The following is a 288,358-nucleotide window of genomic DNA, read 5'->3' on the forward strand; positions in this document are numbered from 1 at the left end:
TTGGTAAAAATTAAAGAATTAGCATCATGCCAGAACTGAGAATATGTAGGTTCTAATATTTAGAAAGAAAGAGATTGGTTACGTTAAGATTGAAAACTGTCATAATAGCTGATATTTTTACCCTCAAGCGCTATAGTTGAGCGATTTTTTAGTAAAGTAATATTAATACTAACTGCCAATTAAAAATAATCTCATCGAATTATAGCGTCTTTGGGAGGCATCCCGTTTTTTTAGTTTTTCTGTGTCTTTGATATTGTTAATTCGTAGATTGAAATTATTTTACACACTTTTTTAAATAGAAGAAATTTCCTTTATAAATTTAAGGAGGTGGTTTTATCGATTTTAAAAATATGAAAGCAAATTTTCATCTAATCTTAAAAGTACAAAAATCAAGGGGGGGGGGGGGGTTTACGCCACTGTAAATATCTAATTTGTAACAACCAGATTTATAATTATTTTTTAAAAAAATAAATAATTTTTTGGGGGTTATAGGAGGTTGAACCTCTACCCCCTCCCCCCATCCCTTCTCTACGAAGCTGCATGCAATTACCAATATTGTAAAAATTTTATTTTATAAATTTTTCAATGTTCCCCATTAAGTTTAGCTTTCTTTACTATATTTATCAGAGACCTGCAGAGGTACCATTTGTACGGCCCGGCCTGGATTTTTTTTCAAAAATTTTTTGCGGCCCGGCCTGGGTTTAAAAATTTTAGGCCCGCCCCGAATATTAAAAAAAAAAAATTTGGGGGGACCCGGTCCGGCCTGGTATTTTTTTTAAAAAATTTTTTTAGGTCCGCTCGGAATTTTTTAAAATTATATTCGACCTGGTATATACAAAAAATTGATTATTTCGTATTTTATTATATTTTTCGGCGAGTATTATCATTTAATAAGCAAGTATATTAGCTAATGTTGTGAAACGGCTCGTTTTGAACCGATTTTTAAAAACGGCTAACTCAATATTTTCGCCAGAAAAATATTGACTAAGCCTCAAAATTTCAATAATATATGTCTAGACCTTTGCTCCTTCTATGAGCAAAATTTTCAGGCTTGCATAATATTTTTCTGGATAAAAAACTGAGTTAGCCGTTTTTAAAAATCGGCTCAAAACGAGCTGTTTAACAACACTATTTTATTTTTTTTTATTCTAAACAGATATCTTGTATATTACAAATTGATACTATAAAAAATTTGTGTAAATAATATTTTGAGAATATACTATGTATTTATAAAAAAAGTAAAAATGATATTTTAATTAATAAAAAATATAACAGATATTATATAATAATGTATTTAATCCTTTGCGTATTTATTCAATGGCAGGAAAACTATAATTTTATTATGTAATAGATACTATGAGTGTTAGCTAGTGTTAACTTTCACAAAACATTATATTAATCATAACTATATATAATCATTATAACCATATCTAATTGACGAATATAATAATTCATGTTGTATAAATTTTTTAAAAAAAATACGGCTCGGCTCGGGTATTTAAAAAAAAAATTTTTCAGGCCCGGCCCGGGTATATTTTAAAAATTTAAAAAACGGCCCGGGCCTGGCTTAGAGCCGCCTGCAGGTCTCTGATATTTATTTTATTTTTTTCCGAATAAACGTGAAAAAGCTTTAAAAAAAATTATCTAAGTAAATTTATATATCTAGCTATTATATATGTAAATTCAAAATAAAATTAATAAAAAATTAAAATTTTACTAATTTTGAATTATAAATTAAGTATTTAGTGTTAAGATTTATATTTAAATAAAAAAAAATATAGCGTTACTAGCATCACTATCAAAAAAAATTGGCGATCTAATCTAAAGCTACAAAAAAAGTTTAACACAACACTCTGCTACCATGATCTAAACATTAGGCTTTTTCTTATCCAGCTTGGGCAATCCTATTATACTAAGCCTTATACTTGGACTAGCATCTATTTAACTCAAAATTGGTTGTTAGTGTTGCCATGAGAATGTGAATCGACTTTGGCCACAGGTTAATTATACTAACTTCGATAGTTTCCTTTCTTAAAAACATAGTTAGGGGAGAGCGGGGATAGGGTATTGGCGGAGTGCTTATTCGCCATTTTAAACAGGGATTATCTTGGATAAAAAAAATCCAACTATATTTATAAGAACATTAGTAGACACGAGTTTGTCTAGGGTCACAAATGGGAATATGAAGATGGAGCATATTTTGTAAATTATATGACAGTTTTAAGCGACAACAAGTTCTGGGTGACAATATATATATATATAATATAGGTGAACTTATAAATTTAACGTATGACAATTTATTTACTTAGAATTAACATTTTGTAAAAAAAATTTTTTTAATCTAAAATAAAGAAGCTCTATGACACGCAACGTGAAAGGATAATAGGTACATTCTTAAATTTTTATTTTTTTAAATTTTATATTAATAAAAAAACAATTAAAAGATTTTTTCTTAAATATTAATTTGTAGTAAAATATATAAAGAATATATTTACACATTTTTAAAAATATGGCTTATCTATTTTTTATAGCACTTGATTTTTTTATGGACAATATAACTTTTTTTTCAAAACTCTACTTATTTAATAATTATACTGTTTTTTTTTAAATATTTATGTTCCGAAGGATACTGACTACACAAGTATACTTCTTTTTTTACTAAGGGTGTTTAAAAATGGGCCAAAAGTTTTATGAAAATTAAAACATAAATTTATATAATACTCTTTATTTAATATTTTAATATTATTTTATAAATATAATACAGTAAATATCTATAGCACCATTGATTGTAATTTAATTCGAGATCCTTCCTATTTTAACGATCGAGACTTTATGCAGGTAACTTAGACAATTCATTTTTTTAAACTTCTATTAAAGGGCAAAAACTGTAGAATCATTATTGACTTCGACTAAAACATATTTCAATTTGTACGTGTTCTCTTGATTGATACCGGGATGAATTTTCCACAATGGCGGAACTAGTTCACTATTAGGCACAACAACTCTTATTATTTTATTTTTGTTTATGAATAAATTTTTAATGATCAAATTGATTAGCGAGTAAGGTCGAAATGAAGGAATACCCATCATGTGCGAAGACTCAGCGTGTTGAAGTTTATTCGAATCGCGATTTAAAATCGATTTTGCGAAATATATCAAGCACAAAATTATAATTAACCCCAAAATCGGAACTATTATCACTGCATTACGTATAGCTCGCCAATTATAGTTTGAGGCGTGCGATATAATTTTATGTGTTTTTGTGTCATTCCAATTTTGAGCGTTGTTTATAGAATTTCTATTTGTTGATAATTTGAGACTCGTGGCTGCATCCTTAAGAATCATATTGTGATTTGATGCGGGGGCGGAACGAACTTTTGTAGTATAATCTTGTTCTGGGATTTTAGGTTTAAAGGAAATTGTAAAAGGATTATCATTGTACTTATTAAATATAAATAATATGTACGTTAAAATGTTGACTTCAAATATTTCTTTTTTTTTTAAATATAATGCCTAGAAGATATTTTAAAAAATAGATTTTGTAGTGAGTTAGTCTTAGTACAATTTTTTCTTGCTCTATTTTTTCGCACTTAATTATTTTATCGTTAAATTTGTTATTCTATAATTTCCATATTTGTTTTTCCCGTCAAACTTTTGATTATTAAATATATTATAATTTATAACTTAGTCATGCAGTAGCCAAAATTATCCTAAAGGAAGAGTACTTTATACCCTCCGCCCCCCCACAGTTAAATTAATTGTAAGGCTCTCTTCAGCTTTTTGCAGAACTTTGGATAGGTTTTTTAAAAATAATTTTAGTCACTTTTGAAATGTTTGTTTTATAAAAAATACTCTCATTTGGTAAATATTTAATAAATTATCTATTTATTTTTGAAGGATAGTAAAGTGGAAGAGGGGCGTGGAGGGGGGAGATGTAAAGAGATTAGCTTAAAATGATATATGAAAACTTGCAAATTTGCCAAGGATAAAATATCGGACTTTCGTTATTTATAATTGCAGATTTTTAATCTAATTAGCAAAGTTGTTAAGTTAGCTCACAAATAGGGCGCTACTTTGCGCGCTATCTTTTTTGGTAGCTATAGCTAGTGGCACGTTACTTTTTCCAAATTATTTTTTTTAGCGCGTTCCTATTTATGAAAGTAGCTAAATATAATTAATGTAGCTAATGAAAATTTAAAATATAATATCATAATTAATTATAATTTTTTATTTAATTTTGAAATTGAAATTTATATTTTCAATTTGTAATTATTTTCAACCTAAATCATCTGGTGCAAATTATTTAAAATGTCATTCCAAATGGATATCCAAATTGATGTAAGTGAGTAGACAATTATGATATTAATGAAATGGAAGGTACCCTGAAAGAAAATGTTCTTGATAACAATAATACAAATTTTCCGTTTCAAATTTGAAATCTCAAAAAACACCTAAAGGTAATTGTCATTTTTAAATTCTAATAGTATTTTTATTTTGTAAGAATGTTCATGCCAACAGTTTTAAAAAGATAGAAAAACATCTTAATAATTTTGTTAAGGGGATACTACATTCAAAAAGACCAATTCAATTCATGCTAAATTGATTAATAATAATATTGCACATGCCAATATTTCTCAGAAACTGGCTGATAAAGTTTTGTCGATTTTATAATTGATACTGTTCAGCCAATGTCATTGGTTGAATCCATCATTTGCCATGATGATTAAAACTCTATCCTCTAGTACAACAATTTTTTGTCGCCAGACACTACTTATTGAGATAGCAGACGTCCAAGTTAGAACCATAAAAACGACTTCCATTGATATTTTTTTGGAAATAAAGGATTCTAATATAATAGAAAATCCCCTAGTTCATTTTTTAATCTACATACATTTGATTTTCTTATATTAAAAATATTATATAAATAAAGCTAGTGGTGAGAGATTCTTTAATAAGGCGAAACTTATACTTTCTGATTGTCGCTCTAGATTTAGGATGATAGTATAGAAATGATTTTATTATTAAAATGCAACAAAATAAATAAAAAAATGAATATTACCATAAATAATTATTTTTATTACATAAATCGTCGGCCTATAATTGGAGTGCTCCACTTGCGCAAATGTTTAAAATAGAAAATCAACATTAAAGTTTAAAATCAAATATTAGGAAAACCTTATTGATCAATTTTGACAGAGCTATAACTTTGGCAAAATTAATATTTTTTTAATCTAGTTTTTATTTTTATATATATTGAGAATAAGTAAGTTAGTATCCACTTCTAACTAAAAAATTAAATGTCGAGCTCCAATTCTAGACCGACAAAATTATAGTCTTTTTACATAAACTTTTTTATAATCAAACACTAACTATATTTAAATATTTATAAATGTTGATTTTTAGGCATTAAATACTATGCAATTACATTATAAGCAAAAAATAAAACAAATTTATTTCTAAAATTTTTTTATAAAAATTAGCCAAAGCTACATTTACAAAATAGTAGCTAATAGCGCGCTACTTTTTTTTTGATAGGTAGCGATAGCGGCAATGCGCTACTTAAGTAGGGTTGTTAATTAGACTACCTCAACCATCAGGTCACCAAGCATGTTTATGAAGGGTTAAATTATTATAGGACGAACGTTCAATATAATGCCCTTTTAAAACATAGGATGGTCATCTCAATAATGTGGATGAAATTTATTATATTTTCCAAAACTATTTATAACAATAACCCTCTATATAGCTAGTTATAGTAAAATGGAACCTTTCCTTTATTAGAAATGTAGCTTTTTAATGTCGACATGGAGATACAAAGCAAACTTCTTTAAAATCATTTTAATTTTGTATTCTGCTATATTATTTTTATAGTTTTACATTAACTTATGCCTTGAATTAATTACTGACCACAAGACGAGATAATCATGTGAAAAATAAAGGTAGAGACAAAAAAATAATATTATTTTATAACTAAGCTTTATCAATCAATGTGCTGCTTGTTTTACATTAAATATAAAAGGATCAATATATTTTTTTTATCATTGGCGCCTATGCGATATTAATGTTATGTTTTGCAATGTAAATTTTAATATTTTTTTTTATAAGTATCAATAAATATAAATAACAAAGCCTTTTGATTTGATTTGATACGCATACATAAAAATAATAACTTTATGATTCACTGAGGATGATATAGTGATAGGATGTGAAGTGAAATTAATGGTTTGTTTTTTAAAAAAATATTGTTTTAAAATTATACTGTATATAAAATATCATGCAAAAGAAAGAGGGATGTATATTATCTTATCTCGTCTGTGGTTTTAATTTTTTTTATTACCTTATTATTTGTTTGATCCTTCTCAAAATCTCATTAATAAATAAATAAAAAAAACCATAGACGCCTGACGTGAAGTTCATATAGTTAACATTCTTCTGACCTAATTCCATCGCTTAGAGATTACAATGTTATATTTATATAAAATAATTTATAAACTTGTTTTGTTAGTAACCCGTATGCTAAGATCGATTGACCTGATATCGGTATAAGAAATGGTAGTTGAGATTTCGGGCGACATTGGAATCAATTTGTGAGAGTTACATAAGTCATTTCGACAAAAATAAACGATAGAATAGTATTGACCACCGTCATTTCCCAGTTTTGAAACGTCAAAATCTTCCATGCATCCATAATCATGTTTTCCATTTGAGAAATTATAAAACACAGTTTCTACATCTGTTAAGCTAGGTCCATCAGCGTCATCTACTAGCACTTTCGAACGTTTGAGGTTTAAGATGGAATAGCATTTTGTTTTGGATTTGCACATATAATTCGTGGGGACGCATTGCGGAGAGTTGCAGAAACATACAACTTCGGCTAAAACATATGTAAATAATTAAAACAATATTTCAATCAAATTAGTTAAAAACATTGTCTAATCCAAGTATTTTCTTTCAAAGATCCTGTCTAAAACTTTACTTGATAGGTTTAAGTCCTATCCGAATTTTTTTTAATCATTGGGCTATTGAAATTGTGTTTTCAATCAAAAGGAAAAATTAAAATCGCTGAAGAAAAATAATTTTGATATTTAAATTTATAAAAACATTAATTAAAACAAAATAATTTAAAATTTTGTCGAGTTCCTAGTCCAGCCGGAAATAAATTTTTAAAATCAAGGTCCGTCTGACCGAGAGACAATCTATCCTGTCTGATCAGACTCCGATTGACCCGAGTTGGGTTGGGTCTGATAGTGCAGGTCTCTATAACAAATGTATAAATAAAATAAATCATTTAGGAGGTATAACAATTGCACATTAAAATTACAAACATGTATTTGTAATTTGCAAAAATGTTAAATATATATATTTTAAAAAAAAATTACCTTGTATAATTGAGAATTCTTGAATTCTTGTTTGGGATATTATGAGCCACAAAATAATAATTGAAGACAAATTCAACAAACTCGTGCTTTTTAATTCTATGGATTCCATTTTAATGTAAAAATAAAATAAATTAATATTGGAAAGGAAAATGATAAAATGAAAGAAAAAAAACACCAAAGAAAAATTTCAAATGATTATCATAAAAAATATTAATTTTTCAAATTTCTTGAGGGTGTTGGTTTTAAAAAATTACAATATTAAATTTAATAAGATAATATTTCTTTTAATGAAAATTTAATTTATAAATAATTAACTTTTATAAAAAAATATGTGTATTATATACATTTATATTTTTATATGTGTAGGGGGTAGGGCTATATAAAACAAAAAATCTGAATATTTTTTATAAAAATATAGCGACCCAAACAGCTGTTCAACTTTTATGTTTTTCAAACAAAAAATAATATAATTTTCACCTTATTGACGCCACCAAGTAATCTATTTTTAATAATGTAAAAATATTTCAAAATGCGCGTTCACACACAAGACCATTATATTGTAATACGATGATTCTTTCAGCAGTGACCCTCCAGCTATATCTTTTTACAATTGCTCTATGGTCACGGTCGATATGTACTTAGTGATAGGCTAATAAGCCGCTCTTAGCGCTCAATATTTGAGGTTTCATTGCTGTATATTTTAAATATAATAACAATAAAAAAAATTACATTACATTTAAAAGATAAAAGAATAAAATTGATTATCTTTGTTTTGGCGTTGTAGAAGATAATTATGGTGGTAATTATGTAATAACATATTTTATTTTTAAGATTCAAAAGGGAAGTCAGGCGCCATAAATTACTCTTTTAAATTGATGCTATATAAATAATGTCGATTATTTATAAAATACATTTATAATTTTTTTTATAAAATACATTTATAATTTTTTTTATAAAATAATATTTTTAACCCGAATGAAGTGAAATAGAAGTGGTCACATGATTAATATTGTATACATATATTTTTCAGTAATAGAGTCACAAGGGAATCTTAACTTGTATACTATAAGGTCCTTGACAAAAATACTCTAATTTTAATCATTTTAAAATATTTCAAACTAGTATTAGTAACAAATGATGACAATTTCGAAAGATGGAGACCTTGATCATCCTTTCCCATAGACGTAATAGCTACAGAGGAATCTGCTCGCGGCGTGGAAGAGTCTTAAAGGTTTTAGAAAATTTAAGGTCTCCAAAAGAAAAAATATTTAACTTTTAAAAGATTTATTACATTTTGATTACAACTTCTATACTATTCTCAATACCCTCCATCCCCCTGAGCTAATATGCTGAAACCTCCCTAGGGGGTCGCTCTGACGCAGGTGCCACACTCAATGACTCCTGCAACAGAGTAGGTATGAAACAAGTGCTTCATTTAATTTGCAAGGGAGGGAGAGGGATACATAAATTTAAAACGATTGTTTTAACTTATAACATTTAAAGCCTTTAAAATTTATGTATCTTCATCCTATCTACTCAGTTCAGATATCAACGATATATTATCTGAGAGATCACGATTTTAATTTTTCAAAAACTTTAAAAGGTTATAAATAAAATTCTTGAGTTATATAAGTTTTTACATTGTTCTATAATAACAATTCCAATTTATAAGGCATATATTTGTCTTTTATTCTTAAATTTAGTTTTGTATAGGAAATTTTATTTATATAATTCATATAATTTTATCTTTTCTATACATACATTCTCACGTGCAGTTTTCAATATATCTCATTTCCTCTTCATCAATCAATGAATACCTATAATCTTCTGGATATAAACCAGAAACTCTGAATCGTATTCGACTTTATCTTCTATTTTACGTATTTTCCAGGATTTGTATTTGTATTTATTTTCATTAGGAGAGACATTTCATAGTCAAATGAACCAATCAAAGCCCTCCCTTCCTTCCAAAAACTTTTTCAGATCTTAAAAAACTTTTTTTTAAATATTGAATAAAATTATAGTTGACTAATGATTAAAATCTCATATCTTCCATACTCGGCTCAACTTGAAAATTTGCATATTTATTTATTAATCTTATAATTATTCATAAAAATGGTCGTTTCCAATTTATGTCATTTAAAATTTTTAATAATATTTAGCAAAGACCTGCAGGCAGGCTCGGTCAGGCCTGTGGAGTTCGGAATCGGTATTAGAATAAAATTTGAGTTCGGAAAAGAAATTTTTTTTTTGTTAGCGACCAGATTTTTAAAAAAATTATTTTCCGAAGTCAAATTTTAATCTAATACCGATTCGGAACTCGATTTAGTCTGGTCGGATCACGATCTGGATTGGTCAGGCGGATGGATCAAAAATTTAATAATAGGCTCTACCTCATTTTTATAACATTAAGAAGATAGGAAAGTTCCTTGATAAAATTACATTTTAAGAAAGTAGGAAAATCATCAATTATAGATTACGGAAATAATATATTAGATATTGAAAAATAAGTTTTTATAGTCAGAATTATATTTTAAGATTATTATTTTTATGAATAAATTTATATTTTATGTCATATGAGTATATAATTATTAATTCGAATGGCTGGGGTTATTAAATTTTACAAATGTGAGTACTTTCTAAAGGGGGTATATTTTTCCAGGATTATCATCCTTCAGGGGATCGTGGGGCATAAAGCTACTGACCCCAAAAAAGTTATTCTAAACGGTACAGTTTCTTAGTCTCGTTTCAGCTAATATTATCATGCCTGACTCCCTTTCTTTCGGCTGTGCACCGATGGGATAATTTTAGGTATTTATATAAAATATATGTTTTAAAAGCTAGGAGGTAAAATAAAGAATTTTTTGTCCCCTATACAAGAGAGGGTTGGTTATGAGGCATAGATACTAATACTAACTTCACACAAAAATCAATGCTAGACGAATTTAAAAGAAATAAATGTATATTATAACAATTATTCAGTTGCGAAATAAATTCTAGAACCAAAAAATAATTAAAAATTTCCAAAAAATTCTAGAACCAAAAAATAGTTAAAAATTTCCAAAAAAATCTGGGTCGGCCTTTAAAATGAGAATTTTTTAAATCCTGGCCTGGCCTAAAATTTTGATCTCTGCAGGTCTTTGGTAAATATTAATTGAACTCTCCTTATATAGAAACAACATTAGACATAAATTGGCAAAACACCCCTGACTGAAATATCAAGGATAAGAGTACGCTTTTATATAATTAGAAATAAGTGATGATCACTTGGAGGTTTATTCACACCTGTTTTGATTAATTTTTAAAATCTATAGACGAAAAATTAATCAAATGACTCAAATCATATCTTATATTTAAAACATAAAATTTAATTGGAAATATTCTATGTAAATTTATTGTTTTAGGAATACTTTTCCCTTAATTTATTTAGAAATATTTGCAATATTATATCTTTTAAAATATTTTATTATATATTTTGATATATAGTTGTTTTTGTTTTATTCATATTTTGAAATAAAGTTCATTATAATAAAAATATTTGTATATATTTAAAGAATTTTATGATAAATTCTAATGCAACAAAAATGGATTACATCTTATAATAAGCATCTCTAATTCCATAAAATAAGGGACTTAATGTGAAAACTTTTATAAAAATATGCCTGTAAATTGACAAATGATAACTACTATTTTGTATAGTGTAATAAAAACATTATCCCGGCCTATAAAGGTGTAATGTGTGACGTGGACTACCAAAAAATGCCTTATACTTTTTTGAAAAATAATATAAATACATAAAGAATGTAGAGAAATTGCAAATAAAAAAATTCTAAGAAAAATAAATATCTTATAATTTTTTGCCAAATAATTCGAAACTTCATATAAATATAAAAGCTTTATAAGAACCGGTTTTATCATTGGCGTACGCAGCGGGGGCCCAAGCCAAAAAATGCAGATGCCGGATAAATTTTTTAAAAATATTATTGTTTATATTAAGTTGTATTTTATAATATTTAATCCTTTCTCTTTCGTTTTAAATATATTTAATTACATTTATTTATCACATTCATTTACTTATTTTATCAATTAATTTCGATTTCAAGTTTTTCTTGGCGCAATATTTGTCTATTTTCTAGTCAAATAATAATTATGGACATAAGAAATTTTTTAAACATACTGATGATGATGAAAATCCTAGTCATCTTACAAAAAAGCAAAAAAGTACAAATAATTTTATAACATTTCATAATTAGACTAGAAGTAAAACATAAGCTTCTTAAAAAGGTAATAAAGATACCTAAGATTAATATTTTATTTAATAATAGGTTTATATTCTATCCCTCAAATTTCACACAAACTTTATGTGCTAATTGAAAGTTAAAATTTCAAAACAGCTATTTTACTAGATGGTTGTGGCTAGAATTCTCTACCGAGACAATGGAGCTTGTTGCAAGTTATGAGTCCTGTTAGTTAAGTCAACAAGTACAAAGATGCTGGATAAATCTTTGACAATAAAACAAATTTATCACAAACGCGGTGAACTCATTATTTCTTCAAATTAATTGTGGGGATATGATTCCCATTTTATCACATATTGACAAAAATAGGATTAAAATAGCAAAAGAAAATAGAGATCAAGCTAATTATTGAGGCTATACTATATTATGGATTGCAGGGCCCAGAATTACATGGTCATTGGATTCAGGAAGCATGAATTTCAATAATAATTATAATGAAGGTAATTTTCGTGGTCTTGTAAAATTTCAAGCATTAGGAGATTCTGTAAACAGAATTATTTCTGAAACTCCTTGTCCAACAAGGAGGAAAACATTGCAAAAAGCTTGTCCAACGAGATGGAGTCTTTGCCATCAAAACAGCTTTTATAGAGTTAGAAGAGTTGATTATTATGTTCTTACTGAAAAATTACACCTGAAGGAGATATATCCTCAGAAGCAAGCATATCATTGGTTTCAATACTTACTTTTTTTTCTCATTAGAATATATATTATGTATTTTAAAAACATAACATTGACTTGATTGAAATGATGAGAATAGCGGAGAGCATATTATTAGAACTCAGGGAAATTAGGGCTAATGTTATTGAATAATTTTATATGTTATTTTTGAGTCAAAAGCAGAGTTATATGAGATTAACATTTGCTCCCTCGGCTTGCAGCGAGGCAAGCTTATCGTCCTAACATTAATATAGGGTCAGTAGAAGAGTATTATAAAATAAATGTCTTTATCCCTCTCTTAGATACATTTATAACCCAAAAAGAACGGGTTTTAATTCATCAGGCAGCACTTACCAGTCTGCAGATATTACTTCCACAAAAGCCTTACCAACCTTTTTCAGATAGTATTAGAAAAAAAATAAAATATTTATCAGATTTTTTTCATGAAGATGTTAAAGTATCTTATGATGCCTTATTAGATGAATGCCAACTATAGTATATAAAAGATTAACTATGGTTGATATAGTCCCAAAAAATGCTATGGATGTTTTGCATCATTTTAAACATCTTTAAAATTATTTTCCCAATGTATAATAAATTATATATATTAGCAACACTTCACATTAGTACTGCAACTAATGACAACTAATGAGAGAACATTCCCTTCTTTAAGAAGAATAAAAACATACCTAAGGAGTACAACTTCTGACAATATATTGAATGGTTTGGCCCTTTTGAATATTCGTAGGCATTTGACGCCAAGCACAGATGAGATAATTGAACAATAAACCCAATCTCAATGAAGATTGGATTTTACATATATATTTATAATATGCTTCTTAATTATTTTATGTGTGAATTAATATTTTAATTATATTTTTTCATGAATACTTTTTAAGTTATTACATACAAAATACAATTATTCCTAAGAAACTTGTGTAATAATTTATATTTCCAACATTTAAATTTATACTTTATTATATAAATTTTAAAGGCTCAAATTTAAATTTCTATTTTGGGTCATTTATTTTATAGTGATTTCTGATTTATATGCTGGTTATATTTACTTATTTATAATTCACATTTATATTATAGTTTTTCATATTACCGCCGGTTATATCCGTTTAATATTTTTTTAATTCACATTTATTTTATAGTTTTCTATATGCCGGTTTATATATTTATTTTTTATAATTCACATTAATTTAAAATTCTGTATTAGAAATAGTTATTAGTCCTAAAAATATTTATGCTTTATATTTTTAAATAATAATGATTTTATTTAAAAAAATTTTAATCCCCCCCCCCACACCAAATTCCTGCGTACGCGCATGGGTTTTATAAATAAAATTCATGAAATTTTTAAAAATTTCAATTTAAATTTAATTAATGGCTAATTAAATTATCTTATTCATTATTTTGCCTCAATAAGACTCATATTTAAAGTGGAAAGAAACCAGGTTAGGCATGGATAATTCCACATGAATGGTCTCCATATATGCAAATGAGTTATAGTGATATTATCTGGACGTAAGTAAGAAGTGAAAGACTTGTAGTTCGATATTAATAAGAAAGCCAGCATTAGTTAGAGTTTTAGCTATCAAGGTATTAAATGTTCTATGTTGCAAGACATGACCGGAAAAATTTGAGCAAGAAAGACAATGTCTAGCTTTACTATCGACTAGTATCAAACACAATGATGTGGCCTGTAATATCACATCCTAGACTAAAGCCTATTCTAATTCTTAATTCTTCATCACCTAACAACATCCCTAAGCTTTGTAAATAAAACATCAAATTAGGTCATTTTAAGCCAAATCTAGCAAAACAATATTATTGGGTTGGGCAATCTCCAAAATTTTCCTGCCTAAATAAGTTAAACATTCAATAAAAAGATACTTAGCATAGGAATTAATATCGAGACTAAATAAAAGGGGGCTAGAGGTTCTCTTGTTGGATGCCTTACTGAGAATCTAACAAATTGAACTAATTAAGAGTCGTTTTAGAACTAACAAGCATTTCAGAATTATAATATTCAGAAAAGTGAGATAAAAAACAGGGAATAGAAATTTTCCTGTAGAACTATTTAAAGCATTTTGGAAGTCAAGCGTACATTTCTCTTCTGAAATAATGTTATTATGGGAAATTCTAACACCATTGGCTGCTACGTCGCTTGCTCCATTAATCTAAAACTTAATTGTGTAGGAGCTACGAGATTTAAATCCTTATTTATAACTCTGTTAACGTTGTTTAGGAAATAAATCTTCTAAAAACAGAACCCATAACTATATGGCCAACGCCGTTATCACAAAAAATATATGCCTTACTGGCTCAGGAATATTATATATTTCAATATTTTATTGCATAAAGTAAAATGCTTTAAGTAAAGAATTTTTTTGATCAAATAAATTGAGGTCTAATAGATCTTTTATATGCATAGGGGTAGCCGCCGGGGTGGTGGGGGAGAGGGGTCCATTTAAAAATTTGATTGTTCTTGTAAAAATTATTTTACCTAATAAAAATTTCCACCCTACACCCCCCCCTTTCTCCCCTTAAACTTTTCTCCCCCCAAAATATTTATAACAATATATCATTATAAGCACTAATCTGAGAGAAAAATAATATTAATTATTTTTACAATAAAGACCCTAATTTAAGATTTTTAGAAAAAAAAATGAAGACGCAAAATTAATTTTATAAGAATCTAATAAACCCCAGCTTGTAATGCTTCCCATTCCCCCTAATAAAATTCCGGCTATGCCTATATGTAAGTGTGAAGGTTTAAGTCCATCTAGGCTCCTAATGGAACCTTTTTTGAAAAATTTGAAGGCTATAAATACTTCAAGGGATAAAGGATGAGGTGACGTTCTAAAAGATGTTAATATAAAATTAGAGAATATTACTGGATACATATTACTTACTATAGGGACGATGTTATCGTTGAATAAACCAAACGCCACTAATATAGCTTACATTTATTCTTTGGCTAATAAGCCAAATATTGATATTTTTATGTAAATTTACTAATAGATAATTGAAGACATTGTAGGATTTTATTTATAATGTGACTGGTTATATTTATTTCGTTTTTTGAAGATCTTTTTGGTTTTTAAGAATTTTATAACTAAACGATAAAAGATTATGACATAATTCTAATGAATTCCAATTATCTAATAATTTTAATATAGATAGGGTAGGGTTAAGAATTAGCAAGAGATCATGGCTCATTAGGTATTCTAAAAATAATTAGATTATTACAGAGCTTAATGAAATTAGGGTAATGTTCTTAAATTATGGATTGTTGAATTCGAGGCAGAACAATTTGTATTTGATACTCAAATACCGCGACTTATACCAATGTTCAAATATTAAGGAGGGTCAGTAGAAGCATATTGTAAAATAAATCTCTTTATTCTCTTTTGAATAATTTGCGATAAGTAAAAGGTTATTGATTTATTGAGAAATTATTTTATAGAGTAACCACTATATTATTAGAACCTGCATAAATGAAGGAACATTTTTTTCCTTATAAAGAATAAAAACTTTCTATGTGACCTTCAGATGATAGATTGAATGGCTTAGCTCTTGTATTAACATATATAAAAATTTGACACCAAATATTACGAAATCATTTAAAAATTAGCCCAATCACTATGGATTTCATAAATCCCTTGCCGGATTAATATAGAGGCAATTTAGCTCCATTTTTAGCCGTTATATGCATTTGATATTTTATAACAAAGCTTTTGTTACTCATAAATTATATTTGATAATTTTACAGATTATTGAAATTTTCAATTTTTTAATGTCACTATTTCTACTAAATTTAATATATTTTAAATGTTTAATAATGACCCTAAGATAATTGGAATATTTCAAAGAATCCCCCCCACACTCCCTCAAATCGAATTCTTGGCTATGCGCAGATTATGGCATATGAAATTATTGCACTAGCCCATTTTGAATTTATTTTCTTTATAGGCAAATACAAAATCTTAAACATCTAGAATTATATAATCTTTTTAAATCTCTACTAAATCGATTTGTCCACTGCTTTGTAAAAATTAGTTTTAAAACCATGTTTATTATTTTAATATTTCCTTTTTCATTTTTATTGAATCATCCTTACACTATTTTTTATTCACAAACAATCGGCTATCCATTGGTTAAATTATTTAGTAGAATCTCTCCATAAAGGATTTATTTACTTATTATAATAAATAATAAATTTTAAAAAAATTTATTAAGCAAGTAATACATATTAGATGATTCAAATTATTTGATTTTAAAAACAATAATGCTATTTCTATTATATTATTATTATAACCGATAATTAGATATATTAAATTTAACACTTCATTCATAATGTGGAAAAAAATAACAAGAGGGACCTCCATCCAGGATACGTCAATCACCTTAACTTCCGCTTGAACTACTAGAAAATATAGGAGGGAAGATAAAATATGACATACTCTTATTTATTCCTTGCCTTAATATTTAAGATATAGCATTATTGTCTATCTCTTTATATTATATTCTTTTAAAATCTACTTTAACTTTAGGTTGTATACGAAAATTCAGAGCATAAATGAAGATTTTAGATACATTTTCCATGATACCTATTTACAAGTGTATTGCATTTACAAATAAAATTATCATTTCATCTCTCTGCATTAGAGCTAACTCTCAACTTTAGGAGAGCCTTCTCAAGTATGTTATATTATTTATTATTTAAATGCTGCTTTTTCTATATTGGCAAATGAATTGAAAAATCTTTAATATCTCTATAGTAAATTTAATATGATAAAATATATTTTATTTCATTCATTTAAGTTTAAAAATATTTCATAATTTTGTTATAGTAAAAATAAAACTTTGAAAAAAATTCCTATGCGGCTCTACTGTTTAAATTGATTGCTTCAAATGTATGTCCTACCCCCTTGCAAACTGTGTAAAATAAGTTGATGAGGGTCAGATACCCACGGACAAAAAATTCAATAGAAAAATGCAAAAGTACAAAAAGTATATTAAAAGATCATGTATTCATTTAAAAAATGTCTAAATTTTGGTCAAAGCAAAAAATAACATTTTTTAAAAATAAGTTTAAAATAATTATTATATATAATATACCCACCTATTTTTATTTATTTTTTATGGGTATTTATATTTTATGGGTAACACATTATAGTTCTATACCTTAACTCATCATAAAGTCATGTAAATTCGAGAAGGAAACAGCAAGTAAGGAGAATATGGTTTTCATAGCAAATGAGACTGCATATAAACTCAATGTATTCCCTAAGATTACCTAGAAAAAATAATCTAGGAAAAAAGTCAAAAGTAAAAAATATATAATAAAAATTGGATGTATGTCCAAATTAGTTTAATTGGATGTATGTCCAAATTAGTTTGCAATTCTTCTAACTGCTTAAATATTTACTGCCATCTAAATTTCAAATTGTTTTTTTAAATAGTAAAAATTAAATATAAAACACATTTTTTCAGGCTATTATATAATTTATAAAAAAAAATAGATAAATATACTAAGGCTATAATATAAATTATAAAAATAATACAATGCCTAGAATATATAATTTATTATATAGATCTACTCAGGGTATATATAATTTATTAAAGATATATCTGCTAAAACTACGATATTTACAAAATGTAGATTATTATTAACAATTTATTTATTTTTAAATATATTCGCTAATATTGCAATTAAGTATTCCTATTATTTCTTGTTCATGTGATTAATCTATTTCTTTGTTGAAACGAATTATTATTGACTTTATTGGATTAGATTTAAATATATATTTTTCCTTGATATGACTAAATAGGTATGAGCTTAGGCTTAGCAGTTACCTTTTAGTTTAATCATACACAAATTTCCCTGACATACCCCCCCCCCAACACTCCGGCAAAATTAGACTGTACATTATCTCATAATTTTAATAAATTAAGAAAAACTGCGACTATCCACAAAATTTCTAGTGATCAGACCCTATATATATACCAATATTTAGATTATTTATATTTATGTCATAAAAAATTTTAATAATTTCCATGAAAAAATAACTAAATCTATGCTATGAGAAAAACTTGCGCACCCCTAAATGATAAAGTCTCGTTAAGCCCCTTAATCAATGCACAAATTCTTTTCAAATACATTATATACGAGAGTTAGGAATAATATGCAAAACCCTCATAGATATTTAATGGTATTTTTATTTATTCTTGTGCGCTATTGTTTTCCAATTGTTTAATTTTAATTATATTTATATATTAATAAATATTTTATTTATTATTAAGAACAGTTTTTTCAATATTTGTTTGGTGACCTGCAAGCTGTATGTGCGGGTCAAAAAATAAAATTTAAATCAGGGGTGAAATTATTTTTCCTTATATTTATTTTATAAATAAATTAGAAATCTAATATTTTAGCGAAACTAAATCTTTTTTATACAAATATGTTTATAATAAAATCAAATAATTATAAGAGAAAAAAATATTTCAAAAGAATATCGCAAGGAGGTCGGGTAGCGACATTTTTATAAATATTGCTCTGGGCTGGGTCTAAAAATTTTTTTATTAACTCTGAATCTAGCATGGGTCATATTTTTAAATTTATTTTAGACCGCAGATTACCACAAATTTTTGGCCCATGCAGGTCTTTGATAAGTATAATATAATAAACTATATGTATTATATACTACACTATTATTATATAAATTCAATAGTTCTCTGCTCAACTCGCGCAAATAAATCTTCTATATGATTACAATTTTATACCAAAAATAAATAAATAAAGTAATTAAGTTTTACAAACAAATCGATTCAATCTTTCATAGTCTTGGAACTGGATTATTGGATACATTGTTGCATTATTTATCATTATCTTTTTAATGTATTAATTAAATCTGATCCCTCATTAATGAGATTAACGTCGTACGACTTTAACAATTTTAAATGATATTAGCTCTAATTGATTTTCTCATTCATATTAGAATCAATGACTTTATTTTGATTAACACTCATAAATCCGGACGATATAGCAGGATTTTCGAAGGTCAATCTAATTTCTTCGCTTATTTTCTCGTTAACCTTATCATCGAAATCCATATTGTCTAAAAAAAGTTGTTGTGATAACTTTTCCGATTTTAAAGCCAGCCTTTTAAGCCTAAAATTTTTGTACATCTTCTTAAAACATATGTAAATGAAAGATGTTAGAAAAAATGTGATACAAAATGATATACATATGATAAGGGTATATCGTTTATTGATTCCTACAGTATCCGTTGTAAATTTCGACATATAAGATTGAGTTCTTAAATTAATACAATCAATGATTGTGCTTCTGTTATCGATGATGGAACTATCCTGCTTAATTTCATGGTAAATAAAATTTTCCGAAGCTCCTAGGTAATTGGGAGCAAATCTTTTGAGTATTTTTTTATTTGCAACATCGTACGCCAGACACATCATATACAAAACATCAGGCTTTAGCATATCGACAGTGAGATCCTTTGAAAACTTATGAAATTTTTTTTTATAAAAACGGTTTTCAATAAATCTTTCTGTTTTAGCAAATACTCTCGAATTATATTCAACCGGGCGATAAATTATGACTAAATTGTCCCAAAAATATGGTAGATCGTCACTTTGGTATTCTTTGTCAAATTTTATTAGATTTTTTTCATAAATTTTTAATGAACTGATATAATTATCATAATAATTAACAAAAAAGTTTTTATCGGGGTGGAAAACCCTGATTGATTTCTCCTCATTCTCAGAACTCTTACTATGATTGACATTTGATAACTCTCTAGTACCGAATGATATTTTAATAAAATTTGATGCGACTTGAAGCGGAATCAGTTTCAAATGTTGTCTGTCTAATTTGACATTGATTGAGTAAGTGTTTTTGCTTTTAGAATTTTTAGCTTCACATTTATATAAACCGGTGTCATTCACGTTCGTAACCTTGAGGAATAAGGTGCCGTCTATTGAAAATTTCGAATATTCCATATTATTTGACAAAAAATAGAATAGATAGTTTTTTATATTATTTGGGTGTTCATATTTAGCATGATTATCTAAAATGGGAACAACAGTTGAATTAGAAAAGATCCAATGAACTATTAACTTAGGATGACCATTAGCTTTACATGGTATAGCTAATTTGTCCCCCAAATTGACTGTTAATTGTGGCCTGAGATATTCGTGAAAAATTTTTGACTTACATTTTTTGAATACATGTTTAAAATTATTTGATAGGACCGGTATATAGGGTATTATGGGTTCTTCGATGGATTCATATACATATTTTCCTTTAAAATTAGGAGAATTATCTTTGAAAAGGGATAAATTATAGGTGTAATTTGCCATAGAAATCGTTCGATTTTGTAAATGTAAAGATTGGTTATAATTAAATTTGAAAACATTCAAAGTTGGGGTCACGATCCCGAAATTATTTGATAGAAAAGATATGTTGGGCAAACAGTTTGCTATAGAATCATTTTCCTTTATTAAAACTATCATGTCCCTTTTCACCAGAAGCTTTAAAAAAATTAAAATAGATTAAGAATTAATAATAATATTCCAATGAAAGATTTAGCCCATGTTCCTTATTTTTGAAACTTATTTCTTGTTTAAAGTTAAGATAGCCTATTTTGGTTAATTTAAATTTGGACATTAAATATATATTATTTGTTATTTATAATTTTTTAAGGACAAATAAATCAAAGGCTCGTTAACCGTTTCATAAATCTAAATAGCCTCTTTCTTTTTAGGTTGTTTCGAGAAAGCTATATAGATGGCTAAAAAGACGACTGTTTAGAAGTAAGACGATTTAAATATTTTTATGAATAATTATATAATACAAAAAATAATTTAAAAAATAATTCATATTATAGTAGTGGCGCTAGAAGCGTGATTAGTAGACCAAGATTTTATTTGAGGAAACCTTAACATTTTATATTAGCAAAAATGTATGTTTGAGCATGCACGTATAAATCAATAAGATTAGTCTTTTTTTGCATTATGATAAAGGCTATTGCCGTCATTGATATAATATTACATACAATAATGAGTATGCGTATATATTAGAAATTATAACTTAATGACACTATTTATAAACCTTATATATCCAATTAATGTTGCAATCACAGATTATAGGATTGAACCGTATATCTAATAAACCTAAAGATGGTAAGTGTGATATCATATTTTGATTTATATTTTCCAAGCTATTTTTGCTTAGGTCTAAATCTTCTAAATTTGGCATCTTATTAAAACTCTCCGATGAGATATATTTTAAATGACGATTATGAGATAATTTTAATCTTTGAAGCAAATGCAAATTGTTAAAGGCCAAAGAATCTAAAAACTTTAGTTTTTTCATATGCTTTATATGCAAGTTTATTACGTTGATAGAATCGAAAGAGAAAGGGGTTATAGTTTCAATGGGGTTGCTACTTATTTTAATGGTATTAACAAAAGAAATTTCCTGTAAAGAAACTATATTTGATGAAAACAAATTATTTTCTGATAAATCTAGCGTCCCAGATATGTTTAGATTACGAAATGCTGTTTGACATATTCGGGATATTTTATTACCTTGAAGATTTAAATCATATATATTGCGCACTTGAGAGTTCTGTAAAAAGTTATTGGATATATATTTTATAGGTAAATTTAAGACTTTGTCGAACATAGGGTAATCGATCCTAGTAATTTTGTTATGACTAATAACGATGGTTCGAAGGTTAGGAATATTCACAAAACTGTCCCTGTTGAGGTAAAATATATTGTTGTTACTGACATTTAATGTTATGAGAAAAGGCAATACCCATAAATTGGGATTGATTTCTTTTAAACCATTATAAGATACGTCTAACGTTTCCAGGAGCAGGGAGTTTGTAAAGGATTCGGGATATAGCGCTACAATTTTATTGAATGAGATGTTTAAAGTTTTTAAATGCGGAATTATTTTCCATATATCTTTCCAATTCTTCATCGATTTGATGTTATTATTTACAAGATTCAATTGATTTAATGCTCTTAATCTTGGAAGTATATCGTATATGGGTATCGGTTCAGGGGAGGTAACGTTATGATTAGACTGATTTGTAGAGTAATCGTTACTACAGGAATCATTAAAAATAATTCTTTTTTTTGCTATGATATCCATTTCACTTGCAACTAATCTTAAATGAGTCAATTCTTCAGATAAATATTCATCAAAGAGGGTATAAATTGGCTCATGCGCAGTCGATACTTGGCAAATTGCCTTGGTATAATTATTGTTCACGGGATTATTTTGATTATTTATATGACCATCGCAAACGCATACCCGTGGACACATACCTTGCAACATGAATATTGGAAAGTAGAATGTGAGCATTGCAATTATTGTTAAAATCATTTCCTATTGGCTTGTAAAATTTTTACATGGATTTTCTGATAAAAAAATATATTGTATAATATAATTTAAAAATTTTATAAATTAGCCAAATAAAATATAAAATAGTCTCGAAATCTTATTTATATAAATAATGCTATATTATACGCATATAGTTAAAATTCTTTAAAAGATCAATATTTTTATTTAACTATTAATTATTTTTAAAGGGGTCAAAAATTAGCGAAAACCAAATTGATGATAAGATATTTATGGGTGAATTATTATTTAAATATCGATTTTAGACTCTTCAAATTTTATATTAAGCTTGACGTAACAATATTTAGTCATTTTAATTTTCACTTTATTAAACTTACACAATCTAATCAGATCTTTATAAAGATAATTTTAAAATATTCCTTTTAAATATTCCTTTTAAATATTTAATTGCTAAGAATTATTAAAAAATCGCTTCTTTGTTTAATTTTGGGTTATGATGAAATATTTAATTTTCTTAGCAAAATATCCTTATGCAAAGTTTAATTTTAAATCATCTTGTTTTTACATATAAAAATTTGACCTAACTAAAGAAGTAGAATATGATGTTGAATAATACAATAAATTAAGGCTGAATGAAAGTAGTAGATTATTTTTCCAAAAATCTACAGGATTTGGGGGGAGGGATTAAGAGCAGTCAATTTTTATTTTTATTTTATTTAAATAAAATTCAATACAGAATATATTTAATATACTTTTTTTTTAAAGTGATAAATCTATCATCAGATTAAAAACACTAAATTCTAAAACTAGGCAACTATTCACTGCTTTGTTCATGCCCATTTCGGTTAAATACTCCATAAAAGGAAGAGAGTAACAATAAACAAATTTTGGCCAACTTTATGATAAGATAAAGTAAGTGAAAGCACCAATTCTAAAACTTTTGACAATATTTAGTGTTTAATTAGTTTTTAAGTGCTTTACTCAATTTAATCCTAGTAATTTTGTTAACCAATATAACGGAAAGTTATGAATACAAATAAAATTGTCTCTATTGAAGTAAAATTTACTATAATTTTTTTTATTCGATTTACGATTCTAAAACCAACGAAAAAGTTAGTTAAAAGCCATAGATAACTTGGTGAGGGAGAATATATATATATTTTAAAAAATGGCTCAATAGTTACCCACTTGTACCTTAAAAAACATATAATAAGAAAGTAAAAATAAAATAAAGATAAAGATAATGGCGACAAAAATTAACATTATGTCAGAACGGGAAATATAGAAGCATTAAATATTTGAGTTGTGCCAATATTTAATTTGTCTATCAGTTTAGTCAGTTACAAAACAGAAATCAAATTATAATCAAAACAAAAACTATGACATCACGCAGTACACGTTACGTTAATCAAACGAAGCACTAAATTCTAAAGCTAATGGCGCTATATAGTTTTTTTTTAGTACTTCAAGGCATTTTTTTATACAATATAAAGAAGCAGAAAAGTTATCAGCAAATTGCCAAAATTGGTAATCATAGCTATAACGAAAAATGGTAAGGAACACTAAAAGCTATTATACAAAATTAATATATAATAGAGCATACATTTAAATTTTTCATATTATCCGAGAAATATATTTATTTTATAAAATTTATTAATTTAGATTAAATGTTTGATTTTGTATGTAAGCCTTTGTTTAAATTTCGCATCTATGTTCATGATTTAATAACCGAAACTCTTTATCATTATATGTTTCCCAAATAATTTTACTATTTATTAAATAATGTCACTTATATTGCGCTCCTGTAGAACGTTTGTATAATATAAGTAAGCTCATTTTTAGAGAAAAACCACCAAGACTATTATTAACTAAATGCGATGCACACAAACTGGATCTGGAAGAGAAGCTCCCTATCCGTTTTTGGATTGATTCTAGAATGAAACCTTAGGTGCGCCATTGATTCAGAATTAGATATTACGAATATATATTGCATTTTACCTCGCAAAGTATCATTCCAAACTTGTAAAATATTATCTCAAACGTAAATTTATCTTTTAATAATATGTAATGTAGTTAATATTCTTCTTCAAGCTTTGATAAAGAACTTGTGAGAATATATTTATAAATAATGTAAAGTTTTTTATGGCAGAGGCATGCATATTAGCACGTATCAAACATTGTCTGCGCTTATAATTGCATCTATATTCGAGGCCACAAAGACCGGGTCAAAAATCTTAAACATAAAACAAGCTGGTGGGGAGTATTAAAATATTTTTAAAACAATAAAAGGGCTGTGAATTTTAATTGGGGCAAAATGTGCGGAACGAGCTACATACTTTTTAAAATTTATTATTTTTATTTCATATTATTGTTTATTTTATAAGAAAATATATAAAAAATAAAATAAATAAAGAGCCAAATTAATAAATCAAATAATTTTTAAACTGAAGGGGGGGGGGAGGTTAGGCGGGCTAAACCCAATTTTTAGATAATGTGAGAGCGCAGGTAAATTTTTTTATAAGATACCATGAGCTGACAGGCGAGTGGGTTAAAATTTTTAAAGCAATGAGTGGACGGGAATTCGGGTTCAAAATCCGAAAGCCCGATTATAGCTTCACCCATTTGGGGGGAAGGGCAAAATTTTAGGAGGCAGTTATGAAACTTTTTTAAGACCATATAACGAGTATTAGTTATTTGAATACAAAATTGAAATATACGATTTTATTTGAAAATTGCCACATAAAAATATCAAATATGTTTATAAAATTAGATGGAAGATAACAATTTACTTATAGTTGGAAAGAAATAAGTTGAATTAATGACTTTACAACTATTATATAATAACATTGATTTAGTTTAATTGTGCTTGTATAATACTTGTTAGGGATTCCATTATAAAATATATGTAATTTAGAAAATATTTATAACAATATTACAATTGGTATTATGTCAATGATTGAGCAGTGTAAAACTAACAAAATTAAAGCATTAACAATATAATTTTGATGAGATGTATTTTAAAATACCTTGTTATTCCAAAATTTATAGGTATGGTTTTTCCATGTCCTAACAAAACCAAGTTACCCTTTCTCATAACACTAATCGAACCTTTATATTATTTAATAATTCTCTTTAAAGTTTATAAAGTTGACTCACAACTCGATTATGATCTAAACTGATTTCTTTCAATTGGTAAAATCCGTTTTGGTTGATTTACCATTGTTTAAGTTATATTTTACAAGAAAGGCAAAAACTGCATCCGCTTCATATTTAGCCTATTCGTATTTATATAATTTTAAAGCAAATCGTCTTCCATTAGTAACAGCCTTTTTAAGTGATGTAGGCATAGTTGTTAAAAAAATCTGATTCAGGTCGATTTAACGGACTGTTTAAGATTTTATCCAAAATAATATATGAGCGAAATCTCCATACTTACAAAAAATTATTTTGTACAATTTTGATCGGGCCATTTTTTTAAATGGACCCGAATGGGGATTTTAACACCACTAGATGCTGACCTATTTGTGATACCTGATTTAAATCAGTTGTAAAATATTAACAATAAGAATAACTAAAAAATTTAACCTATCCATTTTGTTTTTGGAAGCTCAGGCTCATTTCCTTATTCTGAGTCTTGGCACCTTGATTATTTTTATTCTTCCATCCACAATCACATTAATTACAATAAAAATTGTCCTCATAATATTTTATTTATAACAAGAATCGATAGTTTGAAGTTTGTCCTACATTACAATAGGATGAGGTTCGTTGGTGCTATTAGGTATTTCAGGAAATAATTTTTTTTTAAATCGATAGTAGTTTTAACAACAGTTATTTATCTCCCATTACATTCTTATTTTTAAAAAATTCCAAAAAATATAAAATATATTTTTCAGGAACCAAAAAAATTTTGAATTTTTTTTTGAAGAATTGTGCCTGCCGCTAACCTTCCCTTTGCAGACCTCTAATCGAGATATTTTATAGATAAAATTTAAAGTTTCTTCCAATTATCTCATCTATCTTAAGAATAAATCTCAACTTTTTATTATGCTGGGATAATATTTATATAAATCTTCAGTACCCTTTTTTTCAAACGACTATCTTCAAAATATCAAAAATTCCTACAAATGAGTTAATTCTTAAGTCTGTTAAGTCTACTTTAAATCAAAGATACATTATTAATGAGCATTTCCGCTATCTTGACTTATTAATTTATTTTAAAACATTTGAAAATACTGTACCCCTGGATTATTAACTCAAATAAAGATCATAGAATTTTAAATAAACACAAAAAGAAATCGATAACATTCAACTAGAAATTAACACAATTTTTAAAAAGGAACAATTCAATTAGTATTTTTTTTTAATATAGTAAACTCATGAGAATAATTACCATTTTTGCCTTAATAATATAACCGTTTAAAAATAAATCATAATTTATATAGATACACACAATATTCAGTCTTTTCTGTAAAAAAATAAAAAATATATTAATAATAACAATAGTTAGTTGACACAATAACAGTTTTTTCTTTCAACTTATCAAAACTTGTTTATAATAAACTTCACTATATTTATTCAATATAAACTTGATTGTAATTTATTGAAGGTTTTGTCAATGTTTGCTTTCTTATATAATTTAATCATAAAGTTAATATTGTATAAAAAAAATCAATATTTGAATTTTAATAATGATAAAATATTAAAGATTTATTGCTTTTTCATCTTTCTTTTATTCTAGGTTCTTTTAAAATCCATTCATTCTTATATTCAAGCTTTCGATGACTTCGATACAATATATTTTTCAAGTTTTGACAAAATAGTTTTGTAGAAGTCCTTTTCCGCAATCTTTTAAAAAATCCAAAAGTTCTTTCTTTCTTTTTTTATTATACAATTTAATATTATATCACCTCTAAGTTGTGCTTTGACGATTATTTTTGTAAATTTCTAAAAGTTTAATGATAAGAAACAATTTGAAATTCGAAAGTTATGAAAATAAAAAGATTAGCCTATATATACAATAATTTTAAAAAAATAACAAAGTAAAAATTAGTCTTTCCCACAAAAAATAAATAGACAATCAATATTTAAATTACCTGTAAACAGGCGCATACGCAGCGAGAGGATCCCCCCCCCAAAGCCAAAAAATGCAGATGCCGGATATATTTTTCATAAATATTATTGTTTATATTACTTTATATTTGTTAATATTTATTCGTATCTCATATTTAATATATATTTAATTACATTTATTATCACATTCATAAGTTATTTTATCAATTAATTTCGATTTCAAGTTTTCCGGCTTAATATTTACTTATTATTTTCAAATTTTTATGGCGTAATATTTATCTACCATTTTTGTATTAAAAGGGTTTATATTCTCTTCCCATTAGTAAACTAATGAGAGAAAACTCTCTTTTTCAAAAAGAATATCAGAGGCCTGCAGAAGTACCATTTTCAGGGCACGGCCCGGATTTTTTTAGAGATTTTTTACGGCCCGGCCTGGGTATTTTTTAAAAATTTTCAGGCCCGGCTCGGCTATTTTTAAAATAATTTTTAGGCCCGGCTCGGCTTTTTTTAAAATAAAATTTTCAGGCCCGGCCCGGATTTTTTTAAAATAAATTATATTTATTTTTTATTTTTATAGCTAATAATAACGATTTCAAATATAGGCTGTTTTAAAAAATACAGCCCGGCCTGGGTGTTTTTGTGTATTAGAAATAGTTATTAGTCCTAATAAATTTATGCTTGATATTTTTAAAAAACAATAATATTTCTTTAAAAAATTTATTATCCCCCCCCCCCCCCCAGACCAAATTCCTGCGTACACACCTCCTGTAAAGATAATAATGACTAGTGATTAATAGACCCCTCTTATGAATGTATTAAAAAAATTACAGTTTATAAACAGCGTACATACTTTGATTAGTCGATTTTTGTTTAAATATAATTTAGTAAAAATTAAACTAAATATTTTGAGCCTTATGTTATCAGTTCGATTTTGCTGATGAGGAACTCAGCTTTTAATATTAAATCCCTCTTAGCAAAAAAAATGTTTGTGGTAAAGTTGATCTTACCAATGGGGATACCTTAGTATTAGAAATATAGATTTGATTTTACTTGTCAGAACTCGAACATGAATAAGTGAAATGCATACATGGTGTCTTGATCAATACGCCACTATGGTTTTACACAAGTCATTAAGTAAAAAATATTAAATGGGGAAAGTGAGTGAGAGGATGGAGAGAAAGGGTAAAATTTGTGATTAATATGGGGAAATTTTTGGATGGAAGAGATAAAGAATCTTCGTTGTAAGGTAAGAGATTTTTAGGAGGACAATCTTTTCAACTGGAAAAAAAGTATGATCTTGCTGCCGAAATAATTTAGAGTAGAGAGTAAAATAATGAAAGTAAGAATGAAAAAGAAAAATCAATGAAACTTTAATTTGTAATTTTGTATGATTCGGTGAGCTAAATAGCATCAATGTCATGATTGAATGCGCCAGTATCAATGCAGATTTCCATGATCTCATGGCCAAGGAAATGAAAACAATTTAATCTAGAAGCTTCCATCAGTTCTCAGGCTATTTAAATACATAAGCTTAATGCCCCTTATGTGACATAGGAATCGGCCACAATATATATGTAATTGGGGATATTGTTTCAAAGCCATGTAACTAGGAGAAGGGGATACATGCAATTGCATCATTGTACTTTCATGGGAAACACATTCTCAGTCAATATACATAAAGAGTATTATACATTTTGTAGTTAAATCAATATATACTTTAGTCATCCGTATACATCCATTGGCTTAGAGGATATAGAGGGTTCTGTAATGCCTAGCATAAACTCTGGTTTTACATTGTTAGTAAAATTAATGCATTAAAATTTCAGAATAGAATTAAACAGAAGGCTATTACGAACCTCAGCTCGTATACAATGGAAAAAACGTTTACTGAAGGTAAGATTTAGAGAAATTCATAACCAGTTTTTGGTTCACATGGTAATAAATTATGTGATCGTAATTAAAAATCTTGATTTTAGGTATGCGATACTTCACTGAGTTGAGCATCCAAGTTTTCCTAAACACTGGGAAGTCAATCCTAGCAAAATATTTTTTCATGTGACTTGCCTCAATTAACAAGGTATCAGCAAAGAGGAAAATATGTCGAATTAAGATTTGGTCACAAGATGAGAGTCAATGAGAATGAAACCGACAGTTTTTAAATCAATTGTTCAGTTTTTAATTCATGTTTTTACAGTTTCAAATAAAATTATTTTTCAGCTTTTGTGATTTTATTAAATGTAGTGAATTTGGTGTGTATTGTTAGATTTTACCAATATAGTGTGTTTGTCTAATAAAATTAGTAAAACTGCGCATTTAATTTAAAACTATGAAAACAATTATAAAACTAGCATTTATTTAATAAACTGTAAAAAATTTTAAAAACTGGGAATCTAATTCAGACACACATCCACCTCAGTATGGAATATTGCCCTAATGTCTCACCCCAAGGATTATCTCTTATCGAGTGATTCATAAGAATAATGTCCCAGCCAAGCGATTCTGAATTCTAAATCGGGCTACGAATTGCTGTCGGCTATCCCAAGCAAAACTCTCGGTCTTCTCCTTTACAAATGAGAAACTTCGTATAGCTATTTCTCTTCGTCTTGCATCTTCAGCACGATCCAACAGAAATGCCTTAAAAATTTTGGCAGAAATTGAAAATAAAAAAATATTTAGACATCTTTAACGTAATTTTTATCCCACTTGCAACCAATACTCTTGGAGTTTTTGTTAATAAAATTAATAAACTGTCGATATATTTATATAATTGAAAATAGTTCAAATATATAAAATCATATTTAAAAAACTATGCATTCCGATTTAAAAACTATGCATATTATTTGGTCCCATTATTGTTGTAATTAGCGTTCTTAATTAAATATCTTTATATTAATTAATGTAAAAATAAATAAATTTATATGTATGTAAAGTTTTCAATAAATAAATTCAGTTATATATAAAAACCTGTCTTTGGCCATGTATCTTATTTACCAGAGTTGCTAAAGTAGCGCGCTATCTTTTTTGGTAGCTATAGCTAATAGCCGCTACTTTTTTTTAAATTATTTAGCGCGCTACTTTTTTTAAAAGTAGCGCGCTACTTCGCTACTTTTAAAAAAATATAATGAATGTAAGTATAAACATGAAAATTTAAATATAATATCATAATTAATTATAATTTATTATTTAATTTTGAAATTTAAATATATTTTCAATTTTTAATTTATATTTTCAATCTGTGTTAATAATCTAAAATGGCATCGCCCATGGATATCCAAATCCTTGAAAGTGATTCAGACATGGAAGATTCAATGGAAGAAAATGTACTTAATAGCTCTAATAACGATTTCCCATTCCCTAGATTTGAAAAATTTTTTTAAATAAATATTAAAACAAAATCTGGATTCAAATTCCTGTGCTTAAAATGTAAAAAAATATATCATCAAATCAATTGAGTAGCTATAACCTGAAGAAACACCTAAAGGTAAATTGTTATTTTTACATTATAATATTATTTATTTTATTAGTCTGTTCACGCCAATTGCTATAAGGAAATAGAGAAACATATAAAAAAATTTGGTATAAGAGAATCTTCATTCAAAAAGACAAATACTATCCAAACCAAATTAAGTGATAATAAACATGCCAATATTTCACAAAAATTGGCTTATAAAGTAATTGTTGATTTAATTATTGACACAGTTCAGCCATTGTCCTTGGTTGATAATCCATCATTTACTATGATGATTAAAACTTTATCTCCTGGCACAACAGTTTTATGTCGCCAGACACTTATGAATAAAATAGCCGACAACTTCAAAGTGATGAAAGATGCTCTAATAGCAGAGTTATAAGATCTTATGTATGTACACCGGCAGATAGGACACATAACAGAAGGTAAAAACTTATTTATATTTAAAAATTGATCTGATTAAATATTTTTAGAGCTTCCTTGCCCTCAAGTGCTAGTGTTGAGAGATTATTTAGTAAAGCAAAGCTTATACTTTCTGATCGTCGCTCTAGACTTGGGGATGATAATATTGAAATGATATTATTATTAAAATGCAACAAATTAAAATAAATATTTATTTATATTGCTTATTTTTTTATAATCTAAACTAACTATATTTCTATATTTATAAATGTTGATTTTTATATATTATTTATTATACATTTACATTTATAAGCAAAAAAAATATAAAAAAAATTTGTTTCATTTGTTTCCAAAATTTTTTTTATAAAAAGTAGCTAATAGCGCGCTACTTTTTTTGACAAATAGCGAAAGCGGTAGCGCGCTACTTTTTTTGACAAATAGCTATAGCGATAGCGCGCTACTTTTAAAAATAGCGTTTAACAACTCTGTTATTTACTTTATGTAAAAGAAATACAGTGGACAAAGAAATGAATTTATTCATTTGCTAGATTCATAAAATATTAAAATATATTCAATTATTCTTCTGCAAGATTTATAAAATTATGAAATATATTATATGAAAATAAAATTTATTGGAACTTCCGAAGATTTGTAAATCAAGTTGATATAATAAAGATAGGAATTTCAAAATAATATGATAAGGTAGAAACATATATCAAATTGAATATATAAACTTAGGGTCAATATTACACTTTGTTAATAATAAGAGTTTATTTTAATACATATAACTAGTATAGGCGCGTACGCAGGAATTTGGTCTGGGGGGGGGGGGGGATAATAAAATTTTTTAAGAAATATTATTGTTAATTAAAAATACTAAGCATAAATTTATTAGGACTAATAACTTTTCTAACACACAATTTTAAATTAATGTGAATTACAAAAAAATTATATATATAAATCGGCATTGAAAAACTATAAAATAAATGTGAATTATAAAATATAAAGTGAATATAACCACGATATGAATCACTTAAATGACCCAAAATTAAAATTTGAATTTTTTTGACCCTTAAAATATAAAGTATAAAAAAATTTAAATGTTGGAAATATAAATTAATACACAAAAAGTTTCTTAGGAATAATTGTATTTTGTATGTTTTGAGGTAATTTTTCAATTATCTATCCTTGCTTGGCGTTAAATGCCTATGAATATTCAAAAGATCCAAATCATTCAATCTACTTTCAGAAGTTGTATTTCATAGGTATCTTTTTCAGAGACTTGCAGGCCCGGCCCCCGAGCCGGACCGTATTTTAATTTTTCTAAACATACACGGGCCGGGCCCCAAATTTTTTAAAAAAAACCGGGCTGGGCCTGAAGATTTTTTTTAAAAAATAACCGGGCCGAGCTGTTTATTTTAAAACCAAATATTTGAAATCGCCATTATTAGCTATAAAAATCAAAAATAGATATAATTTATTTAAAAAAAATTCAGGCCGAGCCTGAAAAAAAGCCGGGCAGGGCCTGAAATTTTTTTTAAAAAAAACCCGGCCGAAAAAATTTTAAAAAAAAATCTGGGCCGTGCCCTGCAAATGGTACCTCTGCAGGGCTCTTTATTCTTCTTAAAAAAGAGAATGTTCTCTCATTAGTTTACTAATAGGAAGAGTTGCTAATATATATAACCATTTTAATACATTGGAAATATAATCTAAATGTTTGAAATAATGCAAAGCATCCATAGCATTTTTTGGGACTTTATCAACCATAGTTAATCTTTTAATCATAGTTTTTCAGCTAATAAGGCATCATAAGATATTTTAACATCTTCATGATAAAAATCTAACAAATATTTATTTATTTTTCTATCACAAAAATTATTCATTTATTTGGGTTATAAATGTATCTAAGAGAGGGGACACTTGTTTAATAATACTCTTCTACTGATCCTATATTAATGTTTTGACGATGAGATTGCTCGCTGCAAGTTGAAGGGGACAAATATTAAACACGTATAGCTCTGCTTTTGACTCAGCAATAACATATAAAATATGAAATTCTTCATCTACATTAGCTCTAATTTCTTTGAGTTCTAATAAAATGCTTTCCGCTAATCTCATCTTCTTAATCAAGTCAATGTCATGTTTTTGAAAAGTATTACATAAAATAGTTGTATAATTAAATAATTCATTCTAATGAGAAAAAAATTTTGGAATAAGTATTGAATCCAATAATTTTCTTGCTTCTGAGGAAATATTTCTTTAAAGCCATTGTGATATTTCAGTAATAGCATTAATAATCGGCTCTTCTAACTCCATAAAAGCTGTTACTGCTTGATGGCGGAGACTCGATCTCGTTGGACAAGCTTTCAATTTCTTTCTCCTGTTGGACAAGAAGTTTCAGAGATATTTATTATTTTACTAGGATATATAATACGCCACTATGAAAATAATAAGTAAATAACGCCAAGGAAAACTTGAAATCGAGATTAATTGATAAAATAACTTAGTAGATTAATGTGATAAATAAATGTAGTTAAATATATATATGAGACAGGAATAAATATTAACAAATATAAATTAATATTAGCAATAATATTTTTGAAAAATATAATCCGGCATCTGCATTTTTTGGTTGGGGGGGGGGGATTTGCCCCTCCCCTCCGCTGCGTACGCGCCTGAACTAGTATATTATAAGTTTCTTTTTAATTAAATGTATTTGATAAAATAAAAAGTTTGATTATAAAATTGGATAACTAGCAAATTAGATATAAAATAAAAAATAGAGATATAAATAATATAGTTTCTTCAAGAACCAGGCGCGTAACCAGCGGGTAACAAGAATTTTGAAAAAATATAAAAGGGCTTCATAAAATTTGAATTGCAAAGTATCCGATTTCAAATAAATTATATTCTATTATATTAGCAAAAAGTTAAAATTAATTTAAATTTATTTCTTGTATATTAATATTTTATTTCTCACGAAAATTTTTAGTTTATTTTCTTTTTAAACCTTAAACACAGATAGATATAAGAAAATTTTATCAACCTAAAAATATTCCATTTAATTTATCTCTATTAATAACTATGATAAAATTTCTAAGGTCTATTAAATGTTCAAATATCCATATAGACAAAATTTGCTGTATATAATAATTTCTGAGACTTTTTGTGCTACAGGAAAAAATAAACTGCAAAATGCCTGCAAGATAAGATGAGGCCTTCGACATCAAGCTGTTGTAGAATTTTTTGGATCTAGAAGAGCCTATTTTGTATACTTGATATCAGAATCGCCAAGATATTTTAAATTTGAAGCTGATACATATAGATTTAATATGACTGTCATTTTTTCATTAAAATGTATTGATAAATTATTTTTATACCACAATTTTATGCAATAAAATGGATTTGGCTAATGAAAATCGAGATATTATTATATTACATAGAAAACCAAAAGATAGTATACACCAAGAATTTTTCGAGATTCATCTGGTTATTGAGGTGAAAGCGAAATTATATGATTTTGAAAGCCTCGACTTTAACCATTACACAAATCGTTTCAATATTAACTTGGACTCAATTGGGGATTACTATAAAATAACCGTTTATATTATACTTTTGGATTTAATTTTGATTTATCAAATGGCTCTATCCAATTTAAAAATATTATTTTATAACTTCCTCTGATATGAGGATATACCACCTGTGAAAAATTAAATATAGCTAATTCATATTCAAAGGATAAAAATGTTTCTGAAGGTCATTTAATTTCCGAATTTAAATGGTAAAAAAGATTCATTTTTTAATCCTCCAAGAAATACAGTAGAAGCATTGCATAGATACTTCAAAATATATTTTGTAAGTTTTCTAAATATATTAAAACTACTGTATATTTTGGCAATGTTAGTACAAGTACAAATGAGAGGACCTTTTCTTCATTGCAGAGAATAAAAACCTATATCAAAAGTTCATATTAAAATTGATTTAATAGACTAGCTTTACTCATCCGAGATTTAACACATAACAATGTATTTAAAAATTGGCGCAATCAAATTAGATTAATTTTCATTTATGAGTGATATTTTTATTTTAATGTTTTTTACATTAGAGATCTGCAAAGTTAAGCCCGGCCCGTATCCAGCCCGAGTCCCCCCTGGCCCGAACTCGGGCCGGGTCGGACCTTGGAAATTTTTTTTAAATATATCTAAATTTATCAATTTTATATTGAATTTTTTATGTAAAATAAAAATATTTGATTTTATTTATTGAAACTAAACGACATATAACATATGTCTTTTATTTTGAGTAATTATAAAAATTAATTTCTCTATTTAAATAAATTCTGGCCGGGTCGGGCCGGTCAATTTTTTTAAAAAGAATTCGGGTTCGGGCCGGCATTGAAAAATTAGGCCCGATGCAGATCACTAATTTACATACCGGTTTATATAGCTATGATATTTTTTTTTATTTTTTAACCGTATTATATTCGCTTTTAATATTTTGAATTTTTCAATATTTTATTATTTGTGTTCGAAATTATCATATTTTTATAATTATTATTCTAGTATATTTTTGATGCTCCAAAAATAATTATTTCAATATGAAAAAAATCCCCCCTCCCTTCCTCATATAAAATTCCTGGTGTGCCAGCAAGATACTATTTCACTATTTTTTTATGTAAGACTCAATGGCATTAGACTGACTATTCATTTATTAATGAACTTAGTCTATTGGTTGTAATAGATGTCATTGATAGTTATTTTATTTAAAATGCCCTTCTCATATAGTCTGAGTGTCTTTCAATGGCGGACTTTAATATATTTAAATATACACTTTTTAATCCATTTTAATGAATAAATTGTCAGGCTAGTTTATTATTAATGTCATTGGTAAAACCATTGTAAGAAGGAAATAACCTTATCTTATTATGTAAATCAAATGATTTTTAAATATTGATAAATATGATTAAAAAATTTATGCAGAATTATATTATAAGCGATTTTTTTTTAAATATCTTTTTACATATAAAAGTCAAGATTGAGGTTAAAAAAGACAATTCGTTATTATAGCTAACATTATTTTTCTATGAATAATAAATTCAAATTATTATGAATATATTTTTATTTCAAGGGCATTTTAATAGTAACACTAATAAAAAAATTCATCTAAAAATATTTTCTACAAACTTCCCTTAATATTAGAAATTAAATGTACGTGTCGTATTAGGATAAGTTCCAGACGATATTGTCGCGAATATTTGAATGACTATTAGTTTATATTAATTTATATATATTTTTTTTGGTAAGGCAATAGTTTGATGGGTGTTTTTTATATAGTTTAGTCATTTTTCCAAATTTATTTTATTATTAAGAGTATTTTTTTAAATTTGAAAACTTTTATTTTGCCGGAAATATATTTCAATATGTTTGGAATATCTACCTATAAATTTCAGACAATTAAATTTTATTTTATGTCAATTTTTCCATAATTTTTTTAATACAAATTCTTCAAATATTTATTACTGGATTGTAGGATGGGTATCATCACAAATTAATACATTTCTGGCAAAATTAGTGGTTGAAAATTAAAAAAAAATACGCCTAAATAAATGATATAAAGTTTTAAAATAAAAACAACTAAAATAAATCAACATTAATCAAGTTGCAGCCTAGCTTTCCCAGTTTTTTATATAAATTTAAAATACACAAAAGTCTATGGAGAAAATCAACTGAAATTCATAGATTAGGTACTCTACACATACTGGAATGCATTTCACTTTCAATAAATGATAATACAGACATTAGAATTCGGATTCCATATCCCAATATTGGCTCCTCTAACAGGTTTGATTTTTTTTTAGAATCCTAATTCAATTTTTAGACTACAATTATTTTTATTAAATAAAATATTAACAAAAGTTGTGGCCACTTTCCTGCACCCGTTTTTTTTTCATCCTAATATTTAATATTTTAAGCTGCTTTTATTGTTTTTTCTTTTCATTTCTTCTAAGAAATAAAATTTTTGATATATTTTATATTTCATGAATCATAATCCGGAAAATAAAAATAAATTTAAATTATTATTTTTACATTACTTTATTTATCTTAATATTATATTAAAAGAATAATTACAGTTAAATAAAATATAATTATTGATGTAATACAAAGTGCAAACAATGCGCGATATGCCCTATATGAGATGTTTCGTAGAAATAATATGACTAAATTCACTAGTAAATTGTAAAGGAACTTTTTAGTAGCAGAAATAACTAAAAATAAACTGCGAAGGAATATAGGGTAGAATTATCTTTTTAACACTAATTCACTAAAATTTTCAAAAATTTTGATTTTAACTGTTTCCCACCATCCAAATGTAACACTAACAATTTTTAAAATACGTACTATTTCCTTTTGATGCCTACCTTTTTTAATGACAAAAAAAAATTCATAAATTCTTTTATATAATACTTCTTAGGTAGAAAATTTTTAGTTAAATTTTATTTTATTATATATTTATAAAAATAATGATGATTTGACATCTCTGGGCGCCTAAATATAAAAATTTTATTATTAGGAATAAAAATCAGAGACCTTCAAGGCCCGGGCCAGACCATAATTTAATTTTTTTAAATATACTCGGACCGGACCGTATATTTTAAAACCAAATATTTTAAATTGTCATTATCTATAAAAATTAAAAATAAATATAATATATTTTAAAAAAATTGGGCCAGGCCTTAAAATATAAAACCCGGACGGCCGAAAATAATTTTAAAAAAAAAATCTGGGTCGAACCATGTAAATAGTACTTCTCAGGTCTCTGATAAAAATGCTAATATTATAATAAATATTATCAGATTTTATGTGCAATTCACTTTTAATAGATTTATATCATAAAAACTAAAAGAAAAAACGTTTACATTTTGGCCAAAATCGGATCACAAAAATGGCAAAAAGTTAAAACATAATAGAATACAAGCAAAAAGCAAATGTAGACTACTGAGAATTATTCAAATACGATTGACTTTATCATATAATTACATTGGTTCATAATGGTTATAATAACATGAAAGTTAATGATGTCAAATTAGCTCACTAGCCGTTAAAGAACTAAAGATGGTCATAATTATTTTTTTAAATTTCAGTTTTATAAATAAAAATAATTTTTGGGTCTGATGAACATGTTTAGTAGCAAAGTTATTTTTTTTTGATTTTTATAAAAAAAATTGTATATTTATCAAAATATTTTTAACGAAATTCTATTGATGACGATTCTGATTAATATTCTATTAGTGAAGCGGGATTTCTTTTTAGAATTTGATATAAAGGAAAATGATTTTAGTTAAAATTAGGATATGATTATAACCTTGCCTACTGAAATAGTTAAAGTAAAAAATGACCCTAATTGGTGAGCTGGTCTTTCTTCATTTCGAAAAAATCAAGTAAAAATATAATTCATCTTGCACAAGGCCTAAAGGGAGTATTTAAAGGTAAAATCAGTTTGCTATCCATCAAAAGAAAGATGTCCTAGTATTGTCATAACCCATGATGAACTATGATGGAATTCTGCCTCAAATATCTTATAATTCAACTAAGAGTGCAGTAGATAGCCCAAATTTATTACACAATATGAACGCATAGGAAAGCATAATGGCACTTATGAGTTTTTTTATTAATAAATAATACTTACGAAATGCTTATAATATATATATAAACAATAGCTTAAATAGGGTCAGAATCAATTTTAATGACATATTTTTGGCTTATTATAAAATTGACTCAACCTAGGTTAGATTGCAGAAAATGCATGACTTTGAAACGAAGTTTTTGTAATTAAAGATAACCAATGCACTGCAACAGATTACTATAAAAGAACACTTGAAAAATCAGGTTCCCTCAATTGTCAATCTTACATAAAACCCCTAATCAAAGAAAATCAAACAATTTGTTTTGCAAATTTTAATATTATGAGTTATATTTTAATAATTTTTTGTTATTTTATATAATTATATTTTATATGATTATCAAATAAAAGCATTAAGCCCAATTATTCATTTGAATTTGAAAATTAATAAATGAAATATGGGTCTTTAGACCCATGTTAAGTATTAATGTTATTATAACATAAGATTAGTGAATTAGAGTTAATGATGTCAGTCAAATGACTTATTGCAAAGGCGTAGATAGGAATTTGCTAAGGGGGGGGGGGGTATCATTATATAGGCTTCCCTCCCTAAATTTTTATTAGAGGTCTTTAATTTGGGGTTTTCACTGGAGTTATAGGCCTGACAAAAAAAATTAGGGCCGGGCAGGGCACCTCGTGCAAAAATTCTCAACACACTTTTTTTATAAATATGTTTTTTTTCTAAAAATCTTGAATTATAACCTATATTTAAAAAACAATTAACTTTTACTAATTTTTGTTTTATATTCTTGCTTTTAGTGTAATATTGTATATATATTTGAGGGAGAGGGAGTTGGGATGTGTAGGGGGAAAATCTTTCTTAACTTAAAATGATATTCACAAGAATAGGAATATTTCCCCCCATCCCGCTACGTCTATGTTTATTGTCCCAAATTAAATTTTATGATATTCTTAAATATTTCGACAAATGCAAACGCAGGAGAGCAGAGATTCTGGGCTGCCAAGATTAAACTATTTTGGGCAGCCAAATTTGGTTTCTTAAATATTAGGTGAATTGTAATTTTAAAAATATTACATTATGTTTAATTTCAGTCATTTTACTATAATATATTATATACATATGATCTAATTCATATTCTAAGCTGTTTATTCACAAATCTCATTTTAAAAGTGACAAACCTAGTTTGTTATTTTATGACAATGGTAACGCTTAGGTAGATTAGAGGATTTTAAAGGGTCGCGAATTTACTCAAACCCTGGGCCACAAAAAGCCTTATTACTGTCTGAGTGCAACAATTTTTCTACTACACAACATTTTTTCTATTCATTACCAAGGTTCAATATCAGTTCTCGAGAAAACGTTTAAGTTTTTGAGTAGATTTGGGCCCTTGCATGTCTTTGGGGTGCATTCCTTTTAGTTATGCCGTCTTCGCAACACCTCATGTCCTGAGATGGGACAGAGGTTTAGCTTTATTTGTCTAATTATCACTTTTTAAATTAATTATTTGACATAATTCTTTTGAATAAATGTTACAAACTTTATATTGATATTAATATAATAAATATGAAACAGAAAAGCAAAAAAAATGTTGATATATTTTTAAACCAATTTTATTTTTTAAAAATTTGATTTATTAGTTTAGTTTGAGAGAAAATATATGAAATTAAAAGCATATTTTTTAATAATAGAAGACCGTGCTGACGAATAAACTTTTTAATTAAATTTTTTTTTTAATTTTAGTTAAAGCGGTTGAAACATATATGTTGAATTTCAAATATATTTTATATTATCTAATAATCAGTTCTGTAAACGTTACTTTAAAAACTAACATGCTATGTAGTAACGTGTTACCATTACCCTTTATTTTAAAAATAAAGTATAATATAATATATAATATCTAAAGGCAAACTAAATGATTGATATTTTTTACAAATTTCTATCATAATTACAATCAGGGAATGGTAAAATGCTATTTCAATGCTTTTGCTGGAAAATCTATAGGAAATATATTCAATGGAATACATTGACAATTATTTTAGACAAAGTTTTCTCTAAGGATTACTATCTTAAGGGCAGCACAAAGGCAAATAAGGGGCCAGAATCAAAAATTAATATATATAGAATTGAAAACAGAATGAAATAAAATATACTCAAAGTATAAAGGCGCAAAGTTTATGGGAGTCTCATCCCACTGCCATATTCCCTTTTGGCCGAATTTTGGCACTATCTTTATATGATAGTTTTTCTAACTAAAAATATATTTCACCGTTTCCTAGGCAGCTAAAAGCCGGCTTAAACTGCTAAGAATGTATGGAAATATAACTCAATCGTAATTCTCGGGCGATATGAAATATTTATATAATAAGTTAATGTACTTAATAATTTAAATGTTTAAATGATAAAGACAAAAAGTAAGAGACGAAAAAGAATGATAATCAAAACGAAATCATGAAATTTCAGGGTTTAACAAAAATCATGATTAAAGAATTTCGAGCAATATTGAAGATTTTTTAGAAAAAATGATAAAGATCCTTTTTTTTAAATTTGTGATTTCATCATGCGAGACTTTTATGCATAAAATCACAAAACAATTACCTATATAAAAGATTTGAAATTGGAATTTTGGACCAAATTTTATCGAAAAGTTTTAGAGAATTAATCCTATCAAATGCTTGGCAAACTTCAAGTTTAAGGCTATGCCTTAATATGAGATTTAGTTACAAATCAAATTTTTGAGGCATGACCTTATATGGTTTATTTTGATTATAATTTGTTTTTGTGTATTTATTGGAAAATTAATGGATGAATTAGAAATATTGGCGCACTCAAATATTCATTGCTTTTATAATTTTGTAATGGCATAATGTATCTTGATAATTTTTTTTTATTTGCGTTCTACTAATTATTGATATAAACTTCAGAATCAATGCCTCAAGTAATGGCTAAGTTCACTCATAGTTTCTATTTGGTTTATAATTCGGTTTCGGTTAATTTTTTGTGATCGACGAAATTGATTCAAAAATTATAATTAGATATTTAGAACTGTTATAATCTCCCTTCTGGCATGAGGCTAATTTTTTTAAAATTTGCATATAACATCTTTCATCTTTAAATTATCTACCAATCAAATTTAACTAATGCAATGTACCAGAGGCGGTAACTTGTACAAATTTCTATCGGGTGTAAATTTTTTAAAATATCTATTTTGCAGAATATTTCAATGGAAGCCGCTACCCCCTGTACTGTTTGGTTCAAAATTCATTTTTCCAAAAGTTTACTCACTTTAAATCACGTCGTATAGTTTCTATTTTGTTTATAACTCTATTTTTTTCCTTTTTGTAGTTCACGAAAAAAAAATTAATTAAGGAATAAAAAGTTTCGTCTTTTATTTTTTCCATTCTGACTTGGTGCAAATTTTGACAACTTTTTCCTATTTTACCAACTTTTTTTTACACTAATAAAATAAATGCTTTTAGTTCTGTTTAATCTTAAAGTTGGCCAAAATTTTTAATAATAATTTTTCCCTATATATTTGGTAATATTGGTTAAAACATATAGGAACTATTAAAGCATAAAAATTGGCATAGATTTTAGAATTAGTGATTCAAATTGTTCAATCAACTTTAGCCACCTTTGAAAAATTCTGGTTATTCCTGTGTTTAACTGATTTATGTTTTATTAAAATAAGTTTGATCAATTTATGAATTAGAACCAAACATTTCTAAAGGAAACAATTTAGCTAATTTAAAGATTTTTTTTTAAAAAATGAGAAGGAATTATGACAATTAAGAAATTTTTTGTGGTATCAGATTTAATTTAGGAAAATTTATTTATTCCTGGTAAGCGATTTTTAAATATAATTCTGGCAGGGCTCTCTAACACTGAGAAAGTCTAAGGGGACATTAGTTGGATTACAAAATATTTCCTTACTTTTTCATCAATTTTTTTGAACATTCTCGACACTTAAACCTGATAGCATGTTGATTGATTCAATAAGATATAAAAAAAATTTACTTGCTACAAAAATTGGATTTCCAGAAATGATATTCTATTTATATTCTCATAAATTAGGTCACGATTTAAAAATTTCGCTTTTGGAAGTGGAGGTTTTAAAAGGAAAATTGGTATATTATAATAACAAACAAGAATGTCCAATTCATAATAAAATTTAATTTCAAAAGCGATATAATTAAATATTCATTAATTTTACATTTCATTTTTATTTATCTACCGAATATATAATTTTAAATAAAAGAAAAAATTATCTTTTTTTTAAATTTCATTCATTATTTATTAAATCTTTCAAACAATATCATAAACGTTATTTTTATTTTAAGTCTTTTAGACTTGGCGAAATTTGGTGTGAAGAATCTATATATTTTTTTAAAACCTAGTCTGAGTATAAACAATAAAAATAATGTATAATACAAAAGGGAATATAAATATCTGTCTAATTTAAACACCAAAATTCCTGCTTGTTAAAATTTACACAGCTTGCGTTAAAAATTCAGTGATAACGCATTTCTTCGGCGATTACAGAATCCGTTCTTCGCTGATAAAAGTTTTCATGAGATTTACATAAGATGGTTATTAAATTATAAAAGTACACACCAGACACCATAATAAATTAAAGATAAATAAATCAAAAAAGACATTATTTTAAAAAATAGACCAGACATTCAAAAAAAAAGATAAACTACATAAAAAAAATTATAATGGATTTTTTTTAAATTAAATTATTTGGGGGAAAACCAATTAATCATCTGCTAGGAATTTCGCGATTGATAAATGAAATATTGCTTGCAAATATGCAAATTGGGCATTATTTGATCTTTTTAAAAGTAAAACGAAATAGAAATCAATGACTTTTAAAACTAGAAATTTGGGACATGAATTTGAGAAAAATTATGTAACGATGATTTCACAAACAATCTCCGGGACGTTTAAAAATATATTAACTTTATAAATATAATATTATAATGACTCATTTATTTTTTCATATTTTTAATTCTCCAATTCACTTCTACCATAAAAATTACTATACTATCTTACTAACAGAATATCAAATTTTCTATTAAGAATAATTATTTTTATTATCCATGTTCGTAAAAGTTTGAATAATTCGTTAGTGAGCCTACTGGAGGAGTCCGTAGTATCCATGGGGGTGTGCATTTTCTCCGGCCTTCGACCGGGTCCCTAAAAAATACTATATAATATTAATTTTTTAGTAGTTCCTTTATATCATCTTTTTTAAAGTTGGCTGAACAATTGGAAATACTAATTCTAAAATTTGCCAATATTTTATATTTTATTAGTGCCTAACCACTATACCAGTATAAGTGAAAAAAATATTAGTAACAAATTTTTGGTCAAATTTATGATTAATAGGTGACTGAAAGCATTGTGAAAATTTTATCAATGGTTCAATTGTAAATTAATTTAATCCATTTGGTTTAGAAAAAAAATTTGCCCCCCAAACTCCCATTTTTTATGATCACTCAATATATCTTATTATATATTAAAAATAATTATTTTAATTAAACTTTTGCATAACAAGATTTTATGAAGAATTTCATTATAGATAATAGACTACATTTATTATTAAAATACTTTAGTATAAATAACATCCCTTTATTTAACTATGTATTTATTTTAATGATAAGATATAATAAAATAAATTTCGAAATGTAGAAATTTTATACAGATTATTTATATTAAAAATTTATTGTAAATAACTGTATTTTAAAAAAAAAATATTTTTTTTTTTTTCTCTTTAGCTTTCACCTTTTCTGGTGGTAAGCTCCTTCAACATCTCTCTCCACTTTATGTTATTCGTACAATCTCTTTTATCTATTTTATACTTCTTTATATTGGCTCTAACTTTATGGCCCCATTGAAGTTTTGGCCTTCCTCTTTTACGTTTGCCCATCACTTCCAATCTTTCAACTTTATTTCCTATGTAGTTCATAGGCCTTCTCATTGTGTGCCCATACCACCTAAGTCTGTTTACCATTAACTTAGTCTTAATGGGCACTACCTTTAAACTATTTAGTATTCTTGTACTGCGCACCTTATCCTTTCTTGTTACCCCAGCAATCATCCTCAGCATTCTCATCTCCATAGTTTGTAGACTTCTCTCGTCTGATTCTTTGGTTGGCCATGTTTCCGAACTATATAGAATAGTTGGTTGTACTATGGAACTGTAAATTTTTCCCTTTAATTTGTGTGGGATTCTTTTGTCAAATAGCATTCCAGATAAAGATCTCCACTTTAACCACCCTTGATTAATCTTATTCTTTATCTCTTTTTCTATTGTGCCGTTTGTTTGTATAGTGGAGCCCAAATATTTGCAGCTTTCAATTGCGGATATCTGCCAATCATTTATATCAATACTCTCCGTTTCATCTCCTCCTATCACCATATACTCCGTCTTTTCTCTATTTACTTTTAATCCGTGCGTTTCTAGGATATTTATCCAATTCACTAACCTTTCTTTCATTTCATCCTTGGATTCGGCAAGTATCACAATATCATCTGCAAATATCATATTCCACGGGACTGTTTGAGGTATAGACTGTGCTAATACATCTATTACTGTAATGAAGAGAAGTGGGCTGAGAGCCGACCCTTGATGAACTCCTTCGGCTATTGTAAAGCCTGCTGAAGTACCTGTTGTGCTACGGACCATTGTTGTATGTCCCATATACATATCCTCTATTATTCTTATATATTTTTCGGGAACTTTTTTGTGGCGTAGCGCCCACCAGATAAGTTTTCTTGGGATTCTATCAAAGGCCTTTTCTAGATCGAGAAAGACCATGTGTAGCTTTTTGTTCTTTTCCCTGTATTTTTCACTCATTTGCCTAATTGCATGGATAGCATCGGTTGTTGATCTTCCAGGCATAAAGCCAAACTGTGTCTCTCCTATTTCGATTATATCTCTTAATCTTTTTTCTATTATTTTTTCGTATAGTTTTAGACAGTGTGACATTAGTTTTATGCCCCTGTAATTTTGACAATTGTGTGGATCCCCTTTATTTTTGAAGATAGGAACTAGATAGCTCTGCCTCCATTTTTGGGGGACCTCTTCATTTCCAAGTATTTTATTGTACAGATTTGTGAGGAGATGTATTCCATCATCTCCTAGTGCTTTAAGGCTTTCTATTGGAATATCGTCTGGACCCCTAGCTTTGTTGTTTTTCATATGCTTGAGGCATGTGATTATTTCTTGTTCTGTTATAGGTTGTACAAGGTTCTGACAAGGGGAGTGTTCGTCGAGATGCAATATGTGGGAATTAAAGTTGAGAAGCTCCTGAAAATATTCTTTCCATCTATTCATTATTTCTTTTTCCTTTATTATCAATTTCCCATCTTTATTTTTGATTACTTTCGGAGCTCCGTTTATATCCCTAGAGTTCTTTTCTCGCTGTTTGGCTAATCTGTATATTTTATTTTGCCCTTCTTTGGTATGTAGATCTTCGTACATGTCATCGTATGCCATAGATTTGGCCCTAGCCACCGCCTTTGTAGCTAATCTCTTGGATTTTTTGTATCTTGACTTGTCATCTGCATTTTTGGATTTGTACCATATTTTATAAAGGGCTTTTTTCTCCTGTATAGTGGTTTGTACCTCTTGATTCCACCACCATAGTTCTTTGTGTGATTTGTTGCCTCCTCTTGTCAAGCCTAGCGTCGATTTTGCAGTGTCTATTAATCTGGATGAAAGGTCTGTCCATATTTTTTCACTGACTTGTGAGCAATTTATTGTTTCAATGTTTGCATTGATTGCAAAGGCATCTGTCATTGTTTTTAATTTGCCCCATTTGATGCATGGTTCCAGTTTTATCTTATTTTGAGTGGATTTATTTGAGATTTGTAAATCCATGATTAGTAGCTTGTGTTGCGCGGCGATATCAAAATATATATATAAATAATTCTTGTTGCAAATAGCGGTATTTAAAAAAATATATATATAAATAATTCTTGTTGCAAATAGCGGTATTTAAAATATATAATTTAACAATTATAATTAATACAAATGACTATATTATCAAAATGTAAATATTTCTTTGGCTAATTCATCTAGAATCAAATTTTTATCTAGAATAATCTCCTAATAAATATTTAATAGGGCCAATCTATTTAAACGTTTTTCACCGGTGCTATTTCTTAAATAGATTTTTAACCTTTTCAAAGTTGAAAAAGACCTTTTATTAGTACAGGTACTAATCGGTAAAGTAGCTAAAATAAAAAACAATGTTTTGATATTGGGTAGGGAATCTAAAGTGCAATTACACATGGAAAGGGCCTGCAAAGCATTTTTTGGTCTCAAAGAGTACTCTATTCTGTCAAGATTTTTATACCAAAATTCGACATCACAAAGTAACTTATCATACTATCCTACTAAATCATTAGAGCATAACTCTGAGATTTTCTTAATATCCTCTCGCGTTTATAGTGTAATCAACAATTCAGACTCAGCCGGCAAAAGAAAATAAAACCTTTTTAATAAAATTATGACTAATAAATCTTTCTTTTAATTGAAATAAAAATGTATCAATAAGGGGAATAAAAATATTTATTTTATAAAAATCCTCAATCGTAGATACATCCATATTTAAGCGATTGGATTGTCTAGAAACTATTCTAGATTTAAAAATTATAATCCCATACATATTAGCGATCTCCTTTATAGTGCGCACAAATTGAGCGTTTCAAACGCAAAATTTTAAATAAGTTCTTTAAAAAAAAGGATTTGTCTTTTGAGAATTATATTATAGTCTGTTCTTATTTCTTTAATTTCTAAATATTCCTTTTTAGGATATAAGTAAGATATTTATATTACATTTTATATAATATTACATAGCGAATAATAATAAAAAGTAATGAAAAAGCAAACCTATATTTTACCAATTTGCACGAGGTCATTTGAAATGCATTATTGACGCTTGAAACGCTCAATATGTGCGCACTATTATTACTTTCTCGTATAATTCATGAAATTTTTCATCCACATTATATCTGATATTTGTTAATATTTCAACATTATCCTTTCTATCCCTTAAATTAATTTTTTGTAGCATTTTGCTAAAATCTTATGTTTAATTAAATAAAAAATAAACGCATTTAATTGATATTAAAAATTGTGGCTTCGTAATAGCCTGCAAAAGTTTTTTAGCATTTGTGGAATCTTTTTTTTTGCTTGTAGGATTCGAGCGTTGCAAAAATAACTTCACATAATTCGATAAAGTTTCACTGACTGTTGTCTTTCTATAAATCTAGTTGGACAAAATCTTTTTAGTTTTTTTTGATTATTTGAATCAATGTCATCAAACGTTCGGATAAAAAGCTATCTCTTCTTGGGTAGTGTAAAAAAGTTACAAACAGACGATTGTTTCTAAATTTTGAAAAATATATTAAAATTATATAAAGATATCTACAATACATTATAAAATCTAATAAATTCCAATTAAATTAAATTTTACGTAAATTGTTCCGGATGTTTCGGACTTCGCATGCTTCAGATATCATCAAATTTAGACAATGTGAACTGCGGTGAACATAGAGATTGTGATATAAAGCTCTCTAATTCTTGACCGAGTTGGCTCCATCAAAACCTTGGCCTCTTGTTAGATTTAAATTCAAATTTAGGTCTTGAAGGGATCATGCTATAATTTCTTTGATTATCGTCTCTGAATTAGTGTCATGTAAGGCAATATGTTGAATAAAGAGTTTCTTCATTTTGAAATCTCCTGATTCCATATCAATAAACCTTATTGCTATGGAAAAATGCTTTATGTTACCAACATCCGAACTCTTATCCGCCAAAACTAAAAAATGGTGATTTTCACTTTTGTAGAAATTTATTTCAATATGAATTATTCTATTTCTAAATTGAAACCGTTTTTAAATAAAATTATTAGCAATATAAGCCACTGGGAGGAGCTTAATATAAAAAAATTCTGAAACCAGAAGAAATAAATCATATTTCTATAAATAAAGGCAACTCAAAAACCATAGAAAGATTGTATGATGTTAATGAGTCTCTAAGTTTCTATAACGAGAATTTAGATAAAAGTAAATTTATTGCTAAATTTTTAAAATTAACTTTAATTTTGCACATATGTTTTAATTTTTAATTCCGAATCACAAACGCATTCATTTGATTGTTAAGATTTCCTTTTGGTTATTACATTTATATAATTAAAAATTTTATTATAATCAGCATAATATAAACTTTTATAGTTTAAAATGATTTTTTAACGAAGGCTTCAGATTCAGGAGTAAAATTAAAACTGTTTTTTTTTATCTGAATTAGAATTTAACGCCCCTCAACTCTAACTTTTATGATAAAACATTAAAAATTATTATATTATGATAACAGGTTGTGGGAATAGTTTTGGAGCTCCCCCACCCCCACCCCTAACTGACTATAATTTTTTTTTAAATTGGGCCAATTAATTTTTTCAATCACTATGTATAAATATTAATGAATCTACTAATCTTTATCTAAATTGAAATTTTCCGTTTACGTTAAATATTGTATTTAATTTATATTAATTATTTTTTATTCCATTAAAAGTAAAGATTTTACACCCGGCCGAGCCCGTCTGAAAGCCCAGCGAAGTACGCTAATCTTAAGAGTTTGCCTGGAAATAATTTGAGTTTATAAAGACTAAATAAATAAAAAGTTCTCAAAAATGAAAATATACTAAATATACTTGGTTAGAGCTTTATCAAATTACGATTAAAGAGAATCAACAATATTTTTTTAAAATCTTTCTTACTATGTTATAATTTAAACAATAAATATTTTTTAGATTATATTTTTTAGATATTTTAGTTCATACATCATTACTCTCTCCTCCCCTAAAGATATTCCAAAAACTTTTGACCCTTCTCCAAGGCCTTTATAATTTAAAATGGACGAGGCTTTAGATACATGCTGGGCCCAAACCCAGGTACACTTATAGAGCAATTATATATTTATAAAATATAATCTAACAACACCCACTTTTAATATATATTAACCTTGAGATTTGCAGCCCCAGATTAAAGCCCGGCCTGGTCACATGGGCTGGAATTTTAAATAAAAAGCACATGGCCCAAAAAAATCTTTAACAGTCCAGACCAAGCATAAGAAAAAATTTTAATCAACCCTAGCAGAGCCGAAATAATATTTTTTTGCAATGAATACGGGCAGGGTCGGGCACAAATGATAAAACCCCATCAGGGAAAGCTATAAAAACTATAAATATTATGCATGATGTAAGATATTTGACATATTAATTTATCTCAATCAATTTTAAATTAAAATTATGTAAAAAATTGAAATCAACACAATTTAGCTTTTATTATAATATACAATCAAAATATAAAAATTATTCCAAAATAATTGTTGAGTATAATTGTTCTCCCATTAGTATTTAAATTAAGATTTCCACATATTTTTATTTTTTATCTCACAGATTTTTTTTTCCGTCATTTTTCCCCCACAGTTTTTTCGGTCGACTTTTTCCATAACTTTTTCCCCGGGATTCTATAGAATGCTATATCACATTCATTTCCTTTTCAAATTTTCTTCTATTTCCATTTCAAAATCATTTATGACTCTTGTTAGAAAATGCTAAACTAGTTTATAAAAGCTAAAGTAGGGGAGACTTAGGTTAGGTAAACCGTGAGGCTTGGCAAACCATTTAATATTATTTTAAAATTATAAACACTAGAAGGTTAAAATTTTATCTTAATATAGATTTTATTAGTTTACATCTATAGACAAAAAATCTTTTGAAATGATTAATTATTAAAAATTTTATTTAAGAAATAAAATTTTGATGAAATTTTCTAAAGATTTTTACATGACAGAATTTTAATTTTTATTAAAATATATATTCATTTATATATAAATTAAATTTTATAGCAAAGTTTAAACACTCTTCTATAATTTGGGAAAGTTTTATGAATATTTATTATGTCTATATAGTATTTCAATCACGATTAGTAAATTTAGAGCTAGCGGTGCTTGCTAAACCATACATGTCAATCCATTTCAATAATTTTTTTTAGCAATTATTACATTATTCGATATGGTGCGAAAATATAAATCCAAAAAAATTAATATAGGAGAATCATTTAATATTGATAATTATTTAGAAGTATATAAAAATTTAATGAATTAATATTATAATTGTAATTAGGCTATTTAGGGTATATGAATATTGTAAATCAACAAGGAAGACTAGCCAACTTACAGGTAAATTTATTTACATTATCTGTCTTATTAAGATATAATCACAATAATTTTATGTAATTTTTAAACAATATAATGAATTTTTAGCAATATTTAATAATAGAAATTATGTAAATATTTTTATTAAATGTAATTTATAAATGATGTTATATTTTAGATTGATTACAATTTAGATGAAATATAGTATTATTGTATTAATTTTATGTAATTCTTAAACAATAAAATCAATTTTTAGCAATATTTAATAATAGAAATTATGTAAATATTTTTATTAAATGTAATTTATAAATGATCTTATATTTTAGATTGATTACAATTTAGATGAAGTATAGTATTATTGTATTAATTTTATGTAATTCTTAAACATTAAAATCAAATATTAGCAATATTTAATAATAGAGAATATGAATAAAATCTAAATGGTAATGGTAAAGAGATTATCATTTTTAAATTTTATGTTCTTAAATGTTAAACTTATAATTAAATAATTATATATTTTACTTGACATTTTTATTTTAGGTATTCCTAGATCAAACTTTATGAGATATTATAAGAGATATCAAGAAAGTGGCATACTTACTAGTGTAGGACAAAATAATAAAAAGAGGATATTCACAGAAGAAGAAGAGGGAGATATAAGTAAATATCTGATTCAATCTAGCCAAATTTTTTATGGCCTTTCAATTAAAAAGGTATAGTTTATTCTTCATTATTTTATATTGTTTTTTAGATAAAAATATTAGCCTACCAAATGGCAGTAAATATGAAGAAAAAATTTCCTAAATCTTGGAAGGACAATTCAATGGCTGGCCATGACTGTCAAGAGAGTTAAAAGGAGAGCAGAGATATTTACATCATCTCCTTATAAAAAGAAATTAATTGAGAAAGAAAAGAAAATAATGGAAAAAGAAAATATTAACAAGAGAAAAATAGTGAAAAAAATTATTCACAAAGATATTTGTGTTTGTTGTAAGCTGGAATATATCAAACATCATAATGGTGAAAAGTGGTACCAGTGCAGAATGTGCCACGAATGGGCATATGGTACATGTGCTAATTTTGATAAATTTTTTATATGTCCAAAATGAAATTAAGTTTCAATTTTTATATATAATTAGCTTCAATTTATATGTATTATGATATTTTTAACAATGAAAGAATTAAATTATAGTATATGTATCATTATTAATAAATAAAAATACATTTCAATTTATTATGGCCTAAAAAAACCATTGGTTTAGGAAGCCCCTTGAAGTGGTTTGCCTCACCCCGCTATTGGGGCTTGTTGGGCAAATTTACGACTTTTACAAAAAAATAAAATTTCAAAAAATGATTATATTCTAGAATTTTTTTATAAGACCTTTATAGAGTATAGTTTTAGGTATCCAATCATATATTGCTTTTTATATTATCTAAAAAAACCCAGGAGCTATAAACAATTTTGTTAAAATAGGTTCACCTAACCCCAGTCTCCCCTAGTTTTTTTAAATTATTAACTAATTAAAATTATATTAATTGTATTTTTATTTGACCTTATATACTCTAGATAAAATATAGTTATTGATTTATAAATGAATTATTTAAATTTTTTTGGTCAATATACAACTATTTCTTTAAATCTCAATTTTATTTATCAAATGTGTAATATCAATAAAAAATTTAACAAAAAAAAATTAACCAATATTTATACCGATTTCTTTGGTGGACCAATTTACCATATTATAAGTATGTTGTTTTTTTTAAACTTTTATAATTTTATTTAGTTTTCTCGTCTAAAATTAAACGGGAAAGGAGGATTTAAGATTTAACATAATTTTGGTTATTCTTATGATATTTATCTGGGCGGTATAAATTGATATTATTTTTCTTTACGAACCGAACCTTTTATATCTTTATTTCTATTTGAACCTAAACCGAACCACATTCGTTATCGTTCGAATCCCTAACAACCAACATTGTATTAATTTTTCACACTTTGTAATATTCTTGGTTATGGGCATTCATAATTTTGGGCGTATTCTGTTAGATAGGAAACATATATTTTTAAATTAAAATTTATTGATATAAAATTTAAAAATTGAGGATTTATGAATTTGTCTTGGCATTCATCATATTTTGTTCGGTCTAGATTTTAATTTGTTGTCCTAAGAAAAAACATATTTCTTAGTCTTAATTGTATTTTTGAGCATATTATTTTTAAATCTGATCATTTTTTATCTATATTTCACAAGAATGTATATAATATATTTTTTTAAGTTTTTAGTTTTTAACTGAACATAAGAAATGATTCCAAGTATTCAGTATTTTTTCTGTTCTCAAATTAAAAAATTTTTTTAGGATTTCAGTTTTTATTTTTAGGAAAAGACTAATAAAAGCAGCTCATTTAAAAAAATTTTGTCATTCATAATTTGAAATTTTGTAAATTAATGACACTCAATATTTAAATTTAATGACACTTAAATTTTCAGAAAAATCTTGATACATTTTAAATCAAGACTTTTGATAATATTTTATCAAAAAATTATACAATTTATGAAGTTATAATGTAAATATATATATTATATCAAAATTTGAATTACACAAGGGAATAAACAAATATATATACTACAAAAGTGAGTTCAGCCATTGAATTAATAATTAGGTCTCAAAGGAATGGAATAACAATATTAATGGAAGAAATTTACGGGATAGACTTAAAGATTTCCTTAGAGAATATATACTAAATTTATATAATATATATCTTAATATATATAATTAGGTTTATTTTATAAACATAAGAATTCATAAAAGAAAAAGTACAGCAAATAAAAGTTTTATTATGCCTTTCTCAAAGAAAGGCGCTAGTGAAAAAAGGAAAGAGAGGGGGGGGGGGTTTAGTATTTTTCAGAGATGTAATAAATTTTACTTGATTTATATTCATTTTGGTTTTATATTCATTTTGGTTTTATATTATATATATATATAATATAATAAAATTTATACATTCAGATTAGGCTGTAAATTAATATTCAGAATAAAATAAATTGTTGATCTTTTAATTAATATTATCAACATAAAATAAAATAGTATATTCACATTGTTGGCAGGAATCTAGCCCGAACTGTTAAACCGGTGTTAACCATTATCAAAACTACCTTAAACGACTACTGAAAAATTTATCACCAGAACCCAACCTATAAAAAGGTCTGCAAGCCGGGTTAAACTTGATATTCTTACTCTTTTATAGATTATTAATAATCATTTTTTAATTGATGACTATTGGTAACTATTTTTGGATTATTTTTTTATTTATATATGGCGAAGTAACTATTGGGTTGTCCTTGCTCTAGAATGTACTTCCCAAAACAAATACACGAAGATTTTAATAACGATAAACTTTATTAAATAAATTATCATAATAAATTTAAAAAGGAAAAAAAATGAATTTTACATTTCAAGTTGCTTCCATTATAGGAAAGCTATTATTACTCTTAAAAAAATAATCCAAAACAATAATAAGTTAAAAATATATTTTTTAAAAATGATAAATATCATAATCACAGTTGAAATGATAATTATAAACTAAAAATTAAATTATATAAAATAAAAATAAAATAAAATAACTCAAAAATCGCAATACATAAGGATTTCACAAAAAATCAAATTTTATAAATCTAAATATAAAATATAATTTAATAATTCCAACACACGATGATTTTACAAATGTTTACATTCAACTATGACAATCAATACCTAAGTTAATAAATATATATAATTATTCTTAACCTTAGAATTTATCATTTATATTTTAGGAATAAAAAATATGCTTGTCTTTATCTAATATATAATCTCCGTAATTCCTATAATTTTAAAATAATAAAATGGCTAATTTTTTGCCACCTACCAGTATCGAACCCTGGATACTCCGTAACAAAGGTAAATGCTTTGCTGTTGCGATATTATATGTTTTAATATTTTGTACTTCATTATAATATCAAGAAAATAGCGTTTCCTTTTTTTTTACAAAAAGAAGTTTTCAAAATTGGGTATTTATATAGAATCGAATAATATTTTTAATAATATACTACATTTTGCTAAGGTAAAGTTAATATTAATTATTTAATACTTGATTTTACTTGTACAATAGATCATGCATGCGGGTTAAGTAAGATCTTTATTAAATTCAAAACAGGCTTAAAACTTTTATCAATATAATAGCCATACCAATTATATTAAAATGAATATTTAGGCAGTAGAATTTTATTAAATATACACAAAAAATTATAATTATTTAATTTTTGTTATAATTGATATTTGTGATTAACAAAATAAAATGTTTCATTTATTTACACAAATTCATTAGTAGTATGTGTAAAACTCGAAGTTTTGAATGAGAGATATTCTCCAAATGTAATTAATAATTATTAAGATCAAGAATTGAGGATAACTAATTAATTTATTAAAATATAGTTACTCGATAATCATTATATTATAAAATAAAAAAAACTAACGTTAAAAAAATCAAACAAAAATATAAAATTATAAAACTTTTATTTATTAATTATTTTTTTTGGATATCATTATCATACTAATTGTAATATTTCAAATAATTTCACATATCAGATAACATAGGAGAATTCATAACTCTTTTTAATAAAATAAGATAACAATATATATAGATCCAGTAATCACATTATAATAGATGCTATCAGTGCTAGGTAGTTAACCTCACCCACTATTATATTTTTTATCATAAATAATATATATAATCATTATAACCATAGCTAATTGACTAATATAATAATTCATAATGTATAAATAGTATATTTCAATATATTCCTACGTTACTAAGTTAACTTTAAATACTAAAATTTCATAATTGTCATTTTATATGATTAAAATTTAAACATTTCAATTACCTTTACAATTTTGATATTCAAGTTTTCTTCAATTATACAATAACTTTTATTTTCTTTTAATAGACGCTTTGACATTATGACCAGTTGCTATTATTGATTTCAAAGTTATCTAATGTATTTTTAGATATATCTATAGTAAATGTAAATGATAAGTAAATCCATAAATAAAGCATAAAATAAAATAAAAATAGTTGATTAAGATGAAAAATATAATGCTGATGGAAAATAGGATTTCCAGTGTTAAGCCAATTAAGTGTTGATGAAAGAATTTGCATAATGAATTATATTATCCAAGAAAATTTGTAGCATAACTTTTGAAATTTTTTGATAAAATAGTATACCCTATTATTTTAAATGTTGTCCAAGCAATTTATATTGAATCTTGGCATTTTATCTAATTTCATATTTTCTGTAAAAATGGAACATTTATAAAGTTATAAAAAAATGTAACTGGCTTTCTTAAAGCACTTGAGGATATAATTAAAAGTTGAAAACTATTAGGTTAAATGATAAAGATGCTTCTGATACTGCTAATAATTTTGTGCATCAATTTCGAAAACTCCTTTTACTAATTTAATAAATTATATTTTTTAAAAAAAAAATTGATCTCAATACATATCTTCAACGTTAAAAATCTAAATTTGGCTTTTTCCACAGATATTTGCCAAGCCATCTTAATTTTTTTATGTTTTCATGATAAAATTAAAATCGATAACCGTAAGTTTATCATCGATGACACTATGGTTTCAGAATTAAGTGAATATTATAAATATTAATTTTCTTAACTTTATTAAAAACAATCATAGTCCCTCATTTATAGTTAGCGGAAATTTCCGATGAGTTATATAAAATATGTTGTATTTTCGTATTCTTAGCCGCGAATTTAAGAATACTGATAAGGGGACCCTTCAGTCATAGTTACTTTCTTTCTAAATGCAGGTATTTTTTATGAATGTGATAATATTGGAAGAATAGGCAGTTAGAATTAATGCCAGACACGTTGCATAAATTTTCTATGGGGAGGGGGGTGGGATAATTTTTTTAATATGATTTTTTTTTGAACATTAAAAATTCATTAGAATCATCATATAAAATTTATTAGAACCAATCATATCCCAAAATATGACAATTTCTAAAACAAATAATAAAACACTGGGAAGTAAATACTATGAGAAATAACGTCAAAAAAGTAACGTCGTTATCTTTTTGAGAAAAGGAACGCCATTCATTGCTCCTTCTAGAGGTAACGAGTAACGGTAACGCGTTTCATTTTTAGTAACGGTAACGCAAAACGTAACTCATTACTTTAATTTTTTCTTGAAAAATATTGAAAAAAACATATTTTATTGTATTATAAAATTATCTTTATTTATTCTTTAAATTTTATAAATAATTTAAGCAGAGTTTTTAAGTCAGATTCCAAATTCCTTCATTTTTATTTAAAATTTTTGTTATTAACCCAACTCAAACATTTCCTCAATTGTGAAATAAACATGGGCAGTCTCGAAAGTGTGCAGCCATAAAGGAAAAATTGGGAAGATATCTGATACAGGTTATATTATATCAAGAGGGAACCGTGAAATTAATAGTCTTATTAAGGAGAATAATCAATTTGACGAATCTTGTAATAAATCAAGATTGCAGAGATTTTCAGATAATGATAAGTTGTTCATATATATATATTTTGTATGGTAGTGTTAATTAAAAAATAATATGTATATATATGATTTTAAATTTTATGAAACCTGTTGCTATGGCTCTTTCGATTTTAGAACATATGGGTTATCTCATCCCACAATAACCATTATAATATTAAAGCTTAGAAAAATTGCTTTAAAATTTCAAGTAGCCACTTATTAATGCAATCCTGCAAGATATAAATAAAAGGTATACGAAATATTGTTTACAATTTATATTTTGATTATATTTATCTTCAATGATTCTAACACATCTATAAAGATGAATATTTATATCATCACCAATAACTCACCCGCTATTTAAATTGGATTGGCTCTGATTTAAATCATAGGTCAGTGAATATAAAGATTGAGCTTATTTCCACTTTGAGAACTTGATAAAGAAAAATCAGACTTTGATTCGTTTAAAAGACAACACACATACCAGATTATTTTTGGATAAAGATAAAAAATTGATGAGGATTTTGAAGATTTTTTCAAGATGATCTGTTAAGCTTTTTTTCTAAATAAGGATTATTCTTTAATTTTTAATAAATTCCTAATTTTTATTTACTCTTCCATCCTCGGCGCCAGTTGAACAAGATGTGTTGAGTTGAGCACTCTCTTGTTTATCTGATCAAAATTTTGGAAATCAATTTTAAATATAAATATCTTATCTGATAATATATTATTTTTGCATAATTTTATTTAAATTATATATAGGAAAAACAATTATTTTATAATTATATTTATGTTATATATAGGGAATTTTCGTTAATATTTAATTTTGAGTAACGCGTTACTTTTTGAATAGCCAGTAACGGGCGTCCCTTTTTTTCATAAGGTAATGAGAATGTCAGCGCTTTAACTTTTTTCAGCGTAACAAGTACTAGAAAATAATATTGTTAAAAAATATTATCGCTAATCCAGTATGTAAATCACAATAAAATATAGAATTAAAACTATATGATGATTTAAAAAATAAATCAAAATATCACTCATAAATGGAAATTAAATCTTCTTTGCGAAGGCACCAATTATTTAATAATTTGTTATGTAAATGAGGATTTAATCTATACTATATTAAATAAAGCTAATTTTGATAAATTTTCTGATATATTTTTGAGAAAGGGTTTTATGAATAAATGTTTCCCTCATTTATACTTGTACTAATTGGTATTGTTGATAAAATATACAGTAATCTCTTATATAATAAAAGGCGCCATATTTTGCGCATTGTTTGCCATATTTTATGGCCAAATGTAACAATATTAGGATTTGGAAGCGAACTCAGGACCAGCAGCGTCACTAGGAGGGAGCGCGCAGACTCGATCCCTTTGAAAATTATTTGAATAACCCCCTGAAAATTTATTTTTTAATGGTTCCCTAATAGACCCCTGAATGAAAAAAATTTTTTGATAGCCAGTAAACGATTTTTGAAATTATTTTTAAAAAATTAACAAGACTATATAAATTTTTATATAATGAGTACTATTTAAATTATTAGATTAATATTATAAATTATATTTTCCCTTCCAAATAATCAAGCATTTACAGTTAAAGCTTGATAGATTTTTATTATTTAAAATATTTTATAGACCTAATTAAATAATTATAATCTTTATTAATTGAAAATAAATTCAATTTAATATTGTTATTTTGTGTTAGCCAAGTTCAAAATCACTAATCAACTATAATATTCCTTTTTAAAATTTACTATACCTCTTTCTTAGAAAAGTTCCAAGATCCAAATATACGAAACTTCTTTGTTAAAACTCTAAGTATATCTAATTAAAAAATCTTTTACTAGCTTATTTAATTTTTATTAGATAATGAAGAAAGAGGAGATAGATTTTAAGAGGAATGTTCTAAATAATGGAAGTAATTAGACAAGAGAAGAGAAGAGAAGAGAAGAGAGAGAGAAGAGAAGAGAAGAGAAGAGAGAGAAGAGAAGAGAAGAGAAGAGAAGAGAAGAGAAGAGAAGAGAAGAGAGAGAAGAGAGAGAAGAGAGAGAAGAGAGAGAGAAGAGAAGAGAAGAAGAAGAGAAGAGAAGAGAGAGAAGAGAAGAGAAGAGAAGAGAAGAGAAGAAGAAGAGAAGAGAGAGAAGAGAGAGAGAGAGAGAGAGAAGAGAAGAGAAGAGAAGAGAAGAGAAGAGAAGAAGAGAAGAGAAGAGAAGAGAAGAGAGAGAAGAAGAGAAGAGAAGAGAAGAGAGAGAAGAGAAGAGAAGGCGGTATTGGAGTTGAACAAAATATTTTAATTAAAACATCGTTTACTTATTTATTTTATATTTATTAGTAATGAAGAAAAAAGAGATATTGATTATGAGTAAGCTTTAAATAATGGAAATGGAAACAATATTGATGTTGATAATATTTTAGACAAAGGAAGATGAGGTAATGAAAGAATTGTAATTATTAATTCTGAGAGATATAAATATTGAAAGAAAAAAGGTTAAGAGAAAGAAAATAGGCAAATTAATTTTTATATAAGATATTTCATTTATAAAATAATAGAAGCTATATTAATCTGAAGATATCTCTAATAATATTATATTATCTATTGTAATTGAAGATAAATTAAATATAACATGGAATCTGATGAGGATGATTGTAGTAGCAACAATTTATATAAAGGTAAATTGCATAATGAAGGTGTAGAAATATATATCACTAGAACTCATATAAAATTTATACAAATAATATTAATCATATATATATTCCTTTAACAACATCATAATAATCAATTATAAAATCCATAACACCCTATCATTCTAAAACTTTACTCTATCTCCGAAAACCACATGAATCGGATTGATAATTTTTAGGCTGCATTCATAGTGGAAACGGATCCGTTTTTACATCCGTTCCGTCAAAAGTCAAACTCATTAAAAATGATATAAATGTTCATAGACTATAAAAAAATTGTAAGTAACGTTATAACGCTCTATAAGATTTGCCGGATCAAAAAGTCAAAATGTTTTGACTTCAAAATTGTTTTTAAGACGGAAGGTATCGGAACGGACGCACTATGAACATATATATCATTTTTAATGAGATTGACTTTAGACGGAACGGATGTAAAAATCGGATCCGTCTCCACTATGAATGCAGCCTTAGATATCCATCTCCGTTATCGGTAGATAATCACTACAGAAGGAAAAAGAGAAAATGTTTTTTGTATCACTTTTGTCATTCTTAACTTGCAAAATTTTATTATAATCTTGCAATCCCAAATATTTAATACTATAATGAATAAATAAATATTTTATATTAAAAAATATTATAGCTTACCAAATGCTTTTTATTATTTTACCTATTATTTATGCTTGTATTAATACAGAGTTTCCAAATTTCAATATAAAAAGTATAATATATTAAATAAAAAGCGGACTGATGGCCCGCAAAAAAAGGAGGCATATAATTTTTTCAGTTGAACCCCTAATGTAAAGGATAGTGACACGCCTGCTCAGGACTAAATCGATAAATTATTTGTTGCAGAATATTAGCGCCAAGCCCATAGCGTTATGCACGGGTTTTCAAATTTTATTGATTTATTTATTTTTAAAGTTGTCCCTTTTTTGGTCATATGAAGATAGAGTGTACAAAATAGGTATCAATCGATAGCCAATCAAAAAATCTATCTAACAGGACGTCAACTCTCACCTTGTAATATTTTAATCAATATAAAATTTCAATATAGGTGTCAAATGAAAGAGAATAAAAATATTTTTTGACTCAAATAACAGTATACTATTGGTCTTAATAGGTTATACTTGGTCTGAGAAGGAAGGGGGGGGGGGGGTAAATTTTTTTTTAAAATATGGATATCAAATAAAAGGTAATAAAAATATTGAGATGTTTAAAAGGTTATGTGAAAAGTTAAAATATTTAAAATAAATATATTTTATTTTAACAAATTATGTTTTAATTCAAAAGATAATACAATTCTAAAATGATATGTATATATTAATCAAAAATACATTAACGATAATACCATTCAATTAACATACCATTGAGTTAATTATAACCTCAAACAAAAATTTAATTTATTTATACATTACAAATATCTTGATTGTAATTATAATTTTCACTCTAAGTGATATTTCATTCAACAATCAAGTGAAAGCTAATTTAAAAATGTTCTAACTCAATTCACTTGGGTTTAATAGGTTGTACTAAGGTCTGAAGAAGGGAGGTATGGGAGTGTAAAAAAAATTGGATATTGTTATCAAATAAAAGGTAACATCCATCATCAAATTAAGGATAAAATTCTTATTCCCCGTAATTCTTGACGAGCTATCTACTAGTTTAACTATATTTGGGAAAAAATTACAGACAATATTTTATAGTATGCAATGCTTTCATGTTTATTGGTAGATTTTTATTAAAATCAATCTTTCATACCAAAATTTTAAATTCTGAAAATAATCAGAAATCAGATATGCTTTCAAAAACGTTTATATCACCCGAATAAAATTTAGCTAAATATTTAATTTCAATATAATTTCATGGTTTTACACCGGGGAAAGGCATGACAGATGCAATTCTTGTGGAGAGACAAAAACAAGAGAAATATCTTGCAATGGAAGGAATAAAACGGTATTATGCATTTGTTGATTTGGAGAAGGCATGATAGGGTGCCGGGTGCCACGCGAGGTTACTAGTTAGGCCTTGAGAAAACCAGATTGGAAGAATAGTTGGTTATGGTAGTGATGGCAATGTATGTGGGAGCACAAACTGTGACGCGGACGGATGATGGAGATAGTGAAAGCTTATCTATGAGTCCAGTAATGGATGTGATGGCTAGAGAGATCCGTGAAACACTTCCATGGGAGCTATTATATGCAGATGACTTTGTATTAATTCCAAACAGTGAAGAAGAATTGAGGAGGGATAAAATTAGTAAAGTAAAAGTCTCTCTGAAGTTAAAGGGGAAAGTTTACGTAAGCAATGTGAGAATTTGTTTAGTTTATGGCGCCTGAACATTAGCAATGAAGGGGCCCACAAAGCCAAAGAACAAAGATGAGGGACATTAAAACAGTTATGAAGCTGAAATTGTGGTTAAAGAAGGGTAAATTTATTAGTGTTAACAAAAGAGAAAATTGTATATCTAAATTGTACCGGAGAATAATTTTTGGAACATTTTTTAAAAATGGGGTAATACTGAAAATCTTTCGAGTTACGTTTCAGGAATTACAAAAAATGATTATGGATACGAAAATATGTCAAAATGTGCCTAAAATTTTAGACAATAAAAATATGGTAAATAATCAAGAAATAGGAAAAATTCATAATTCGGAACTAGATATTGTATTAAAAACTGATAGTGATGACACACATTTAGAGATAGAAAATAAAATAAGGAAGGAAGAAATTAGAATATAGTGAGCGAAATGTAAAGAACGAAGAAATCGGGTTTTTGGAAAATAAAGTTCAAGATAATGTTATATTTAGAAAATTTTATAAATAATATTTTGGAAATTACGGGAAATATCAAAATAATGGATGAAAAAATTTGTCAGGGTTTGCCTGAAATTATAAATATTAAATGTGACGATATATATATTAAATATGAAAGAAATAGATGAAATTCTTGATTTGGAAGTCGATAATATTTCAGAAACTAATGACGAAGATCTTAAGTCGCAAATGGACAATAAAATAACTGAAGAGAAATCTGATAGTAATATAATATGTGATAAAATTTATAATCAAATATGGATAGGGGAAAATTTCCTGTATCACTAAAATTCCCGGCGAAATTTGTAAGAAAAAAAAGGAAGAACAAAAATGTAAAGAAACATGAAATAAGCCAAAGTACATGTGGAAGAAATGTAAACTTTAAAAGAGACTTGAATAACAACGGAAAATTAAATCCTGATTAAATTGGAAAGAATTTCAATGTCACTTTTCTATATCGTTTTGATATCGTATGTGTTCTACCGTGGTAATTTTATTGGGAAATTAAAGTATTAAAGAGATATATAGAAAGTTTTGAATATAATGAATTTTAAATTAAAATGTCTAAAAATAAATTATTAAAAATATGAGGGTCAATGTGCAAATTAAAATGGTTGGAAAAGTTATTAATGAGGGAATGCTACTATTGATTTTATTCTTTGTGAATATTCTCGTAAAAACAAGGTTCGATTGAAATTAACGGGATGGAATCACATGGGATGTGGAGTAGGCAAATTGTTTAAATCATGAGATAAAGTTAATATTAAAGATTTTTGAAGTTGAATGAAAGTATTTTTTTTTCATGGTTATTATGAAAATGTAAGTGAATCTCATTTTAAACTGCTTAAAATTTATTCGGTTGAAATTAATAAGTGGATCTCATACTAAATTCCAATGAAAAGATTTGAAAAAATCCTATTTGCAGTTCAATTGGATCTTCTAGTTTTCTTTTAAGCAATACAATTAGAGGCTCTTTATTATCGTTTAATATTGGACACAATGAATTGGAGGCATTTTTATTGATGCCCGTTGAAAAATAATTTTTGATTCAAATAGAACTCGGATATATATTTATTTGCCCTAAAGTTGTAAGTTAATGCGAGATTCATTATCTTAAAAATTGTATAATATTCGCTTAATAATTCACTATTTAGATTCTATTTGGGAAACTATAAATGCAATATGATTGATTTTATGTTATACAATAAGGATTATACTCGGCGCGGCTCAACGGGATGTATGTAGATTTTATAGTGCAATAAGTAATAATTTTATATTGGCGTGTAATATATATATTATATCAGTAATTGCGATAAATATATATTTATATGTTCAGTTTGTATTATTTTATATGTGCGCTGAAAATAAAATATGGGATTCTTTCATATGAGTCTTTTTTAAGTAAAAATATGATAATTGTAATATTGTGTTTAACCATCGTTTGAAACATTTTCGCCCAAAAATATAAGAAATAGAAAAAACATATATATGAACTAGCCATAAGGGGTCCCAGACGAATGCAGGGTAAGACCGCAAATGAAAGTATAGGGCTAAGCCCTTATAAAAATAAGGTAGCTAGAAAACACTTGCCCACAAGGCCGTAGCATTGCCAGTCCACCTCTGCAGATTAAGATTGTTAGCAAAATCATATTATTTAAATCTTGAATGCAATAGATTTTGACATGCTAATGAAAACATTTACTGTAAGAAATTAAATTTAATATTATAAAAATATTAATTAATAAAATGTAGAACACATTTGCATAAATATTTAGAATTTGGAAAATATTTATTGCTGTTCGTTTTAAATGGGAATTTGTTTTATGATGTTTCAATTGAAAACAAATAAAATAAAATAAATGTTGCTTGATATTTTATTTCTTCATAATATTAGTGTTTTTAAACCATTTTTAAGAAAAAGCAAATGTTGTTTATAATTGACATAAATTTTATTAATATTATTTACGACATTAAATATGAGCGATAGTCATATTTCACGTTATGATTTTTTATGAGTTTTACTAAATGTGTCTATAATTATGGAAAATACCAAAATCAATGTAAACAACTTAAACAATAATTTTGAAACCAACGAGGGGAATGATATAGTATGCCCGATATCCAGTAGTTGCCTTCGAAACATAAGTGATAAAGTATATGAAAAAAGAAAATCAGGGGCGTTAGAGATTCAAAAGTCATTATTTAATGCTCAATATTTTATGAAAATGATCGGCAGTTTTATATATATATTTTTTTTATATTTATAGATTGGTCAAAAACTTAGTTATAATAAATGATAAAAGGGTAATAAATAATGTGATTCAAACTTTAAACAATGATTTTATCATGTCCCATAATGTTAATGCAAGAAAAGGAGGTTGTATAAGCTTAGCTGCAACTGCTATTGGATTAGAAAAAGTATATAGAATATTCTTTTTTTTTAAAATAATGGGTTTTTTGTAATCAGTAATATATATATGAATAAGATGTGCTCAATATAAATTGATATAATATAGTTATGATAATTCAAATCTTTAAAAGTTAATAATATTTGATAATTAATATTTTAGTGATAACTTATGATATATGATTAATATTATAAATATTTTTATTTATATTTGTCAAATGGATTTAAAATGCCATATTCAATATAACTATTAAATATAGCTTGGTTTAATTTATCAAATATTTTATAAATTAATTAAATATTTTCTTTATATGTTACTTAAATTGTGAGAATATTTTGCTTGGTTAGTTTCAAGATTAGCAAAAAAGGCCACCATATAATGGACTATGATAAATCATTTTTCAAGATTTTACCACTTTTCTCTAAAAAATTATTTATGAACAGTTTGTTACTGGTTATGTTTCAAGTCTAGTTAATCCTGTGGTGTCATGTTTTTATGATTCTGATAATGGTGTCAGATATTATGCATGTGAGGCACTCTACAACATTGTTAAAGTTTGCAGATCAGCTATACTTGTCTCTCACGAAAACACTCTAAAGGAAGTCTTCATTGGTTTGAGTAAGGTAAATATATTTCCTCTCATTTGTGTTAGTAATTAGATTCTTTAAATTTTTTACTAATATACAGATCTATGAATACTGTAAAAAATATAAAATTTAGTGAATTATTAATGAATCATTTTATATTTCATTGATAATTGATAACAATTTATTGAAATGCAAAAGGTTAAAATATTAAAAATGAATCATTATTAAATTGGAATTTTTTGTAATCAATCTTATTAATTCAAATCATTAAACATGTAGATCTACTAGAAGATGTAATACATTATATAATCTTTAATATACTTTTAGATAAACAAAAAATATATAATTAGAATAGATTTTCATATTTTTTTTAAGCTAGCTTGTGATACAGATTTAAATGTGCAGAATGGGTCACAGCCTCTAGATCGACTATTGAAAGATATTATAATTGAAAATCAACAAACAAACACTTCTAAATATAGTTCTTCTAATGCCGTTAATAAAAATATCAAGAATAATGATGAATTAATAAAAAATTTGATTGATATGCTAAAGGATATGATTTACACTAAAAATTCATTTGGTCGGCAATTCGTAGTTTCCTGGGTAATATATTTTGCTCCCTGATTATTATATTAGTATTTTCTCCACTTATGGGATATCATGTAATTATCACAGATGTAAAAAAAACTGAAAAAATAATGTATTTTAAAACAACTATATTCCTTGTTATTTTTGTGGAAAGAGCTTCTTTTTTAATCTCTAGATAATTAAAATACTATAAAGAACTATATTTTATTATAGTAGAAGGGTAAGACACGATTTATTACCTTAACAAAAATGTATATATTTATTTATTATTTTTATGATAATAAAAATTGATATTTTGCTCATTTTTTTAAATAAAAGTTATCCCTTCTAAACGATATTACTCAAGATCAGAATAAGCTCCTAACTTTGAACTTGCCAAAACTATTAGATGGACTTTTATTGATTTTAGATGACGAAAATTTACAAGTCAAAAAATCGTAAATTAGTAAAATTATGGAAAAAAAATATTACCCAAAAACAGCCGTTGGAATGGGGGTGGGGGGTTAGTCTATATTAGGCTAAAATTTCTTTAAACTGAGATGATATCATATAATGATATTTATGAATTAAGTAATGTACATTATATATTATATTATGATAATATATAAATTTGTTGCAAATAACTAATTTTTATCAGAGATTCCAAATGGCAAAATTTTTAGGCCCAGTCCAGTGGGGGTTTAGTTCCCATTCAAATTTTGGCTTGGCCTGGCCCAATTTTTAACTATTCACAAGTTAGATCAGCCTTGAAAATTTTTTTTAGATGCATGACCTAAACCTATTTTGTTGTACACCAAAATAAGCAATTATTTATTACCTTGGAGAATGTTAAATAAAATCACTATACTTATGAATTATCATTTCTATGAAATATCAGAATTCATCAGTTATATATATAAAAAATGTTTTTCTGGGCCCATTCATTTTTGGCTGGGCATTGCAGATCTCTGATTCTTATAATATTTGCTCTTAATTGCACAAAGTGAATCTAAAATTCTTGTAACAGATTATTGTAAAATTTATTTATTATTAAAAAGTTGCCAAAATTTGTTGCAACAGTTTCTTAATGAGATATCTACTTCATCAGAATCCAACAATACCATGACATCCTCTTTGTTAAACCAAATGGATGCTCCTACGTTAATCAACATCTTGATCATTCATTGCAAATCAAACAGTTATTTTTTAATATAAATTTTGATTTTATTATTATTTATAAAATCATTCTAACATCATATTTTTTAGATGAATTTACTCAAGAAATCGCATTGAGCTGGATTAAAACTTTTGTCATAAAATTGTCCTCCGACTCAAACCTCAATCAAAATTTATTACCATTTTTCCCATCAATTTTAGCTGCAACACTGCCTTGTTTGCGAAAAACTGACGACCTTAATAATAATAACATTAATAATGCCAAGAAAAAATATCCCTTTTTTAAAAAAATTGACTAAAATTTTATTAATATTTTTATTTTATAAATGGTTGGACATATTTTTTGAGCTGCATATTTTTCCATTTTTGGTGAATACACTACTTTTTAAAGCTTCACAATAAATATTGTTGCCTGTGAACAGGTATGTGTCCGTTTACAAGATAAAAAATACACATTATAACTTATCTCGTTTTGACTGGCATATAGGTATGTTCAAATTAGATAATATATTCCAAATTTCTTTTATATCATTTATGATAATTTTTTGAATGTTAAATGTTGTCTATTTTTTGAAGAATGACATTGAAAATTAGATTATAATCTTATCTCTAGGAATTGTTAATGGTCTTTATAGTTTTATAAAAATAAATAAAAATCTTTTATACATCTTAATTAATCACTTTATAAATAACAAGCTATAAGTTAGAGTTGTAATATAAATATTTTAAAATGTTTTTTTAATTAAATTGCATTCTGGATATTTTATCTAATCTTGATATTTAATCCAGAATTTTATGGTTCTTACGCGTATATAATTTTCTAAATTATTTTTTTTGAACAAAAAAATAAATATTTTATTCACAAAATTAATGGCATCGATATAATATTAGATACGTCCGGTTTTAATTTAGTTTAATAACAATTTAATGTGATTTCATCCTTAACTAAAATGTCGAAATATTATACGAATATGTCTGAGACTGCTGAAGTAATAAACAAAACTCTTTTAAATCTCATAATCACCTGGGGTCACAATCACAGCATCAACAATAAAATCGATAAATTAACTAATATCTCTGATGGAAAAATTATCGATACCCTGGATACCGGAGCCAAATTAGCTGAAGTTGACTTGAATAAAATAGAAGGTTAAATAATTACTATGCATTTCATAATTTAAATTGCAACGAATATTAAACTTTTAATAAAAAAATAAAAGTCCTCACCTATTTTTAAATTCGCCCATATTAAGAATATTTTTTAGCATAGGGAATATAATATCTCGAAAGTTGGGAATATAATATAATATTTTGACTTGTTTAAGCGATTAATTCGGCTACAGGAAATTTTAAATTGAATAATATTTTGTTACTTAAGATATTAAAATTATTTAGATGATGTATTTGTTTGATTTTTGTAAAAAGTGTCCTAAATTGATTGATAGAATGTATCAAAATTAAAGTTGCAGATATATCTTAATAAACAATATTTTATTGATTGATAATTTACAGATTATAAAATTTAATTAGGTGGAGATAAAAATTCAACAACTATGACCAATGACAACACAACTAAGAAAATCAAGTTAATTCCATATTTTTTTGAGAATATTTAATAAAATAGAGTGTATATTTAAATCTTTTTTATTTTTAAATTACCTTCATTTAATTCAAAAATTTGTATGTTATGTAATTTATGCAAATGCTCAATATGAATGTTTAATATAGATTATTATAAAATTTAAGAAATAAATTATGTAAGTTAAAGCTTCAGATTGGAAATTTTTTTTTATTTCCATTTTTTGTGAATATAAAATAGAAACTCAATTTTTTTTGTTTCTTGATTTCCCCCAGGGTAGTTAAACGGCTCGATTTTTAAAAACTGCTAACCCACCAGAAATATTATGTAAGCCTTGAGTTTTCATTAATAGATGCCCAAATCTTTCTGCCATCTATGAGCAAATTTTCCAGGTTTGCATAATATTTTTAGCCAAAGTATTGGTTAACCGTTTTTAAAAATCTAGCTGTTTAACAACAATACCCAGCCCTAAATCATAGTTCAGTCCGTATAGGTATAAAACATGGTTTATTAAATTTAAGTTCTGATTTTGGTTTATTATGCAATACAATCATGTTTAAATTTGAAGTTTATATTGACTTTTATAATAATTTAAATCGATTATTATTATTTATAAAACGTTTTCTTAATTTATCTTTATTTTGGCTAATTTATCTTAGAAAATTGGTTAAGAGCAATAGTTTGGATATAAGAAATTTAATAATGATTTTAATGTCACACATCCAACACTCCTCAGAGCAAACAAGGCTTTCTGTTCTTAATTGGGTATCCCACCTGTTTACTAATATGCCCGAAAAGGTTTGTGTTTATATTCTATTATTTAATTTAAAGTTTATAACTTATTTATATGATAGATGTATCCACACATAGGCGAAATTTTTCCAGTATTATTAAATACTTTGTTAGATTCATCCGAAGAAGTATGATTTTATTTGTTAGTACTAAATATTTATTACAATTGTAAAAAGGTAGTTTTATTGGATATCAAAGTATTGTCACAAATATCCTCTTTGAGTCATTTTGACAACTTTATTACCAGTTTAGTGGAATTGTTTAAGACCAAGTTTTTCCAAAACAATTCATGTAGCAACATAATTAATCCAACTGTTAATAGTTTTTTTGATAACCGAAGTTCTTTTATCATCAGGTAAATTGAATAAAACTAGTATACTTCCAGGTTCTGGACCTGGTTAAGATTCAACAAAATTGTTTGTTGGACATTTTGCCAGCATGTACTTAACAAGGACCGATTTTTGGATAACCGTTAAAACCTGGTGTATTTTGGACTTGATACTCATTTTGGAAAATAGGTCACTATTAAATTTGTGCATAAATTGCACAAAAACATAGTTAAAATTTCTGAATACAAATCTGGGGCCCAGTACATATAACAAACTCTTTCAAAATAAACGTTTCCCTAAACAACTTTTTTTACAAAAAAAATAACAAGGGTTTTTTTTAAAAAATTTTTATAAACACGAACGCGTTTGATTAGATGATTTGTCACATATTCTTAATTGTCTGTACACTTCTAATAAATTGTTGCTGATTATTGAATTGTTCTATAGGTTTTATTAAAAATATGAGAAAATGGAATTTAAATATTCAAATCATTATTTTTTTTTAAACAAATTGACCAAAATAGAAAAAAATATCTAGGATTAAAATTAAAAACTAAAGCTTTCTTTATAGTAGGACTGTGCCGATCCACAAATTTTTTACCGATCCGATATTTATATTGTTTTTTATTTACCATCTATTTTTGTATCAATGTCATTAAAATTTCAATAATTTTTATTAAAAAAAATCCATCTAACTTTCACGAATGATGTGTTTTTTTTTGTTCTCCAGGAGTTAATTATCTCATTTAAAATGCTTACAATGTTTATGGGGTGGTAGTATTGTTAAACATCTGCATTTAACCGATTTTTAATGGACTAAATCAAGATTTTTATAAAATATTATTACCTAAGCCTCTAAATTTCGCTATTAGAAGTCCAAACTTTTCTGCTACCTTTGGGCAAAATCAATAAGCTTGGGTCAAAATCTTAAGTTAAACGTTTTTAAAAATTGGCTAAATCTAGCCGTTTAACAAGCTGAATGTGACTCGTTAGATGTTTTAAAATTATTTTCTTGTTGCAGACAATATAACAAAATATAGTGTAAATGTTAACTATTTTTTTAAACATTACTAAAATGGATTTTACTTCCTTTCATTTATACATTATTATGAAATTATTTATAAAATAAAAAAATTATATGATTATATAATCATAAAATAACCAAAAACAATAAAAAAAAGATATTGGATCGGATCGATGTTAAAATATATAGGCTCGATCCGATATTTTTTAAAAAAATACGGTACCAATCCGTATTAAATATCGGCACAGCCCTACTTTACAGTCGATGTTACTCAAGCTATATGTAATTTACCAAATGATCGCACAGGCATATAATTTAGCATTATTACTGTAAGCAACATAATGTCACGCTATTTTCGCGGTTACCATAAAAGAGATCTAAATATTATGGAAATATAAAAAAAAATGTTACATACTTTTTTGACACAGTCATTCAAAATGAAAATAAATGCTAGATTTTAATTCACTTTAAATAAATAAATCAATTATTTAAAAACATAAAAATCGAATAATATAACGTTATTTCTTTATAGCAGAGACCAGCATGTCTTGACCCAAAACATGTTAAAAATTGGTATGATTTAATATCAAGGGAAGGCCTAAGAATTTTGAAAAATAAAAATCAGGGCCACAGGCTAAAAAAAATTGAAAATTTAGGTTGGACTGATTTTCAAAAAATTAATTTAAATTATTTAATCAGTTGTAAATGAAGCGTTTACTATTTCATTTACTGCAAATTAATTTTATTTGAAACCATTCGCAAAAATTATTCAAAATAACGAAATTTTAAAAATTTTGGGCTATACCGAAAAATAAAAATATGGACGGGGTAAAATGATAAAATCCCCGGGTTTAAAATTGATAAAATAATTCAAATCTGGACTGCATAAAATTGGTGATCTCTCTGGCATATAATAACGATTGGATGAATAATTAGAGTTTAGACCCCAATATTAAAGTATAAATCTATCTAAATAAAAATTAACTCAAAACATAATTTTATTTAGTCTAAAATTTGGTTAGATGGTCATATTTATCCATACATTTTAGAGCTAACTCAATTGTGATGAAATGATAAGGGATGGATTCTCATTTGAAAAAAAATATATTTATAATTATAAAGATTTTAATATAAATTGTGCAAAATGTAAAATCGAATTCATAATTAATATTTAAAAATAAATAAAGCTGGGAGATTTTAATTTTCAAAGGATTTATTAAATTTTTTAAGTTTTTATCAAGAAGGTAGATTTAGATGTTGAATATAGTAATATAACTTTTAAACGTCATATATATATATTATATATATATAAATTCCTTATATGATTTGATAAAAAATCTTATTAGATCTTTGATACTTAGGCCTCACTTATAGTAAGTACAATAATATGGCATCGCTCTTGATCGCGATGTGTAATACAAGATCAAGTAAAAATCATTCAGTTGCACTGTCATTTTGCGATAATCATCGCATCACTTAAAACCATCATGCTTGTGCTTACTATAATGAGGCCTTAGTCGATAGACCTATAAAAAAATTAAAATTTACAATTTTTTCTTCTTAGAGACAACATCTAAAAAAAATGATGAGTGTTTTGTTAATTTGTATCATTATTTTTTTTACAATTTGCAAAAATTAAATTTTTCAAAAAAGTTATGAATATGAGAAAATAATAAAACACGACACTTAATTAATACACATTTTTCTAAAACTTTTAATATTCATTGTCCATGACTTTGTTAGAAATTTAAACAAATAATGGTTTAGACGGAATACCAAAAATAGAATATTCATTTATATATTTTTTAGTAATTTTGAATAATTCCAATTGAATCTAATTCAATCTATTTGTAGTCTTAATGATGTTAAGTCTTTTTTTAATTAAGAGGAGAAGAGGACTTTAAATATTGAATCAATATTTTAAGCCCATATAATACAGTTTTGCCTTTGAGCTTGAGTTACATTTGGATTATCAGGTTTATCCTATTTTATTAAAAATATTTGCCTACTATGATTTTAAAAGTATTTATGAAAAAAATGAATTTTAGAAAATTATGTCTATATCTTGATCCCTACGATATATACACAAATTTCGCCAAAAATTTATCACAACAATCTGAGAGTATAAATAAAATAACGAATGGGGATATCAATTTGGCTAATGGGAATATTAACAATAAACAAGATAGTTATAATGAAGAAAAAAGTATTAATATTAATAATAAGTTTTATTCTAAATTTATTGGAATTTAGAAAAAATAATTATAATGTAATTTAGGCTTGCTAAAATTGTCAGGTTTAAATAGAAAATATTGTTTATAGTTTATTTAATTATATAGTTATTTTATCTGGCATAATAGCTTTTATAATTAAAAAAAATTAAATATAAGGTTATTATAGTAATAAAAATTATATTTTATCCAGTAAAAAAATTTAAATTTACATCAAAAATGGTTGACTTATTGAACTCGATATTACTAACGACTCCCGAGTTATATACTTTGAGAAATGAATTGAAACGCTTATCGAATCAAGTAAAAATTTATACTATTCTTGTTATTATTATATTTATGAATCTTTGCCCATGTTAGCTTATTTTTTTATATTCGTTTAAAAATCATTCTCTCTCCACCCTGACTTAACCCTTAAGTTTCAAGTTCCGTTTTTACACTCAGTTTGGGACCTGGTCTTAAAGGAGTTTTATATCTGAATATTTTTTAGATGGTTTTTATTTTTGACCCCCTTCCAATCCAGTTATTTGATTCCAGTTTCAGATCCTGTTAATAAACCCAGAAAACATTTTTCATAAAATTTAAACATTGAATTTTTAATAACATATAAATATAAATTGTTATAACTAGTTCCCATTATGATTTCTACAAATTTTAAAGCATAAAAGCAGTTCCAAACTGTGCTTAAATTGCCACTGTAATGACTTGGTGGTAGAAACTTCATTGTGATTATTTCTTCTTGAATTTTAGGAATTCCTCACTAAAAACACCAAGAGTATTTTATTTATAACAAATGGGATAATTATTGCATTCTTATTAGGATTTAGGCTTGAAACTTTAGTACACAAGGGCAGTTTCTTGGTCAAGATAAAAAAGTGATATGGCAGTTGACAGGGGGGAACTGCTCTAGGGCCAAAATTAGGAAGGGTTTTATTTATAACAAAGCTTATATTCGATATATTTAAAAACGTAGAAAAGTTACAAATTATTTGAAAACCTTTATAAACTATGGTGCTACAATCCCATCGCTACATTGGCTTTGTGTTTACTAACTCAAAATTTTGAACATTCCTTTCATTTATTACAATCTTTGTAAGTTAATATATTGATTATCTTATTATTATTAACTGCATACATTTTTTTAGCGGTGATATCAACATAACTGTCGAGTTTTTGGTAGAAATAGACAAACTTATACAATTATTGGAATCACCAGTATTTATGTGTAATTTAAATCATATATATTTTAATTATTTTTTTTATCACTCGTTATTCGTTGTTATTAGATCTTTGCTCTTCTAAATATTATAGAGACCACGGTTTTCTAGAGATATAATTTAGGTTCATCCATTTTTTTGGTTGCTTCTGCTATAATTTTTTTTAATTCATGGTGTAAAGGTCATTCTAAATTGTTAAGATCACTCCACACGAAAAAAAATTTAAGAAAGTAGTGTGCGGAATTATGATGGATTTTATAACCAAATGAAATCTAGTTATTTTATTTGTCGAAATCGGTAATAGGGTAATCTGAACCTTTTTTATTTGACTAATTTATCATAGAAATACAATGATTATTCTCTTATTAATTTTATGATAACTAATTTTAATACTACATAAAAACTGTTATAAAAATCAAATTATTATTAAAAAAAAATAGTTCTAAGGTTAAAACTATTGGAGCCCCAAGGTAATCGATATTTAATTAAAACCTTATATGGACTACTTATGATTTTACCTCAGACCAACGCTTTTCATTCCTTAAACAATAGACTCAAATGCTTGCCTTTCATAAATAATGATTCTATAAAATACGATGATCAAAAAGGGTATAATTACTTTACTATATTATAAGAGAAATTGATTAAATTTTTATTATATAAATCTAAAAAAATATTTTTTTTATTTGAAAAATAATAATATTTAAGACAACTAAAAAAAAATGAAGATACAATGCCACTCCAATCCAAAATATCCTTTGAGGATTTATTATTACATTTTAATGAAATACAATCTCAATATTCGGAAACTGTTAAATTTTAAATAAAAATATTTTAAATTATTTATTTATTTTATAATTTATTTAATAAAATTATTGTATAGATATAAAAATGTAGATATAAAATACCACAGTCTTTTGTTAGCATTACCAATTAAACTTTATGTCGAAACTAATTAGAATTGATAATATTTGGGGAAAATAAGGTGCCAAATATTTTTATTCTACTCCTAGTTTCGAACCAAACTGTGGAATGGGAAGGAATCGTCATAATTAATAAAGGTCAAAGCCTGGACCTAAATAAAAAGACTAAACCGAAAACCGATATTAAAATAAAAAAACCGATAAGACTTATATCAAAAGACCAAGCAGATTTCTTAGAAACTTTGCAAACCTCATTGATCTGGGCCAAAAAAACAAAGGAATTGGGAATTTGGTTTACTTTTAAATGACATTTTTTTTATTTTCAACATTGGTTTCCTTAATATTTTGTTTTACTTTTTCCTTTTTTTGAAACATCAACCACTCGTATTTTTTTTGCTATTGGTTCTTAAAAATGTACTTTCTTTTTTTATTACTTTTTTGCTTTTGTGATTTATTAAATGTGCCTTTGTCTTATTTTTTAAATACATTTTTCCCAGCCTTGTCACCATTAAGAGGCCATTTTATGGATTTGGAGGTTACGTTTTGATGAATTTATTATATTTTCTAGGTATTAATAGCAGAGCAAACGATTTTAATGGGTCAAGTATCAAGACAAGGAGAGGGAGTTGGTCATTGTTATTAAATAAATATTTGAAGCCATATCGATTTCAATGATAAAAAATAATAAAAGATGATATATTTAATATTATAAACTATTTAATTTTATAAATAAAAATATGCAATTAAAAGATAGTATGAGTTGTTAGCAAAAGCCAGAAATAACTTTAATAGTTTACCCAAATGCGAAGCAAAGATTTTAGTCTACATAGTCTAATCATATTAGAAAAGGTTAATTTTTAGTCAAACATTCAGTGAAGGTAATTTTAAGTTTTTATAATATGCATAAAATTCTAGAAATTCCAATTAACATCTGGGCTGGTTGAAGAGATTTAAGAAATGACAGAATATCATACTCTTTGACAGTGGCGTAGCCAGGATTTATCCGTGGGAGGGGGGGTGGATTAAAATTTCTTTGGGGGCTTCACTCTCAAACCCTATTTTTAAATTTTGCAATATTATGTTCTTTATTAGTGTCTCACTATAGTAGCCAGCATTAATGAAAAAAATAGTAACAGAATTTTGGCCTAATTTATGATTAATAAGAGCGGCTGGAAGCATTATTCTAAAAATTTTATCAATGTTTAGTCAATTGTAAATTAATTCATCCAGTGTAGAAAGAAAAAAAATTGCCCCCAAGCCTTCCATTTTTTATGATCCTCAATATATCTTATTGAGTGTTAAAAATAATTATTTTAATTAAATTTTACTAATTTCATTATAGATTTTATTTATTATTAAAATACTTTAATATAAATAACATCCCTTTATTTAACTATGCATTTATTTTAATGATAATATACAATAAAATAAATTTCAAAATGTATAAATTTTAATTATTATATTAAAAATTTATTATAAATAACTATATTTTAAGAAAATATAATTCAATAAAATATAAGAAATTCTTGTACGATATTTAAAAAAATATAATTTAACAATTATAATTAATACAAATGAATCAAAATATAAATAATTCTTATTGAAAATGCAATACTTTTATTAAAAGTAGGCAGGGAATCTAAAGTGCAATTACATATGGAAAGGGCCTGCAAAGCATTTTTTGGTCTCATAGAGTACTCTATTCTATCAATATTTTTATACCAAAATTCAACATCGCAGAGTAACTTATCATACGATCCTGATGAATCATCAGAATAAAACTCAGATTTTCTTAATATCCTCTCGCGTTTCAAATATAATCAACAATTCAGACTCAACCAGCTGAAGAAGATAAAAGCTTTTTAAAATAAAATTGTGACTAATAAATCTTTCCTGAAATAAAAATCTATCAATAAGGGGAATAAAAATATTTATTATATAAAAATCTTCAATCGTAGATGCATCAATATTTAAGTGATCTAGAAACTACTCTAGATTTAAAAATTATAATCCCAAACATATTAGCGATCTCCTTTACTTTCTCGCATATTTCATGAAATTTTTCATCCACAGAATATTTGTTAATATCTCAACATTATCCTTTCTATCCCTTAATTCCATATCAATTTTTTGTAGCATTTTGCTAAAATTTTATGTTTAATTAAATAAAAAATAAACGCATTGAGTTGATATTAAAAATTGTGGTTTCGTAATAGCCTGCAAAATATTTTCAGCATCTGCGGAATCTTTTTCTTTGCTTGATATGTAGGTTTCGAGCGATGCAAAAATAACTTCATATAATTCGTTGAAAAGTTTCACTGATTGTTTTCTTTCAATAAATCAAGTTGGATAAAATCTTTTTTGTTTTTTTAAATTATTTGATTCTCTTCTCTTCTCTTCTATATTATGAAACGTTTGGATAAAAAGCTGCCTCTTCTTGGGTGGTGTGAAAAAGTCACAAACCGACGATATTGTTTTTAAATTTTGAAAAATATAGAATTATAATGTTGAAATATTATATTTTTTTATGTTTATTTTTGGGTTTATTGATTTTTTATTCATAATGTTTTTGGAAATGTATATTCTTTTATAATGTTTTAAAAAAATCGAAAATTAATTAAATTTTAAAATGATTATGAAATTTTGATGTTTTGTTCGAATAATATTATATTTTAAAAATTATAAAATAAAACTTAACAACGACTGCGTTAATTAAATACCCATAAAAAATTAAGTTTAGATCGCGACTATTTGGTCACGACATATAAAAAGATATCTATAATACATAATAAAATCTAATAAATTCGAATTAAATTAAAATATTTTTATGTAAACTGTTCCGGATGTCTCGAATTTCGCATGCCTCAGATATCATCGAATTTAGGCAATTTTACCTACAGTGAACATATAGAGCTGTACTATAACGCTCTCTAATTCTTGACTGCACCTTTTTAACGTGAGCACTCATCGAGGGAGCTCCAGCATATCCTTGGCCTCTCTTTAAAATCTAGGCCTTGAAGGTATGCTAAAATTTATCTGTCTATCGTCTTTGATTTAGTGTCATGTAAGTCAATAAATTGAACAAAGAGTTCCTTCATTTTGAAATCACCTAATTCCATCAATAAACCTTATTGCTATGGATAAGTGCTCTATGTTACCAACATCCGAAGTCTCATCCGCCAAAACACTAAAAAATGGTGATGCTTTCACTTTTGTAAATTTCTTTCAATATGAACCTATTGCAAATGGCTAATATTGCATTCTGAATACTTGGACTAAGGTAAGTGGCATTTTTAGCAGAGCAAAATAGTTATTATTATTGCATAAAAATTTCAACAATTCCTTGAAATTCACTTCATTACGAGAAGAGTATGTAAGTGTTAAGGGGCAAGAAGATATTCTATGAGCTCTTAATGCTATGCCCTGCCTCCCTAACCAAATGATTGCATTAATTATTATAATTATTCTTGCTCTGTTTGTTGTAACAATATCAAATTTATTTTATTTAATACATTAGATATTGATATCTTTTGATTCATAGATATGGCTTTTAAAGTAACCGATATCTCCCAAGAATTGAGATGGTATATATTTTAGTTTATATAATTTTGAATATATAATTTTAAATCATGTGTTCATTTAAAATTGAAAATTCTCATTTGTTTTTTTTTAAATATATTTCATTTTGATATCGTATATATTATTTTATTTCTAAATTGAAATTTTTTAAATGAAATTATTCACAATATAAACAAATTTTTAAATTAAAAAAAAATTTTCCGAGATTATGGTAGGGGGGTGGGGGTCACTGCTCTTTGCAATGAAAGTGGGAGTGTAGATCTTATTAATGCAAAATACATTCTTTTCTCTTAACATCTTGTTTAGATTCAAATAGGTAGTATATATAATTGTCATAAGACAAGGCTATACTACCGACCAAAGAGAACAATGGAATCTAATCGAACTCAATATCTAGGATTTAAACCATATAAAGAAAAGTTGCAGTTCTGACGGAAATGGATCTAAAATAGGGTCGTTAAATACCTCGTGTTTTAAAAAATTACCTTTTAAGTAAAACCCTAACAAAAGTAGCTGTATGACAACTTCAACCTTTGAAGATATCCTAAGAGAAAGGTATTATGAAAAGATGATAAAATTTATGGAAGGAAATAATACCATCTATTTTATTAAATTTGTATGGGTTGAGGTGACAACGAGTACAACAATTATAAAGTGCTTTATTGGAACTATTTTTTTCATAAGTCATTAACATTTAACTGTCAATCAGACAATAAAAGAAATAAATTTGATCCCATGTATGTAAAATATGCCATAGGCCAGCCCGAAAACTTTAGTTGGGGTGGTCATCTGTTTTGTATGGCCAATGAAATAAAACAAATAGTGAGATACTCACAGAAATAATTTTCCTACTTTTATTGAAGTTGTAAATGCAAAAAGTTATGAACATTCAAAATAATAAAATAAAGACGATTTTTAAATTACAAAATGAATTAGTTTTGGTTATTTCTTTAGAAAGCCAATAGCACTAAATTTTGTTTCTACTCACTTTCATTCACTGGGGCTCGATAAAACCTAAAAGAAACAAGAAAATAATTAAGTTGTATTTTGTTTTAGATTAAATTTTATTTCTACTTTAAAAAATAAAATAATTATAATTATAATATGTATAACATCGACTGGTATATATACTGGTATATGTAACAAAACATTTAAATTAATACTCAATAAATTATTTTACAAATTTGAATAAACAACACAATATGTAACAAAACATTTAAATTAATACTCAATTAATTATTTTACAAATTTGAATAAACAACACTATTAACATTCCCCTCCTCGACAAAGCATCAAGTTGCTGCTCAGAGGGCGCATAAGTCTGTCTGATGGCGTGAGTCCATACGTTTTTGTAGGTTAAAAAAGTTTCTGTACGTTATCATTATTATAAGGATCAAGTTTGAATATATCGAATAAAATTTTGGAATAAAATTTTTGGAATGTAGAATAACATAAGAATGATAAATCAAAAAAATTATATAAAATTTCGCGTTTTTTTTTTAAATTTTGCGTTTTATATTTTATTAGTAGCGTTTTAATATTTAATTATTAGCGTTTTAATATTTAATTTATTTATTTTCAATCTCCGAGGTTAAAATATGCAAATATTATGCACATTTCCCTCTCTTAAAAAAATTTAAATTTCACACAATATTTTTCTATAATAATGATGTTTAATTTTTACATAACCTTTTGTCTTCAAAAGCTTTATTTCAAAAACATTTTTATCATATTAAGTATTACTTATAAGGGTTATGTAAATCTATCATGTGATTTAAACCTTTTAATTCATGTTTTAATTACATTTTAATATATTTAAAATTAAAATTTTATCTTCTTGTTTAGGATTTTTAATGGTTTATTTTTAATTAAATCTAAAAATTTATCTTTTAGGTTTAGTTAATTTACAACAATTGGTCATCATACAAGAAATCCAAAAAAAAAATATCAATATTTCACTAAGAAATTAAGTAAATAATTTTTTAAGGCTTTTATGTGTTCAAATATGTCCATTATTGATTTACATTTAAGTTATTTTAATAAGTAAATTTACAACATGCCTTTATCTCGGCATAAAATTTTAATTTCAAATAACTTTTCTTCTTACGTGGATTAGAATAATAAGTGATCATCGTCTCACAATATAGAATTCATAACCTAACGTCCAACTTCCATATTGGTTCTTTCTAGGTTGTCACATTAGGTTAGGTGCTGGTTATCATATTCCAGTCCAAAATCTAGAGCCAGGACACCATGAAGAAAGAAGCTTTTTGCATGAAAGTGCTAAGGTTTGATTCTAGTCATCTCCATAGATTAAGCAATCGTCACAATAGGTAGTCATCACAATAGGTAGTCATATAAATAGAGTCATCTCAATGGATTAAGCAATCGTCACAATAGGTAGTCACCACAATAGGTAGTCATATAAATAGAGTCATCTCAATGGATTAAGCAATCGTCACAATAGGTAGTCACCACAATAGGTAGTCATATAAATAGAATCATCTCAATGGATTAAGCAATCGTCACAATAGGTAGTTCTATAAATAGAGTCATCTCAATGGATTAAGCAATCGTCACAATAGGTAGTCAAATCAATAAATAAGGTAGTCATCACAATTTCGAATTTAATTTAATTTTTACTTTTTTATTTTAATTTTAAGCAAATTTTATATATTTTCTTCTTCTTTTTTTTACAAAAACGTAACGGGGCGCCATGAAAGAAACAAGAATTTTTACGTTGTGTTTTGTTTTAGATTAAATTTTATTTCTACTTTAAAAAATAAAATAATTATATTTATAATATGTATAACATCGACTGGTATATATACTGGTATATGTAACAAAACATTTAAATTAATACTCAATAAATTATTTTACAAATTTTAATAAACAACACAATATGTAACAAAACATTTAAATTAATACTCAATTAATTATTTTACAAATTTGAATAAACAACACTATTAACAAAACCTAAGTATAGAATGTGAGATCTCACAATAAGCTGTTGATAACCTGGTGATAAACTCTGTGGAATAACATTTGTAATTCTTTAAAGAGTGCTTGAAATTTTTTTCCATACATAATATTAATAATTTTAAAATCTATATTTCTTTGATCTTTAGCAGCTAATAATCTCTTTTCGATTTTCATTTCTTGATATAACGTTATAATATTAAGGATGGAGGATATTGAGGCCAATTTATTTCGATAAAATTTTATCAAGGGTAAATAATGTATTAAAAGAAGATTCAAAATTCGGATCTTCGCCAATAAATCTTTTCAAAAATCCTTAATCAGATCATAATAATATCTTTTAAGGAAAGTCCATTTTACAATCAAATTTTAATTCTATCAAAGATTTTAAGCTAATAGAAAATCTCAACTACACACCCCAACCCCCCCCCCCTCCTTTCCTTAAAAATGTTTACAATTATCATTACAAGGAAGAATTTGAAAGAAGAATTAGTATAAGTTAATAACTTTTTTAAATAGACACCAGGGGTGTCGCTAGCCTATACAATCTCAGGGGGCTCAACTAAAAAAGCCCCCCCCATACCCCGCAATTTGCGGGCCTTTGGCCCGTTTTTGCCCGGCCTTCCGCCGGGTTTTATATTAATATATTATACTATTCTTAAATTTGTTAACTCTGAATAATTATTGTGATTTTTAATTTTCTTATTTATTATATTATGTATACAAAATAAACTGGCATATAAATAATTAAAACAATACAAGACATTTCTATAAGTAAAATTTTTTTAATACAAAATCTATTTATTACAAAAATATTTTCGACAGCTGATATAAAAAAAATTTGCGCCTAAAGAATTACAAGTGATAAAAATAATTATATGCCTCAATTGATAATAGTTTTTAAAAACCACATAATGCAATAATATAATTCTTAGCAACTTACATAGACAAAAGGTTATCAAACTAATGTAACTCTCTGTTACCATTTTACACATTTATAGAATGGACTAATAAAGAAAAATTTATAGGCCTAAACCAAATCAACAATTCTTGAACAAGAGAACAATTCTTGAACAAGAGAGTATAAACGACCAATCCAAATCATAAAACTATTAAGTGGTTAGAGCTTGCTTTTAGATGACATGATGGTAGCTAGATAAGTAATCGAAAAAATTATTGTGAGATATTTAATTTATAAAAGATTATCATCCATTTATGATATATAATATATAAACGACTACAGAGTTGAACTTTATTGTTTATCTAAAATATGCAATCTGCTCTCAGCCTTTGTACAGTAATAATCTTAAATTACATAGCAACACCAATAATAGATGTTGGTTAATTTGCAGTAATTCACGATGTAAACTAGTATCAGAATTTATTATGTTGGATAAATTAATAAAATAAAAACACTAAAAATCTTTGGAAGAAATAATTGTGCAAATATATTCAAGCCTTGAGTTATTTACACAGCAAGGATGCCATATTAGAAATGAAACAATTTAGAACTATAAAATAAGGACCAGAATGATATGATGGAAACAATTAAGATTTTATATATTGTCGCACTACCTCTAGTTGTTATATAATATCTTAAAATAATAATAGTTTGTAAAAATATCAAAAATATACTTGTATTAAAAATTTAACTCAAAACTGTTTTTTGAAAAGAAAAAAAATAGCTTTCCTAATGTAAAAAAGAAAAGAAAAGATATTAAATTTATTACATCTATTGCAGAATGAATAATAAAATGTATAATTTTTAAAATTATTTATAACTAAATAGATGGCGTTAAATACTTAAAAGCAAATTGTTACAATATTTATTATCAAAAGCATTTATTAATAAAATTCATTATAATATTAGCTGTAATATATTATAACGGTCAAATATGTCTATAAAATTCGCATTTTATCTAATATTTTATAAACAACTGTATATAATAGAGGATTATAAACTATATGTCTACTTTCTTAATTTTTATTATACTTATTTGGACCTTGAAAATATTTTTAGGAATAGGTATGATAATAAAATTTATAAATAAATATACAGTTGATTAGTGATTTTGAACTCGGCTAATTACAATATTAAATTTGTTAATTTTCAATTAGTAAATGATTATATTTATTTAATTATAAAATAATTTAATTAATAATAGTCAATTACACTTCAACTGTTAATGCTAGATTAATATTTAATGAGTGATATTGATATTCTATTTTTAACACAAAATTTGATTGCTAGCTGAGATAGTGAAAATATAATTTATATGTATTAATTTAATCTAATATTTAAAATAGTATTCATTTAATAAATATTTAGATAGTCTTATTAATTATTAAATAATAAAATTAAATATATATTTTACTTATTAGAATTATAAAAGAAATCTTTCAGATGGCAATCAAAAAAATTGATTTTAGTTCAAGGGGTTAAGATTCCATTAAAAAAAAATTTTTTTGCTTCAGGGGGCTATTCAAATTTTCTAGGGGGCTCGAGTCCCTGCGTTTCCCCCTAGTGACGCCACTGATAGACACTATAATAATATTTTAAAAAAAAGCTTTTTATATAAAGAAAAGTTTAAACCAAAAATTAGAGCCACCTGAGATTGTAAAGGCTAATGACGCCCATTAGCTAAGGAATCAATTGTTACATATTTCGTTTCGTAAATTAAAACAAAACATCTAATATAATTTATATTTCTGTATTAACTCAAGACAATAATTTTGACGGATTCATTACTGGAGACTCCAAATTAAGAGTTCTATTGGAAAAGTTAAACAATACTCTCTACCAATAGCCTAAAATTCTCATAAATAATACGAAATATTTATATATGAGCAATTCATCTCTTGTCTAAAAATTTCTTCAGTGTATAAATGTATATATAAAGGATATATTAAAACGCCTAGAGAAATTGTACATGCTTTTGCTAAATTGTAAATAAAAAATTACAGGAATATTTTTACTCTAATTATTAATAAGGTGAAAATTATGATTGAAGCAATCACCTTTTATTTATTTTTTTCAAGTAAATGCATTCCACTTTGAAAAGTAAAAACATATATTATATTGTATGAATCAATTTTTAAATCATTAAATAGTTTTAAAAAAATGCTTAATACACTTAATTCCAAAAAGATTATAAATTAAATACAATTATAAATAAAATAACAAAAAATGCTTAAACCCCAAAATTTACAATAAAGTCATACCTAGCTTGGCGTAAATGGTATTACCTCTATTTCAAATAATCATAACAAAAAAAGATGCGACAGGAATCTGATCTCAATCATTTTATACATTTTTGTGAAATTTAAGAGGATTTAATAAGTATAATAAATTTGGAATCCTTCTGTTGAAATCATTTCAAAATGAATTTTGTATTTATAATTGTATTTAATTTTTAATCTTTTTGGGGGGCGCATGAAAACATTAGTAAAAAGTCCTTAAGATCCTTTATTTATTGTAATGGTATAAAACTCACGAAAAGAGAGTTAGGATTAAAACACATGGATATCGACTCTTTTTATTTCAATTAATGGCTAATAATAAAAAAAAATTCATAACTATAATATTTTTTTAAGAATTTTGGGACCTGAAATATTTTTGGAGGCCCTTAATAGTGGCCAAAAAACTAAGAGGATGAACCTAAATATTTATAAAGGTCACCCCTCACATGGCTCCTCCTGCGGTTACAGCCATGGCGTTACATGCTATTGATGCTATTGTCATGGTATACTGGATGATCAGCGCATTTGTAATCATATAAGATTATAATTGGAAGTATTAATTAATTTTTAAAATAAATTTATTTTGTTTTTTTAGTAAGATTTGAAAGCTCTGAGATATCTGACAAATTTATCACAAAAATTAAGTTCAAATAGCTTATAACAGTGGCGTCACTAGGGGGGGGGGCGCAGGGGCTCAAGCCCCCTGAAAAATTTGAATAGCCCCCTGAAGCAAAAAAAAATTTTTTTTTTAATGGTTTCTTAATATCCCCTTAAACTAAAAAGAACTTTTTTTGATTGTCCCCTGTTTATTATAATTCTATTAAGTAATATATAGATTTAATTTTATTATTTAAAAATTAATAAGACTATCTAAATTTTATTAGATTAGATTAATACATATAAATTATATTTTCACTATGTCAGCTTGCAATCAAATTCTTTGTTAAAAATAAAATATCAATACCATGCATAATGTTTAAATATCAATTTAGCATTAACAGTTGAAGTTTAATTGATTTTTATTAATTAAATTATTATATAACGCTAATTAAATAAATATAAAGATTTATTAATTGAAAATTAACAAATTTAATATTGTAAGCCGAGTTTAAAATCACTATTTAAATAAAATGACTTTGCGATTTAAAAATTTAAGCATTAAAGACTTTATGAAAAAAAACTAAAGATAAAAGTAGCAATAATCTTGAGGACCAAAGAAGAGGATTCAATAATAAAGCTGGTGATGAACAAAGTATATTTTATACAGTTTTTAAAATTCAAACTTTGATTTAGTTGAAAGACGATTAATTTTAGTTTTAAAAGATATAAATATTGAAAACAAAAATGTTAAAAGAAAGAAAATAGGTAAATAAATTTATATATAAGTCTTTGTCCAAAATGTTTTGAAAAAATCCTTAAAATTTTCACAAATTAATAACAAAACACTTTGTACATTTAAGTTTTAAAAAATAAAAATTTATTAGTTAATTATCTATTTTAATGGAAGGTTTCTTTTTCACTTGATCATAATTGAAGTTATATGTTTTTCCTATTTCCTTCCAATTTTGCCTAATTTCTATAGAATTTCTATTTAAGTCATTTTTCACCAGAGTATTAAACAATATTGATTTCTTTAGTTTTCAAGTTAAGCAAAAATTTCTTTGCAATATATTTTCTCCTTTCAGGAGCAGGACACTAGAAATGGAAAATTTTTTTAAAATTTTTCTATTATAATCACATAAGGTGATGTCAAAATATTAGCTAAATAAAACATAGTAAATATTTTCTATATAAATAGTCAATATCTTAAAAAATCATACACTATTATTCTTTTTACATTAATAAAGATAATATTGGCTAAATGGTTTACTCAATCATTCTTTCATAATTTGATAATTATGTATTTATTTGTTTATCCTAACTTAATAATAAACTATATTTTAATAAAAATGCTAAATAAATTTAGAATAGTTTGCTTATTTATATATATTTTTGAAAAATGGGCACTATAATATGGAATATTACTTTTTATATATTATATTTACAAAAATAAATACACTGAAAAGAAATACATTTTAAAATTAATCTTATTTAGATTCATTGAATAATGAAGAAAGTGTTATGAATGACATGATTGTAAATAATGTAAGTCTTACATTATAATCTTCTTGATCCAATGAAAGAATACATAATATTAAAGGCTTATATTTTAACCTATAATAAAAAACACGAATCTACGTGTAAATCAATAATAGATTTGATAAAAATCTTACCCATAGATATATTCCCTCGTATATTTAATTGCCTTAAAATTGCGTTAACTATACCTTTTAATTCCTGCTCATGTGAAAGATCGTTTTCAGCATTAAAACGGGTGAAAACATATCTTCGATCGACAATGGGTCAGGAACTATTAAATTCGTTGGCTCTATTGAGCATAGAAAAAAATATTATAAATACCATTCCTATAGATCACATTATAGATGAATATGCAATAATGACTAGCCGGCGTAGAGAACTTATTTTATAAATAATTTAACCTTATAATTTTTGAAACGCAATTTTAGGCGTTAGTATCTGCGGTAAATATATCGTTAGGCTTTAATATATTTGAATAATTTCTTCCAAACATAATTTCTTCCAAGATTTTAGGTGTTTTTGCTTTATCAATATATCTATCATACTAGATTCAGGGGCGTCGCTAGCCTTTACAATCTTAGGGGGCTCAACTAAAAAAATTTTGTGGGGTCACCCCCAATTCGCGGGCCTTCCGCCTTTTACCTGGCCTTCGGCCGGGTTTTTAATATATTATACTTTTTTTAAATTTGTTAAGTCTGAACAATTATTCTGAATTTTAATTTTCTCATTTATTATATTATGCATATAAAATAAACTGGCATATAAATAATTAAAACAATACAAGACATTTTTAAAAATAAAATTTTTTAATATAAAATCTATTTAATACATATAAAATATTTTTGATTGCTGATATAAAAAAAATTTGCGTCTAAATTATTGTGAGATATTAAATTTCTAAAAGATTATCATCCGTTTTAAATGATATATAATATATAAATGACTACACAGTTGACCATAATTATTGTTATCTAAAATATGCAATCATATACTCTCAGCCGTTGTAGTAATAATCTTAAATTGCATAGCAACACAAATAATAGATGCTGGTTAGTTTGCAGTAATAGCCATGACACTCACGATGTAAACTAGTATCAGAATTTATTATGTTGGGTAAATTGATAAAATAAAAACACAAGCCTTGAGTTATTTACATGGCAAGGATGCCATATTAGAAATAAAACATTTTGGAACTATAAAATAAGGACCAGAATGATGATGAAACAATTAATATTTTATAAATTGTCGCACCACCTCTAGTTGATTTTTATATCTTAAAATAATAGTAGTTTGTAAAAATATCAAAAATATACTTGTATTAAAAATTTAACTCAATACTGTTTTTTGAAAAAGAAAAAAATAGCCACCTCTAGTTGGTTTATTATATCTTAAAATAATAGTAGTTTGTAAAAATATCAAAAATATACTTGTATCAAAAATTTAACTCAATACTGTTTTTTGAAAAAGAAAAAAATAGCTTTCCTAACGTAAAAAAGAAAAGAAAAGATATCAAATTTATTACATCTATTGTAGGATGAATAATTAAATGTTTTATTTTTAAAATTATTTATAACTAAATAGATGGCGTTAAATACTTGAGAGCAAAATGTACTATATTTATTATCAAAAGCATTTATTAAAATTCATTATAATATTAGCAGTAATATATTATAACTGTCAAATACGTCTATATTGGCATTTTATCTAATATTTTATAAACAACTGTATATAATAGAGGATTATAAACTATATGTCTACTTATTTATCAGAGACCTGCAGAGGCACCATTTGCACGGCCCGGCCCGGTTTTAAATTTTTTAGGCCCGGTGTAGGATTTTGAAAGCAATACCCATTGTAGTTTCAATACCGTATTGATATTATCATTGTAGATTCAATACCGTATTGTTTTTACAATATTGTAGAATCAATACCGTATTGGTTATAAAATACGTTTTCATCGCTTCAAATATATTGGCGGCCATTAAAATTGTAAAATATTTATTATTATACATTTAATTTTCGCTTCAAATATGTTGGCGGCCATTAAAATTGTAAAATATTTATTATTATATATTCTTTTCATCGCTTCAAAAATATTGGCGGCCATTTTCGATTTGTAAAATATTTATTTTAAATAGATTTCACTTTTTTGAAATTTTTTGAATTACATAGATTAAAATATATATTGTAAACATGTTAAATTAATTTCAGTGAAGATGTACCAAAAGTGACAATTGTCATATTGTAAAATATTTATTTTTTAATCGCGTCAAAAATATTGACGGCCATTTTAGATTTGTAAAAAATCTATTTTATATATTTAATAGTTAAAATATATTTAAATGATTTTCTATTCTTTTATATAATTTTTTTAAGGAATTTATACCTAACTATTCTTTATATCCTGTATATTTTTATTTTTTTACTCATATTTATTAATTTTCTCCTTATGGTTAAAATGATATTGTTTGTTCAACTCCATCCTGTAGAAAATTGTAATTAAGAACAATGTACACAAATTTTCTTCATTTACCATCTTATTATTGGGATCAAGCCTTAAAATTTTAATAAACAGGCTTAAGCTAATCACAGATATGAGGGTTTCTATTAATACAAAGGATCTCAATCATTATCTCTATCACTATTATTATGCGATCATTGCCTGTTGGCTCATCTTAAAATCTTCATTCCTATCTCAAGCCTTAAAATTTTAATAGACAAAAGCTAAATTAAGTCAAAGCATCTCAATAAATATCTATTACTGAAATATGTTTTAATCATTTCCTGTTGGCTTCTTAATTGTCATTTCATTTTTTAGATGCATATATAATTTTATTTCTACCTGATTAAAATTACATTTATATTTATGGAACACAAAATATTTTATAAAATCAAATTATGTTTTATATTATTCTTTTAAACTGTAATAACTATTTTTAGTTGTATATATATTTTTTATTGCAATAAAAGACTGATTTCTTAATACTATATAAATAAAAAGGATATATCATTTTATTTCAAAAATACAAGAAAAATATTATAAAACGAAAATATATCCCAATAACGGAAACATGATTATTACAAATTGAGTATATATTATATTATAACACGATTAAAATGATCAGAAGTCGCATTTATTAAATATATATTTAAATTAAAATTTTTTATACAGTTATTTTTTAATAATGAGGAATATGTAATGTATTTCATCTCATTTCCATTTTTGCAATATATAGTGATAGGTGTTTGAAAAAATGTGGCAGATGCTACAATATCTAGTTCATCTGCCCACGTTCCAAGTTGATATTTTTTTGTATCAACTATATGTGTGATTATATCTTTTCCAATAAAATCACTAAAAATATCTTTATTTTCAAAATGCATCATATAAGAGGTAATAGACCCCCTTATAATTGCATGGTGATCTTCACTCCCTGAGATTTCTTTGCTTAAGCACCAATAAAAACAATTACCGTCACCAAGAACTATCTCAAAATTAGGAGGATAACTTAAATTTTTAGTTTTATCATTGCTTTCTGTTAATAAAGAATATGGGATGCCCAACCTCATAGCATGATATTTCTTCCATGCATAATTGGTGGCAAGGTAAGGTAACGGAGAAGTATCAGGCTCCTTATATAATATTATCTTAATATCGGTAGAATCTTCTTTTGCCTCATCTCCGTTATTAGATTGTTGGATGTAGGGCTTAAGGTTACACCCGTTATATTTTTGCTTTAATGGAGTATTATCTTTATTACTCACACTATAAATATATTTATCATGTATTTTATCAATTACATATGGACCAAGCGAAGGATCAGACATTTTTCCACCCTTTCGATCCGCACGACGGGAGTTCCAGATTAGGACCAGTTGTCCAACTTCATACGATATTTTATCCTTTTGCCTTTTTTGATAATCTCTTTTTTGTCTATCTTGGGCAACAATTATATTTTCTTTCGCCTTTTTCCATACGACTGACATGCTCATTATTCTATTTAACAATTCACTCTCGTCAAAGTCATTATCAATATTATTTACATAAGAGTTTTCAGGATCATTATTTATTTCCTTAACAATATCAGGCTTAGTTGTGGAATTTAAGTCTGATGGAAGCTTTGCATTCCGACCATATAACATATAAAATGGGGTAAATCCTGTTGATTTGTGTACACTTGTTCTCATTGCAAACAGTACACCTGGAAGAACTTTAGGCCACTGGGTCTGATCATTTCTTAAAACCTTTAACATTAGGTTTTGAATAGTGCGATTATTTCTCTCAGTTAAGCCATTAGCTTGAGGATGGTACGCACTGCAAATGCGTTGCTCTGTCCCGGTCATTTTATGCAGTCTAGTAGCCATCTCATTTACAAACTCTCTTCCTTGATCATTGATTTGTATCTATATTGTATAAAATGAAAAGTTTATAAGATAGAATTATCATAAATTCATATTTTTTTAATCGATATGTATTTATATAATTTGATTTACATTTGCGCAGCCATGGCGGCAAATCAGACCGTATATAAATTTACATGTCTCATTGGCTGTTTTGGATTTCATGGGTTCTGCCTCAACCCATTTTGTGAAATAATCAGAGGCAACGGCAATACACGTGTAGCCTTCTTCTGAAGTGGGCAGGCTGCAAAGATCAATTCCTATTTGAGCCCATGGAAAAGGTGGTACATCTATTGGATGCAAAGTGGAAGAAATTTTGGTAAATCTTACATTAGCCTTCTGACATCTATCACATGATTTTATAAAATCAATATTGTCTTGAAATAATTTTGGCCACCAATATCTATAAACACAAAATTAAGAATTCTAACATCATAATAAGTACCTTTCAGATAGTTTAAGTTGAGTTTTATTAATACCTAGGTGGGCACCAATAGCTTTAGACTCTAAGGATATATCTGATCCTTGGTAAATAATAGATATTACTCTTTGTTTCTCTTCTTCTTCCATTATTACTAAAGCTAAAAAATAAATAGAAAATGATTATTTTGTGATCATATTTACTTTCTTTATTCTTTATTTTTCTGTAAAGAACATCATCTTTAACAATAAATTTGCTTGCCATGCATTTATAATTACTTTTTTTCCCTGGATGGTTTTTAAGAAATATAGGATACTTTCCTGTAACTAAATATTCCTTTATTGTATTATATTTTTCTGTTAATGCTTGATATAAATGTATAATTAGAATTTAAATGTACCTATTTGATTCATAAAAAATTTTGTGAAGTTCTCTATAATTGTTGATTTAAAGGTTCTTTTATTGATACTGTATTCTTTTTATAAATATAAAATAATAATTTAAATGTACTAATTTGTTCTCCTGTATCTATATTAATTGATATAAATTTATAATTATAATTTAAATGTACTAATATGTTCTCCTGTGTTTCTATATAAGTAGTAATTTGTAAACTCTATTTTAGTATTTTAATGGATATAAATATAAAATTATAATTTAAATGTACTAATATGTTCTCCTGTGTTTCTATATAAGTAGTAATTTGTAAACTCTATTTTAGTATTTTAATGGATATAAATATAAAATTATAATTTAAAGGTACTAATTTGTTCTCCTGTATCTATATTAATTGATATAAATTTATAATTATAATTTAAATGTACTAATATGTTCTCCTGTGTTTCTATATAAGTAATAATTTGTAAACTCTATTTTAGTATTTTAATGGATATAAATATAAAATTATAATAAATGTACTAATTTGTTCTCCTGTATCTATATTAATTGATATAAATTTATAATTATAATTTAAATATACTAATTTGTTCTCCTGTGTTTCTATATAAGTAATAATTTACTCTATTTTAGTATTTTAATGGATATAAATATAAAATTATAATAAATGTACTAATTTGTTCTCCTGTATCTATATTAATTGATATAAATTTATAATTATAATTTAAATGTACTAATATGTTCTCCTGTGTTTCTATATAAGTAATAATTTGTAAACTCTATTTTAGTATTTTAATGGATATAAATATAAAATTATAATAAATGTACTAATTTGTTCTCCTGTATCTATATTAATTGATATAAATTTATAATTATAATTTAAATGTACTAATATGTTCTCCTGTGTTTCTATATAAGTAATAATTTGTAAACTCTATTTTAGTATTTTAATGGATATAAATATAAAATTATAATAAATGTACTAATTTGTTCTCCTGTATCTATATTAATTGATATAAATTTATAATTATAATTTAAATGTACTAATATGTTCTCCTGTGTTTCTATATAAGTAGTAATTTGTAAACTCTATTTTAGTATTTTAATGATATAAATATAAAATTATAATTTAAATGTACTAATTTTTTCTCCTGTATCTATATTAATTGATATAAATTTATAATTATAATTTAAATGTACTAATATGTTCTCCTGTGTTTCTATATAAGTAGTAATTTGTAAACTCTATTTTAGTATTTTAATGGATATAAATATAAAATTATAATTTAAATGTACTAATTTGTTCTCCTGTATCTATATTAATTGATATAAATTTATAATTATAATTTAAATATACTAATTTGTTCTCCTGTGTACTAATTTGTTCTCCTGTTTCTATATATGGATATTCAAAAATTTGTAAACGGTAGTAACAATTTGTATAAAAATTTCAATTTGATTGTTCTCCTGTTTCTATATATGGATATTCAAAAATTTGTAAACGGTAGTAACAATTTGTATACAATATTCTTAAAAAATTTCAATTGTAAACGGTAGTAACAATTTGTATACGGTATTCTTAAAAAATTTCAATTTGATTCGTAAAAGCTGAGGTTAGGTCATAAATTATCAATACCGTATTGTTTTTACAATATTGTAGAATCAATACCGTATTGATTTTAGATGGTATTGTTTCTACAATATTACACCGGCCCGGCCCGGATTTAAAAATTTTAGGCCCGGCTGGGAATTTTTTAAAATTATATTCGACTTAGTATATACAAAAATTCGGTTAATGATGCTTACTTCCAAGTGAATGTATGGAAATATTCTAAATACCAACCTAATTTGCTAAATACCGACCAAAATTTATTAAAATGTAATAAGATCCTTATTATTTAATATATTAATACGGAATCACGTGGTCGAGTCCGGCCTCCTATATATTATCCCCCCAAGGATGGAACCACCAAGTTAGAATAAGAAAACATGATCATTCCTGGGATTCGAACCAGGGAGCATGGGATAAGTAAACCAAACTCTTGCCTACTAGGCCATACAGGCTTTCCAAAAATCACGATTTTTCAAATATATATTATAAATATATTTGGTAGTGCCTATCCAAATGAAAAATGAACAAAATTCAAATTTGATAGATGGTACCTTAAGGTACCAAGCATCATTAACCCAAAAATTCACCTATGAGGTATTTTACCATATTTTTCAGCAAGTATTATCACTTATTATTTAAAAAATACATGTAAAAAACTAATATTTTGAGAATATTATAATTGAATTTATAAAAATTATAAAACTGTTATTTATAAAAATGGATATTTTGAGCATCTCCTATATTTTATATTGCATTTATAAAAATAAAACTAATATTCATAAAAATGGTAATAATATTTTGAGCATATACTATATTTTATATTGCATTTAAAAAAAATAAAACTAATATTTAATTTATAAAAATGGAAAATATTTTGAGAATATAATATATTGTATTTAATTTACTATTTAATTTATAAAATAAAAATAAATCGCTATTTAAAAAAATGCATGTATAATAAATAGTATTTTGAAAATATAATCTAATTGCACAATATTAATATAATTTATTTTATAATATAAATTTTTAACAAAAGAAGATAATTGTATTATATAATATTGTAAAAAAAAATAATGAAAAATGTTGGATTAAAAACTTTCATGACTCAAGGTAAAATATAATAAATGCAATAAATATTTGACAGTTTGCAAAGTAAAAAACCAGCATAATTGACGAAACCCTATACTCAAGAAAGATATTAAAAATTCACAAATTATCATGAAGAAAGAGAAGCATATCTACATTTTCAGGTTGGAGATTACTTCTTCTTTCTTTAAGAATTCTCCCAGTAGTGGAAAAATTTCGATCACAGCTTGCACTTGAAGCAGGAATTGCCAATACCCGTTTTGCCAATTTTGTTAAAATTGGAAATTCGCTTTGATGAGCCGCCCACCACTCTAAAAAATTATCCACCTTAAATGTTTTATCTATTATTTATGTAATTATAATATTCATCATCGGGTATTGACATATTACCAGAATTACCATCGCCCCATTTGTCATAAAACGATTCAGTTTGTTTAACATCGTAATTTGACTGGTCGATGGTATTTCATTTACTTCCTGAGCCTCTTGTAATTTAATATAATCTTTTATATAGTTTTCCGGATCTGTCCCTGACAACATATGTAATTGCTTGAATTTGGGACAGAGAAAAAGAGAAATAAAATGATACTTGTGTAAAACAAATTTGTCAATTAAAAAATGCTTTATATTGCTTATTTAAGATATTCCTTTATTTGATTGTTTTGGTAAAATATGTTGTAAAAATTTAGAGATGAATTATAAAAAAATATATTAATACTTTGAATAAATTTCCATTTGAACCTTGAAAATATTTTTAGGAATAGGTATGTTATTAAAATTTAAAAATAAATATACAGTTGATTAGTCATTTTGAACTCTGCTAATTACAATATTAAATTTTTTTAGTTTTTGTCACAAGGAGGAGATTGTCATTGTGAATCAAAACCAAAAAGTTAATAATTATAAAAGATTATTTGAAATTGTACAAATTGGAGTTTTCTTTTCAATCTTCTTTATAAATAATATTCATAACTTAAATTATTCTCACTATTCAAATATAATATTTTTATCACGCGTTATAATAATAAATCCAAAAGAACTATTTATGCTCGGTAATAATTGGCTATTATTGGTCAGCGATTAACGATTGCAGCATAACGTCTTGACCATACTTTTTATCAATTCGCTTGTTTTCTACTTTCTCTTGTAATCGATTGGTTGTTGCCTCTAATTCTTATAATCGTATCTATCTTTTAGACTTCCGGGTCTTCTACGACAGTCTGCCTTTGCTGAGATATCGACTTTATTTTAAGGTTTCAGGTAATCACATCTAATCTACTTCTACCTAAAATAATCTATTTAAATAACTTCTGAAATATTTTATCACTTTTTATAATTATTCTCCTAAATAAACTATCTAATTCAAATATACTAATAAAATATATAAATATACCAACTTTATCCTAATGTCTACATTTATCTCCTCTAAACTAATTCTGCCTTTAATAAATGGCATAAATTATATTAAATCTTAAATTTATAATACGTAGCAAAAATATCTATAATAAATTATATAAATATATCAAATTCTATCACCCTTCTCCCCTTAATGAAACCTAGACCCATATTTTATTGAAAAATTTACTTGTACTCATCCTTTAGCTATTGATCCTCATCTTCTTTTCAGCCATGTCTATACTAAATTTATATCTAAAAATCCTATTCTAAAATATATATCAAAATCTTCTTTTTTTTAAAAAAAAAATTATCACTGTGTATTTATTTCCTCAAGTACTCTTTGACACTCAAGTCTTTAAAAAAAAAACTGCTGAAATATATAAATCTCTTTTCATACATACGTTGTTGAGAAATCAATGACATCTAATCATAAAAGTTTTCATACTCACGTTTATGAACAACCCTTTAACTCTAATCACTATGGTTTTCACCCCACGTCTTTGAAGAACTTATGAAATCTAATCATTATAATTTTTCGCACGTTGTTGAAAACTGATATGTATATTTCTAAAGCATGTTTTTCTTTCTGTTATTATTAGAATAATGTTGCATAATTGATCTCAAATCTTATTTATGATTCAAAAAAATAAAAATCCTATCTCTAATTGAGCTCGATTGCGGCATAAATTTTCTAATGACGAAAGCCGTTTCTCTTTATGAAGATTTTTGGTTAATCTTCAACCTAATATACTACATTCACATTAATCCTTGAGGCTGTTTTATCTCTCGCAACCCTTAAAATAAAAGTTAAACGTAAATCTTCAATAAGAATTTAATTACAACATCAACTATTTCCTAACAATAAATTTATATTTCTAATCTTATTTACCGAATTTTTCAATTATTATATCATAGCAAACTATTAGTTTAATATTAACTTTCGCAATTTATGTTTCTTTTTCTTTGTCATAATTATTTCTAGTGATCTATTAATAATAATTCTAAAATCTAAAATATCATAGCCTCTATTAGTTTCAAAATTCCAATGGTTTTTAGTTTACCAGTAACTTCTAAATAGAAAATTCCTAATTATCACCTTTAAATAACTAAACACAAATATATCTTATCTACTATGAATGCTACCTTTATAATTCTTTGTTTTTAATAGATTTAATATTTTACATAAACATAATCTTATCAAAATAATTATTCTTTTCACTTTTATTTATAAATTTTTCTTACGTTCTTCTGGAATTTTTTTTTTGTATTAGAATACAGTTTAACACATCTCCTTGTCTCACCGTATATATTGATTTGCATTAGACTGAAAGTTGTAATGGCCCTGTCGCCTCCTCTCTCCAACACCATTGTCACAAGGAGGAGATTGTCATTGTGAATCAAAACCTAAATATAAAAAGAAATATATATATATAAAAAAAATTAATAATAATTAGGAATGTTGAAAGTAAGGCTTTTGAGATATAAAAATAAAAAAAGAAAACAAATATATATATATAAAAAGAAATTAATAATAATTAGGAATCACGAAATCATGAAATCAATTTAATCCTTTATTCAAAATTATATCATTATCAAATTAACAAAATAATAAAAATAAAAATAATAAAAAAGATTAATAAAAATAAAAATAAAAAAAAGTTAATAATTATATAAGATCTTTTTGTATGGTAAAAATTAGCCTTTTTATACTCTTTTCAATCTTCTTTATAACTAATATTCATAACTATTCAAATATAATATTTTTATCACGCGTTATAATAATAAATCCAAAAGAACTCTTTATGCAAATTAAATATAAAGTACAAATTTAACGAATTTACATATTACAACAGTTTTCAATTAATAAATGATTATATTTATTTAATTAGGGTTATAAAATAATTTATATAATAATAGTCCATTAAGATTCAACTGTTAATGCTAAATTAATATTTACTGAGTGATATTGATATTCTATTTATAACACAAAATTTGATTACTAGCAGTGAAAATATAATTTATATGTATTAATTTGATTTAATATTTAAAATAGTATTCATTTAATAAATATTTAGATAGTCTTATTAATTTTTAAATAATAAAATTAAATCTATATTTTACTTAATAGAATATTGAAAGAAATCTATCAGGGGGGCAATCAAAAAAATTATTTTTAGTTCAAGGGGTTAAGATTCCATTAAAATTTTTTTTGCTCCAGAGGGCTATTCAAATTTTCTAGGGGGCTCGAGCCCCTGCGCGCTACCCCCTAGCGACGCCACTGACTAGATTTTGATATGAGTTAACATCGTGTATGTCATGGCTATGACTGCAAATTAACCAGCATCTATTATTTGTGTGGCTATGTAATTTAAGATTATTACTACAGCTGCTGAGAGCATATGATTGCATAATTAAGATGAGCAACAATGATCAACTGTCCAGTAGTTTATATAGGATTAAAAATGGAAGATAATCTTTTAGAAATTTAATATCTCACAATAATTTTCTCGATTACTTATCTAGCTTCCATCATGTCATCTAAGAGGAAGTTCTAACCACCATATAGTTGTATGATTTGGATTGGTCGTTTATATTCTCTTCTTCAAGAATTGTTGATTTGGTTAGGCCTATAAATTTTTCCTTATTAGTCCATTCTATAAAACTTTGTCTAAAATGGTAAGAGAGAGTTATATTAGTTTCATGACCTTTTGTTAATGTTAGTTGCTTAGAATTATATTGCCTTACGGGGTTTTTAAAAACATTAACAATTGAGGCATATGTATGAATTAATTAATTGGTTTTATCACTTGTAATTCTTTAGACGCGAAATCTTTCATATCAGCAATTTAAAATACTTTATACTGTAGTAAATCGATTTTGTATTGAAAAATTTGTAGAAATGTATTGTTTTAATTATTTATATTCTAGTTTTAATTATTTATATTCTAGTCTTAATTATTTATATTCTAGTCTTAATGATATATATATTCTAGTCTTAATGATATTATATTCTAGTCTTAATGATCAATATTCTAGTCTTAATTATTTATATTCTAGTTTATTTTGTACGTATAATATAATTAAAAACAAAATATGAAAATATGAAAATAAAAATAATCCTTCAAGAGTTTAGTAATATTTAAAATATATTAATATATAACCCGGCCGAAGGCCGGGAAAAAGCGGGCCAAAGGGCCGCAAATTAGGGAGTATGGGGGCTTCGCCCCCCATAAATTTTTTTAGTTGAGCCCCCTGAGATTGTAAAGGCTAGCGACGCCCCTGGCTTATAACCTAAACCAGGATTCATTAAACTCTTATCACAAACTATTATTACTAAATCTAATATAATAAAAAGCAAAATATTTAATTTCATAACAGGTATAACAAGCATTTACTACGCAACTACTACTATTGTTAAGAAAAATAAATTAAAAACGGCACGATTAAGATTTTAGTTAAAATAATATGTATGGAGATTCAGCCCATAGATGGCAGTAATTGGATGGCTTACATAATATTAAATTGGATAAAATCTTAATGAACCGATTTTAAAAAGAACCAAATTGGGCTTCTTAACAATACTAGGAACTAGTAGTTATATTTGAACAAGATAATTTTTTAATGATACTAGTTATTTTTGAGTTAATTTTTATAACACTAGATATATACTCTCCTAAAAATGTTTGGGAAAAGAGATTATTCCTGCCAGAATTCCATTGGTGTTTTTTAGGAGATATTAAATATACTATCAATAAGTTAGTTTTAAAGTGCATTTTCTTAATAAATTATAGTGATTGGCTTAAATTAGATTATTTATACTTTTTATTTTTAGTTGTGTAGTAGGGGGAGGGGGATAGTTCCGTTTAAATTATAAAAATATTTTATAGTCAAAAATCGAAATCTTGCATCATTAATTAAAAAATATTTTCCCCAAAATATAATATAAATATTTTTTACATAAGATTTAATATATGTGTTTTAGAGTGTACGATAAATCACTGTTGGCTTTCTTTAGTTATTTTTTGTATAGTTATTCCAGCTTCTTAAAATTTTTGCATTAGAAGAATATGATTCCTTTGAATTCTTTTATATTAATGGGTTTTAATAATTCACTCTGCATTCGTAAATCATATGTTTTAAAAAGAAGCAAAACAGCATGGTAATTAATGAAATTACTAATAAATTAACTTTACATATATAAAGAAATTAATGTATGATATGATATATTTAAAAAAAAATAAGATTAGGTTAATATTAGGGTTAAAAATTTAATTATGCACTATATAATCCTAAAAATTCAAGTAATATATGATTAGATTTGCATTAAATAATATTATGAATGTTATAAAGTGTTTTTTGTATTTAAAATTTCTTTATTATTTATTAAAAATGTATAAATTAAATAAATTTTATGTACAGGCAGGATTAGGATGATATTCATATTAAAAGAAAGAATACTGATAAAATATAATTACTTAGAATTAAATTCATGATATAGTGGTACTTTCTACATATTATTAATGTTTAAATATCTTTTTAAAATGCTAATACAGGTTTCTTTTCCTAGTAGAGAATGGATTATTATGCTTTTTAAAATATAATAACGTTTATTTAATGAAATAATCCTAAATAATATTACCATTATTTTGCACAGATAATAATTTTAAATTAAATATATATATATTTTTTTGTTTATTGGAAATATTTTTATACATAAGTAATTTAAATGCTATTTATATATTAAAAAATTAGGAAATTTTTTATAATAATTAAGAGCTTAATACTTTAGTTACTACACTACCTAATACAGTGGCATCTCCAGGATTTTCCTATAAAGGGGAAATTATTTTGGGGGCTTTGCCCTCCAAAACCCCTCTTAGCTGACATTTGGCCAGCCTTTTTATGGCCTTCGGATGGGCCATATGTTTGGACTATTCTATTAAATTATTCATAATTCAATATTAATTAAATAATATTTTTAGCTTTTATTTACTAATTCGTGCTTCTTGATATTTAAAAAAGAAATAAAGATTATAACCCAATTTTTTTATTATTTAATTTAGGTATATTTATTTAATAAATTTTTTTTTAAATGTAAAATTGAAATAAAGTTTAGTGTCCATTTTTTAAAAAAATTTGCCCTAAGAACTAGCCTCAGCTTAAATTCTTATACAATATGGTAGAATAAATTTTTTTATTGTAAATACTAATTGTAGTGTGCATAAATTGACTAGAAAATTATTAAAAAGCAAGTTTTTATAACTTATCAAATACAATATTATACAAAAAATTTATTAAATACTATAATTATAATGTAATTTTTAATTTTTATGGTAAATTTGCCAATTCATCAAGAATTAGGAAAATCCTAGATATACCACTGACTTACAAGGAAAGAAATTTTAATATAATTTATTTTAAAAAAAATAAGTTTTATGTTAGAAAATAGATATTCAAATATTTGCAAAATTGTTATTAGCTTAAAATTATATTTATGAAAACAGTCAAATTTGCAATGGGGGAAAGGGACCCCCACCCTCCCCCATTGGTTATGTGTAGGGCTGGGAACCAATAGTAAAAACCCAATATTAACAAAATATTGTATTGGTATTAGTATTGGGTCTAAAATATTGGTATTGGTTTAAACAATATTTTCTATTTCTTGTATTGGTATTGCTATTGGTATTGGTTTATATTGGTAACTATTGGTTTATATTGGTATTGGTTTAAATTCAATTTACTAATTAAAAGAATAGAAATAGTGATTATAAAACCCTTAATTTCTAATTTTAAATAAACATAGGAAAAAAAATCATGATACCATAAAATCAGGGCTAAGAACCAAATCTCAAAATTTTATTGAATTCAAATTCTTTTTTTAAACTAGGAATTTATTAGGTGATGTGAATCTGAATATAAAAAATTTTGATTTAATCATGCATTTTTTGTATCAACAATAATAAACGTATTGATTTTGAACCATTTTATTTATCACAAAGAACATAGCAAAATAAGTAAACTAAAAATGTAACATAACTGTCTATTTATACAAAATATAATGCAAAAGAATGATATAATTTTAATATAAGAAGAGGAAATAATTTTATGTATTTAAGAAGAATCTTGCATGCGCATCCAACTTTTTAGGCACAGGCAAGCTTGTATAGTATGCTCATCTAGTGAACAACGTTGGTCTGTTATAACATACCGATCTTCTGAAAAAGCCCTTTCAGAGCTAGATGAGGTGGCCGGAATTGCTAGATAATCTCTGGCAATTTTTGATAATACTGGATATCTATTTTTATTTAATTTCCACCAATCTAAATGGATTTGTATCATTGGAAATTGTTGCTTCATCTACGTATTTACTTATTTCTAAGTTGTTATTATTATGAGGTTTCACCTGATAAATTTTGTCATAAAAGGATAATTTTTTGTTATTTTGTGCTTCATTTGTAAGTTCCGCTGAATTATTATTATTTATTTAAAAATATTGTATTCATTAGTAAGATATCCAATAAGAGTTTCCATATTATTTTGCTTTAATAAATGACTTGATAGTTTAAATCTTGGGTCAATCATTGTTGAAATAATAAAGAGGTGTGTATTATAATTATAGTATTTATTAAGTTTTGTTAAGGCAGCTAAAGAAGCTGTCTTTAAAATAGCATTAGGATTATTATTATAACTCTCCACATGCTCAAAAATACTGTAATATAAAGGAATAATTGTTGGAGTATTCAGCACATGAGGCCATCTCTGTAGCAAAATTAAATGATTCCAGAAATTCTCGGTATATTTCTATATTATTTCAGGCTAAGGCACTAATAAAATTTTCTTGATTGGTATTTTGTAAATGATTGGTATATGTTGTCAAATAGGGTTTGAGCAATATTGTTCTTTCAAGCATTTGGTATGTTGAATTCCAACGTGTTGGTATATCCAAAATTGGGTGAGGAAATTTTAAGTATGGATTTTTTTCAAGATATATTTTTTCGAGTTTATCAAATTTAGATATAAAAAGTTTAAAAATTTTTAAAAAATTTCTTATTTTTTTTAAAGTTGTATTTAAGGGATGCAGCCATGACAGCCAAATGTATAATATGGCAAAAGCATTTGCACACATTATCAAAATTATCTTTTTGTTTTAAAATTTTTAGAAATGCTAAATTATTACTTGCATTGTCTAATGTAATGCAAAAAAAATCAATTTCAAATTTTACTTTTAATACAGAATTAAAAATATTAATATAATTATGTGCTGATTTAAAAGGAATAAAATCTAATAAATGATTAATTAATTTAAAATCATTATCAATATAATAAATTGTTATGCCCATAAAGGGTATTTTATTTGGAGAGGACCAAATGTCCATTGTTATGAGGTTCCAAAATTGGGAAGTTTACATTTATTACAAATTGCCTTTTTTTAATATCACAAGTAATATAAAATTCCCAAATTTTTGCTGAATTTCGTCTTTTATCAGATATTGATAATTCTTCTTGTTCCTTATCGCTATTATTATTAGTACCAACAGCATCTATATTTATTAACTCTATTTGGTCTTCATTTATTTAAATAAATAGATAAAATTGATAGATATCATGTAAAAAATTTACTTCCATAATAAAAATAAACTATAATTATAAATAACAGAAATATTGATATCACAGTAGTATTTGGAAGAAATAACAGATGTAATCAGTTTTTGCAATGAAAGTAAAAAAAATACCACGATATAATTATACACGATAAACCCAAATAATTATGATATTTTTAATATTGGTATTGGTATTGGTTAAAATTGTATTTAAACAATATATCAAAACCAATTTATTTAGGTAATTGGTATTGGTATTGGTTGTAAAAGCAATACCAATATTTAAATATATATTGGTTTATATTGGTATTGGTATTGTAAACCAATATTATATTGGTATTGGTCCCACCCCTAGTTATGTGCCTTACTTATTATATATCTAGTTGTCCCTAGTTTTTTTTATCTTTAATAAAAATTATCCCCCTTAACCCCCTCCCCAACCAAACCACACCCTTACTCTTCTCCCAAAATTAATATAATATCATAAACTAAAATTTAAAAAAAAATATATGAGTAGAAAAATTTTAAGTAATGACTATAATCAAAAATTTTCAGAAAAAATTTATAGATTATTATAAAAATGACATGGCAAATGTGAAATATAAATTAAATAAAAAATAGTTAAAATAGATTTAAACTAAAAATCATATTATAGAAAAATTATTATTATAATTGTCTAGGAATTATGCCATCTTTAAAATTAATCCAGAATAATATTATGCAAGCCTTAAAATTTCATAGAAGGAACAAAGGTCTAGACATATATTATCGAAATTTAGGCTTATAGGCAATATTTTCTGGTTAAAATATTGAGTTAGCCGTTTTTAAATTTCGGCTCAAAACGAGCCGTTTAACAACACTAATAGCAACTTATAGAAATAAATTTATTATAATTAAAAGAAATTTTTAAGAATGTTTATGTGCATTGTGTTTTGTATATCAAAGATCTGCAAAGCCCAACCTAGAGGTCTGCATTGGGCGTATTTTTAGCCAGCCCACCCGCCCACGCCCGCTATACTTCAGACAGGCTCGAGTTTTCTTAAATATTTTTAACATTGGGCGGATGGCGGGCGGGTTGAAAAATCTTTAAGTAATGGGCTCGCGTGGGCGGGTGAATTTATATTTTTTAGGCTAAATGAGCAGAAAAGACTTCAATTTATTAAATATAATATATTTCATAATATTGCATATTATATATATGTTTAATTAAAAATACATGAAAATAAATGAATAGAGCTAAACCAGCCTTAAAGTAATCTTTAAACATTAGGCTGGTGGGTTAAACTAAATTTATAGAAAATGGGTGGACGGGTGGGTATATTTTTTAAAATAATTATAAGTGGACGGCGGGGTAAGAAATTTCCATCGAGTGGGCGGGCTTTTTGGCCAAAAATCCATCCATTGCAAACCTCTAGCCCGACCATTCATGAGTTTGAACTGTGGGCTGGGGCTAGATAAAATATTTATTATTTTAGGTTGGGCCAAGCAATTCTTATATAGAAAATTATTAGGCTAGCTGCAATTCATGCATAAGAATTAGGACCAGGCCTTAGGAATTTATGATTTTAAATTTGATTAATAATCTTTAAAAAATCCATGAATATTAACAATGAGCTTATTTTCCATTTTATTTTAAGAACTGCCTAACTAAATTAAATATAAAAAAAAAGTATTCCTTATTTTATAGGAAATTAGAGGCCTGGCAGAATTTTGTAAAATTTTAATATAGCAGTCTTGGCATTAAAATTTGATATATTTTTTTGAATTTCAAGCTTAATAACTAATCTATAACAAAATTGTTAGAAAAAAGTATTTTTATAAAAAAATCAGTTAAAACCCAAATTGTTTTTATAAAAATACAATATAGCCAAAGGCCTACAATAAATGGACCGAAAGGCCTCCAATAAAATTTATTGCGGAAAACCAGGCCTAATAGTCTCCTGCCCCTCCCATAGGAAAATTCTGCATATGTCCACGATACCCTCGGATATTTTTTGTTTTTTGGCAGTTCAATAATTTTACTATATAATAGTGCATGATTAATTAATGACCAAATTTAATTCTTCTCTACGTCTTTAAGATTATTTAAAAAATCATATTTTGTTATATACCTATCGCCCGGGATAGATGGAAAGAATATTTTCAGGAGCTTCTCAACTTTAATTCCCACATATTGCATCTCGACGAACACTCCCCTTGTCAGAACCTTGTACAACCTATAACAGAACAAGAAATAATCACATGCCTCAAGCATATGAAAAACAACAAAGCTAGGGGTCCAGACGATATTCCAATAGAAAGCCTTAAAGCACTAGGAGATGATGGAATACATCTCCTCACAAATCTGTACAATAAAATACTTGGAAATGAAGAGGTCCCCCAAAAATGGAGGCAGAGCTATCTAGTTCCTATCTTCAAAAATAAAGGGGATCCACACAATTGTCAAAATTACAGGGGCATAAAACTAATGTCACACTGTCTAAAACTATACGAAAAAATAATAGAAAAAAGATTAAGAGATATAATCGAAATAGGAGAGACACAGTTTGGCTTTATGCCTGGAAGATCAACAACCGATGCTATCCATGCAATTAGGCAAATGAGTGAAAAATACAGGGAAAAGAACAAAAAGCTACACATGGTCTTTCTCGATCTAGAAAAGGCCTTTGATAGAATCCCAAGAAAACTTATCTGGTGGGCGCTACGCCACAAAAAAGTTCCCGAAAAATATATAAGAATAATAGAGGATATGTATATGGGACATACAACAATGGTCCGTAGCACAACAGGTACTTCAGCAGGCTTTACAATAGCCGAAGGAGTTCATCAAGGGTCGGCTCTCAGCCCACTTCTCTTCATTACAGTAATAGATGTATTAGCACAGTCTATACCTCAAACAGTCCCGTGGAATATGATATTTGCAGATGATATTGTGATACTTGCCGAATCCAAGGATGAAATGAAAGAAAGGTTAGTGAATTGAATAAATATCCTAGAAACGCACGGATTAAAAGTAAATAGAGAAAAGACGGAGTATATGGTGATAGGAGGAGATGAAACGGAGAGTATTGATATAAATGATTGGCAGATATCCGCAATTGAAAGCTGCAAATATTTGGGCTCCACTATACAAACAAACGGCACAATAGAAAAAGAGATAAAGAATAAGATTAATCAAGGGTGGTTAAAGTGGAGATCTTTATCTGGAGTGCTATTTGACAAAAGAATCCCACACAAATTAAAGGGAAAAATTTACAGTTCCATAGTACAACCAACTATTCTATATAGTTCGGAAACATGGCCAACCAAAGAATCAGACGAGAGAAGTCTACAAACTATGGAGATGAGAATGCTGAGGATGATTGCTGGGGTAACAAGAAAGGATAAGGTGCGCAGTACAAGAATACTAAATAGTTTAAAGGTAGTGCCCATTAAGACTAAGTTAATGGTAAACAGACTTAGGTGGTTTGGGCACACAATGAGAAGGCCTATGAACTACATAGGAAATAAAGTTGAAAGATTGGAAGTGATGGGCAAACGTAAAAGAGGAAGGCCAAAACTTCAATGGGGCCATAAAGTTATAGCCAATATAAAGAAGTAAAAAATAGATAAAAGAGATTGTACGAATAACATAAAGTGGAGAGAGATGTTGAAGGAGCTTACCACCAGAAAAGGTGAAAGCTAAAGAGAGAAAAAAAAATTTTGTTATATACCTCCTGTTCAAATAGATCTCCTTCCCTGAAGAAAACATATGCAAATAAGCAAAAATAAAAATTTAGTTACTTAATACGTGAGTTTTAATAAAGGGCGTTCAGTCGATACAACTATAAATGGAAGAGCTAGTATAATCCTCAAAACAATGTACATACTTGGCAGAGCTTCATTATGACTCTTAGTGTAAATATAGTCAAAAATTATTAAAGGGCTTTTTATAGTCTGCATAGACGATATATTTAATTTATTACAATTTTTATTCAGTTAAGATTTATCTTATTAATATTGCATTCCAATGAACCTGGATCCATTAATAAAATTTTAATTGATTTTTTTTTCCTAGCCTTGTTTCAATCGCATATGCCAATTCAGTTATATAGGAAATTTAACTGCTGAAAACGTTTAACAAAGAAATCCTCCGACAATTTTTAGATCGTATAAAAGCCCATCATCTCCTTCAAAAAAATTCTTTTGAACCGGTTGTTATCGAATTGATATTAAAGAAAAGCACAGCTCCTCTAAACTATTTCAATTCATTCCCAAGTTCTTTCGCTGAATTGAGAATTCTGAAAGCCGTTTTCCTTAAAACAATCTATTGAATCTTACCTTTTTTAAGGGTAATGGCTCTTTATAATTGAATGTTGGTTGTCACTTTGCGTGACCTTACTTACTAAATTCACCTGCGTTAAAAACTCAAACCAAATTTCAGAGTTAATAAAAATGGAAATTGTTTTTAATTTTTTTAGCCACATTATTTATTTATCCTGCGTTTATTAAAGTATATATATACATATCAATACTCTTATATCCAATAACCTTTGCACTCTTCACTTTTTACACTCCCCGTTTCCAATAACAGTTTTATAAAATTGTTCAAATGCTCCTACAAAATTGCCATTGCTGAGTCGAAGCAGGAAATATTCTGTGAACAAAGCCAAAAATTGAATTTGCTACTGGTGATGATTGTGTCTTGTCTCCAAAAAGCAGATTTAAGCTGTAACGGCCGCCAGACATCAAAAATGCTTTTCGATTTATTTATAACCTTTTCTTCAATAACATCAATTCGAAGACGGAAAGTTCAAAAGCATATTTCTTAAGAAGGAGATGGCACGCCTATATATGATCTCCCTCTTTCCCCTCCAAATATCGGATTAAATTTTAACGTGTTACTCTATCAAGCCAGGAATTCGTTGGAAGAACGTTTTCAGCAGTTAAAACTAAGAATTATTTTGGGGTTTTAACGTATTAAAAAAAATTATAATCAATCAAATATTTTATTAACTGATCAAGATTCGTTGAAACGATATTATCGCGTTAAATCTATTAACTGAATTAAAACTTTAAATAAATTCATTATGCAAACAGACATAAAGAGCCCTTTACAAATTTTAAGCTATTATATACTGTATATATACGGACGGGCATTATATAAAATTATAAAGACGTTACTCATTTATTATTGAAATTCAATAATCTTATCATACTATGTGCTATGCTTTTAGTATTTGTCAGAATGATAAAAAAAATTATAAACTGAAATAAATTGTCATTTTTAGAGGGCCGCTCAATTAGTTTGCCCTGGACCGCTAAAACTCTCTGCACGGCGCTGTTGCAAATTATTATTTTTTTAAATTATTAAGAAAAAACAAAATTTCACTAAAAATATGAACTAGATTTTTGCCACACATGTTTAGGCCTTTAAGCCGCCGGCATGAAGTAATTTTCTCCATGCTGGAAAAGCTGCCGATTAAGATAAACCGCGCCGCCAGGCGACGGTGCGGCATGTTAATTATATTTATATGTTAAATTATTATTTTCTAAATTTTAATATAAAATCAATAAAATATGAATTGTATTTATATATAATAGTACTCATTGCAATATACCAAATCGAATTAATATGAAAACCTTATCAAAATGGTGGCCTACCCGCCCTGTTGTCAACAAAAGTCCTATAATCAATATGGTAAATGAAATAGGAAAACAATCTTTAAGCATCCTTATAACTGCTTCAGAATATTTAATTTCGAATTCTACTACATCAATTCAATTTTTAATTAGACATTTAAAACTTATGGAAATGCAGAGAATGAGATTCTATTTAAACATTCAATTCTTATTTAGCGAAAATAGCTAAGAATTACTATCAGGCCCATAGTAACTGGTGGGGGCAGGCCTCCTCAAAGATATTTGGCCTTAAACATGGCCCTCGGTAAAATTTTGGCCTCCCCAAATGACCCCAAAAATTTTTTCCAGCTCCCAAATTTAAAAGGATATACCAGTTATTGAATATTAATTTGTCATCAATAATTCTAAGTTAAAAAACAAATTGTTTTTAATATTTATTTAATCAAATTAATTGGATAAAGAAGAAAATACTTATAAAAATATTAATTATAAAATTTCCATTCACTCTTTAATAATTAAATGGAAAAACAACATCCGCTTCTTTTATTCCTCGACAAAGTGACATTAGTGTTGGTAAATTCGTCAGTTCCCGCTATGATTCTTCTCAATCTCTTATTGAACATGGTAAGTCAGCTATTGTTAGGGATATTTAATTGATTAAACAATTATGATTAATTATAGATATCGAAAACTACTTCCTGCTTATCACGCTATGATACCTAAACATTAATTAGACCAATACATAATATAATATTTTAAAAAAATTTAAAGAAAACGAATATTCTTACATGAAGAGGACGAATAATTTTTCAAAATACCTACTTTCCTAGTAAGTTTAATAAATAGCAAAATACTACCTCCACTCACGCGATCATACTTAAACGTTTGATCAATAACATATCAAATATTAGAATAATATATAAAACTTTAAAGAGGACCATTTTTTAAAGATGAATATATACTATGGAGAGGACGAATATTCTTTTAAAATATTAGTTTTCCTAGTGGAGTATAACTGAACGGCCCTCACTACCTGTAACCAGTACACCTAGCCAAATGATATTTTCCATCGAATGCCAATCTAGACAAAATAATATTTATTCACACCAATTATAATGTGAAATTCAACTAAATTTAATTTCTAATTTATTTATATTTCTTACATTATATCTTGTTTGCATTTCAAATTTATATATAAATTTGTTTTGATAAAAATCGATAGAATATTACTGATGTTATGCAAGACTCTGACCTTGGTAAAAAAGACAATTCCTTAGTTTATTCAGAAAATGATTAATACTTAAATTTATGAGTGGGTCAGTATATTATTTAAGGACTGAACTGTATTAATAATATTGAAACTAAGAGTCCCCAAATAAATTATAAAAAATGTAATTTCATTTTTTATAATATGTAGCGCTGCCAACGCTGCTGCTACTCATGAGGCTGAGGCTAATTAGGCGTGCTGAAACGCGACTTCGGCGCAAAGGTCTATATATGCTATAATTATTTTTCAAAAAATCATAAAATAACTAAACAATTTATTTTTGAGACTTGTAGAGATACCATTTGCACGGCTTGGTTTTATATTTTCAGGCCCGGCCCGATTTTATTTTTTAAAAATATATTATTATTTATTTGTAATTTTTTATAGTTAATAATGGCGATTTAAAATATTTTGTTTTAAAATATTGCCCGGGTATACTTTAAAGAAAATACGACGCTGCTTTACCCGGGTCGGGCTTCATGTTTTTTTTCTTGAGAGGCTATAAATGTTTAGAGCAAAATTTGTTCTCCGCGAGAATTTTTTTAACAATTTACATATCTGAATTAATACAGGATTGGACTGGATTTTTAAAAAAAATATAATAGTCTACGACTTTTAATTTACAACGAACTTAAGAATGCATATTAATTACTATACTTATCCAAACAAATCAAAAATAATTTAATATTAATAATTAGTTTTGTTAAACGGCTCGTTTTGACCCGGTTTCAATAAACGGCTAACTCAATATTCTAGCTAGAAAAATATTGCCTCCTCGAGATTTCGCTAATAGATGTCTAACCTTTGTGCCATCTATAAGCAAAAATCTTTAGGCTTGCCTAATATTTTTCTGGATAAAATATAGTTAGCCATTTTTAAAAATCAACTCAAATCGAGCCATTTGGCAACATTACTAATCGAATATTTTTAAAAAAAACTTTCTTATGATTGACAATTTCAAAATAAAATTAGATACTTTTCTTTTCTCCAAAATGGTTTTGAAAAATTTAATAATTTGATTTTAAAAATTACTTGATTATCATTTTTATTAAAATAATAGTTTAGGAAAATAAATTACTTTATATTTTAACTGACAAGGAATGAGCAAGGAACTTTCTTAACCTTTTCTTAATTTAAATATTAAAAATTATACTTTTTAAATGATTATACTTACATAAATTATTTTAATTGAATATATTTTTCCTTTTCTATGCACTTAACCTTTGTTGATTCTTCATATATTATATAGGAATTTTAGGAAGCGTTTTAACATTAAATTTAAACTATTTTTTTTAAAGATGTTGATAAAAATATTATTTCTAGCTCTTAAAAAAGGTGGTGTTTATGATTAAAAAATTATTTTAGTTATAAATAATGTTTATTTAAGTAACACTTTTATTTATACCTGTATAAGTAAGAAAGGTAAATATTATTTTGAATGGTAAAAATTATACAGGTAAATTCATACTTTAAAAAAATATTATATTATTTAAACGTTTATTTAATATTTTTTTTTTCGTATATATAAATTAAATGTATAAAAATCTTAAATACAATGTAATATAAATATAATTTTGTATTCCCTTATTCATTTTTTCATGCCATAGAGCTTTCTTATAAAAATATTGACTAATTTTGGGATTAATTTTCCGATTACGTCATTAATTTAAAAAAAAAAAAATGATTTCTTACCTTATTTTTGGGCCAATTCGATTTTAAAAATTTTATTAGAATTGACCAAAATATTCGTATATGTTGATTATATATTCCTTTTACCTATCTATGTATATAATTAGGGGACCAAAATAAAATATAATTTTATTTACTTAATTTATTTACACAGGGTTTATCAAAAGATTTTCTATCCTTTGGACATGGCTATTCTTAACTTCGGTTAGTTGCGCTCATTTATATATTTATATAATTGCCATGTTTTTTAATCCCGTTAATATCTATTTTAATTTAGGAAATTAATAAATTTGATTTGTCCGAATTCGGTTGCTGTAAACCAATTTTTGTAATTTTTTTTATCAAATGCATCAGTAAGCATAAACTATTTTTAGTACATTTAATTAATTATAAAATTTGAGATCTTTAGCAAAAGAAAGAAACTGTATATTTGTAATATGCAAAATTGCTTATATACATAATTAACTATTAAATCGTATAATGTCTCTTAAAGTTGATTACGAACTGATTGAAAAGAAGAAATCTCGACACATTTACTAAGCTGGATTAATCGCCATACCTATCTTCAAAACACTTAAAGCTGCATTTACTTTCCTCATCTTCAACGGATTACTCAACGGGAAGGATGTCATATTTCAAGGATAGAAATATCTTAACCAACAACGGGTTTTCGCCTATAGGTTTAAAAAAATTATTTATATATATTTTTTGATAAATTATCTTCTTTAAATTTAGTTAACGATTAGAAAAAAAAACTTGCATGGTTAAAAAAAAAACAATATTTTCTCTGCTGCTCTTATATATATTTAAAATTTTCACGAGTGTGGTTTCGGTTTGCTTAACTTTTTACATTCAAATCATAATATTTTTCTAGTTTCATTTTCAATCTTGCATAATAAGAACTATTTGGATTGGTAATAATTGAATGTATGAATTAATTTAATCCCAATTGTATATTATAAATTAATATTAATTATTCAATAACAACCTACCAACTAAGTAAAAGATTTTTCTCATTATAACTCAACTCACATTGGTTTGGGTAAATGTAATGCCTTTTATATGATGTTGAATAATATAGTTTATTTATAAATTAACACGAATATAAAATATTATTAAGAGAAAAAGAATTTAAAAAAAAAGGAATTCATTAATAAATTCTCACAATATTTTTCGATTTTATTAGCAAAGGAATGTTTCCAAATTAAGAAAACTAAACACTTTATTATTTATTAAATGAAATATGACTTTTGATATTTTATTATAAATAAAATAGTCTTTCATAGCTAAATTCGATATGCAATACAATGCAATGCATTAAATAATAAAATATATTATTTTTTTTATAATTGTGTTTGACCGTTTTAGTTTTTTTTTTGAAAATGTAAATTTGAAACTATGTTTTTCTTATAGGTGGTTACTGCATTTCGCAACCCTAAAAATAATAAATTTGTAATTAAGATAAGATATAACTAGAGTCTAACAATGAATCACATCACTTATTAGCTTCATTTTTGATAGTCATTAATTTTTTGTTTGAAATGGGCGTCAGCTAGTAATTAATTTAACTTAAAAAAACATATTATGACTCAGTATTAAATACGAACCTATAAGCTGAAATACAAATCAGAATTTAAAATTTTATCTTAACCCAAACCTGTTGGATCTAATGACTTATAGTGATGGGGTCTATAAAATGCTCCTAAAATAGGTATATGATAAATTAGTATATTAGATAACAAATATTGATTTACTAGGATTGGTAAAAAATTTTTTTATAACAAACTTTATAAAATCATATTTTCTAATATATACCACCGAGGAAAATAATCCCCTAAAAAGTTATTAATAATATATGCATTCATTTTATCTTGTGAAATATATTAAACTTGTTAAAGCAATATTGAATTAACTTAAAAATACTTTATCCTTAGTATAAAATTATCAATATTTAATTGCTCAATACATTTCGATACGTAGGATATAATAAAAAAAATTATTAAGTTTGATTATTTAAATTGATATTTTTTTAAAATTCTATATAAACCAGAGACCTTCATGAGCCGGTCCGCGGCCCGTAGGCCCATACCCGACCCATGGGCCGGGTTATAAACTTTAATAAAATAGTTTTCTTTTTTACCCTTTTTTTGTTTTGTCTTTAATACATTAAAGTTAAATAAAGTTCTTTTTTTTATCCTTCTTTTGTTTTTTGTCCTAAATACATAAAAATTAAATAAAGTTTTTCTTTTGTTTCGTGAGTTATACATTTAAGGTTAACATATGGTTTTTGTGTTTTCTTTTTCTTAGGGGGTTTTCTTGCATTTGGAGTTGTTAGTAAGGTGTTCAGAAAATATAAGTTAGATATTTAGGTCCGAGAGATCGCTCTGCATCCAGCGGTATAATCAGAGTTCCGGAAAGTATAGGGGGTAGGTTTTATCCTTAATTATGTAAGATAAAACTAACACAACTCCTTTTTGCAAAAACGTTCCTTGAAATATGACAGGGCATTCCAGGAATTTCGAGAATATTTCCGGGATAAATTAAGAAAAACTTGGGAATATGTAAAAAGTACATTGAAAACTTACAAAATTATCCATATCATATCACAATATTTTTATTTTCCTCGATGTATTTTAACATCAGCGTATATTATCTCCTTATAAGCAAATACATTAAGATTGGTTCTTTTCATATGTCTATCAAATGAACCAATAAACCTTTATTTGATTATATGACTTTTTTTGTTTTTATCTTTAAGAGTATTTTATTAGGACATTTTTTATTTTTCAAATTTGGGACTTTTTTTACAAATTTCTCTATTAGCCATAATCCCTAAAAAATTGGTGCGGGTAGAATTTTCAGCTCAAAATTTCCGGGAATTTTTCTTTTTTAAAATAATATAATGTTCAATATAAATATTTATGCAAATTATTAATGATTGTACCTTCCTGAACGAATTAAAAATATGACTCTAACTCGTGGTTATAGAGGAAAAGAATCCATTAATCGGTCTGAACCTGGCGGACAGGACGGGATATTTGACTCCACGCTACTTATACATACGTTTAAAAATATAGATTTGAATAATCTTGATAATTACGAGCCTTTTATTCTGTTTATGTAAAATGCCAAATAAACATATCTTCTAATTTGATATTGGCAAAAATAACCAAAAAATTACTGACTCAACTTTAAATATGACAATTATTTTTATACCACAATTTAAATTATCTAATTTTGACGGACAATATTTTTTTATGCACCATCACTCTAGAGTATATCCTTGGATGGAAAAGAGGCAGTACCTCTATTAACATTATATTAAGATTATTTTATATATTAATTTTCACAGTTTGTTACCGATATTTAAGATTTATTTGAATTTTGTGTCCAAATTATTTTATTTCATATTTATACCAACAACATCTTTCAACAAAAAAAGCATTACCTTGCATTTTTTTTTATATCAAAAAATAGATAAAATTATATATATATAATTAATTTCAATAAAATTATATGGATGCCTTACATGATTTTTTTTAATAAGGCTATAATTATAATTATATATTTACTAGTGATGTTAAATCACCTAACTTTGACCAACTCCAATATGGCATGGTCAAGATTATCTCCTAAACAATTGACTTAAACGTCTAAGTTTAGGCTCAACTCAATGATAGAGACTATTTTTTTTAGACTAAAAACTTGACCAAGCTATTTTAGAGCTGGCCAAAGTTAGATGGTTTAACAACACTAATATTTACAATATAAATATTAACTATGTAAAGCAATGTAGCAAATTTTTATTTTCAAAGTTGGCTTTTGTAGCAGCGATTCGATTTTAGTATTAAGAAACCAAGTAATTTTTTTTTTAAACATGTTATCTACCAGAGCCGATATAACCCTATATTGGGACATTAGAGTACTGCAAGGGTTGAGCCCGCGGTAGACTCATCAATAATAGTCCCAACATGTGGCCATAAAATATTAATGTTATATTTTCTTCCTATTCTACCCCTTTTGCCCGATTAAATATCACAATTATTAATGAATTTAAAGATAAGAAAAGTTTCAAAAAAATTAGGAGGTGGAAAATATTTACATTCATTTTCTTTTAATATTACTGTAATAAATAGTGAAAATCATTAAATGATAGCTGAATATTTAAAATTAATGCATAACATTCAAATAAATAAAATAGATATTTTGAGTTTAAGATATCTTCCCAATACTCTTTTTTAAGAATTCGACCCGCCATGAACCGGGATAAGCTTAGCTCTAAAAAAACTTTGACATGGGGCCGCAGGTGGACTTGGGCCAGACAATTTCCGTTTTTAGGTCACTAAAAGAGATACTTAGAATACAGTAATTGATTAAACCACGTTTCACTCGCAAATTTTTGAAAATAATATAGGCAGGTAGAGGTCTGCATTGGTCTGGGTTTCGGCCCACCCGCCCATATAAGAGGGCGGGCGGATGGGCGGGTAAAAAATTTTGAAACTATGGGCGGGCTGGGCGGGCGGGTTAAGGAAATTTAAATTTTTGTTCAAAAACAAACTAAAAAAAAATTATTGTTTAAATGATCTATAACAATATTTCTATTTTTATTGTACCAATCGTTTTTTAAGTGAAGAACATTTACCTAACTATATTATGTAATAAACACAACAATAAAACTTTTTTCTTAGAATAAATAAACATTTTTGCCTATTTAAAAATTTCCTTTGATGGGAATGTAATAAAACTTTTCTAGTGCTTCTTCCGAACGCGGATTTAGCATTGCTGGAAGATTTTTAGAACAAAGAAGAACGTGTTTGAATCCAGAAAATGTCGATTCATTATTATTTTTGCATTATTACATATAATATTAATTTTACATTTATATTTTTTTCATAAATATTTAATTTGATCAAATAAATTGTCCATAATTTACATTGCTTATTTTTATACTTATATTAATTTCCTAAATTATAAACTTTTTGTAGAGATGTAATGCTGAAATATTTTTATTAGATGCTTAAAAAAATGAAAGAATGACCATAATTAAATTTTGTAAGCAGGCTTGGGTTAAAATTTTTTTATAAATAATGGGCGGGCGGGTAAAAATTTTAGACAAATGGGCGGGGTGGGCGGGTATATATTTGAAAACTATGGGCAGGCTGGGTGGGTGGGTTAAAATTTTTTTGAAACATTGGATGGGCGGGCTTTTGGTCCAAAAACCCGCCCAATGCAGACCTCTAAGCAGAAGTGTCTTAGCAAATATACCCCGTCAATAAAAAAACATTATTTTTTTTTTATTTGCCTTCAAAGACGTAGCTTAAGAACCTAGAAAATTAATTTTTATTTTAACACAAAATTAAACTTATCTTTTTCTTGATATTAACACTTATTTAGATTATAAAATTTAAGATAAATTATTAAAATAATATTTATTAATAAAAGTCAACCAAGACGAATTTAGACCTTTCCGTAATCTAGATTTTATTCAAAAACGGTGATTGGCTTCATTCAGATTGAGTTTAGAAACGAAATGGAATATAATTATTTTATCTGCCAGAATCTGCCCTGAAAGACTGGACCCATTTGGTCCACAAAATGATTAAATTCCATTTTGTTTCTAAACTCGATCTGACAGGGTATATTTAAATCATTGTATTTTTTTAAAAAGTTAGATTATTCGATTTTTTTTAAAGGTTAAATTTTATTAGACTCAAATTTTAAACGTAGGTATTTATGAATAAGATTTTTTACCATCTCATTTATTTTATATCTTTATTTTTTATTTAAATACATGAAAAGTAAATTTTACATTTTTACAAATATAAGAAAATTATATTAATAATTTGAATAGATAGTCATTATAAAATAAAAATATTTTTAATTGTACGGTTATAAGTGTTAGTTACTGATAATGCACGAGAATGCTAATAATATAAATTCTGATTATTAAATATTTTAACTCATAAATGTGCCTCTGAGGTAAAAAGTTTAAAGAAACAAATATCAAATATTTTATTGCTCTATTTGAATGGCCTAATAGAACTCACTAACAGAGAGAATATTGAAGCACATTTAATTAGATGGCCTATATTATATAAAATTTGTGAAAAACCCTATAAAGTATTGACAAATAATTTTCCGAAAAGTTATAAATATCAGATCAAGAGTCTTTTAAAGATGCTTATTTTAATCACACACATTGGACGAATTGCCAAAAATTCATCGAACATATCACATTTGTTAATAAACAATGACTGCACATGATATTAATAACTAAACACCCAAATTCAAAATGTTTAAGGGACATCCTAAAATAGAATGTGTTTAGTGATAATAATAATGCAGTAATAATCCTAATCTTTAAAAAACGCTTCTGTAGAAAGAATACCTACGTTATTCTACATTTAGAAACTGGCTTGGACTAAAAAGAAAGCTGGAAAATTTGTTTTCATTTTTAAATTAATGAGAAAATCTATTGGTTATTGTTGATGCTGATAATAAGGAAAAATTAAATATTTGTCAGATTTTTATTGAGAGGATGTTAATCCTATGATGCATTATTAGCTGAATTCAAACTATGGTATATAAGGTTAACTATAGTTAATAATGTTCCAAAAAATACATTTTAGATTATTTTTCTAATATATAAAAATTATTAGATATTTTAACAGAGGTTCGGACATGGGTAAATCCGGATAGCCTTTGTACTTAAAAACTATTTAACTTCGAAACTTGAAATTTATAACTGTAAAAGGTTAATAAAAAAAAAATTTGTGAAAAAAATTCAGTTTCGGACACTTTTGGAAAATTTTAATCCAAAAAAACCTCTTTTAATTATTAAAAGTAAAAAAAAGTGTGCTAGATTTTTTTGTAAAACTTCAAAGATTTTGAATAAGGATTTATGATACTGATCGCATTTTTATTTATTAAAATAAATCCCTTAAAAATTTATTCATAAATATCCCAGTTGTGTCCGGGAATACCCCGGGCTTGGGGCAAATCGGGACAAAAGATGATTTTCATTAAATTCGTTTGGAGAAAAAAAATACTTGAGGCAAAAATTACTTAGTTTAAAGAAATCATAGCCTATGATGGGGATTCCCACTCTTATAGTTATTTTTGCTAAAAGTCTTAATTTCACAATGTATGGCACTAAATCAAAAATGCCCGATCTACTTCAATTAATATAATATTTTTTTATTTAACAAGAATAAAAACAGAAGGAGTGTTGTTAAATATCTGATTTAAGCTGATTTTTAAAAACGGCTACTTCAATATTTTAGCCAGAAAAATATTGCCTAAGCCTTGAGATTTCTGTAATAGATCCCCAAACCTTTGTGCCATCTATGGGCAAAATCTTCTGGCATGCGTAATATTTTTTTGGATAATATTTATTATTCTTTTTTAAGAATCTGCTCAAATCCATCCGTTTAACAACATTACTGAGAAGTACAACCTCTGGAAATAGATGGCATGAGTCAGCCATTCTTAGTATGTGTACTCTACGTCTGCAATGGGAGGGTTTTAGCCAAGCCCGCCCATTCGTTGTTTTGAAATTTATTTAACTCACCCACCCACCCAATTTATTTATTTATAAAAAAAATATATTCATATATGTGACCCATGCTACTTACGAATTTTTGTTAATCTGTTACGAGGTTTTGATAAATTGTTTTTTTTTCGTTTTTATCTTATTTGATAAAAAAATACTAGTTTTTTTTGTTATTGAGACACGATTTTTTGAGAGATGATAGCTGGCTTATGAACCTATTTATATAAAAAACCTATTTTAAAAAAAATACTACTTACTCTTGAGGTGGTGACAACGATATGCAATATTATAAAATAAAATTATTATTTTTAATAAATTGAATTTTATTGTGCTCATTTCCCCTGAAAAAGATAAAAAAATTCTGCCATGCCCGCCCATTACTTTTTTTAACCCGCCCTTCACCCACCCGATGCTTAAATATTTTAGAAAGTCCGATCACACCCTGAGGTATGGACTAAAAGCCCGCCCTCTAAGTTGTACCATAAAGTTTATTATATTTTTATTATTAATAATTTTATAATGATTATTATTTTAAAATTTACAAATTTTAGATACATCATATTAGTAAAAATTAAAAAATTAATAATCATCTATTATAGATTTTAAAACGTATATCCAAATGCGCAGTATATTATTTGCAATTTCATTGATATTACATACATACAATATCATTTTTAATACTTTCAGTAGAATTATTAGCCAAGTTGTTTTTGAAGCTTTACGCCTGTCCTAATTTAAAAAGCTTGTAATCCAATTTTTTTTTTACCCTCATTATCTGTTATTATTATTTTAAATTATATTTATTACATGTCAGCACGCGCTCTTATCATTTAGATATGCTTGCCTAAATATTCTCTTTTTGTATACGTAGGTCTGTTAAAAAAATTCTTTTTCCTAAAGCTAAAATACAATATAGTAAAATATATTTATTTTTCAATGTCCAACAGTTTGGATAGAGAGCTCTTGTATATAGAAAATAGTATTTTATGTTGTAAATTGAAGTAGAAGTTTTGATTATTAAAAAATTCTAATTATATTAAATTTGATTATTAATATTGGTAGCATAAAATATTATTAGAATATTTTATTATTTTCATCATTTATGATTGCATACATTAATGATTTGGGAAGTTTTAAATTTTTCGGAATATTTCTGGATTTAGATCTAATGAATACTTTAGTATTCTATGTCAAATGCTTGATATCAATTCTACATAATAAAAATTAGTATTTTAAATTGATAAATATTCACTTACAATTATTTACATATGTTTAATCTAATTAAAATACAGATATGAAATATTAGGATTAACCCTCAGCGACCATCAACACGCCATCTAATATTAAATGCCATTTTATACTATTCCATGTTTTATAATTCTGAAAAATTGTCAGATTAAAAAATGGGATTTGAACCTTCCTAAATTTTGTTCTTTGAGATTTTAAAAGCTTTATATTTATAAATCGAAACGATATAAGTTGTATTTATTTTTTAATATTTTGGTATGCTAAAACATTTACCATTGTAAAAATTAAATGAATAAATGTCTTTTAAATGTTTTTCCAATAAAGTATGTCACAATTAGCTATATATATTATGTTTAAATATCCATTTATATTTGATGATGGCTTGGAGATGAATTGGTACGCACTAACTTGCCCTTCTCACATGTTCTTTTTCCCATAGGTGCCACATTTCCCCTACTTTGGAAAATTATGAAACTCCCTTGCCCCTGAAATTTTGGTCAAGTTTTTGAATTCACGATGTCTAAATGTTTCATGGATTTTTTTTAAATGGTATCGTTATCGAAATATTTTCTGCTGTCTAAATTTAGACATGATTGAGTTCGCTTTCATAATGACGCCAGTTATTCAATTATTCATAAATATGCAACTAGGAATAATAATTTAGAAATGATATTTATTTTAAACAGATTATAGAATTTATTAGTTATTCGATTTTTGTAACTAAGAGATTAAATTATCTTTTGGTCCAAATATTGTAGTTAATTTATAATAATTTATACAGGGTTGGGCTTTGAAGCATAATATGTGTATATATCTTAGTTTTTGTTGAAACATTCATATTTTCATTTCAAGTCCATTGAATAAATTATTTTCTAGCATAATTTTTGATTTGTTTCTTTTCTTAGTTGTTGTTACTGTTAGTTTAATCGGTTTAACTACTGCTAGAAATAACTGAGAAAAAAGTTGCTTTTATAATTTATTACTTAACGTATAATTTATATGGTTGTCTATTTTCTTTATAATTTATTATACTATTTATTATTTATAATACCTAAATATGACCCTTATATATATATTAATTAATTTTTTTCTTATATTTTTTTTATACTACAGTCCATAAATTATATACATCTTTTAATTAAAGATACCAATTTCTATTAAAAGAAAAGTATTTCTCTCTGCCATGTCAAACTTAACGAATTTTGATGAAGTTATAAAACGGTTAGTTGCTCAAAATTAAAAGAGAAAAAAAACCGACTTTTGGGATTTATTAAACCTTGAGTTTGGAGCCATAAAATTTCTGAGACCTGCAGACAAGGAACCCAAATCGGCGCACTCTAGAGCACACTCCAAAATAGTATGATAAAAGTTCAGGCTGGGTTTAAAAATATATTACAAAGGGTCGAACCGGATCTATTAATTTCAAGCCGGGCAAAATTTATATGTGTTTCCTTTTAAAATGATTTACAAAATATAGTCAAATACATTTTAAAAATTCGGGCCTAGCGGGACTAGAATCTTTTTAAATATATTTAAATTATATAAGTTAAATAGTGCAAAAATCATGATTATTTAATATTCATATATTAACAATTTCCCTTTAAAATGATTTACAAAATATAGCCAAATACATTTTAAAATTTCGGGCCGAGTGGGATTAGAATTTTTAAAATCTGGACTAGACTTTATATTAAAAATCCAGGGCGCGAAAAATAAATTAAAAATCCAGGGCGCGAAAAATAAATTAAAATCTGGGCTTGAAAATGTTTTGCAAAATCCGGGTCGGACCTAAAATTTGATCTCTCTCTCTACAAAATATAAAAAATATATTGGTTTTTTAATAAATTACCTTTATATTTATATCGTAGAGTTAGGAAAAACAATTTTTTTTAAATTCCGAAATCAAAAAATAATTATTCGAATGTATTGTTTATGAATAATTCTAAAAATTAGCTGTATAAAAGACTTGGACATATCGAGCCAAAGATTGTGAAGTGAATATTAACGAAAAAATTAAAATATATTTTGATAACCTGAAAAATAGGATGATCTCAGTCCTACATACAAAATTTTAGGATTTAATAATTTATACATATATAAATAAAGATAAGAATAAAATATTGTTATTTTATTGATAAAAATGGTTACATGCCTCGGTCTGATGTGTCCTACTGGCTACAAAAGATGATTAAAAAAAGACTAATAATTATCTTGCAGTAGCATCACTAGTGGGGGGGCGCAATAACTCGAGCCCCCTGATAAATTTGAATGTCCCCTTGAAGCTAAATTTTTTTTTAATGCCTCCCTAATATCCCTTTGAACTAAAAATAAATTTTTTGCTAGTTTCTTGAACGATTAATTTTATAATTCTATTAAGTATTATATATAAATTTGATTTTATTTTTTAAAAATTAATAAGTCTATCTAAATTTTTATTACATGAGTGCAATTTTAATTATTAGATTAGATTTATACTTATAAATTATATTTTCACTATGTAAACTTGCAATCAAATTCTATGTTAAAAATGGAATATCAATATGGCTCATAATATCTAAATAACAATTTAGCATTAACAGTTGAAGCTTAATTGATTTTTATTATTTAAATTATTTTATAACCCTAATTAAATAAATGTAATCATTTATTAATTGAAAATTAACAAATTTAATATTATAATTAGCCCAGTTCAAAATCATTAATCAACTATAATTCATTTTTAAATTTAATTGCCATGCCTCTTCCTAAAAATATTTCCAAGGTCCAAACAAGTATGAGAAATTTCTTTATAAAAGGTAAGGAACATATAGTTGATAATCATATTTGACAGCTATAGAATATATTACAGTTAATATTTTAATAAACTTTAGCTTTACTAATCAATGCTTTTGATTATAAATATAGGTAACAATTTGCATTCAATTCTTTAACGCCATCTATTTATTTTTAATAAAAAAATATTATAAAAATATCAACATCTTATTATTTATCTTCCAATGGATGTAATCCTTATTAGATATTTTTTTTCCTTCTCTTTTTTATATGTGTTTTATGAAAACTTTTTATTTCTTCTTTGAAAATCAGTTTTGAGTTAAATTTTTAATATGAATATATTTTTGATATTATTACAAACTACTATTATTTTAAGACATAATATAAAATCTTAATTGCTTTCATCATATCACTCTGGGCCTTATTTTCTAGTTACTAAATGATTAATATCTGATATGGCATCCTTACCTTGTAAATAACTCAAGGCTTCAATATATATGGATAATTATTTCTTCTTAAGATTTTTAGTGTTTTTGTTTTATCAATTTATCTAACATAATAAATTCTGATATGAGCTTACATCGTGAATGTCATGGCTATGACTGCAAATTAACCAGTATCTATTATTTGTATGGCTATGTAATTTAAGATTATTACTCATGCTTCTGAGAGCATTTGATTGCATTAATAAACAATAATGGTCAACTGTTTAGTCATTTATATATCATAAAAAAATGGAAGATATTCTTTTTGAAATTTAATATCTCACAATAATTTTCTCGATTACTTATCTAGCTCCTATAAATTACTCTAGGTCTAACCACCACCATATAGTTATATGATTTGGATTAGTCGCTTATATTCTCATCTTCAGGAATTATTGATTTGATTAGGTCTATAAATTTTTCCTTTAGTCAATTCTATGAAACAGATGAATATGGTAACACAACGTTATATTAGTTTAATGACCTTTTGTCAATGTAGGTTGCTAAGAATTATATTGCCTTTTATATCATAGGTTTTTTAAGTTGAGCCCCCTGAGACTGTAAAGGCTAGTGACACCCCTGATTTTTTGTCACACATAGGATATATGGTTTAGCTTTTATTTAATATATTAATTGCTATTCTTTGTCTCATGTAAATGTCTTCATTTTAATTTTCGGTCTTCGATGTAATGGGATGCCCTAGATCCTCGAAGAAGGGTAGGGCGTGAGTGCCAAAAGAAGTTAGCATATCAATTATTGGTATGAATAAATGGTTAGGAGGTAAAACAGGAGAATATTCGGCAGATTTGCTTCCTTATGCGTCAACAATAGCATCATAGTTTAAGTTGGAGGGTGCTAATGGGTCTACACAGGAAAAATCCCAGGTTAAGAACTTACCACTCTTACATGGAATTTTGGATAAACCATCAGGACGTTTACCATCTGCTTTACAAAGTCCAGTCGGCTCAGGTTTGGAGGAATTCCAACAGATTTTAAGGCAAGAGATATAGTGTCATTACATTTTGTATGTCTTAGGAATCTTTTCATCGTTTGCAATATACAGAATGGCTACCTTTCGAGTTAACAGGAGTCTGACAAAGTTATCATGAGTATGGTATGTCCATATCACAATTAAATCGGATGCGATGGCATGCCTTAGCTCATCGTTTGTAAGTAAAATAAGATTATTTGAAAGGATGGCTTCAAGAAATTCAAGATTGACTATTTGTTTGGTAAATTTTTGATCTCTTGTTCTTAGATAGCAAGAATGGCAGGATATTGAAAAATACAAGTTGATCGTAGAGTGTAAATTCGGAATTACAAGGTAATTCTTTACAGTATAATGGTACTTTAGATAATTATTAAAAATCGATGTGAAAAAAATACTAAAATAAATTTAGTCTTACTTTATACGGTACGGTAGAAAAATATAATCTTAATACAAAAATAAAATAAGTTAATGTCACTCACATAAGGTAAATATTTTTTTAATATTGCGTATATTATAATTATCCATCATAGGATTATTTCAGACTTTAGATCTAATTAATTTTAAAATAAATGGAGTTGGATTTACCTGCCCTTTGAAACTCCTCTATCAAATCATAGTTATTGTATTGTTAAATGATATCATTATTTCCTCTATTGGTATATAGTAAAGTTTAAAAAAAAGTGTTCTACTAGGATTACATCCATGTCAAATACCTGTGAATAATCTCGAATATTATTCTTATTCGATTTGAATAATTATTTATAATAAAATAAAATAAGAATCAAATTTAATAAAATTGATTTGTATAACTCGTTCTATGCCTACCTTGGAATGGATTTATCATCTTGGAATTCTTTATTTATTTTTACTTTACTATTTTCATGTTATTATTTTTCATATTATTTAATTGTCTATTTTCTTTTTGGAAAATATTTGAAAAAATTTAATTTTCGAATCGAATAATAATTTTTATTATTCTTACCAATAAAGAAAGCATTTATTCAAAATAATTTGTCATGTAAAAGTTGTTTTTTTAGACCTTAATCAATAATATTTTAATATAATCTATTTTCTGTAATTGATTTATAATAAAAAAAATTTTCAAAAACAAAAACAGTTTAAAATTAAAGTGTACTTTCTGTTTTACACGAACATAAATGTTTTAATTTGTATACCTACATTGTAAACTTAATTTAGCATTTTTCAAATTTAGAAATTAATTTTTTTTTTCCATTTATATTTTACAAGTCCGAAAAATAATAATATATAATATGTCGCCAATATTGTATGAAAAATGTTTGTTTTTGAACATTATTAACCAATAAAAAATAATGTAATTATATTATATTTTTATCCCTCTTTTTCTTGCAGTTTTTTTTTCATCCAATTTTATCCACGATGTTAATTTAATATAATACCCTGTATAATTTGTTACAAACATATAAACTATCAATGAGCAAATTTTATCGGGCAGGGACAATATTTCTTATATGTTAATTAAGTTTAGCGACAAGCGTGTTTGTTAATTTAAAATACCGCTTGATTTCAACATGCATTAGACATGAAATCATCTATCCTTAATCATTTTTGTAAAAAAATATTAAATATTTATTTTTGTTATTAATATTTTTATAAGATAAATTATAAATATACTTTACTTTATAGAGTTTAGATTAGACCTATTCCCCATCGTATTTTATTATTATACAAGGTTCAAGTTTAATAACCAACCCAGCATTATAAAAATATAGCCCATCCCAAAAATATTAATAAATTATAATACATTATTTATTTATCTTCATTATTATATAATATTAATAAATATTTTTTTTTCTCTTCCAAATATAAAAATATCATTAAATTTAAGTTTATAATAATTATATTAAAAAAAATATATATATAATAAATTTGTTTTAAATTGTTAATTTAAAAAAAATAAATTAAATATGATAAAAAATAAATTTACATAAATATTTTATAAATTAACCCCACACGGTAATCGTTTATTAATAAAAGAAAAATTTATCGATGACGAATAAAGATTTATTTACCTTTCTAAACCTCATCCTCTTTGTATCATCACCGCAATAACTAAAAAAAGAATATTTTTATTTTCGCGGCGGCTTCATTTAAATAATGTTTTCTAAGTATTATAACAATCTTTTGGGCATGTGAATGATTAAAAAAAATTGTGGGATACAACACTATTCTATTACTATACTATAAATGATTAAAGTAAAATTAATTTATTACCTGTTTAAAAAAATTGCATAATTTATTTAATAATAGGAATAAAAAATTCTTAGATATTTTTATCTATATTATTGTTTTATTTAATGTATTTAATACATTTCTAATTAATTTATTATAGATTTTAAATTTTTTTACAAATTTATTAAGTGGGGGCTTTTAATTGATTTTTCTTATAAAAGATCAAATTTATTAACCATTTAATTAGCAAATAATAAAAACTATTTTTTTAGAAACTTGGAATAAGGGCTTTTTTGAGTTCCGGGCTTAGTCGAAATTGTGTTTTCCGATTTTGGAAGACTTCCGGAACTCCTAAATATCTAACTTTCTTTTATTTTCTTAAACAAACTTATTACCATTTATATTTTTTCTATGATGTTGTAGACAAACACATTTCTTCATGAAAGGACTGACTGGCCAATACAATATGAGTATGAGCAATTTGTAAATTATTTTCGATTTATTGAATAATATAAGATCCAATGATAATTTTTTAATAACTATATATGAGCCACTCTATTTAGCAGTGGTAACATATATATAGTTTTTAAAATTTTTTTTATACATTATAAAAATATTAACGATAAGCCCTTAGAAAATAAAACAATTCGATTATTTATAATGTAACATGATTAATAAATCATATTATGTTCGACAAAATATAAGAATATAACTTGTTAAAGTTCGTCCCGTTCTTGTTCTATTAATTAAGATAAAGTGTATTATTAGGTACCTGAAAACTTGAGCTAAAAAAGAAATTAGAGAGATGCGCTGATCTTTCGATTTTACCTAAAATGGATAATTCACCTAAAATTCAGACTAGAATAAACCATGAATCGGCAAATTTTTTATTAGGTGTTATCTACCTCTGGAAAATTTTATGTACTTTTTATTAGTGTAAAACATTTTTGACATCCTTAAAGGTGAAGAGGATCATGAGCTAAATATTTTTGAGACGGAAAAAGATTAACCTATGATAATTTATAGTATATATGCTTCATTTACTTTATTTATAAAAAAAATTAACGACCGATAGAAAACATGGGAAGCATGGTCGAAAAAAAGAAAATCGATATTCATTTATTTTGGGCTCATTCTCATACATACTCTTCGTTTTTTAAAAAATATTTTTACACATTATTGCCTTAACAACTAAAAATATTACAACGAGAATTATATTTTGCAAAAAAGGACTGTAAATTTAGGATTTCACAAAAGTTAACCTTCGATAGAATATTTTATCATTAACTTTAATTTGTATATTAATCATATACATGTCACGTTAATGATTTTGGGCTAATAACTTCACTTGAATCCAGTTATAGCCAAAATATTCTATCAAATTTCAACTTGCGACCAAAAGTTAATAAATGGCCAACTTGTTGCTCTTTAAGATTAATGTGAAAAGTACTTTTAATTTAATAGCCAAAACCATCTATAAAATATATTTTAAAAAAAACTATTATAAGAGTTTTTTTAGTAGATAATTATGAGTGAAAGTTATTTTTTTGGTGTTGACTAGCCAAATACCAAGTGCTGACTGGCTAAAAAAAATTGTCACTGACACGAACTGATATCTAATATATACTCATAGATAATATTACCAACCTGAACTGTTATTTTTATATGACTCCTCAATATTCATTTTGGTTCAGGTCCTAGTTTAAATTAACAATTTTTACTATTTATAAATATGTAAAACCTAAATTGGTCACTTAAACCCAAGCCACTTATTACCGTCCTAACTATCATTATTAATCGACTTATAAATATATTTTTAAGTCTAAGGATTCTATCCATATATAATATTATATAGAATGCCTAAATTCTTCGCTAGACAACACAAATATATGAAGCGATTTTTGTACCGAGTATTAAAAACTTTTTTATAAATAATTTTTTTATTGGATTATTTACTCAAATAAACGAATATGACTAACTTCATATTTTGAGAAATTTCAGACATAATCCAATAGATAAGAAGTCAAAGGGGTTACACGTCAACCCCTATGACTACTTATCACAGGTCTCCCCCCATCCAAGGTTTTCTTGCAAGGGATAAAAGGAAATATTCTTAAGTAGTTTTTTCACCATAAATCTTTTATCGGAGTTATGCCGGCTTTTTAAAGCCTTTAGTTGGATTACATCAAATCTTTTTTTTCTCAGAAATTTTAATTACAGTCATTATTTTAAAAAATTTTTAACATACTATTTCTTAGTGGAACAGGGGGGGGGATATTGAGACACTTTTTATTAACTTAAAATGATATTTACGATAATTAAAAAATTTGTAAAGAATGAAAATTTTTTTAGTCCACCTCCCTCCTCGGTTAGACTTATTATTTTAACCTGGTTATTATAGAATTTTTATCATTTACACTTCGCATCTTATGCCATTTTTTTAAAAAAATTTGCCTACCCGGCCCGATCCTAAACGAGATTTTTTTATTTGTCCGAAAAGCCCTACCCAAAATAATAATTATTTTGTCGGTCTGGCCCGAATATATTCAAATATAGAAAATTTAATATATTTTTTTGATTGTAAAAAAAATATTCAACAAAAAAAATATTAGTGCCTTGTTTTTTGCAAGAATTTTAAATATATCAATTTATATGAATGCATTGATATCACATTTAAAAATTTAAGCCCGGCCCGAATTTTTTTTTAAAATATTCATGATTTGCAAATCTCTAATCCAGATATCGTTTTTTCAAAGCGATTTTTGAGGCGTGTTTCCAGCAACTTTTTTTATTTCTAAACAAAGGATAATAATTTGTCAAAATTTTTTTTTATAATATAATATTTTTAAAAAAAACTTGATGATCAGGACCCTCCTAGACTTCATTTAATCATTAATATAAAGAATAAATGAATATTTTTAGAAACGATTAAATGGCGTCTGGTAGGGTCCAGATCATCAAGTTTTTTTAAAAATATTATATTATACAAAAAAAAAATAATTCCACAGATTATTATCCTTTTGTTTAGGAAAAAAAAATTGCTTGAAACATGCCTCAAAAACCGCTTTGAGTTGTGTCTGGAAAATGCCCTTATATTGTTTAAGTTATTATAAACTTAAATCTTATTATTTTATAAATTTTAAAAAAGCTTCCAGGAAAATATCTAACCGAGGACATTGATTTTATAAATAAAAACCAAACTGGATCGGTTTAAACCGCTCCGCACGATTTTTTTAAAATAAATGTTGGGCTGCTTATTTCAATTTTTAAACTCGATCTAAATGTAACGCATTATTTTTTTTGGATTTTGAAGAAGTCTGAACTAGTCCGGATGACTTTTACTAATTTTGCTTTAGAAATTAATGTAAACTAAGTTTCTGGGAAACTTTTCAAAAATATACGCTTTACGAAAAAAATCATAATTCAGAATTTTTTGAAAACTTTTTTTTTTATAAATATTCTTTGTTTAATTTAGTTAAGGAATATTTTTATACCTCAATTTTTACCATATGACTTGATTTCTGGTTTATATTTAAATTTTTATATAAATATATTTGAACGTGATTTATTTATACAACAGTGTATAATAATTTTTTCTTTCTTATATTTTGAACCATTTGCCTGACTCGAAAGAAATCGTTGTAACACTATTTATTATCTATTCTTTATTTTTGTTTGAAAACAAAAATTATTTTAAAAAAGGAAAGGATAGATGATATTAATAATTTTTCACAAGTTTTGTTTATAAAAATTTGGATTTTTAATCTTACTTTTTTCATTCTCTTACTTATAAAATAAATAGATTTCTTATCTATTTATTTTTTGACTGACCCTTTCCTTCTATTTTTATATTATTTTTTTGATTACATATTTTTTTATATTGGATTTTTAAAAAAAATTTTGTCTCTCCTTTTATCCCCGATATTAAACTGTATAAAACGTCCTCTTTTTCCCTTCAATTTGTAAAATAGATTAATAAATACAAGACACGTGATTTACCGATCAAATATCAGTTTGAGATTAGTAATAATATTCTTTTCATTGAAAAATTATTAAAAATATTCAAACAAAAATTTATTTATTTTATTTCACATTGTAAAGTTAAGTTATGCAAATTTAAAAAATATTTTCACCCCATAACAAAAAATATAATTGTTAGCTAAATAAAGTTTTAACAGCTATTTTTAATGTCCTACAAAAGTTTTTTTTATAAAAATTTATTTAAAAAAAATTATAAATATCTGATAAATTAGTATGGATGAGTGATTGAAATAAATGGACTTAATCAAGATGATTTTTTTTTTTACAAAAGTTGCTTTATTAGAATAACCTGTCGAAAATTACTAAACCCAAAATGACTAATTTTAAGTAAAAAATTCAGTTAACCTTACTGAAAGTTGAACGATTACATCTTTATATAATATTGTTGGTGTGTTAAAAAAGACAGTTTAAAAAAAATTAGACGGGCTAAGCTCGTTTCTTCACCTCCCTATCAGCCCTGGCTTCGGATAAATAAAGATTCAAAATTTAATCATCTAAAATATTTCAGTTTTCTTCCGACAAAAGTTGGGTGATAAAAAAAATGTAATCTAAATTAGGAATTTTTTTTTTATATATATTAAAAAAACGTGCTATATTATCAGAAAAATAAATTAAAATATAATATTGCTATTTTTGACTGCAAATTAAATTTTATTTGATGAATGTTCGTATACGGAAAGAAGAAAAAGTATAAGGGGAAGAGGAAGATTTGTAAATTTATTTGTTAGGCAAGGCACCTTATATTTTAAATATCTATAGAAACTTTACTATTTATTGAGAAGTACATTTTGATGAATGGAAGACCGGGCTTGTGAGCCTGAGGTTCTTGCGAGTCATAAGGTTTTCTTTTAGAGTAATAATCTAAAATGGTTAATTTACTACTATTTTATGAATATGCGGCTTTATTTATTTATTTATATTGAATGGTATAAATTTTTTATTACACAGTATATGTATTATTTATTTATACCCACGAAAGTAACTTTTTAAAATACGAATAATAAAATTGCTCATTTCAAAATTTACTATTCAAATATATTATTATTATCTGTTTTCAGTTTATATTGCTAAATAGTTTCAGAAGACATCCACTATCTTCTGTTGAGTTCATTTGAGGTTTTATATTGAGAACACGCCTTTAAGCGGATCTTTCAAATTAATTCAAACAATTACAATTTTTTAATGGATTGATATTCTGTTGGTTCTGCCCGTAAGGCATGTAATTGCTCCCAAAGTTGTTAGGGTACGAGTATAGTGGAACTTTATTAATTCCGGGACGAATTTCAATTTTATGTACGTTTTTATGATATCTATTTTATATCTCGATCAATTGAAGACCACTAAACATAGTAACGCGCAAATGACCACATACCCACTATTTCTGGAGGAAGGGGGGGGGGCTTTAATATTTTTTTAATTTGGTATGATTAGTCTTCCTGATCAATATAATAAATATTTTTCTAACAATATTCCTCTTTCCAATTTCTATTAGTTAGTTCAATAATATGGCATAATGTGGGTATCTGGTCTTGTGGTCATTCACAGTCTATTTCTGTCAACTGTTGAATCATCCAGCATTACTATTCTGATCTTTTTGATTTCGTCAATTGTTTATGGTTTTGATGTGTGCTCTACATAACGTTGATTGTATGTGCTCTACGAAGAGAGTGTTACTCATTTATTTCTGTTCCTGCACGATATTTAATTTTATAATAATAGTTTCTTAGTTCGATTACCTATCACACCCCGATTATTTGTAATTTTGACAAGTTTATTAACTAAATATTCTCTCAAGTGGTTTGTGTGAAATTTTTTCACCCATATATATAGAATTTGTGAACAGCAAATATTAAGGCTGCAACTTCATTGTCTGAACATTCGATTTCTCAGCGATTGCTAATGTTCAGAATGCATAAGCTATATGACGTCCATCCTCAGTATATATATATATATATATACAATATAATATAGTGAATAAAAAAATATTCTTATTTATAGAAAAAATACTTTAATTTAAATTATGTTTGACAATTAAAAACCCTTGATAAAAACTTATAATGAAGATTAGATTTTAATTTGAAAGAATCACACTAAAAATAATTAAATTCTAAAAGATAATAACTATTTATCTATTATAATAATCACAATAATTTAATAAGCCTATGAAATACTTCTAACTAAAATAAATTAATTAAATTAAAACTTGAGATTTTAAAACCTATCTTTTACTTTTTTGGACAATTTTTTTAATCTGATAAGGATAGAATTAGTTTCTTTAATATAGGATATTTCTGCAAAGTATGTATTATTGTTTGGCCATAGTATTGTTAATTCATCTGATTCCGAATTTTCAGAATCTGATTAAATAACGACCGCCATGCTTATGTTAATCTATAATATAAATTAGAATATTCAAATTAATAAAATATACTATAGGACAGAAATAGTGGAGTAAAAAAATCAAATGTCATAAAAGAAACAGCTGATTAAAAAATAACCTTTTATCTTAAAATCCGAATATTAAATTAATATTTCTTATTTTCAAATGAATTAAAATAAGATTTTTTAAAATTGAGCGAACGTAAAATACGAATGTGCTCGTCAAAAGGAACACGTTCACGTTCAATTCGTCAAAAATAAAAGGACCACGGCGTACATTATTTTTACAAAATAAACGAACTTCCTATATTCTTTATCCTTATATTTCATAATGAAATAATTTAATATCTTTAAAAATTTTATTCCAAAATGAAGATTATTTTTCATTTAATACCAAAGAAAAAGAATATAGTTAGATTCAATTTTGGTGAAATGTATTTTATTTTTTAAAGTTTTATGTTTGATTGACTAAAAATAAAATAGTATTTAGTTTCTAAATTAATAACTCTTTTATTTACCTAGTACAGTAAAATATTTAAACACATTAATTAAAATGATGTTGTTTTAATATTTAATTAAATTTAATAATCTATAAGAAATACCTGTAATATTAATTAAATTTGGTCATTATTATATATATATATATTGTTGTAGTAATAATTAAATAGTAACTATTTTTTCTTATAGTTAGGTTGCGTTCAAAATTTGCTTTTAAATTTGAAAAGTTTCTGAAATTTAGACTATACTAAAAATCTATTTCTAACAAGTATTCATCAAAGTCATAAGCCTAGCCAGGATTTTGATAAGGGTGGAGCACTATTGGGTCGGGGTTTTCCCTTAAATTTTATTAGACCTTGGATATATTAGATTTTATATAAATTATTTTATGTTTTCACATTTTTTTATATAAAACTACTTTTTTTTAAATTTATTAACTTTTACTAATTTTTCATTCAAAATCTTATTTATAATGAAATATTATATGCATTTTTGGGGAACAGGAAGCTATGTGGAGGGAAAATTTTTATTAACTTAAAATGATATTTTTGAAGAGAATGGGGATTTTCCCCTTGCCCCCCCCCCCCCATTCTTATTTAACAACGCCTATGATCATAGTATTTGTTACGTACCTTTTTTGTAAATTTTTGAAGGGTCTATATTATTGATATTTAAAATATTTTTTAAAGCGTATTTATATTTATATGAAGTATATTTGTATTTCGAAAATTTGCCCAAGCCTGATTATATCTTCTGATCAGGGATCCAAACCGAAACGAATATTGGTTCGGGTTCAGGTTCGTATAAAAATAACGGTTCAAGTTTCAGGTTCGGTTCGTAAAAAATTAAAATACCGGTTCGGTTCGAACCTCTAAAAACTGGTTTGAACATTTTTGTATTAAAACCTACTTTCGAATTATATATAGGAAAAATATTTTTTTATTTTATCATTAATTTAAAAAACACATGTATAAAACCTTCATTTTTATTAATTGCACATTATAAAATAATATTTAATTTATAAATATAAAAATAAATATCAATGTTTAATTTTAATATGAACAATATTTTACTTTTTTTTACTTAAATTTTTTTTTATTAAGCCACACAATTAATATATTTTCAAAATTCGTCTCACTCAAATTACATCTATAAGGAGATAGTATAAATTTAATTGTTAAAAAACATCTTTCCACACTAACTTGGGTAGCCGGCACTGCCAATATGATATCAGATTTGATGTTTCATTTATAATAATATTTTGGATTTAATTTTTCTCTAAGCATTATAATTTATTATAAGCTTAAAATATTTAAAAAATGTTGTAAAATGACAATATATTAAAGTTTATAAAAATTAGGACAGACACTTATCAATCAAATGTGATTGATGATAATCTTTAAAATAATTCGAATATAATTGAAATTTTTAATATGCTAATAATAACTTACATATTATTTTATAAGAATAAAATCATGAGGCTCGAACCAGTTCAGAGGCATTTTAGCGGTTCGGTTCAGGTTCAGCTAGAATTTTTTTAGCGGTTTATCGGTTCAGGTTCAATAAAAAATACCGGTTTTTAACGGTTCAGGTTCGTTTTGGATCCTTGTTTCTGATACCACCAATTAGAGTTATTTAAGTAGTGCGCTATCTTTTTTGGGAGCGATAGCTAATAGCGTGATACTTTTTTTCCAATTATTTATTTTTTAGCGCTCTCCTTTTTTTGAATTTTAAAAAATACAATGAATCTAATTATAAACATTAAAATTTAAATATAATATCATAATTAGTGAGTCAGACAATTATGATATTAATGAAATGAAAGATTCCCTGGAAGAGCATGTTCTCGAAAACAATAATACAAATTATTTGAAAAATATTTTCAAATTAATGTAAAAACAAAAGGTGGCAAATAATTTACTTGTTCAAACTATAAAAAATATATCTTCAAATAAATCTTACAGTTATAACCTCAAACACTTTAAGGTAATTGTCATTTTATTTTTATTTTGTAAGAATGTTCATGCCACCATTTCTATAGATAGAAAAACAATTTTGGTATAGGGTAGACCACATCCAAAATTCAATTCAAGCTAAATTGATTTATAATATTGCACATGCCAATATTTTCCAGAAACTAGCTGATAAGTTATTGTCAATTTTATAATTAACCAATGTCATTGGTTGATAATCCATCATTTACCATGATGATTAAAACTATCCCCAGGTACAACAGTTTTTTTTTGTCTCCAAGGCTACAAATTTATTTGTTTAAAATGAAAAAAATATATCTCAAACAAATCAAGTAGCTATAACCTCAAAAAATACCTAAAGGTAATTGTCATTTTTAAATTATAATATTTTTATTTTATAAGAATGCTCATGCCAACAGTTTTAAAGAGCTATAAAAACATCTTAATAAATTTGATATAGGGGAGACTACATCTATATAGATTAGGGTTTAATCTTTTATATAAGATGATAGTTATTTATTGGATAATTAAAACATTTTTTATTTTTGATAAATTGTAGAAATAAAAAAGTTATGAGGGTATAAATCATACATTGTGTTATAAAAATTTTATATGTGCTCCTACATTAAATAAATTATAGCCGCATGCATATATTGTAGTTATCAAGGACCCGGAGTAAACCGTAACGAATCGTTAAACCATTTTAAATATCAGAACCGTAACCATAACCGAACCGATATAATTATTTTTTGATGGAGTAAAAAGGTTAAATAAACCGATTCAGATTTTATATTTTAGGGATCAAAAAAATTTTAATATCCAAAATTATATAAACTTGCTCTTACTGGCGGTTCCCGCAACATATGTTTCTGTAGAAAAGGCCTTTTCGGGGCTAATGTGTTATCATCACAACAAACAAATATGAATCCATTTATATTAGAAAATTACTTATAATATATTTAAAAATGAATTAATTTGAATCTTATATATTTCTATATATAATTCATAGATGCCTATAATAAAAATAAATTAGACGATGGTGTTATTTCAATAAAAAAAAATTCTAACCGTAATGAACCTTTATAATTAGCTGTTATAATTAGCTGAACCGAACCTATTTCTTCTTAAGAACCGTAACCAAAATGTAACCATTATAATTTTTTACATACTGAACCGTAACCAAATTGAACCATTATAAATAACCGTTCGGGTCCCTGGTATTTATACATATTTGATTAAAAAATAAATTATTAGATTGAGTAATGTAGGAGAATCAAGGCTCACAAGAGCCTCGGGTTCATAAGATCCCCTGTCTCCGGCACCATGATTATTGGTCCGATACTGACCAAGTATTGGTGAATCGCTGCTTTAAAGCATACCAAAAAAACCCCTTTAAAAACTTGATAAATTAAAAAATACAAAATTTTGATTGACGTAAATTATATAATTTATCTATGAATTATACCATTAACCTTTGAGTCATTCATAATTTATATTAAAATTTATGGAAAAACTAATATTATAAATTATATTAAAATTTATGGAAAAACTAATAATATAAATTATATAAAATCTAAAATTCATGACAAAATTGTCTGAAATATATGGGGTAGATATTTCAAACACGATGGAATACATTTCCAAACTCAGATTTTTAAATTTAAAAAAACGCGTTCAAAAAATGATCTAAAGTTGAAAAAATAACACATTGCCTTGCCGCTAACATAGTGGATATCATCTTATCTGTCTAGTCTAATGCAAAAATTATGGAATATAATAATTTCCAGCGCACTTACAATGATAAAAGGTAATCATTTAATTTAATTGTTTTTTTTGCCATTATAAAAATTAGATAGATATAGACTCCACATATAATTTTTTTTACCAATGGCAAAATTATATTGTAAATGTGAAATTTAATATAGATATAAAGCATTTGGATTTTTTTTAAACATTCATTATTTATATGTAATAAATTTGTTCATAATTAAACGTACAATGAAAACCTATTAACAAAAAAAATCGGAAAAGAACATGTTAACATTGAAATAAATCTACATTTAAAAAGTAATATGATATTTAATAAAATAAAACAGAATGATCGATTATTCTTTATAATAATTAACATTAAGATGACAATATTAATATCAATGAGAAAATTTTGATTGTTTTTATATTTCATTAGATTACACCTTTGTGTCCTAAATGAATATCAATTGCATAAAATAATATAATTTATCACCATTAAAAATCTATAAATAATATTTAAATTTTATATACATACAATGTATATTATATAATATTATAATAAAACATTAGTAAGAAATATATAAAGTTGTATAAAACTAAAAAGCATTACACGAACCTTAAAAAAGAGAAGAAAAAAATTTTCGAACCAAAATAATTTTAAGAAATACACAATTGTGTTCCTAAAAAGGGGTCATTAAGCCCCGCCAAAGTTTTTTTTAAATATTTTTTTATATAATTTTTTTATAGATATGATAATAATTAATTTGTGAATAAACATTTTAATTATAGTTTTTTATATTAACCAATTTAGGCAGATAATATGAATTGAAAACCATTAACAAATATTAAATTGAACTTAATGCTTAGATCATCTTTATTTAAATCACAAAAAATATTAAAATTAAATATATTTTTAATTATTGTTTATATTTGAAACAGGAGTTAATAAAATATGACATTTATTATTTTTAAATTTAGGGGAGACCTATATAGTGTTATCCCAGAACAAGTAATTTTTTATCTAATAATTTAAAAATTAATAAACATTGAGATTTAAAATTTAAATCAAATATATATTTTAATAAGATGCTTAAGTAGGTTTAAAAATGTTATTACTAAATATCAATTCTAAATGATAAAATAAACTCAATTTTATCATGTATAAAAATATTAACAATATTTATGCTAATTTTGATATTCAAATTAAATTTTAATTAATTGTGAAGACCTGGGGCAGGTTTTGGCGGGTACTTATTCGCCATTTTTAAGCAGGGATATTTTGAATATAAAAATTCGACTAAATTTATATATAACATTAGAAGCCACTAATTTGTTTAGAGCCCCGATCACAATATGAAGATGATTGACTTATTTTTTGTAAATTATATGACAGTTTTCTTATTGGCGATATATATATAATATAGATGAACCTTGTGAATTTAACATATTTGACAATTTATATACTTAGAATTATAAAAATAAAGAAACACTATGACACGCGACGTGAAATGATAATAGTTACTCCGGTATTTTGCATAATTCTTAAATTTTCATTTTTTTAAATATTATACTAATAAAAAACTTTAAAAAATTTTTCTTAAATATTAAATTCTACTGTAGAGATATATGTAAAAAATAAAAATAAGTTTAAACATTTTGGAAAATTCGCTTCGTCTATTTTTTTTTATAGTATTTCAATTTTTTATGGACAATATGTCTCCCCTACAAATGTTAATATTTAAAAAAGATAAAATTTTTATTTTTAATGCTATAAAATGATTAATTTTGATGATTAAAATAGATTTAATAAGATGGAAATGCAATCAATATAATGTTCCCATTCATCTAATCTTATTTAAAACCAATGACTCCTTATATGGCCGGGGGAGGTGGTATCCATATAATACCACTTTTTAAATATGTTTTAAAAATTTTAAGTAGGGGAAACTGGGGTTTGGCAAACCACTTAATCTCATTTTAAAATTAAATACACTAGAAGGTTAAATTTTTATCCTAATATAGTTTTTTTTAGTTTACATCTGTAGACAAAATTTTTTTTGAAATAATTGATTATTAATAGTTTTATTTAAGAAATAAAATTTTGATGAAATTTTCAAAAGATTTTTACGACAGAATTTTAATTTTTATTAAAATATATAAACATTTATATGTAAATTAAATTTTATAGCAAAGTTTAAATACTCTTTTATAATTTCATGATTTATCAATTAAAGTTAGCGGGGCTTGTTAAACCATACACGTCAATTATGGCAATAATGAAAAAAAATCAAAATCTTGAAAAGTCATGGCTGTTTATGATTGGTATTTAAGATTTATAGTAAGAAATCATAATCTCTCCTTAAGATCCTCATTTTTTTATGTCCAAAATGTTTATTATATTAACAAAAGTTTCAATTTTTAAATATAATTAGTTTCAATTTATAAGTATTATAATATTTTGAACAATAAAATTATTATACATATCATTATTAATAAATAAAAATGCATTTTAATTTATTGGCCTAAAAGAATCAATGGTTTAGGAAGCCCCTTGAAGTGGTCTGCCTGGTCTTATTGGACAAAATTTTTACTTTTACAAAAAATAAAATTTAAAATATTCTTAAAATTTTATAAGACACCATTATAGAGTATAGTTTTAGGTATCTAATCATATACTATTTTTTATATTATCTATAAAAAACAGGAGCTATAGCCAATTTTATAAAATCAGTTCGACTAACCCCAGTCTCCCCTATATTTTATTTTAAATAAAAAATTTTACTGAGAAAAAATTATCAAAACGTATTTTCGCGCCGGAAAGGGTTAAACATTTTTATTTGATATATTTGGCATATATAAGTTTTAATTGTCAAATGATTTTATGTTGTGTTTATCCTGGAATTATTTTTTATAATAAACTTTAATAATTATCATTTTAATATTTTTAAAAGAGATTTTAAAAAATGTATATTTTTATCTTGTTTAATTATTACTGATTATTATTTTGTTGATACCAATATTAATTCGGAAGCAATTTATAAATATTAATTCCTGTTTATTTTTAAACATTAATTTTAAAATAATCAAATATTGTTAACAAATTAAATTTTAAACTTTGAGTATTTGAAATTATTTTAATAAATGGATTAAATATTGATAAAATATTTGCATAATAGATTTAAAAACGGCTTAAAAGCGCTTTATTAGCTAAATTCTTTTGGGTGCTATAAGTTTTTAAAAATAACTCAACACCCTAACTTTCAAAAATTAGCATCTAATTTTTTAAAAATTCGTTATTGCCCTGAATGTGCTTAGTAGAGCCCTAAAACATAGGTTTTTATATCAATTTTTAAAATATACTATATATTATTTTCTTAGTCAAACCTTAATTATATTTTTATATATATCTACCCTGCAACATAGCTGCGATTAAAAAATTTGACGATGATAATTAAATTTAAATAGCTTTAAATAATTGTCATGCAAAAAAAATTATTTTTAGATATTATTATTTTAGAAATAATTAGCACTTTTTAAGAAATCTAACGACGCGCCTGCCACAACAGATATTAGTATACTAAAATGATTGCATGTTTTATTAAAGTCTTTGTCTCAGGAGTTTTTTCTAACTTCCAGGTCATCTTCTATAACATTTTTATTTTATTATAAAATTTAATTTAAATAAAAAAAATCGTGATTTAAATATTAAGAAATTCTGATTTAATCAAATAATTTTTTTTTTCTATTAAAACGTTTATTTTTGATATCATATAGTAATTTAAAATAACATATTTCAAAATTATCTTTATAATTAGATAATTATTAAAATAAATAATAATATAAGATGAAACTTTCAGCAGATGAGGTAATATTTTTAGAATTGTCATTTTAAAAAATAATTTCATTCCTATTTTTTAATACGATTTGTCTAAAAAAAGGGCATTTCATTATATTATTTTAAATTATAATGGTCCTTTATTTATAACTTGATATATGAAATTTAGGAAGTTAAAATTATATTATAAACCGGGTAATTTAGCTTGGGGGAGGGCATAATCACTTTATAAATTGAAAACTTTCGTTTTAAACCTGTCCTATTGTTTACAATTTCTCTGAGTGGACTAGTAAAAATTAAAATAATCGTGTATTACTGATTATTAAATTATACTATAAATAATTATTTAAGTCCAATAATATTTTCATCCCTAACACTTCGTATTAATTGAATTTATATTTAATTTATAATGCTTGTCTAGATGTTTTTTTTAAATTAAAATATTAATAACGATATTTTGGCAAATAAACAACTTTAATAATATACTATACTATTATATCAATAGATTTTAGAATATAACTGATATTTATCATTAAATATTAATACTGTTCAAGTGTACCTTCGCCTAGGTTCATTATTATCTGTATTTTAATTATGATGAATTTTATAGGGATGACGAATATGTTTTGATAGGTTGTCAATGTTTTAATATAATATGTGTATATTTATCTACAGTACTAGACTATTTGTCTCTTACATTTTTTACTCAATTTTAAACTATAAATGTTGTTAATTAATCGAGTAAACGACCAAAAACTCGAGCATCAATTAATTTGGTCGAGTAGACTAAAAGGACCAAATTAACAGACTGAAACGACTAATTTAATCTTTTAAAAGAACTAATTCAGTCCACAAACATCGTGACTGCTTAATGACCACATAAAGAGATTTTTATTTTTTATCAAACAAATTATTGAATTATTCTTTAAACTAATCTTAGTAATTAAAATGATATCTGCTTAAGTGACCGCTTACTAATGAGTAACCACTTTGAAAAAGTTTTTGCATTTATATTGTTTTAAAAAAATTTTAAATTTTCGGTTGGTTTTTGTAATTATAACTCCTAAAGTGAACGCTTAATAGAGTAAATGACTATTTTGAAAAATATTTAATACTGAAAATTTTTTAAATTATATTTTAGGCTGTCTTGTAATGCTTTAGTGACCGTAATAATTAACCATTTTGAAAAAATTTTTTTATTCAAAATTTTTTAAATTAAAACATTGGAAAAGTTTTTAAATGAGATTTATCAGCTTCTGAATTTACTTTAGAAAATACCATTTTAAAAAACAGCCAATGATATAATTTAAAAATTTATCAAAAGAATATAAATAGTTAAAAAAAATCAAAGTGGTTAGGGTTGCTCTTTTTTTAAGCATCACTTGAGCAGATATCACTGTAATTGCAAAGAATAGTTTAAAAAATTTAATAATCTTTATAAAAAAAACATTCCATGTAGTCACTTTATTAAGTGGTCACTAAATAGGTCGACTCCTACTAAATGGGTGACTTAGTCAACTATATGTCGACATATCCGAGTAAATAGGTAACTTAGCCGACTAAATTAGTCATTTTAGTCGACTATCATCGGAATCGATTTTTCGACAAAAAACTCGACTTGAGTTGTGTTTTAGTCGACTAAATTTAATCGTTTAAAAACCCTTATTTAACTGTAAACATTGCCCATTTTAATTCATTATTAACTTTTGAAGAATAAAAATTATTTAATCATTCTTGAATGTTAGTTAGTTTTTTTGAATAGAAAATTAATTTTTTTATGACATTCGTTCAAGGATAGATAGATGGTATATAAAAATCAATATAAATATCGAATCGGGTTTATTGTAATATTGGGAAATATCAGATCGGATCAAATAGGTGAAAAAATTGTGGATGCACAGCCCTACTCAATTATAAATAACTTACTACAGCCGACAATTTTTAAAGTTAAAAGATCTTTTTTGATCAGAATTGCATTTCAGCATATATATTTATATATTGAAAATATAACATCATGAATTTCAAACAATTTATTCTTAAAATTTTCAATCTATTTTTAATTAATATTAATCATTATATCATCTTTTATTTCATAATATTATATATTAAGAAATATAAAAAGTTATAAATTCACAGTGTGGAATATACATGCTTAAATGCAGTCAAATCAGACTTTTCAAATTTAAAAATCGCACTTGGCAAATTAGTTATAATAGCTAGCTTTGGAATCTCTATGGATTCAATATCTCATCACAACACTAATTTTCAAAATTATTATGATAGAGATTCAAATCTTCAGTTTCTTCCATATAATATTTCTTTAAATACCGTCTTATAAGTCATTTATGATTTGGTATCTGTATTTGTAATTGGATCATATCATAATTAACTTACTCACTTTTTTGTGAATTTAATATTGATTTATAGATTTAGTATTTTAAATAACCATTTTTTAAAAAATGAAGAAATGAGCATATTGTAGTTGATTTTCAAATAGTATTAATCAAAATATTAGCTTAAATTTAAAAAAATATATCCAAATTTAAATTACTGGCTGGCTCATTATAATTTTACAAAAAATTAGATTTGCGATGCCCTGCTCAATTTTTTATTTATAAATTCTCCGGCTAACCCGCCTCTGATTAAATTTTTTGCCCGGTTGGTTATTATTTTTTAAATTTGTCAGGTTAGCGTGGGCGTTGCAGATCTTTTTAATTTACTATACCTGCAATATGCCTATTTAAATGAGTGATCAGCAAACCGGATTTTAATTTTAACCCGTCGAAAATATTTTTTATTTGGGCAGAACGTTTATTACGCACGCCTAGGTAAAAAAAAGGGGAATAAGGATTCTTTAGCACGCTTGAGTGCAAAGGACTATGAAACCACTAATTTAGCTTAGTTCTAATTATATATTTTTAGATATGATATAAAAGACTCCTTCGTATTCACTTTGAAAATTGATATAATTATCTTATTAATTAATCTATCAACACCTATTATTTAAAAAATACATTCTCCAAGTCCAAACTACAAAATCCTATTTTAAAATAAGAAAAAATTACCATTAATGAATATAAATTATTTATTTTATAATGAATGACAAAAAGAAATGATTATGATCTTCAGATAGATACAGTCTAGCCATGTCAACTTTTTTTAAAAATATATTTTTTTGTGCATTATGTTTATTTGAATTTTTATGTTCTTAATCTACATTATCATGTTTTTCTTAGCGTTTTATTTAAATAATTCCTTTGATATTACGTATATACTAGTGAAGGTCAACGGTCCCGTCCTATCTGTCTTAGACCTGACCGGACCGATCTTTTTTCGAGGACCGTGGTCCGGACCGGTCTTTTTATCTTTTACAGTCCGGATTGGTCTTTTATTAATATTTAAGTTTGCTTTACTATTCAATTAATATGATTTTTTTGTATATTTTATTTTATGATATTTTTCTAGATGATTTATTTTAGATTTCGTTATTTTTTATTTTACAATATGAAAACCATAAGTTTGTCCAAGAAACATTTTACTTATAGTCACAATAAAAAACATAGAGTATGTGTTCACTGCAGTACCAAATTTAATGTATCGTCAGCAACAAGTAATAAATGTTTATAATTTTTTAAGCAGTATTATTATTAAAATATTTTATTATTTATATAGTTCTATTTTTTGTAAGAAACTGTCTGAATAATTCATTGTCAAAATAACTTAACCTTATTCTTAATAAAATAACTAGGTACCTTAAGCAGACATCTGATAAAACATAAAATATATACTTCTAATGATGAAAATGAAAATATCTCAAAAACACAACTCTTAATTTTAATATGCCCTCCACAAGCACAATCAATTTCTTCAATACCATTGGATAAATTTTATTTAGGACCACGGTCTGGATTGATCTTTTTCTTAAGGACCGTGGTCCGGTCCGAGGATATCGGTCCAGTCCGGACCAAAGACCGGACCGTGACCTTCACTACTATATAATATTTTTTAGAATTAAAAACAATATGATAACTTTGATTCTTTCTAAAACTACAAATGTTTTTTTTAACTAAATTTAAAACCAAAGTATCGACATTTGAAAATTCGCTCCATGGCTAAATGTCAGTTAATTCGGCTCAATATACAGGTGCGCGCCTGAGAAACTAGTTTTTTTCAAATTTGAGCTGCTATATTTTTAAGAAAAACCTTCAAGTCAAAGTGATAGTTTTCGGCTAAAGTTATAAATTAGCTTAGGCGGCTAAAAGGATCGTAATTACCCATTTATATTCTCCTTATCAACCATTAGATTGTTTAAATTATTCTACTTTAGATTTTATAAAGCCAAATAACTTGAGATATAAAAAATTTGGATATTTTAAATATAGATAAACTTATAGAGTATCATTTTCCTTTTTTTAGCTTGAATATAACTTTTTTTAAAATTTATAAAATAAATTTGCAGGAATACAAAATTTAATTTTAACATTATTACATTTTTTCTCCCCCAATGAATATTATATAATATAATATTTTTTTAAGAAATTTATCCATCAAAAGGATTATTTCGTTTTTCCAACCATGATTTTTGAGTTCTTTAGCATTATAAACAATTTTTTAAAATAATAAATAAAAAACCGGGGTTATATCGCATATATTTTGCTTTAAAATTTTAATTATATTTTATGGATTAGTAAATTCTCATGTTAAACTGCAAAATATCTTTAAAAACTGGACTTCCTGTTGTGACAAAAAATATAATTTTTGGATCCTTAGATACATTAATATATAAATAAAACTTGTTTAAATATAACATAATTTAAGTATAATAATTTTCCAAGGTGGAGCTAACAAAACCCCTTGTCCCTTCCTGCGGAGGCTTATAAATTTGTGCTTTATTATCTATGGATGTGTCACAAATTTTAAATCTATTTTTATATAATAATATAATCAGAATTTAAACATAAATTATACAAAAGTTTAATAAAAAAATTGGACTTTTTTATTTCTATTTTATCCCGAAACTCCAACAACTTTAATTTTGCTTTGGCAACTTTCATTTTAATTATTAATAAAACTAGAATTCATTTGGTAAACTCTGTCTTTTTAATTAATTAGAAATATGATTTTCAAAGAGGAAATTTTCAATTTTAATAACATGAATAAAATATCTTGCAGAGTATTTTACGATTGCTTGTATTTGTAGAGTCTAGGTTAATGGATTACCAAATCTGGCATCAAACTGAATTATTTTAATTTTTTTTTTACTGTATATAATATAATACTAAAGGCAATTTATTTTATCGATACATAAATAAAGTTCAATTCTAATGTACCTTAGAAATTACTTACATTTAAAAAATTTATTATTATTGATATCTATTTCTATATAATATAAAATATCGTGAATTTAAAAATAAATTATATATAAAATATTTAATATATAATTGATAGAAAAGGTGTAATTTGAATCCTAGACTATATATTATCAAAAACGTATCTAACCCTCTCCCCTTAACATTAATGAAGTATTATATAATATAGTATATTATTTTTGAGTTTTTTTTACTAATAATGAAATTATACGAAAATATTAAGGTTTTTCTCATTAATATATATTGCAATTTCGAGATAGAAAAGATGGATAAATAAAAAGATTAATTATTTATCACGGACATTAAACAACAAAAAAAAAATCTCATTTTTTCAGATATATATATAATAAAATGTAGTATAAGGTGAACTCTTACACCTCTAAAAAATTGGAATATATATTATAATAAATTTACTATAAAATAATTATGAAAATTCGCAGTTATTCGAGCATAATATAAATCGACCCATTTTAAAACCTTTATAAAATGAATTGTCGATGAGAGGCCTTTAGAAATCAGAAACCTAATCAAATACCCTAGAGCATAATTCTGATCTCACAAAGAAAAGATCATAATATTAGTTTTGGACTAATACACGTCATAGACATAAATCCAAGATTTATTTAGGACGGGGGGAGGGGTGGTATTATTATTTCGAGCCATAGGCTAGTTTTTTATCTTCCTATTGCTATGTTACGCCATTTTTTTCATAATTTCGATTTATACTATTATATAGATAAATTTAAATTATGGATAATTTTAGGAAAACTTTTTCCCATATATATTTTTTTTGGTTCAAACTATCAAAATTTAGCTTATTGCTGGAAAACATTAGTGTGCTATAAAAATTTCATAAATTATTATCTGAAAGCCTTGGTTACCTATTTCTTTTGCCATTCAATCAAATAAATGCTTCCATATAAAATTAGTTATTTGCCTAATTGATATCGTTTTTTAAGATAATAGTTATAATTATTTATTTCTAATGATAATTTCCATATTAAATAAATGAAGTTCAAATAACTGGAAAGATACCCTGATATCATCAGGGACTTCTACTCCGGGAGGGGTGGTATAATGCAAGATTGTCGTTGGAATGGAATATGTAGTTATGACGATGATATCATTTTTTTAAAAATCGGGGAGAGGGGTAGTGTTTATTTGTATTAGCTTTTTTCGTTGATGATTTTGATTTGGTTAATAGGGGGTAAAATAGCTAGATTTAAGTGATGAAATTAGAATCATGATTTGCATTTTTTTACGTTTGAACTATGCCATATGGGCGGCATCTATGATTAGTTAGTTTATTATTTTTTGGGAAATGAATGGAGCTCTCCGGAGATTCATATACAAAAATATTCAATAATCATATTTATATATACACTCCAAGAGGGGTGGGGATATGACGAACGTCATTGAATGGGGAGGGGGGGGGTACGTAGTTATGCTGACGCTATCGTCATTTTAATGAAATAATTTGGCCTATTTTTGATTTGGACTTCATTTCTTTAATTTTGATTTGGTAGGAGATATCCCACTCCCATTCAATGATTTTGGATCGCTTTATTTATTTTATTTTTGAATTTATATATGTTAGTGTTTTTTTAACTTTAAATCATTTTTGAGCAGTTTTTTTTAAAATTTGATTTAACCGAAAATGTAATACAGCATGTTTAGAATGCCTATCTTATAAATTGTAGATAATTTTACCGATAATCTTTGAGTCATTTACAATTTATATGGAAAATCAATGGAAAAACTAATATAAATTATATTAAGTTCAAAAGTTCTTGACAAAATTATCTGAAATTCATAGGATAGGTATTCCAAATATGATGGAATACATTTCCGATAAAATCAGATTTTAAGTTCAAAAAAACGCGCTCAAAAAATGATTTAAAGTTGAAAAAGTATCAGAAAAAACACATTGATTCAACATATAATATATATACTTTGAGTAATTAATATTCCTTATTTTATTCAAAAATTAAAAGTTGTATTAAAAATTTGTCAGTTTTTTTTAACCAAATTTAGATAAGTGCTGTCGATTATACATCTTTGACTTGCTATTTTAAAATTATTTTATAAATCCATTTATTTTAAAATATTGATTTTAAATAAAGTGCTGTAACCTTTGATAAGTTGGTAAATCGTGGGCCATGTCTTAATAAATTAAAAATACATACCTTATCCATTTAAAATAATATCAATCAAAGAATATTTAAATTCATTTAATATTTTTAAATCAAATATTTTTTAAAGTTATGATTGGTTGAATTATTATTTATCTATTTTTGATTGACATGAATATTTATTTTATAATATTTTTATTTTAATTTTTTGAATTTCGGTCGAACAAAAATAATTTATTTTAAGTTGAGCATTTTTATGATTATATCTTAATTAACATTATAAAATTTTTTCATATAGGTCTTACTTTAAAGAAAAATTTTTTACCCGGGCCGGCGGGTAGGGTAATTTTTAAAAATTATTATAACTTGCCAGATAATTCGTATATAAAAAATCGGGCCATGTCTCACAATTTAATCTTTCTAAAAATTTTAATGGACCCACCCGGGCACTAAAATTTTGATGTATTTTTTTAAATCTCATGTTACTATTTGAAGATATATTTAAATCTATAAATAAAATATTTAACTTATAAAAAATTAAACATATTATTTAAGATATGATTCAATTACAAATACGCAATACAGATATCTAAACACAATATTTATTTTTACTAATTTTTCTTTCAAATTCTTTCTTATAATGCTTTATGGTAGACATTTTTGGGGGATGGGGGGGGAGGTGAAGTGTGATGGAGGGAGATTTTTGTTAGCTTAAAATGATATTTACGAGAACAGGCAAATTTGGGAAAGGGAGATTCACCCCTTCCTTTATTTGTTACGCGCATGTAGAGAAATAAAAACCCTGATTCAGAAAATTTGTCTAAAAAAAATTAAACTGTCCTGGTCAGATTTTTCATAAAATTTTAATAGGCCGGGCCTGGAAATTAGTAAAAAATTTATCTGACTATAAAACTTATGTAAAATTTTTTAATGGAGTGGGCCTTGCGGATCACTGTTACAGATTAAATTAATATATCGCTGCCTTATTTTTGTAGGGCTCTTTCTTCATTCTGATAAATTTTTCAGGAAAATATTTTTAAAAAACACCATGTTCTCTGGCGAAAACTATAAGATATTTGGATAATATATATTTTTTAAATTATAGACATAACTTAGACTAAGACAAATCCATTTTCTATATTTTTATTTTATACTATAACCTTTTTAAACTCTGAAAAATAATATTTGAAAATTGAAGATAGAACCTTGTGATCAATTATATTACGATAAGAGTGAGAAAATATTCTTTTAATTTTATGTTAATTTTATTGCTATGCAGTTTAAAAAAAAATGGGGTTTATTTTATTCCCTTGATTCTTTTCTACATATCTACTTAAAACTCATTGTTGTAATTTTTTCACCCGTTGCGATTTTACGTTTTATTTTTTAAATATCCCATATAGAGGGATTCACGAATTCCACAAAAGTTGAAAATCTATTATTCTTCCTTACCAACCATTATTTATTCTGTTTTCTTCTAAAAGCACATTTTCTTATATACATTCAATGTTGCTAAGCATTTTGACTGGTACTGCATATAAATTTAAATATAGTATTCCCTTCTCCTAAACTGATTACATAATTTTTGTCAAATTTGTTATATGATGAACTTTATTAACATAATTCTTTTTATTTCCCATGGATGATATTAATATTACAATCATAATTATATGAATAAAAGCATCAAATCATCTGGTAAAAATTACACAAATACATTATACCTGAATACAAAGCTTCCTCAAACATGTGATCATTTCTCTCTCATCATCATCCACTAACAAAAACTAACTTTAAAAGATCACTTTTGATTGATATTTCATATATATCATTATATATATATAATTATATAACAAAAATACAAAACTACATCAAAAATGAGCAATAATTTGTTTTTCCTATTTGGTTGGAACGATTGTTTTTTTTAGATGATTTGACATCTGCTATATTAATTATCGGAGCTAATAACATTCCATCAATATGCTTCAGAATTAAGTATATTTTGCACGGGATTAAAGCAGCAGGAAATGGAATAAATATTTGTATAGGGGAGAAGTGATATGATTGGTGGCCATGATATTGGTTTAATTCAAACAAATTTTAATCTTTAAAATAAGATTTGAATCAAAGCTCTTCTATAATAGTTTTTGAGCTAGGTTATGTGATAGTTTTTCCTGTCCAGTTAAGACATGGTATGTTTTAACCGCCCATATACTATGTATTAACTGGCCATAATATATTATTTAAGAAATTTTTTATAAATATGAAAAATTACAATATAAAATACTTGTAAATGGAGAAAGGACCTATGTTAAAATTTCATCATTTAAATATTAAAAACCTAATTAAACACTAATTTAATACAGACTCATCTATTTAATTTAATGATATTGTATTATTTCTTAATTTATATGTTAAACATGCTTATTTCAATATAAAATTAATCACTCATTTATTTAATGATTTTATTAATTATTATCTTAATAATCTACAATATTAAAATGATTATTTCAATAATTTAATCATTCATCAATTTGTAGGAGAAGGAGGAAAGTTGACATGGGAAACACCTTCACCTCCTTCCAAAATGGGCCTAGAATCGGACTATAATGAACAAACAGATAAATCATTATTATCGTTATATTGCTCATTCTTCATTATATATTTATTTAACCATTCTTCCTCTTTCTTGCTCTTTGAATATTTTTTCGTAATGCACAACCACTCATCATTCTTCGTTAGATTTAGGAAATTTAACTCATTTTTTTTTACTAGATCATGTACAAATATTCTTGTCCAAAAATAAATAATTTTTAACATAAAATATAAAAATTTATACAATAAATTCTATTATATATAAATAATTATATAACAGGTAATTCTAATATATAATTTATATCATTAAAAATGTTTAAACATATTTAAATAATTAATTTATCTCTAATATGTAATTAATATCATTTAAAAATGCTTTGATATGTTTAAGTTTTAACCTTTTTATTCTAAATCCCGTTATTGAGTTGTTAATAATTTTTTAAAATTTTCTCCTGGGGTTAAATAAATTATGTCCCATATGAGGATATTACATAGTCTCTTTGTATTTCTTCTGCATTTCATTAAAGTTGTTCTAGGAATATTAGATGATACTGATAGTGTGAAATTTTTATTAAGCTACGTTTTTTATTTTTATATATTCAACATTTGCATTTTCACAAAATGTTGTTTTACGCAAGCTTTTCATTTAATATAAATGTATGAATATTGGTCATTCAATGCATGGCCTGACAATACACACGTCTATGTCATAAATGCCTTTATATGTATATTAATGGTTTAATTTTTTTTGTCTGAATATTGCTAAATGCTTAAGGTTATATATAAAAAATGAATAATTTTTTAATTAAATTAAAAAATTTATAACGTTATATTTCTAGAAAAAGGTACTAAAAATATTTTTTTAAAACAAATATTTTTTAATTGGACTGCTTTATTCAATAAATGAACTAAGTTAAGATATATATAAATATACACATTTTAACCAATTTTGAGAGAAATTGTTACAATAGATAAAAAGTTAAAGGGTGGTGGCCAGTCTTCAAACTTATGCCACTTCTCCCCTACTTATTAATAAGTATATACAGATTTTTAATATCTGATTAGATCAGTCCGATCATTCATATTTTTTAAAATATAGGTTATCGATAATGGCGCAATAATTTAATACAATGTTAGGAGAGAAGTAGCGTAAATGACCATGTTTGCAGACTAGCCATCGCCCTTTAACTTTTTATCTATTGGACCGATTTCTTTCAAAATATGTTAATTTATGAATACCTAAGTTTATTTAATAGGGAAGACTGGAGCTATTTAGAAATTTTTGATTTAAAGTGGCATAAAATTTTGAAAATAAGATCTCGCAAAAATAATTATATGAAGGGATCCCCATCATTAAGCTATAATTTCATTTCATTAAATAATTTTTGGCTCAAGTATTTTTTTTTCTTTGAAGGAAAATATCAAGAAAAGTTTTTTCTCCGGAATTACCCCATACCCGAGGTTATTTTATACACAACTTGGGGTATTTTCGGACAGTTGTATTTTGGCTAGATTTTAATAAAAATAATTTTAAAATCGACAAATTATATAATAAACAATAAATGAACTCATTATATAAATATTACCTCAAAAAAGAATTATTATTAGCTCATGATTCATGTGCCCAACCCTTACAATCCCTACATTCTAACCATTCCTCGTGATCATGATTATTTTTATAATTTTTACATTCAAGACATTTGTTTTTCACCTTTAGATGGGACCTGAACAGATACCTTTCCTCTCGAATTTATACAATTTTAGTTTATAATCACGGTTATCAAAAATTCTTTGATATTCTTATGACTGGAATACGAAGTTCGATGGATGCTGGTACCTTCAGGATATCTTAAGGATAAAGAAGGGTATCTCTTCATAAATGTCAAAAACCACTCACCGGCTCTTTTTTGTTTAATACAGTATATAATTTTTATGAAATAAAATGCAATTAATCTTTAGCCTGAATATTTGGGGAAGGAGAAGCTTAAGTAGATTTTCTAAATATAATTCATAACAAATGGGTTTCAAAATCAGGATAAAAAATTATATATGATTATTTCTTATTAATAGCTTCTTAACCACAATTCATGATAAATTTATGTTTTATTTCTATATTATCAAATTTATTTAATAAGTTGGTATAGAATCATCAAAAAAATATTTGTGATGTATTGTCTATTTAAATCCTTCTTAGCCAGATTTTCTAAATACAATTCTTGACATTTACTCAATAGGTTTCTATTTAAAATTAGGATAAAAAAATTATATATGACTATTTCTTTTTAATCGCTTCCATATTTGCTAAACAAGATTTAAAATTTAGTCTCCACCAATACATGGCTTTAAAATTTTTCTAAAATGTTCAAAGCTGAATTTTTTTACACATTAATTATAATATATAAACTTATTTTAGTTACAAATTTCAAGTTTCAAAGTCAAATAGTTTTAAAATGCTAAGTCTGTTCAGAATTACCCCAAGTCCGAAATAGCCCCGGTCTTCCCTTTATCTAGAAAAATCACGTTGTACATTTATTTGATTGGTGAAAAATTACTCATTTAAATTACCGATATTTTATATAAATATTATCCCTAGGCATTTAGAATTATTATTCACAATTTTATATACATATATAAAGACATTTAATAATAATAGACAGGTGAGTATTGTCTAGCCAAATATTTAGTGGGCGGGAACAAATCCCCCCCCCCCCCCCCCCCCCCCCCCCCCAAAGCCAAAAAATGCAGATGCCGGATTATATTTTTCAAAAATATTATTGTTAATATTAATTTATATTTGTTAATATTTATTACTATCTCATATATATATATATATATTTAATTACATTTATTTATCACATTCATCTACTAAGTTATTTTATCAATTAATTTCGATTTCAAGTTTTCCTTGGCGTAATTTACCTGTTATTTAAAAATTTTAGTGGCGTATTATTTATCTAAATTTTTAGTTAAATAATAATTATCTCTGAAACTCCTTGTCCAACAGGGAGAAAGAAATTGCAAGCTTCTCCAACGAGATCGAGTCTCCGCCATCAAGCAGTAACAGCTTTTATGGAGTTAGAAGAGCCGATTATTAATGCTATTACTGAAATATCACAATGGCTTGAAAGAAAATATTTCCTCAGAAGCAAAATTATTGGATTCAATACTTATTCCAAATTTTTTTTCTCATTAGAATGTATTATTTAATTATACAACTTTGTAATACTTTTCAAAAACATAACATTAACTTGATTAAGAAGATGAGAATAGTGGAGAGCATTTTATTAGAACTCAAGGAAATTTGATGAAGAATTTCATATTTTATATGTTATTGTTGAGTCAAAAGCAGAGGTATACGAGTTTAATATTTATTCCCTCGACTTGCAGCAAGCAAGCTCATCGTCAAAACATTAATATAGGATCAGTAAAAGACTATTATAAAACAAATTTCCCCTCTCCTAAACTTTTTCATATGGTGATAGGAAAAAAATATAAATATTTGTTAGATTTTTATCATGAAGATGTTAAAATATCTTATGATACCTTATTAGCTGAATAACTATGATTTAAAGATTAAATATGGTTGATACAGTCCCAAAAAAATGCTATGTTGCATTATTTCAAACACATTTTAGATTATACTCCCAATGTATTAAAATGGTTATATATATTAACAGCTCTTTAGTAAACTAATGAGAGAACATTTTTTTAAGAAGAATAACAGAGCTTTGCAGAGTTACTATTTGCAGGACATGGCCCAGATTTTTTTTTTAAATTTTTTCCGGCCCGGATTTTTTGAAAATAAAATTTTCAGGCCCGGCCCGAATTTTTTAAAATAAATTATATTTATTTTTGATATTTATAGCTAATAATGGCGATTTCAAATATTTGGTTTTAAAATATACAACTCGGCTCGGATATTTTTTCTTAAAAAATTTTCAGGCCCAGCCCGGGTGTTTTAAAAAAAAAATTACGAGCCCGGCCCGGGTATATTTAAAAAAATTAAAATACGGTCCGGCTCGGGGGCCGGGCCTGCAAGTCTGTGAAAAACTTACCTATGAAATACAAAATCTGAAAGTGGATCGAATGATTTGAATCTTTTGAATATTCATAGGCATTTAACGCCAAGGAAGGATAGATAATTGAAAAATTAGCTCAAAACATACAAAATACAATTATTCCTAAGACACTTTTTGTGTATTAATTTATATTTCCAACATTTAAATTTTTTATACTTTATATATTTTAAAAGCTCAAAAAATTCAAATTTCAATTTTAGGTCATTTAAGTGATTCATATCGTGGGTTATATTCACTTTATATTTTATAATTCTCACATTTATTTTATAGTTTTTCAATGCCGGTTTTATATAATTTTTTTAATTCACATTAGTTTAAAATTGTGTATTAGAAAAGTTATTAGTCCTAATAAATTTATGCTTAGTATTTTTAATTAACAATAATAAAAAATTTTTATCCCCCCCCCCCAGACCAAATTCCTGCCTACGCGCCTGATTAATTTCGATTTCAAGTTTTCCTTGTCGTAATTTACCTATTATTTTCAAATTTTAGTGGCGTATTTTATCTAAGTCAAATAATAATTAATTCTGAAACTCCTTGTCCAACACGGAAAAAGAAATTGCATGCATGTCCAACGAGATCGAGTCTCCGCCAACAAGCAGTAACAGCTTTTAAGGAGTTAGAAGAGCCGATTATTAATGCTATTACTGAAATATCACAATGGCTATTTCCTCAGAAGCAAGAAAATTATTGGATTCAATACTTATTCCAAGTTTTTTTTCTCATTAGAATGTATTATTTAATTATATAACTATTTTATATAATACTTTTCAAAAACATGACATTGACTTGATTAAGAAAACGAGAATAGCGGAGAGCATTTTATTAGAACTCAAGAAAATTAGCGCTATTGTTGATGAAGAATTTCATAATTTATATGTTATTGTTGAGTCAAAAGCAGAGCTATACGTGTTTAATATTTGTCCCCCTCGACTTGCAGCAAGCAAGCTCATCGTCAAAACATTAATATAGGATCACTAGAAGAGTATTATAAAACAAATGTCCCCTCTCTTAGATACATTTATAACCCAAATAAATGAATGGTTTTTAATTCATCATGCAGCACTTACAAATCCGCAGATATTACTTCCACAAAAGCCTTTCCAACCTTTTTCAGATGGTGATAGAAAAATAAATAAATATTTGTTAGATTTTTATCATGAAGATATTAAAATATCTTATGATGCCTTATTAGCTGAATAACTATGATTTAAATATAGTCCCAAAAAATGCTATGGATGCTTTGCATTATTTCAAACGCATTTTAGATTATATTCCCAATGTATCAAAATGGTTATATATATATATTAGCAACTCTTCCCATTAGTAAACGAATGAGAGAACATTCTATTTTTTAAGAAGAATAACAGAGCCCTGCAGATGTACCACTTGCAGTGCACAGCCCAGATTCTTTTTAAAAATTTTTTAGGCCCGGTTTTTTTTTAAAAAATTTTCATGCCCGGCCAGAATTTTTTTAAAATAAATTATATTTATTTTTGATTTTTATAGCTAATAATGGCGATTTCAAATATTTGGTTTTAAAATATACAGCTCTGCCCGGATATTTTTTGTGAAAAAATTTTCAGGCCCAGCCCAAGTGTTTTTTTTTAAAAATTTCAGGTCCGCCCTGGGTATGTTTAAAAAAATTAAAATACGGTCCGGCTCGATGGCCGGGCCGGCAAGTCTCTGAAAAACATACCTATCAAATATAACTTCTGAAAGTAGATTGAATGATTTGGATCTTTTAAATATTCATAAGCATTTAACGCCAAGCAAGGATAGATAATTGGAAAAATTAGCTCAAAACATACAAAATACAATTATTCCTAAGAAACTTTTTGTGTATTAATTTATATTTCCAAATACTTTATATATTTTAAAGGCTCAAAAAAATTCAAATTTCAATTTTGGGTCATTTAAGTGATTCATATCGTGGTTATATTCACTTTCTATTTTATAATTCACATTTATTTTATAATTAGGTCTACAGTGATCTATCACTTATTTATTTTTGGCTATTAACTTTTGGGTAAGATTATGGTTTGTGAGCCATATTTACTATTGGCTATACTTTTATGAATTATATTTTTTTTAACTGATGATTCTTTCTCAATGGTCAATTATATCATTACTTATAAATTTTCTAATTACATATTATCTGAGCATACAATTGAATACTTTATTTAAAATATTTATTTTTAAATTTATAATATAAAAATGTATAATAAAATTAATATTCTATATATATTTATAATAGAAAATGCTTGAATAATAACTTAAAACTTTTAAAGATATTCAATAGATTTATATTTTCCCTCTTTTTTAATAATTTTCTATAAACTGGAACCCCAGGTTTAACATATTATGTTTTGAGGTCGCGCTAAAGACGCTCTATGTGAGTATTTATGCTTCTATTAACTGGGTCCACAAAAAATATTATTTTCAAATATTTTAAACATTTATTCTAACTTTTAAAAAAATATGTGTAAAATCGAGAATAAAATATCATTCAACAAAAAAATATTCAAAAATAAAGAAATTAATAAAATTTGTATGACGGATGAATAAATTAAAGATAACCAATGGTAATTATGGCTCACAAACCATAATTGTACCAACTTTTTTAAGTTTTTGGATACTCCATTCTATTATTGATCGAATAAATAAAATGTTTATTATATTTCAACTAGAATTCATGAGAACGATCCCAAGGTCATTCTGACACCCTTATTACCCTTCCTATTCTATTTATTTCTATCTGATGCTATCTCAGTTTCAGGAATCTCAAATTCTCATTAACCAAATCTCGTTATTTCTTCGAATTTCCTTTCCTTCTTTTTTCTTCCACCGCCAATGTCTCTAACCTTTTTCTTTTTATTTTAGGTTCACTTCAAATGTCCTATCTACCTTTATAGGCTCTTTCTAAATATATTCTTAATATCAACAACCGCAGAATTTTCTCACTCTTATAATCCTTCTTTGATTTGCACAAATCCATCTGAGGATTCGCATTTCCATTACTCTATAGCATTTTAACACAAGGATGCGCTCTTTTTGATTAATTATGATACCAAATTATTTAATCCTCAGTTTATAACTTTTCTATATAATTTTGTGAAATTTTTTTTATTTTCTTGTAAAATATTTTTATGTAAAAACTATTCTTTAAAAATAATTTGTCGCAAAATTCTTTGGACCATCTTTATTTAATAAAATAATAATAAAAAAGTGTCCCTTTACTGTTGCTTCCCTGTTTTTTTTCCAGACCAAAAAAAATTCATAATTTTATTTCTTCTTAATATATTACTTAAATAAAAATAGATATATGAATTATTGTATAGAGAAAAGACCGGGATAAGGCAAGGGTTTCGCTCTTTTGAGGTATTATTTTTATATCAATTTATAGGCTCAAACTAATTATACAATTGGATATCTCCTTATTAGACTACTAATTAAATAAATAGAACCGAGCTTCCTACATTTTGATGTGGTCGTAGTTTGAGATTTCGTAAATGTTGAGTTTTTAAAATATTCAATTTATGCCAAAATATTTGTATTTTTATTGATTTTAAACCAATATATCATTACTGCTAGTTTGATTTATCAACCATTGTTATTGTCCTTGAGTCATATTGGTTTTAAAAACCGACGTCATATCTGATTATGTATTGGTATTTTAAACTAAGAAAATATTGGTATTACAAACCAAGAAAATATTGGTAGTATTGCCAGTCCTACTCTTAACCGAATTTCTAATTTCTCTACATTTAGAAATGTTTCAAAAATAAAGAAGTCGGCTTTTCCATCATCTCTTTCTTGACATGCACACCTCCCATTGATATCCTTTGTCATGATTATCTTCCCCACATCTCTAATCAAACTTACCAAGCTTTGAAAAAATATAAGCGTGTGAGAACTCAGGCGTTCATATAAACAATCACAGTCTGTGATTTAGTAATCCTTCTTGCCACTTGTTTTGCCAACTTTTGATTGTTTATTTTGAACCAAATGCATGTATATATTATTCTAATGAATATTATCAGAAATAAATCTATGATTATAAACCCAATTGAATCCCCGCGAAATACCCCCCCCCCCCCTTGGAGGACTGCTAAATTATTTTTGTTTTACAAATAATTTGACCCGTATTCATTTCTTTCCATACTGTTACAAAAAAATATAATATTTTCCTACGAAATTTTTTTAATTTTTATCCCAAAATGTGCTCCACCCATCTTCCCATAAATCTGCATTCTTTTTCCTTTTATGTTATTTAAAAACTTTAATTTCTATTTATAAATTTTCCAAAATCATTCTATAAATTTAATATTAATTGACGCTCATATCCCCTGAATGGCTTGACAAGTTAAGTTGTTATGCTTAATGTTAATATAATCAAAAGATAAACATTTATAATTTTATACTTTATTTAAAATAAATTGAAAAGGAAACCATTAACAATATAATATACCTATTTCCTTATTTAACTATAAATTAATATCTTTTTTCCCTTATTTGTTTGATTATATTATATAAGGCTATGGTTTTTATGAATAGTAAATTGATCAAAATGCAGTGGCGTAATAAGGATTTTTGAGTAGGAGGTGTTCAATTAAAAAAATTTCACGCCGTTTTCTTTACAAACTATAAGCTTCTTTTATTTCATAAATTAAATAATTATATAATATTTATTTAATTAAAATGTAAACAAAAGTCACAAGGTTTATTTAAATATATATGTATTTTTTATTGAATCCTTGAGCTTTACTTAAAAATTTAGATGTTTTTCATATTACAATGCCGAAATTTTTGCTAATTTTTCAAGCCTGATTAAAGATTATTTGTTGGCCCGAGCCCGTCCGTTAACAATAAAAATCACTAATGCTTTGTCCTAATCCCCAAGAAATTCTAATTATTACTTTATGTTTATCTTATTATTTGGCCCGATTTTTTGTTTAATTTTAGCTTAAGTCTGATTTTGCATGACTCTAATTTACCAACCAGGTAAAACTTCACCCGAAGCGGACCTTAAATAATTTTTCGAGAATTGGCAAACTTTACTTCCTGTTCTTATTTAGCCATTTATATAATTATCAGTCATTTTACTGGCAACATATGTAATTGCCTGAATTTAGGAAAGAGAAATAAAAGGATACTTATCTAAAATAAATTTTATCCTTATAAAGTATATTATATTTTAAATATTGAATGAATCATTGTTTCTTGTAATTTGATCGAATATCATCTAAAATAATGATTAGTTAAAAATTAATTTGAATAATATCTTACTATAAATATTTTCTAAGAATTGAAAAAAAATGGTAATAGGAAATAAGATAAGTGAATATGTGATATATTTTATGATACACCGGGTTCCGGACCTGACTTAGGGCCTGGCTTTCAGTTCTCTGATTATTATTAAATGCCTTTATATGTATATAGAGACTTACAAAGTCCGGCCCATCCGGCAAATTTAAAAAAATTATAGTGGGTCAGGCCTCAAAAATATTTCGGCATTAAAATTTTGATATATTTTTTTAAATTTCAAGCCTAAATTTTTATTTTTGAAAATAAATTACAGATTGGTTGCTCCTTCAATTTTAAGAGCTGTATAACTAATGTACTATTTCTATAAATAAGATAGTTAATTCACAAAAAAATAAACAGGTTATTATATGTAGGGTTGTTTAAAAAGCCCATTCGCATCGATTTTATAAAAACATCCCGATTATGATTCTAGCAAAATAGCATTATGTAAGCCTCGAGATTTTCCAAATAGTGGTACCATACCAACCTTTCTGCCATCTATAATTTTCAGTAGGGGCGGACTGGCAATGCTACTGCCTCGTGTTAAGTGTTTTTAGCGGCCTCATTTTATTTTTATTTAAAAAATCTCATATGAAATGATAATCCTATATTTTATTTTAAGAATTGCACATTTAAAATCATATATTAATTGTTATATAAAAACATATTTATCGCAATTGGGGATATAATAAAATATATATTCACATATAAAATAATATTAATTGTACTTATAAAATTATTACTTATTTTACTATAAAATTTACATACTATACATCATTACACTTGTAAATATAGTTTCCCAAATAGAATTTAAATACTGTATTTAAAGAATATTAATTAGTTTTTAAGTTAATAAATCTCGCATTAACTCTCAACTTTAGCTCAAATAAACACATACGAGTTCTATTTGCATAAACAATTCTTTTTCAACGGCAACAATAAAAATGTCTCCAACTTATCGTTTCCCTTATTTGACCCTAGCCTAATTTTTATAATTCTAAATTTACTAGATATTTTTTCACAATTTACTAATATGTTCGCAAAAAAATAGATTAATATATGCAGTTGTTGGCAAAGTTGGACAAAAAGTTACAAATAGTGTTACATTACATAAAATATCTTCCATTTTAAAAATATAATGGAAAACTTTTGTAAACATTATATTTGTTTGTGTAACTTGAAGTAACGTTTGTTTTTTATTACTTTTAAAACATTTTTACGATTTTTTTTAAACAAAAATGATTTTTTCAATATAAAAATATAATTTTTATAAATATATATTAAACGTTAAAATGGAATATCTGATTGTATTGGGTAACAGAAAACTAAGGAATCCAATAGAACTGCCAATAGTATTTCTTATTTTTCAAATCTTTTCTTTGAGATTTAGTTATATATCTTTTTTTTAATTCTTAAATAATGAGAGCCATTGAAAAATTGATTATTGTATCAGGACGATGATAAAACGAATTTTGTACTATAGATTGTGAAAAACAGATTGTTTAAAGTTTCATTTAAAAACATTATCACTTTTTTTTTATCATAAATAGAACCAATAAAAATGATTTTTTTTATTTAGACAGTTTGCAGTACAAATAAAAATTAATTGAAAGAGGGTAATTTCATGACAAATCGACCAGTGATTCTGCCGACCATCTCAAAAATGAATAAGCCTTGGCATGTTAGTTATTTATGTTGTAAATGTTAATAAAATCAAAATTTTAGAGTGCTAGCTCAACCATATCCAAAGATATTGCCTTCAAAGTCGAAAATCGAAGTGTATGATTTCAATAAATCTTGTTTTTTGAAAAATACTAAAGATAGAGTTACAAATTATATATGATTTAATAGCCCTTAAAATTTTACGTTGGAAAATATCAAAAAATAATTAAAAAATTACAAGTATTTTCTTATTTCCTGTAAAAATAAAAAATTAACATTGTTAGGAAGGGATTTTTTTTGGGTGTTGATATTTTCTAAAAAATTTTATTACCTTTATATTAAATGATTTAATAAAAATACCTTTATATTAAATGATTTAATAAAAATACCTTTATATTAAATGATTTAATAAAAAATCTCGATAGACATTTTTGTTTTCTTAATTTTATTAAAATTTTTATAAATAAAAAAAGGTAATATAGATGGCGTTATATAAAAGGATTATATAATATAATATATTTAATAAAAATATTTATATTGGTGTTAAAATTAAATAAATAAATATAACTAATTGATACCTTGGGACAATAGGTAAGGAAGCAGCTCATACGGATATGGTTATTAGGACCATATATTTTAAAATTTTATATACAAACAATCAATTATAAAAAAACCACGTTTTAATCTTATCCCATTTTGCGCTGAGGCGATCATTTGTAGGTATGTCCTGTCACTGTTTTGGGATCTATAATTGTTATTATGTGATTAATAAGCAACAATATTTTTTCCTCAATTGTGGGGTATAAGAAGGATGGTGATGGTTCATGGGGTGTAAAAAGGAAATATATATCTCCTCAGTAATTTCATTCTTTTTAGTACTATGGCTAACCACCAAAAATGGTCATAAACACATGTTACCAATCCTTTAATATCAGTAAAAGGGAAATTATCGGCATTTGAGATATTGTTAATTTGAAAGTCCTCATCATATGAATATTGATTTAAGTTTACTTAAACTCACTCGAGTTCCTAGAATCGGACAAGCTAAATTGAATCTTTCAAATAGTTTGTATTGTTTGTTGGTTATATGTAAAATTTACTAATGGCATGTTTTGTTTTGCAAACTGATATAAATCAACTGGTGTTAAAATGTGTCCAGAACTGGTGCGCTGAAGGCTTGAACGTGCCGCTAATCTTATAATGTTCGGCCAAGGCCCTCACATGGACCTTTGTGGGATGTAGTTGAAAAATGTCATTCAGCTGCTCCACCAAAATTTGATTCATGATAACACAGATTTATAAAAAAAATTATATTGCGCAGCTGTTACGTCAGTAATATATTTTACTTGGCTTTTTTGCTGAATTTATTCATCAAAAATATAACGATAATATATACCCAACAAGTGAAAGGTTATATCTACAAATTATGGCCTCATGAATTTCTATTAATAAGATACAATAAAAATAAGAAGTTTTTATAATAGTTTGAATAAAACAAATTTAAAATGTTTATTTTCCAATATAGCGTCTTAATAATAGTCATATCTGTATGGGCTGCTTCCTTACTTATTGCCCCAGGACATCATATTGGTTATACTTAATCGATTTTTTAAACGGAGACAAAAATGATTTTATATGAAAAATTAGTTTATTATCGAATGAATGCTTTAAGTTTAAATTGGTAAACTTTTATTTTATTAAGTTAGTCAGTAAAATATAAATAAATTAGTTTCGTTTCTTTATTATACAGCGTTATATTTTAAACTTTAGAGAAAAATGAATCAATAAAAATTTTTATCTTGATTTTCTATTTTCATTTATTCTTATTTCTATGTAACGAAGAACTTATTTGTAATTACATGTTCTAAATAAATATAACATAACCGTTAGTTTTTTTTGAAATGACGATGGTAATTTAGCCGTTATATTTTATAACAGTAACTATTAGCTTTTTTGAAGGGACGATGGTAATTTAGCCGTTATATTTCATGACAGTAACCGTTAACTTTTATTAAGTAGCATACACAACTCTGGTTGTGTGCATTTCATAGCATCAAAGAATCTCATAGATACATATTAAACATTACTTATTGAATTTACTATTATCTCGCAAGATTTCAACGTTTATTAGACTCCACTATCACAAATTATATCAATATTTTTATTAGCCTGACTATTAAATCTTTGTAAATACGAAATGAAGACAATTCATGTCCTAATTTGTCACTGAATACATTTTCTAATTGTGAAACTTTCTTTAAGGTTAGAAGTATCTTAGATATTTATTTCATCAACACACTCGCTATAGTCTCTTTATTCACCAAAAATCTTATTTGTTAAATTTAACTATTTATTATTTGTTAAATTGTAGGACGAATTACTTTAAAAATATAGAGATTAATCGGATCTTCAAGCGTTTATCTTTGCATTCATCACTATACATTCATCACTATACATCCTCTTTATTAGACTTATTCGAGTTTTTAATACATTTTGTATCCAGATGTTATCTGTCAGTTACAAATCAGGAATATTTCCTTTAAATTTCTATCCATTTTTTAGCTAATAGAGGTGAACGTTATAAAAAATCCAGAAGACTTGGCATCTTCAATTTCAAAGTGGATTTTCTATATTTTTAGTTTAAAGATATAATGAGACCCACCATATTATTTCAAAAAAATTAATCGGATTTAACGTTTAAAATTGGCTCAGATTCTCAATTAAATATTTAGTCACTGATCAGGCTGGATTTTACCTTATAGAGATCGTGAATAAGCTTCCTTCGTCATATAACTAAGGTCTTTCATGTGGACCATCTTTCTACCTATTTTCTTGGCAACTTAGCCACTTCCTTTAGCCAGATAAATTATTTTCGCCAAGATCAGCTGCTGTCTTGTACTATATATTTGCAAACTAATAGTTTGCTACCTATCTCCCTTTTTTAATATTAAATTTATAATTTTAACTAACTAGAATAACATTAATAAATAATTAAAGGTTGTCTTTGACATAGAATAATTTGATAACTTCTTCCCTGGATTTTAATTTATCGGCAAGTTTTGGCATTCTTTTTCTACTTTTGCTCCTGAAAATAGAATTTTCTAAATGGTATCTAAGTATATTATCAATTTTTGATATAATTTATATCATCTCAAGGAATTCGCATGTTTTAAATTTACAAAATTTATAAGGGCTTGATTATGGTTCGATCCTCTGTAGGATTTGCTTCTTTCAAATATGCATATTGTTGCATAGATATTATTGCATTTATTATTTTAAAGCAAATTGAATTCTATTTAATATAAAATTACGTAATATAAATCAATCAAACTTGATTTTCATTTAGATAAACACGCATTTTTTTTTGAAAAAAACCCATAAAATAGCAATTAAATGATAATCTAAAAAATGTATTAATAGGATATTCTAGATGCTAAAAAAGAAAATATGAAAATTTTTAATATACAAAAATATAAATATAAGAGTAAAGTCATAACCTATGTGATAAATAAAAATAATATTTTATATGGCCTTATGGCCCTCCGCCCCTGATTTCCAGGCTTACTTAATATTATTTTGGCTAAAATTTTAATCAGGTCATTTTTAAAAATGACCTAAATAGGGCTTTTAACACTAATAATTATATGATACAATCACAAATAAATACTGATATCAAAGCACATTTTACTTATAAAAAGGTTGCTATATAAATAGATTGCCATAGGGTAGTGTTATAAGAACCAGTGAACATTGGGAAAATTAGACATGAACATTAAAAATATACTGGCTGGGAAAATTCATATATTTCATAAAATTTTAACGACCCGGGCCAGGAAAAAAATCCGGATATTTAATTGATTAAATGAACTTAGAAGGTGCATGTCAGCTCATTTTGACTAATTGAAATATAAAGCTAAATAGAGGCTGGCCAGTCTACATCTATAGCCGTTTAAGACACTTCTCCCCTCTTTGAAGCACCTATTTTTCACACTAATGATAGTATTGCTGGGAAAATTAAATGAGATACAATATACTCCTAAACTAATGATTGTATTTTTACTGACATTTTTAAAATAATGTTTATAATATATGCTTTATTTTTTTTTAATAGTTACTAGTATTTTTTTTATAAATATTATATTTTAAAATATAGAAATGTGTGCTGATTTATATTTTTTAGGGCCCACACTAAAATGATTAATATTTTCTTTATGCAAATTTGTATTTCTAAAAATCGCATTGTATATAATATCTGCTATGTATAGTAGCATTATTTAAACGTCGATAAAAAAATTATTTAAATTAATATGATCTCATTTACATATTTCTGTTACTAATAATTCGAAAGGCGTTTAGGATTTTGTCTCTATTCGCTCACTCCTCATTAAAATATTTTTTATTAATTGGCGATGAGATCTTTAAAAATAATTCAATATTATATTATGAATTAGCTTGCGATTTATATACCAATAAATTAACGTTGTCAACCCCGATTTTTTAAAAATATTTTAACTTATTATTTTATTTACTAAAATTTATCCAAATGTATTTATTATTAGTAACCTTTAGTAACTAGTAATCACAATCTAGATTAAAATAATTCTAAATTACTTTGATTTGTTTTCTTTTTAAAAATTGACTTACAATGTTATTGAAAATTTTAATTATAATAATGAATAAATTTTCATTTTTAATATTCTGAATTAAAAATAAAATTATTGAACATAAACTATAATTTTTACTCAATCTATACTTAAGTTGCATCCAAAACTTATTTCAGATCTTGATATTTGAATTTAAACCATAAATTTATTTTAATAACATACTTCAATGGTTCTACCAATGTTCATGAAAAGTTTTAAATACAAATTTAAATTTTAACACATCAAAAGTAACTATTTAATTTTTCACATTTTCTATAAAACTTGCTCAAACTAATTATTAATTCTAAATGACGGGTAATTGTTTTGAATGATCAATTTCTATACATACTCACTACCATATGTCCATTTAATAGTGGGAGTTTCGTATTTAAAAGTTTGCAATCTAACGATTTTTTAGCCCTTTTTCACCAACTTTTATTTTTAATATTTTTTGCTTTGAGGCAAAGTACTTTTTCTAATTCCTCAATGTTTGGCTATCGATTGAACCCATCTGAAATTTCATTAGGCTAATTTACTACTTCCGAGACTAAACGGCAGGAGGTAAATGGCAAATTTGTGGAGCAACAATTTCCCAGGGTAACGACGCTACAAAATATTTACCGATTTATCATTCTAGAGATGAAACCATTTTGGATGAAATGATACCTAAAACCTTATGTAAATCTCGTAACAACTGATGAGTCAAAAGTCAACTCACTATCTAATCATACAGGCACTTTTATCACGTGGTTGGGGCTTATCTTCACTGAAATATGATTAGATGATTAGAGTGGATTTAGATGTTTATCATTTTTTGTTAAAAATAATTAGTAAAACTCTACCCCTAACTCATTATGTGTTTTTATGAAATAAACGAATTTAAACATTCTTATTTATTTTATTAAAAATTAAATAAACTATAAGAAAGAAAAAAATAGTACTATTTAAACAATTGCAAATATAATAATCACAGGTAATTTTTTATATAGAGATGATCAAATTTTATATTACTAGAAAATAACTTACAAAAACCAATCACATCATTTTTTTTCCTCACATACTTTACTAGGTATAATAGTAATAAATTTAGAGACTAATCATTATAATTTTTATTTTTAGTCAACCAAACATTCAACATTATAAAATAAAATATATTTTGACAAAAAGAACACAAATGTATATACACTTTTTTCATATTTGGCTGAAACACACGAACTGTGAAATGCCGTATTGGTATATTTTATCGGGTTGAAAACTTTTTTTAAAACCCATCTCATAAAAAAAAATTTTTTTACACGGGCCTGGCAGAATTTTTTAAAAATAACTGATCGGACCTGAAAATATAAAACCAGGACCGGGCCGAAATTTTTTTGCAAACCTGGACCGAACCTGCAATTGGTGATATATATTTTTAAAAAAAAACTAATTCTATACAAAATTTTATATAATCATATTTAATATTATTTGTAATTCTGAAAATTCTCGCCACTTCATATTTTCAGGCGCCTATGAAGGAATTTGCTATGGTAGGTAGGATAATTAATTTTTTTTAGAATTATTCAGTATTAAGGAATATTTTATGTTTCAGAAATTTATTATACTATAAAATAAATATCTCAAAAAAGAATAAAAAAAATGTTCGAAATATTGATTAATTCACAAAAATGTTCAATGTTCTTAAGAATTATTGTATATAAACTTCAAAGTATATATGAAAAAAAATATAGTGTATTAAAAAATTCGAAAATATATATATGAGAAGTATATTATAATTATAATATGAAATTCAATCTTCTTTGGGATTGAGCTAATTTTTTAATTATTTCATCAGCCTTTCTTCTTTACAGAAAGAGAATAGCAGAGGAGAAAATATTAGGCAAGTCTGAAGATGCATAATGGCACAAGGGTTTGGATAGCGAAATTTCGAGCCTTAGACTATGGCTGAAATATTTACTTGGTCCTTTTTAAAAATCGGCTCAACCATTATATAACATTAATTTTCAGGTATGTTTTTATCTTTGTTAAAGGTGAAAATTTCTTGAAGTACTTTTGGGTAAAGTTACCAAAATATATAATAATTTTAATTCTAAATGTGAAGCATCTCTAGCATTTTTAGGATGAACCATATTTAATCTTTTATACCATAGTTTGCATGCTAGTAATGCATCATGGACAGAGTTGTTGAACCCTAATTTTAAAAGTAGCGCGCTTCTGCTATCGCTACTCATCAAAAAAAAATTACCGCACTATTAGCTACTATTTTTTAAAAGCAGCGTTAGCTACTTTTTAAGCTACTTTTTATTAAAAAATTTAGAAATAAATTTATTTTATTTTTTGCTTATAATTTAATTGCATAGTATAATACATAGAATCATAATTTATAAATATTTAAATAGTTAGTTTTGATTATAAAAAAATTTATTTAAAAAGACTAAAATATTTTATACGTAATAAAAATAACTATTTATGGTAATATTCATTTTTTATTTATTTTTTTTCATTTTAATAATAAAATCATTTCTATACTATCATCCCCAAGTCTATAGCGACGATCAGATAGTATAAGTTTCCTTACTAAATAATCTCTCAACACTAGCACTTGCGCGCAAGGCAGTATTTAATTTTATATACATATAAGAAAAATTTACAAGAATACTCATTTGTATTTTTAGATTTATAAAACGCGTCTAGGGGATTTTCTATTAAATTAGTATCCTTTATTTCAAAAAAAATTATCAATGGAAATGATAACTAGGGCATCTTTCTTTGTTTGCTCTCTCAATCATTAGTACCTGGCAAAAAATTATTGTACCAGGGGATAGAATTTTAATCATCATGGTAAATGATGGATTATCATTCAATGACATTAGCTGAAATGTATTAATTATAAAATCCTCAATAACTTTATCAGCCAGTTTCTGAGATGTGCAATTTTATTAATCGATTTAGCTTGAATTGAATAGGTCTTTTTGAATGTAGCCCTATACGAAAATTATTAATATGTTTTTATATCTCTTTAAAGTTGGCATGCTTACATAATAAAAATACCATTAGAATTTAAAAATGATAATTACCTTTAGGTGTTTTTGAGGTCTAAGCTACTTGAGGATATATTTTTTACAGTTTTAACAAATAAATTTGTAGCCACCTTTTGTTTTTACATTAATATGAAAATATTTTCAAATTTTGGAATTGGAAAATTTGTATTATTGTACATTTTCTTTCAGGGTATCTTCCATTTCATTAATATCATAATTGTCTGACTCACTTACATCGATTTCAAATTGATAATATAAATTTCAATTTCAAAATTAAAGAATAAATTGCAAAAATTATAATTAATTATGATATTATATTTAAATTTTCATGTTTATGGTTACATTCATTATATTTTTAAAAATTTCAAAAAAAGGAGCGCGCTAATAAATATTTCGAAAAAAAGTAGCTCGTTATTAGCTATAGCTACCAAAAATATAGCGCTCTACATTAGCGCGCTACATATAGTAAGCTACTTTAACAACTCTGGCCATGAAATACTTTAGCATCTTCACAATATCAAGATTTGAAATAGGTTCGGAAGGATTCTGCGGTAATAAGTGTTGCCTGATTAATCAAGAACCTTAAGAGGGGTATAAAGACATATATTTTATAGTATTCTTCGGTCCCTATATTAAATTGAATGAAACGATGGACTTACCTTTCTGCAAGTTGAGATAATATTAAATTCATAGAGCGCTGCTTTTGACTCAACAATGGTATATAATTTATGAAATTCGTCATCTATATTTGCCCCAATTTCCTTAAATTCTAATATAATGCTTTCACCTATTTTCATAATTTCAAATCAAATCGAAAATATTTTACTTTAGTTTTGCAGGGGAAAGGTTTTAAATGATTTACTGGGAAATTTTAAAATGGTAGATAATATAACGCTAAGGAAAATTTTAAATCGACATTAATTCATAGAATAAATTAGTTTGTTTTTGCTTTGAATATGATAAATAAATGTAAATTGGAATGTATATGCGATAAGAGGTAGGAATCTATTTTTGAAAGTATTTAAGCGAGCATCTAAATTTTTTTACCTTGGGGATTTGCCCCCTCCCCTTTCGCAAGGTACGCATCTGCATGTGTTAGAATCATCCTAAACTCAAAGCATAATCCAAATTTGCCCCTGATAAAAAAATTTATTACCTTATTGGATTATATCGATAGTTAATATTTTTTACCTATAAATTTTTAAACACTAATTCTCAAAATTTTGGATATTTTTTGATTTCTATTTTTTTTCAACAAAAAAGATTTTTGAAAAGTTATATTGGCGTCAAATAATGGCCTGAAACATAACCAAAATTAATCTTTTTGATTTATAAAACTAATTAACATTTTTGAGACTAATTCCAATTGGATAGTAATTTAGAACATTTTTTACTGGCACAACATATTTACCTTGGTCGGTTTTTAAACTTACTTATCATTATTATTAATTTAAAAATAAATTATTGGAAGATGCTGGAAAAAAATTTAATTTTTTTTTATTTACCATATTTAAAAATAATATATAATATTACATGGTATTATGACATTAAGATTTTCACAACTTAATTTAAATGTAAATTTATTACTATAATGGATTGGGGTATAATATAATATTTAAGTCCTTTGAAAATATATAATTATTGATTAAAAATAGAATTTTTTTTATAGGAAAGATGGTTTTATCTGACCATATATTTTCCAATTACAAATAAATAAATAATCCTAAGGGGATTATTATGCTTATTTCGTAATATTTATATTGAACCATAAATTTATGGTTTTATATTTTTTTTATAAATCAAAAATTTTATAGGACTTGTACTTTAAAAAAAAATGAACAAATTTAAAATTCATTTGAATCTTTTATCAATTACTTGTTATAAACTTAAGAAATGATATGTAAACGAAATATTTAGTCATTGATGATACTTTAGCTTTTTCTTTCTAAAAATACAATCGATATTACTGATTGACTACATTTGCATAATCTTTTTTGAACGTTTTAATGTTCGATCGAAACGTGGTTCTGATCAGTTCCTGCTGGACATTATAAAAAGAAGTTCTAGTCCCGGTTCTTAGATTTTACCGGTTCATTATAACTTATAATCATATGGCCGTGCAGGGATTGGCAGCTGAAACTGCCCTGAGCCACCTAGTTTTTCGAATTTTTAAGGGCCGCCACATTTTAAAATATATTTTTGGATTTTATTTTAATATCCACTTTAAAATTGCGAAGGTATAATAATCTTATCCGAACAAAAAAGCACGGAAGATAACATTTCAGCTGTAATATATAATAATACAATTAATAATTTTACAATATGACTGTAATTTGTGAATATAATATAACTCGGGTCATTTAAACTTATTATATTTTATTTTTTACTTTATTTATTTTACCTTTTTAAAAAATTAATTATTTGCTACTACAATTTGACATTACATCATATCAGTAAATATTCAAATAAAGTAACCCATGACCGAAAATTTTTTTTTATATAATAAACATTTAAAAAACCTAAAGATTTTAATAGAAGGATTTTGCTTGACAGAGAGGTTTGGATGAACATATATTAACGAAATTTCGAGGCTTGCATAATATTTTTTGGCTAAAATATTGGGTTAGCCGTTTTTTAAAAATCCAACTATTTACTAATATTAATAGAAGATATTGTTTTCTATATTTTTGCTTTAGTATAAATAAAATATATAAAAAATATTGGTATAAACCTAAATAATCTGAATTTTAAATATGCACCAAAAGTCCAAGCATAGCCCTGCGTATAAATATTTTTTAAAGAAACTTTATGATTAATACGAACACAATTTTCGTATATTTCTTTAAATCGCGAATTATTTATGTAAATATTATTATATTTAAAAAAAATTCATATTGATTTTTATAATGTAAAAATATCAAATAATTTCCATCATATTGAAATATACATTTTAAAAGAAATTTATTTTATAATAATATGTATAAAAAAATTTAATTTAGTTTTCCATTCGCTAACTTCGTAATCATTTGAAAAAATTGTAAATTTTTTTTTAAATTTATTGGAGTTGCATTTATCATTAAGATTACTTTAGAAAAACGAGGAATATTGTTCTAAATGAATTATTCAACTTTTAAAGAATATGGTACTCATTCAGCTAAACCATATTTACGCAAATAATTTTGTGTGACAATTATATGTATGTTCGCTATAGGAATCACAAAATTTGCTTGCATACTATATTTAAATATTTATGAACATTCATATTCTACTTATCAAGGAGTAATTCTTAGATTATGGAGTAAGTTTATCTAATAAACTTTGAAAACATTTTTTTTAATTCAGATTTTAGTTTGATGAAACATTTTTAATAAGCATTAATTTTTTTGTATTAATTGAAATGATTAGGATAATTAATAATTCCATATAAAACTTTAGGGTTAAAACTATTACTGAATTTAAATCAAAATGTTAATTATAAATTAATATTATATTCTAAGCCCATCGTAATAGATTTTCAAGTTTTAAATTTATACATACGAATATATTGTGTATATAGAACAAATTAACAGCTAAATTTAATTGCCTAATATTTTATTATCCAGGAAATAATAAATTGATAATATCTAATATATTGGAATGCTAATATTTATGAATATAAATTTAGGCAAGCAATCAAAAGTAAGATTAATAACCCTTTGTATCATTTGAATTGGGTCAACCCTCTACTTTAAATTTGGTTGTAATAAGTTATTTTCAATATCTTCAAATATTTTCGGAATTATAAAATCCACATTAATATTCTTTCAGCCGATAAATAATAATTTTAACCATTTTTTTATAACTTTTTTCAAAAATACTTTTCTATATTTCTCTATTTTTGATTGATCAAATTCAAAACGCTTATTTTAGCCGATTAGAACCTGCAAATTCAATTTTTTTTTATTTATCACGACCCTAATTTAGATTTTGATAGACCCGCCCTAAATTTTTTATTTAAAAAAAAAATGAAATAAGTGTATAAAGTAAAATTAAATAAAATAAAAATCACTAATATCTTTTCCGTAATCTCTAAGAAATTCTAATCATTTTATTTAAATAAGAGAAGAGAAAACATTGTTTATTTATTTTTTTTTACATTTTAAACCTGAGCTCAGCTTTGGGCCGATATATTTTATTTAAGTATGATTTTAAAAAACATTTTACTAAAAGATAATCATGCTCAAAATACATTTTGACATGCTGAGCATTTAGCCTCCCCCACTCCCTTCCTACCAAAAAAAAATAATTGTCTAAAATTATTTGCAAATATCCATAGTGTGGCAGTAGGGGAGACTGGGGTTAGTCGAACCAATTTTTACAAAATTGGCTATAGTTCCTTTTTTTATAGATAATATAAAAAACAATATATGATGGATACCTAAAAGTTGCCTTATAAAAAATCTTAAGAATATAATCATTTTTTTAAATTTTATTTTTTGTAAAAGTGAAAATTTTGTTCAATAAGCCCCAATAGCGGGGTGAGGCAAACCACTCTAAGGGGCTTCCTAAACCATTAGTTTTTTTAGGTCATAATAAATTGAAATGCAATTTATTAATAATGATATGTATAGAATAATTTTATTGTTCAAAATATCATAATACTTATAAATTGAAGCTAATTATATATAAAAATTTTAACTTAATTTTAGCTAATTTAATAAACATTTTGGACATAAAAAAATATGAATTTTAAGGAGAGCTTAAAATTTCTTAGCATAAATCTTAAATACAAATCATAAACAGCCATGAAATTGCCTTATTAAGTTTTTAAAAAATCACTAAAATTTAAAGTTTTCAGGAAAAAAAAACATTTACATATTAAAAAAGTGAAATCCCAAAATTATTTACAAAATATAACATATCCAACAAAAACCGAAAATAACTGGACCTAAAGACCTCCAGTAAAATTTATGGAAAAACCCCTCTTTAACAAAATCCTGGCTAACTCCTTTGTTAAAACTTAATAAAATGACCGATTTTGGTAGAATCAATTTTGTATTTATTTTTATATCATATCTAATAATAAGCTTATTAAATTTATTGGGAATTATAGATTCTAATCTTATGAAGGCCATTTAACCGATTAGAAAAATTTAAGAGGCAACTAATGAATAAAAATACAACTTTATTTGCACATACTCATTTTTTCGAAACTATAAATAAAATATCCTCTAAAAAAAGTTTTATCTATTAGTTTATAATGTTATCAAAAACAATTATTATAATTTTACATATTTTGTATCCATAATCACAGAGTACACATAATGGTTTTATATGTAGTAATTTAAGATACATTAATGATATTATTACTATCTAAGGGGTAAAGGTTGTAAGCTTTTTTTTGGACAGACACAGATAATTGCTCTGCCTATAATTAATTTTTTTTTTAAAGGTAAAATAAAATAGGTTACATTTTAATTGTGAAAATGATTGTATATTACACACATTTTTTGAAGTTATTTTCAAAATCAGTATTTTAACACGATAAGAGTTTCAAGTATATATTTAATATACATTTTTTTGGATAGTACATTTGCGACTAACTTTTATTAAAACTAATTTAAAACCATTAACGTTGCTCCCGTAATGTTTCATATTTTTTGGACACTACCTTAGTTTCACATTTATTTTATAAAAAAAATATTATTAAAAGAAATCACTTAAATTTGCAGAACGGGTTATAAGATGGGTTGATTTTAGAAATCCGTAACGGACTGGGTTAAATTTTTTTTAATAATTTAGATTCCAATTGGAAAATTAACATTCAATTGTTCTCACTTTTTTAATTATACCCAAATAATTTAATGTGACGAAATTTAAAGAAAAAACTGGAGTCAAAAATATTTTTTAAAACCAAGCCTACCTTTATTAAGGGATATCTAGGCTAGGCCGAAAAATTTTGCCATAGGTTATCTCACATAAAATGGGAACCCTTGCGCTGGTCATTGGAAGTTTTCGCGGCGATAATAATATCTATATTTATATATATATATCATCATAGGCGCCTAAATATATAATATAATACCCCGTCCTAACTCAATAGATTAGTTACGAATCCTAGAATATAAGAATTAATGTTATCAAATATGCATGTCCAAGACCGTATTACTAGTAACGATTTAACATTAAATAACATTGATTCACTTCGACGTGAAAATTCTTAGCAAATTTTGGCTAGTTATAATAAATTTTTCATAAGTTGTAAACGAACCAAAATATGCTTAATCGTCTTTAAAAATATTCTTTTCTTTTTTATACCAAGGGAAAAATGGGGAGGGGGGGGGGCTAGCTCTAACTTCCCTTGTAGCACCTCGTGAAGGTGTCTATGATCCTTGGCACTGATTACTAAAGATTGAGAGTAACTTATTTCCTATTACTCATAAGGAGAGATCTGATCACTATAAAAAGCGATATTACTAACTTATCAGCTGACCAAAGCACAATATATAAATATTTAGATACATATACAGTTATGAATTTCAGACTACATATGAAGATGATATTAGTTTCATAAAATATAAGTGGCTGATAATTGTCGGATACCAAAGCACAATATATAAATATTTAGATACATATACAGTTATGAATTTCAGACTACATATGAAGATGATATTAGTTTCATAAAATATAAGTGGCTGATTATTGTCGGATGGATTTTTTTAAAAAATAGTTTGCTTAAAGATTTTAATTTAAGCGTCTCAAATTAATATTTTGCCTGGATTTAAAATATTTTAGGCGTTCTCAAATTGATCTTAACTATCCTGCGAACTTTTTCTTTTTCTCTAGAGAAACTTCTGCTGAAAGGGCTCGATAATGAAATCATATCAATGCAAAGCACGCTAAATATTTAAATTCATTGACACAGCCTTCGATATTTTTGAAATAGATCATAATAAACATTAAAATTAAGATTTCACCTTATATAGAAATTAATTATACAATCAATATTAACGCTTTATATTAAATAGAGCTAGAAACAAAAAAACGAAATTAAATTAAAGAATTCCTTTTAAAAGCTCAAATAATTGTTGGATCCACGATTTCAAAGACTTTATTTAAAAGATATTTAACCGTGCTTAGGAGTCTGGATATAAACGTATAAATTATCTGCCTCCCTTCTAAATCTAATTATTTCTTAAATGCACCATTTTGTATGAATTTTTAAAAATTAATATAATTAAATTCAATAGAACAGGAATGCTTCACATATGTCATGTACTACTACTAGCCTTGTTAAATCTTTGAAAAAATTTAACCCGTACCGGGCTTTAATTTTTTAATAAACCCGAGTCTTGCTTAAAAATATATTTTTTACAAAAAATTAATTTAATTGATATTTATAATGTTAGCATCAATGTGTTTTTTCCGACAATGTGTTTCATTAAGATGACTTTACTAAGACCGACAAATTGGAGGGAGACCAGGGCACTGCGAACTAAGAAACATATGAGTCCAAATTTGTTTATTTTAAACCAAATAAATTTAAGGTTTGAAATTAAATCCTATACTAGATAATTATGATATACTCTTGACAAATAATATTTGCATTTTGTCGAATCATTAAAATTTTATTTTCAAAAATATATTTTTAACTCGAAAATGTAAAAAAATTTATGTTCGATTATTTTTAGACTTAGATAAGTGTAAAATATGAGATATAAAATAAATGCTTGACCCTCCTCCATCACATGGAGTGGCCTAGCTAGGATTTATCCGTGGGAGGGGTCTTGAAATTTTTTTAAAATTTAGCCTCTAACCACTTTTTTCCTGTATATTATACGATAAGCGGGACCAGCAGACTGCCTGGATCGAAAAATTTATACTGCTCATATTTATAATGACTTTTCCGTAGTATTAGGGTTAATCCAAACCCCCTGTCTAAGCCACTGCTCTACAATTTAGTATATCTAGACCGGGTAAAGAATATTTTTAGTGTTTTTATGTCAAATTTTAAATCACGATCTGATAATTTCTACCTGTGCACATCTAACCTGGGTAGGTCGGATAATTTATATCATTAAAATAGTTACTTTGTCATTCCGAACATTTTAGTGAGTGAATTTTTATTTTTTCCTGCTAAGTCTTTATAGTTAAAAAATATGATTTTTATGAGTTGACCTTATTCTTCTGTGTGGACATATATATCCTCTTACCCAATGCGCCATGATTATTTTGACTTGAAATAGATCCAACAATAATAAAAATTGGATTATATTGACTAAGCACCCCCCCCCTCTACACACTAATTAGATATTACATTTTTAGATTACTATTTATATATTTTATAAGAGTAGGTATTAATTGGGAATACCTCGCTCTAGACCCGGTCAATCCTCGTGAATTAATAGTTAATTTCATTTGCAGTTGGCAATGCGCACGTCAATTTGTGTAATATTAATCGACAAATATTATCATTTTGATAGTATTTGTGCTATAATATTTCACCAATTGACCGACTTGCGCAACTTGATACAATAAAATTACCTTTTAATTCACGATAATTGACAAAATTTAGAATTAGGATATCTGAATTGATACCTATTTTTTTATAATATATAAATAGTAATCTGCGAATGTAATCTCTCGCTAGTGTGCAGAGGGGGGGGGTGCTTAGTCATTGTAACCCAATTTTTATTATGGATGGATCTATTTTATGTTAAACTAATTATATTACATAGGGTTTGCGCATATATATGTATAGGCAGAAGAATAAGCTCAACTCATCTAAATTATATTTTTAAACTATAAATACTTAGCAGGATAAAATAAAAATTCACTCGCTAAAATGCCCAGAATGATAAAGCGGCTATAATAATGATATACATTAGAATATTTACTCAGGTTAGACATGCACAGGTAGAAATTATTAGACCGTGATTTAAAATTTGACACAAATTTTTTAAAAATATTTTTTGCCCGGTCTAGATATTTTAAATTGTAGACCCGTGGTTTAGACAGGAAATTTGTTTTAATTTTTTTTCTACGGAAAAATTATTATAAATATGAGCAGTATAAATTTCCCGATCCTGGCAGTCTGCTGGTCCCATTTATCATATAATATATACGTTCCTTACTTCATTATTATATAACTTTTGGAATGCTCTGCTCTGCATCCAAATTCAGTTTATTTTTATTTCCTTATTTCCTCAAATATTATACATTTTCGATTCGATTATTATATTTTTTCGCTTTTAAAATAAAATAATATTACGATTAAAAAATCCAGACATAATATAACTAATAAAATATTCATAAGTTAATTATACGTAGTGATATATTAAAATATCTCATTAAATTAAAATACATTACATACAAATATTGGAATATTATTAGGCTTTGAACTCTAATTTTTTTTTCCTTATTCTTTTATCTTTTTTTTGAAGTATAATTTTAATTTTGTTTCTATTCTTTATCATATTCTTGTTTAATCTAATCAGGCAAAAATGGTTAAGCCAATATATGGCGAAAAGAATATAAGTGCTATAGTAACCTAATATTTTAAGCGTGTGTACAGCTACCACCTACTTCTAAGCAGTATAAACGTTTTTGTTTTTTTGACTTAGTAACTCTGACCTTTTTAAAAAATTAATGTCATCAGATTGTGTAAACTAGAAACCTGCCCGAATCCAACCCGCCTGAAGTCAGATTGGACACCTGATTTTTTTTAACACTTCATTAAAATTAAAAAAACCTTTGTAATTTTTATCAAGTATCGTGCTCAGGATTCAGGGAAATTTATTTTTTGGCATTCAAATAAATTTTTGATATTCTTTCAGGAATTAACAATTTTATTTTTATATATTTATATTTATTTTTAAATTTTAATTATAATTTCGGGCCTGACCAGACCTCGCTAAAAAAAATCATATGGATCGAAAACTTTTCTTGGACTGTCTATGATTGTTCACACCATTAAGCCAATATGGAAATCAATATAATATACTTAGGGCCTCAAATTCTTAGTACATAATGTATATTTTAACGAGTTTACATTACAATATTATCCAATAATTTTTAATTAAAATTTTAACAATTAAACTGACACTTTATTTTATTTTTTAAATTGTATGTTTTTATAAATAGAACCTAAAAAATCCCTCATGAATTATTATACCTTTGCCTTTATATAATAATGAATAAATAAATTCTAGTACAACTTTTCGTCATTGCAATCCTTTCTTAAAAAAAATTTAAATAAATACGAATTACTAATATTTATTCTAGTAGTATGATTTTATATCGATACGATACATACAATGTTAAAAATCGATAACTATCCATCATAACATTATAATATATTTGAGACAGCAAAATTCCATATTATTTTTGTCATTTTTATTATTAAGAAGTAGACAATTTTAATTTTTGCATTTTTAAAGGATTGTAAATAGAAATGTAGGTTCGAAATGTTTTTGTCACAAATATTGTCGGTGGTGCTTAGGTATAAAGATTATCGGTTCGAATATATTTTTTATTCAAAATTAGGCTCATAGTATAAATATATGAGATAATGAGAAATATAAGAGATTATGGGTCGCCATTTTTATCAAAAATGAAAAAAAGGTTAAAATAATTTTTTTTTAAACAAAAATTTTTTTAAATTAATTTATAAATAGTAGTGTTGTAAACGCGTTCGTGAACGAAGTTCGCTTTTTTGAAAAAAATGATGAACGGCGTTCCTTTTATTTTTGACGAACTTTGAACTTGAACGCGTTCCTTTTTTATGACGAACGCGTTCGAATTTAACGTTCGTTCAATTTAAAAAATACTTTTTATTTTTATTCATTTGAAAAATTTAATATTTCCGAATTTTTTTAAAAGATGTATTATTTATATTTTTTAATCGGCTGTGTATTTCCTTTTCACATTTCAATTTTTTTAACACATAGTTTATTAATTGAATATTATTGTTTATATTTTAATTTAATAGATTAGCATAAGCATGGATATTATTATTTAATCCTCATAATCTGATTCTGAAAATCCAAAATCAGATGAATTATCATTACTATGGCCAAATATGATAAATGTTTTACATTAACATCTTATATTGAAGAAGCTTTAACATCCTATATTGAAGGAGCTAATCCAATGCTAACCTGTAAAATGTGGCCAAAAAGTATTATATTGTCAAAATCTTCAGGTTCCAATTTAAAACGACATTTGATTTTATATGATATAACTAAGTTAAATCATTAAATTTGAAGAAATAATGCATTTGGGATATTTGACCCAAACAATAACGATAGTTATTTTAAAACTAAAAAAAATTAGTGGCCTCAAATATGGTTAACCATTGATAGACGCCGTGCTAAATGGGATTAATAAAAGATATTAAACCTCTCACTCTCAATTAATTACATATATTTTATTTTTTTAAAGATTTGAACATATATATAAGGATCAATATGTTCTTTCTGCAATTATACATCCAGCATCTAAACATCAATAGACAAAACTTCCACAGAACGAACCTATTAAAATAAACTTATAGCCTTATACAAAAAAATGCTTTGAAAACCCTAGAGAACTGTTAATTTCGAGATATCCTTTTTTTTTGTCTAGAGTAGAAAATGGATTGGAGGAGGATAACTTATCTCAATTTTTTGCAAATAACAAAACAATATGTTTTTATTTAATTCTGCACGTTAAAAGAGCTGTTTATTAAGTATAATACCGCAATCCCCTCATCTGCCCCTGTAGAGCGCGTTTTTAGGCTAATGCCGTATTAACTGCCAAGTGTTCTTGTCTATCAGATAAATATTTTGAAAACAATTGTTATTAAAATTTAATAAGAAAAATTTTTTATAAATAAAAATATCTTTTTATTCGCTTTATTATATTTTATTTATAATTATATTATCAAAATAATTATTTTTTAACATGGCTAAAATATATTGTATTAAAAAATATGTTTATTTATATTAAATTTAATTTTAAAAAAATTTATCATAAAATTTTGAACGGTTTTATGAACGTGAACGCGTTCCTTTTTTTTTTAACTTGAACATGAACGCGTTTTTTGTCAATGAACGTTGAACGCGAACGCTTTCGATTTTTGTCAATAAACGTTGAACGCGAACGCGTTCGATTTTTTTAGAAATGTTTACAGCACTAATAAATAGTCAAATAATAGAAATTTTTTATGTCTTTAAATGGCTAAAACTCTCTTCAAGTTTCAGCGTATAACTTTTTTAAAGTCCATTCAATAGTTGGTATCTTTAATATTTATGAGGAATATGCAAATTTAACTAGTTTTTTTAAAAAAAAGTTACTTAGAATTCTAAAATAAATGGAATATTCTCAATTTTTATATTTAAAAATTCCAGCTATTAAATAAATATACAAAAGAAAAATATAGGTGAAAAGTTAATAAGATATATCTATCATAACTATCCATACGATAACAACAACCACGAAAACCTATATAACTGTCACTAATAACGTCGATTATTTTATTAACTTAATAATTTTTTTAATTTGATCTATTTATGAGGCTTGGTCTGGGTTCTTTAATACTTAATATTTAGCTCTCCCTCGCCTAGATTTTTTAAAATCATACCATCTTACGACTTCAGGTCGGGCTTGCAGGTTTCTGAAAAATATCTTTAATAATTTATTTTTCCCAAAAGTCTCCTTCTGTATGGTATCTCTTTTATTATGGTCTAAATTTGACCTTTCCCTTTTCTTCGTTTTTGATTTAAAACTTTTCCTTTTCTGGTTTAAAATAAAACCTTATAACTAATATTTAAAAAAAAACAATATTTTTTATACCTGTAATTATTATCTATTTTTTATTATAAAATCAATAATAATCATCAAAATTTCATATCAATAATAAGTAAAGTATAAATATGAATATTTTAAAATATTCATAAAAACTCCCAATTCTTGTTTCTTTTTGAATGAATGAACAAATTATTTCAAAATTATTTTTTAATATGATTATGAAATATTCTGCCACAGAAACGGTAAACTTTTATTATTATTTGGAAATGACTATAATAAGCGATATTATTTTATTTTGGACTTTTATCTATTATTATAATTTTAATTACTATATTTTAAAACTCTATTTTCCTTTTATTAACTTTTTTTATCAAGGCACCAGAAATTTAAAACTTTGAATCTGGAAAATATTATAAATTATAAAATATGGTCTAAAATCAAAATGATTAAACAGCGTGAAAACATTATTTTCTTATTTCTAATTTCCTTCAGAGCTTTAAAATAAAAAATCTTATGGTTCATATTTTATTTAATATCAATCCGATTATGGATTAATTTTTTCATAATTCTTATATAATATCATCATTGATAGATTTAACTTACTCATTTATTTTTATCTTAAAAAAATTAATAGCTGATTTATATTCTTTCAAGACTGGATCTTTACAAAGCGAAGAAGAAAAAGGACGTTTAACTGAAAGTCGGTTAATTTGCAAGGGTTTGTAATATATTTTTTACTTTCATTTAATTATCATTCTATATAACTATTATTTTCGTAGTGTAAATAAATCTGGATTCTTTTCGCAACGCTCATTTTTATTAAAGTCTTAGCATTGGCCACCTGGTTATATTATAATTGAGAAGCACCTTTATTAGATTAAAGTAGTGTTATATCTTAAAAATCGAACGCGTTCAAGTTCAACTTCATCTTCAAAAAAAGGAACGCGTTCACGTTCGTTCAAAACTTAGTGAATAATTTTTTCCTAAAAATTTAATTTAATATAAATAAATAGCACATTTTTTAGCACAATATATTAACCATGATTAAAATTAAACTTCTATATATCATATAAAATATATAAATTTATAATACTTTAAATTATGTTCAATTATTAAAATATAAAACCCTTGACAAAAACTTAAAAATAAAACGAAATTTCAAATAATCACACTAAATAAATTTTAAAAGATGTTATATTAACTATTTTATATCTATATCTATTTAATATTTAATGATTTTTACTTTATGGTATCTAAATCTATTTTATAATCATAATAATTTAATAAGCCTATGAAATACAACAATCTAAAATAAATTTATATTTAAAATAATAATTATTACAATCAAGTATCTCTTTAAATTAGAAGATTTTGAAACTTATATTATACTTTTTGGGCACATTTTATACTGTAAAGATGGATTAGTTTATTTAATATATGATGTTACTGTAAATTATTTATTATATTTTGGCCAGGGTTTCATCAGATGATGATGATAAAATAACAATATTCATGCTCGCTAATCTATAAATAATAATATTCATATTAATAAACTATATTATAGGACAGAAATAGTGGCTGGCTAAGAAAAACTCAAATGAGGGAAGCAGCTAATTAAAAAATAATTTAAAAAAAAAAAATTCGGATTAATATTAAATTAATACTTTTTATTTTAAAATGAATATAAATAAGATTTTATAAAATTAAACGAACGTAACGCGTTCGTCAAAAAAAAAGAAACGCGTTTCACGTTCAAGGTTTGTCAAAAATAAAAGGAACGCGTTCATTATTTTTTCAAAAAAAACAAACTTCGTTCACGAACGCGTTCATAGCTTTATATTATTTTGCTATCCTAAATATTTTCATTTTAAGTGAGGTCGTTTTATATATTTTACCCGTTTAGAAAATCCGGACTAGCTCTTCATTACCATAAATTATATAGGATTAAAAAAAATTATCATTATCTTTTGATATTTTCTATCATTCTTATATTGTTAATTATTTATAATGTAGTTTCTGCAGCACTGAACGGAAATTCAGATGATCGCCATATCACTCACACCACAAGCTGCATCTCGAAAAATAACAATGGCAGTTTATCGCCTCCCTCAGATTTTTGTTACAGACATTTGAACCCACTATCTCTCGCCAATCGCTGCGATAGCAAAAATCTTGGCTTAAACGTGATCGACAGACAAAGCAGTAACAGTCGTAGCAGTCATTTACCGGTTATGCGAGAACCGGCCTCTCCCACTACCTCAAACGGTGGATCTGAACAAAAACAAGCCAATATTCCATCTCCTCTTCCGCTTCGTTATCATAGTTTATCCAATCCAGGATCTGGAAGAGGTACAGCTCAAACTTTGCCATTGGAGGGAGAAGAAAAAAAGAGAGAAGAGAGAGAAAGACACAATTATCTGGTTTCAATGGAAAGGGGAGAGCATTCTAGCGATTTTGAAGAGGCTGCGGAGTGTAAGGTGGAAGAAGAGGAAGAGGAAGACGAGGAGGAAGCTTGGAGAAGGATGATGATGTTGTACGCCGGAAGTTCTTCTAGTGCCGCTTTTGCCTCTCATCATCATCAAATGCCCACTGATAGGGGTGAAATTGAAAAGGAAACTGTCAAGGATATTTCTAAATGTTGTGACCAGCCATCCGTTTCTATGGTACGTTAGGTCACAATATTCCTTTTTTTGTATTTTTTTTAGTAACTCGATTTTTTTTCTCACTTTTTAGTTTTATCTAATGGCTAAATCACATAAAATAGTTCAAACTTTGAACCATCGCTTAAAACGGAATCACTTCAAAGTATTGATCAAAAATTACATATTATTCTAAATTTAATAATCTACATATCTCAATTTTTAAAAAAATAAGCTCAGGTGAGCTCAAAGCACTCCGACATTTTTATAAGGTACCAAAACTTAACTATTTACTATATGGCGAATTCTCACCTTCTAGGATGAGCAATTAAACGGTTTTTAACTCCTCTATTGAATGTCTATTTTGGTTACTTTCAGAGTTGGGCTACAGGAATGGCGCTCCTAGAGCGCCGCTACACTTTTTCAAAAAAAAATTTTAAAGGAGCGGCTGGAACTAGCTCTTTTTTAGGGCTGGAGTAAAGGAGTGCCGCTCCACTGCTCTTTTAAATTAATGTATAAATTAAATTATATTTTAAATAATAATAAATCTATTTATTTGTTAATTAAAATTCAATAAAAATGAAATTATTTTATTAAATTTATGCAATATTAAGTGTTAAGCCAATTTTTATATTTTTTCATCTAATCAGTTAAAATATAAACATCAAGTTTCTTTCTTTTTATATTGGAAAATCTTGTAAGTCATATTAATATTCATTTTATAGATATATGATAATAAATAGTTTTTGATATTATGGATCCAGACATCATAGAAGAAGAAATCGAAATAAAAAATAAATTATCTATTTCTATAACTTTATTGCAGATTTTCACATGTTTAATGATGAAAATATCATTGGGGCTATTATCCATCCTGCATTCAAATTAAAATGGAAATGGATAAAAAATATACAAAATATGGAACTAAAATACAAATTAATTAATTTTTTAAGAAAACAAATTCCTGATGCAAAAATAGCTATTAATTCACCTGTCCAGCAATGATTTGGAAGATTTTTTTGGATTCCATGAAATTGATCATCAGGAAGATAATATATTTGACAAATATTTTTTAAATAATGTTATCTAAATCACTACTTTTGGTAAATTTCCTGAATGAAAAAAATATTTTTATAAAATACAATACCCCGCTTCCCTCTAGTGCTCCTGTTAAGCGCCTGTTTAGTATTGTTAAACAGGTTTTCGGGGAGCTTGGATGTTTGTTAGATTCAAATTTAGAAAATTTATTACTTTTAATATAATTTTGTTTAGTGTACTTTCTAAAAAAAATGAAAGGAGCGGGTATGGTATGGCACTCCATTACTTGGAGCGGGAGCTAGCTACTTTTAAAAAGGAGCGTTAACAACTGGTTACTATAAACATGGCTTGAAGCTATTTATCGAATTGGTAAAGGGTAGTGAAGCAATTTTGGCTAAAGAATAGTATATAATTGTAAATTAATTTTAAAATAAAAATTGGTATACATACACGCTAGAATTTTAATGAACTTATTTATTATTTTTTGAATCATTTTAAAAAAAAAATTTTCGAAAAAATTAAAACAATTAAAATTTATGAGCTTACAGTAGCGTAGACAAGGGAGAGGGTTGAACCGTATATGGAAAATATGTAGATACAAAAAAAATCATATTACTTTTATATTGATATCTAGCTTAAAATTTATCATAATTTCTTTTGAATTCATAGAACATCCCTCCTTATTTTATTTCTATAAAATCATCTCAGAAATCTCCTCTTCTATTTAAAAGAATGTTTAAAAAAATTCTAAGAATCTACGAATAAACAATATACTTTAGACTAGGGTGGCAAGTCGGTCAATTGACCAGTCAAATTCAGTCAATTGTCCGGAGGGGTATTTGACCTGTCAAATACGGTTAAATACTCTAAAAAAATTTAAGGAAAAATATGTTTAAAAAATGGAAAAACAATGTAAATACATGTGATCACAGTGTTTGCTTATTTTTTGTGTCCACAATATCAAGAGGAGAACTCACTAGTAGTGAAATTTATGAAGTATGTGATATAATTCAAGAATTAGCTATTTTACAAGGAGTGATGACCAAAATATTTTAAGTGATATAATTAATTTCAGAAGTAAAAACAGCATGTTTAATATAGCAAATTATGTGGAAAGTAGTAATTTCCAGAAACAATCAATTCCGACCTCTAGATAGATTAAACTTTGTCCACCCTGCTCATTAAAAGACTAACAATTCCTAGTTCTACTTCTTCTTTAGAAAGAAATAGGTCGATTTGGGTTAATATTCTTTAAAAATAGAAATTGATTGAAGATCTAAGACATCAGGAAAATTGATTAAAAAATATTAAAGAAAATGATAATATTGAATATGAATCAGAACAAAACTCTGCTACAGATAGTTACACGTTAGTTAGTGAATGACAATGAATTTAAAAAATTAATATTGTAGATTCATTTTACTATTATATTTAAAATACTTTAAAAAACATATATTTGAATTTGACCGGTCAAATGCACAACCCTGCTTTAGACACATTTGATTTGGCAATCAAATTTTTGCAATATATTTGTTATTATATATTATATTTAAAAAAACTTAGAAAAGGGCTTCCCAGAGACGCTATAATTCTTATGGGTTCGGCGTTTGATCTTTTTTATTTTCAATTTTAAAAACACATTTGATATTTACTTTACTAAACAATCGCTCAATTAGCGCTTGAGACTAAAAAATCTATTATAATCGTTTTCAATTTCAGTAACCAATCTATCTTATTTTGATATCACACTTTCCAAAGATGCCACAAGTCTATTTATTACGAAATTATAAGAGTATCAAAGCTACAGCCAGAGACATTGAATTTTATATTTTGAAATATGATAAAAAGTTGATTTTTTTTATAATGATATTAGTAATTTTTTTTAGATTGTTCATATTTAAGTTTTTATTATAATTGCTTTTGTACTTCTAGATTCTTCTTTTTCTTTCTATCTTAATCTTGATATGAGTTTTAGATTTTCGTATTCTAATAACCTTTTAACCTATTACTTAACAAATGGATTGGATATTAAACTAAAAATAATATTTAAGCATTACATATTGGCCTAAGCTTTAAAGTTAGTGCTTTCAAAATTTGATTGCTTAGGAGACTCTGATTCATATCAAATTTTTTAAAATATAGTTCGATTCAAAATATTATGAGATTTAAAAATATCTTAAATAACCGAAAAGAACGAATAATATCTATAACGATCATTAATCATAAACTTAAAAATTTGAATCGGGGAAACCCTAATGCATTTAGAGATAATTGATTTTTGAATCGTCATATAAATCCGATATTTAAGACTCAGCCTAAGGCGTGCCTTTATTTTTACTTTAAGCACTAGTCAAGCATTACATTTTAGATCACCAAGAAATTTAGTGCTTCTATGATTCTCTTTTTAGCATAATGCCAATCTTGGATTTTTTTTTCTTTAAGATATCTACCTAACGGGTTGAAGCACTAAAATGATTAAATACGGACTATTATTGTATAAATTTCGAGTTAATGCTTTTAGAAGTTTGATTGACTTCACTCTTCAAGCGTGATTCATAATCTTTATTTGTTTTGTAATTCAGTTACTTTTTTTAGTATTAAATATTTAGTTATTCTATATTTTCTATTCTAGCACGGGAAAATGGACATTTGAAGGCGAAGCTCTTACAAAAAATTTATACCCCCTCCCCCCACTTACATTTGTTGACTACTCTACTATGAACTTATCTACATTTTCCATTGCAACAAATAATAAAAAATATATATCATTCAAGGTAGATTTAATCTTCATAACTATTTTTTAATCGCATCTTTCTTTTTAAGACCTTCTTTATCTCCCCAAAAATGTAATATATCATTATAAACAATAATTTATAAAAATGAAAATAATCTTTTTTATTCGTATCAATAATATATACATATATACACTTATAGATTGGCGATTCATTAATTAAAAGTGTACCTACATCGGATTAGCTTCACATAACTAATTGTCTTATTTATTATTATATGAATGCACATTAATGTCATTTAATCGAAGTGCAAACTACAAAATGGCATTATAATTGACTCCTATGTATTGACACTTTTAAATTCATGTAATTAATGAATCCGCAATCTAGTAGTATATGTACATCATTGATTCGTATACAATAGTGTAAAAAAAGCATGCTTGATTGTGAAACACTCAAAATACCTAATTTAAAAATTAATCATAAAGGAAATAAAAATAATGTTAATTTTTTTAAATAAACTCAATATAACATAAGATAAAATTTTTGTAAAAATTAATAATTTTCAATAAAATATTGGTAGATTATATTTAAGATGACTGTGATATTGAAAAATTTTAATGTTTTACATATTTATTGTTTGGACCGATGCTACCATATATGATTATAATACAATATAAAATTAATAAAATCATTGTTTTCTAGTAGCGTCGCCTCAGTCGCTATAGGCGTTGATTGAGATCACTTTATATTTCGACCTGAATTTGAATCTATTCTATTTTGAATTTATTATTTATTTTGAATATTTACACGTATTTCACAACTAATCAGAGTTGTTAAGGAGTGGCGCTATAAAAGCGGCGCTCCTGGAGCGCCCGCCCCTCCTTTTTAAAATTGAAAAGCGAGAGCTAGCTCCTTTTAGGGCTGGAGTAGAGGAGCGCCGCTCTACCGCTCCTTTAAATTTAATTTATAAATTAAATTATTTTTTAAATATTAATAATATTTGTTAATTAAAATCAATAAAAATGAAATTTTATTTTATTTAAATTTATCCATTATTAAATATTTAGCCGAGTTTTATATTGGTTTTTTATCTAATCATTTTAAATATTATACATCAAGTTTTTCCTTTTTATATTGAAAATTTTTGGAAAAATCTTGCAAGTCATATTAATATTCATTTTATAGATATATAATAAAAAATAGTTTTAGATATTATGAATTTAGAGATCATAGACGAAGAAATTGAATTTCCCCATCATACAAAAAATATTTTAAACTACTAAAAGATGTTGATCCAAATGATCAAACAAATTTAAGGGCAAAATGCCTTATAAAACTATTTAATTTTCAAAAGTGAGCAGCTTCTATAAAAAGGCATCTAAAAGTAAAAAATCTTTCTTTTAAATATAAAATGATTTGGAAGATTTTTTTGGATTCCATGAAATTGTTCATCAGGAAGATATTGGATAAATATTTTTTAAATAATGATACCAAATTACTATTTGATAAATTCCCTGAATTAAAAAATATCTTTATAAAATACAATACCCCGCTTCCCTCAGTGCTCCTGTGGAGCGCCTATTTAGTATTGCAAAAGAGGTCTTAGGGGAGAGGCGTGGATGTTTGTTAGATTCTAATTTAGAAAATTTATTACTTTTAAAAGCTAATAAAAGGTTATAAATATTTTGATATATCATTTAATATAAATAAAACCTTTTGATATAAAATATGATTTTGTTTCGTGTACCTACTAAAAAAATGAAAATCAAAGGAGCAGTTACGGGGTGGCACTAACAACTCTGCAACTAATTAATAATTTACAAGGTTGTGTACATATTGAGACTATATAATCAGTCAACCTTATTTGTATAATATATTATTAAATTAAATATGTGCAAGATTATATAAAAAATTTCAACCCCTCCCCTTCTTCTAAAAGTTGATTTAATTCCACCCCTCCCCCTTAAATTTAATGACTATAGCGTTTTGAAACTACCTTTTCTCCTATTCCCTTCAATTTTAATGACATTTAGCGGGTTTATAAATCTTATACACTTTGAAATATATTCAACTCCATAAACCATAAACATTATTTTACGCAATATGTTGCCAAACTAGCCAATGTTTTTTCAATATTTAAGCTGTTTTGCAATTATATTAATAAATTCCAATCCTTCAAAAATTTAGACTGATGGAAAAGGCATGGCAGCAGAATTTATTTTTCTTTTTAATCATTTTTATAAGTGGTAATTTCCTAATAAGAGGGTAATGATATGGTAGTATCAAGTTTTTCTTTAATTTAAATGGCAAACATTTATTGATGTATAGTCTCATGCTGTGCAGAGTATTTTTTTTAAAATATTTTTTCTTGTTTATCATATAATATTTAGGTATTGACTTGTATGCCATGTGATCGTCTTGTGCAACATTATTCTGAGGATACGTTTGAAACAACTTTATCTTCTGGAATTTGCTCAAAAACAATTAAAACTGCTCAAATTTATGATACCCAATTTTTACAATCCTCCCCTCAACAATTAATTACGCCATCTACTTCTTTTACTTCTACAATTATAACATCAACAATTACTTCCTCTATATTCACAAAATCTCATTATTTCGAATCCCCAACTTTTACTAGTGCAATGTCATCGACCTCCGAAGTATGTCTTATTTTAATATTATATCTTAATAAAAATTATTAATATTTTAGATTTTTTTACGGTTTTCGAGTTCATTTCAAACCTCACCGACGTTTCAACAATTATTACTAAATCAAATTAGTCAGGTTTTTTTTAAAATGCATTTTATAATTGTAATTGTAAAAAAATATATTGAACATTAAAATAATTGTTATATATTATTTTTGTTTCGCAAGCTACCAAATGTATTGTCCTCTTTGTCACCTCAAGATTTAGATCAAATGCATCATTTTCAACAACAACAATTGCAACAGTTTTTAATGCTTAACAGCGGACAACTCCCCGCAAACCTTCAACAGCAATTACTTTTACAAAATCAGGTAATTTATAACTAATTAATATCGTGATACTTTACTTAAATGTAAAAGAAAACTATATTATATTTGGGAGGAGATGAGTATCCGTGTTCAATGTAATAAATTAGAAAACCTTTATGAATATGTATAATTTATATTTTTATTAAAAACAAATCAATCGTAAGACATTTATCCAACAACATATGGATCAACTCCAATCCCGCATATATCAACCTTACCAACCCCAGACACTACCATCATCATCGACACTCAATACCTCAACCTCTCAATTAAACCTTTCTTTTATTAATACCGTGGCTCCTATTCCTCTTCCTGTCTCATCGTTACTATCTACCTTGTCCGTTCGACCCATTAAATCCGAACCCATAGTACAAGAATTAGCATCATCACAGCCTGTGAAATCAATGGTACTTACTCCTCTATCAATGACAAAAAGACGTATCAAGCAAGATTCTTCGATTCCTGGGTCAACAACAACTATTACCTCGATGTCCAAGAAGAAAGTAAAAGTGCCCCAATCGACATCTGCACCCTGTTCAGTGTTTAGGTCTTCTATTCCACCAGCCTCGCTCTCAACCGCTGGTTTAATCACGCCCGCTGCTGCCGCGGCAGCCGCCGCCGCTGCCGCTGCTGCTTTTTATTATCATCATCAACAACAGCAGCAAGCTCACCAATTTCATCAAGTTTCAATTTAATTATAAAAACGGGGTCTTTGGCAAGTGTTTAAACATACATATTCAACTATTTACATTTTCTTAAAAAATTAAGTTATAGATTTATATAAAAAATATTGAGTGAGCACATTACAAATGTGATGAAATTTTTTCATTCTATAAAAAAAATGCAGTTATCTAGTGCAGCTTTTATGAATTTAATTTAGATTAGAAGTGACATAAACTGGTTAGAAACAAAATTAATTACCATTCATGATATATGACCATTTGAACAGTAGCATTTACACTTCATGATGAAGGTGCGGGTTTATATACAAATAATTCCAAATAAGTGATGATAAGATTTTGTACAAAAATTACTGCGAATTATTATAGGTGAATAATCTGTTTCTCTCCACTATAGATAACTTTTAGGGGTTATGATTATTATTTATGATAAGTTGTTTATTTTACACTAGCAGCCGAGACAACATCAACAACTTCAACAATCTATTGTTAGACCCTTGTCTCCACCTCCAGCCGCTTCCCTTCCTTTTCCTTCTATCTTCAAATCTCCATCGTCATGTCACTCTTTTACTACCACAACTTGTGTATTATCGACGGCTCCATTAATATGTTCCATAAACAGAGAAGTTTCCCAGCCTACCTCATTTTACTACCCTGCCCCACCTAGCAATAGTAAAAGAGGTAATGTTGGAAGTGGACTTCAATTAAGTTCTACCCAAGAACCCTCGATCATCACAACCTCGCCTTTTCGACACACTCAAGTTTATCTTTATAATTAAATTAATTGTTACTTTATGCTATTACATCATTAATGCTCGATTACCCTAATTTTTAGCCTTTATTTTTAAATATGAAAACATTTTCATTTAAACATATGTATATTTGTTTTTTATGTTTTGATTCTTACTGGATGAGGGTTTTTAGAGCAATAAAAAATCGAAAATAAAATTTGCGAATCTCACTTAGTAAGATTTTATTCGATCTAAAACTACTTAAATGAAAATGTAATTCAAAAAATATTTTATTACACAAGTTATGACTTTTTCTCTTCATATTTTCATATATATTATATATTAAAATTATCATATTTCCTTTTTTTACAGCATTCAGAATATCATCAATTCATTTTTTGAGGATTAATATTTAGCATTTGATGGGTTTTTTTTTTCATTTTTTCAAAAAATAATGCGTTTCCGTTTAAATGAAAATCAATTTTTGAATAATTTATATTTTTATACATTATTTTATAATTAATTAAAATAATTCCAATTAATATCCATGTAACAAATATTTGAGAGGAATTTTCTTGAGATGGTATGAATTATAACAAAAAATGATAAAATACTTAGAGATCACTTAGTGACTATAATTGCGCTACAGTTTATAATTATTAATCGCTAGAGGTCAAAACTTCACTAGTAGTTAAATTTTTGTGCGAATCTGCAATTTTACGTTAAATCAGCACCATTTTTTAAAAATAAAAAGCAAACTTAAAATTATAACATTTAAACAGCTTTGAAAATGATCGAGCATACCTCGTCTTCTCTATTTTTTTATAACCTCCACACCCTTTTAAATTGAGCTATAAAAATGACAACGAATTTGAATGTAATAATAATTCAAAACTTAAAACAAGCCGACTAAAAAATAGAATGTATAGCGATGAATGCAAATAACGCCATCAAATCCTATTGACATCTATACTGTTGAATTATTTCGTCCTATAACTGATTAAATTATAAATAATTTTACCCAACAGTTTTGAGTAAATAATGAGCTTATAAAGAACGTGCAATCGAAGCATATAAATGAAATAATTATAAAAGGTATTTCTGAAAAGGCCTTGAAGATAATTTCATTGGAAAATGTTTTCAGCGACAAATTGTGACATAAATTGTCTTCATTTGCCCGTATTTACAAATATTAAATAGTCAGGAATAATATAAATACTCTCAGTGAGAAGTCTAATAAACAATGAAATAACAAGATATAATTATTCCAACTAAGCGCAATAATGTAAACAATGCTTAATATGGCTATGAAATTCCTTGACGTAATATGCACATAACAAAAATTGGGCACGTTAAAAATTAACATTTATGTTATCTTTATTTAGGACATGTAAATATTACAAAAAGCTTTTTATTATATAAATTAAAAATAAGAATAAATGAAAATCGAAATGCGATATAGATTTTATTGATCCTCTGTAAAGTCTAAAATAAGATGTCAGTATAAAAGTATAAACTAAAACTTGTTTATTATTTTCAAATAACTAACGCCCATCATTCTAAAGAAAACTCTTCCTTAATTGAAGCCATAAATATTTGGAAAACACGGATCAATGTTGACTCATCCCCCCACAACCCATAGACAGAAGAACTGGGACGCTCTAGTAGTTGCTCGCTGCGTTGAAACACTCTTATCTAGCATAAAATCTACTGACCACACTCTATTCTTCTCCCTGCTCAATGGTACTGCTGGGCATGAGTTTCTCGAGGTCATTCCTTCTGTCAATCTTCAACTTTTCAATAACTAACTTAGTCACGCCATCGGTATTCGTCTAAACTGCACCATCACCCACCCTCACATCAGTTCAGGTTGTAACTCGCCCATTGACATGAAAGGAAGACATAGTTTACATTGTCGCTCTAGCAATGGTCGATCCATCAGACATACGCAATGTAATTCGATCATCCAACATGTTGAAATTAGCTCAAATACCATACATACTAGAACCCCAGTGTGATTTTAGTTCAGACGGTAAACGTCATGACGGGATCACTCAAATTCCGTGTAGGAAACCCCAATTATTGGTATGGGACTATTCATATATAGACCACCTGGCCCCATCTAACCAAGCCCTCAACATCATTTACCAGAAGGAACAACTTAAAATCTCCAAATACACAGTAATTTCAAATGACCATTGTTTTATTCCTAACATTTCAACCACACTTGCCACCTTTGGCAAACTTGCTTTAGCATTCTTCAAAAATTTAGGATCACAAATCAGCAAACTCTCAGAAGAATCTCAAGAGGGTTTTTTCTTCGACAAAGGTTGGCATAGCTATCCTTAAAGCGAATTACATCCTCTTCAATGGTAGTTTACTAGCTAAAGAGCTATTCTAGACCCTTTCCAAAATAATTTTATTCTCTATTATAATGTTATATTGTAAATTAAATAGTTATAATATTTTATAACAATCAAATAATTATCATTTTATTTTAAAGATTCGCTAAAGCACTAATTTTTCAAATATAACATCATTTTAGTCTCCTGTTTGGTCTATTAATTAAATTTGCAAATGGAAATAAGGGAGCGGAGGGAAGTAAACATGTATTGTAACGAATACATATTTATTCGATTATTGGATATTTATGCTGTGATTTCAAATGATGGATTGTGAAGATATAGGATTATTTCTATTTCTCTTTGTAGATAACAACTGTGTAATTTATAGTGCAATATGTAGTATCTTTATATGTGCAATTAGTGTTGTTAAATGACTCGATTTTTTAAAACGGCTAACCCAAATATTACACAAACCTGGAGATTTTGCTCTAATTGGCAGAAAGGTTTGAACATCTATTTACGAAATCTCGAGACTTGCATAATATGTTTGGCTAAAATATTAAGTTAGCCGTTTTTGAAATCGAACCCTTTAACAAACTGTGCAATTAATAGAATTTTATATGTGAAATATATTATTTTATATGCGCAATGAGTATGATTTTAAATGTGCATTTCTTAAGATATAATATATTTATCGCAAAAATGTAATAGCTGCAATATAGTGTTTAATCCATCGTTTCTAGTGTTTGCAACGGTCCGGTCCCTTTTTCTAAAATGAGACCGGACCGTTAAGTCAAGTGAGACCGGACCGTGTGACCATCGGACCAGTCCGTTCGGTCCGGTCCCATCTAAAAAATTTTTTTTATTAAGCTACAAAAGTTTTATTCTGCATTAGATTTATTAAATGAAAAGTGTTAAATTACCAATATTTTAATAATATCATCAAATTATTTTTGATATATTATACCAATACAAATGCCTAATATTTCAAAAGAATATTAAAATACAAATTTATTGAATATAATTTAAATCAATTTGATTCACATATTTAATTAGTTTTTTTTGATATATATAATGTGATAGATATTTGGTTATAAAATATAAATAAATATTTTCGTTATCTTCTAAAAAATTAAAAATTATTCTATTTTTTAGCCATGATTCAAGTGTCATTATTGATTGAACGGATTCATTCTATTTCATCTTTTTTTTTATTTTATCATTAGCTAGAAACAGGGCTTCGAACCTAACCGAACCGCCAAACCGGAATGAACCGTTATGATTTTCTGAACCGTAACCTTAACCGAACCGTTATAAAGAAAATATAAAAAGAGCGAACCGAACCGTTATAAATATTTTGAACCGGTTCAAAACGGTTTTAAAAAATAATTAATTTTAAATTATTAACCTAAATTTGAAATTTTAATTTTCCGGGGAATTTTTTAAATTGGTGATTTCTTTTCAAATTAAATATTTTTATATTATCAACTAAGATATCTTAAAATCACACATAATTATTCTTGGCTAAATTAACAAGTTTATATATAAGTTATTAATAAGCTTATACTTGCTAATAATTTAGGAAAAAATTAAATAAATCTACTATTAATAACTAACATCTAATAGAAATCAAGTACTTTTTACATTCATTTTTATATTATATGGTTTTTATCTCATTATAAAAGCTTGGATCATAGAATTTAAATGACAATAAATAAAATGGTCAGCAATATTTTAATGATATGATAATTTTTTATTTATAATCATATTGTTTTTTTAAATCAGAATTCTAATATTCATTTAAGTCATTATAAATTATTTATTATTAAAATAAAATTTTTAACATTTGAAGAAAGAGAGATCGCCAGAAAACATCTTTGTAAAGCTTGGAACTTGATACAAAGTCTAAATAATCAGAATATTGAAATTCTAAATACTATGTCTACGTGTTCGCATTCGAAAGATAATTTAGATGATGATTTTGAAGATAAAGTCGCGTAAAAGTCTTAATAAGAATAATTCTCAGGGCATAGAAAATTATAATAAATGTATAGAAATAGAATATATAATTCGGTCATTTGATAATATAGAGAGATTAGAAAAAGATACTAATCTTTTGAATTATTGGGAAAATGTAAAGAAAAGTATGCCAGAACTTTATAAGTTAGCTATAAATGTGCTAGCAGTTCCAGCTATGCAGGTATCCGTAGAAAGAGCATTTTCTAGCCTTAAGTTTATACTCTCTGCGCAGAGAACTAAATTAAATCCTGAAATAGAAAATATTTTAGTCATCCGTTCTAATTCTCTTTTTAAACATAAATAGTATACCTTTTATTATATTTATGTGTTATTTTATTCATCATTGTATTTACGCATGTTTGTTTTTATCTTATTTATTTATGAAATAAAAAAAATTAATTTGTCAAATTTATATTTACTAAGTTAAATAAAAATATCTATTAGATTATCATGGTTAAATTAAATAAGAAATTATAAATTGAAAAGATTTTTCTCTAAAATTAATATATACATGGTTAATGATTAATTTTTTTTAAAATCAAATTTATAAAAACCGGAACAAACCTAAATGAACCGTTATAAATTATAAACCGAACCGAACCGATATGATTTTTTTTTAAAAACCGAAATGGAACAAAACCTTTATAAAATTTTAAACTAAAAACCGGAACAAACCGAACCGTTATGCTTAAAGGTTCGAAACCCTGGCTAGAAAAGATGTTCACATGCTACAGATGTAGCCTGCTGTAGTCCATTGCTATTTTGGCTAGAATTGGAAATCGATATTGATTCCCTTCCCACCAATCTAATATGTTGGAATTAATCGGATATAAAATATCAGATAAATAGCTTTGGATTTCATTTATATCATCTTTCTCTGCTGATGTTAAGTTCCCATGAGCCGATCCCTGGTTATTCTCTTCTTTTTTTGAATATAAACCAATATTAATACAAGTAATAGAAAATATTATTTAAACCAATAGCAATATTTTAAACCTAATACCAATAATATTTCGTTAATCTTGGGTTTTAATATTGGTTCCCAGCCTTAATCGTAACTATAAGTATGTTTAATTAATTAAGTTTTTATTCATATATTTATTGATCTCCATATATATGACTAATTTACTTGTGCTTGAAGAATTGGAAAATATTTGTAGACATATTTTACATGTTTTCCCAACATTATCTTTTTAAAAATATTTTTATAATTCTTTAACATTATGTAAAGAATTTGATGGATTTTTTTCATTTACATCATTAGTCATTATTTCACCCTCTGAAGAGTGTGGTGGTTCAATATTATTATCAACTTCTATGATTCAATTTCCATTTCTAAAAATAAAATTATAATACTACCTTCCCTACTAAATTAAATTACTTGACGACGAATGAATTGAATTGAATGAAACGGAAGAATATAAAAAGTAAAAGATGAATGAGATATTATAAAGTGTTAGGCATTAAATAATCATGTTTTATGTGTTCATGTACATGCACATTAACTAAAAAGCAATTCGTAGTATAGTAAACTTTTATCTTCTTGGTCTTCGGTCGGACCGGACCGTCCCGCGGGACTCAAGAGTCTGATGAGACCGCCTTGGACCGGACCTGACTGACAGTCCGACAAGACCATTGCAAACACTAATCGTTTCAGACATATTTTTGTCCAAAAATGTAGGAAATAATGAAAACCATGCATATTAGGAATAAGCCATAAAAGAGGACTCGACCGAAGGCTGGGTAAAAGCGAAATTCGCAGCATAGAACATTTCATCGAAATAACAGAAATTTTTAGATCACCATTTACCAACCAAAAATATAGGTATATTTCAGATTTACATCTATAAATATAGGGCAAATTTATGATTCATCTTTCACCAAATAAATAGGAAATTTCTGACTCTGGCCACTTTGATGGGCTGTCTGCTTTTTTAAAATGTTATTGCAAAAAAATATTAAAGGTTGTGATGGTGAAGTTGTATGAGACTGATTTTCGAAGTTTCTTAGATATTGTAAAAGGAATGGTTTAAATTCATCAAGTCCGCTTGCATTCTTTTTATTGAATGAAATGATTATATTCGTCATTTCTTTACTTGATATATTTCAGAACCTAGATCAATGCCCGTTCCATGTTGGCGGGTTTTAACCCATAACACCCTCCTGCTTGTTGTTTCAAGAAATACCCTCTCGCCCATCCGCTCATAGTTTTTTTTTAATTTACGCGCCCGCTCAATTATTGAAAAATTTTGTTTCACCTGCCTAATGTCTAAAAATTATTTTATGGTTGGGTTGGCTCTTTATTTATTTTATTTTCATCTATTTTTACTTAATCTTATAAAATTATTATGTAATAAATAGGCTTATTTAGTCAGAAAAATATTTTAAAACCCGCTCAATGTTAATTTTTTAACCCGCCTATAGTATGAGAGAACTTTAACCCCGCCAGCTATGACATACTGCCCAAAATCAGGACTAAAAATAAATTTCAAATAATTTTTGAAACTAATTTATCACATTAAAGACATCAATTTATTTAATATTTATCCGAGACCTGCACCCCTCCCAAATCCTGTCTTAAATACACGGGTTGGACTATAAAAAATTTTAAAAATAAAACTGAGCCGGATCTAAAAAAAATCTTTTTTTTATAAATCCGGGCCGGGCCGAATATTTTAAATCGCAATTATTATATATATAATAAATAAATGAAATAAAATAATATATATTTAAAAATTGTTGAATATATCACATTCATTCACTTCTCATATTTCTTCCATTTATCGAAAATTTTTATACACCCTAAAAAATCCAGGCCTTGCCGAAATTTTTTTTAAAGATCCGGACCGGGCCTAAATTTTTTTATAATCCGGGCCATGATGAAATTTTTTTTACAAATCCGGGCCGTGCTATTGGTACCTTTGTAGGTATCGGATATTTATAATATATTTTTATGGTATTTCAAACTATTCAAAAATATTATTTTTATTTAATCAAAAAACCATATGCATTAAAAGGTGATATTCAATTATTATTTATTTTAGTAAAATAATTTATTTTATTTATATTTAATGTAAATATTTTATTATTATCAACAAATAAACATGATATGATTTAATATTTTTTATTTATATTATTATATTTTCAAATGAAATTAAATTTATTTATTTGATGTTATTTTAATAAAAAAAATAATATGCAGCTATATTGTAAAATTGTAATATTCTTTTTAATATAATTTATTAGTGATTTTCACAATCTTCTTTATAAATACATCTTTTATTAAGGAATTATATTGTAAATTTTATTAGATAAATAAACAATCTTTTAGGTGAAATCTTTTATAATTTTTTTATAATTTTTTTTAATTATCTTTTTTATTAAATGAGGTGGATTTTATGAAACTTTTTTGATGATTTTATATGATCATTTTAAGGATAATATTTTAATGTGACAATTGTCATAATCGTTATTTTATAAGTTTTTTGAATTTTTTTGAAGAAAATAGGTTAAAATAAGTATTGATAACATGTGTAAATATAAATTTAGTGAAGATGTACCAAAGAAAAGTGACAATTGTCATAATCGTTATTTTTAAAGTTTTTTGAATTTTTTTGACGACAATATGTTAAAATAAGTATTAATAACATGTTTAAATAAAAATTTAGTGAAGATGTACCATAGAAAATTGACAATTGTCATAATCGTTATTTTTAAAGTTTTTTGAATTTTTTTGAAGAAAATATGTTAAAATAAGTATTAAAAACATGTTTAAATAAAAATTTAGTGAAGATGTACCATAAAAAAGTGACAATTGTCATAATCGTTATTTTATACGTTTTTTGAATTTTTTTGAAGAAAATAGGTTAAAATAAGTATTAATAACATGTGTAAATATAAATTTAGTGAAGATGTACCAATGAAAAGTGACATTTGTCATAATCGTTATTTTATAAGTTTTTTGAATTTTTTGAAGAAAATATGTTAAAATAAGTATTAAAAACATGTTTAAATAAAAATTTAGTGAAGATGTACCATAAAAAAGTGACAATTGTCATAATCGTTATTTTATACGTTTTTTGAATTTTTTGAAGAAAATAGGTTAAAATAAGTATTAATAACATGTGTAAATATAAATTTAGTGAAGATGTACCAAGGAAAAGTGACATTTGTCATAATCGTTATTTTTAAAGTTTTTTGAATTTTTTTGAAGAAAATATGTTAAAATAAGTAGTAAAAACATGTTTAAATAAAAACTTAGTGAAGATGTACCATAGAAAAGTGACAATTATCATAATCGTTATATAAGTTTTTGGAATTTTTTTGAAGAAAATATGTTAAAATAAGTATTAAAAACATGTTTAAATAAAAATTTAGTGAAGATGTACCATAGAAAAGTGACAATTGTCATAATCGTTATTTTATAAGTTTTTTTAATTTTTTTGAAGAAAATAAGTTAAAATAAGTATTGATAACATGTTTAAATAAAATTTAGTGAAGATGTACCATAGAAAATTGACATTGTCATAATGGTTATGATTAAAGTTTTTTGAATTTTTTTGACGAAAATATGTTAAAATAAGTATTAATAACATGTGTAAATATAAATTTAGTGAAGATGTACCAATGAAAAGTGACAATTGTCATAATCGTTATTCTTAAAGTTTTTTGAATTTTTTTGACGAAAATATTTTAAAATATGTATATATAACATGTTTAAATAAAAATTTAATGAAGATGTACTCTAGATAAGCGACAATTGTCATAATCATTAATTTTCAAGTTTTTTGATTTTTGTTGACGAAAATATGTTAAAATGAGTAATAATAACATGTTTAAATAAAAATTTAGTGAAGATGTACTATAGAAAAGTGACAATTGTCATAATCGTTATTTTTAAAATTTCTTTGATGTAAATGGGTAAAAATATAGATTGTAAAATTAAAATTGCCTGAGTATATGCCATAGAAAAACATATGGTAATAATAGATTCTTCCCCAAAAACAGGAGCAAATTGGCATTTTATTACATTTGTTTATCGGGTCAGAAATTAATATGCAAAATTTATATCATAATATCTAATCCTAAGTTAGAAATTATTATTTTTTTACCAATTTTCACCAGACAATCTTGTTTAAAATTTGGATAAACTTTTTTTTCTATTTTAAAATCAATATCGATGCAAGTTAACTATTTTCGAAAAAAATCAAAAAACTTTAAAAATAACGATTATGACAATTGTCGCTTATCTAGAGTACATCTTCACTAAATTTTTATTTAAACATGTTATCAATACTTATTTTAAAATATCTTTGTCAATAAAATTCAAAAAACTTTAAAAATAACGATTATGACAATTGTCACTTTTCATTGGTACATCTTCACTAAATTTATATTTACACATGTTATTAATACTTATTTTAACATATTTTCGTCAAAAAAATTCAAAAAAAAAATAATGATTATGACAATTGTCACTTTTCTATGGCACATCTTCACTAAATTTTAATTTAAACATGTTTTTAATATTTATTTTAACATATTTTCTTCAAAAAAATTCAAAAAACTTTAAAAATAACAATTATGACAAATGTCACTTTTCATTGGTACTTCTTCACTAAATTTATATTTACACATGTTATTAATACTTATTTTAACATATTTTCTTCAAAATTCAAAAAACTTTAAAATTAACGATTATGACAAATGTCACTTTTCATTGGTACATCTTCACTAAATTTATATTTACACATGTTATTAATACTTATTTTAACATATTTTCGTCAAAAAAATTCAAAAAACTTTAAAAATAGCGATTATGACAATTGTCAGTTTTCTATGGTACATCTTCACTAAATTTATATTTACACATGTTATTAATACTTATTTTAACATATTTTCGTCAAAAAAATTCAAAAAACTTTAAAAATAACGATTATGACAATTGTCACTTTTCTATGGTGCATCTTCACTAAATTTATATTTACACATGTTATTGATACTTATTTTAACATATTTTCGTCAAAAAAATTCAAAAAACTTTAAAAATAGCGATTATGACAATTGCCACTTTTCATTGGTACATCTTCACTAAATTTATATTTACACATGTTATTAATACTTATTTTAACATATTTTCGTCAAAAAAATTCAAAAAACTTTAAAAATAACGATTATGACAATTGTCACTTTTCTATGGTACATCTTCACTAAATTTATATTTACACATGTTATTAATACTTATTTTAACAAATTTTCGTCAAAAAAATATTCTAATACTAAGCATCGATGCAGAATTTTGACTAATTTTTAGCAGATTTATATAGGCTTAGCCGATTTTTAGGCTTAATCTAATTAGGCTTAGCCGATTTTTAGTTTTAGCCGATTTTTAGGCTTACCTAATTAGGCTTAGCCGATTTTTAGGCTTAGCCTTATTAGGCTTAGGCGTAGTTTTTAGCCGATTACGCAACACTAGTGGCTACCCATGCAAATTGAAATATAATTATGGTTTTGATAAAGTTTTTTTTGGTATTTATATAGCATCAAAGTTGCTTTCAATAATATATTATTGTCTAATATTCATAATTTTTTTAATATTATGATCTCAATTTTATTCCAATTAGAAAAAATTTATTATGAATTTTAAAAAACAAATGATAAATTATATCAATTTGTCCTTATTTATTGGAATTAAATTGAATATCCTTTCTATTATTCCTTACTTGATGGTGAATTATGAGAATATAAGATATAACATTGTAGATTCAGCCGATGGTACTTCTAGTGTTGTTAAAAAGCCGAATTTTATCGGCTACAACCTCGAGATAGGTGCCGAAAATTTTGCTTAAACCCCAAGGTCGGAGCCGAAAAATTTGGCTTAAACCTCGAGGTCGGAGCCAAAAATTTGGCTTAAACCTCAAGGTCGGAGCTAAAAACTTTGGCTTCAACCTCGAGGTCGGAGCCGAAAATTTGGCTTAAACCTCAAGGTCGGAGCTGAAAATTTTGGCTTAAACCTTGAGGTGGGAGCTGAAAATTTTGGCTTCAACCTCGAGGTCGGAGCTGAAAATTTGGCTCAAACTCAAGCCGGCTCAGGAGTTGGCTCGAGTCTAATTTTGAGCCAAAATTTATTTTATTTATATATTTTAAAAGAATATAATAAAAATCTGAAATTCGTGTTATTTTAGTAAAATAACTTTTTTTTATAATATTTTATTATCAACAAAAAAACATATGATTTGATTTAATATTTTTTATTTATATGAAATGAAATGAAATTTATATTATATTATTAAAAAAATGATATGATGATTTTTTAATAAAAAAAATAATTACAATAACATTAAGTGATTTTCAAAATATTTATGAAAATAAATTTTGATTGAATTTTAAATCTCTTGAATTTTATTATAAATAAAATCTTTTAGGTGAAATCTTTTATTTATTTTTATCATTTTTATAAAATTATCTAATTTTTTAGGCTGATAAATGAGGTAGTTTTTTAAAATAATTTAAATATTTATATTAAACTTTTTTATGTTATTTTACGATCGTTCTAAGGTTAATATTTTAATGTGATAGATGTCATGTTCATTTAACATTTTTGAATTTTTTTGTCATAAGAGTGTAATATTATATAAAGATGATTATAATTTAAATGAAGATGTTCTTTGGAAATATGATAATATATCGGTATTTTTAAACGTATTTAATTTTTTTGACACTAAGTGACAAAAATAAGTATTGCAAACATGTTTAATTAAAAATTTAGTGAAGATGTACCCTAGATAAGTGACAATTATTATTATCGTTATTTTTAAAATTTTTTGAATTTTTTTGACGTAAATGGGTAAAAATAAATATTTCTAACATTTTTAATTAAAACTTTAGTGAAGATGTACCCTAGATAAGTGACAATTGTTATAATAGTTATTTTTAAAATTTTTTGAATTTTTTTGACGTAAATGGGCAAAAATAAATATTGCAAACATGTTAAATTAAAATTTCATGAGGATGTACCTAATATAGGTGACAATTATCATTATCGTTCTTTTTAAGGTTTTTTAAACTTTTTTTTGTCGTAAATGGGCAAAAATAAATATTTCTAACATGTTTAATTAAAACTTTAGTGAAGATGTAACCTAGATAAGTGACAATTGTCATAATAGTTATTTTTAAAATTTTTTGAATTTTTTTTTAATAAATGGACAAAAATAAATATTTCTAACATATTTAATTATAACCTCAGTGAAGTTGTATTCTAGATAAGTGACATTCCGTGCTTTATATATTCAGTACCGGCCCGGTATTTTTAAATTGTTGTTTTAAGTTCTAACCACCATCTTTCAATCGTTTTAGTTGATTATCTATATTTCTCTATTAGTTTACATTTTATTGTAAAGATCACTTTATCATTTTTAAAAACTGTTATGAATTCAAATTTGGACAATTTAACTTATATTTATTCAAATTATATTTTTATTTTAGTTACAATTTTATTTTATATTTTAACCTTTTTAATATTATAGTCTAATTTTAGTTTATAAAAAATATATAAATAGTCGATTAAAAAAGAGAAAAGTAGGTTAAATAAGATATTTTTTTACTTACTCTCACCATAATCGTCATTCTCTTCATGGTGCTCCGTTGGCAAAAAAAACTCGCCATGACGTAAATTTTTTTTTATAAATTTTTCTTTTTTTAAAAAAAAATTTTTTTTTTCTTCGCAATGTAAATATGAATAATAAAAAATTATAAAACAAACAAATATATTCTATATAAAGAAGGAAAAAAAAGGTAAAAATCATTTTAAAGTTATTTCCATTATGTTTTCTTTCAAACTCGTTAACATTCCCTGGGAAATCTCTGTTTATGATATACTATTTGAATTAACTTATAATTGTGATGTGCACTACTCAAGGATACTGGGTAGTGATGACGCCTTGTTTAAATTCGTGAACCTTAAGGAAATGATCAATTGTTAACGGGAAATTTTACGTATATAAGGATTCGGAGTTTATCTAACTCCATTGTATTTTTGTTAAAATATGATGTGTTATAATTTTTTAATATATACGAATTATTAATAAAATATGGATATAAAACCAGAATTAATATATAAAATTCCAAAATTAGTTGGACTACTTACTGAGATTTACTTAGACAGAATATTAAGTTATTTTTCGACCAGCACATTATCGGACTCTATTAAAATAAATACTTTGCTTAATAATTTATCAGACGAGGTCTTTGACAACATTAAATCAATTTGTTCCGATACCCATATTAGATCTTAAAATAGTGACTAAAAAGTTAACTTACCTTTGTGCAAGATAAAAACATTTTAATAAATAAATTTAACTTATTACAGCAGAACTCGATTGAGAATTTCATGCAATGGTACATATGAGTATCGAAACTGCATAAAAAATGTATTTTTTCGGACGATAGTAGATTAAAAGCAAAATTACGTACATCTACCTTAAATGACAAAATAAAATATAAATTTTGTAAAAATATTAATTTAACCTTAAATGAAATGGTTGAGCTAGGAATTAAATTAGATAGTATCAATGATAAATCAGATGTTGATAATATAAGTTATATGAATAACGATAAAAATTCTGATAAAGATAAAAACTTTAACAATAGTAATAGAAATGACAATGAAAATAAATTTATTTATTTGATGTTTTTTAATAAAAAAAATAATATGCTGCTATATTGTAAAAATGTAATATTCTTTATAATATAATTTATTAGTGATTTTCACAATCTTCTTTGTAAATACATCTTTTATTGAGGAATTATATTGTAAATTTTATTAGATAAATAAACAATCTTTTAGGTGAAATCTTTTATCATTTTTTTAAAATTATCTATTTATTATTAAATAAGGTGGATTTTATGAAACTTTTTTGATGTTATTTTATATGATCTTTTTAAGGATAATATTTTAATGTGACAATTGTCATAATCGTTCTTTTATAAGTTTTTTGAATTTTTTTGAAGGAAGTATGTTAAAATAAGTATTAATAACATGTGTAAATACAAATTTAGTGAAGATGTACCAATGAAAAGTGACAATTGTCATAATCGTTATTTTTAAAGTTTTTCGAATTTTTTTGACGAAAATATGTTAAAATAAGAATTAATAACATGTGTAAATATAAATTTAGTGAAGATGTACCAATGAAAAGTGACATTTGTCATAATCGTTAATTTTAAAGTTTTTATTGAAGACTTCTGCAACAGAAAAATTGGTAAGAGTGTATCATAACTTAAGATTCATTAAAAATATTAAAGAAAATAATTATATTGAATATGAATCAGAACAAGACTATGCCAAGGAAGGCGAAACATTAACTATCTATAGAATGTATAAAATAATATTATGGAATTTTATATTATAGATTCATTATAATATTATATATATAAAATAAAGTTAATATTGGAACATTTATTTGAATTTGACCATATTTAGCCATATTTGACCGGTCAATTGATCGAATCGTATTTGACAGGTCAAATGCACAACCCTGATTCAAATGATCTTCTGCTAATTTTTTTTTACACCGTTTATATATTTTTTTTAAATATAAGTCTAAAATATTAGTTTTCTGGAAAAATATTTAGATGCAGGTTGAATCATTTCCCAAAAGACTAAAAAAGACCTCATGAAAGACGGTTTGAAGCGGTAACGACATTTATTTTCGCCGCATTTTAAATTTTTTTTGCTTCTGCGCACTCGCTTTAAATTTATTAAAAGTAAAAAAATCTACCTAATTTAATTCTTCGTTTTATGATGTTAAATATATATATATAATATTGGTGACCTTAAAAAATATTGAATAATTTTTTTAGACTACACCCTGAAGAAATATGTTTTAACCCTATATTAAGAAAACATTCTTTTTGGTCGTTAAGAGCTTGTTAAATTATGCATGATATTGAGCGATAGTCAACTTTATAAAACTATAATGTTAACAAATATGAACAATATAAGATATGGTTATACAAATTATTTAAATACTGAACTACATCTCGACTGGAAAAGAAGAGTAGCTTCATATAAGAACGGACCCTTTATTTTAGTTATAACATGATCTTGATATTTTAGTTATAACATGATCTTGATATTTTAGTTATAACATGATCAGAAATAAAATAAGGTTAAAGAATCTTATTTGCATTTCAGAAAAAAAATTAATTTAAATCATGAATTTACTATGATAATAGGTGAATTTTTAGTTATAATTTATAATTAACTCTAAAAATCGATGATCAGCTAAAAAATGATTTTTTATAATAAGAATTATTATTTTAAATAGGCCACCTAACATGAATTGATTAGAACAATAGGAATTTTAATGTTAAAAATTATTATGTTTTTTTTAAATAAAGGGATTGGCCCTTAAGTAAAATATAATTTTGCCCCTAAAGTGATATAAAATAATAACTAATTCTATTCCCAGATCATTACCTCTTTTATAAAAAAACCTAACACCTTAAATTAAAATGCCAAGCATTGAAAAAATTAATCTTTGCAAATATAAAGTTAGATATTAATATAACTTTCTCAAATGACACCATTTCTGTCAATAATGAGGAAACGTTAAAGCCAGTGCGGGAACCCGAACCTAAATTTTTTTTGAACCCGAACTCTTTTTCGTGGTTCGGGGCTCAAAAATTGTTTTGTTTATTTTCAATATCAAAAACATTACTGGGTGAATTTTTCTTAGAATCATTTTCATTATGGTAAAAATTTTAAAATTTCATCGCTACACTTTTCAAAATTTTTATAATATATAATATATATTTAAGGAATATCTATTGTTGTATGTTGGATTTTTTCATTATACAAATCAAACATAATTAATTAAATTAAGGCTATAATAATATCAAACTAACTAACTAACTATAAAAATAGATTATTCTAAAACGACAACATAGTATAAAACGGAGAAGAAATTAAGGAATAAAAGTAAGTCTAGGAAAACATTTTGGAAAGACTCGAGTCCCGGAGAAGTTTACCTAAGAAAGTTAAGGTAGATGTCAAGGTAATAACCATAGCTCTGGTCTCAATTTCATTTGTTATTGAACAGTTAGTATGACAGGCAGGAATTGTAATGAAAAAGAACATCACAAGATAAAATAGTTTATTAAATGCAAGTTGCAATGTAATGTCAAAGCTAGGCATAAAATATCTATATTTTAATTTATCGCTTCTTGAAAAATTATATTAAAATACTCAGACTAAATAAGATGTGGATAATATAATAGTTATTCAAAATATAATTCATATTGTTCACAATAGAATATAAATTTTTAAATTATATTGTATTTTATAATTATGATGATCAATTATTTATGGTGATGGTGAATGCTAAATAATAAAATAATTTTTAAAAAATTGATGTTGGTGTTATTTTTATTAAATTTTATAAATGCATATTTATCTGGACTCCGGACTGCCTGGTTAAGAGATTTTTTGAATTTAGAACGAGGGATCACAGCGCTCAAACCCCTACAATCCAAAAATACTTAAGACTCCATGCCCATAATTTTATCCTCTCTTTAATCCGAACCTGTTCATAGAAGATAGGGTCTTAAAAGCTATTAATTCGTTTAAGATTCTACAGGTGGAATAGATGGCTTCCGTGCCATTTACTTACACATCATCTATTCTCCAGTACCAAAATTTACTATCATGTCACGTTAACAATTCACTTAACAATATACTATAGCTGTTTTTTCCTTGATTCAACCAATTATATCATGTGCTCGCTTGATATGACTCAGTAAAACCACTATAGGTGTAATATTCAGGAAGGTGCTAATGAATAATAACACAAATTACATGTGTTTACTAATATTCCATCAGCTCTGTTTTAATGTTCTGTTTCCAGAGCTATGAAGCAGTTTTTTTAACTAATCTCCTCTATCACATTTAGGCAGAACATTTTCTTCCTAAAAATTGACCTTGAAAATGCTTTCAACTCAAAAGAGAACATTTGCCCCCCCCCCCCTTATAATAACTACATGCTTATCGGCACGTTATACAATCGATATTTCTAACATTTATAAATCTATTTTCTAGTCAAGAGTCAAGACAAGGCAGGAGCATCTCTAGATTTTACAATTTCAGGGGGCTAAACTAAAAAAAACTTATGGGGGCTTCGCCCCCCCCCCATGCCTCCCAATTTAAAATTTGTTAACTCAGAACAATTATTCTAAATTTAATATTTTGTCATTTATTATATTATGCATACAAAATAAACTGGCATATAAATAATTAAAACAATACAAGACATTTCTAAAAATAATATTTTTAAATACTATTTATTACAGTATAAATTATCGATTGCTGATATAAAAAAATTTGCGCCTGAAGAATTACAAGTCATAAAAAAGGTTAATTATTTTATACATATGCCTCAAATGATAATGATTTTTAAAAACCACATAAGGCTATGTAATTATTAGTAATACCCGAAATTTTTTTTAAAAAAGTTTCACCTGCCCGGCTCGAATCCGATATTTTTTTAAAAAAGTTTTGCCGGCCCGGCCCGAACCCGAAATTTTTTTTAAAAAAATTTACCGATCCAGCCCGGCCCGAATTTATTTAAATATAGAAATTAATTTTTATAATTACTCAAAATAAAAGACAATGTCGTTTAGTTTCAATAAATAAAATAAAATATTTTTATTTTACATAAAAAATTCAATATAAAATTGATAAATTCAAGGTCCAACCCGACCCGGCCCAAATTTTTTTTAAATATTAGGCCCGGTCAGGCCCGAACCCTATTATTTTAAATAGAATTAGGCCCGACGGGTACAGGCCGGGCCTAACTTTACAGATCTCTAATTAGTAACTTACATTGACAAAAGGTCATGAAACTAATATTACTCTCTGTTGCCATTTTGGACAATGTTTTATAGAATGGACTAATAAGGAAAAATTTATTAGCCTTACCAAATGAACAATTATTGAAGAGATAAACGACCAATCCAAATCATAAAACTATATAGTGGTTAGAGCTTCCTATTACATGACATGATGATTGTAAATTTCTTGTAAGAGATTTACGTTTAAATATATTTGGGCAGCACTTCCTACAAATTTTGGTAAAATTCGTCTAACACTTTTATAATTGCAAAAATTTGGGCAGCACTTCCGTGTATCTGGCTTAATTTCAAAAATTTTGGGTAAATTTGTCTAACAGATTTATATTTGGAAAAATTTGGCTTGCACTTCCGTGTACTAGGTTTATTTAGTAAAAATTTGCGCGAATTTTTAATAGATTTATTTTTACAAAAATTTGTATTTCCGTGTAACAAATTTTTACTGGCCAAAATTTGGGCAACACTTCCGTATAATTTGTCCTTTTACTTAAACCCCAACAAATGGGTCACTACAATCTTAATTGAACTCTTACTGACTATAATCGCCCAACAAATGGGTAAACACACTCTTTGACTCTTACTTGATATAACCGCCCAACAAATGGGTAAATACACTCTTACTTGACTCTTACTTGCTATAACCGCCCAACAAACGGGTAAATACACTCTTACTTGACTCTTACTATAACCGCCCAACAAATGGGTAAATACAATCTTATTCGCTTGTTCACGCAGAAGGTCACGAGTTATTGGCCACCAATGTTTTATAAGTTGTCTACTTTAATCTTTAACTATACAATTATTTATTATTCTAATTTTCTGGGTTCGATTTCCTATTAACTAATTTAATATTTTAAATATAAAATTATTTATTATACAAAATATAAATATATTTATTATTGTTCTCATACTTGATATATTTATTATTATTCTTTTACTTGATTTCTTTTACTTTTCCTTTTTTTCAAGATCAACTATTTTTCTTAATACACGCAATAAAATAACATGAAAGCAATTACCCTTTATCGCTATATGAAACAGCAGAGCTACGCTTGGACTATCTCATTCCATCTAATTGGGTTAAGAAATTTAGGGGTAACCTATGAGATGAGCCCATCCACAGTTCTTGGGCAGGCTGCAGTTACCTGTGCGCGCAAAAGGCGAAACCACTTGCTTAAACGCCTACGGGAAATAAGAAGAGAACGCAACTTGATAACGAAAAAAAAATGAATGAATACTTTCTTTTTCTTTTTCTTTGATTATATGTACTTAAAAAACAAATAATATATAAACAAAAAAAAATAAATAATTTGCAAGAAAAATACAATTATCGATTTATCTTTAACATTTTTTATAATCTTTTTTTTTCTTTTTTTTTTTTAACAAATCTTAAATTGATTTGAGTTTATACTAAACACTAAAGGAGAATTAAATTCCAATTTCTTCATATGAACATTAAAAGTAAAACATATATACGTAATTTAAAATTATATATTAAAAATATCATGTAAACTATTTGTAAATTAAAATCTATATAAAAAAAACTGTATAATAAAAAAAATAATTAGTGTAGTAAATTGTATGTTGGGTGGGAGGAGGTCAAGAAAGAGAGCCGTGGATGGCAATGCAGTTAGATCTGCATACATCAATAGATATGCGCTGTCTGAGATAGAAGCCTTCCTGCGGGTCACCAAAAACAAGGATGAATGCGCAAAAAAAACATCAAAAAATATTAATCACAAATAAAATGCTTATTATACAAAATGACTCCACGCTAACACGATACACATAACACGCCCCCACTAATTGAAAACCCAACTTCGCATTTCACCACTCACCCGGCATAATTATCGTCTTTTTATGGTGTTTTCACGAATTTATACGGTGGTTAGTTTCTCCTCCCTTTGTGTGTCGCTATTGTCGATTTCCCGTAGAAATTATCTTAGTTCGACCTGGCTTCGTTTATCATTTGTACAATCCATTAACTATTTTGTCCCATCAACCATTATATGGTTGATTCCCTTATTATTATTACTCAATTACCCCGCTATTATTATTATTATTATCAATCACCTTACCTATGGTTTAACTGTCGACTGCAATTTTTCCCGGATATATTGCGCACCATATTAAAATGAATATTTTTCCACCATGAATTTTTGATCAAGTATATCCCCCTTTCATACTCCCGATCGTAACCTCCCAGGTTCCACACCCTTCTTCAAATGATCCCGATGCCGTACTCCCTCTCTTCCGCCGGTGAATTTCACTCGATTACGATCACCCCGGATTTCCATTTCTTATTACTTCCAAATATCCTAGCCCATACTGCCTGCCCTACCCTAAATTCCGCTTCATTCCCGGCCTCAGACATCTTCTTTCCCTGTCTTGTCGGTTTCAGTGAATCCAAACAAATTCTAGTTCTCCGTCCTAAAAACTTCCCGCCGGCGATGGCTCCTCTCCTTTTCTACCGTTGTTGTAATACGCCACTGCCACCCACATCTCTCCACCTCCATCCTTTGACTTTCTCAACCAATTCTTGACCACAGCTATCATCCTCTCTGATTGTCCGTTCGAACTCGGATGATAAGGAGGCGCCAAATATATATATTTTATTTTCGAAGTCAAAGAAATCCAAATGGATGCGCCCCCAAGGCTGCAGTGCCTTCGGCCACACACTTTCTTTATCTTTTCGTGGCATCGGAGCCCAAGAATTACATCTAACACAGGTTCGACTGATATTTTCAATGTCTCGGTTCATTCCTGGCTACCAAACATATTCCCGTCCCCACTGTTTCATTCTTTCCATTCCTTGATGCCCAGGAATCATCGCCATTACCGCTTCTCTTAGCTTGGACGGTATAACACTCCTATTTCCTCGCACCAAACATTCATCTATTATCGCTAATTCCTTCTGTACATATTTATAGATCTTGTCTCCATCCCGCCACGTTTTCTGTCCCTTAAGGCACGCTTTGATCCGTTTCAATTCCTTATCTTTCAAAGTCACCTTTTGATCTCTTCCCATGTTATTGGCCCACCTCTAGATACTCCCGCCATAGTCCGAATCAGTTCTTGTTCAATTTCTTCCTCCCGTTCCTCTTGTTCTTTCTTATCTAAATCTTCCCCAGCTCCGCATCTGGATAAAATGTCCGGTAAATAATTTTCCCTCCCTCGTCGATATTTCACTTGGACATCAAAACTGTCCACGAGCAATAACCATCTCTGCAGCCTAGGCGATGGCATTAGTTCTTTGTTGTCCTTCCTGAATAAATGCACCAACGGCTTATGATCGGTGTAAATAATTAATTTGCGTCCAATCAGATATTCCCGGCACTTTGTTAACCCGAAAATAACGACCAATGCTTCTTGCTCAATCACTGAATACCTGGTCTCTGCCGCTCTAAAAATCCTTGAGAAAAATAATACCGGCCTCTCTACCCCATCAATAGAATGCAACAGCACTCCTTCTACACCTTTATTAGATGCATCCACCGCCAATATCACCTCCAATTCATTATTAAAACACACTAAAACGGGTTTCTTTCCTATTCGACCTTTTCATTATTGAAGGATTCCTCTTGTTCATTTGTCCAATCAAATTTTCTTCCTTTCTTTAATAACTGATATAAGGGCGCTGCTATTTGAGCGAATCCTTCTATGAACCGATGATAATAATATACCATCCCCAAAAATGCCTGTACCTCTGCTTTATTACTGGGTCTTATCATATTATTAATTCCAGTCATATTTCTCCACAGGCCGCACCTCCTTTTTTGTGATCTTATGCCCCAGATAAGTCACTTCGGTCACCCCCAACACGCTTTTCTTCCCGCTGGCTCTCAATCATTGCTCCTTGATTCTTCAAAATACTTCCTCCAATCTCTGTTCAAGTTGTTCGGGATTTCTTCTCGTCATCAAGACATCATCCATATAGTAGAAAACTCCCTCCATTCTCTGAAAAACCGCAGCCATCGTACGTTGAAAAATAGGAGCTAAAACACTTAACCCGAATGGTAATCTACAAAACGCAAACAATCCTTTTGGCATAGTAATCGTTAACAACTTACTTACTTCCGGCTTTACCCGTAGTTGCATAGAGAAATCCACTTTTGAAAAATAAACACTTCCTTTTAAACTAGCCAGTATTTCTTCAATTCTCGGCAAGGGATATTTAACCTCCACTACTCACGGATTTACTGTAACTCGGAAATCTGCGCATAAACGAAGCCCATTGGCTTTATTCACAGGCACTAACGGAGTCGCCCATTCACTGTATTCCACCGGACATACAATACCTTTCCGTACCCATTGATCCAACTCTAATTCCACTTCCTTTCTCCATTCAAACGGTATCCTCCGTAACGCACAAAACTTCGAAACGCAACCATCCTTTAATTTAATGTCTACTTCATAATCTCTGAGGCATCCCAAGTCTTTGTTGATAATATCCCGATAATTGTACTAATCTCCGTACTCCTTCTTGCACTCGGGGCATAGCCAATTTTCTTCCCTCGTCTTCTTTAATTATCAATTCTTCTTACCTGGGCATTGTTCTTTCCTTCATTACCTCCCGATTTCCTTTCGTTTTTTTATTCATCACTTCTCGATTTTCCTGCTTAGTGGTATTCATCACTTCTCGATTTTCTTGCTGTGATTCCTCCTTCCTTCACCTTTCCTTCCTCCTCCCTCCTCGTACTATCACGACCCCTCTCAGTGGCTCCAAAGTGCCCCGGGTAATTTCTACCTCTCTTGAATCCTTATTTGCTGCTTCTCCTCCGGAATTTCTTTCCCCTATTTTACCTTTAGGATTCTTCTTCCCTATTTCACCCTTAGAGTTATTCTCTTTTATTTCCGTTCTCCCTTTATTTTGCTCCTCGAATTATTTTCACTTATTCCGCTCCTTGAATTATCGCCCCTAGTTACGCCCCTGGAATTATTTTTCCTTAGTTCGCTCCTTAAATTATCGCTCCTTGACTTATTTTGACTTGTTTCGCACCTTGAATTATCGCTCTTTGAATTAACGCTCCTTGAATTAACGCTCCTTAAATCATCGCTCCTTGTCACGCTCTTGGAATTATTTTTCCTTAGTTCGCTCCTTAAATTATCGCTCCTTGAATCACCTTGACTGGTTTCGCTCTTGGAATTGTTCTTCCTTGTTTCATTTCTTAAATTATCGCTCCTGGTTTCGCTCCTGGTTTCACTCCTAGAGTTATTTCTCCTTGTTTCGCTTCTTGTTTCGCTCCTAGGAAGATTTTCGCTGGTTCCCTCATTAAACATGGTCTCAATTCCAGGCAACACATTCTCCCTCAAGGTCATGACAGCGTATTCCTCACTCGTTATTGGTATAAATTATTTTACACCATGAAAAGATTCTCCAAAAACTATACCATGGACCAATTCTAATGATCCAATCCCAACCTATCACCGCTTCTATATTCCGATTAATAATCCATAAATCTAATATTTCCACTCTTTCCTCCGATGTCGCCACTATCTCTACCCCACCTATGGCTGCCAACAAAGTTCCATCAAACTGCCTTATTCTCAACCCCTCATTCTCTATCCTTTCCCCAGGCCATATACTTTGATATCCATTATATCCAATTACCGAAATGGCAGCTACTGTATCAAATAACATGGGAAACATTCTCCCCCCCCCCCAATTTATCATTACTCTAGAGCAAGGATCATGTACTATCCCCTCTTGTAGCATATTTACGATCCCCTCTTGTAACATATTTACGCTTCCCTCTTTATTTATTTTTCGATGATTAAATCCCTCCTCCGTCCTGTCTAAGCATCTCGCTCCGACCTGTACTGCAATTTTTCCACTATCATATAGTCACAAATTCTCACAATCCTTCGCCACATGCCCACCCATTAGGCATCGAAAACATTCCATATTTTTCCCCTCTAACTCTTTGACATTAACTGCCCGCCCCTCTTCCATTTTCTCCCGCTCAATAGTCCTCACATTTAAAGCATTCGGACTCATCTCTCTCTGTGGGAAACCACTTTTGTTATTGTAATTGTTCGCATTACATTCCTCTTTATTATGCCCAAACCTACCACAACCCGCACATCTTAATCTCTCTTGTTTACTCGGACAATAAGGGCTATATGTCCTAATTTTCCACAACCGAAACACTTTGCCTCCCGGCAATCTCTGTATGACCTGGTTTACCACAATTATAACAACTCATTACCCCTCTTCTCCGAGATTCAAAATTTTGTCTTATTTCCACTCTACTTCCCCGAGAATTTTCTCTGGGCTCTCTATACAGTGGCAACACTTGATTATTTCCAAAATTTTGTTATCAGAGCTATATATATTATTGTTTATATCGCTATCCGTTCACCCTTTAATTAACTCCTGAACCGGTAACCAAGTAACTTTACGCATCATATCCTCCTCTCCATAATGTCTCTCAATGGTTAAAGTTTGTACTTTAATTCTTATGCTGCGACTCCTTCTCATTCTCCTGTCCCAAACTAAACTACATATCCATATTAATAGTATAACCAACGTTCCAAAAATATTATATTGAACCTCCCAGTATTTAACAAATTTTAAACTTTTCATCACGGCGTTATAAAAAATTTATGATTAATTTCAAAATAAAAATCTTGGTTATTTGTAACGTCAACAAGTAAGATATTATAAGTAGCGTAAATAAGCCAATGATGCACATATACATGCACACTTAATAGGTCAATGGATGACAAAATTATTGTAAATTTCTTGTAAGAGATTTACGTTTAAAAATATTTGGGCAGCACTTCCTACTAATTTTGGTAAAATTCGTCTAACACTTTTATAATTGCAAAAATTTGGGCAGCACTTCCGTGTATCTGTCTTAATTTCAAAAATTTTGGGTAAATTTGTCTAACAGATTTATATTTGGAAAAATTTGGCTTGCACTTCCGTGTACTAGGTTTATTTAGTAAAAATTTGCGCGAATTTTTAATAGATTTATTTTCACAAAAATTTGTATTTCCGTGTAACAAATTTTTACTGGCCAAAATTTGGGCAGCACTTCCGTATAATTTGTCCTTTTACTTAAACCCCAACAAATGGGTCACTACAATCTTAATTGAACTTTTACTGACTATAACCACCCACAAATGGGTAAACACACTCTTACTTGCTATAACCACCCAACAAATGGGTAAATACACTCTTACTTGTCTCTTACTTGCTATAACCGCCCAACTAATGGCTAAATACACTCTTACTTGACTCTTACTTGCTATAACCGCCCAACAAATGGGTAAATACACTCTTAATTGACTCTTACTATAACCGCCCAACAAATGGGTAAATATAATCTTATTCGCTTGTTCACGCAGAAGGTCACGAGTTATTGGCCACCAATGTTTTATAAGTTGTCTACTTTAATCTTTAACTATACAATTATTTATTATTCTAATTTTCTGGGTTCGATTTCCTATTAACTAATTTAATATTTTAAATATAAAATTATTTATTATAGAAAATATAAATATATTTATAATTTTTCTCTTACTTGATATATTTATTATTATTCTTTTACTTGATTTCTTTTACTTTTCCTTTTTTTCAAGAAACTATTTTTCTCAGCACACGCAATAAAATAACATGAAAAAAAATAAACTCAAAAACACAAATAAAAGCAAATTGATAACGAAAAAAAAATGAATGAATAATTTATTTTTCTTTTTCTTCGATTATATATACTTGAAAAACAAATAATATATAAACAAAAAAAAAATATAATTTGCAAGAAAAATACAATTATCGATTTTTCTTTAACATTTTTTATAATATATTACAAGAATGAATGCGCAAAAAAAAATCAAAAAAATATTAATCACAAAATAAAAATTAAATTAATGAATGCGCAAAAAAAACATCAAAAAATATAAATCACAAATAAAATGCTTATTATACAAAATGACTCCACGCTAACACGATACACATAACAATAGCCATGACACTCACGATGTAAACTAATATCAAAATTTAATATGTTAAATAAATTGATAAAATAAAAACACTAAAAATATTTGGAAGAAATAATTATGCAAATATAATGAAGCCTTGAGTTATTTACACGGCAAGGGTGCCATATTAGAAATGAAACATTTTATACCTATATAAGGACCAGAATGATATGATGAAACAATTAAGATTGTATATAATATTGTCGCACCGCCTCTATTTGGTATATTGTATCTTAAAATAATAGTAGTTTGTAATAATATCAAAAATATATTTATATTAAAATTTTTACTCAAAACTGTTTTTCGAAAAAGAAAAAAATATTTTTCCTAAAAACACGTAAGAAAAGAAAAGATAGCTAATTTATTACATCCATTGTAGGATGAATAATAAAATGTTTAATTTAAAATATTTTTAACTAAATAGATGGCGTTAAATACTTGAATGCAAATTGTTACAATATTTTATAAAGAAATCATACTTATTTGGACCTTGAAAATATTTTTAGGAATAGGTATGATAATTTAATTTAAGAATAAATATACAGTTGATTAGTCATTTTGAACTTGGCTAATTACAATATTAAATTTATTAGTTTTCAATTAATAATTGATTATATTTATTTAATTAGGGTTATATAATAATTTAAATAATAATAGTCAATTAAGCTTCAACTGTTAATGCTAAATTAATATTTAGTGAGTGATATTGATATTCTATTTAACACATCATTTGATTGCAAGCTGATATAGTGAAAATATAATTTATGTGTATTAATCTAATCTAATATTTAAAATTATATTCATTTAATAAAAATTTAGACAGTCTTATTAATTTTTAAATAATAAAATTAAATCTATATATTACTTAATAGAATTATAAAAGAAATCGTTCAGGGGCAGGGGTTAAGATTCCACTTAAAATAATTTTTTTGCTTCAGGGGGCTATTCAAATTTTTCAGGGGACTCGAATCCCTGTGCCCCCCATAGTGACGCCACTGAGACAAGGCATACTAAAGGGTAACCCACTAGGCCCTAGATTATTTGTCAAAACATACAGACAAAATAAAACTTGAGATCTTACATTTTCTGTAGTATCTCGATTATGACACTTTAGCAGGACTCCACGATGAGATCATGATTTCAGAAATTGTAGATACCTGTCTCCATGATAAGTTTGTCTCGTAATCCCAAATATGAATTATTTTCTTCTACCGAAGGGGAACCCAATTTCCTACACCCCCCCCCCCCCTCCCTTGGATACATCATGGTTATGCCACGGCAATTTGTATATGATTTATATATCGCTGCTTTATTTTAACATTAAACATATTAATTAACAATAACTTTTTTAGATATTATTAAAATTTTGGAAATTTTAAATAACGTATAACCACTAAATCGCCAAGTTCAAAATAGCCAAAACATCCAATAACATCCCCAAAAACGTCTTCAAAAAATGGCCGCTATTAAAATAATGGATTTTTGAATCGTTATATATTATTAATCATTATTTCTTTGAAAATATAAATGTGTAATGTTTGGGAAACCTATGCCATATAATTTTATTGGAAATTTAATGGTACTCTTAATAATAGGCAATTCAAAAAAATTAGAATGTATTAGAAAAAATTCTCAAGTGCTAGCCTTATATTCAATTTTATCTGTGTTCCTATGCTTAGCCATTATGCAAAAATAATAAGATTTATACTTTAAGTGTAATTAATTTTAAAGTATTCATGCCAACTTCTTCTCAAAAATTATAACCCTTATTTTTTGATTGCTCTTTGTCATCAAACCAATGTGTAAAAAATATATGATGTATTTAAATCTTTTTTTAGAGTTTATTGTAAAATTTTAAAGTACTGAATCACATAGTCGCTTATCACCTTTAGTTTATTCAAATCATAAATATATTTCTGTGGCTAGTAGTGTTGCATAATCGGCTAATTTTAGCCGACTAAAAACGGCTTAGCCGAGATTTTAGGTGGAAAAATCGGCTAAGCCTAATTAGGTATAGCCTATAAATCGGCTAAGCCTAATTAGGCTAAGCCTAAAAATCGGCTAAACCTAATTAGGCTAAGCCTAAAAATCGGCTAAGCCTAAAAATTGGCTAAGCCTAAAAATGGGCTAAGCCTAAAAATTAGCTAAAATAAATTAGTCAAAATTCTGCATCGATGCTTAGCATTAATTATTATTTATTTATTTTAGTAAAATAATTTATTTTATTTATATTTAATGTAAATATTTTATTATTATCAACAAATAAACATGATATGATTTAATATTTTTTATTTATATTATTATATTTTATCAATACCCCCCCCCTTCCTTGTGTACTAAGCGAATATATAATTTTTAAACCTACTCCCCTAAAAATGTTGCTAATGTTTTACACCCCCCCCCCCCCCCCTCCCATTCACATACGTTAAAAGCCACTGATATTAATAAAATAATATTTTTCTCAATACATTAGAAATATACTCATCCCCTTATGGAAGCGAAGGAATTAAACGAAGATACAATGGATTTGGAAGAGTTAGAGCGTTTTGCAAAAATGTTTAAACAACGACGAATTAAATTGGGTAAATATTTATAATTTATCAATTATATTTTTATATAAATTTTTAAAATATATATTGATAATGTTATTTATCAAGAAATAAGAATTATTCTAATATGGCATTGGCTTTGATATGATTATTTGATAAAATTTTATATCTAGGATATTTTGTTAATTTATTTTTTCCTTTCTATATATAGGTTATACCCAAGGCGATGTTGGACTCGCTATGGGAAAGTTATACGGTAATGATTTTAGTCAAACCACGATATCCCGGTTCGAAGCTTTAAATTTGAGCTTTAAAAATATGTGCAAACTTAAACCGCTTCTGGCCAAATGGCTAGAAGATGCCGACTCTATTTCTGCATCTTCCTCTTTCCTCCCCGCTGCTATGCAACAAGCCCAACAACAACTATATACCCACCCAGCTCAACCGAGTAACATAAGTCAGCAGAGCCCGCATTCTTCCTCTTCTCAAATACAACAGCAACATTATCAAGATCCGCAAGCTTCTTTTCATCATCTTACCTCATTATCGTCTCCCACTGATATGTCACCAACCTCCGCTTATCAAACTGGTCCATCCACATCTTTTACTTCAGGGAGCTCTTTGTTGGGTATCCTATTATATTTTATTATAAATATATTGATTGTATCAAAAATATTATGACATGTGTAATTTTCTTTTACTTAATATTTTAATAATTTCTATTATGATTTAGAAATAATAATTTAACAAATTCAGACCAAATAACTCAGGATATTATTGTTTATATTTATAATATTTATTCCTATCTCTTTCTTTTTAAATATATATTTAATTAATCACATTCATTTACTAAGTTGTTTTATCAATTAATTTCGATTTCAAGTTTTCCTTGGCTTAATATTTATCTATTGTTTTCAAATTTCGAGTGGGGTAATATTTTTCTATCATTTTTCAAATAATAATTATAAATTTTTTTAAACATATTGATGATGATGAAAATGACTATATTTCTAAAAAAAGGTATTAGATACCTATTTTATTTAATAATGGATTTATATTTCATCCCTCAATTTTCAATATCCACAAACTTTGTGTGCTAATCGAAAGTTTAAATTTCAAAATAGCTATTTTACTAGGTGGTTATGGCTAGCATACTCTATTCGAGACACTGGAGCTCAAGATATGTATCCTGTTTGGCCCAAGATATTATGGGAAAAATTTAGTTAAGCTTAACTGATTTGTTAAGACTCCATTCAACAAGTACAAAGATGCTGGAGAAATCTTTGACAATCATTCAAAAAACAAATTATCACAAAAGCTGTGAACTGATGATTTCTTCAAATTAATTCAAAGTGGGGATATGATTCCCATTTCATCGCATATTGACAAAAATGAATTAAAATATCAAAATAAAGTGGATATAAGATCAAACTAACTGTTTAGGCCATTCTATATTGTGGATTGCAGGGCCTAGCATTACGTGACCATTTGGATTCAGGAAGCTTGAATTTCAATAATAATGATTATGAAGGTAATTTTCGTATCTTGTAAAATTTAAAGTATTAGGGGATTCTGCATTAATGGAATACCCCAAACTACAAAATATTTTTAAACAGAATTATTTCTGAAACTCCTTGTCCAACAAGGAGAAAGAAATTCAAAAAGCTTGTGCAACGACATGGAGTCTTCGCCATCAAGTAGTAACAGCTTTAATGGAGTTAGAAGAGCCGATTATTAATGCTCTTACTGAAATATCACAATGGCCTGAAAGAGTTATTATACCTCAGAAGCAAGCATAAATTTTTTCTCATTAGAATGTATTAATAAATTATTTAATTATACAACTATTTTATGTGATACTTTTTAAAAACATGACATCTTGATTAAGACGATGAGAATAGCGGAGAACATTTTATCAGAACTCGAAGAATTTAGGGTAATGTTGATGAAAATTTTTTTATGTTATTGTTGAGTCAAAAGTAGAGCTATACGAGTTTAATATTTGTATCCCTCGATTTGCAGCAAGGCAAGCTCATCGTCATAACATTAATATAGGGTCAGTAGAAGAGTATTATAAAATAAATGTCTTTATCCCTCTCTTAGATACATTTATGACCCAAATAAATGAACGGTTTTTAATTCATCAGGCAGCACTTAGCAATCTGCAGATATTACTTTTACAAAAGCCTTCCCAACCTTTTTCAGATGGTAATAGAAAAAAAATAAAATATTTAGCAGATTTTTTTAATGAAGATGTTTAAGTATTTTATGATTCCTTATTAGCTGAATGCCAACTATGGTATAAAAGATTAATTATGGCTGATATAGTCCCAAAAATGCTATGGATGCTTTGCATAATTTCAAACATCTTTTAGATTATTTTCACAAATTATTAAAATTATTATATATTAGCAACTCTTCCTATTAGTACTGCAACTAATGAGAGAACATTCTCTTCTTTAATAACAATAAAAACATACTTAAAAATGACAACTTCTAAAAGTAGATTGAATGATTTGGTTTGAATATTTATAGGTATTTGACGCCAAGCACGGATGAGAAAATTGAAAAATTAGCTCAATTCTAACGAAGATTGGATTTTACATTATAAATATAATATATAATAGGCTTCTAATAAGATTTGTGCACATTTATTTTTTCATGAATACTTTATAAGTTATTACATATAAAATACAATATTTCTTAAGAAACTTGTGTATTAATTTATATTTCCAACATTTTAATTTTTTATACTTTATATATAAATTTTAAAGGCTTAAAAAATTAAATTTTTATTTTGGGTCATTTATTTTATAGTTTTTTATATGCCGCCGGTTATATCCGTTCAGTATTTTTTTAATTCACATTTTTTTATATGCCGGTTTATATATTTAATTTTTTATAATTCACATTTTAAAATTGTATATTAGAAATAGTTATTAGTCCTAATAAATTTAAGCTTGATATTTTTAAATAACAATAATTTTATCTTAAAAAATTTAATTATCCCCCCCCCCCCCCATATCAAATTCTTGCGTACACGCCTGAAATAACTATAATCCCGCATCATAAATACAATTTATATTTACCATTTTTACATTAAGGGGCCGCCGGAAAGAGACGCAAAAAACGAACGAGCATAGACACATCTATACGCGTGTCCCTTGAGAAAGCATTTCTGCTGAATCCCAAACCCGCCTCTGAGGATATAACTGCCATCGCCGATGATCTATGTATGGAGAAGGAAGTAGTTAGAGTGTGGTTCTGCAACCGCAGGCAAAAGGAAAAGCGCATAAACCCCCCTCCCGGAGCTGCTATGGCCGCAGCAGCGGCAGCCGCTGCCTATGCCTTCGGAGCCGTGCAACATTTCCCCCCTCCTCCTAATTCCTGTAAACACCAACAAGCTCAAGGTCAACCGTATGCTTCTAGCACAAATCTTTCAAATACCAACACAATAGGATTAAATAGTTCTTCGACAACAGGCTCTCATATGCAACAATCGCCATACCCGTTCCTACAATTTATGAACCCTTTTCTAGTAGCCAGTCACCACATGTTTAGGGCACCTGTGCCTCCGGCCTCGTTGCAGCAGCAAGTCCAATCGCAACAACCTCCTACATATGTTTCAACTCTTCCGTCGGCATGTATTGGTCAATGTGAAAGAGAAAAGAGGGAACGAGGCGAAGGAAGTATAGATAAAGAAGGGCAACGAGTGGATAATTCTGGTGATAGAAGAGATGATAATCAGGACCAGGGTGAAGACGAGGACAATAAAGAGGTTCTCGCCGTAGCATCTTTCCTCTCGCCTTCCTCCTCTCACGAGGAAAGCCACGATCCCGATTTTTTAACTACCCCTTGACACTTGATGATTTGACGGTGAATGTTAGAAGTTTGCTAGATTAATGTATTACGTAAGTGTAGCACCGCTAACTATTATTTCCGCTTGTTCAAATAAAATATTTATGCGGGCTTAATCGCGATGGCATTTCATTTAGTGTTTCTTTTTTTTATATCAATGATTACTACTTCGAAGGATTTTTAAATATAGTATATTTTTTTATTAATAGATAAATCGATAACAATGATTGGAAAGGAAATGGGCTATTAAGATTATTGCGTTTGTTCGATGTAATATCCAATTAAATAAGAGTAAACTTATCGAATTTTCTACATATTAGCTACAACAGAAATCTCGAAATCAATAGCTAACAATTAAATATATGCAATATTACCTCCTCCCAAGTTTGACATATTCGTTGTAAATTATTTATAGAGTAAAAATAAAAAATTTATATATTTAAAATATGAAGTATAGCACAAGTAATATCATACTAATTTTATATTTACTGTTTTTTCATAATGTAATTGTATATCACTTTTTTTGTAATTAAACCGAATTGTACAAAATATTTTTTTAAATATTGATTTAAAATTTTTGCTCAATTTTTTTGCTAAGTGATAAAGAAAAGATGGCATTAATTGGATAAGGTTGTAAAATATTTTTAAAAAACAAAGGCGATATAAATATTGTCAAAATCAAAGCCTAAGACGATTGTATAAATTATTCGATTTTTAAGTTGCGACTGAAATTTACATTCTTTAAAACATCAACTTTTTGATTAAAAAAATCAATTAAAAACAATTAATTAATACCTCACTTTTTTTATTCCTTTATTTTTTTTTAATCTTCGATGTTATAATAATATCTAGTGAATAATTTAATTTATTTGAAAATATAGATGTGATATAAAAATAATATAATTTTATATTTTTTTTAAGTTTTTTTTATTATATACGTTTATTTCACTTTTATTTGGCACTTAGTTACAGTAAATTAAAAAGAAAGAAAAAAATATATACATTTTGATTTTTGTTAACCCTAGCTTGATTACTTATACAATACTATCAATTTGCTCATTCATAATACAATATTAGTCGAACTTACTAATTTTATTTATTTATACTATACTCTACCCATCCCGGTTAAACAATTAATATTACATCATTAAAGATGATAACATCATTCCACACAAATAATTTTAATCATCGTTTTTCTCTAGAGCTTAAATTATTTTCGCCTTTTTATTACAAAAGAATAGATAATATATTTTTTAGTCACTATAAAGTTATTGTTTTGATTTTTTTTTATATTCCACTTTTTTAGCATAATTTAAGCAAACAGTTAAATCATTCCATTTTTATACATTTAAAAAATATATTATATTATAGTTTAAAAAAAAGAAATAGGAGTACGCGTTATATTTATACGTGTTTCTTTCGCGCATTCGTTTCGACTTTGTAAAAAATTAGCAACAAATTTACAAATACAACATTATAATAAGCATTAAACCTATTTTTATGCAATACAAGTTAAATATAATTTAGACATAAATTTAAAAATATAATATTATTTTTCATTTTACTACGATTTTCTTTTAAAAAACGTGGCACAAATCATACTCACTTTTTTTTATCTAGCCAAAATTTTTTATAGATTATTTTTTTTTGTCTAAATTTTATATACAAAAAGAGAATGTATGACATATTATGTGGAAAATTTTTTCATTTTGTATTTTACGACTGATCCATTATCTAGGCTTTGATCTAAAATTAATAAAGATCCGCTGTAAAAAAATAGTTAATACAACTGTTTTTTTTGCAAGCCTCCTTAGGGTGACTTTAAAAAAAATGATGAGATCAAAACACCCCCAAACAATTAAACAATTAAAATTTTATAATGAATATATTTTTTTTTCCTTATTTCAAAATCATGTGAAATCTGAAACATTACCGATAAACATTTATGATAAATTATATTTTTAATTTAATTAGGACAAAACCTTTTTATTTTCAATTATTTATTTATTTTATAATATATATATTTTTACAAACAAACAAAAAAAATATCTAAAATATTTGTCAAAAAATATTTGAAAACATATTTTTCATTTCTAGTCGTATTAAAAAATCATTGATCGTTTTCTTGTGGAATGTTCGTTAATCTTCATTTGGTAAAATAAAATTACCCGTAAATATTTGTAACTTATATGTATCAGGTCGGGCTAAAAATAATCGTACCGGGCATGTGCAAAATGTGTTTTTTTGGGCAGGGCAATTTGTGCAAAATATTTCTTGACGATTTTTCTTTAATAATAAATAATTGCAGGGTAGTCTAAAAAAATTTGTGTCATAGGTAACTTGTAATAAATATTTTCAACCAGGGTAAAAATAACGATCGGGCCTATTGATCTTTAATGAATATATTCAAGGATCGTCATATCTACTTTTAAAATTTATTTATTTTTAAATGTAGCTACCACATACTTCAAGAAAAAATGTAGCTAAACGAAATTTGTTTTTGCCTTTTAGTTTATTTACATGCATAAGACGTATATTAAGTTTGTTCCGTTTTTTATTCGTTTTAACCAGATATGTACCGATTTTCACGGTATTGATTGATGCTTAACTAATGTTGATATCCAAAATAACATAATCCTCCTAAATTAAAAAAAAATTGTCTTACTTTGAGCCATGAATTGATAAGGAGGAAAAACAATCTCTAAATAGATAAGAAAAAAGAAAGATAGCCGTCGGCATATAGCCATTTGCTTAACAATGACACCAAATTTTAGTTCAATTCAATTCGACTCACTCATTTAATATATTAACAGGATCACGGGATCACTTCCAGGGTGCCAGATTTATTCAAAAAAAGCGGAAGAATTTAATCATATTTTTATAACAAATTATTTTTCCCCTGATTATTATTTCTTTATTTAAATGAATATATACAAGCCCCGTCCAGATATTTTTCCTTCGTTTGATGATGAATAAGATATTTGACCTTTTGAGTTTTTTACCTATTTATTTGTTAAACATTGTTAAGATGATGATTTTGCAAACTTATTATTGTTCTACACAATTATTTGTTCATACTGAAGGTACTCATACTATATTAGCATTTTTTAAATAATGATAAATTTATGAACCACCTCATCAAAATAAAATAAAATTGGTTCATACATTATATGATAGGGGAATTTGTAATTCATAAAATGAAAATGAATATTTTTCAATGGGCCAAAGTGAAAACCTTAAAAATTAAAAAATAATGTTAGGTTTCGTTGACATTATTTATGAGTAAATTTAGAATAAAAAAATAACCGCAAATTTGTAGGGCACATCACTACTTATCAATAATCGTTAGTTTTCCTAAAGCTAGTAAATATATTTTTTTTTTCTAATATACAATAAAAATAGATTTTTATATTAACAAATATTTAATCTCAAGTTTTTAATTGATTATAAGATATATTTTAAAAAATCTGTCTGAAAATTAATTCAAAAAAGAGAAGATTATATTTAATATAACTTGGATTAATTATGATTAATTGCTTTTTTAGTAATGCAGTATTCATATCCCTGAGAACCTCTCTATTGCAATTGAATCTTCGGATTGCAAATTTTTAACCACGTATCTTAATGTTCTCCCTATATTAAAAACTAGTCCCAACTAGAGGTCTGCAAATATTTTTAAAAAATTTTAACCCGTCCAGCACGCCCATAGTTTTTAAAAAAAATATACCCGCCCGCTTATTAGTTTAAATTTCTTACCCGCCCTCTCATTAATCTAAAAAAATTTATCCGCCCATCCATTATTTATAAAAAAATTTTAACCCAAGCCCGCTATTATAAAATTTATTTATGGCCATTATTTCGATTTTTTAAGCATCTAATAAAAATATTTCAGCATTACACCTCTACAAGAAGTTTTATAATTATGAAAATTACTATATTAAGCATAAAAAATTATTCAATTTAAATTATGGACAATTTATTTGAACAAGTAAAATACTTTGAAAAAATAAATATAAAATTGATATTATATGTAATTATAATGCAAAAATAATAATGAACCGACATTTTCTGGATTCAAACACGTTCTACTTTGTTTTAAATTCCAGTAATGCTAAATTCTCATTCAGAAAAAGCACTAGTTGCAAGAATTGTCAATATTTTTCTTGGTAATCTTGATAGCTTTGGCAAATCTCTTTCTTATTGTTTCCACCAAGACCAAAGTAATTTTAAATATACAAAAAAAAAGGACATTTTAATATCCAAAAAGTTCATAAAACCATTTTTAATTAATATTTTAGCCCACCCGCTTATTACTTAAATTTCTTAACCTGCGGGCCCACCTCACCCGCCCATAGTTTAAAATTTTTTAACCCGCCCGCCCGTTTTTTTAAATTTTTGCCCGCCCACTTGGGCGGGCTGAAACCTCACCCAATGCAGACCTCTAGTCCCAACTATGCCCTTTATTCCCACACCTTTTACATACCTTCGATAATATTCTCTTGTTTATTTTTTCATTACATTCTCTGCTTATAATCATATTTTCCAAAAGTATGACATGATCCATTTTGCCTCATACTATTTGGCTGATTCCTTCAATTTTCGACTCTATACCCATTTCCCCATTTATTATTACCATAGTTTTCTTCTAATTCCCTTTTTGCATTTTTCACATACCCTTCCAACTTTCACTTTTATTTTCATTTCCTCCATTTCCAATCTAAACATTACATTTCCCATTCTTTTTAACTCAATTTTCTCCCTTTCTTCTATCTCATTTTTTCACATTCCTACTCTTCCCTCATTTCTCGTTAGATTTTTCAATTTCCTTTTCTTTTTTTTACCAATTCTTCGTACATACAATTTTTGCATTTTCTTCTTAATTTTCTAAGTCATATTTTTTCACATTTCAATTTTAATCTCGTTCTCTTTTTTTTTTATTTTCTAATTACTCGTTTTCAATTCTTTCATTTTCCTTTTTTTTCTTTTCCATTTTTTCATTTTCTACTTTTTATCATTTTTTCTATTCATCTCTTTATTTTCTTTTTTAGGCCAAAAAATACCTATACTCTATGATTTAAATTATTCATATTCCAATGGAAACATTTAATTGAGACCAGGCGTGTACGCAGCGGGGGAAGGAGGCAAGGGGGCAACCTTCCCCCACCCCCCACATACCCATACCCCCCAATCCAAAAAATGCAGATGCCGGATATATTTTTCAAAAATATTAATTTATATTTGTTAATATTTATTCCTATCTCATTAAATATATATTTAATTACATTTATTTATCACATTCATCTATTAAGTTATTATATCAATTAATCTCGATTTCAAGTTTTCATTGGCGTAATTTACCTATTATTTTTAAATTTCTAGTGGCGCAATATTTATATACCATTTTCATATTTCTAGTCAAATAATAATTTTTCTGAAACTCCTTGTCCAACAAGGAGAAAGAAAGTGCAAGCTACTCCAACGAGATGGAGTCTCCGCCATCAAGCAGTAATAGGTTTTATGGAGTTAGAAGAGCCGATTATTAATGCTATTACTGAAATATCACAATGGCCTGAAAGAAATAATTCCTTAGAAGCAAGAAAATTATTGGATTCAATACTTATTTCAAATTTTTTTTCTCATTAGAATGCATTATTTAATTATACAACTATTTTATGTAATACTTTTCAAAAACATGGCATTGACTTGATTAAGAAGATGAGAATAGCGGAGAGCATTTTATTAGAACTCAAGGAAATTAGGGCTAATGTTGATGAAGAATTTCAATTTTATATGTTATTGTTGAGTCAAAAGGAGAGCTATACGTGTTTAATATTTGTCTCCCTCGACTTGCATCATGGCAAGCTCATTGTCAAAACATTAGAATAAGATCAGTAGAAAAGTATTATAAAACTATAATCTAAATAAATGAGTGATTTTTACATCATGCAGCACTTACCAATCTGCAGATATTACTTCCACAAGCCTTACCAATATTTTTCAGATGGTTATAGAAAAAAATAATATTGATTTGATGTCTTATTAGCTGAATAACTATGTTTAAAAGATTAACTAAGATATAGTCCTAAAAAATGCTATGGATGTATAATTTCAAACACTCCCAATGTATTAAAATGATTATATATATATATATTAGCAACTCTTCCCATTATTAAACTAATGAGAGAACATTCTCTTTTTTAAGAAGAATAACAGAGCCCTGCAGAGGTGCCATTTGCAAGGCACGGCCCGGATTTTTTTTCAAAATTTTTTTTGGTCCGATCCGGATTTTTTAAAAGAAATTTACAGGCTTGCCACGGCTTTTTTTTTAAATAAAATTTTCAGGCCCGGCCCGGATATTTTTAAATAAATTATATTTATTTTTTATTTTTATAGCTATTTCAAATATTTGGTTTTAAAATATACAGCCGGGCCCGAATTTTTTTTAAAAAAAACCATTGTAAATATAATACAAAATAAAATACAATTATTCCCAAGAAACTTTTTGTGTATTAATATATATATTTCCAACATTTAAATTTTTTATACTTTATATATATATTTTAAAGGCTCAAAAAATTCAAATTTCTATTTTGGGTCATTTAAGTGATTCATATGGTGGTTTCACTTTATATTTTTTAATTCACATTTATTTTATAGTTTTTTATGTGCCGGTTTATATATATAATTTTTTTATAATTCATATAATTTAAAATTGTGTATTAGAAATAGTTATTAGCTCTAATAAATTTATGCTTGATATTTTTAAATAACAATAATATTTCTTAAAAAAATTAATTACCCCCCCCCCCCCCCCCAGACTAAATTCCTGCGCACGTGCCTGATTAAAACTCATTCTTAATTTCAAAATAATTTTATGTTTTTATATTTTTTTTATTACTTCTTCTTTTTATTTAAAAAAAAATACCTCAAATAAATATATTTCAAATTTATTACAAAACCAAAAATTTATTATTACAATATTCACTTTAGAGATCTGCAAAGTTAAGCCCGGTCAGGTCCGGCCCGGCCCGAACGGGCTTCGGGCCGGGTTTGGGCCTAATTTTATTTAGAATAATCGGGTTCGGGCCGGTAAAATAATTCGAGCCGTATTTTTTAAAAAAATATGGGCCGAGCCGGTCCTAATATTTTTAAAAGAAATTCGGGCCGGGTCGGGTCGGACCTTGGAAATTTTCTTACATATATCTAAATTTATCAATTTTATATTGAATTTTTTATGTAATATAAAAATATTTGATTTTATTTATTGAAACTAAACGACATATAACATATGTCTTTTATTTTGAGTAATTATAAAAATTAATTTCTATATTTAAATATAATCGGGCCGGGTCGGTAAATTTTTTTAAAAAAAATTCGGGCTGGGCCGGGTAAACTTTTTTAAAAATTTCGGGTTCGAGACGGGCTGGCAAAACTTTTTTAAAAAAAATTTCGTGCCGGGCCAGGCCGTGCTTGAAAAAGTAGGCCCGATGCAGATCACTAATTCACTTACCCCTTTTTTATTCTTGGAATTTATACTAAATCCTATAGTGGTTTTTTTTATAATTTTGTGTCACATGTTCAAAATTTTAAAAGTCAAACGGCACCAAATTTAATATATATGATCTCCATAATCAAAACATGATCGTTTTCATATCTTCCTAATGTATTTAAAATTTAAGGAGACTATATAGTGTAATGTTATTTTTTTGCTCTCTACGAGAGTCGAACACAAGCCTCCCGTTTCAAAGTCGTATGTTAAGCATAAATTGAATATAATTAAATTTAAAATATTAATTAATAGCTGATGATTTTAAAATTCTGCCGTTTATTGCCATACTAGAAAAATAAAATAAATCAATGAAAAACAAGTAACCTCAAAAATAACGAAGATAATTTTAAAACATTAATATAATATACAACAGAAGCATGCCCCTTTCTTCATGTATTTTGAATTGTATGGCACAGGTAACAAATTGGGATAATGTATTCAGTGGCCCCTACACTGAGCGAATGAAGCAGAATACCCTCCTGAAAAGTACCCCCTTGAAAAGTACCCCCCTCTCGAAAAAATGATAATTATTTTACGACACCCATAAATTTCAAAAATAATTTTTATTGCATCAATTTTTAATATATAATATAAATAAAATGCAAATAAAATTACTTTATAAATATTATTTTTAAATTAATAATTTAGATAAATTAGGGGAAGAGAAAGCGAATTTATAATTTCATCAATATTTAATTGTTTAAATAGATTTTTTCCCATTGATAATATGGTTAAATTATTAAGAAATGAATCTTTCATGGTACTACGAAGTCTTGTTTTAATTAATTTAATTTTACTCATGACTCTTTCGGCAGTACATGAGATTGTAGGAAGTGCAGCATAAAACACTCCTATTTTAAAGCTAAAAAAAATTTCTATATTTAATGATGAAAGTATACCTCTCCTTTTTGGAATGTAATGTTTGAAGTCTAGAACTTTCAAAATCAAATGGTAGATTTCTCTCCTTCATAAAATCTTGTGCCTTTGAAAAAACATTCAAAAATTCAGTGTTATTATCTATTAGATTAAAAAATAATTAAGACGATAATTTATATTATACTTCTCAAATTAATCAAGCAATCTTTTGTCAATTGAATTTGATTTATTGCAAACCCTATATCCTTCGAAATGGTTTGCAATTTTGTACAAGCCAAACTTGTTATCAACAATATTTTATCCAAAACACAAAGTGATAAGATAAAATCAAATTTTTCTTTTCTAAAGACTATAGCACTAGCCATAGTGGAAGTGACAGGATCTTCAGAATCCTTTAAATTTGTTAAAGCTGCCCTCAAGGCATCATAAAGTAAAAAAAAATTTACAATAGCTTTATATGACGATAGCCAGCTTCTAAATGGAAAATTATTTTAAATCTAAATAAATAAGGTACTATTACCGAGTGGTATTCTTGATGCGTAGAAATCGTTGCGATTTTTTCAGATCATTACACTGACATTTTTTGAGTACCTCATATCTTTTTACACCATTAAAATAGATATAATCTCATCTAGTATTCCTAGAATATTTCGAAGTTCTTATATTGATTGGCATAATTGAACAAGGATTAAATTTAATTGATGACATAACACCAAATAAAAGCTGTCTTTGGCGCCTTGCTCTAATCAAGGCCTGCACACCATTGATTCTTCCACTCATGTTTGAGGCGCCATCATAACTTTGCCCAACTAGAAATACAAGGGGAAAATTCATCGAGCCGAGTTTGGATATTATATTATGCTTAATATCGAGACCTGTGGTATTTCCAGTACAATATATGTCAATCAGTCTTTCAACAGGCTTCGGCGTCTCACTATTTTCAACATATCTTACTATCAAAGCAATTGCTTCTGATTTCGAATCAACTATGATTGAAAAGCACCTGTTAAATGTAATCTCATTTTGAATTTTTTTATAACCATATTTTTCATGGTTTTAATGAGAATATTTATTATGATAATAGATTTGAGTATAATTTCGTTTTTAATCCCTTATTTTTTTTATCCCTTTTTCTTTCTTCATTTTGTTGTATATACATTTTTAGTACAGGTTCAGAATCTGCAATAAGTTTAATAAGGGCCATCATATTGTCTTCTTGTTGCCTGTTCCCCCAGAAGGCTTGGTTACGAGATATTAAATAATCTAAACATCTTATTATAATTCTTATGACAGAACGGTTATTTTCTACACATTCTTTCTGGGGTGTTATAAATTTTAATATCGAATTTTTATTGATTTTGAATTTGTGTGTGGACCTCCAAATAAGAGACATGTTAAGCAAAAAACTTTATTCATTTTAATACTATAAGTAATCCAATTTCTAGCAATTTTACTATTGTCAATATTAGTTTTTTCATAAAAGCTTTCGTTAAAGGATCTGTTTCTATTATTATATCTTTGGGGAATAAATAATGTGTAGGTTGAAGAGCTCCTAATTAGATATTTATCAATTATAAATTTGTCAATTCTTTTTCCAACAATATTGATGGGATCATTTGATTCCTAAGAAAAGGGAGGGAGGGAAGATAAGATATTTAAATTAAAATATGAATACTACTATCTATTCATATTATGCTTAAAAAAATAAGTAGAAAAATTTCCGTCATTATATATTAAATTAAAAAATACGTTGGGGGGGGGGGGGTCTTATTATTACATTTATAAACCAAATCACTTGATCATGATGGATGTAATGTAACAAAACAGTAAAAGAATTAAATACTAAAGAAAATTTTTAAAAAAAATTTTAAAAAAAAATCTTTATTTAAAAAAAAGAAAGTACCCCCACTCAAATTTACTGAAGCAGTTGCTTCGGACTTCCCCCGTTGTAAGGGCCATTGAATGTATTTATTCAAAAATAATAATTCAATCATTATACTTTACTTTTTTCCGAAATTACTTCCATTATTGGCACAAAAGCCTGTTACATTTGAGGTTATAATTTTCATGGCTCTGACCAGTATAGAAGCAATATCTCGATTTTTCATAATCCGATAAAATCTTTTTAGATATTTGCTTGAAACACCTCTTTCTTTATTTATATAGCGCAGCATTATTTGGAATGTTTTAATTACCATTATTTGATATATTCGATAATAAAAAAATGGATGACTTTCCTTCATCCTCTAAGATGTTTCTTTTCAGGGCCTATGATATTTACACTAATTTTGGAGCTTTTTTTCTTCCACATTTAATGTTTTGGGCTATATTTGAATCGAAAGAGAATAGGCAATAAATATGTAGTGCAATTTATAGATAAATAACTAAACAAATGTTTTATAGTGTGATAGATGAATGTCATTTCGGCTATTGCAGAATAATTATTCTTTCTGACATATGGTTGGATATTATTTGATCAGGCGCGTACGCAGGAATTTGGTCTGGTAGGGGGGGGGATATTTTTTAAGAAATATTGTTTTTTAAAAATATCAAGCATAAATTTATTAGAACTAATAACTATTTCTGATACACAATTTTAAATTAATGTGAATTATAAAAAAATTATATGTATAAACCGTCATATAAAAAACTATAAAATAAATGTGAATTAAAAAAATATTAAACGTATATAACCTGACGGTATAGAAAAACTATAAAATAAATGTGAATTACAAAATATAAAGTGAATATAACTACTATATGAATCACTTAAATGACCCAAAATAGAAATTTGAATTTTTTGAGCCTTAAAAATTTAAATACATAAAAAATTTAATACACAAAAAGTTTCTTAGAATAATTGTATTTTGTATGTTATATATTTACATGTAAAATCCAATCTTCGTTGGGATTGAGCTAATTTTTCTATTATCTCATCCTTGCTTGTCGTCAAATGCCTATGAATATTCAAAAGATCCAAACCAAACCTTTCAATCTACTTTCAGAAGTTGTACTTCTTGGTATGTTTTTCAGAGACCTGCAGTTAATTTTTTAAATATACCCGGGCTAGCCCGAAATTTTTTTAAAAACACACCCAGGCGGGGCCTGATAATTTTTTTAAAAAAATCCGGGTCGGGTTGTATATTTTAAAGCAGCCTATATTTGAAATCATTTATCAGCTATAAAAATCAAAAAGAAATATAATTTATTTTTTTAAAAATCCGAGCCAGGCCTGAAAATTTTATTTTAAAAAAAACCGGGGCGGGCCTGAAATTTTTTTTAAAAAAACACGAACCGGGCAAAAAATTTAAAAAAAAATCCGGGCCGTGCCTTACAAATGGTACCTCTGCAGGCTCTGTTATTCTTATTAAAAAAGATAATGTTCTCTCATTAGTTTATTAATTGGAAGAGTTGCTTATATATATAAATCCTTTTAATACATTGAGAATATAATTTAAATGTGTTTGAAATGCAAAGCATCCATATCATTTTTTGTGATTATATCAACCATAGTTAATTTTATAAACATAGCTATTCCGCTAATAAGGCATCATAAGATACTTTAACCTCTTCATGATAAAAATCTAACAAATATTTTTTTTTCTATCACCATCTGAAAAAGGTCGGTAAGGCTTTTGTGGAAGTAATATCTGCAGATTGGTAAGTGCTGCATGATGAATTAAAAACCATTCATTTATTTGTGTTACAAATGTATCAAAGAGAGGGGACATTTGTTTTATAATACTCTTCTACTGATTCTATGTTAATGTTTTAACGATGAGCTTGCCTTGCTGTAAGTCGAAGGAGACAAATAATAAACACGTATAGCTCTACAACAATAATATATAAAATATGAAATTCTTCATCAACATTAGCCCTAATTTCCTTGAGTTCTAATAAAATTATTTAAATCGTCTTAATTCTCCTATATTGAAATGGTTTTTACTATTATCCTTTTTTTTTATATATATATATCTATATGTTGTTTTTTTCTATTTTTACTTACAGTAGGTTTTTATTTCCTTTTATTCTTTTTTTTCACGCAACATACATCAATTAAAAATTACAAAATAAAACATATCATAATAATTTTATTTCTTTTGCTTCCATTATATATTCACTTTCTACCCCCTCATCGTTATTCATCATAAAACGAAAATAAAAATAACAATAATAATAATAATAAACAATTTTTTCCTTTTCGATAAAAAAACCATAATAATAATAATTCTTTCCTTTTCGATAAAAAAAACAATATTAATAATAATTAAATTAATTTTCATAATGTTCCTCAATAATGTTCCTCGTTATTTCTTTCATAATGTTCCTCGATAATGTTCCTCGCTAATGTTCCTCGCTAATGTTCCTCGATATTGTTCCTCGACAAAAATGCTCTCCGCTATTCTCATCTTCTTAATCAAGTCGATGTCATGTTTTGAAAAGTATTACATATAGTTGTATAATTAAATAACACATTCTAATGAGAAAAAAAAATTTTGAATAAGCATTGAATCAATAGTTTTCTTGCTTCTGAGGATATATTTCTTTCAGGCCATTGTGATATTTCAGTAATAGCAAATAATCAGCTCTTCTAACTCCTTAAAAGCGGTTACTGCTTGATGGCGAAGACTATATCTCGTTGGACAAGCTTGCAATTTCTTTCTCCCTGTTGGACAAGGAGTTTCAGAAATAATTATTATTTGACTAGAAATTTGAAAATGGTAGATAAATATTACGCCACTAAAAATTTGAAAATAATAAGTAAATATCACGCACGAAAACTTGAAATCGAAATTAATTGATAAAATAACTTAGTAGATGAATGTGATAAATAAATGTAATTAAATATTTAATATGAAATAGGAATAAATATTAACGAATATAAATTAATAAAAACAATAATATTTTTGAAAAATATATACGGCATCTGTATTTTTTGGCTTGGGAGGAGGGGGGGGGTTGTCCCCCTGCCCCTCCCCCACTGCGTACGCGCCTGTATTTGATGATTCCTTATTTTTTTAATTGGATATATATTATTGTCTTTTTGAGTGTTTTTTACATCATAGACACCTCCATAGCTGATATTAAATTTTTTATTTTATATTATAAAAATTACATTTACACTATTTTCTTTATCTTCTCTGACTCATGAATAAACAGAATTTCAGGTATTTAGATTGCTATTTAAAAAAAATTTTTGGATCTTAAACTTGTTTTTAAACTGTACTTTTTATATAATTAAATTAATGGAATATATTGGAAAAGAAAATATCTTGAGAAAATTTCATTTAACTAATCAAAAATATTATGCTATATAGAACTATTAAAATTTTAAATAATAAATTATTTTTAACTATAAAAATATCTTTTTATATAGATTGATTTCAAAATATTTTTACAGAATCATTTCATCATCAGAATCACAGGAAGTAATTTTTAAATTGGAAAGTTTTGGAGATCGAAAATATACTTTTTTTTAAGAATTCTTTGTTTTTCCCATTCTCAAAATATGAATTTTAAAAAAATAAACAAAACAATATGCCCTTTTAGTATGGTTGAATTAAAATAAAAAATGGTAGTGTAAATTCCTGGTTAAACTATTTTTAATTATTTTATGTTTTAAAAAATTTATAAAAAAATCGGAATTTTTTGTGAGAAAGCATAAATTAATAGACGGCGTGTTTTGGCATAGACAAATTAAAATCCTAAAAAATTAATAATATTCAGGTTATATATCATTACTCATTTGTTTTTACTTTTAAAATTTTTTGGCGGAATTAAATTTATTATGAAGAATAAACATTACAATAAGAATAAAATAATTAAAACTACAAGTTTCATTAATATATCTATAATCTGAGCCATTCATTAAATCTCAGTTTTATTTCATATTTCGGTCATATTCGGTCAATTGACCAGAGGAGTACTTGTCCGGAACTCTAAAATATTATTGGTGAATAAATATTTTGATATAATTAACTAGTATGCATTAAAGCATGTTTATCAATCTTATTAGGTTAATAATTTATTTTAAAATATATTTGTGTCATGAAGGACGAAATTAAAAGATTTTTTTTATTACGAAAATAAATAAATAAAATAATTTAGCTAAGTCATGGTTTATTTTTTAATAAATTTAAATTTTATTTAACATTTAGCGGGGTACAAATTATATTAATTCTACATTTTAATTTATAAATTAATTTTCTTTTTAGTTGTTCTGGCCAAATTTACAAAATAATTTATTCATTTAATATCTAAATATATAATCACCGTAATCAAGAAATGAACGTTTTCGTATATCCTTAAAGTTAATCTTTATTTTTCTTATCAACTTTCCTATCTTCTTAATGTTAATTTTTATTTTTCCTATCAACTTTCCTATCTTCTTAATGTTCTATATATATAATCACCGTAATCAAGAAATGAACGTTTTCGTATATCCTTAATGTTAATTTATATTTTTCTTATCAACTTTCCTATCTTCTTAATGTTAATTTTTATTTTTCCTATCAACTTTCCTATCTTCTTAATGTTCTATATATATAATCACCTTAATCAAGAAATGAACGTTTTCTTATATCCTTAATGTTAATTTTTATTTTTCTTATCAACTTTCCTATCTTTTTAATGTTAATTTTTATTTTTCCTATCAACTTTCCTATCTTCTTAATGTTAAATAAATCGATGGAGACTATATCTCTCTAATGTTAAATTTTAAGAAAATTTTTTGTATATAACGGGATTCGAACCCATGACTTAACGTTTTAAAGGCCGACGTTCTTCTAACTCAGCCACCTTCTATATAAAATTTTGTAATATAATCTTTCTTATATATGTTATTTATTGTTATGCAATTTTATTTTTATTGGCTTATTAATCTTTATTTTTATTGGCTTATTAAGCCCTTATTTTATTGATTTATAGTTATTTATATTATTTAATTTTAAAATCAACCATTTTTTATTTTAATTAAAAAAATCGTAACGAAATGATTACAACAGGACATAATAGTACATCTGCCAAAGGCACCAAAATATAGGAGACAGTAATTAAAAAGATGTTTAATTTTTATAGATATTATTACAGAATAAATCACCACCAGGTTGGCACAAGATTTAAATCATGTTTGAGCTTACCTCTGGTTATCAGAAAACAATTTTAAAGTCTCAACTGACCCATACTCAATCTGCAATATCATGTTGATATTAATAACGAAATGATTACAACAGGACATAATAGTATATCTGCCAAAGGCCCCAGCATATAAGAGACAGTAATTAAACAGATGTTTAATTATTTTCTTTATTAACTAAGCAAACTTTATTTATTTATTTGAGATTCTTAAGATACAGAATATTTAAAAATATAGGTAGATATTTATAAATTGGTATTGTATGTCATTTCCAGAGTTCAAATATTGTTTGAGAATACTGGCATATTTTGGGGTGGTAATATGAGATAAATGTTTATTTTTCAATTGGCTAAATATAATTTAAATTTATTTGTTAAATCTAATTTATAATAAGTACTTAGGATTAGTGAGGAAGGTTAATTTTCTGGCATGGGAAGATATTGATAAATAGGTATTTTAAACTATTTGCAAAGTTCCCAAAAAATTTTTGGTGAACGTATATTTTTCATAAAATCTTTATGTAAGGAGTTAATGTTTTACAGCGACATGCTTTTGATCAGGTTATCCTGGCTATTGCCGATACCTCAATTACTACCAGATTTTTCTATATAGATGTTCCTGGTGGATCAGGTAAGATGACATATCTTTATAATACTCTACTACACTATCTTAGAGGACAACAAAAAAATGTCTTAACCTTTGCTACCACAGGAATATCCTCTATACTTCTAATCTGCGTAGATTGTCCTGGGTTCAATCGCAACGATTTTAATCTTCCATCTCCTGGCCCTATCACTCAATCTAATTTATATGACCCAATAATAGAAGCAGATGTCACAATGGTAATGTTAGCCAATCTAAATGTTTTACAGCGACATGCGTTTGATCAGGTTATCCAGGCTATTAACTATACCTCAATTACTACCAGCTATTTTTATATAGATAATGAAAAAAAGAAATACTTTCAATCTCCTTATTTAATGGAATTTACTTCCAAATTTTAGAAAATTCACTGAATGTTCTCAAAAAAAATTTTCCTGTAATAGTTCATGATTTTTTTATTCCCGTCATTCTTGATGGGTTATCAACTAGTATTTTAATATATTTTATATAATATTAAGCCAAATTGTGGTCAATAATTATAAAATAATTAAGATTGATTAACTTTACAATAATCAAAATTTTTTATAGTTAAATTTTAATATATTAGGGATTATGGTCAAACCAAAGCATCAAGTTTGGAAACATTTTCAAGAAGTACCCGATAGTAAATCAGTTAGAGCGGTATACAGTTTTGCAAGATATCCTATATTACCCACGTTAATAGAATGATCAAGCATTTATTAAGCAGAAAATTTTATTCAAATCCCAAAATATCAACCTCTACAAAAAATCACATAAATGTAATTTGTAATAATTCTTTTACTCTAACAAAGAATTGGGTGAAATTAGTGAGAATGATTATCAAATTGACCTTATTTTGTCTTGTGACTAAGGTAAATTTGATTCCATTATATCTGATTAATCTACAAGCAAGGCGATCATATGTAAATCTCAATATTGCAAAACCGGTTTCATAGATAGAATGAATCCCAAAGAAAAAAAGCAAAGGCTGTATATGAGCAGTTTACCTTCCCACGTCACTTAAAATCCTTACATCCAAGAATTCTTTAAAAAAATACGTCCTATTTACACTTTACCCCAGCGAAGGTAGTTGCTGAATATATTCTAGACAAAGCGTCAGGAGATATGGAAGCGAGAGTTGCAGATATAATAGATAAAGCTCCTCAATTATCAATTGTATCAGAAGGCTGAAGCAACATCAGAAACGAGAGTATTTTTAATTTTATAGTGATGACCCCTGCTCCAGTATTCTATAAATTTTTAAATACAGAGGAAAATCGACATACGGTAGATTATATTGCCCAGGAATTTAAAAATGTATTTCATGAATTGAATCTGGTAATAGTATATTCTTTAGTTACTGATAATGCGCTTACATGAAAGCAGCCTGGAGAATTTTAAAATCTGAATCTATAATCATATACACTGTTATTATTGTGCAGCGTACATTGCAGTCATTCTTTCACGATTTTAAACGATTGAACGTCTTCAGTTACCATATTTCAATAATTAAAAAAATTGTCAAATTTTTCAAGAATAAACACATATCAGCTGCAGTATTTTCCCGTAATAAGAATTAACATGGTATACAATCTACATTAAGTAAAAAAATAAAATGTATGGAGCAAATAAATATATGTAAGAAAGCCCTGAAAGCATCAGTTGTTGAAAGCTGTATGTTATATTTCTCCTATAGATATTACCAGTAATATATTAAATGAAGAAATATTTTGGACGAAAAATTTAAAATTTTTAGCTATCAACCTTTAGCTACATCATTGTTGAAAGTGCAAGGGGATAAATGTACTTTGGCCCACCTAAAATACGAGATGCTTAATTTGGAAAAACACATAATACAATCATGCCATGATTCTATATTTTCTCCATCTCAAGAAACAAAAATTAAAGTTATGTTTGAAAAGAGAAAAAAATGATATAAATACATATGCTCACAATGCTGCTTATTTTTTGGACCCCAAATATCAAGGGGAGCATCTTATATATGCTGAATTTGATGAAGCATGTGATTTAATAACAAGAATTATGTATTTTACAAGGTGGGGATAATCCAAACAATTTAAGTTATATTAAATATCAGAAGTAAAAGCAGCATATTTAATAGCCAAAATATGTGGAAAGTGGTAACTTCCATATAAAACAATCAGATTTCGGACTCAAGTTGGTGAAATGTACTTTGCCCACCTTGCCCATTAAGAGAAGTAGCTAATATTTTACCAACATTTCCTAGTTCGACTTCTTCTTCAGAAAGAAATTGGAAGGTTTGGGGCACAATATTCATAATTATTTTAGACCTGATAATAATTTTAGAAGTAATTTTAGAAATAATTATGATAATAGAAATAGAGATAGGAATTACAACAATAATTTTAGATACAATGATAGGAATTACGGTAATAATAGTTCGAGATACCACGATAATTATAACAACTATAACTACAATAACTATCGCTACAACAATAATAATCAATCTAATTATGATAGAAATAATACATGGCATGATAATAATCAAAGAAAACAGATCCAATACGGTAAAGGAAATCGTAACAATTACCAATCTTATTACAACAATTCAAATAATTATAGAGGTAGTTACAATAATCAGAGAAAGCAAATACAATATAATAACAACTCAAATAATTATAGAGGTAGCGACAACAATAATAGAAAGCAAATACAATACAATAACAATGATTACAATATGAATATTGATGAAATTATTGAAGAGAAAGTTGACTCTACAAAGAACAAAGATAATAACGATTTCAATGTTAACAACATATCTGGTGACATGCTCAATGACAAAGATAATGCATTTATGACTACTTTAAAAGTGAACGATATTGTTACATGTATGCAAGTCGACACAGGCTCAAAACATACGATTATACCTCATGGTCTGGCTAAAAAACTTGGTATTAGAGATGTTAAAAAATCAGAGTTACAACTTACCGCTTATTACGGAAATTTAATCCAAATCATCGGCATCACTCAAGTTAAAGTGACTTATGAAGGTATCTCAAAATGTTTACAAGCGGTAGTCGTCGAATCAAGTAAAAATGCCTTGTTGGGGCGCCAGGCGCGTAAGCAGGAATTTGGTCTGGGGGGGGATAATAAAATTTTTTAAGAAATATTATTGTTTTTTAAAAATATCAAGCATAAATTTATTAGGACTAATAACTATTTCTAATACACAATTTAAATTAATGTGAATTATAAAAAAATTATATGTAAAGAATCACTTAAATGACCCAAAATAAAAATTTGAATTTTTTGAGCCTTTACACAAAAAGTTTCTTAGGAATAATTGCATTTTGTATGTTATAAATTTACAATGTAAAATCCAATCTTCGTTGTGATTGAGCTAATTTTTCAATATCTCATCCTTGCTTGTCATCAAATGCCTATGAATATTCAAAAGATCCAAATCTTTCAATCTACTTTCAGATGTTGTACTTCTTGCTTGGTATGTTTTTCAGAGATCTGCAGGCCCGGCCCCTAGGCCGGACATTATTTTAATTTTTTTAAATATACCCGGGCCGGGCCCGAAATTATTTTAAAAAAACACCAAATCCGGGCTGTATTTTTTAAAACAGCCTATATTTGAAATCGTTATTATTAGCTATAAAAATCAAAAATAAATATAATTTATTTTAAAAATCCGGCCGGTGCAACGTTCTAAATGAATTCCGTTTTAAATAAATTCCAATTTAGTGATATTGACATTTATGACTGACATGTTAAGATTTAATATTATTTTTAGTGATATTGACATTTATGACTGACGCGCATATATATAAATAAATATTTTTAGTGATACTGACATTTATGATTGACGTGTAAAGATCAAATATTATATTTTCTATTGCTATAGATATTTAAGTGAATCCCTGTTTTAAATAGATTTTAATTTAGTGATATTGACATTTATGACTGACATGTTAAGATTTAATATTATTTTTTAGTGATATTGACATTTATGACTGACGCGCATATATATAAAATAAAATATTTTTAGTGATACTGACATTTATGATTGACGTGTAAAGATCAAATATTATATTTTCTATTGCTATAGATATTTAAGTGAATCCCTGTTTTAAATAGATTTTAATTTAGTGATATTGACATTTATGACTGACATGTTAAGATCAAATATAATATTTTAGTGATATTGACATTTATGACTGACGTGTAAAGATTAAATATAATATTTTTAATAATACTGACATTTATGATTGACGTGTAAAGATATATATATGATATATTTCTTGTAAAAAAAAATCAATAAAATTTAAATGGTTCAATATATGAAACCAACATAACTAATAAAAACAAGTGCCACATACATATAAGCTATAATAGACAGATCATTAATAAGGCTACAAATAAAAAATATAAAATACATAAACAAAAATTAGAAACAATTATAATGACCAAACTATAAAAATTTTCCAATTAAAAATTTGTTATGTAATCAACTTTAATACCTAATTAGAAACAATTATAATGACAAAACTATAAAAATTTTCTTATTAAAAATTTGTTAAAAATTTGTTATGTAATCAACTTTAATACCTTTGTTGGAATAAGAATTGAATGCAGCTCATTGTTAGTTTTGTCAAATCTTGTGTTGCTACGCTGGCAAATATCACAACATTTTACAAAATTAACATCATCCAATTTCATATTTGGCCACCAGAAGCTAAAAATATAATACACGATATAATAAATAGATTTATTATGCAGAAATATTTTACCTACTAGTCAAGTTGCTGTGAGTCTTGGTGATACCAAAATAATCAGCTAAAGATTTTGCCTCATTAGTATCACATCCACTCCACTATAACTTTTTAAAGAGGTTAAACTCTTCTGTTACAATCTAAAATTGTTTCACTATTATAAAAATGGTGAAACAATTTATTATTGTGTATTATATTTAAAAATATATTATTGATCATATAATATTATAATTTTTATATATTTTACCTATCAGCCAATTTGCTGTAAGTCTTGGTGATACCAAAATGGGCAGCAAGAGATATTGCTGACATTAGTATCACATCCACTAAAACCATTTGAAGAAGTTGAATTCTTCGGTCAAGGTCCAAAACAACTTCACCATTATGAGAATGGTAAGCATTTTACCCTTACAAATTTTATATCTCGAGGCCTGAACTCGCAGATTGCGTCTTAAGCCTTTATTGGAAGACATAGATGATGGATATTTTTGGTAAAATAATCCTGTATCTCATCGAATTCTATTAAAATGAATAGAAATATACTAAACAAAATTTATTTACTTGATTTATCGTCTTTCGTCATTTGATTGGGGAAACAAAGGATAATTTTGGTATCAAAAACAACTGTTGAAATGAATAAAAAAATAATATATATAATAAATGGCCCAAAAACATATGCAAAAATTTAATTTATAGTATTCAATGAAAATAAAGAATATTTCAGTGTATTTAGGCAATCATTTTGTTTGCAAACTGAAATTTATCTTATAGAAAAAATTTGCAATATTTTTTAAGTTAGCAAAGAAATTTAAATAAACTTATTTAAAATAAAATAAAGAATATTTCAGTGTATTTAGGGCAATCATTTTGTTTGCGATTCTGAAATTTTTCATATAAAAAATATTTGCAAAATTTTTTAAGTTTGCATAGATTTAAATAAACTTAATTGGAATGAAAAATTATCATGTTAAGACCATATCCAAAAATTTAATTTATTGTAAATTTACAATATTTTTATAAGTTAGCAAAGATTTAAATAAACCTAAATACAATAAAATAAAGAATATTTCAGTGTATTTAGGCAAACATTTTATTTGCAATACTGAAATTTATTATATAGGAAAAATTTGCAATATTTTCTAAGTTAGCAAAGATTTAAATAAACTTAATTGGAATGAATAATTATCAGGCCCAAGATCATATCCAAAAATTTAATTTATTGTAAATTTGCAATATTTTTTTAAGTTAGCAAAGATTTAAATAAACTTAAATACAATAAAATAAAGAATATTTCTAATGTATTTAGGTAATCATTTTATTTGCAATACTGAAATTTATCATATAGAAAAAATTTGCAATATTTTTTTAAGTTAGCAAAGATTTAAATAAACTAAAATACAATAAATATATTATTTAAAGTAAATAAAGAATATTTCAGTGTATTTGGGCAATCATTTTATTTGCAATATTGAAATTTATCATATAGAAAAAATTTGCAATATTTTTTAAGCTAGCAAAGATTTAAATAAACTTAATTATAATGAAAAATTATCATGCTAAGACCATATCCAAAAATTTAATTTATTATAAATTTACAATATTATTATAAGTTAGCAAAGATTTAAATAAACCTAATTACAATAAAATAAAGAATATTTCAGTGTATTTAGGCAATCATTTTATTTGCAATACTGAAATTTATCATATAGAAAAAATTTGCAATATTTTTTTAAGTTAGCAAAGATTTAAATAGCTTAATTGAAATAAAAAATTATTAGGTATACTCAAAATAAATATATATTCTATTAAAATTGCTAAAATTTATTAGGTATACTCAAAATAAATAAATATTCTATCAAAATTGCTAAAATTTATTATTAGAAAAATTTACAATCATTTACTTTGCAAAGTTGAGTATTGGTAGAATAATAGGTTTTTATGCCATTTAATATACTTTATCTAAAATTAATTAAATTAAGATATTAGAAGGAAATATTATTTACTACTTTGCAAAATTTGTAGCCCAGCAATATTTACAATTAATCTTGATATAGTAGGTATACTCAAAATAAATAAATATTTTATTAAAATTGCTAAAATTTATTATTAGAAAAATTTACAATTATTTACTTTGCAAAGTTGAGTATTGGTAGAATAATTGGTTTTTATGCCATTTAATATACTTTATCTAAATTTAATTAAATTAAGATATTAGAAGAATATATTATTTACTACTTTGCAAAATTTGTAAGCCAGAAACATTTACAATTGATCTTGATAGATTCTTCATAAATCTGATTTAAACGAACTCCCACTTCAATCAAATATGTCAATATCACTAAAAAAAAATAAGGTTAAATTTTAACATGTCAGTCATAAATGCCAATATCACTAAATTAGAATCTATTTAAATCGGGAGTTCATCTAAAACGTTACAGGCCGGGCCTAAATTTTTTTTAAAAAAAGCCGAGTCGGGCCTAAATATTTTTTTTTAAAAAGCCGGGCCGGGCCTGAAATTTTTTTAAAAAAACCTAGGCCAGGCCGTAAAAAATCTTTAAAAAAATCCGGGTCATGCCCTGCAAATGGTACTTCTCCAGGCCTCTGTTATTCTTCTTAAAAAAGAGAATGTTCTCTCATTAGTTTACTAATGGGAAGAGTTTATAAACCCTTTTAATACATTGGGAATTTAATCTAAAATGTGTTTGAAATAATGCAGAGCATCCACAACATTTTTTGGTACTATATTAACCATAGTTAATCTTATAAACATAGTTATTCAGCTAGTAAGGCATCATAAGATACTTTAACATATACATAATAAAAATCTAACAAATATTTTTTTTTCTATCACCATCTGAAAAAGGTTGGGAAGACTTTTGTGGAAGTTATTTGCAGATTAGTAAGTGCTGCATGATGAATTAAAAATTCATTTATTTGGGTTATAAATGTATCTGACTTAAGATATACTCTTCTACTGATCCTATATTAATGTTTTAACGATGAGCTTGCCTTGCTACAAGTCGAGGGAGACAAATATTAAACACGTATAACTCTGCTTTTGACTCAACAATAAAATACAAAATATAAAATATGAAATTCTTCATCAACATTAGCCCTAATTTCCTCGAGTTCTGATAAAATGCTCTCCGCTATTCTCATTTTCTTAATCAAGTCAATGTCATGTTTTTGAAAAGTAATACTTAAAATAATTGTATAATTAAATAATACATGCAAATGAGAAATAAAATTTGGAATAAGCATTGTATCCAATAATTTTTTTGCTTCTGAGGAAATATTTCTTTCAGGCCATTGTGATATTTCAGTAATAGCAAATAATTGGCTCTTCTAACTCCTTAAGCTGTTACTGCTTGATGGCAGATATTCTATCTCGTTGGACTTGCAATTTCTTTTTCCCTGTTGGACAAGAAGTTTCAGAAATAATTATTATTTGACTAGAAATTTGAAAATGTTAGATAAATATTACGCCACTAAAAATTTGAAAATAATAAGTAAATATTACGCCGGAAAACTTAAAATCGAATTTAATTGATAAAATAACTTAGTAGATAAATGCGATAAAAAATGTAATTAAATATATATTTAATATGACGAATAAATATTAACAAATATAAATTAATATAAACAATAATATTTTTGAAAAATATATCCGGCATCTGCATTTTTTGGCTTTGGGGGGGGGGATTTGTCCTTTTGCCCTTCCCCCCGCTGTGTACGCCAATGTGGGACGCACATGGATCAACGCTTTCAAAAATATTTTAAATAAAATTATAGCAAATATTGACACTAATTACGAAGATGAAATAAAAAAATTGATTAAAGAATGCGAATCCAAATTGACTAATGGGCCAATCAACAAAGCAAGTGTCATGTTACGTTTAAAAAGAGATGCCCAACCTAAAATTATACCGCCTAGACGCATTCCTTATTCAAAAATTGATATTGTAAGCAATGAACTAAAAAAATGGATACATGATAAAATTGTTGAGCCGATAAATGATGTCCGATGGGCACGTCCTATTATCGGGGTCTACAAAGATGATGGGAGCATTAGGCTTTATGCTGATTTTAAGGACACTGTAAACCCAGCTCTAGAAGATTTCAGATACCCTCTACCATGAATCAATGATCTAATAGCTAAACTTTCAGAAGGAAAGAAATTTACGAAGATTGACTTTAAAAATGCTTTTTTACAGATCCCAATTGATAAAAGTTGCAGAAATATTTTAACCATATTTACGCACAAGGGATATTACCAATTTACTAGACTTCCTTTTGAGCTTAAGACCTCATCTGCAATTTTTGAACAGATAATGGATCAAATCTTAGGTGACATGGATGACTTCATATTTTATATTGATGATTTACTTATAACTGGAAAAAACAATGAAGCCCACCTTAACAACATAAAAAAGTGTTTGATAGAATATCATCGTTTGGGCTAATACCTAACTTCAATATAAGTGTGTTCTTTAAAAACAAAGTGAGGTTCCTGGGTCATGATATTGACGCTAAGGGTATTCATGCTAATCACGACAAAATTGAAGCTATAATTAATATGCCAGAACCAAAATCAGCTGCTGAATTATCGACATTTCTGGGAAGGCTGGCTACTATAGAAAATTTTTGAACAATTTTGCAGAAATAGCCGATCCTTTGTATAAGATTGTCAACAAAGAAAAATGGGCTTGGAACCTTGAACACTCTAAAAGTTTTAATGATCTTAAGAAGTTGATTAGTCTTCCACCTGCTTTGACATATTTTAACCCTGAATTACTTATAGGGATAGCCACTTACGCATCGAAATGTGGTTTAGGAGCTGTACTATTTCATATTGAAAAAGATGGTAAAGAAAAACCTATAGCTTTCGCGTCGAGAACTTTATTAAAATCTGAAATGAACTATACCAATATTGAGCGTGAGGCTCTCGCTATAATGTTCGCTATAAAGAGATTCCAGGAATATTTAATAGGCACAAAATTTACAATTATTACTGACCATAAACCTCTAGTTCACATTTTTACCAAGGGTCTTAAGGATAATAGCACCATGTCGTTAAGACTCCAGAAGTGGAATATTACATTAGGAGGATATGATTTTAATATAAAGTATAAAGCCGGTAAATACAATGTTGTTCCTGATTGTCTTTCGAGATTACCACAAGAATGTCATGATGAAACTATTGAAAATATCACTATAATAAATGAATATGGGGAGTTATACCTATTAATTTTAATCAAATTCGAGATGAAACTTTGAAAGATATTGATTAAAACAAGTTATAAATGATATTAATAACAACAGGCCTATAATGAATAACATTTATAAAAACATTGAATTGGAATTAAGTATAATTAAGGATTGTCTTTACAAAAGCAACAGAATCATAATTCCGTCTTCTATGAGAAAAAATATACTACAGTCATTACATGAAGGTCACTTGGGAGCAGGAAAAATAAAATCCTTAGCCAAAGATTACATGTGGTGGCCTGGTATAAATAATGATATAGTAATGGAAGTGAAAAGTTGTGACGATTGTAACATATATCATGATAATCCTATAAAGATACAAAAACCATGGGTTTCGGCTACCAAACCGTTTGAAAGGATACATATAGATTATGCGGGTCCGTTTTTCACAAAAAATTGGTTGATAATAGTCGATGCCTACAGCAAATTTCCAATTATTATTCCTGTTAAAAATATTACGACTAATGTTACTTTAAAAGAAATCTTTAAAACTATTTCGCTATATGGAATACCTGAAACTATAGTTACTGATAACGGCACTAACTTTACGAGTAACGATTTTGAAAAATTTTGCAACAATTTTGGTATCAAACATGTGCTCACATCTGCTTATCACCAGCAATCCATTGGCCAGGTAGAACGCATGGTGAAAACGTTCAAAACACATATGAAAAGGAATATTAAAATTGACCTAGATATCGCACTTGGCAAGTTTTTATTTAATTACAGAAATACGCATAATGATACTACAGGAGTTACACCATCTCAGAGAATGTTTAATCGAGATATTAGAATTAAATGGGACTTGTTAAAACCGTTGGAGGAGAAGGAGAATAAAATAAACGTTACTTTACCACGAAATAGAACCTTTAACGTAGGAGATTTTGTTTGATAGAAAGTACAAGGTGATGATAAATGGTGCAAAGGTAGGATCACACATAAAGAAAGTGACATGATGTTCCCAATTTAAGACAGAGAAAGGTATTTTGAGGAGACATTTAGATCAAATAAGAATTAGAAACTGTTTTAACACACTTATTAATTATGACTCTAAGGATTCTATTAAGGAGGGAAGTGTGGACAAAAATATAAAAATTTCTGATAATAACGATATAACACCTATTTCTAGACCTGTGCGAATTAAACAAAAACCTGTTTATTTAAAAGACTACATAATTTAAAATATAAAATAAATATTAAAATGCATAAAGTAAATTAAATATTAAAACGCTTACACTAAAACGCAAAAAATCAAAACGCTGAAAATATTATATAACAATCTTATTGATTTATCATTCTTCGTTTATTCTTATATCCAATTTGATGAATTATTATTTCTCATTATTCGTAACTTACTGATGATAATAACAATTTTGAAAAATGATAATAATAACAACTGAGTAAGACAAGCAAGCTATATGACAAAATCATGATTTATAAGGACAACTTACGATAAGGATATCAAGCTTACGATATAAGCAAACCAACGTGCAAAATCGAACCAACGATTGGGACAAGCCAACGATTACAATGACTTGTGAAACAACTTGATTAACAAACTAACTCTGATAACATAATTAAACTTATGTGAAGGCTTTTTAGAAGAAGGAGAATGTTATGAATTCAAATTTGGACAATTCAACTTATATTTATTCAAATTATATTTTTATTTTAGTTACAATTTTATTTTATATGTTAACCTTTATAATATTATAGTCTAATTTTAGTTTGTAAAAAATATATAAATAGTCGATTAAAAAAGAGAAAAGTAGGTTAAATAAAATATTTTTTTACTTACTCTCACCATAATCGTTATTCTCTTCAAAAACATTTGTTACGTTAATTTATACTTTAATAAGAATAAAAAAAATAGAAAATATATAATAAAATTTAATCAGATTAACACTATCAGAGGTGATACTCTTATTCAAATAAAATATATAATTTTAAATAAAATTTTCAAAATTACATCTGAATAATTCACATTACTATAGAATTTGTTTATTCACTGTATTGGATTTATATAAATTTTTATCTTCAATCAACAAGGATTTAACCTTATAATATATATATTCTGTCCCTTGTGGGAAAATCCTTTAGTTGAGCCACATCAGGGGTTCCAGAACTCTTAGGTAGCTTACTGCTATTTTTAAGTACAAATATAAATATATTTTAAAATTCTTCCACTCAGTCTAATACTTAGTTTTGGATAATTTTATGAATAATATTTTAATATTTAAAATAACTTATATATTTTAAGAAAATATTAAAAGCACAAAAGCATCGAAGATTAAATTTTCTTTAGTGCCGTTTCATCTATTTCTTTAATATATTTTACATAATAATTGAATCAGGTAAAGAATGCATGTTTATAAATTATAAATATAATACGAAAGTAGCAGGGATATTACCTCAATCCATACATAATTAGTTTGTCACATAATAATAAAAATAGGAGGCGCTAATGTGAATTATTCAGATGTATTATGAAAATTTTAATATATATTTTATTTGAATAAGACTGTTACAAATCCTTATATGAATTGTAATCAAATTGTCGAAGGCTCGTGGGAGAGACTTGAATTTAATTGAACCTAGTATTAATAAAAAAGAATATATATAAAAATTAATTCGGTAAAGTCTTACGAAACCAAATCTCGAAATTTATACCACAAAAAATAAGTTTTTTGAATTATAAAACCATACACTGACTTTTATTTTAAAATTTTTTCATTTATATACATTTTTTTAATATGCAAAAAAAATTACAATTATATTAAAAATTCATAAAAATAATAAAAATTACAAGTATTCATAAAAATAATAACAATTACAAGTATTCATAAAAATAATTAAAATTACAAGTCTATTCAAGTTCATAAAAAAAAAATTCCTAGACTGCATATTCAAATTAATATTTAACAATCGTCGATCACATATTCACAAAGCGAATATAACAAGTATCACCTCTGATAGTGTTAATCTGATTAAATTTTACTATATATTTTCTATTTTTTTATTCTTATTAAAGTATAAATTAACCTATCAAATGTTTTTAAAAATGATAAAGTGATCTTTACAATAAAATGTAAACTAATAGAGAAATATAGATAATCAACTAAAACGATTGAAAGATGGTAGTTAGAACTTAAAACAACAATTTAAAAATACCGGGCCGGTACTGAATATAAAAAGCACGGATTAAATATGTTAGAAATATTTATTTTTGTCCATTTATTTTAAAAAAATTCAAAAAATTTTAAAAATAACTATTATGACAATTGTCATTTATCTAGGTTACATCCTCACTAAAGTTTTAATTAAACATGTTAGAAATATTTATTTTTGCCCATTTACGTTGAAAAAATTCAAAAAACCTTAAAAAGAACGATAATGATAATTGTCACTTATCTTAGGTACATCCTCATGAAATTTTAATTTAACATGTTTGCAATATTTATTTTTGCCCATTTACGTCAAAAAAATTTAAAAAATTTTAAAAATAACTATTATGACAATTGTCACTTATCTAGGGTACATCTTCACTAATGTTTTAATTAAACATGTTAGAAATATTTATTTTTGTCCATTTACGTCAAAAAAATTCAAAAAACTTTAAAAATAACTATTATGACAATTGTTACCTAACTAGGGTACATTTTCACTAAAGTTTTAATTAAACATGTTAGAAATATTTATTTTTGTTCATTTACGTCAAAAAAATTTAAAAAACTTTAAATAGCTATTATGACAATTGTCACTTATCTAGGGTACATCTTCACTAAAGTTTTAATTAAACATGTTAGAAATATTTATTTTTGTCCATTTACGTCAAAAAAACTCAAAAAACTTTAAAAATAACTATTATGACAATTGTCACTTAACTAGGGTACATCATCACTAAAGTTTTAATTAAAAATGTTAGAAATATTTATTTTTGTCCATTTACGTCAAAAAACTTTAAAAATAACTATTATGACAATTGTCACTTATCTAGGGTACATTTCACTAAAGTTTTAATTAAACATGTTAGAAATATTTATTTTTACCCATTTACGTCAAAAAAATTCAAAAAATTTTTAAAATAACGATAATGATAATTGTCACTTATCTAGGGTACATCTTCACTAAATTTTTAATTAAACATGTTTGCAATACTTATTTTTGTCACTTAGCGTCAAAAAAATTAAATACGTTTAAAAATACCGATATAATTATCATATTTCCAAATAACATCTTCATTTAAATTATAATCATCTTTATAATATATTACACTCTTATGACAAAAAATTTCAAAAATGTTAAATGAACATGACATCTATCACATTAAAATATTAACCTTAGAACGATCGTATAAAATAACATAAAAAAGTTTAATACAAATTTTTAAATTATTTTAAAAAACTACCTCATTTATCAGCCTAAAAAATTAGATAATTTTATAAAAATGATAAAAATAAATAAAAGATTTCACCTAAAAGATTGTTTATTTATAATAAAATTCAAGAGATTTAAAATTCAATCAAAAATTATTTTCATAAATATTTTGAAAATCACTTAATGTTATTATAATTTTTTTTTATTAAAAAACATCATATCATTTTTCATAATATAATATAAATTTCATTTCATATAAATAAAAAATATTAAATCAAATCATATGTTATTTTGTTGATAATAAAATATTATAAAAAAAAGTTATTTAAAATAACACGAATTTGAGATTTTTATTATATTCTTTTAAAATATATAAATAAAATAAATTTTGGCTCAAAATTAGACTCGAGCCAACTCCTGAGCCGACTTGAGCTTGCAAATTTTCAGCTCCGACCTCGAGATTTAGCTAAAATTTTTAGCTCCGACCTCAAGGTTTAAGCCAAATTTTCGGCTCCGACCTCGAGGTTGAAGCCAAAATTTTCAGCTCCGACCTCGAGGTTTAAGCCAAAATTTTCGGCTCCGACCTCGAGGTTTGAGCCAATTTTTCGCCTCAAAAACTGACTGAGTTTACGGCTAATCCGGCTTGGCTCCGCCCTTTAACAACACTAACTTCTAAAAGCCCAATTATAGAGTAATTTATATTTTATTCAAAGTACCATTGAAGGTAACAAGTTATATTTTGAGTTTTAAATAAATTTTATTTCTACTTTTAAAAAATCAAATAATAATAATAAATATATGTATAACAATCAACTGGTATATATAATAAAACATTTCAATAGATATTCAAATTAATACTCAATTAACATTAAAATAAATTATTTCAACTGATCACAAATTTAAATTAACATTACAATAAATTATGTAAATTCATAACATTCCCTTCTTCGACAAAGTATCAAGTTGCTGCTCGGTGGGCGCATACAGGGGCGGACTGGCCATAAGATCCAGTGGGCATTTTGCCCACGAGGCCGCGAGAAAATGTCGATTTTGAGGCCGATGATAGAAAAATATCAAAAAAGAGGCCGGTAGGAAAAAAAACAAAATTTTGTTCACATTATTTTCTCTTATCATTTATTTATTTTTAATGATATCTATTATTTGAATTTAACATTCCCTGAGAAGAATTATCATGTCGTTTACTATATTTGAATGCATAAAATATCAATTACGTCGCTTGACGCTATATATCATTTACCACGTGCTTTTCGTTTTTTTTTCAAAGGAAGTGAAAACGCTTATGTTTGAGTTTGAGTAGAGTGAAAGCTAAGTTTTGATTAATTTATTATATTAATTTTTATACATTAATTTATTGTATATAGAAAACTATAGTGATTGATTGTATTTCTTCTACTTAATTCATTGATCCTTTTGAGCTTGGGCTTGAGTAGAGTGAAAGCTAAGTTTTCATTTATTTATTTAATTTTTATACATTAATTTATTGTATATAGGAAACTATTGTGATTGATTATATTTCTTGTTCTTAATTCATTGATCCTTTTGAGCTTGGGCTTGAGTAGAGTGAAAGCTAAGTTTTCATTAATTTATTATATTAATTTTTATACATTAATTTATTGTATATAGGAAACTGTGATTGATTGTATTTCTTGTTCTTAATTCATTGATCCATTTGAGTTTGGGCTTGAGTAGAGTGAAAGCTAAGTTTTCATTAATTTATATTATATTTTTATACATTAATTTATTGTAATATAGGAAACTATCTTGTTCTTAATTCATTGATCCTTTTGAGCTTGGGCTTGAGTAGAGTGAAAGCTAAGTTTTCATTAATTTATTATATTATATTTTTATACATTAATTTATTGTAGAGGAAACTTTTGTGCGCCTAATATTTGTATTACAACAATTTACTGATCATTAGAAAACAAACATAATATAAGAAAAGAATCAACTTTATATACTATTTTTACACGTAAATTGAGATGTGTGTAAATAGACAAAAGTAAAAAACTTATTTATATTTGATAACCCAAAGATAGTAATGTTTTTTATTATTATTACTGGCTGGTAACATAACAGATTACTTTATGATTTATATTAAAATACAATTCTTTAAAAATAATAAAGTTTATTTTAGTTGAATTGATATATTTTTAAAAAACTTATTTATATTTCATAACCCAAAGATAGTAATGTTTTTTTTTATTATTACTGGCCGGTAACATAACAGATTACTTTATGCTTTATATTAAAATACAATTCTTTAAAAAAAATTATAATAAATTTTATTTTAGTTGAATTGATATATTTTCTTATATGCATAGAAATGCCAAAAGGAAATTTAAATGTGGAGCTGAAAAATTAAGAAAAAAAATGCTGCTGGTCTCAAAGCAGCTGGTGCTAATCCAAAACAACTTAAATTACCTTTTTTTGATAAATCAATACCAAGTATTTCAAATACTATTACTTCATGTAAATAAACTATTTTTTTAGAGATATCAACAACTGCCTCCCATTCACCACTACCTGAAACAACTACCTTATCTGCAACATCTTCATGTATTATGGCATCAGTTCAATCATTGCCACTATCCTCACACTTGTCAGAATCAACTACATCAATAATGCCTTCAGATATTTCTCAAAGTGGATTATCAGAATTGGATATGCATACACATGAAAATTTTAAGTTGCAATTAACAGCCACTATATCTCAAAAACTTAGATTTTTAATGTAACATCCTATACAACCAATAAACATTAAATATGATAAATTATATTATCGAATGGTAATGAGTAAAAAAATACCTAGAAAATGGATTACCATAAAAATTATATGCAATAAAGCCCAAGCTGTGTACTGCTCAATCTGCCTGGCATTTGCAGTATGTGAAAACACTTTCACAACAGGCTCTACAAATTTTCGTCACATGCACTCATGAAAATTCAAAAGTGCATATTAGTGCTGTCGAGGCCTACCTCAGAGCTTCAAAAAACTAGTCATTTAATAATTCAATTAGCGTTAAAATATTAAATGAAAAAAATCGACAAATTCATAACAATATCCACATAATAAAACAAATATTTGAGATAATAAAGTTTTTAGGTAAACAAAACTTACCTTACAGAGGATCAAATGCTACCGAAACACTTAGCCTCTTTGATAATGAAAATTTAAATCATGGCAATTTCCTGGAAATGATCCGTATTATAACAAAGAATGATCAAATACTTAGAGATCATTTAGAGAAGGCTATTTTAAAAAGCAAACGTAGAAAAGATACTCTTAAACTGTCTAACAAATCAAAATCGAAGGGAAGAGGTTCTCTCATAACCTTTTTGTCAAAAACAACTGTCAACAAAGTTATTGATGCTGTTCTTGATCAAATCAGGAATTTAATAAAAAAGGAGATTGGTAACAAACGGTTTAGTTTGCAAATAAATAGTACTCAAGACATTTGAGTTTATGATCAAGCAACCATTTGCCTACGATACATATATAATGGTAAAATAACAGAAAGGCTTTTTGCACTTACAAAAGTTACGAACTCTTCTGGAAAAGGATTTTTTGATATCTTGAGTGAATGCTTTTTAAAACATGGAATTCAAATGAGAAATATAATTGGAGAATCATTTGATGGTGCTGCAAATATGCGGGGGGAATTTGTTGGGTTGCAAGCTCTTATTAGACAAGAGGCTCCAGGTAGCTTGTATATTTGGTGTTATAGTCACATATTAAATCTCTGTATATGTGATTCATGCGATAATATTGGGCAAAATTTTATTTGGATTATTGAACAGACTAGCAACTTTCTTTGGTGAATCATATAAAAGGATGGACGCTTGGGTGAAACAGAATAACTCAACTGGCCAAAATAAACTGAGAAGGCTGCAAAAAATAGGTGAGACAAGGTGGTGGGCACGTGAAAAAGCTCTTAAATTGATATATGGCAAAGAGAGCTTACTTCATAATGATAAGTGCACTTCGATTTATAATAGATAATCTATCATTTGAGGCAAAAACCTCATCAGAAGCGCAGTCGTTGATAGATAATTTATGTAAATTTAAGACTCTTAGTACAGCTGTAATATATTTAGAAATTTTTGAAATAATGGGGCCATTGTCATTGTATCTTCAAACCAAAAATTTAAATATTTTGTCGGCATGGAAGATGATAGAAGATGCTAAGTCTTCTGTGTCATCGATAACTATTACATCAATTCAAAATAAAGCAATAAAAATGGCTTCTGATTTAAATTAAACACTTTCATATTTAAAGCTTACGGAGAGTATCTGTGTACAGACTGCTCTACCAAAAATTCGAATAGGACGAGCAAAGAGAATATATAGTGATGAAGGCCAGGATAAACGTCCTCAAGATTGACCTTTATAGGGTTGAAGTATTTCGTCCTATAATTGATCAAATTATAAACAGTTTGTCGGAACGCTTTTCTGCGAATAGAGAGCTTATTTTGAATGTGCGATATTTGCATCCAAGGCATTTTGATGACATGAATAGTAAAGGTATTTCTGAAATGGCCTTGGAAAAACTGGCGCAATTGGCAAATATATCGAGTGATAAATTACATAACGAATTGTGTTCATTTTCTAGTGTATTCAAAGATTTAATAGCAGAATTAAATGAAACTGACGATGATATCTTATGTACAAGTGAGGAGTCGAATGAAGAAGATGGAATACTACAATATAATAATAACTAGAAGTGTGATAAATGTAACAATTGTTTAATATGCTTGTATGAAATTCTTAAGAGGTACAATATGCATACAAGTGCATACACTAATTTATTTTTGGCGTATGAATACATTTTAACTTTATCATTTACGCAGGTTAATTGCGAGAGAACATTTAGCAAATTGAAATTATAAAAAAAAGGCTGAGAGCTAATATAGGCCAAGAAAAATTAGAAGCGTTTTTAATGATGTCAGTTGAACGAGAACTATTATCGCAGATTGAAATAGAAGATATTCTTGTTTATTTACGCAAAGGTTCAAAGTTAATGAGAGATTTATTAACATAAAAATTATATATTATTAATATCATTTATTTAAATCTTATTTATATCTATTACAATATGATCTCTAATTTTATAAGTGCAACAATTTTATTCTATGTGCAATATTGTATAATTGTTATAATTTTATATGTGTAATTAATTGATTTTATATATTGAGTATGTATTATATTATATTTAACATGTGATGTGTGATTTGATTTTATAGTGCAATATCCTTGTTCTAATATAAAATATATATGTGCAATGAATATTTTTTTATATGTGCATTGAATATTTTTTAATATGTGCAATGAATATTTTTTAATATGTGCAATGAATATTTTTTTATATGTGCAATGAATATTTTTTTATGTGTTCAATGAATATGATTTTGGATGTGCAATTTTTTAAAATAAAATATATGATTATCGTGTCATTGATTTCTCATGTGGATTTATTCCTCTCGAAAGTATTTTTCTTTTTTACCTCTAAAATAAATAAACTTACAGTAAAACTTTTTAAGTTAAATTATCCACCTCCCACCTTTAAAGTAATTAATTTTAAAAGCAGTTCTTGGGTATAGGCTATTTTTTGGTCCCGCTCTTTTCCTCTAAGCCTATAGACGTTTTAATAAAATTTATTAGAAATGTTGTGCGTACGTACGTGCGGCTTGCCCACAAACGTGTGGAGGGCTCCTCATATCTTTTTTTCTCCCCCAAATTAATAAATTCCAATTAGATGGAAATGAGGAAAACCTAGCGTTGCTCTGTTGTGTATTCAACGGTAGAGGGCGAATGCGCTATATATCACGTATTCTTTTCTTTTTTTAAAATGTAAATTGTTTGAACCTATAAAAAATAACAAGTAATAAAAATATATAATTTAAAGAAGCCATTTAAGGGAACCCGGCCGAAAACCGGGCAAAAGCGGGCCGAAGGCCTGAAAAATAGGGGGTATGGGGGCGAAGCCCCCATAAAAATGAGGCCGCTATAAAAAAATACGAGGCCATATCGTCGCCAGTCCGCCCCTGGGCGCATAAGTCTATGTTTGAGTCGCGTGAGTCCATACGTTTTCGTAGGTTTGATAAAATTGTTGTACGTTATCATTATCATAAGAAATAATTGATCAAATTTGATAATATGGAATACGGAATAAAATTTTAAATTTGGAAAAAAGAATTTAGAATAAAAATTTTGGAATATGGAATGATAAATATGTAAAATTCCGTAAGAATAATAAATCAAAAGAGATTATTATATAATATTTCGCGTTTTTTTTTAAATTTTGCGTCTTATATATTTTATTTTAATGATTTAGTTGCGTTTTAATATTTGAACTAATATAATTTCACCATTTATTAAAATAGGTAAGATATGATTTTAATAATTTAAGTTGCGTTTAATATTTTATTTTAATAATTTAAGTTGCGTTTTAATATTTAATTTATTTTTATTTATTTTCAATATCCGAGGTTAAAATATGCAAATAAAATAATATTCACATTTCCCTCTCTTTAAATAAAAAATTTAAATTTCACACCCTAGTTTTAATTCAAAAAGTGTTATTTTTAATAAAAATTCTTCATAAGATAATTTTTAGAAAATGATCTCATCACATCATTTAAATATTTATCTAAAATGAAGATGTTTAATTTTTACATAACCTTTTGTCAAGCTTTAAATTTCAAAAACTTTTTATCACATTTATTACTTGTTATTTTATTTTATAATTTTCTAATATGCAGATTTTTATCTATTAAATCTTTTTTTTTTGTTTAGGTATTTTAATGGTTTAACTTTGTAATATTTTTAATTAAGAATTCATCTTTAGGTAATTCAGTTAATTTACACAATTAATCATAATTCAAGAAATCAAAAATATCAATAGGCATTTCACTAAGAAATTCATTAAGCAAATAATTTTTTAAAGCATTTTATCATCTTTGGTCATAATTCAAGAAATCAAAAATATCAATAGGCATTTCACTAAGAAATTCAAAATATCAATAGGCATTTCACTAAGAAATTCAAAATATCAATAGGCATTTCACTAAGAAATTCAAAATATCAATAGACATTTAACTAAGAAATTCAAAATATCAATAGGCATTTCATGAAGAAATTTAACTGTTAATTCATTATTATGTAAATATTTTTTAAGGCTTTATATGTATTCAAATATGTCCATTATTGATTTACATTTAAGTTATTTTAATAAGTAAATTTACAACATGCCTTTATCTCGGCATAAAATTTTAATTTATAATAACTTTTCTTATTACGTGGATTAGAATAATAAGTAATCATCATTGGTCTCACAATATAGAATTCATAACCTAACTCCAACTTCCATATTGGTTCTTTCTAAGTTGTCACATTAGATTAGGTGTTGGTCATCATCTTGTAGTCCACCACCCAGAGCCAGGACACCACGAAGAAAGAAGCTTTTTGCATGAAAGAACGTGCTAAGGTATGATTCTTGGTCATCTCAATAGATTAGGTAGTCATCTCAACAGATTAGACATTGGTCATGTCAATAGATTAGGTAGTCATCTCAATAGATTAGGTAGTCATCTCAATAGATTAGGTAGTCATCTCAATAGATTAGGCATTGGTCATGTCAATAGATTAGGTAGTCATCTTAATAGATTAGGTAGTCATCTCAATAGATTAGGTAGTCATCTCAATAGGTTAGGTAGTCATCTCAATAGGTTAGGCAGTCATATCAATAGATTAGGTAGTCATCTCAATATTAGGCATTGGTCATATCAATAGATTAGGTAGTCATTTCAATAGATTAGGTAGTCATCTCAATAGATTAGGCAGTCATATCAATAGATAAGGTAGTCATCTCAATAGATTAGGCACTGATCATGTCAATAGATTAGGTAGTCATCTCAATAGGTAGTCATCTCAATAGGTAGTCATCTCAATAGGCAGTCATCTCAATAGATTAGGCATTGTTTCTATCATAATTGTTTGCATTATTGTTACTGTGCCACATGGAGTTTCTTCCGTTATAGTTTGAATTGTTGTTCGAAGATTGGTTATTATGAAAATTTCTAGAGTTACCCTCACTTTTGTATATGTATATATCAGAATAATATTTGACTATATATTTTTTTTTATAAAAAAAACAAGCCATGAAGAAAACAAGTTATTTATTGTGTTTTCAATTAACTTTATTTCTACTTTTAAAAAATCAAATAATAATAATAAATATATGTATAACAATCAACTGGAATATATAATAAAACATTTAAATAGATATTCAAATTAATACTCAATTAACATTACAATAAATTATGTAAATTGAACACAATTAACAACCATAAAGTTACCAATTAATATTTTATTAAAAATACCATAAAACCTTTGTTATCAAGAATTTAATTTTTTTATTTCATACTTGCTCAAAAATTTAACATAAAATATATTTTTATATCTTTGAATTTATTTTAAAAGCTTAATTTTTCCATAAATTTGTCAGTCTAGTTAGGCCTATTGTGAATACTTGTATCTACATTTCATTTGTATCTTTCTCTGTGTCTTTTTGACATTTTTAATAAGATGCTTATGTTTATATCTAAATACTTTATTTTCAAGAGAATATTTCTTGACAAAAGATACAGACATTATTTATACTTTTGCTTAAAAAAGTTAGTATTTATTTTTAACATTTTCTCATAGATCCAGCATTAATTTTAAGTTTTCTTTCTTTACTAATTTGCAAAATACTCGGATGAAATAATTTGATAACAGATTCTTTAAATATTTCATTCTTTAATCATCGAGATCATGGAAATATTCATGATTTGCACTCAACCATTTCACAAATAAATTCTTCACCACATTCACATGCTACAGTTATTATTAATCATTCAATACACCAACCTAATCATAATATGAGTGGTGGACAAGCATCAAGCCCCAGTACTTATATTCTCATAGAAATGCTTACTGCCTCATTCAATTGATATATTTTTAACTCCACCATATGCAACAACTACTAAATCTAGAATATTTCTTATTCCTAGTGAAAATAGTAAGATATGTCTGGGACTATAAATATGCTAAAATTGATGACATCTGCTTCGACAATATATACGGACAGAACTTTCTACATAGTCCCTAGCTTGTATTGTCAGCTCTATACCATTCACGCCATGTATGAAAATGTTATAATCCCAGTTATATATGCTCTTCTTCCAGATAAATCAAGGAAGACATATATTCAACTATTTCTTATACATTTTTGTACCTTAAAGGTATAAATTTCAACCCACCAATCGGACAAACAGATTTGGAGGTAGTGACTATATCCGCTCTTAGATTTGTTCAAAATATAGTGATCAAAGGTTAATTTATATATTTAAAATATTTAAGCTTTCATTATTCTTGTTAAATTTTACTAAAATTTTTATTTTCTCAATATCGCAAAATAGAGAAAATTAAAATAATAATTCCGAGAAATCGATATTCATATCATCTCTCCCCATAGAGAGAGTCTCATCTATTTCTACTTTGGTCCTCGTGTGTCTTCTTTATTTTCGTGACCTGCCTCCATTTCACTTCCGAACTCAAAGTTTTATCCATTTCATTGACATTATTATCATTTTTGTATTCATGCTGTTTTTTTATCAATTATTAAACTATTATTGTTTTATTCATATTTTTGAAAATTAATTTCATGGTCTATCGCGGAAATATAACATGCTTCCTTCCCCTTTAAATGTAACATATAATATTTTAAATCCATAACATTTATAGGCACAGCTTTTTTGATTAATAGATATATATTATTTTCGACAGTAATATTATTTGCCGCAAAATGCGCTTCAAATCTTAGAATATAATTGGTAAAATTTTCTCCAAGTTTTTTTGTAAATGTCATCATTGATAAATATTTTTTAGAAATTTCACAATTATTTGTCCTATCGGGGGATGTTGACGCGAGGCATATATTGTTTATTTATAAGTAGTATAGTTATCTCTGTAATATCTTAGTGTCTCGCCGTCGTTTATTTATATAGGAATAGTTATTATTTTTTTATATTATTTTGCAATGTTATTTTTTTTAGAAAAAATAATGTTTATTTTTTTTAATATAATATAAATAGTGTAGAAAAAAATAATAGATTTTTTATCTTTGATTCATTTTTTTTGAAAAAGAAAAATAAATATTATTGAATATTATTGAGGTTTATATTTTTTTTTATTTAGTTGATTTTTCTTTTTTAAAAAAAAAAAGAGAAAAGCAAATTTGTTTAAAAAAAAAATTAATTAATTACTTAATAAAGTTTGTTTTTCTCCTTGTGAGAAAAGTATATTTAAAAGAGAAAAAGATTCGATTAATCTTGTTAGGTACAAAAGAAAAAGAAATTAAAAATTTAAATTGATAAGATAAAGCTTATCGTTTTCGTTCCGAACCCCGGTCCCCTATAAACTTTCAGTTTGTCAGTCTTTTTGATAAATTGGTGGCCAAGACGAGCATATCGTAAAAAACTTTTAATTTAAGAATATAAAATCCTTTGGTGAGAATTTAGGTTACCCGTGCGGCGGAAGTTTAAGAATATAAAATCCTTTGGTGAGAATTTAGGTTACCCGTGCGGCGGAAGTTTAAGAATATAAAATCCTTTGGTGAGAATTTAGGTTACCCGTGCGGCGGAAGTTTAAGAATATAAAATCCTTTGGTGAGAATTTAGGTTACCCGTGCGGCGGAAGTTTAAGAATAGAAAATCACAAATTATTCGCGAAGTTTAAATACACCGAAGTGCTGCCCAAATTATTCGCGAAGTTTAAATACACGGAAGTGCTGCCCAAATTATTCGCGAAGTTTAAATACACGGAAGTGCTGCCCAAATTATTCGTGAAGCTTAAATACACGGAAGTACTGCCCAAATTTTTCACAAATCATAATTGTACGGAAGTGCTGTCCAAATTTTTTGAAGAAATAAATTACACAAAAGAGCTATCAGTTTGGGTTAAAGAAATCAAAATACACGGTAAATTCGCGGAGAGCAATTTAGACAACATCCTATCAATAATAGGTATATTGATTATTTTGTTTAAGATTGTTGCATGTATATGTGCATTATTGGATTATTTACGTTAGTAATAATATCTTATCTATTAACTGTACAAATAACCAAGATTTTCATTTTAAAATTAATAATAAATTTTTTATAACGTTCGGATGAAAAGCTTAAAATTTGTTAAGTATTGGGAGGTTCAGTATAATATTTTTGGGGCGTTGGTGATATTAATTATATGGATTTGTAGTTTAATTTGGGGCAGGAGAATGAAGAGAAGTCGCAGTGTAAAAATCAAAGGACAAACTTTAACCATTGAGGGGCATAATGGAGAGGAAGATATGATGGGCAGAGTAACATGGTTGCCGGTTCAGGAGTTAATTAGGGGGTGGACGGATAGCGATATAAGCAGAAGTTTATATATAACTGACAAGCAGGATTGTAATGATAATCAGGCATTGAGACCTTATAGAGAACCAAAAGAGTACTCTAGGGGAAGGAGAATGGAAATAAGACAGGGTTTTGAGCCGCAAAGGAAAGGGGGAATGAATTGTTATAATTGTGGTAAACCAGGTCATATGCTTAGAGATTGTCGTGATACAAAGTGTTTTGGTTGTGGGAAATTTGGTCATATAGCCCCTTACTGTCCTGGCAAACAGGAAAGGTTGAGATGTGCGGGTTGTGGACGCTTTGGACATAATAAAGAGGATTGTAATGTAAGCAGTTACAGTAATAAGAATGGTTTTCCGGAGAGGGGGATGGGTCCAAATGCTTCAAATGTAAGGACTATTAAGCGAGAGAAAGTGGAAGGGGTTCGTATGTCAAGGAAACGGGGGAGATGGATATGGAGTGTTTTAGGTGTCGAGGGGCGGGACATGTGGCGAGGGACTGTGAGAATGTGTGACTATATGATGGCGAAAAATCGACATTACGGATCGGGGCGTGGCGGTTAGGAAGAACAGAGGAGAGATTTTTTCGGAAGATAACTAATAGGGAGGGGGTTTTAAATATGTTGCAAGATGGGATAATTAATGATCCTTGCCCGAGAGTAATGATTAATTTAGGGGGGAAAATTATTCCCATGTTATTTGATACGGGGGCAGCTATTTCAGTAATTGGATATAATAGATATCAAAGTATTTGGCCAGGGGAAATGATAGAGAATGAGGGGTTAAGGATAAGACAGTTTGATGGGACACTGATGGCGGCAATGGGTAGGGTGGAGATAATAGCAAAATTGGGGGAAAGAGTTGAAGTATTAGATTTATGGATTATCAATCATAATATAGAAGCTGTGTTGGGGTGGGACTGGATCACTAGGATTGGTCCCTGGTATGGTTTTTGGGGGGTATTTTCATGGTGGGGTGAATTTGTACCAAATACTAGTGAGGAGTATGCAGTTATGACATTTGAGGGTGATAATGGAAGGTCGGGAGTTGAGACTGTATTGAAGCCTGACACCAGAGGAGACCATTCAAGGAGCGAAACAAAGGGGAACAACCCAAGAAGCGTAACAAGAGAGGATCCCAGGAGCGAAACAAAGGGGAACAACCCAAGAAGCGTAACAAGAGAGGATCCCAGGAGCGAAACAAAGGGGAACAACCCAAGAAGCGTAACAAGAGAGGATCCAAGGAGCGAAACAAAGGGGAACAACCCAAGAAGCGTAACAAGAGAGGATCCAAGGAGCGAAACAAAGGGGAACAACCCAAGAAGCGTAACAAGAGAGGATCCAAGGAGCGAAACAAAGGGGAACAACCCAAGAAGCGTAACAAGAGAGGATCCAAGGAGCGAAACAAAGGGGAACAACCCAAGAAGCGTAACAAGAGAGGATCCCAGGAGCGAAACAAAGGGGAACAACCCAAGAAGCGTAACAAGAGAGGATCCCAGGAGCGAAACAAAGGGGAACAACCCAAGAAGCGTAACAAGAGAGGATCCAAGGAGCGAAACAAAGGGGAACAACCCAAGAAGCGTAACAAGAGAGGATCCCAGGAGCGAAACAAAGGGGAACAACCCAAGAAGCGTAACAAGAGAGGATCCAAGGAGCGAAACAAAGGGGAACAACCCAAGAAGCGTAACAAGAGAGGATCCCAGGAGCGAAACAAAGGGGAACAACCCAAGAAGCGTAACAAGAGAGGATCCCAGGAGCGAAACAAAGGGGAACAACCCAAGAAGCGTAACAAGAGAGGATCCAAGGAGCGAAACAAAGGGGAACAACCCAAGAAGCGTAACAAGAGAGGATCCCAGGAGCGAAACAAAGGGGAACAACCCAAGAAGCGTAACAAGAGAGGATCCAAGGAGCGAAACAAAGGGGAACAACCCAAGAAGCGTAACAAGAGAGGATCCCAGGAGCGAAACAAAGGGGAACAACCCAAGAAGCGTAACAAGAGAGGATCCCAGGAGCGAAACAAAGGGGAACAACCCAAGAAGCGTAACAAGAGAGGATCCAAGGAGCGAAACAAAGGGGAACAACCCAAGAAGCGTAACAAGAGAGGTTCCAAGGAGCGAAACAAAGGGGAACAACCCAAGGAGCGTAACAAGAGAGGATCCAAGGAGCGAAACAAAGGGGAACAACCCAAGAAGCGTAACAAGAGAGGATCCAAGGAGCGAAACAAAGGGGAACAACCCAAGAAGCGTAACAAGAGAGGATCCAAGGAGCGAAACAAAGGGGAACAACCCAAGAAGCGTAACAAGAGAGGATCCAAGGAGCGAAACAAAGGGGAACAACCCAAGAAGCGTAACAAGAGAGGATCCAAGGAGCGAAACAAAGGGGAACAACCCAAGAAGCGTAACAAGAGAGGATCCCAGGAGCGAAACAAAGGGGAACAACCCAAGAAGCGTAACAAGAGAGGATCCAAGGAGCGAAACAAAGGGGAACAACCCAAGAAGCGTAACAAGAGAGGATCCAAGGAGCGAAACAAAGGGGAACAACCCAAGGAGCGTAACAAGAGAGGATCCAAGGAGCGAAACAAAGGGGAACAACCCAAGGAGCGTAACAAGAGAGGATCCAAGGAGCGAAACAAAGGGGAACAACCCAAGAAGCGTAACAAGAGAGGATCGAAACAAGGGGAACAACCCAAGGAGCGTAACAGAGAGGATCAAGGAGCGAAACAAGGGAACAACCCAAGAAGCGTAACAAGAGAGGATCCAAGGAGCGAAACAAAGGGGAACAACCCAAGAAGCGTAACAAGAGAGGATCCAAGGAGCGAAACAAAGGGGAACAACCCAAGAAGCGTAACAAGAGAGGATCCAAGGAGCGAAACAAAGGGGAACAACCCAAGAAGCGTAACAAGAGAGGATCCAAGGAGCGAAACAAAGGGGAACAACCCAAGAAGCGTAACAAGAGAGGATCCAAGGAGCGAAACAAAGGGGAACAACCCAAGAAGCGTAACAAGAGAGGATCCAAGGAGCGAAACAAAGGGGAACAACCCAAGAAGCGTAACAAGAGAGGATCCAAGGAGCGAAACAAAGGGGAACAACCCAAGAAGCGTAACAAGAGAGGATCCCAGGAGCGAAACAAAGGGGAACAACCCAAGAAGCGTAACAAGAGAGGATCCCAGGAGCGAAACAAAGGGGAACAACCCAAGAAGCGTAACAAGAGAGGATCCAAGGAGCGAAACAAAGGGGAACAACCCAAGAAGCGTAACAAGAGAGGATCCAAGGAGCGAAACAAAGGGGAACAACCCAAGAAGCGTAACAAGAGAGGATCCAAGGAGCGAAACAAAGGGGAACAACCCAAGAAGCGTAACAAGAGAGGATCCCAGGAGCGAAACAAAGGGGAACAACCCAAGAAGCGTAACAAGAGAGGATCCCAGGAGCGAAACAAAGGGGAACAACCCAAGAAGCGTAACAAGAGAGGATCCAAGGAGCGAAACAAAGGGGAACAACCCAAGAAGCGTAACAAGAGAGGATCCCAGGAGCGAAACAAAGGGGAACAACCCAAGAAGCGTAACAAGAGAGGATCCAAGGAGCGAAACAAAGGGGAACAACCCAAGAAGCGTAACAAGAGAGGATCCCAGGAGCGAAACAAAGGGGAACAACCCAAGAAGCGTAACAAGAGAGGATCCCAGGAGCGAAACAAAGGGGAACAACCCAAGAAGCGTAACAAGAGAGGATCCAAGGAGCGAAACAAAGGGGAACAACCCAAGAAGCGTAACAAGAGAGGATCCCAGGAGCGAAACAAAGGGGAACAACCCAAGAAGCGTAACAAGAGAGGATCCAAGGAGCGAAACAAAGGGGAACAACCCAAGAAGCGTAACAAGAGAGGATCCCAGGAGCGAAACAAAGGGGAACAACCCAAGAAGCGTAACAAGAGAGGATCCAAGGAGCGAAACAAAGGGGAACAACCCAAGAAGCGTAACAAGAGAGGATCCAAGGAGCGAAACAAAGGGGAACAACCCAAGGAGCGTAACAAGAGAGGATCCAAGGAGCGAAACAAAGGGGAACAACCCAAGGAGCGTAACAAGAGAGGATCCAAGGAGCGAAACAAAGGGGAACAACCCAAGAAGCGTAACAAGAGAGGATCCAAGGAGCAAAACAAAGGGGAACAACCCAAGGAGCGTAACAAGAGAGGATCCAAGGAGCGAAACAAAGGGGAACAACCCAAGAAGCGTAACAAGAGAGGATCCAAGGAGCGAAACAAAGGGGAACAACCCAAGAAGCGTAACAAGAGAGGATCCAAGGAGCGAAACAAAGGGGAACAACCCAAGAAGCGTAACAAGAGAGGATCCAAGGAGCGAAACAAAGGGGAACAACCCAAGAAGCGTAACAAGAGAGGATCCAAGGAGCGAAACAAAGGGGAACAACCCAAGAAGCGTAACAAGAGAGGATCCAAGGAGCGAAACAAAGGGGAACAACCCAAGAAGCGTAACAAGAGAGGATCCAAGGAGCGAAACAAAGGGGAACAACCCAAGAAGCGTAACAAGAGAGGATCCCAGGAGCGAAACAAAGGGGAACAACCCAAGAAGCGTAACAAGAGAGGATCCAAGGAGCGAAACAAAGGGGAACAACCCAAGAAGCGTAACAAGAGAGGATCCCAGGAGCGAAACAAAGGGGAACAACCCAAGAAGCGTAACAAGAGAGGATCCAAGGAGCGAAACAAAGGGGAACAACCCAAGAAGCGTAACAAGAGAGGATCCAAGGAGCGAAACAAAGGGGAACAACCCAAGAAGCGTAACAAGAGAGGATCCAAGGAGCGAAACAAAGGGGAACAACCCAAGAAGCGTAACAAGAGAGGATCCAAGGAGCGAAACAAAGGGGAACAACCCAAGAAGCGTAACAAGAGAGGATCCAAGGAGCGAAACAAAGGGGAACAACCCAAGAAGCGTAACAAGAGAGGATCCAAGGAGCGAAACAAAGGGGAACAACCCAAGGAGCGTAACAAGAGAGGATCCAAGGAGCGAAACAAAGGGGAACAACCCAAGGAGCGTAACAAGAGAGGATCCAAGGAGCGAAACAAAGGGGAACAACCCAAGGAGCGTAGCAAGAGAAGATGCGTGGAACGAAACCAAGGGGGATAACTCAGGGAGCGTAACGAGAGAAGCCAATCTAAGGAGCGAAACCAGGGGAAGTAATTCAAGGGGCGCAACATAGGGAAGTGATGTTAGGGGCAGAGTAGGAGAGTTGAATTATAAGAGAGAAATAAGGGGGAAGACTTCTAGGGAAGAAATAAGAGACAACAATTATATAGATAAATCTAGGAAAATTTACCCGGGGCACGTTGGAGCTGGTAAGGAATATGGTGATATTAAGGAAAGGGAGGAGGAAGGAGATACGGGAAAAAGGGACGTAGGGATGCCTAAAGAAAATGGAGATGTGAATAATGCGCAAACCCAAGAAAATCGAGATGTGAATAATGCTCAACCCCAAGGAAGCCGGGAAGTGATTAATGCTAGGACACAAGAAAATCGGGCTAAGACTCAAGGAAATCGGGAAGTGAGGAATACTCAAACTCAAGGAAATCGGGAGGTGATGAAGGCTAGGACGTCGCACAATGATGAGGCGTTGCTAAATGATGAGGATGGAAAGGCATTGGGAATGGCCAAAGTGCAAGAAGGAGCCCGAAGATTAGTACAAAATTATCAAGTGATTTTTAATGAGGATTTAGGTTGTCTCAAAGATTATGAAGTAGATATTAAGTTAAAGGATGGTTACGTTCCAAAGTATTGTGCGTTGCGAAGGATACCTTTTGAGTGGCGGAGAGAAGTAGAAAGGGAGTTGGAACAATGGGTAAAGAAGGATATTGTATGTCCCATAGAGTACAGTGAATGAGTGACCCCGTTGGTACCAGTGAAGAAAGCTAATGGAAAACTCCGTCTATGTGCAGATTTCCGGGTCACGCTAAATCCATGGGTCGTGGAGGTCAAATATCCATTGCCGCGTATTGAAGAAATATTGGCCAGTTTAAAGGGAAGTGTATATTTTTCAAAGATTGATTTCTCTAATGCGTACCTACAGTTGCGGGTGAAACCGGAGGTGAGAAGGTTATTAACGATTACGACCCCAAAAGGGTTGTTTGCGTTTTGTAGATTGCCCTTTGGACTTAGTGTATCAGCTCCTATTTTTCAGCGGACTATGGCAGCGGTTTTTCAAGGATTGGAAGGAGTTTACTACTATATGGATGATGTGCTAGTGACAGGAAGAACTCCCGAACAACATGAACAGAGATTGGAAGAGGTATTTCGGAGAATAAAAGAAAAAGGATTGCGGGCCAGTGCGGAGAAAAGCGTTTTGGGGGTCATGGAAGTGACGTATCTAGGACACAAAATTACAGGAAAGGAGGTGAGACCTTTGGATAAGAACATGACGGGAATTAGCAATATGAAGAGACCAAATAATAAAGCAGAAGTGCAGGCCTTTTTGGGAATGGTCAATTATTACCATCGTTTTGTGGAAGGATTTGCTCAGGTAGCCGCGCCGTGGTATCAATTGCTAAGGAAAGGAGAAAAGTTTGAATGGACAGAAGAACAAGAGGTGGCCTTTAAAGAGCTGAAATGCAGAATTGGAAAGGAACCTATATTAGTGTGCTTCAACAGCGAATTGGAGGTATTTGTGGCGGTAGACGCGTCGAATAAAGGGGTAGGAGGGGCTTTATTACATTGTATTGATGGGTTGGAAAGACCGGTGTTATTTTTCTCAAGGATATTTAGAGAGGCAGAGACTAGGTATTCCGTGATTGAGCAAGAAGCACTCGCCGTTATTTTTAAATTGACGAAATGTCGGGAGTATTTAATTGGGCGCAGGTTTGTTATTTACACCGATCATAAGCCGCTTGTGCATCTATTCAAGAAAGATAACAAGGAGCTGATGCTGTAGCCCAGGTTGCAGAGGTGGCTATTGCTCGTGGGTAGCTTTGACGTACAAGTGAGGTATCGCAGAGGGAAAGAGAACTACCTACCGGACATTTTATCTCGATGTGGAGCTGGAGAGGATTGTGAGGGGAAGGAACAGGAGGGACAAGATGAGAAGGAGGAACGAATACTAATCAGAACGATGGCTGGGATATCCAGGGGTGGGCCAGTGACATGGGAGGCAATTAAAAGGGAAACATTAAAGGATCGGGAATTGAGACGAGTCAAAGCGTGTCTCAAGGGACGGAAAACGTGGCAAGATGGGGACAAAACGTTCAAATATATAGAGAAGGAATTAGCAATTATAGATGAATGTCTAGTGCGAGGGAGTCGGAGTGTTATACCGTTCAAATTAAGGGAGGCCGTGATGGCAATGATTCATGCGGGACATCAAGGTATGGAGAGAATGAAACAGTGGGGACGGGAGTATGTATGGTGGCCGGGAATGAACAAAGACATTGAAAATATCAGTCGAGCCTGTGTTAGATGTAATTCTTGGGCTCCGATGCCTCGAAAAGATAGGGAAAGTGTATGGCCAAAAGCTACTCAGCCATGGGAGCGTATTCACTTGGACTTTTTCGACTTTGATAACAAGATGTATATGTTGGTAGTGGATGCATTTTCCAAGTGGGTTGAATATGAGGAAGTCAAAGGATTAACGACTCAAGTGGTTATAAGGATATTGAAGAATCTATGGGCTAAGTTTGGAGTGGCCACTATAATAGTATCGGATGGGGGGCCGGCTTTTATCAGTAAGCAGTTCAAAATCTTTTGTGGGGAAACGGGAGCCAAACACATTTTAGCACCGCCGTACCATCCGAGTTCGAATGGACAGGCGGAGAGGATGGTGGCGATAGTCAAGAATTGGTTGAAAAAATCAAAGGATGGCGGAGGGGAAATGTGGGTAGCTGTGGCGTATTATAATAATAGCAGAAAAGGGGAGGAGCCGTCGCCGGCGGAGAAATTTTTAGGGAGGAGGACCAGGATTTGGTTGGATTCGCTAAGACCGACAGAGCAGAGGCAGGAGCCAACCGAAACTGGGAAGGCCTCGGAGTTCATAGTTGGACAGGCAGTATGGGCCAGAATATTCAACAGTAATAGAAAATGGGAGGCGGGAGTAATTTTGGAGAACATGGGAAACAAAGTGACTAGAGTGGGATTCGCGGATGGGAGAGAGGGGGTGCGTCATCGGGATCAGTTGCGTAAAAGAATAGAACCGGAGAGGTTGAGAGGGGCGCTGCGGGTGGTGAGAAGTAAATGAGGGTATTAATTGGACTAGGCTTAAACAGAATTCAGGGTACGGGAATATATGTAGAAGAAAAAAAAAAGGAAAAAAAAAATATATATAATTAGTGGGGTAGGTATTGTTTTTCCGAATGTCAGCGATTGTCCCTACGTACGAAAAAGAGAAAAATAATATAGATAATTAGTGGGGTAGGTATTGTCCTTCCGGATGTCAGCCATTACAAATATAAAAAAATTGTACCGTCCGAATGTGGAGATTATTCTGAAATGTGTGCAGGTAGGGAAAAATGGGACCGAATATCTGGAATGAACCATTCGATGTGTGGGATCTTAACCATGTATGCAAAATGCAATAATTAAATTAATGGGGCCCGGAGTTTATATTTTATCGGGGCGTTTTGGGCACCTTTTTGACACAAATACCTCGGGTATACTCTTAATAAGAAGCAATTATTGTAATTGATGCCGAGGTGATTTCGTAAAGGTTTAGCTTAATAGGAACCCAAATGAGTGTTTAATAAAGTTAATATTTAATTGGTAATAATTGCCTCTCTCTTTGTTAAAAGGTTTTTACGAAATTAGGTTTAGTTAAATAAGTTGGATATGTGCGCGACAGGTGTAGGGATAGTTAAGTAAAATAAGAATGTTTGAAAAATAAAAATGTTGACAAGCTAACTTCTCGATTTAAAAAAGAATGTCAAAATAAAAAGTTAAAAAAAAAAAGAGAAAAAATAAGAAAGGCAATAAATCATCCTAAATTTTTGAGGAAAGAAAGGGAGAATTAAAGTTAGGGTAACACATAAAATGAGATAAAATTAAATTTAAAAAAAAATATATATTTAATGATTTGGCAGAAGTTTGAGGTTTGGAAAAGGGAAAAAGTTTAGAAAATAATAAATCAAAATTAGGAATTGGGAGAATATTATGTCAAGATTTAGTTGGTGAGGAAAATCCTTTTAAAAAAAGGGGGAATCATAAATCTGAAAATAAAAAGTTAACAAGTTAAATTTAGATCGTGAGTATAAAAGGGGGAAGAAAAACTAATTTATTTCACACTTCTTAATTGATAGAAATTCTGTTTAAAATTCTTGTGGTTATATTCGTCATTCATTGTGAAGGTAAATAGAAAAATTTTGTTATTAAGTTTAAATTAAAAGAGAAAAGAGAAAGAAAAGGTAAAGTTTTTTTTTGGGTTGGGAGTTTTCGTGGATTCGTAAAGGAAATGGTGGTTTACATTTTTTTCATTAAAAGAAAAATTAATTAGATGAGGGAAGAAGGGAATTATTAACTAAAGAAAAGAAAAATGTATATGTGTTAGTTAAGAAATAAACAGTAGAATAAATTATTTCTGTGAATTAGTAAGTGAAAGAAATTTTGTTTTAATCGTTTGATTTATTAGGAAGGAAAAGGAGAAGTTTGTTTTTTTTTTGAAATTGTTTCCACTTGTGTCTGTAAATTAATTTGTAAGAAAAATTTTGGGGGTAGAATCGTTGGTTTAATTGTTTTGATGAAGTATTACGTTGGTAATTGTTTTGATGAATGGTTAAGTAAAAGGGAATTTTTTTTTAAAAATTTGTTTTCATAGTGCCGTGGGGATCGTATGATTTATTAAAAGGAAAAGGGGTTTTTTTAGCATTTGTTTCTGCAAATTGTTTCGTTCAAAATTTGTTTCTATAGCACCAGGGAATCAAATTATTCTTGTTAATTTATAAAATAAAGGGGATAAAAATTGGGAAAGGTGGATAGGTGTATAAGTTTTAAATGTATACATATATATATTGAGTATATAGATTGTGAGTACCTGTAGATCGCCAGTCCAGGATGAATGTTAGCAGAAGTTGGATTTTTGAAGACGTCGAATTGTATTGGATAATGAGACAGCGACAGGTCCCGGGTTGGTGGGGACAGATGAGAGTTCCGAATTTCACGATGAGGCCAGTTGTGGGAGAGCAAAGACGCTGTTTTAGATGTCACCAGATTGGGCATCTGCGCAGTCGATGTCCACAGAGGGGGCTGCGGAGGGAGAGCCGGAGGGTGAGAAGTCAACAGCAAGAGAACGAGGTGGCCCCGTGGCCAGTGGAGAAACCAGGGGACGCAGGAAGCCGTTGGAGGAACAGCGCGGAGGAGGAAGTGGTGTCTAGGGAAATTAAATTGGCGGAGAACGAGGTGGCCCCGTGGCCAGTGGAGGAACCAGGGGACGCAGGAAGCTGGAGTAGGGAAATTGAATTGGCGGAGAACGAGGTGGCCCCGTGGCCAGTGGAGGAACCAGGGGACGCAGGAAGCCGTTGGAGGAACAGCGCGGAGGAGGGAGTGCAGGCGCCGGAGTCGGAATATACCATGGAAGAGCTTGAGGCAACTTACTTGACTCCGGAATTTATGGACTGGTTGGAGTATTCAATATCAGACGCCGACCGCGACTGGATTCTGGAGGGTGGGTAAGGTTTTTGAAGGGGATAGCTGTCCTATCGGGGGATGTTGACGCGAGGCATATATTGTTTATTTATAAGTAGTATAGTTATCTCTGTAATATCTTAGTGTCTCGCCGTCGTTTATTTATATAGGAATAGTTATTATTTTTTTTATAATATTATTTTGCAATGTTATTTTTTTTAGAAAAAATAATGTTTAATGTTTATTTTTTTTAGAAAAAATAATGTTTATTTTTTTTTAATATAATATAAATAGTGTAGAAAAAAATAATAGATTTTTTATCTTTGATTCATTTTTTTTGAAAAAGAAAAATAAATATTATTGAATATTATTGAGGTTTATATTTTTTTTTATTTAGTTGATTTTTCTTTTTAAAAAAAAAAAGAGAAAAGCAAATTTGTTTAAAAAAAAAATTAATTAATTACTTAATAAAGTTTGTTTTTCTCCTTGTGAGAAAAGTATATTTAAAAGAGAAAAAGATTCGATTAATCTTGTTAGGTACAAAAGAAAAAGAAATTAAAAATTTAAATTGATAAGATAGAGCTTATCGTTTTCGTTCCGAACCCCGGTCCCCTATAAACTTTCAGTTTGTCAGTCTTTTTGATAATTCACATATTTTTTTATATATAATTTTGCGAAAGAATCTCCATTATTTTAAATTGGAATCAACATTGACATTCCCATAAGAAATATCTCGTTGCGCTATTTTTTTTTGTCGCCACTGTTAAGTTGCACTTAAATTTTTCTATTTTATTTTCTCAATCATTAAAAAAAAACTTCTCTCAATATCACAAAATAGATAAAAAATTGTTAAAAATTAAAAATATAACAATTCCGAGAAATCTATAAATAAAATTGATAAAAAAGAAAATAATAATAATTCCGAGAAATCGATATTCATATCAATTCTCAAGCTTTATGGCGGAAATGTCAAGATTATTGCTTTTGTCTTTTTTTAGTATATTATTTAAGATAATATAATAAATATTACCAGAGTTGTTAAATACTTTTTAAATGGATCTAGATACAGATACATCGTCTAAAATAATATCTAGATACAGATATTTTGATCAAAAATCTATCTAGATACAGATACAGATACCACATTTTTATATCTAGATACAGGTATCTAGATCCTTTAACAACTCTGAATATTACTATTTTTGATATTTTTCTAAATTTTATATTAAAATTTAATTAGAATATGAACTTTATAAATATTCGTAAAAGATGAAACAAAATAAATGTAGATATTTATGATAAAAAATTTATACAAGTAGTTCTAGTAAGAAAAGTGAGTAACATACTTATTAATTATTATAAACTTTAAAATGAAATAAAATATTAGGATATCAGATATTTATAGGAGTAATAAGTAAAATTAATCACGATAAAAAAATTAATTCATGTCTAGTAAAACAAGTGAGTAACATATACTTATTAATCATTTTAAATAGGATATCAGATATTTATAGGAGTAATAAGTAAAATTACTTCCGATAAAAAATATATTCGTTAAGTTTATAGTAAGACAAGTGAGTAACATATACTTATGAATCAATATAAACCTTAAAAAAATTTATTCGTGAAGTTTATAGTAAGACAAGTGAGTAACATATACTTATGAATCAATATAAACCTTAAAAAAATTTAATCGTGAAGTAATACAAGTGAGTAACATATACTTATGAATCAATATAAACCTTAAAAAAATTTATTCGTGAAGTTTAGTAAGACAAGTATATAGACCTTAAAAAAAATAAAATATTGGAATATCGGATATTTATAGGAGTAATAAGTAAAATTAATTTAGATAAAAAATTTATTCTTTAAGTTTATAGTAAGACAAGTGAGTAACATATACTTATGAATCAATATAAACCTTAAAAAAATTTATTCGTTAAGTTTATAGTAAGACAAGTGAGTAACATATACTTATGAATCAATACAAACCTTAAAAAAATTTATTCGTGAAGTTTATAGTAAGACAAGTGAGTAACATATACTTATGAATCAATATAAACCTTAAAAAATAAAATATTAGAATATCAGATATTTATAGGACTAAGTGAAATTAATTACTATAAAAAATTTATTCGTGAAGTTTCTAGTAAGACAAGTAAGAAGTAACTATACTTATGAATCAATATAAACCTTAAAAAAAAATAAAATATTAGAATATCGGATATTTATAGGAGTAATAAGTAAAATTAATTACGATAAAAAATTTAGTCGTGAAGTATATAGTAAGACAAGTTAGTAACTATACCTATTAATCATTATGACCACCATCCACTACATTTCAAATATTATCGAAGACGTCTGATTAAAACAAGTTTATTTTATTATTATTATATATTTTATATTAGAATATATTATTATTATATATTTTATATTACATTATATTATTATTATATATTTTGTATATTTTATATTACATTATATTTTATTATATATTTTATATTATATAATTATATATATTTCATATTATATTACACTTATATTAGGATTTTATTGTATTATAATATTACATTATATAGTATTATTGTGTGTATATTATACTGATATTAGGAGATTCATGTTTAAATTAAAAACAATTTAAGTTAAGCAAATTTAAAAAGTCAATCTAGATTAACAATTATAATATTACATTATATTAGTATTATAGTGCAATACATTATTAGTATTATATTATATTAGTATTATATTATATTAGTATTATATTATATTAGTATTAGTATTAGTATTATATTATATTAGTATTATATTATATTAATATTATTTTATTATATTACACTTATATTAAGATTTTTTTATTATTATATGTTTTATATTATATATTACACTGATATTAGGAGATTAATTATAATATTACATTATATTAGTATTATAATGTAGTTATTAGTTTTATATTATATTAGTATTACATTAATAGCATTAATTATATTATATTAGTATTATATTATTGGTATTATATTATATTGGTATTATATTATTATTATATATTATTAATATATTTTATATTACAATACACATTATAATATTATTAATATATTTTATATTACAATACACATTATAATATTACATTATTTTAGTATTATAGTGTATTACATTATTAGTTTATATTATTAGTATTATATTATAGTGTATTACATTATTAGTTTATATTATTAGTATTATATTATATTAGTATTTTATTATATAGGAAATATTATATTACTTGTGGTGTTTTAAATTACGTACAAAAATATTTGGCTATTTTGATCTTGGCGATAGTGTTGTTAAAAAGTCGAGTTCTTACGACTTGCGACTCGAGTCGTAGTCGTAAAAAACGGCTCCGACTCAAGCCGATCAAAGAGCCGAATGAGCCGACTCACTTAGTAGGCTCGCTTAGTCGGCTCGTGTAGTCGGCTCACTTAGTCGGCTCGCTTAGTCGGCTCGTTGGGTCTGCTCAATTTTTTTGTTTTTTTATAAAATCTGGTAGGGAAATGATTAATGTGAACAAAATTATAATAAGAATATGTTGTTTTAGTTTTTCGTATTTTTTTGGCATAAATGGGTTAAAATAAGTATTGCTAAGCTAACATGTTTAAATAAAATTTTAGTGAAGATGTACCATAGATAAGTGACAATTGTCATAATCGTTGTTTTTAAAGTTTTTCGAATTTTTTTGATGTAAATGGGCTAAAATAAGCATTGCTAACATGTTTAAATGAAATTTTAGTGAAAATGTACCCTTGATAAGTGACAATTGTCATAATCGTTGTTTTTAAAGTTTTTCGAATTTTTTTGATGTAAATGGGCTAAAATAAGCATTGCTAACATGTTTAAATGAAATTTTAGTGAAAATGTACCCTTGATACGTGACAATTGTCATAATCGTTGTTTTTAAAGTTTTTCAAATTTTTTTGATGTAAATGGGCTAAAATAAGCATTGCTAACATGTTTAAATGAAATTTTAGTGAAAATGTAACCTAGATACAGGGTTTCCCATTCTAAATAAGAAAATCATAATATTTTTTTAATTTTTGTCAATTTTTCTTTAACTTTTATTTATTTTAGTTATTCCTTTTTAATTTTTTCTAAATTTTTGCGATTTCATAACGTTTTTTTAGTTACTGTATCTTTTCTCAATTTATTTCTAACCTTTTGTGATTTTCTTTACTTTTATTTTTCATACTATATCTTCTCTCAATTTATTTTTCTTCAATTTATAAATTTAGGTCCATTTTTTTAACAATTTACGTTTTTTTTCATCATAGATACAGATATAATATTCTTTATATGATTTATACATTTTAATCTTTTGTATATATTTTAACCTTTTTAATCTGGTCATTTTTAATCTTTATTTTTTTGAGCATTTATCTATTTTTTCTTCTCATTTTTGATAATTATTTTTTGAAATTATATTTAATGTTTTTGGCAGACAATATAACAATTGCTAAATTATAAATTAATCATTTGGTTTACCTTAACTGTAATACCAAACGATATTTAAATTAATAAAATATAATCATTTTTAAATTCTTATTTTTAAAACACATTAGAAAATTTTTATTATATAAAACATTAGGGAAGACAGACTAAATAAAATTATTTTTTTAAAATATATTTCCATGGATTTTAATTCGAGTTAAATTATATTCAGTGGTACAATCATCACAGTCCCAACAAGAAATTACAGGGATAGAGGTAAACTATATGTATATTTAATATTGAAGATGAGTTTTTCTTACATAATTTTGCTAAAATTTATCAATATGATATATTTTAATTTGATAATTATAATAATTTAGATTTCGAAGTTAATTTGAATCTGCCTATTATTTTATTTAATCAACTAACAATCCTGCTGCTCTTATTTATATTTATTTATATTTAATTGAGGTTTTAACAATAAAATTAATGCCCAATGTGCTAATTGGCTTAGCATCCGATTAGTGAATTTTTTTATTCCATCTCTCATAATTTTAGAGGAATATAAATAAATATTTCTTTAAATTTTATTATTAATCTTTTAAAAATTGAAGATGAGCCTATTCTTATTTGAAACTATAAATTTTTCAAACCACGCCAGGCACGAATTATTTTTTAAAAAAATTATTTATTTTATATAGACCCATACTGACACTGAGTTTAGATGTAGTTCAATGTTGGAAATGGATAGGGAAAATTTTATAAATATTTCTGATAATTCTAATATTAAAAATTATTTTCTCCATACTCCCCAAAAAACTCATAGGAAATGTTCCTTATGCTAAAAGATGTATAGAGTGAGTACAGCTACAAGTATATTTTTTAAAATAATCATTCATAATTTTTACCTATATTTAATGTGTATTAATTCAATAAAAGTACCAAATTAAAATCAGTTGTTTAACCCCTTAAAAATATAACGCGATATCTATCATAATGCGCTATTAGCTATTATTTTTTTTAAAAGCAGCTTTGGCTAATTTTAGGTTACTTTTTATAAAAAAAATTTAGAAATAAATTTGTTTTATTTTTTTTACTTATAATGAAATTGTATAATTTAATATATGTAAAAGTAGGATTTTATATTATATCCTTTATTTTAAAATAAATTATCAGTAGTAGTATTTTTTATGCTAATACCTAACACTACCAACATGATAGCCCGTTACATTAACAACTGATTAAAATAACTAATTTTAATTTAAAAGGCTTTTCCACATTATCTATACCTTCATTAGATGAATCTACTTCTAATATAATATCTAGACATGTGCCCCGATGTCGCAATCTACCGCGGCGATTTATAATTTTTTCATCGGGGTTCTGCGGCGTGCAGATTATGCCACCGCCTACTATATTGTCGGCGACGGTGGCACGAAATTTATTAAAAAGTTTTTTTAATGAATTTAATTTATAAAACAATCAATTACATTTAATTATAATTTATTTGGGCGTTCTTTTTTAACATATTGTTTATATGGTTTAATTCATTTTTTCAACTATTTCCTGTCTCACACCAATTTACATTTATGTAATTTCTATTCTGACGAGAAATAATTATCTTATATTTCTTAGACAATTAATTTTTTAATAATCATTTTATTTAAATTTTAAAACTTTAGAAAATCTGTTATTCCTTTATTGTTTATAGAATCAAATGACATTAAATCTTCGGCAAAAACATTATCGCCCAGGGATGCGAACCCGGCAAAATTTTTGCCCGGTTCCATTTCTTGTTTTCGCCCCATTAGATTTCAAATTTATTTTATAAATTAAATAGATATTTAAAAAACATAAAATTAGAGCTTGAATAAAATCGACGGCTGTTCCGGCGTAAATAAAATTAACGACGGGGTACAGGTCTAATTAAATCAGAATAGATTTATCTACCATCTTTATCTTTAATATTTGGAAAATTTCATTTTTTTCTCCCTATTCAGATTTTATATCTATCTTTAATTACTTATATAATATTTTTAGCAAATTTACGAAGGCATATGAAGTCTATGCATCCTGAAGCTTTATCCACCAATTTTATTGCAATTCCTGATTCGTTGTTCGGAGCTAGAAAACTATCTGATACCGAAAATCTTTATATGAATAAATTAGTATTAAGATGCCTTATAAGGAATAATATATCTTTCAATATTTTGGAGAGCGAAACCTTTAAAGATATTTTCAAATATGCAAATAAAAATATAAAGATAGTTTGTCGCCAAACTGCAAAAAGGTATTTATCGAATATATTCTTAAGTGCCAAAGATGGCATAATTAAAATTTTAAGTAATGTCACGGGATTAGTTTCTCTAACCACGGATATATGGTCACAAAATTCCATATCATATTGTGCGATTACCGTACATTTTATTGACGAATTCTGGATATTAAAAAATTTTTTGCTAGATATTCTAGAGTTTCCCTACCCTCACAAAGGTGAAGATATTTGTGAGCTAATTATAGAATCAATTGAAAACTTTAAAATAGAAAAAAAAATTTTAGC

At 26.9% G+C, this 288,358-nt stretch overlaps 5 protein-coding genes and 2 long non-coding RNA genes across 18 annotated transcripts; 4 read left to right on the top strand and 3 right to left on the bottom strand.

Moving 5' to 3' along the window:
* Positions 1-2,871: 2,871 nt before the first annotated feature.
* LOC135930227 (uncharacterized) lies at positions 2,872-7,488 on the bottom strand. The gene is made up of 3 exons (XM_065467010.1): positions 7,380-7,488; positions 6,494-6,874; positions 2,872-3,395 (listed from the first exon to the last, which is right to left on the bottom strand). The coding sequence occupies exons 1-3, from the start codon at positions 7,486-7,488 to the stop codon at positions 2,872-2,874; spliced, it is 1,014 nt and encodes a 337-aa protein (XP_065323082.1).
* An 11,830-nt stretch (positions 7,489-19,318) lies between these two features.
* Positions 19,319-43,513, bottom strand: LOC135929566 (uncharacterized). The gene is made up of 3 exons (XM_065466210.1): positions 43,340-43,513; positions 21,987-22,798; positions 19,319-20,896 (listed from the first exon to the last, which is right to left on the bottom strand). The coding sequence occupies exons 2-3, from the start codon at positions 22,761-22,763 to the stop codon at positions 19,319-19,321; spliced, it is 2,355 nt and encodes a 784-aa protein (XP_065322282.1). The 5' UTR covers positions 22,764-22,798; positions 43,340-43,513.
* A 7,902-nt stretch (positions 43,514-51,415) lies between these two features.
* On the top strand, positions 51,416-52,683 carry LOC135930078 (uncharacterized). Its single transcript, XR_010572722.1, has 4 exons — positions 51,416-51,480; positions 51,523-51,578; positions 52,095-52,267; positions 52,306-52,683. It is a non-coding gene; the product is annotated as an uncharacterized LOC135930078 (long non-coding RNA).
* Positions 52,684-65,585: 12,902 nt separating this feature from the next.
* Positions 65,586-76,418, top strand: LOC135930474 (protein VAC14 homolog). 6 transcript variants are annotated; one of them, XR_010572779.1, is made up of 18 exons: positions 65,586-65,802; positions 65,876-66,026; positions 66,460-66,639; positions 66,979-67,209; positions 67,513-67,631; positions 68,232-68,371; positions 68,440-68,620; positions 69,317-69,498; positions 69,880-69,934; positions 70,588-70,726; positions 70,783-70,848; positions 70,897-71,075; positions 74,122-74,279; positions 74,498-74,607; positions 75,278-75,400; positions 75,450-75,529; positions 75,962-75,991; positions 76,045-76,130. XR_010572779.1 is itself a non-coding variant. In XM_065467274.1 (18 exons), the coding sequence occupies exons 1-18, from the start codon at positions 65,648-65,650 to the stop codon at positions 76,342-76,344; spliced, it is 2,529 nt and encodes an 842-aa protein (XP_065323346.1). In that variant the 5' UTR covers positions 65,586-65,647; the 3' UTR covers positions 76,345-76,418. The 6 variants fall into 6 exon arrangements, 3 of the variants coding, with proteins under 3 accessions (XP_065323346.1, XP_065323347.1, XP_065323348.1); XM_065467274.1 differs by adding an exon at positions 76,230-76,418 and having other exon boundaries at positions 75,278-75,396; positions 75,962-76,130; XM_065467275.1 differs by having other exon boundaries at positions 75,278-75,396.
* Positions 76,419-109,112: 32,694 nt separating this feature from the next.
* Positions 109,113-229,110, top strand: LOC135929582 (uncharacterized). Of its 7 annotated transcripts, none has more exons than XR_010572618.1 (14): positions 109,113-109,193; positions 114,029-114,078; positions 114,368-114,554; positions 185,833-185,916; positions 187,221-187,861; positions 194,001-194,273; positions 194,324-194,398; positions 194,489-194,632; positions 194,794-195,312; positions 195,762-196,070; positions 224,769-224,877; positions 225,056-225,472; positions 227,949-228,755; positions 228,912-229,110. XR_010572618.1 is itself a non-coding variant. In XM_065466236.1 (14 exons), the coding sequence occupies exons 3-13, from the start codon at positions 114,500-114,502 to the stop codon at positions 228,701-228,703; spliced, it is 3,390 nt and encodes a 1,129-aa protein (XP_065322308.1). In that variant the 5' UTR covers positions 109,113-109,193; positions 114,029-114,078; positions 114,368-114,499; the 3' UTR covers positions 228,704-228,720; positions 228,912-229,110. The 7 variants fall into 7 exon arrangements, 2 of the variants coding, with proteins under 2 accessions (XP_065322308.1, XP_065322309.1); XM_065466236.1 differs by having other exon boundaries at positions 187,212-187,861; positions 227,949-228,720; XR_010572614.1 differs by having other exon boundaries at positions 109,114-109,193; positions 187,212-187,861.
* Positions 229,111-241,416: 12,306 nt separating this feature from the next.
* On the bottom strand, positions 241,417-249,790 carry LOC135930427 (uncharacterized). Its single transcript, XR_010572764.1, has 3 exons — positions 249,665-249,790; positions 249,483-249,609; positions 241,417-241,536 (listed from the first exon to the last, which is right to left on the bottom strand). It is a non-coding gene; the product is annotated as an uncharacterized LOC135930427 (long non-coding RNA).
* Positions 249,791-271,367: 21,577 nt separating this feature from the next.
* On the top strand, positions 271,368-276,625 carry LOC135930228 (trichohyalin-like). The gene is made up of 4 exons (XM_065467011.1): positions 271,368-271,706; positions 271,823-273,487; positions 273,547-275,850; positions 275,948-276,625. Exons 1-4 carry the CDS (start codon positions 271,368-271,370, stop codon positions 276,623-276,625), a joined length of 4,986 nt encoding a protein of 1,661 aa, XP_065323083.1.
* Positions 276,626-288,358: the final 11,733 nt, after the last annotated feature.

This window comes from Gordionus sp. m RMFG-2023, chromosome 5 (genome assembly GCF_954871325.1).
Source record: "Gordionus sp. m RMFG-2023 chromosome 5, tfGorSpeb1-WG-v2, whole genome shotgun sequence".
Taxonomy (NCBI): domain Eukaryota; kingdom Metazoa; phylum Nematomorpha; class Gordioida; order Chordodea; family Parachordodidae; genus Gordionus; species Gordionus sp. m RMFG-2023.

Coding starts and splice junctions, on each gene's coding strand:
- LOC135930227 (XM_065467010.1), bottom strand. CDS start 7,488: ATGGAATCCATAGAATTAAAAAGCACGAGTTTGTTGAATTTGTCTTCA. Junction 6,875..7,379: donor AGAATTCTCAATTATACAAG/GTAATTTTTTTT, acceptor CATATGTTTTAG/CCGAAGTTGTATGTTTCTGC. Junction 3,396..6,493: donor ACGGGTTACTAACAAAACAA/GTTTATAAATTA, acceptor CTAAAATCCCAG/AACAAGATTATACTACAAAA.
- LOC135929566 (XM_065466210.1), bottom strand. CDS start 22,763: ATGATTTTAACAATAATTGCAATGCTCACATTCTACTTTCCAATATTC. Junction 20,897..21,986: donor ACTTTTTACAGAACTCTCAA/GTGCGCAATATA, acceptor ATTTTTTTAAAG/CTTCTGGTGAAAAGGGACAT.
- LOC135930474 (XM_065467274.1), top strand. CDS start 65,648: ATGGAAAATACCAAAATCAATGTAAACAACTTAAACAATAATTTTGAA. Junction 67,210..67,512: donor GGCAATTCGTAGTTTCCTGG/GTAATATATTTT, acceptor TTTAAATAAAAG/TTATCCCTTCTAAACGATAT. Junction 69,499..69,879: donor TGACTTGAATAAAATAGAAG/GTTAAATAATTA, acceptor AAATTTAATTAG/GTGGAGATAAAAATTCAACA.
- LOC135929582 (XM_065466236.1), top strand. CDS start 114,500: ATGTCATATTTCAAGGATAGAAATATCTTAACCAACAACGGGTTTTCG. Junction 194,633..194,793: donor AATTACTTTTACAAAATCAG/GTAATTTATAAC, acceptor ATCAATCGTAAG/ACATTTATCCAACAACATAT. Junction 224,878..225,055: donor ACAACGACGAATTAAATTGG/GTAAATATTTAT, acceptor TTCTATATATAG/GTTATACCCAAGGCGATGTT.
- LOC135930228 (XM_065467011.1), top strand. CDS start 271,368: ATGTTGCAAGATGGGATAATTAATGATCCTTGCCCGAGAGTAATGATT. Junction 271,707..271,822: donor CCTGGTATGGTTTTTGGGGG/GTATTTTCATGG, acceptor GCCTGACACCAG/AGGAGACCATTCAAGGAGCG. Junction 275,851..275,947: donor AGCGTAGCAAGAGAAGATGC/GTGGAACGAAAC, acceptor GGCGCAACATAG/GGAAGTGATGTTAGGGGCAG.